The sequence below is a fragment of the Amblyomma americanum genome, chromosome 4 (assembly GCF_052857255.1).
Source record: "Amblyomma americanum isolate KBUSLIRL-KWMA chromosome 4, ASM5285725v1, whole genome shotgun sequence".
NCBI lineage: Eukaryota > Metazoa > Arthropoda > Arachnida > Ixodida > Ixodidae > Amblyomma > Amblyomma americanum.
Window position 1 is genome coordinate 91,425,253 of NC_135500.1, and position 288,358 is coordinate 91,713,610.

At 45.7% G+C, this 288,358-nt stretch overlaps 1 protein-coding gene, 1 non-coding gene and 1 pseudogene across 2 annotated transcripts; 2 read left to right on the forward strand and 1 right to left on the reverse strand.

Moving 5' to 3' along the window:
• Positions 1–146,942: 146,942 nt before the first annotated feature.
• Positions 146,943–147,818, forward strand: LOC144129667 (uncharacterized). Its single transcript, XM_077663773.1, has one exon. It carries the CDS (start codon positions 146,943–146,945, stop codon positions 147,816–147,818), a length of 876 nt encoding a protein of 291 aa, XP_077519899.1.
• Positions 147,819–150,941: 3,123 nt separating this feature from the next.
• LOC144129668 (uncharacterized) lies at positions 150,942–153,385 on the forward strand (annotated as a pseudogene).
• A 59,946-nt stretch (positions 153,386–213,331) lies between these two features.
• On the reverse strand, positions 213,332–213,403 carry TRNAS-ACU (transfer RNA serine (anticodon ACU)). The gene has a single exon. It is a non-coding gene; the product is annotated as a tRNA-Ser (tRNA).
• Positions 213,404–288,358: the final 74,955 nt, after the last annotated feature.

Sequence of the window (288,358 nt, forward strand, 5' to 3'; positions counted from 1 at the left end):
CAGTGTATTTGAAACAAGAAAATACGGAAGCCAAATTTTGATATCTATATCCTTCAAAATTGTGTATAAATTGTGAATTGACACCTTTGTTAGTAAGGGTGAAAATCTTGAATATTTTGAAGTGGCACAAGTAAAAACAACGAATTCTGTGGAAGAAGAAGACGACATGACAATTTTTTATTAGCCCGTCATCGTATGGGTTAAACTCAATTGATAAAAACACTTAAATAAATGCTTCACTTAGTTCGCCTGTGGTTTTGGAGAGGAGCTTAAATTTTATGGAGTTTTCTTTATGCGTGTGGACGTGTGCGTGTGCGAACGTCTTCAGCTTAGTGTCAGCATGCTCAGAAGTGAGATACGTAAACATTACTCAGCAGGAAGTAAGGACACGGATATACCGCTACATTGACTAGATTACCTAGTTTGAAGGTTGTTCTGATCACTGATGAGATTCGCTGGTAATCATCGCTAATCGACTTTTTGAGGAAGACGGCGGAAGGAAAAATATTACGTGTACTATCAGCCAACATAGTAATGCCAGTGCTGTTGAGTACTAATTTTCTGAAGAACATTTACCGTATTCACTTGGTTATTGATGCTCAGTTGTGAAAAGAAAAGAGAAGCCCACAAACCTCAGTCAGGAGCTTTTACACTTTCGTTTTGATTTGAAATACTGTTGTGAATACGCGAATATATGATAAGGATCTGAAAGCACTCCGTCAATTATTTTTTTCTTGTACTTTGCATCATTATCTTTACTACTGCTCTAATTTCTTTCGCAACGCACTGAAGTTTTTTGGGCCGTATGATTGCCGTCACCAGCCTTTCCGTTTCCTTTTATTTTAACTTAATGTGAGCTCCACCACCTTTCATCTATTTCTCTCCTTTAACCCACTCTCAACGTTTACAGCAGCCATGTAACCTCTGCTTGGTTGCAATCCCTGTCTTCGTATCGTTCTGGCACTGCGATGTCGCAATCTTTGTTATCGAATAAGCGACGTCACACTACATTTTTCTTCCAATTTCTGTACCGGCCTTGCCATTACGCTGACGCCTGCAATGTCAACTGTGCTGAGATACTCCCTTGTCAATATATAGAGCAACATTCCGACTAATGGGCTTTGTTTCCGAAGCGCGAGTTATAAAGGACGTTATGGTTCTGGCCCTAGCAGCGGAACTTAGATGACCCGGATGGTGTACAACATTAAAAGACGCCTAAATGTGCTGCCCTCCTCACTTGAAAAGTCATTACGCTGCTTATGCACCAGCACAACGCACGGAAGAGGAAGCTATGGCATAGAATTTTACACGCACGCACTCGCACACACACGCACGCACTCACACGCACACACACTCATACGCACACACACACACACACAGGCGCGCGCGAACATACGCACACAGGCGCGCGCGAACACACACACACATACACAGGCGCGCGCGAACGCACATGTTTGCCTGCTATGCTTTACTTTTCCAGTCGCCGAGGGCAAAAAAAAATGGTGTGCATTTTCTAGACTTCCTCCTTGTTGACTAGCAGCGTTGTTGGCTAAGAGGCGCAGCGTTCGTGCATATTTATGGTGTCGCTCATTTCGAGATTCTTTTGCAGCTAGAATAGCGAGATGCTACCAAGACGTAAAGTGGTCCAGACTTTTGTGCTATAACTACAGCACAAATATTGTTTTGAAATTGAAAACACGTGAAAAGAGATTCAATAATTTGAATGACTTTATAATATCTCCTATATGTCGTCGCCACACGGTCGTTAGAGTGCGTAGTATTTTAAATATCTCGTGTGCAAATGAACCGTTATTTTAGTTCTCATATTACACCACGGAACTGAAGACAAATAGCGCGAAATTAAAGAGTAACCTTTTTTGTACCCATTATCAACAGCGACTGGATAAAAATCTTCTATGTCTTCTAACTACGCCTTGGCAGGAAGTGGTTGAGAAATTCAAGAAAGAGTTTTGTCCATTTCTGTTCACTGTCTGCAATGCCCTGTTCAGCATACCATTGCTAACTTCGTATATTGGTGAGTCCTGACAGCGACTTGTATGTTTAAGTGTCTTGTTTCTGATTCTACTGTAAAGCGTGCGCACAAAGCATATAAGCAAATGTAGCAAATGAAGCCGCCATTATGGCGATGACTATTATGGTGTAGAAGCATCGAGAACTCCCTGTGTTCGAGCGCTCTAGTACTTTAAAGGAGAAAAATTACAAGTTTTTCTCGTCTAAGCCCTCTCGAACCGCGAGCGATGGACCGATATCGGGTAGAGAATAAGTTCGTTGTACAGGAAAAGTGAAGCACGCGAAGAAAAACTGGTGATTTAGGAAAAGCTTTAAGACAAACCCTAAGAAAAAATGAGCATTGAGATGAGAAAAAGGATGGCGTGAGAGGAGGGTAAATACGGAAACGGAAAGCAGGCTACGCGAAAAAGAGATCCTTTCTAGGCAAGCAGCACGCATGTTGAGCGCGTTCCATAATAGGACATTTTCCTCAAATCCCTACTGCGTGATTTTTTTGTTTAGTGCTTATTAACACCTCTGCTTGGGCTAGTTGGTGCTTGCTTGGATTGGTGCAAAAATAGCGTTAAACCATGCAAACGGCGAGAAAGAACGAAGACGAGATACAGGCTCTATTTCTTCGTTCTTTCTTGTGATTTGCAAGGTTTAGCGTGATTTTTTACCACTTTTTTCTTATTATTCTGCTGTTTATTTACTAGCGTGTCATCCACTGCTACCTGCTCATCCTCCTTATACCTGCATAGTAAATTTCCCAGGCCATCGTCTTCCACTAGCGCTAATTCAAGACTGGAACGGGTTCGGGAGGCCCGGTCTTCTTTTTTCCACACTGCAGAAAAAAAAAAAACAGAATTACTTTCCTTGTTGTGTCATACTCTTACTGGACTGTGCTCCACATAGGCGTGGTTTTCTTTCTCATTCTTTTTCAGGTTAAACAACCCTGCAGTTTTTTGTGCTTACTATTCCCTGTTTGAACATACCTCTGTAAGATGCAAAAACAGTTATCTTACTGTTTTTTGTAGCTAGAGAGCACAACAGTGCCAGGCGCAACCACAAGATCATTCATTGAATACACAGGTACAATTACGAGGAAGGAAAAGCCTCTGCGGAATACTGGAAGGAACCAGAGATTTTTGCATAATTGAGGACACGTTTAGTTGCCGCAAAATTGATTTTGCCAATGTCACCGAGCCAGGTGTCCTGGGATAATTTTATGAGCTCCTAAAAAAAACAATAAATGGAAAAATAAAATGATAATATTCTGGTTTTTGAAAGACGCCCTCTAATTATCAACAAAAATAATGCATAAGCATGCCCTACAGAATACCTCATTTCGGAAACCCTACACGCAAAAAGCCTTGTTTTTTCTACTTGCCATGAAAATAACAGGTTCCTAAATTCAAGCATTGTAGCTTTCAGAGCTTTTCGAGTTAAACGTTACCAAGCAGAGAATCAATTTTACTTTCAGATTTTTCGTACGGAACCACACTTCTGTCACTTCGCACGTTTTTGTTTACTTCATCTTCTGAGAAACTTCGGCTACCGCCTCCATTCAGTTTTGCATTTGCCCAATAATGTAGATGTTTCTCAGCCCATTGCGTTCCAAGGACAACAAAATATAATCTATTTCTAAAAAAACGGCACATTTTTACCATGGTTAAACCGCGTAGCCGTGCCAAAGAATGTGTTTATACTGCCTGGCTCATATTTTTGCTCACTTCTGGCGACGATATTACACTCAGGTAATGGTCTGATCGAGATTAACCTAATCTGGACTCTCCGTACCGCCGATTGATGTTGATGAAGACAACGACGAGCTAAGCACAGCGCGAGAGGACGTTGCAGTTCAACATGAGGCGTGATTGACGGCGGCGGCATCATAGGGCTCTAGAGCAGAAGCCCGCGAAGCTGATCTTTTCGCACATCGCGGATTTGAATCCGAGTCGCGGCGATATGCATCTAATTCAATTATTCAAGGTCAAAGCTTCAGTAATGAATCGGCTTTTGCAGTTTCGGTGTCAAAATGAACAGCGCTAAAAGCCGTGGAGGAGAAAAGAACAGAGCGAGCGGTGACACGCTGAAGATGCGATCAGCGTTCGTCCGGCAGCTTCGTTCTATTAAGAGTCTTTCACAGTGTTTTCATTTCGTAAAAACATGAAGTTTTATGAAGTTTGAAGCATACTCCATTGCCTAGTCGTTTCGGCGAAGATTTATTCTTAATAATATATATTTAAACCTAATTGACGATGTTTCAAGTATGCATTTGGCGTATAAGCAAACACAATTCTACGAGCAAAAATATTTCATGGCTATTCTAATTTAGCGTTCTTTTATATCATATTGTAAACGGAACAGTAGAGACGTTGCGGTATACACACAAATTAGAGTGATCTGGATGAGCCGGAAACCATTTCAAAGTTCAATTGTATTAGACGGTTTGGTTTGGCTTATGGTTCATGGGGGTTTAACGTCCCAAAGCGACTCAGGCTATGAGAGACGCCGTAGTGAAGGGCTCCGGAAATTTCGACCGCCTGGGGTTCTTTAACGTGCACTGACATCGCACAGTACACGGGCCTCTAGAATTTCGCCTCCATCGATATTCGACTGCCGCGGCCGTGATCGAACCCGCGTCTTTCGGGCCGGCAGCCGAGCACCATAACCATTCAGCCACCGCAGCGGCCGTCAATAGTGTTAGAGGCAAAAGAAAATTAGAAAACAGAAAGCTACTGCTGTATTTCGATACACCACGTCCCACATCATGCACAGATAACAACAGTTGTAAAACTGTGAAAGGTATGTATAGCATGTAGCTGTTGCTCAGAATTTTGGATACTAATTGCAAAAAAAAGATACCAATTCATCAATGACGATGCGAATCAAGCTTGCATGCAAATTATAAGTTCTAGCGTAGAATTCTTACTGGATATTTCTGTCTTTACACGCGTGTGTCTTTTGCAAATCTGACGCAATGGTGCGACTACGTTGTATGCTAAGTTGCTAAAGGTGACGCTTGGGCAAATTAATGTCCGCCGTATAGGCACGACACGATTTTCATGCTGGAGCGATTACTGGGTTGCTTGCCTGATGAATTCACGGGTTCCATTAGTCAGCTTACTGAGAAGTACTAGCGAAGGAAAAAGTGATGGATATCACGCATGCAACGATTAGACTATTTTATGCCACAATGCCGCAGCGGCTACCGTTCAAGCGGGCGAGAAGGTCATCGCTTTTACCTAGACAAATGACAGCTTCATGATTCATGTGGCTCCGCTTGTCGAAAGCGCCGAAAGACACCTCAACAGTGGACAGTCGTACCACAGCACGTGGAAGCGTTTATCCTATTTGCACCCGGGAGCACCACCTAGGGCCGTCGTGTGCACCATATGTTTTCCTTAGGAATTATTGCGTGTATTTTCCGCCCGAAACTCAGTTTCCACTTATATACGGAGGTCTTCACTGTTTACTCGCAACGAAGGGGAACGCCGATGACTTAAGTTTTACAGTGTCTATGAGTTTTAGTAATGTGTTTATATAACGGAAACATATAGAGTGTGTGTCACCTAAGATTGTCTACAATTTTGAAAATTAGGCCTTTTAATTTAGCAGCGCACTTTTTTTCGGCATAGCATTGCCAGCGCTGTAGTACATCCCCATACAGCTGAGACATGGTAAATAGCAAGCTTGGTAATTAATAATGAATAGATAACTTTCTAACTATTACTCTTGGGCTCCTTAATTATAGAGAGGCGTTTAGCCCACAGCAGGTAATATCCATATCAGGTTTTAGAATTTCCAAAACGCGGCTTCCCTCGGTGTTGTGGCCCTAAAAATCTTGGCTACATCGCGCCAAAATACATGCGCTTTAGAGAAGCTTGCAGGCAAAGCAAGCTTTCCAGTGCACGTGAGTGATCGAAATAGCCAAAATTTCATGGGTTTGAAGTTACAGATTAAAATTTTTTTTTCTGGCCTCAAACAAACATTAATGGCTTTAAAATTTTCAGATTACATGCAACGAAGGTAATGTATATTTTTAGTCATATCTGGTATTTTTCTTCCACAGGGCTTTTTTTATTATTTTAGGTCTGAATCTCAGGAAAAATTCATTGCTCTCAAAATTTAGAATTAATTTTCCTAAAAGTACTCTGCATAACAATTTTTTTTTAATTTTTAGCATATGCTAGAGAAACTGCTCAAAAGCATAAGAAAATTATTTTGGTTGAAATAATAAATACCTTTAAGTAAGAAAATTCTGAAAACTCCATATTTTAAAAATTTTTACTAAACAAAGAATACGCGAAAAATTCTTGCATGCATTCATTACTGAAGTGAGATCAAAGAACAAAGCAAAAAAACTATCTAAAATAAAATCCGTCATGCTACCGTGTTTCACGTATAATTTGAATTTTTTTCTTTCTCCAACTAACTCTTTCTTCACGGAATCTTGAAAATGCGCTCAGATTAGTCATTGTTTTTCTTCGCGAAAAAGAGTACTGAAACTGTATTCTCATAATCACCAACTAGCCGACTTTTCTTCAAAAAGATCGATGGTGTTCGCTTTTGCGGCCTGGACGTTAGGCGTTGGATGACCCACGTTACATGCGTATCACATGCAGCGCCATTGCTGAGTAAAATCCCTCTTCCTCTTTAGATATCTCTTGGCAGTAGCTGCGTAGACCAATTCACACCTCATTAGTAGGTTCCCCGCAGCATCTGCTGGGATGCTAGTATTATTCATATCCTCTACTAGAAAAATGCTGAATCCCTAAACCTTCTACCTAAGTCGTTGTCAGGTCCGTGGCAAAGGAAAATGTTTCCTTCATCATAAATGGAAAGAAGGTCGGATATTACGCGTACTTATGGTTGTAATAAAATTTTGATGGGGCGTAAATAATGTTCGCTACTTTACAGCTATTTACAAATAAAATATTGACTTATTTTTGCCGACTGAAGTGTCAAACTTAAGGTAAGTAATGGCCCCTATAATAGGAAGTGTTTTTTTCAGATGAGAACAGCTGCAATACTGTCTTTCGTAAAAACCGTTAAAAACTTTATTCTCACTCTATTGCGCAAGATATGTCTGCGTTTCATTGTGAGCGCTTTGGTGCCTTAAGTATCTTTATCTAGGAACCTGGCAGCCAACCAATGCAAAACTGTTCATTCACTCGTCTACAGACAAGCCAAATTTTTAATGACAATTCTCGGTCGAGACATCTTCAGCCCGCTTCTGAAGCAAATCATCGTATACCCTTCTCAAAGCGACCAGGTTTAAAACTAGAGTAAACCGTATCCCGACCCGTCTCCTTGTTTAAAAAGCAGTATCCTGCTGAAGTGATGAATGGAGTTTGAAACTTTGTAGGATCTCAAGGCTGACACAAAACGAAAGGGCGGCGAGGCTAAGGAGAGGAAGATTCTGTTTGGCTATATTCAAGAACGGTAAGAGAGGCAAGTTTATATACATCGCGCGTATATAACCTTAGCTGTATATGTGCCAAAAATACAATATAATAAACGAAATAAACTGTAAAAGGGAGAAAAATACAAAGGCACTGCAATACTCTGAAGGAAAGATGATGTCACAAAGTCAAAATTATTAGTTTTTGTTCAACGCTTCTCTTGTCAATGTAACAAAATATCAAATAGGCCGTACGTACTACACGGCCTGCTTCACCAACATGCCTCCGTTTTCATAAGAAAAATTTTGCACATTCGCAACTTGCATAGTTTGCACAGAAACTTCCTATGCTTTCCATAAGCAGGTCTTGTGATAATGTCAAGATAACGGCTGTATAATATCTCCAAGGTGACACCACGTTGATGACCGCAAACCTACATGTCAGCGTTATATTTCCCGTTCGGATTGTGCCACAGAATGTGGTCCATGCAGCAAGTAGACACTCCTTATTTAAGAAAAACTGTCAGCTAGTGACCGGCATAAGTAATGACTGAACAATCACTTAAAAGTTTTTCTTGTAGTGCATCAAAACTGGTGGAGCCCTGAATGTTTAAAAAAAATACTGGCTTATATTAATCAGTACTTCCTTTATGAAAATAATCTATCGAATGCTATATCTCTTGCTATCAATGGTCTTGTTTTGAGTCCCCTGGTGGAGGTCTGATGATACGGGATCGCGATAGAAGAAAAAGAAGTGGTTTATACATTCAGGCTTATGTAGAAAATGTCATGCACAACTCTTTAGGGACCAGTCAAGGTGTATTAATTACGGAATTTATGTAGCTTTTTACAGAACATTTGCGCAGCTGCTTTAACACCTGCATGTAAAGAAATTTCAAGCAAGGCAGATGGTGCATGGTATACAAGATAAAATTGAAGTTATATCTGCCCAATCTGCCTTCTGCACAGATCTTTAAGAGACTACCGGAAAAACTGCTCATAGGAGCTACCCAAGTGCAATGAACGTAAAGCGTTGGTGCCCACTTGAAGCTTATTCCCGAATACTGACCAATAAACGCATCGAAGCAACTAAAACCTCATTTCGAAACCGCTTTCAGAAACTCATGAGTACGAGCCGGCAACGCGAATTGCTCGACGTCTACATCCAAGCCGATTAGATCAGGAACTGTTGGCGCCGCAGAATTGTCGTGGCGGCAGTAACGCACAGCACGTGTAACTCTGCTACAGGCAGTCATTTCATTCGACATTTTTGTAAAACGCCGCCATTTACACCCCTAAACACCAGGAAAATAGCCTCACGGGTATAACTCTAGCTGGAGAATTGTGGTTTCACAGGCCTGATAGGAATTCGCGTATCAATATAGCCTGGGCAGCCTCGCACAGTGTACTCACTAAAAATGCGGCCAGTACATCCTGCACTTTCAGTTTTTACTGTAAATACACTACGCTTGAGAGCTGCGCGTGCTTTTGATATCATGCTGTAAAATAGGTATCAATTGCACGAACGTGGTTGCAGTGACGCACACCTGCTTTGAGGAATACAGTCAGGACAGAGTGATGAAGACACATCAGTTTGTCTTCAGCTTATCCCTCCATCACATCAGCAACACTGCGATTCTTTCATCTGCCTACAGCTTTCTCGCCCAGCGAAAATAAATTGGCTGTGCTTTCAGCTTCTTCTTCGAATTTATCTTATCCTCCTCCTTATTCTTTCTCCGCATTTATTTATTCCTCCTCCTTCTCATTCCTTCCTCCACCTTCTCTCCTCCTCATGTAATTGGCGAGAATTTATACTGCACAGAAAAGGAAAAAAAGCATGCCATTAACCGGAACTCCGCGGCGCAGGCTTCGCAAAACTCAGAAAAGGAGAGGGATACGAGCAAGCGCTGCACTAAGGGCGTAAGCTGATCCCGAAGGAAACGCGGGTCCTTCATTGCACATTCTCGAGCTAAAGCCAATCCTCTAGTCGCTCTTGTCTTTTTTCTCCATCTTACTCGAAGCCGTATTGCACGCCAAAGGTTCCCTTTTTCATGTGAGACAAACAAGAGTGCCTCTCCAATTACCGCCGGTTTGGGATCCTCTTAGGCGTGCCCCAGACTCGTCTTACTAAGGAGTTCTTCGTTCGAGTTGGCCTTCCAAACTTTTAGGTTGCCTCTTTGTAGTTATTTTTTTGCTTCACGTATTTGTCCAAGAATCCTCTTCCTAAACATCGCGGAGGAGCGCTTTTGCTTATTTAATTATCGATGCAGCCTGCCTTGTCCACCGGTTGTTGTGCATTGCGGTTGGAACTGGTCGAGACAAGCACGGCCCACCATTAGGCTTACGAACCAGGGCGCGGCCCTGATATGAGTAAACGTGTAATATTCCACTCTTGAACCTTGCCTTACTTATCTTCTGTCAACAAAGGCAGCACTCTGCATTCTTTCCTCTTGGATTCCGACCCTTTTTTGTTCGGCCGCGCTAGCTGTATGATTCCGCGCGCACCGTTCCTGCACGCGTACTCTAATTTTAGCGTTTTTTTATTGAGGTCTTGTTCGCGGTACATATGGATCGAATTACCACTGGGCAGGAAACTTTTCCTCTCCTTTTTTTACCACCCTTTCTCATTTATGCACCTTGGTGTGTATCGTCATAGTTTGTTCCGCTGGTAACGGAGCGCAATGGCAACCCAGATTAACCTGATAGACAAAGTGCTCTTTCTTGCTGTCTTAACTCTCCGCGCTGTTTTTTTTTTACTTTGCCAGTGAGAAGGACTAACCAACCAGCACATACATCGGTTGCAATTTTGTGCTGGGCAGTGGAGGGCGTGTGGTAATTTTTTTTTTGTGTGTGCTGGTGTTGCAGACAGGGAATGTCATCCCAACACCAATGTGTTGAAAAATTAAATTTTACACTTCCAGGAATGGAATTAATTACTGGTGAGGTAGTACTGTCGGAAGCTGAGTCACAAATCACGGCGGCTGGTATGCAAATTACTAGCTTGCATACCACGTCTGAGCACGATACTATGCCTTAGACATACCGGAGGTATGCAAATAGGGCGGGTTGAGATTGCTTATTACAGCAAAAGCTTTACTAGCCTATGTCAGCGGCGATATTGTCCGCAAATTGGGTCGGCAGAAGTTGTGGGCAACTCAGAAGAGGTAGCGTCAAACGAGTGGTTTTAATCGAAGGAGGATGATGTGAGTATCCTGGCCGAAAACAAAAATGTTTGAAATCTGATAAATAGTTAATTCGTTAGAGCCAAAAATGTCCAAAAAGTGGGTTGGGCAAAGCAAAAGTAAGTTTGAAATGAATACTGAGTTTGAAATGACTTTGAAAGTTTTAATTGAATACTGAGATGAAACGAGGGAACATATGCAGTTAATCAAAATCTAATCAATAATTAATGATTGTAGTAAGTGTCAAGAGTGAATTAATGTGAATTAACGAAAAATAATTGTAATTAAAGGTAATTTATTGTGAATAAAGGTTAATCAACGTGATTTAAATGTGAATTAACAGTACATTAAGATGAATTAAAGGTGAAATAAGATGAATTAGAAGGTAATAGACTGGTAAATAAACTGGAGGGGTGTATAATACGTGGTCGGGAACGAAGCATGCCGGAAAATTTGAAAACTTGAAATGGTTGCTGGGATGGAACGAGTTTATAATCAGAGTTAATCGATAACCAGCCAATCAAGTGAACGAGGAAACAACGATGGCGCCAAATTTGAAAGGCGACCAGTGTCGCGGAGGCGTCAATGCTTTCGCATTCTTCCAATACGGGTTGCCGCAGTGATCTCTAATTTTTTGCTCTTTGTTGACTACCTGAAATGATCAGAATATTTTAGAACACATATATCGATGGCCATCTTTTTGAAATTTTAGCGCCGGCGCTCATATACACAATAAAAATCGGCCGTGAGGAAAGAAAACGCGGACAGCAGACTCACACTAGGCAACACCTTAGCCGCACGGTAAGAAATGGAATGTAGATGGGAGTGAGAAGAGGAAGGGTCCAAATATATTCATTGTGGAGGGCTCCTGATTATTTTAAATCACCTGGCGTCACATCGCTACACGCACACGCGCGTACTGTATATTTTGCCATTATTGAAACGATGCCGCCGCAGCCGGAATTTCATCTGGAGCATTGGAAGGCGTTCGGCTGGCTTGTAGCCAATATTCCTTGCAAGTGTCTTTACACAGTACTAGCAAGTGCAACACGTTACGAAAAACGCCAAGCTTAGCACGACACGGTGTTGCTATATCACTGCCAAGAGCTTCGGGAAAATAGAAAAGACTGAATATACAATGATTACGGAATGCTACTCTGAATCTGAGCAAAAGCAAGTGCTGAACACGCTAAAAGCTCCTTCATGCAGCTTATTCTGTCTTGCACTACACCCTTCTACATTAGGTTTCATTGGAGTACCAGTGTGACAAATTGTCAGGCAAAGGGCGACAAATTGAATACTGCATTAATAAATTGCACACTTGTCCTAAAGGTCCACTAGAAATGCTTGGGAAGTGGGAGTCCTTTTGCAGAAATAATGCCAGCAACTGAATGAAAATTGAGAACCGAGTGTGCTAAACGGGCCTCGCCGAAGATATCCATCCATTCCTCATGAGATGCAAGCGTATGAACGTTCAGTAAGATTTTTTTCTTTAATTCTTTTAACAAGCAGCTCCCAGGCGGCTAGCGCTCCTGAGCAGACCCGGAAAGCTGCACCACTCAGTGCTTCATGTTCTTCCCGTTTCACACACAAAACTTTCCCCACTGTCTGCGGGGCGATAAAAACGTGCGCTCCACAGTCTCTTCCGGTCCCAGGAAACTGTCTGCTCAAGGAAGATTAGGGTCTCCGGCTATTTTTGAGCTGGCGTCTAACGCTGTTTACGTTACTGCCTTCATACCTCGTTAAAAATAAACTGAGGGAGGGATGGCGCTGCCTAGTGCGTGAAGTCCTGCCGGCGAAGACCTGGTCACTGGTGCGAGAAGACCTTCCGCTCAGCGAAGCAACTTAGGAGCAATTTGGACAGTCCCTTAGACAAGAGGAAAAACTGCTTGAGCGGCCTTATATCTGCCAGAAGAGAGGACACCCCAGCGTCGGAAGCGATGAGGCGTTCACTTGGAGACGATTACGGGATTACAAGCCCTCTATGCCTTACATGCGAGTGTTGCTTGAGCGTAGACTCACTGCCTGTTCTTGTTCACTTGTTTACTTCGGGAATCTGTTTAGTTCAGAATGTCCCACTAAGATAACGGTTCATAACGGCGACCAAATAAAAAGAAGCTGTTTTGATTGCAAGGTTGAACGGTTGGGCAGTATCGGAGTCCTGTCCTTTTCAGAAAGCATGCTCAAAGCACGTTTTAGCTGGATGGTAATGCAGTTTTCACACGCTAGCCCTAAACAATCAACACAAGCAAATGTTGTCGCTGTCTAACATAACTGTCGAAGCCGACACGCGCATTTCATAGTGGTACTATGTTTGAGGGGATTCCGGCAATGATACCTGTAAAAATCTATCGGTCACGTTATCCTGCCCTAGCAGGCTTCGTCGCCTTTTTATAATGCTCGGTATTTCATGGAAGGTAAGCATAATAAAATGTCGTATGAAAAACTCATGTGCGGCTCAGTCATTAAAAATAATTATGGCTTTCAGAAAACAAATGGGGCATAATTGATTCCCGATGAACTCCCCCAAATGCTCTTGAGGGTGGGGCGAAGAGTTAAAGTGGGTGTGAAAGAAGTGGCAGGATCTGAGTTGAGTCGCCATAGCGGGATGCTCTGAATTTTTCAGCTATGTCGGGTATTTAAAGTGCGCTATTATCGCCCTTTACACGGGTGTTTCCGTGGTCACCATGGTCAGTATTGTTACCTGCTACCACATAGTCCTCACTCGCAGGACCAATGCTCAGGTCACCAGCCGGAGGAAGATCCTTTGTTTATGTTTTAGGTTAAAACATTTTACATAGGCTCGTGTGAGTGCGCGTTTTTTATAGTAATTTGCGTGTGTGCAGGATACTGTCACGTAGTGTGACGGCAATCCAGGGAGCAGAAAGCTAGGAAAAATGACGTTAAAATAAAACTCTTTATTTGAGCTGACTTGCGCCCACAGTGGACTGAATCACTCGGCGGTGGCGTAGCAGCAAGCGTGATCGGTGGCCGTCGCACAGAATGCCCGCCGCTCACGGCCGTGCTCAATTTAAACTGATAGCTAACTTCGGAGATAAAGCGTGCAAAGTTACAATAGTATAGAACAACGTTGAATCGGCTCCGAATAGATGCGATCAATCGAGATAAATCTGGTCGCGTCTTGCTTGGCAAACAAAGCAATAAAGCGGCGTGCCGTCAGCTTTTACGAATGAACAAACACTGCAAATATTAGCGGCGTTACTCTCCTCTCAAAGAAGAATCGACCCGATGCTTTAAAAGGTAAGGCGATGAGAAACAAAACGAATAGTTCGAAATAAACAACGAGTGCGGAAACAAAGCGTCCTGAAGTTTTTGCGCGCTTAATAGGGCTTTAGATGGGCAACTTGGAGATTTTCTGGTTGTACGCGGCGTCGCTGCAATGTAGTCATTTCGTAAGAGAAAACTTGATAGTCCAGCTCACCTAGCCGACGAAGAACCTTGTACGGTCCTAAATAGAGGCCAAAAGCTTTTCACTGAATCCACGGCGGTGAACGGGCGTCCAAACCCAGACTTGGTCTCCTGGCTTTCATTCCGCGTTTCGTCTTCGTAGGTTGTAATGTCTGGCATAGGTACTCTGCTGATCTTCGATCCTTAATCGGGCAAGTCTTCGGGATTCTTCAGTGCGTTGAAGGTAGGCGCCGACGTCGACGTCGTTTTCTTCGGTAACGTTGGGAAGCATGGAGTCTAGCGTGGTTGAGGTCTCCGTGCCATAGACGAGCCTAAAAGACGTGATCTGGGTAGTCGCCTGCACTGTGGTGTTGTAGGCGAAGACGACGTGAGGCAGGATGACATCCCAGGTCTTGTTTTCGGCATCGACATGCATGGCGAGCATATCGGCGATGGTTTTGTTCAGGCGCTCGGTCAGTCCGTTGGTCCGCGGATGGTATACATTTGTCCTCCGGTGGCTGGTTTGGTTGTTACGCAGGATGCCTTGCGTCATTTCCGCCTTGAATGATGTTTCTCTGTCCATGATAAGTACCCGTGGTACAGCAGTGGAACGGGGAGTCCACCTCTTTGGACTCATCTACTATCTGTCCATGATAAGCAAACCCGTGGTACAGCAGTGGAACGGGGAGTCCACCTCTTTGGACCCATCTACTATCTGTCCATGATAAGCAAGCCTGTTATACGTAGTGGCACAGGCAGGGGCCTTTTGGTTTACATTCTTTTTTTGGCTGCCCCACCATACTTTTTGTCCATGACAAGCACATCGGGCCGCCATGTCGCAAAAGAATGCACTCTACGAAAAATAAGGCGACTTCTGCAGCTCCGTTCGGTGGGGGTTTTGACTCGGTGTAGTGGGTCAGGTAGCCGGTCGCTATGATGATCCACTTATCTCCAGACGTTGACTTCGGGAAAGAGCCAAGCAAGTCTATGCCGATCTGCTGAAGGGGCCTTGAGGAAGGTTCAATGGGGTTAAGAAATCCAGCCAGCCGGGTGGGAGGACTCTTTCGTCGATGACAATCTCGGCATGTTTTCGCATAATGTGCGACATCGGCAGACAGCCAGGGCCAGTAATACTTGTCTTGAATGCGGCGGAGGGTGCGAGAAAACCCAAGATGTCCAGCTGTCGGCTCGTCGTGTGAAGCCCGTAGAACTTCTCCGCGGAGACAAGCAGGTAAAACAAGGAGGTAGGCTCTTTTGTTCGCTGCGAAGTTATTCTACACGACGACATCATTCTGTAGACAAAAGGAAGACAGTCCTCGCTTGAACGATGCCGAAGGGTGAAGAAACCTTGCCTTCCAAGTACTCGATCAGGCGTTTTAGTCGGGGTCGGAGAGTTCTCGCTGTGCAAAAGAGCTCGTGCTGATGGGTCCCAGGAAGGCGTCCTCATCGTCTTCCGGCGGGGTGCATCTGCAGGGATTGGTAACAGGCAATCGGCGTCGGAGTGCTTGTATCCAGAGTAGTAAACGACGGTGACGACAAACTCTTGGAGGCACAGACTCCATCGAGTGAGGCTGCCGGAGGGGTCCTTCAAACTGGCAAGCCAGCACAGTGCGTGAAGCTGACCACCTTGAATGGTCGTCCGTACAGGCACGGGTAGAATTTTGACTTAGCCCAGATGATTGCAATGCACTTCTCAGTTTTCGATTAGTTAGTCTCGGCCTTGGAAAGGTTTTATTTTATGGTTTATGGGGATTTAACATCCCAAAGCGACTCAGGCTATGAGGGACGCCGTAGTGAAGGGCTCCGGAAATTTCGACCACCTGGAGTTCTTTTACGTGCACTGACATCGCACAGCACATGGGCCTCTAGAATTTTGCCTCCATCGAAATTCGACCGCCGCGGCCGGGATCGAACCCGCGTCTTTCGGGCTGGCAGCCGAGTGCCATAACCACTCAGCCACCGCGGCGTCGGCCTTGGAAAGGGAACGGCTGGCATATGTGATGAATTTCTCCAGTCCGTCGGCATTCTGAACGAGGACGGCGCCTAGGCCCACGCTGCTTGCGTCGGTATGAAGTTCACTATCGGCGTTTTCATCAAAATGCGCAAGGATTGTTGGGGACTGTAAACGACGCTTAAGTTCCTTAAATGCATCTGCTTGCGGCGCTTACAGTTTAAATTGCTCATCTGCCTTTGTCAGTTGGTATATAGGCTCGGTGATGCGCGAAAACGTATTGACAAAATGTCTGTAATATGCGCAAAGTCGGAAGAATCTGGGCACAGCTTTCTTATCAGCCGGAGTTGGAAACAGTACAAGAGCACCTGTTTCCTGCGGGTCTGCGAGTTCTCCTGCCTTGCTAGCGATGTGGCTTTGAAACAGCAGCTCTTCGTAGGCAAAGTCGCACTCTTGTGCTGTCAAGGTTAGGCCGGAGGACTTCATTGCCTCTAGTACTGTTAGAAGCTTTTTTAGAGCTTCGAAATTTGGGCCGAAAAAAAGGACGTCATCCAAATAGACTAGACAAATTTGCCACTGCATGCCTACCAGCACCGCATCATTACTTGCTGAAACGTCGCTTGCGCGGAACAGAGAGCAAATGGCATCACCATGAACTCGCAGAGCCCATCAGGAGTAATGAATGCGGTGTTCTCGAGATCTCTTTCATCGACGTCATTTTCCCAGTAGCCGCTCTTGAGGTCCATCGATAAGAAGTACTTGTCGTTGCAGAGCCGGTCCACTATGTCGTCGAAGCGGGGGAGGGGTAAACGTCCATCTTCGTTATGTTGTCTAAGCGGCGGTAATTGGCGCAGAAACAAAGTGCGCGGTCTCTCTTTTTCACTAGAACGAGCGGTGCCGCCAAAGGACTCTTCGATGGATGAGTGACATCGTCGCGAAGCATTTCTTCTACTTGGTCCCAGATGGCTTGTCTTTCTCGCGGGGACACACCACGGTCGCGGTTCTGGCGGACAGGTCGGGCGTGCTGGTCGGTTATAGTGCGATGCTTGGCAATCGGCGTTTGTCGGTCCTTCGAAGATGACGAGAAGCCCACGCTGTAGCTTCGAAACAGATTGCGGATCTGGTCTCGCTAGTTACAAGGCAGGGATGGGTTTATGTCCAATACGTCCCTGAAGTGAAGATGCCAAAAAAGGCTCGCAAACCTTGGATGTACGCACGACTTGTACGGCTCGTGAAAAAGAAACACAGGATGTTCGCTAAATTCATTAGAACTAAGGATACCACACTTTTGGCTCAATATAAAGCATTGCGCAATCGTTTTAACAAATAAATTAGGTCAGCTAGGACTACTTACTACAATAACCTATTTGATAGAGAACTCTCCAGTAATACTAAAGAAAAATGTAAACGTCTTAATCGCCTGTTAAACAGAATTACTCGTCCAAACCACATTACAACCCTGAAAGTTGAAGGTGCAGAACTAAGTGGATCATGCTTGGCCAATGCTTTTAACAAATTTTTTACCTCAGTTGGGACTCGCACTCGCAAGCCTGCCTGTTCGAGATTGTTGGGTGGTTGTACTGCCGATCCCAAACATCGAGGTTCTTCTCGATTATGCAGGCTTCTTGCATGAATTCGTTGACGGGTTTTGATGGCTGCTGGACGAGGCTAACAAAGAGTTGCTCATTTACGCAGCGCACTAAAAACTAAACTTTCTTCTCCTCGGTCATTTCGGGGTCGGCGCCGCGAAATAGGCGCTTCATCTCTTCGACGCAACCGCGGACGGGCTCATCTGGAACCTGGATAGTGGACTCGAGCTGTCGTTCGTCTCTTTCTTTCCTCACGACACCAGTGAATATCTTCTAAAGCTCTTTCTTCAATAGCTCCCATAACGATTCGTGGTTTTCGTGGTAAGGACGATACGTGGTTTTCGTAATGGGCTCGTTCAGAAGCTGGATCCTGGACTCAAAGAGACTTTCGGCTCTCTCATTCCTCTCGACACTGGTGAATACTTTCAGAAGTTTCTTTTTGAATAGCTCTAATGTTGTTCAAGACAATTCGTGGTTTCCGTACCACGTACGTTCTGAGCCCTCCAGAGAGAAAAATACGTGTCCGATTTTTGCCGCATCGCCACGCGCTCAAACGGGTCCAACCATTCTTCGGGGTCTAAGCCTAGGGATCCATGGAAAGTTGACGACACCAGAGTCAGCTGCATTATGATTGGGGTAGACATCTTTGACAATGTTGTGGTGCCTGTAGCAGCGTCTTTTTGTGGTTGGGTGTGGTCCGGGAGGGCCCCGAACTCAGGCTGCTCCCGCTGGAGACGTCGACTGGCTCGGTGAACTGCTCGCTCAGCTTCCTTTGCGAAGCGCAGAGGGCTATCGTCACGACTTGAAAGGGGTGTCCTGGAAATGTTCGGCTACTTCGCACCTCCACCAGCTGCCACGTAGTGGTGACGGCAATCCGGAGAGCAGAAAGATGTCAGAAATGGCGTCTAAATAAAACTTCATTTGTGCAGGCTTGCATCCGCAATGGACTGAGTCACTCTGCGGCGGTGAAGCAGCCAGCGTGCTCGGTGGTTGTCGGACAGAATGCCCGCCGTTCTAGGCCGTGCTCGGTATAAATCTGATAGCGAGCTCGCTATATAAAGCGTGAAAAGTCACTACAACATTCTGGAACAACATAGAATTGGCTCTGCCTGAATGCGATCGATGGAGATAAATCTGGGCGCGTCTTGCATTGCAAACAAAGCGACAAAGCGGTGTGCTAGCAGCTTTGACGAATGAACAAAGACCACAAAGATCCGCGGCAATATCATCTGAATGCATCGCAGTGGCAGCTTTGTTTGTCACAGGTCCGAGTGACACAACGTTGCACCTTGAAGATAGCATCACGGTCAAATAATTCTGGTATAGCAAGATCTACACTACGCTAGTCAGAGCCGCTTTTCGCGTTCTCAGACGAAGCCAGAACTGCGCATGCGCTGTTACCGTGAAACCAGCTCCGTCGTTCCGGAGGTGTTCGCTGCTTCGCCGCGCCGGTCTACATCGTTGCGCCTATGCGTGACGCCAGGCCTCACTACCGTGCAGGCGCCGTTGCCATGGCAACCAGCTGTGCCGTTCCGCCGGTGTTGCAGTTGCGCCAGGTTATGGTGCTTGACGTATAGAGCCCTGAAGGTATGCGCATTGCTAGTGAGGTGCTCCATGGGTGAAGAAGCTGACGGTGAGCGCGTGTACTGCGCGCGGCATCTTCGTCCGCTACGAGAAGCTTCTTCGGACGACTCCGAAATCGCTGCTTGGCGTCAGCTCCTTTTCTCAAAACATTTTTACGCGGGGCTGAGGTCTACACCGAAATGTCGAGGTCTGAGAGCTACTGCGCCCTTTCCTTTCGTCAAAACACATGCTTTTGCGGGGTTGAGGTACACCAAGATGTCGAGATCTCAGAGCTACTGCACCCTTTCTTTCTTTCTTTCTTTCTTTCTTTCTTTCTTTCTTTCTTTCTTTCTTTCGTTCTTTCTTTCTTTCGTTCTTTCTTTCTTCCTTTCTTTCTTCCTCTCTTTCTTTCTTTTATTCTTTCTTTCTTTCTTTCTTCCTTCCTTTCTTTCTTTCTTCAAAAACGATTCCTCTCCCCAAAGAAAAAAATTAGTTTATTAATAAAGTTAAGAAGAATGATGAAAGAGAGGCGTGGCGGGCAAAGCCGCGTCCGCCGAAGCAACGACGCTGGTTTGAGCGACACATATAGAAAGTGCACGATGGCTAATGACATCCTAGTCCAAATAAAGAGGAAGAAATGGGCTTGGCCAAGACATGTGATGTGAAGGCAAGACAGCCGCTGGTCCTTAACGGTAACGGAGTGGGTTTCACGAGAAGGCAAGTTTAGCAGGGGGGGGGGGGGGGGGAAGAAGGTTAGGTGGCGGGATGAGATTAAGAAGTTCGCAGGCGTAGGGTGGGCGCAGCTGGCAAAGGACCGGGTTAATTGGAGAGACATGGGAGAGGCCTTTGCACTGCAGTGGGTGTAGTCAGGCTGATGATGATGATGATGATGATGATGATGATGATGATAGAGCAAGTGCCGATGAAATCCTAGTGATGTGTCGTCACTGGTTGACCTTGATGTGGTCAACCACATTGAAGTTAACGGCTCATGCGTGGTAGCGAGACGTGACGTCACGCCTCACTACTGCGCATGCGCCGTTACCATGGCAACCAGCTGCACAGTTGCAGTTGCGCCTGGCTATGGAGCATGACGTATAAAAGGCCTGACGTTATGCGCATTGCTAGGGTGTGATGGGTGGCTTCCTGGCCCTACGAGGCAGGGATGTATATAGGAGCTCACACCTGTGTGGCGAGGGCTTCTTGTCACCGGGGCTATCCGTTGTCAAACCGTCGCCGTGGCTTTAGATGACGCGCGTTCTTTCTTTGAATCTTTCCTTCCATAGCTCTTCTAATTTTCCTACTGTCTGCACGTCGCCAACGTTTTCAGATAAGGACAGTTGGAAAACTTGCCCCCGGGAATCGGCCCCACTTCCGTTGTTGCTTTCATCTCAAAGAGAAGCGATCGTCATCTCTAGGGTTTTGACAGTACCAAGTTAGTTTTCTTGGTTTTCTCTTCGCCGCCGCTACGGCCATTGGCTGCGCTCGGTTACGTGGACAGTTTGCTGCATAACTCCTCTACGCAGGCTAGCGCCTCGCACCATCTGCGCCTGGCGCGGCTGCTTCAAGCCGCGCTCCTCTATGTATTGCAAAGTTCGCGTGCTCTCTACGCCTGCGGTACGAGAGGCCAGGATGCTCAGGGTTGCGGTTTTGTCTGTATATCTCGGCCGAAACTTAAAGCCTTTCTTTCCGCGGTCCCATGCGAGTAAGATTAGAAAAATGCGACGTGCCGCTTACCCCCTCGTAGTTTGGGTTCCTCGCGTGTGTGACATGTTGCTGTGGGAAGTAGACTGTAAACTTTCCTCTATTGATTAGATCACTAACAGTTGAGTGTTGTAAATAAAACCTGGCAAAAGCTTACAAAGACACATGCTTTTTCTTTCTTTTTTTGTGGCATATGCACTTTTAATTTTTTCTTCAGCCACCTTGTTTTAACGCGTCGAGATGAAAATATGATCGTCATGATGGTTTTCTATTTTCTATAAGTGATCGATACTGGGAGCACGGTAGCTTTACTTCTTGAATGCGTATCTTATACGCATGTGATAAGCTGTTCGCCAACGCGTCTTCAATGTGCCCGGCTAAGGTTATGGTTATAAATGCTACAAAGCTGTCTTGTTTCATTATTGCAAAAGAGACGAAGGCGCAAATTACGTTTGTATTCATTATCAATACGTTTCTGCACGCACGCGAGTCACCGTCTGCTGACGCTCCTCAAGCTGGAAGTAGCAGACGACGCGCCCATCCCAAAGCGACCGCAGCGCCACAGCATGGGCGGCACCCTCTTTGGGTCCGCTCTGTGCCCTGGCGCGCCGCCGCAGTTTTCCAACTGCCCTTATCTAAAAACGTTGAGCAACGTTTTTAGATAACATTCGATAAAGCAAAGAAAACTAACGTCGCACTGTCAAAACCCTAGAGATGGCGCTCGCATCTCTGCGATGAAAGCGGCAACGGAAGATTGGACGATTCCCGGGGGCAAGTTATAGGCAAGTTTTCCAACTGCCCTTATCAAAAAACGTTGACGTGGCAGCAATTGTGGCTCAGCTTGAGCCAGTTGCAGGTCTGTGCACTATCCTTTTCAATATTCCTTCAGTCCAAACAGCAATGACAATGCATTCCTAGGAAAGCTGAAGCGCCCGGGTACTGCGCGCGGCATCTTCGTCGGCGACGAGAAGCTGCTTCGGACGACGCCGAAATCGTTGCTCTGCGTGAAGAGGCCCGTCAGCGTAAGAAATAAAGCTCGAAGGGCTATAGCGTGCGTACGTTGCTCTCGCTACGCATATCCTGGCCTAGCTGAGCTAAGCCACTGCCAATTTTCTTAGACGAGCAACCTTTGAGGGATCTCTATGCTCCTGAAAATCGCAGCGTTAACAGCGTCGTCGTTTTCTTCAAGCGCTTAAGAGATGATGATTTTGATTTTTGAACATGTCTGAAATGCGTTTAGCTGCGTTTTGATTTTATGTCTGTGTGATCGAAATTGTCCCGTATTAGGGAAATCATCTCATTTCCGAAGCACAGAGGAAAAGTAAAATCGAGACTTCCCTATAGTGTGTGCTCGTCTGGGTTGGTTGCATAGTGCAAGTGCTAATAAGTACTTTAAAGTGTTCTTAGACGTGTTGGAATCCACGTGAATCTGTGTGCTTGTTTTTGGGCCACTGTAAAACGTGCTGGAACTGACGCGTGTTTTAGAGAGCTCCTAAGAAGGGGAGGTCGTATCCAACTTTGATCATAATCGCCATAAATCAGCAAAGGTCATGAAGAAAACGAGAGAGTTTTTACATTACTGTTCCCTAATATTGTTAATATTGTTAGTTACTTTGGCTGACAAGAAATAAAACAAGCACCGGAAAAAAAATTTCCTTCAGAAGGAGGCCAGGAGTCAGTGCGATTCTTGATTATTTAAGCATTACCCTCCAGCTTTTCAGGCGCATAATATAGTAAGGGTTCAGATATGTATGAATTTATTATTTTGTTGTCATATTATTATTTGTTGTCTGCCAGCTTTATGACTATGAAAGGAATGCGCGTCTGAAAGAAAATGGCTATCCAGTAAATAACAGAAACTCAGACGGTACGTTGTTTTCGCGCTGACTGCAATATGCTAAGCTTAGAATGTTATCTCCCCAGAATTTAAAATGCTTGTTGTTACGTAACTACCTGATGTTCTTTCTGTCAGCTTAAATCACCCCCATCATTATCTTTTTTTAAATAACAGCGCGGAAAACGGGGACTAGAGGGTAGAAAAATACAGGACACAGGACAGGAACCTCAAGTCCCCGTTTTGCGCGCTGTTATTTTTGAAATATGTATCACCAACTCGCCCGCCTTGCTATCGTGTCCATCATTATCATCAGCAGCAGCCTTACTACTGCCACTGCTGGTCAATGGCACCTCCCATGTCTCTCTTATAAAACCTGTCCTTTGCTTCCAGCCTATAGCCGCATACTTCTTAATCTCATCCAGCCACCTTACTTTCAGTCGCCCGGTGCTACGCTTGTGTCTTCGAATCTAATCTGTTTTCTTTAACGATGATAGGATATCTTGCCTTTGCAATACATGCGCAGCTCAAGCTTAATTCTTTCCCTTCGCTTCAATTAGGGTATGATTAACCAGCGTTTGTTACCATCATGAGATCATCATGCCATTTCCAATTCAGTTGAAACCTTTTGGTTAGGCTCCACATTTCTGCCAGTGAGTACCGGCAAATACAGCTGTTATATACTTTTCGCTTGAGGGACATTGGTAAACTGCCTTTCACGATCTGAGAGAACCTGCCAAGTGCGTTCCTCCGCATTCTTATTCTTGTAGTTATTTCAATCTTGTGATCCAGATCTGCAGTCAGTAATTACCCTGAGTAGAGGAATTCCTTACCATTTCCAGCGCCTCGCAGCCAGTTGTAAACTGCCGTTCGTTTCAAGCCTATTGGACATTACTTAGGCTTTCTGCATACTTATCTTAAGACCCGTGGTTCTGGTGTGCCTTTTAAGTGATTGATGCTGGATTGCAATTCATCCTCTGAGTGACTTAGCAAGGCAACGTCTCTGGCGAATCGCAGTTTACTAAGGTATTCTCCATTAACACTTATTTCCAACTGCTCCCAATCGAGGCCTCCGAATGCCTGCTGTAAACAGGCTGTGAATAGCATTTCATTGTTAGCTTTATGAAGGACTATGGTGACTTTGCTGCCGTTATAGATATCTTTCGGTAATTTTACACAGTGCTCATGTACACCTTTATTTTCACATTCAAAGCCTTAATAAAATATGCCGAATTGCTTGTTACTGATAACTTAAATGTGTATACATATATTTATACCACTTAACAATGTTTATGTATTTGATGTACATGCACGATGAGTCCGCAATGTTATGCAAAGTTATGCATGTTATGATGCACATTCAAGATGAGTTGGCAAAGGTGTCGCCTAGTGGGATGTCGTGCGATAGCAGCGATGTCAGGGCAGTTGTATTTTTAACTAATGTCTCCAAACCGGATTTTGCCTCACGACTGGACTGTCCCTTTCGTTTCCGCAACTGCATCCTTATTTTGCTCAGAGCATGCTGCTTTAGCAATGGCCTCCTAGCAAGAGGAAAATCCAGGCAGCCCACTGACGACAACGTTTCGCTTGCTAAAAGAATATGCAGAAATATGCAAACGCTTGTAACATCACAGCCGTATACTCAAGCAGTGGGACAACACAACTCCAAGCGTAATCTAAAACCAACTCTGGCAGTGAGTGGGATCTGATGGGGAGACCAGACGCAAGAAAGAACAGTACACGTGTCGGAGGCAGCGATGCTAGACAAGTTATGCGTCAGATATGCGATGCGGACGAGCTCAGGTTGGGCAGTTTGTATGCGCTTCCAAGATATATGACAGAAAAAACACGCAGACTGCATAACGGAAATTTTCGCTTAGGTTTTTCTCTATACGGTTTGCTTGCAACGCGATACGTTCGTGGTAGTGCGTTCGGGAACAGATGCAGACTAATGGTCGTGGGCATTTCGGTATTTCACCGTTTCCTCCGTGTCTCCAGCATCACGATCGCTGCTTCCTACATTCGAAGCACTGCACGGCTTGCTTTTGAGAGCTGCGAGGATCCAAACTAAAGAGCGCAGCACCGACGGAGATAGAAGTGTGGCTGGCAGGACTAAAATTCGAGCACTGGCGAGCGCTTTATTGCAGGGAGTCTCTGTGGCTCCCGTCGGTTAGGTAGAAACCACAAACATCTAGCCCTGCATAACGAGCGTAGCCTGCCAAGTGAATATAATTTGAACTTAATTGTTGTGAGGGTCGGCGAAGCCAACGGAGCTCTTGAAAGGTATGGGCGGTCTTTCATCATTTTCCTTGTCTGAAGCGGCAATGACATTAGAGAAAAAACAAAAATAAAATTAATACAAAACTGAAAACGAAAGCGAAAAGCTCTCCGGCACCATCGTGGTTAACGTTTATTTTATTTAACCGTGAATGGTTATGATGTCTGCATGTGATCTGACTTGGGTCTTACCTGTGCCTGGGCATGTCTCAGAAGTTCTTTAATCGTTTGTCTTAAGTAAACGAAAGAAAATTTTATATTACTGGAACTGAATTCGATTCCAAGAAAGCTGCCGCACATGGTTGTGCTAAGGGTGAAAGAAATCCGCTTCGGACAAGGGCATCACTTTTCACGTAAGGCGTACTTGTAGGCTACAAAAAGAAGGATGACGCGACGAATGCGTAAGCGGGTTGGGTCGCGATAATGCAAATCACAATCATTCGCTGCGTAGAGTCCGTTACAGGACGACGGTCTCACCCATAGGTCTCCGACTGGTCAAGTCCTGCATCAACAGGTGCGTTTTCATATGATCCCTGATAAGAAGTTACAGTTCGGCTTGTAAGTGTCCTTGCAATAAAGCCCGTTCCGCATTTGGAGGTTGTAGGGAAAAGGCTAGATACGATGGTCCCGTCCATGTGGTCTCCCGGTTGTGCCTTGTTTGAAACACTCTACAGACGAACACTTTCTCTTTCGGCAATTCTACGAGGCTTCATGCGACACCCCGTCTAACTCTCGCCTAGTGTTGTTTCTTCTGAGGTCCCGCTGTACAGTGCCACTCAATATGGGAGGGCTGGAGACCTCCTAAACCGCTCGTTGTCTCCTCAACCTGTGCCAAGGTGGTTCACTAGCTGACTCTATCCTCGTGATAGCAGCAGCTGGTGTTCGTGCATCAAGCGAAGGCGACAGCGACCAGTTCTGAATCCTTAGACTAAGCGGATTTGTAGTGAGTGAGCGTTTCTCGTACTGAATTTGTTCTCTGTCTATCTGAAACACATTTTCAGACCTGAGACACTTTCGGCTGTGGATTTTTTCTAATATCTTTTCAGTTTGGTGATCTTTTTCAAAGTTTAAATCCGAAAATCTGGATTCAAACCTGTGCAAAATTCACCTGAGTCGAAGATCAATAGATTGTACTTGTGTCATTCCTATACTTGATAACTTCGCTTGAGGAACAAATGCACTAATACCGTAATTCATCATTGTCTCTAACTTATGCGCTCCTCCACAAGCTGATGAAATGCAAGTCGCCTCCTATGCGACGCAGGTGACTGCAGTTCCGCATCGCAATTGAAACATTACAAAAAACAATAATAATAATAATAAAAGGTAAAAATGACAGAAATGAAGGAGACCGCTCAATTCAATGTTGTTGGTTCAGCAACATACTTTCCCACGGGGCCTGAGAATAATCTAGAACGAGTGCTAAGACGCCCTATATATTTTTACTTTCAAATTCCTTTACAAATGTTCTGGCAAGGGAAACATGAAGTCCGTACATGAGCGAATAGAGGAATGCCATGAGTTAATGACAGGGATAAATGACAGTGATCATTAATAAGAGCAACAGCATCACCACGCAGACAAAAGGAAAACCATCGAAATGTATGAAGTTAATGTTACACGAACACTTGCTTGGAGCACTATATATGAAAGGTTTGTGGCACAGTAGTCTACATCAAGGCGCATGTATGAATAAGGTACTGCTGAGTTACAGGTTTAGTCCACGGAAGCGACCAGCGCACGCATTTCGCTAAAGCTTTCTAGGGGTTAGAAAAGAAAGCTGCTATTTAATTCGAAATCTTGAAAGAGAGAGGGAATTTTTTCCTTCATGATGCTGCTGTTGTGAACTGTGTGCGGGGCTTAAATTAGAGACTATATGATCCCGTTGAAGCATCTTCAGAAAAAAAAATGCCGCCAAAGGTGAAGATATAATGAAACTAAACACGTGTTTACATGGGAGCAGAAGCTTCCGAGGTTGGAAGTAGCAACTAGTTGTACTTGCATTCTATAATATGTGGCACCATTTTTCCATGGCTACATTATTGAGATTGAAAGGAAAAGAAAAATGGAGATCGAGTGACTCTCAGTGAAAAAAGCTTTCGATGTTTTGACGACGCACAGCAAGTAAAGATTCAATATAGTTTTGCTGCTTATAGAGCCTTCGGAAAATGCAATTTCCGGTGCAATCTGTTCAGATTATCCATTCTGGCCTTCGCTTGCCGAAAGTAGAAACACAATTTCTAGCGAAAAATTTTCTTTTCAGGTAAAAGCGCGGTGTACGAAAGATAGAAAGTCACACATAGAGACTGATTCAAAGGAAAACATCCGGTTCTTTAATGAAATTCGTAGAGCAGTGTTTACCCTGCTTCTGTGCAGGAAATTCAGCATAAACTTGTTCCTAGTATAGGTGAGAGGTAAACATGATGAGTGTCTCTTTGAGAGCCCACGATAGCTTAATACATACATTAAGATATTAGCGGAAGAAATGCTTGCTTCTTGTGAATCAGCATGCTGCTCGGTTGAAAGATCCCTAATCACCTCTTCTTCTTCTCCTCAAACTTTAGAGTACTATTGCTATTCACTGGCCCTAACACACACTCACGGCTGTATGCTAGGTTATTTTACATCGGACGGGGCGGCGCTCCAATTTTGTTACTTTTTTTCACATTGAGAGGCTTGAGTAGTGCTGCTCATTTACGCTGATATCCAATGATGAAAATTTGATAAGAATCATAAGCCCCGTAATGTACTACATTACGAGGCTTATGGCTTATGGCTTGGCTGTGTGGAAAGCGGCTATTTTGCCCCGACCGCAAATAACCTCTCTATGAAAAGAGCCCCGGGCCGAATGACGAAGATGGGATGGAGAATATACTACTTTTATGGGCATTATTACCTTCGATCTTATTTAACGCAAAAAAACGTGGAATTCTTTCCAATATCAACAGTGGTAAGGCACCACGAGCGCCGCGCTCAAACCGACGTGTTGGCTAGCTAATAGTTCGAAACAATCTGGAGTGCTTATCACTTATAAATACGGCCTTTAGCACTTTCCTTATTCAAATATCCAGCCTATCATTCATGGACTCGTTTTTAGCCTTACAGAATACGAAAGAAATCGCCTGAGGTTTAACCTTATAAGATTAAATAGTGTAACGTGACTTCTATTATCTGAAGGTTGAAAGAAATACTGAACTTAGCTAGACAAAGGATTCCTCTATGGGATGAGGGCTGGCGACACTTGTGTCCGTGTGCGGTGTTTTTTTCTTGACAGTGCCGAGATCACAGGTCTTCATGAAATCTAACCCTCTATTACAAAAGGAGTAAAACTATGATATAAAAATTTCGAACTTATGGATTTCTTCGCTCGTGTCTCCTGGATTTATTCGCTTTTTAAATATTGCTCTAAGAAGGAGCCACCAAAAGAGGCTAATTTTAAAAAGCAACTTAGGACTTTAGACCCCACAACGTTGATTTGCCATTTAAACATCGCAAATGAAACCAGTCAATTAGTTCGCTATACACCGGCCTGTGTTCAGCGCTTTCTGGAAGCACACTGCCATCGATGATTCTGTTTTGTATAACACCTTCGGCATTTCAAAAGCAATGCTGCGTACTACCCTAACCAGCACACTTTTCAAGAGAAGCTATCCGGACTGCATGGAGTCGTTTCTGGAGGAATGTGTAAAAGCCCCTCTGGCAACACGCTTATCTTGTTCTCTTTAAATCTTCGTGCGGTCTCAATTGTTCGAAAGCTTTGTATTTTCCTTCCATTGTAGTGTGCTCATATATGTCCATTTTTTGAAATGACTTTGGAGCCTTGCTGATGTTGCGCCTCAGGTTCGCTTCGCATCTTTCGATACGAAGTCAGATTTGACGTTTTTGCGCATTCGGAAAATTATTTTTTGCCGTAACAAAAGTAAACGGCTATAATTGTTTCTGTTTGCAATATCATTATCCTAGACGGGCAAAAAAGCCTCGCGCCGCGACAATGCAGTCGCTTCGGTAACAACTAATTTTTTTGTGCACTGTAGTTAAGATACCATGATTATAGCATTGAAAATCGTGACAAATGCAGCTAATTTTTAATAATTATCTAAAAACACAAAATGCGAGTCCCGTCAAGAGCTGAGAAAAAACAACTGGATTGAATCCAAAAGCAGTGTGGTACAATGGATCATGCAATGGATCCCAAAGCAGTGCATATCACACAGATGACTGCTATGATTTGCTGAAGCCAACCGTAGTCCGTGCACTGTTCTAGGTAAGGTGATGTAATAATGTAAAAATTACAAACGATCTCTAAGAATAAGCTACAGGTCCCGCTCTTCAAGAGCTAGGTTTTAATACTTTAGCAAGCAGCTGACAATACTGGCGACTGCTCGGATATTTTTCAAAAACACTGCAAACATGTTTTTTTTTTTTGGCCATTGCAAGCACTTTTTATTTACCCTTGCTTCTGCTGAACCACTGCCACCACAATTTTGTCCAACCACATCATCCTTCTTCTTTTGTTACTTTAATTCCCAACAGTTGCGTGTTTAAGACACTCTTTGGGCACGTCAAGGCATTGCCAATTTTGGACGGTCCATGCTCGGCGCGAGGCCATATTAGACTGGGCGACGTGGGGAGGTTTTATAAGCGAGCGCGTGTTACCTTTCTATGACGTTAACGGAGGCGGAGCTTCTATACGTCATCCCCCTTCCGGTCGCTCAGGCCACCTAGGATGTCACGGAAAGTTCCGGGGTCACGGCCGCACAATGCCGACCTGTATCCATGAACACGGCACTCGTCGTGGCTAAGAGATCAGTACTATAGCCTCCCGCTACAAATTTTCTGGTTAGAGCGTGTCCCCTGAAAGTTTATTTTGTAGGAATTTTTCTATTCGTGTCACGCCTCTAGGAAGACCACACGCATCATTGAAATGGCTCACCGCGGCCAGGAATGATAGCGCATTGAAAACTGGGTGCATAGGCTCATCACCGTTTAGGCTTGCGGTCTAGTTGCCATCAACAGAGCAGCAGAAAATTTTGAAAGACGTTCTTGCATCATGGGCGATGCTGGCTCGTCTGCAGAGGCCAGGATTCCCAGGATGTCGAGGTGGGATGCCTTGGTGGCTGCATGAGGGATGGTGGAAGCGGACGCAACAACGCCTAGCATAGTCAACATGAAAACGTGACATAAATAACGGCGGCAATGAAGCTCACCCTTTCGTCGTCGCCCTGCTCGTCTTGATCTAAGTCGTATAAATAAATTTGGTCTCGCTTCCTTCGCACGAACGGCTCCCCAACTTTAACGTCTGGAGATGCACAGCGCGGCAATATGGTGTCTATTCTATGCCTTTTTTTTTTCTCACTGGCCTTGCATGGTAGGGTGGCTGTGGGATGGCAAGTTGATGTCAATTTTAAAAAAGCTGAAATGCATTTGAGTTAATGAAAGTATAATAGCTCTCGCCGCAATTGACTGAGGAGCACAGCCTGTTCTAGTTGTTGCCATGGATCTGCATTGACATCTTTACATGTTTACGTTTACATGAGAAAGAATTTTTTTTTTAATTTGGCGGTTTCATTTTCCTTCGGAATATATTTTTAAAACTTTTCGTCCCTACTCAGAAGCTGGCTGTGTTCTCAAGGAAGTCTTGAAAAGATACTGGTAAACCCGGGATCAGTACCCTCAGGAATCCATGTGTGCACAGGACATGAATTTAAAAGCGTAGCTGTTTATTCTCAATCGTCAGCAATCAAATTATAACCGCAGAATTAACCAAATAATACTTTAAAAAACAATAAAATATTTTTTTGCAGAAAAATTTCGCACATGCACGATCTATCTCCATACTTCACCGCTGCTTGCAGTATGCCAGGCTTGTTCTCGCTAGCGCATGCGCTTTTGCTATATTAATTTTATTGAAGCAGAATTGACATCTGAGCTAGTTGGTTTTCCATTTTCAAAAATTATATAAAGCGCACATAGGACAACAGACAAGGGAGACCAAACAACAGAAGCGCTTACTCGCAACTGGGCGTTTACTCGAGAAACACACAAAAGGAAGAATAATCACAAACAAAACAAAAGCCATCGCGCAGGCGTAACAGGAAAAGTGCTCATGCAGGTGCGTCAAGATAAGAAAACTCTCTTTCATGCAAAACCGCCATAGGGTCGGCAACACACGTGTGCTGATTCTTACGGATGTCATAGGCCTCTGATATCTCTCTGGTTAGCTGATTAGGGTGTCGGAAAAAGATTTTAGTTTCGTGATGCAAAGGCTTGCAGCCGCTGCATTTCTAACAGTGCTTAGCGAGATTAGATGAAGGCGACTTATTCAATGACAAAAAAATGTTCTTGCAAGTGCACATTAAGGCAGCGGCCCGTTTGACCGATATAGGTCCGGCCGCAAGAAAAGGGAATGTGATACACCACTCCTTTTGAACATCTGACATAGCGGTTCCCGTGATTCGCAGTGCACCGCTTTCTCTTATCACATACACCGCTGCTAGAGCGCGCAGCAACCTTCGCACAAACACTACTAACTTTCTGAGGGGCAGAGAAGAGAACATTAACACCATATCTGTTACCCACGTTTTTTAGTTGATGAGAAAACCGATGAACATAAGGTATGACTGCAATATTTTTCTTTTTCTCCTCAGAACCCTTAAGAAGTGACCTATTGAACTCTTTTACTTTTTTCAGCACCTTGCTAGAAGCTAGAAACAACACGTCTTCTGGAAGTCCAGCCAATCTTAGTCTGTTCACTTGCTCGCCGAAACTTTCCTTCATTTCGTGAGAGCACGACTTGAGCAAAGACGATCCTAGGCAGGAGACAGCAATGCCGCACTTCACAATTTTTGAGTGATTTGATTGATAATTTAAGAGTGGTTTATTAGACCTCGGAGAATACCTCCAGCACACATGATCCTGCATGAAATGAAGTTTACGACTAAGCGCTTGTGTAAGCGCCCAGTTACGAGTAAGCGCTTGTGTTGTTTGGTCTCCCTTGTTTGTTGTCCTAAGCGCGCTTTAATTTTATTAATGGCCTAATATGTTAGTGTAGCATTAAACGCCTATTAGGAACTTCTTTAGGTGGATGGACACCAAAGAAGCGGCACTTCTTAAGGTAAGCACTCTGAAATTGATATATGCATAATTAACACCTGCTCGAAAACCTAGGGCTTCAAGAAAAAGATGGTCGTTTACCAACGAAAAGTGAAAGGCAACAAAAAGGTGCGAGGTGTTGAGTGTATAATTTAAACCTAGTAGACGCGTGAAAGCATGTGTTTAGCCTGGTTGGCTTATGGTTTTACTTTTTAGGTCGTTGGCACGTCTGGCGACGTCATTAGAATCAGGTTAAACTCTTATCGAGGTTAAGCTGATATGATCACGAGGCGCGTCGACGTGGTTTAAAAAAACAGCTGCTAAAATATTCAATTTGTTTCTGCATGGGCTCTTGCTATGGTAGGTTCAGCCAAGGCCACCCTCAAGGTCGCCGTCAATGTCACCGTCAAGGTCCCCCTCCCATATTCTAGAGCTGGTGCGACGCTCCTCCAAACGAACCTGAACTAACCCGAGTTTACCGGTATTACTTAATCACAGAAGATTATGGGGTGAGACCGCGTCAAGTGCTGCTTTCGCATTAAAGCTGGTATTTTATTTTCTGTTACCATAACTACGAAAATGATTATAAAGACTGATGACTTATGATATTTCTCAAGGATCGCATGTATGCATCGGGGAGATAGCCTGGTGACCGGTTTATGACATTCTGTGCATCTTGAATATGCCGGCATGCTTCTAGAAAGGGCGTTACAAAGGCTTTGTCGTGGCATTCCCACGATCCGCATCCCAGTCAATGACATGAACATTGTTTTCATCATTCTGAAATAATGCTTTTCTGGTCGTGTTTTGTTTGACGACCTACTATCAGTCTGCTTGTCAGCTATTTTCAAACTCTTGGTTTCAACTAATTAGGCGGCGTTGCTACCAAATGAGCTTATCTAGTAGATAGAGCCTGGTGAATAAAATTTTTGGTTAGGCTGCTTTACACGCATAGACTTCGTTGCAACTTACTTGAAGGGACCATGGCCTCTGAAATGTTCGATGCTGTTTAGATTCGTTCTGAATGACTGATATAATGTCATATTTGAAGAAGATCATAGCCTTCGGTTGCACATCCGTTCATACGACAGCGCGCTGGTTCCGTTGTTCAGGTAGACGTTGTTTTCGATGTCTCATTTGTATATCTAAGCCTTTTACAGCTCTATTGCGCCAGTCACTTGTCTATCACTTTAGCAGAATCCGTCTTCCAAGCTATGCGAAAAGGATGTAGTAAGTGATGCTTTTTGATCCACGCGAATAAAAATCAGAATTGTACCTTAAAAGCGGCATTAAATGGGCGCAACACAACTGCCTTTGTTGACTAACTTATATGAGTTCCGCTGAATGGAAAATGCTCTTGTTGCAGTTGGCTAATGTGACCTAATTTTTGGTCGCAACTACAGCTGTATCCTTTCTTGGTCATACAATATAGATTGCCACAATTATTTTCTTTTTTCGCAATAAAATGGACGTCAAAACATCAGTGATGTTCTACGCTTCCGGACTTACGGTTTGCGAAACCACCCAAAGGGTGTTTGACGTGCAAACACGAGGAGACTCTGTGTGAAAGGAAGAGGAGGGTATGGCTGCAACTTGGGAAGGCGCGAGCAGAGGATGGCTACAACGGCAACCGTCCGGAAGGAGGCTACTCTAGAAGGAGGAGGGTATGGCGACAGCGTGAGAAAGTGCAACCGGTACGTGGTTGCATGGGAACTACGCGGAGGATAGTTAGCCTAGAAGAAGGAGGAGGAGGGTTACTGTACAAGGAGGAGGCTGCGGCGAGAGGAGGAGGGCACAGCGAGAGTGTAGGAAGGCGTGCCAAGGTTATCATCCGGAACGCGGTTACGGTGGAAAGAGGAGGGATCGAACGGCGCGAGCGGAGGAATGTAGCATAGTCCATTTGCGGCAGCTTCTGCGAAACGCGCCGCCCGAGGATAGGGAACATTGGCGACGCTGCGCTTCTAGACCGGCGGACTAGAGAGGAGACCTAGACGAATCACGATTATATATGGAAAACTAAAAATAGCGTCCCGGAACAGTACAGATGTAAGGTCGCACAAATATTTTCTACCACAAAAGATTCTGAAGTATGAGTACCTTAAGAGGTGTGGTTGAATTTCACGTTAACCATTCGTAACTGTCCTATGAAGTTTTTTTTTTCAAACAACAACAAGCAATAATACCTCCAAAATTTCAAGCCAACGAAAGAGTATAGGTGTGGGCGAGGCTAGCTTAACACCTACATGTACTACGTCCTCCTGAATCACATTAAGACAGGCCACATTTTCAAGCACGTGCACTCCCAGACGAACAAGACAGCACCGTCATTGGAAAGGACAAGAAAGTGGAAGTATTCGGGTACTGCATTAAACGATGACACCGTCGATGACAGCTGTGTCAGAGAAACCGCTTTATGCCCGGGTGAAAAGAATATGAAACAAAATGGGCCCTCTCCAACTACATGCTCACGTTATGTGAGCTAACCATGCACCAAAAGGATCATGTTATCACAGGTTGCTCTCCCCTCTGTAAGCGAAAAAGCTTCAGTGGTGTTCACCAGAATGTAAGGGCCACGGAATATAAGCAGGCGCTGCTCAAGGCTTGTTAAACCTTGAAAGTTGGGCGAATAACTCAGTGAAGCGGTGCCATAAATACACATGGTGTTGGACATGCGCAAAGTTTTATCCTCTCTAATGAGGCAATCATTAAGCTGCTGCATGGAAAGTTTTGAGCCCTTATGTTTTGGCGAAGGCACTCATGATTTTGTGTTCAGCGATCAAATGCAGTCTTGCTGGCAAAGCTATCATATACTTGTCATTATATCATTTTTTTTAAATATTTAATCCCTTATACCTATTCTTTTCGGCCGTTAAGTACGGGTCCATGACTTACTATTTCCGATTAATGGAACCCCACCAGTCTCCATGTGCGCATCCACTTGTCTCTACTACCTGGCATCCACGAGGTTTCGAAACTACGCGAAAAAAAATTCGGTTATTGATAGGCGGTGTTTGGAGACTACTTAGGACACGCGACCGCTGCTCAACCTGTAATTTCGCACAATGTTGAGGCAAATGGGCGCAGGTAAATTATCGTTGATGACCGAAGAGCACCGCTTGCTGCTCTATTCACTTTGACAGTGTGTTTTTTCCAATAACTGTTCTTTTCTTCAGACATAACAGCTATATGTTAAATAAGCGAAGTTGTCTGAGAAAAGCCGTTCTCTGGGGTGTTTTGAAACGGTGTCTTCGCACCGCCGTAACGCATGCGCCTGTGACACAGCAACACATTCTGGAACCGTTGTACAGCGGTGAAGTTCACGACAATACAGAAATGGATTGAAACTATGCACCTATATAGGTTACGTGGTGCGGTGTTGTTGTATTAGGGTTTATGACAGAGCTCGAGTGAAAATGGGGTTAAGATTTTTCTTGTAGAAGTGCGATTATGAAAACATACGATGCTGTGCTTGAGACAGAAGACTACCTGAGCATCTCTTTCTTCAATTAAAAAGAAAAGAAAAATGAACTTGTTCTAGTTGGAATTATTTTTTGTGGGGTTTCAGATCAAATTTGTAAAAATACTTCACTGCACTGAACTGAAAGAATCGGAACGATTTTCACAAATATAAACCTGATGTGAACAACGCGAGAGATTCATTATTCCATCGCTTCTTTGACACACTATAATGCAACAAAAACGAAAGCATTTTCTATGTGCTGTGTTGTTTAATGCACAAAAAAAACAAGAAAGGTATTGGTATATTGGGTTTAACGCCCCAAAGCGACTCAGGCTATGAGGGACGCCGTAGTGAAGGGCTCCGGCAATTTCGACCACCTGGGGTTCTTTAACGTGCACTGACATCGCACAGTACACGGGCCTCTAGAATTTCGCCCTCATCGAAATTCGACCGCCGCAGCCGGGATCGAACCCGAGTCCTTCGGGTCAGCAGCCGAGCGCCATAGCCACTGAGCCACCGCGGCGGTAAAACAAGAAAGGTAAAAGCTGGAAGCATACAAGAATTTTTTAGTTGCTACACGAAGTTCATACGCTGGACATAAGTCCAGCGAATAATATGAGTTTAAGAATACGAACCAGCAGGAAAATATGACACGGAAAAAAAAGCGAGCACGTGAAGTCAGGATTGCACCGGTGTTAATTTTTTTCTTCGAGACCTAGGTCACAGCCATGGTGTATATTTTCCCACATTCACCGGCAACACGTTCTTTTTAAGCCTATCATTATAGACGGCGCTTCCGCAGACAACCTCGAAGGCAGCTCCCAATTGCACAGGCGTTTAGTGACAGGGGCATGTCGAGACTTCGAAGAGATGCCCGCTGGATAACCGCTGAGTCTCGCTGAGTTTAAGCTGAACTTTTTAATTCCTGATTTTTGACAGACAGAAAGGAAAACTTTATTTCTGCAAGTGAGTTTTAGACCCTTTTGGGTGCCTGGGCCACTGCGCGGTCCCGCACTGCATCATGTTGGTCATGTCGGGACGTGACGTCGGCAGTCTGAGTCACAGCAGCAAGCTGCGATGTCGGGTCTGCAGATGTGAGCAGGACCTCCCAGTCTTCCCAGCTCGAGATGGCGTGCTGTGCCTGCGGAGAAAAGTCGCAGGGCAGCCGAAAATGATGCGGGAGAGTGTGGCATTAGGGTCATCGCATAGGGAGCATGCAGAGGATGGGCCACAATAGTAGGATAACAGCTGAGAGGATGACAGAGAGCGGGTCTGGAGGAGTCTGAAGAAATCTGTTGGGAGTGCCTGCGTAAGAGAGGGTGGGAGGGGGGTAAGTCCGACGGTCTAAACGGGGTGTTTGCATGAGTTCTGCAAAGATGTGCGCCCACTTCCCCGAGAATCCTGGATCGAGACTGTACTGAGCCCGGAAAATCAAAACTCGGGCCAATTTATCGGCAGCCTCGTTTCCGTGGTTGCCAGAGTGAGCCGGTACCCACTGGAGCTCTACCCTGCGTGGTAAATTCTGGGTAATGGTGCTCAACAATTGTGTCTATTTTGCCCTCGTTCGGGATACATCCTCGCTAAAGGTAAAAAGGAAAGCGTGTCGAATCACTGAATTAGAGTACATCAGACTTCCAAATCAGCTTCTGACTTGCGTATTGACTGCACCTCCGTTATTACCTCTGCAAGGAGACGAACGCCCATAGCAGTCTACACAGAAACGTTTAAACAGGTAGTAAGCTCTCCCCTAGTGCTATAGAACACCTAACTCTCTTTTTAAGTTTAAAATGTGCGAGGTGGTTAGAATGCCCACATGTATACTCTTATTTCTAGCGGTGAAATACCCTCTGATGCAATACTGTAGCGAAAGATGGAAGTGAAGGGAAGGGGGCATCAAAGGACTACTATTCTCCGCCAGTGGTCAAGATACAGGAGTAAGCTTAGTTCCCTGGAGGAAAGACTCCTTTCCTGCACTTTTGCCAGCGGTAAGGATTCTATATGCAGTTTAAGCACTGATGATCCGCGCATAGAAAAATGCTTCAGAGGGGAGGCGACATTGTTCTTAAAGCGGCCAGCATACTCAAAGACGTCTGATAAGAACGAACGAGGGAAAGTTCAGGACACCTTTATTCGTCCTTAGGGTGTAGCTCGGATTTTTCTGACTGAGTAGGCTTGCGTTGACAGAATTTGCTTCGGTTAATAAATCGGCTATAGAACACTACTCCTACCGCATACGCTGCTGTTTGGGTTGAGGGAAAGCGTCCTTTGTTTTCCTCTTTCGTGCCCGGCTTCTCTACGGCTTGGAGAACAAAGGGGCATGCGAGGCTATACATAAGGTACGATAGCATATCACTGTGCTCTATGTAAGCCACACCTCAATTAGCATGATCGTTTTACTACAAACTTCCAGCATAGCCTATATTGCAAGCGCTACCCCTTCTCCTGGCCACCGGTTCAACATGAAAATTGTTTCCTGGTGGCCTTAGTAAATGGCAGCCACAGCAGCTTACACTAGGCTCTAAACAGTATATAAATGTCTCCAGGTAATTCTGTCCAAAAGAAGAATGCTTTAATCTGCTTCTTTGATTATAAGTTACAAGAATAAACAAGCTATGCACACTAAAAATGTAGTTGTAAACGAACATGTTTTTGAGGAATAAATACCTCTATTTTAGCACAGCTTATAATTTCCGCTGCCACAATTACGACATTTATAAGACCACAACAAATTGCGGTCTTGGTAAGGTAGTCTGTAGAATGCCGAATTTATTAAACATCTGTAGCGGAGTTCTGAAATCACGGCTTGACAATAGAGCACAAAATAAATTTAAAAATGGAGTTTACGCTATGAAGGCTTTTCAGATGAACTAGATTAACAGAGCCCGCCTTTGAACTTTCTAACATTCGCTGTCTTCATTTTTGTTCGATTCCATACCTTTTTTTTAAAAGAAACGTTATTGGAATGAAACAAGAAATGTGCGCAAACACTTCTTGGACCAATCGATTGCTTGCTTGATATATACGTGTGCCGATGTTGAGTGGTTTTCTATGTATATTCTTTTTATTGACTATAGAAGCCTTTTGTTCACAATTATAGAAATGCTGCTGCTTCCTGTTCAATTCCTTTGTCTAAGACGACAAGCTCTGCTAAGCTGTTTTTAACCCCTCTAGCATGTACGTCCTAGGTTTTTATACTGCAAGAACCGAAATAAACTAGTTTTATTATTAATAGTCGATTTGGGAACGTTGAATTATTTGTAATTAAACGACACTTTCATAACATTACGCACCGTCATGTAAATATACCTTTGGGAGAGGAATGGCTCGAATTTTCACTCGGGATAATCTTCTGTCTCTTTAGACATTTTCCGCTTTGCCTTCGGGATTTCCTTATTTGTGCGAATGGAAAAAAAGGCTCTCATAAACAGTGTCTATCAGAGCCATTTCTCTCGTTTTCCCAGCTTCTTAAAGCAAAAGAATGGACGGGCCAGCCAGCGCCGTGGAAAAACAGACATAGCACTCAAAACGGGTTCAGAGTGGGGCACGTATATATCCTATTTAACCCGGATTATGACATTAGGATATCAATAAAATATCTCCGGATTCAAGTCAGCCACTAAGAGGAAGAACGGAATCGCGACCTAGCTAGATTAACTGTAAGAATTCGTTGCACGGAGGAAAGAGTAAGCAAGAAAAGTAAGATAGAGCACAAGGCTAGTTCTTAGGACGAGGCCTACAGCAGTATGCCGGACAACTACAATCACGACAGTCTGTCGGTTGCTTCGTCTACGTGACAAGGCAACGGGGCGGATTTGGCAACAGATTCAAAATATGAGCCTGGCAGTGATTCACGCCTTTTTCCTTTTTTTGTGTGTGTGTTATTCCGGGAGCATAAGCCGCAAAATGAGACCGAGAAATCATTAACACATCGAGGAATCAGAAGAGGATTCAGTGCCCGAGGCAGTGGCAAGACGCACGTCCAACATCGAAGGATGGAGCACACGTCGTCTGGTAGTCTATAGAAAAGGATGTCGCGGGAACTCGTTACTCGGAAAGCAGGTCGTTCGTCTGATTGCGCAGACGCATTCCATGTACCGATAGGTCTGAGGAAAAGCAGAGGCGCGCCACTGACTCGTGTGGGATTGAGAAAGGATGAGTGGAATAGCAACAACAACAAAAAATTGTTGATGCACCTCGTACGATATGGTGTAAGAGTGGAAATCGAGTGACCCCTCGGGGACGCAAATCAAGCGTAACCCAGGCGTCAGTCATGCCGACACGATGATCGAAATTGGTGGCGTTGGCATCTCTGCTGGGATTGGTTGCTCTGCGCATAACTGCTCTCTTCTTGCTGCGCTGGCATTCATTGACGGCGGGCGTCGCAAGATTGAATGTAGCCTAGGCGGCATGTCCCGGGAGGCTTGCTCTTTCGTTTCGAGCGCGAAGAAGCGGTTGATTGAGTGCGGCTGGTTATTCGCCTGGCCTACAGGCTTGCTGCTGAGGAAGGAAAACGTGCTAGAGAGCGGCTCATGTGAAAAATACTCAAACATATAGAAAAAAGGGCAATGACCCAGATGATAGAGCAGTATTCCACATGAAAAACAAATATTAATATTTAGCAGAGTACATACCAGCCTACGGTGGCATAGAGAGAGAGAGAGAGAGAGAGTGATGGTTCTTAGTGCTCTCCCTCACCTCAACTTAGCAGAGCGCAGTTCCTGAGGCACACCCACATACCATTTGTGTTCTCCGCATTGCAAGTTACACAGTTTTTCGTTACGGTATACAATAGCATCCGCGACTTCCTTTAGACAGTTTAAAGCCAGTCGTGCAGCTATGGCTGTGAAGATGAAAATAAGTTTGCTCGCCGGCAACGTTGTGGCCGTTCCTCGAAACATGTCATCCGAAAGCTCTTGTGACTTGACATAGGCACGGAATATATTGAGAGGACATCTCGGTCGTGAATAATGCATTATTATAGGTCTGAAATTGTATACTTCGCGAATGCTTGGGGTAAGTGACGACGTAATGTGTTGACCGGCTTCTGGTTCCAAGCATTGTGCTTGGAAACCAGGAAGAAAGCTGGACAGCTTCGAAAAAAATTTTACCATTTTGCATTCCCCACTTCACCCCCCTCTGCTAGCGAAAAAATCTAGCTTCTTGCTGCTACCCAGCTGTATTGCAAAAAGAAGAATTCTCTCATAATTTCTTACATTTCGTACAACTACGCGGACGTGTAGGCAATCCAGACGGATCACGAATGCGGGCTGCAGGTGTGAGCACCGTAATCTGGGAAAGGAAGAGACCATGCACTGGCAGCAAAGCACAGCACAGATCCTCCTCCATTTGGCTTCCTTAATAAGCAGTCCTGACCATCTTTATCCTCCTTAGACTTCGAAGATAGGGCGTTCTTTTCGACCTTCGAAATGGAGTGAGCGTTCCAGCGGAAGCCTTAGCTCAAACAAGTAAGTAGATATTTGTACTGACTGTATTGTTGCGGGAAAATATCCACATGTTTTGTAAAGAAAGAATAACACTGTGAGAGGCAATTTCATCCCAGGGAAATAATTTGCCTATGTTTGTTGCCTCACGAACTGTCTAGAAAGTTTTCTTTCTGTTGGGCTGCAAAAGCCTAAAAAAATTTATGCCCGTTCAAAATTTTAATCCTAAGATCCTCTATGTATTGAGGCCTAAGAACAGTTCCTACCCTGCTACACTTCATCTCTTGCGAAATGATCACTAGCCGTTGCACTCAGCTAAACACGAATCCGGTTATGTACAATTTTTACGCAACGATTTTGGTTCATTTGACTTGGTACGTGCGTGCTACTCCTATTACAAATTGAAATTTAGGCAAATGATAATTTTCGGCGGCAATATTATAAGTTTTTGACTCTGCTGTTACCCTTTCTCCACAAGAACACACTGATCTTCAGGTTATCAAGTTATACCTCAGAATAAGTGCCCATCCCATATGTTTCAATATCTGCTATTGTCACTTTATTTCCTTTCAAACAACTTACAAACAAAACAGAATTGCATATAGAAAGTCAGCAAGAAAATACCAAGGCAAGGTCCTAAATAACAATCACTTCAAGTGCTCTTCAAACAAACGCAATGACGTCTGCCTGACCACATCATCCGTGAGGTTATTCCAATCAGTGATGGTGCTTAGAAAAAAGGAATATTTAAAGCACTTAACTCGCGAATTTAATAATGTTATGGAAAGAGAATGGCGATTTCTAGTTTGGTACCCAGAGGAATAAGTAAGGATATTGGAGGTGGTAATTTTGAAATTATTCTTTACTAATTGAAAACAAAAAACATAAGCGAAATTTGTGATTTGTGTTAGGAATAGAGGGTAAGCCGCTTTTTTTGAGGAGGTCACTGACTGATGCTCGCCCTTAAGTGTTATATATAAACCTTAGTTCTTTCTTTTGGATTCTTTAAAAATTATTTATGTTTACCTTTGTAAAAGGATCCCAAATAATTACTGCATATTCTAAGATTGGTGTACTAATAGTGTTATAGACAAGGAGGCGTGTACCATGGTTTACTAACTTAAGCGAGCGTCGTAAGAAAAAAAGCTTTCTGAGAGCGTTTGCTGAAACATAGCCTACATGCTTGGTCTAAGAGTCTGGAATCTGACGGAAACCCGACTGGTCGGGATGGTACATGACGAAAATAGAAGGCGCCGACCAAAAGATAAGATGGGGTGACGTTGTGGACAAAGCTTCCGTGGAGGATCCGAAACGTCATCCCATCCTTTCTTTTGGTCGGCGCCTTCTACTTTCGTGTTGGTCCAAGAGAGGTTATCAGAAATCCATAGGCCTAGATACTTATATTCTGTAACTTCATGAAGGAAATTATTATTAGCAGCGAACGTTAGCACTGAAATGCAGCATTGATGGCTTTGAAGCAGTCACGTCTGTAAGCAGCCTAGCAAAATATATTTTAAAGCTAATTTTCTCCATGCGAATAGGCCTCCCGGCATTTGGCTGAATACGAACAAACTTTAAAATGCTTCTGATGCTGTTAGTTTCTTACTTCTCTTTTTAATGGTTGTCTATTCCCTACGCTGGAAGGTGGAAGATCAGTGCCCTTGCGAAATACGAAGAGTTATTTGCTCATCACTACGTTTAATCGAAGAGTACGGTGGCAGACTAGTTGGTAGGACATTGTTTACACATAAGTGCGCAACGGACGTGACACAGGAAATAAGGACGTTAGACGAGCTAAGACTAAATGATTTAAGCGCCGGCACCTCCTTTCTTATTCCGCAAAAAAGCACGTGCGCATAAAAGACTCAATACTATCGATGGGACAATCCCGTCCTCAAGCCCAGAAAACCCAGTTCCGTATTGTACAAGTAGACGGAAGCTTCATTAAACCATTTCTGAGGGTCAGATTTCTTTATCTGCAAGCATTCAAGAATTTCACATCGCTTTCGTTCCCTCGCACCACCGATAATCTTTGTTTGGCTGAAAAGCGGAGTGCATTCTTTGTTGTCATCCCTGCAGGACATGAAATGTTTTGATGCTGTCCTCGTGCAGCATCTGATGCGTTGGCATGCTTTAGTAATTGTTTTTTATTGCAGTGGCCCTACTGGCCTAAATACATCTTGCCATAGCTGTTCGGAATCTCAGAGTTGACTTTTGTTCTGCAAGGCGCAAGCTTGCTTCTGTGATTGGCGCCACACCCAAGCTTCCAATGTCTGTCTTTCGTGGTGAATGAGGAGAAACGGGACAGCTTGCAGGGCACAGAAAAAAGAACGCGACCACCTAATTTTCCGGCAGCCCACTTCAGGCACTGCGCGAGCTTTTGAACATAAGGTACCACGTCGAACTTCTGTCTCTCGCATGTGTCCACTCTTAGAGCTTTTGAATTGGGGCGTAAGGACTTCAACTAGGCCTAAGCAACAACCTGAACCAGCGCATACGGTAACCTAGCAGACAGACATGAGTAGCAAAAGTAATCTGCACTTTATGCAAACAGCATTTAACGAGTGAAGACATAAACAAAAAAAGTCTTCCCCCCCCCCCCCCTCCCCTGCTGGCAACCACCGCGGCATGAAAAACAGTGAAAAGGGTGTTGTTTCCACCACAACAGCGAGCCTTTCTCCTACATGATGTCAGGACGGCGCGAAAAGAACAAGGACAAAACAGGCACAAGAACACTACAGAACAGGCGCCAAGAAGCTATGCACCAACTAGCCCAAACCAAAGTACTTCTTGAGCCTTTCTCCTTGTACCTTCTGTCACCGAGCGTACAGAAGCACAACATACGTCTCTCCAATTTGTTAAATAACGAACATAGGAGTAAAGAGAACTGACCGGGCCAACAGCATTGTAAACGTATCTTCGTAATTCTTCCCCTTGTTATGGTGCGACTACCTGTGCGAGAGCCGGTGGCCCAAATCTGACTCACGTAGCCTCAAAATCTGTGACACAATTCTTTTTTTTTTTGAGTATCGAGTATGTATCTAAAATATGTATCTAAAATACTAGATACAATGAAATGGCATTTTGAACCCCTTCTTCGATATTTCCGCTTTTATTAAGCGATACACAAGGTGTATCGTAAGATAGGATACACATTTCTTCGATACTACCCGTGCATTGCTTAGGTTTGCTTCTATAGCAGCGTCTCGGCGCTAGGTGAGCTGTCTAATTCGTTGGAGACGCTTCCGGTAGCGCACTCAAGGGACATAGGTTCGAAGCTTTGCGACGCCTAAATTTTTTCTCAGTGTAATTCATTTTCAAAGTTCTTTAGTAGTGCGGACAAATGCACGGACGGACAATAATTTGCGGATATGGGGAGCGAATATTGTGGCATTAAATGCGATCCTAGAGTAAAACTTCTACACGCGAACTCTATACGCGCATGCGAGAGCGTATAACATGCGCCAATGCGAACAGCCAGTCGGCAAGCTTCCCCGTTGACGGACGTAACAAATGGGGCCAAATCCGTGAAATGACCGCCGCCGACGGCGCATGACAGGCCCGATATCCGGGAATGACAGCCACCTTCTGATGTGTAGGATGGTTCAGGCCGGCGAGGCCTCGCATTCCTCATATGGACGGCTCACGCTCCTGGCGGGGCACCCGGAAGAATGGTGTAACTCTCGGTAAGGCGCAGAGATCGCGGCAAATAGCGCTCAATGCATTGTCGTGCTCAGGGACCCGTATCTGTATGCGGAATTCTGAAAGATGAGGCCACTGAGAGATGAGTACCATGCCATTTATTTCATCAATTTTAAACTATCAAAAGTAAAGTGTACCATATCAAACCATTCGCATTAAGTTTTCTCGTAGCTCCGCAACTTCCCTGGCGCAATATACGATCGTCCAAGCTGCGAATTTGCAAGCGAACAGATGATGACGCCTCAACAGCTCACTCATCATCATCAACCTGGCTACGCCCACTGCAGGGTAAAGGCCTCTCCCATGTCTCTCCAATTAACCCTGTCCTTTGCCATCTGCGCCCACCCCAAGCCCGCTTGCTTTTTCTCGGAATGACCGTTACCCTTTAGGACCGGCGGTTATCTTGCCTTCTTATTACATGCCCTGGCAAAGCCCATTTCTTCCTTTTGATTTTAACTAGGTTGCCATTAACCCGTGTTTCTTGCCTCACTCTGCTCGCTTCCGGTCTCGTAACGTTGCACCTATCGTTCTTCTTTCCATGGCTCACTGCGTTGTCTTTAGCTTGAGCTGAACCCTTTTCGTTAGCCTCCACGTTTCTGCCCCGTAGGGAGTACTTGTAAGATACAGCTGTGGTATACTTTACTCTTGAAGGATATTGGTTAACTGCCCTTCATGATCTGAAAGAACCTGCCATATGCTCAGCATCCCATTCTTATTCTTTTAGTTATTTCTGTCTCATTTTCCGGATCAGCGGTCACTACCTGCCCGAAGCAGACACATTCCTTTACTACTTGTAGCACCTCGGTAGCAATTGTGAACTGCTGTTTCTTTGCTAAACTGTTGAGCAGTACTTTGGTTTTCTGCACATTAATTTTTAGACGTACCGTTCTGCTCTGTTTGTCTAACTCATTGATCATGCTTTGCAATATATCTCCCGAGTGACCCACCAAAGCAATGTGATCAGCGAATCGCAGATTATTTAGGTATTCTTCATTAACTCTATCCCTAAGTGTTCCAAATTCAAGCCTCGAAACAGGCGGTGAAAAGCATGGGGAGTTTGTGGCGAGGGCTGTCTCAAGTAATCCCTTTCATTTGACGGCAAACATCGTCTAGTAAAACGGGAGGTGTTCAGACGGGCTTGTCCTGCGCTGAAACACGATAGGTGTTTTAGCGGCACGGATTGAGTGCGAAATGCAGCATGGGAGCGTGCGTCGTCCACTGTTTGTGTGCAACACAAAGTTATCACGTAATGGAGGCGGGAAATATGTCAAGCGATATGTCCTTATATAGCAGGACACTTATTCGATTAAAATAGGCAAAATTTGAAAAAAAACTACTTACTAGTGAACGTGTGTTAATATACAGAACATTATTAGCATAGGTATAAGCTATTCTGGCGTATTTATTCCTGCGCACACTGATTCCACTGCCGTGTGACTAAATGTACTTTGTACGTAAAACATTATGAAGTGAACAAGGGATCCTCAAAAATCGCGTTTTAACAGGGAGTCATAAGATGAGCAGAAGGTAATGGACAAGGTGAGTTATTATTTTCATGGGTGGGAGGGCCGACGGTCGACATTTGACGCTTGTTGTTTTTTTTTAATAACGGCAAAAAAAAGCTTTGTCGAAGCCCGTCTAATGCGGCTTCCTGGACTAATTTGCCGTGAACTACACACATCGTGTTAATGCCATATCGTAAAAGAGCTCATATTTTCTAGCGCTTAGTGAACACAAGGGACAAGAACACAAATACACAGGACGTACGCTATTCTTCAATTGTCGTTTAATCGAAAAAACATTCAATATAAGACATCTCAAATGCTGAGATTCACACACGCGCAGTAGCAACGCCACGTTTCAAGAACAATTATTCTTTTTTTGATAGATAAACAGATGTGTTCTTGAAACGTGGCGTTGCTACTGCGCGTGTGTGAATCTCAGCATTTGAGATGTCTTATATTGAATGTTTTTTCGATTAAACGACAGTTGAAGACTAGCGTACGTCCTGTGTATTTGTGTTCTTGTCCCTTGTGTTCACTAAGCGCTAGAAAATATGAGTTCAAACAATATCCAACTAGCCCAAGTTTCTGCCTTACGTAAAAGAGGCCGCGTTGCTGAAGAGCTGGCGTCGTCTTAAGCGTCCGTCGTAAGCGTCGGCATCTTGACAGTGAGCGAAAAATGCATGAACAGAAAGTAATTTAATGAAAAAAAGAATGGAGCGGTCAACAGGCGTTAAGGTGACCCTGGCCTGCTGTTCCACACTGAAGAGAGAGGAAAGAAAAAATAAAAAGAAAGTGAGGGTGCGAACAGGGGGGGGATGCTGTCATAATACACGAGAAATCCCCACAGAAGCAACCGAGGTCAGCCACCTATATCACGTGACTTTGTGGCGTAAACGCAACCTGCTCATCGGATTGAGAGCAAAGAACCCACAGTGGCAGGTGACAGTTAAATTATTAATTGGTCGCGAGAGCTTGCTCGGTAATAGCAACCTGGGTCGCAGAAGCCCCACCAGTGGAAGCACCTTGCATTGCAGGGCAGCGGCGGATCGCTTAACCTTTCCACCACTACGCCGGGAGTGGGATGAGGATACAATCCCAATTGCGCATACGTGGTCCTCAACCAATTACATCTATCGCGTCGCGCCCTTAAGGTGGGCCTTAAATGTCCCCCTCTAACTTTTAAGGGTTCTTTACCAATGGGGTACGGAAACACGATGCCTGACCACTGAAACTTGGTGATTATTTACAGCATGCTTTTATATTTTAGTCACTACAGTGTGAGCGATAACCAGTCTTGCTGGAGGCATAATTTGTTTGCTTAATACGTTTACTATTTACATCAAAACCCGCGCTGGCAGCGGTGTGTGCTCCCAGAAGTCCTACCACTTGTATCCTCTGATTTGCGTCTAAAAATGGTGCGGTGATAGTTAGAACATACTAATGAATCGTTAGAGAGAGAGAGAGATAAAGACGAGTGGAAAGGCAGTTAGGAAACACAAAGGTTGCAGTGGGCTGTCGAAAAAGACGTAAAGGTAAAATACATACTCTGGGCTTGAACTTAAGAACGCCGCGGCGAAGGCCGCTCAAGAGGGGCCCTCCAGCCAAAGGCGTCGACAAGCGCTCACGACGTGGCGGGTAATCCCCAAGTGTGAAAATATGAAAATGTAGGTCTCTGGCAGGTGCTTCCGTAAAAATGTGATTCACCGCGACGTCGTGAGAACGGACGTCACCAATGAATCGAGGGCCTCCTTTGATCTGTCTTCGCCGCGGCGTTTTCGCGTTGTATCTGTCTATTGTTCATGAACCCTTCACTGTTAACGCTGAGAAACTTTTGCCTCCTAACATTTTAGATTTCTTTTGCTTCCTTTTTTGTCGTCTCTATTATAATGTGTAATGAATTATATCACACTTCTTTCGCGCCATTGGAATAATCGCGATTTATCACTTCTTTTTTGGACTTGTGCTTTTTCTCCCTTGAATACCTTCTTTTTATTGCAGATCCTTCATCTGTCCTAGTTTCAACTTCTAACCTTATTGTTTCGTAGTACATCGCCCGAGCACTTCTTTCCCTCTCGACGGTTCTAATACCATGCCCTGTATTTGTGCCAAAAGATCTAATAATGTTACAGAAAAATCCGGCCAAATTTTCCGCCTTAAAGCTGCATTTGCGGCAGTGAGTTCTTGACCAATCTACATCCAATAAATCCACTTCACCTTGCGCAACTGCGCTTTCACCGCAAAACTTCTGCAACGAATCGTGTGGATGGCACGCTCACAAGATAAAAAACATAGTCGATCTAGTCACCGAGATGAGGCTCATATACGGTGCGAAGAGCACATAGGTTGAACCCAAGACCTATGGCTGCTTAACTGGTCCCTTTCTTCACCGGCTTATTTTCTTTGAACTAGGCTGGGTGCGTAATTACTTTCGAAGCTAGAGGACTCTTCGCATTCAGACCTTTTTCTTTCGCAGGAGACCTTTTCTAGACTGTGTGCACGTCTTCCTGCGCCTCTGTTCATGCTTTCTGTGCAGCCAACTTCGAGCGCTTCTTACTTATCTGTGCTGTAAGACGCCATCAGCGCTCTTCACTACTTTCCCTCTTTTGCACCGAATTGGCAGATACTCGGAAACCTTATCCACCTTCTCACCTCAATATGCCGGTACGTGAATCTGCTGTTGGCAATATAGACGAACCTTCGTGTCTCTATTCATTCGCCTTCTATTCCCTGCCACGTGAGCAGCGCTACTGGTGACTACTTGGAGCGCTGCACAAAGAGATAAGGATAAGATAAAAACCTGTATCATTTCATTAAAAAACCTGACATTTAGAAAACGTAGCTCGAGATGCTGCGGCGATGTCAAACTCCTTCAGTACTACTCTGGCTGAAGAAAAGCCGCTATCCTTATTTCCTTTTAAGGACGCAGTGCAAGGCATCCGGTCAGCTTGCAGAATATTCTCGTTACATTGTTAGAACATATATTGGATTCGATTTTTTAATCTGCTCTTCATCTTTCTATGCTTCAGGACCTGCGTGAAGCACCTCCGTCGTGCTCCACAACATACAGTGCCGACACTATGCCAATACAGGATTGCATGGCAAATATTTTTTTTTTCCGTCGGGAAATATCTGAATCGTCCGTGTTTTGTGGGAAATGATTCCCAAGAGTCATTTGGAGCACGTCGCAAAAAGAGAAGTCACGTCAGAGAAATACAAGCCCTTGTTTGTTTCATTCCATTCTCATTTAAAACATTAGGCTCCCCGCGATACATATAGCCCCCTCTCTTTTAAGCAGATTTTGCTGTGCCAGTGTTCCGCTCCCTAACTAATAGTGAAAGATATTGAATCAAGCAGCGATCAATTTTTTGAAACTTTGCATCATAGATAATTACAACAAAAAACGATTTTTTGGTACCTACCGCGCAGACAGGAATAAGTTCGGCTTTACATTCGTCTTCAGGTTCTCCGTGGTTTTCGGGCGATGTTCGCCTAAGTTTTACGAGGCTGAGAACTAGGCAAATTTCATCCAGAAGAAAATGACATGTGATAAGAGGGGAAAAAAAAGGTATTTTCGCATAAAAAAAAATGGAGGAGACTCAGTAGCACCACCTTGAAGGTATCGCAGCATAGTGTTGATGGGTTAATGCCCATGTAGGAGGGAACTGGTTATTCTTGACTTTACGTTCATAGACCGCTGAGGGTGGCCCTTTTACCTCTCGTGGCACAGCGGTGTAGCGGTTAAACGACGTGGCACTGCCCTGCGCTGGCAGGTGTTCTATTGATGGGGCTTGCAGGACCTATGTTGCCCTTCCCTCGCAACATGTCGAGACCAGTCATTAATTGCCATCTGCCGCGGCAAGCTGTTTACTAACAATCTGGTGGGCAGCCTGTGATGACGCCACAAGGTCAAGTGATGTAGGTGACTCCCCCCCCCCCCAACCATCAGGTTGCTTCTCCGGCAATTTTCCTCGCACAACACTGATGACGACGCCAATGACGCCGACGATAAGCCGGATTTTCTCTACAGCGAGAGTCTTGAAGCTATCACGTTAAAATAATTAACAATATAATGTCTCAGCCAGTGATAGAGGAGATAGGACGAACTAAAAGTGTGTGCTCCATTGTACGCAGCCTCATTATACCCACGGGCGTACGCCCATCACCTTCATTTGGTGCGAACATTTTTGAAAGCAAGCTTGCAAATCGCATTGGATTAAGCTTGTTGAGTGTTGGTTGATGATATCTAAAAGAATTGCTTTTGGACCACATGTAATAAAGAATGCCACCTGCTGGGGCCTGCTCAAATAAAGGCGCTGCCCTCCTCTCACTGGGCCACGCGGTATACTCTAGCTTTCTCACGTGTGTTGGTTTCTTGGCACTTTTGTTCGTCTGTCAGCGGGCAGACTCTCCTTGCGAACGGCATCACCCTCATGCAGCTTATCCGTTGCGGAATTGTAATATTGAGGTCGCCGCCCGATCGTTTAGATTTCTTCACATAACAAAACAATATAACAGCATATTATGGTGTTCGCGATGACCAGCATATTGGGAGGCATAAGAAAGAACTTGCAATCGAAATACAACGATAGAGTACATTGAAAACCAGGACGTTCGAGAGCGCCAGTTCGGGTGTCCACTGAGATCTCATGTGACCCAGTTACTGCGTCATTACCTTGCCTCAAGAATCAATTTCATTTTGAGTGCAAAAATATCGGGCTAGAAGAGGAGCAGTTAGCGGTAATGCAGTGGCAACGATTGAATGTCGTTCCGCCATGTCAGGCGATATCGCGCACAACTACCGTAACCAAGGAGTCTTCCCAGAATTGCTTGCAAAACGCGTACGTGGCTGCTGTTTTCTTTTGCCTCCTTGCTTCCACATGCGAGCCGCGTGTTGTGGATAGGATAGCATAGGAAAACGTTTAATGTCCAACAGAAAAAGAGTAGCCAGAGGGCTACCCACCTAGACGACGGCCGAAAGGTCTTGAATCTCGGCGGCGGCTTTGACCAGTCTAACGAGTTGTAGCTCAGTCGTCGGGACGGAGCTGAGTGGTAAGATCTTCAATTGGATTTTCGTCTTTATACCTCAACTTTCCCGGGGGGCACGAGGACATTCTAACTGTATGTGGTCCAAGGTGACCCTAAGTTCGCAGTTTGTGCAGCTTTCTGAAAATTGCCCTGGCTACATAAGACACTAGAGGGCCGGGTTTGTAAAGGTTAAAGTTTGTAATCGGCGCCAGCTGATGTCTTGGTATCTGGTCGAGTATCTATCCGCTGGAGGAAGTCTAGCTCGTTGCAAACGATAGTGCGGTGTAATATCTCTGTATCCCACCATGCGATTCCTGTCTGTGAAGACCACCTCGCTCGGCTTCGTCCGGAACGAAAAGCCTGGGGCGAACTCGTGGGCCGTCTCATTACCAGGAAGGGATGCATGTGCTGGTGTCCAGACTAGTGTAATTTTCCGGTATACTACATGACAGGTTAGAATTGTATTCGTTAGAGGGGAGACCCGACCCCTGCGGAAATATAGTATGGCAACTTTGGAGTCACTGAGGGTGTACCTCGCTTTTGTGCCTACACAAGCCAGTGCTATGGCAGCTTCGTCTGCAGATTCTGGGTTACCGAAGAGTATAGAGGCACTAATTTTGAGGAGTTGTTTATTATTCATGATTTTGAGGGTCATCCGGTTCTAACCTTCCGGTTGTTATAATCGGAGATCGCCTGATAATGTGAAAACTGAACACAAAATTTCTTGGAAATCGAGAACAGGAGTTATTAAATGTGTGACACCTCTGCATTAGCAACTCGTACCGAATTCGGCATCCACTTTCCCAATTATTTAAGGGTTCGTGATTGAATGGTGAAATAGAACCGGACAGCTCGCTTTGGCACGCTTCCATCCTGAGCTAGTAAACATGTAAATAACTTCAGCTTTACAGTTCTGCGCAAAGCTTTCACTGCTTTCCCGTGTCCCAACTTCAAAGTAGCCCTTCTATCCGTGACACTGGAAGCTCAACCGGCAGGCGATGCGCACTAAGCGCCCCTCTCCTAACAACGATGGTGTCGCCCTGCATCCAATTCCGTAGCGCACTCTGCACTCATCGCTTAATTTTTTTTCTTCCTTGTGCGCAGCGCATATTAAATACGGCCTAAAGAAAACAGCAAAGGCGCTCTCCTTGGGTACTGAATGTACAGCTTTCACCAGAGAGACAGAGTTGAGTAGCATGAAGATTTGCTGTGAAAAATGAACGGAATGTATGCACGGCGCTCCATTCCGGATGCCTATTACAATCATTCCGGGCTCCCTATACATGAGCCACGGAAACTTTCCTCGTGGCTCTTCCAATACTTATTTCTTGGCTTTTTTGACATCCTCAGCTCTGATTCGTCGAAAGTTCTGACGAACTGTTTGCGTCCTGATGAGTCCCTCAGCCTCGCTCAAGTCCTAGAGTTTCGTGTCGTATAAGTCAGCGGGAATCACAGTCTAACTTTCCCCTCAACTGCGAGGGACGACTAAAACGGCCGAGCACTCGCGGGACACGGCAGTTGACCGTGCGACACGCTTGCGACTAACACCGAACACATCCTTTTCCGGACACAAAGTGACAGGGTGCTTCGGAAGTTAAAACGTGGCGGGAAAGGACGCTGGGATGGAGTAGGACACAACGGGAGGGGAGCGTGTACGACCTCGCGAGTATTTCCGGAGCTGTTCCGCGGGGTCTTAATGGATTCGCGTTGACCGGCTATAACTCTCCGAGTAACGCCCGGCCCAAGTGGACGGTGCGAAGCGGGAAGTCGACGCAAGGGGATGTCCGGGCTTTCGAGGAAGGAAGTGAACTTAGGGTGGCATGGAGGCAAGCACGGGTGGATAATTGATAGGACATCACGCGGCAGGTGGTTAGCCGCCGAGTCACCGTCTTTGGGCAAAGCTTTTTCATCGGCTACGTTTGCATGATAAAGACCTACATTCGAAGCCGACTTGCATTATTCCTTCGTACATCTGGAATCGCAGGTGATTCTTGCCGAGGGAAAGCGCCGGAAACTTTCAGTGAAGATAGCAAAAAAATTTCCCACATATGCACACCGACAACGGTCGTCATTTCAGCGAACCCGTGTTGCCCACTTAAATACTGTGCTAAGTTTCCTGTTTTTAAAATTATTCCATTGAACCATAATGGTAGCACTCCCTACTGTTGTTAGTAATTGCAACCACTGGCCCTCCTCTAACTCTTCTTTAGATGCAGATTTTGTTTCTTTTTTACGTTTTACCATAGAACAGTCCAAAAATATTTGTTATTGTAAACGAAAGCTGGCCAACAAAACACGGCCAGGATAAAGCCAAAATCTTTGGAACCGCGACTCAATGTCAATACTAACAGTAACCGATGCTCGTCTATTCGATGCCCGTTAATTGGGCAGTGAAGTTGAGCGCCGTTCAATAATACCAAGCGGCGTCCATGTCTTCCCAGACACACACAAAGAAACGAAAACACATTGGCGTTCTTTGAACATTCACTGGGAATTATTCAGCAAAATTGATTACAGTGAATCGTCGATGCACGAGGAGCAAAAGTTACCAGAAATACTAAACTTGCAGCAGACAAGTCTAAAATTAAGGAATGTTCAGTTATTCCAGTTACAAAACACTGAAATCAAGTCAGGCTTTCAATTTTCAGTTTAAGAAAGGTTCAGATAAAGGCTCACCTATGATTCGCGCAGTCCCCTTGGACTGCCATGTTGCAGAATTTCTTAATCCGCTTTAGTGTACATATAGAGGTTTACAGCAAACGTAAAAACATATTTATGCCAGAAGTAGTGCAACACGCAGATAACATCGCAGTGTTGCAGCAACTATAGTGCCGAAATTTCAATTCTGTTAGAACACAGTTTCGGCACTCATCCGAAACACATCAAGAAATTAGGACGAAGCTTATCCCGAAACAAGCCCTGAAAATGGGGAATTCAATTTCAATTTTTCAATATTTGATTGGAATACAGTATATCAACGAGGCAGAGGAAAAAAGCTGCATGGCAGCAACTTGAGGAGCTCTCGACTCCCTTCACAGTTGCGATTCCAATAGGCTATTTCGGTTTTAAAATAATAATGGAGAGGTTGGTCACCCAATGAACGCAACGGCCACCGCGTTGTGGCCGTGTGTCTGGCACAACGTTGTCAGTGCACAGTGCATGCCACCCACATCTCTCTCTCGCCACCGCCACGTTTTCGCAGTGGGTGCCGGAGCCACTAATCCATTTTTAGTGTCTAGGGGATGGTCGCAAGTCCGGATTTATTAAAATTACAAGCAAATAAATCATGCGTGTTTTAGGAAACCCGGCTGGTAAATATTAAGAATAAGGTTCTGGTGTACAAGGACGGCTTCCAAGTTATTGTTATTAATTGGCATGTCTGTTTTTTTATATTTTCCAAAATGAAGTTGTCATTGGTTCTGTCACTGAACGAATGTTGGCATTTAGGTGCCACCTTCGAGAAGCGTGCGTCTTAGGCACGCGGAAAACAACGCCACAAGTGCGCGTCACTCCGTAGTGCACATGTGATGTGGCCCTCCCTCTTCTAATTGGAGTAGAGAAACAAGCAGCGGCAAACTAAACAGCACGGGCGAGATACATAAGATGATGTGACCAGGTGAGCGCTGCTAAGAGAGGCGCATTTCATAAAAAGCACGGAATGGCTAAAAATTGTTGATCAACAGCGCCCAAGGTTACCGTTTCCTTTTCAAAACTTTTAAAAGTGATGTGGCTATTACTAGAGGCTAGCTACAAGTATGCAATTCTACTTTGGAGTTTAAACGTAATAATAAAAGCTAAACTACTAGAGGACGAAGCCGCAGCATCAGAAGGAAGATGGAAGAAGAACACACAATGAGGAGGACGTCGGCTGTCGTGGTTTCTTCTTCCACGTTCTTGCTCGCGATGCAGCCTTTTCTATTCAGTATTAACCAACTCGCCTCACAAATTCTGTTTTAATTAATCTGGTAACTAGTCAACGGGATTCATCTGTTCCTGATGCCCGCCAACACTACTATTACTTAACCAAAGAAACCATCTTGCAACTCAAAAAGTCCATTTTAAACATTAGTAAAGGGATAAATTCACGAAACGACGGGAATGGATACAAGAAGAATGCTTAAAACGCTGATATTGAAGGTACTTTACAGAAATTCCGAGGTGGTTTTCAAAGAATGGGCTAATCTTCCCGTCAGAACTTCTGTTTTGGCTGATGTGCTATGCAATATCGCCGTCATCCTTCTCTACAGACTGGAAATGTGCTCCTTTCATTGTTCCCCCGTTGTTGGGTTCATGTTCTCATTCATAAAATTCTCAATATCTGTAATGTTCTAACGAAAAAAGACGCTTCACGTTTTTTGGGAACCTAGTGAAATGCCACTTCCAATCTTCATTCAAGTACCAGAAATGCAAAGCATTGGATATTTGAAATCATTCCTTCACTGTCGCTGTCACGAGTGAGTGCGAGACGCCGCGGCAAGAAGTCAAACCGCCAAAGAAACCACGGCACGCAGCGGACGAAACCGACATAGACACTGGGAGGGAACGGAGCAGACGGTGCAAAGTGCGCGCGTCTGCGCGGAAGCAATAATCGTTTACGTGGAGACGGAGGAAAAGCAGACGGCGTGGGCGCACAGCTCCGGAGACCGCAAGTGCGTGTGAATCCACGGCCGCGAAGATACATGGGCGCAACGCACCCGCGGGGAGAGGAGAACGGTATGCAACGGCATCCCCTCCGTGCGGCCGCCCCGAGTTGAGACAAAGGGACTCGAGCTTTGACGCCGGTGTAGGAAACACGCACCGAGGCTGCCCTCCTGGGCCGACGCAACCCCGGCAACGATCCGGACCGTCGAGACGCTCCTTCGGCTACGCTCCGGAGGCCCCGGCGAGGTCTCCTCCAGCGACATTCCTCACCACCAACCACTTTGAGTACCGATTGGACGGTTTTCATTATTCTACATCGACTCAAAAGACTCTAATTAGAACTATTTGGCGTTATTCTTACCACTACCTGCGCGTGGAAACTCTGACTGATTTGTGCATCCTTATCGATGTGATGTCAACCACCTTTTTATTATTCAGTTTTGCAGTTGATGTGCATTGTTTGATTAAATCTTGTTTTTGGAGACGTACACCTCTCTGCTTCTGACTCACGTTCTCGACAGATAGTGACAGTCGCTCACTGAAACCTGATTTCCACTGGCACTAATGTGAGCACAGCTCTACTCCGTGAAAACGCGCATGCCGCGAGCTTAAACGCGCTCACTCAAGATTAGCACCAATATAGCATGGTATGTGGGATTTAGCGCCCCAAGGCAAATCATAGATTAACACTACAAGTACCTGAAATGTTGAATTACGTCTAAAGAAAAAATGAAGCAACTATTTCAGAAGTAGTTTTTGCAGTCTATGACGCTAATGACAAAAAAAGATCACACGAAGAATGGAAGTTCTTTCGTCTTTACAAACCAATGCGTGCAAGATGCGCCACAAAAAACACAGACAAAAACGTGCGCCCTATTTTGTTCCACGTTCTGTGTCTTTTCGCTGCCTTTTTATCTTTAACAAATATGAAGGTTTTTTTAAGAATAAAACTGATTTGATGGTTCTTTGCGAGCCGCCAGCAAACTGAGGAAGCAATTGAACCCGTACGAAGGAGACAAAAACGTCGATTGGAAAGAAAAAGTAAACTGCTTTGACGCTTCTGGCGAAGGCTCTATTGCCAATATTCGATCAGTTGCAATGTGCATTTGTCGAACAGAGCTCCAGAGTACCAGGAATAAGTTTAGAGAAATGCAGATTAAAATTAGCTTGGCTGGGACCCTAGACAGTTACTCTGAAGAAGGACAAAGGGAGATATTGATTGCTCGAATAAAAGCAATGAAAGGCTTCACAGAGTACTGAGCGTCAAAATAATGGTTTAAAAGACATCTTGCGAAATTAATTTCAATTGTAATAAAAAGAGCAAAAAGTGCGCGCGCATCCAAAAGAGGGTTCGATGTCGCGATCGTTTGCGGGGACAGACTTAAATTGTGCCATCGAAGCAATGGAAGCAAGAATTCACTGCCGTCTAAGCAAGAAGTCTTCAATTTTGCTCAATAATAGCTATATAGACTTTGTCCTCTTTTACAATGCAATTTTTGCTGTGAACAAAAACAAATGGTGTATTTTCTTAACAATGTGAGGAAGGTCATTTAGAGAAAATGAGCGTTTTCTGTAACAAAAACGGGTTGAAAATGCGATAAAAATTCTCTGCTCATATTCACAGCAAGTAATTAAAGGAACAAAGTAATCTGTTAAAGTCTGGGGCAGAATCAAGATAACACACACTATTATCCACGTGGAAAGCGCGGTTGAATTCTGCAGTGCTTGTATAATCGATACAGCAGACAAGAGCAGCACATTAGAGGGTGGCCATCGGACCCACTTTGCGTTAAGCACGTACGGAAGCGCTTTTGTTAGGTCCGGGAGATCTGTGTGCTTTGTAGTGTTTTGGTTACTTAGGTTTCAATATCAGTGCATTGTGGACGATCAAGGAATATCTCCTCAGATTCTTGAGCCTATACTCGCCATTTTCCGCTCAAATGCATCGATGGAAATGCAAATGCATTGGAAACATCTCTGGCTTCTTTTCTAACATAAAAAAAGACTAATAACACCGGTGTCACCCAGGGTTCAATTCTCGGCCCTCTTCTATATTTAATATTCGTTAATGACCTTCCAAGCTGTCGCAATTATTCTGACTGCATTTTATATGCAGATGATACCACCCTTTCATCATCTAATAAGTGTCCGGCTTCCCTAATACTCTTAAGCACGACCTTAATAATGTGTCCTAATGGTGTACTTTAAACACCAGATTAACGACTTCAAATCAAAATTTATTAAATTGAGCTCTAAGGCCGTAATTCGTCGGTATATTTATCCGCTGCAAATTACTACCATTCAATCCATACAACTGATCACTGTGTGTTTCTTGGCCTCGTTCTAGATTGTTGTTTAAAATTTTACCGGAATATACAGGCTTTATCTGTTATTAGAGTATTATTTAAAGCTCGTCATTTCTTTAACTTGCTTACTTTATTCTCTCTACACTATGCAATAATTGATAGCCATCTCAATGATTATATGTCCTATTGGGGGCTGACATACAGTTCTCATTTATCGTTTTTTCGACATGTTCAGAATCAAGCTATACGTATTCTCATTTTGTATAACCGGTACTTTCCTAAAGTGTGTTCTTAATTATCATAATCTTCTGTCAGTCATACTAATATAAGCCATTCCTAGCCGAAATGTTACACGCTTCTCACATCGGAATAATGTTCTGCTCCTGAAAGTTCGCAGCAACATTGGAATTCATTCAGTTCGATTTTATTTCATAAAAGTTTGCAATTCATTTTCCTATGATATTAAAATTGCTCCATATTTGTATCTTTTTAATCGCGATCTTAATACGTTTATTTACAACTGCCAGTATTGGATCACTTTTTAGTGTTTTTTTGTTTACTTGTTGTCTTGTGCTCTCCTACCGGTTGTGTCTATTTTGTTTTTCAATACGTATTTTTTATCAAATATGTTGCAGTATTTCCTATTATTCCTTACTACACTGCGGTCGCAGTTACTGTTGCTTACAATTCTGACTAGTTTATCCATTTTATCGTAAGAGGTGCCATTACAGCACACTCCTCTGGGACATCCTTGTGTACGATTAATCAGTGTATGCATGCTTCTTGTACTTCAAGAAAACTTAAACCTTCAAAACACGTGTATCCATGCCTCTCACTTGGAATGTATTTGTTTTGAGAGGATAAACAGCGAATGCAAGTTGTTCCTTCATTTATCGAGGCTGCCCGACCGATATAGGCTCTCGTTCAGTAAAGAACTTTCTGCATTTCGTTCTTTCCTTTTTTCCAACTTTCATCGTTCGTTCCGTTTTCCTGTTTCTTTCCTGCCTTGCTTACTTTTTGCTTTCCTTTTTTTCCTTTCGCTCAATATTTCAGTCCTTCTTTTTTCTTTCCTTCGTTCTTTTTCTCTTCCTTGCGGTGCTTCTTCCTACCATTCCTTTCTTCTTTCTCTTCGTAATTTTCCTTTTCCTTCTTTACGTCTTTAATTTTCCTTGAAAACCACCTACGAAAGGGCCGAGGGTAAATGTGAGGAACCTGCAAGTGGGTACTTAGCTGCTGATACTCAGTAATATGTGTCCCAGGTGCTGTACCTGGCTCTTTATCTGTTCCATAACAATCTAGTGCCACGCCTCTACAGCTGTTGGTATTGTTATCTTGATTGAAGCTTGTTTCCTGTTTTAGTGGTTTGCATTGTATAAGGTTTATGGATATCCTGTAGCGTTTCTGTATGTGTTTACAAAATTGTCGACGCAGAGGGCTGAGGCCAAAAAGGGTGGATTAGCACTCAGCTCTTACATTTCGCTGATCAACGGCAGGAGGATTTTTTACAGGGCCAGCACTATTTTCATTATCTCAGGACATGGTCACGTGGTGAATACTGACTTTGCAAAGTTTATGTTTCCATGCTTACCCTCACTTCCTTATCGTCATTGATTGGCTTTATCAAACGGTTCTTTTGTGCTCATTCCTTTTGCTCTCGCGCAGAGCCTTAAAATGCGAATTATTGGCGGCCGTACCTAAGGGCCTGTTTGCGGTGCGCGCTGACTGACTGACTGACTGAAGGCTTCGAAGCGTGCTGCGCTAACTTCAGTGCAGGCCTCTTTTGCGTCACGCTGCTCTGGGGGGGGGGGGGGGGGGGGTACAGCCAGAAGGCCCTAAGTTTCCCAGATAGTGTTGTTTCGCCCACCTCCCCTGCGCCCCCCTCTTACACCGTGCCTGCCGCGGGCGATCGTACTGAGCGTATTTCGCAGGAACTAGCAGGCGTGTTAGCAAGCGCAGGAGTTTCTTATTGGGAATTAGTCTCCGATTCACGGTGAGAATTGTGTGTGCATAAGCAGGCACCAAGCAGAGATAAAGAGAACAATAAATAGCAGGTGATATTTGCGGAGTAAAACTGAGTAGCAGAAGAATAAGCTGTGGTGATCATGACTACGGTCTGCCTTTGAGACTAAAGAGTGCAAATAATATTTGAATTGAGCGGAGGTAATGTGGCCAGCAGAAAACGTTCCACTGGCTCTAACAAACGTGGGCACATCTCATTCCACGGCTGTCCCTGCTCTTTGTGTGTGTGCAGGTTAACAACTTCTGATTATAGAACACCACAGGTAAATACGAGCAGGTGCTAAGTTAGTGGAGGGATGTTAAGGGAATCCCTAATGAAAAAATGTTTGATTACAGCGTCATTAAATGTCGCTTTCATTCGAATTACTAATAGCGAACCACAAATAAACCGGTGTTGTTCTACTCCTCAATTGATTTCAGATGCTGCATACGCAAGTGTGTTTTCAAACAAGTCATTGTTTGGCGCTTCAACGGATTTCAATGCCGGTCACAAAGCGAATTCTCAAAGCTTCTCGTCTGAAGCACAGCAACCTGCTGGCTCCTGACCACGCGGTACGCAACATATGCCCCGGGCCTCCCGATGAGCCCTTCGCTAAAGTAATTCACTCAGCATAACTCCATCTTAGTAGTGTTCCAAGTGAAAAATTTATTTTATGTTTCTTTATTTCTATGTTGACGTCGACTCGACAGCAAAAGTCGCATTTTTTATTAGAAATTTTCATTTAAAAACACGTTTTTTTCCCCCGCTCGACTCAGACTTGTGACGCAAATAACAGAAAGGACTTCGTGATCATCGTATGGAAGTGAATGGTGATGAGCGATTCCCTCACAGATCCGCCCACGAAAAAAAAAAATTCTTTATTTTCACCACAATGTGATGGCGAAGCCTGGTTGGATTGATACTGTATTCCATTTTTTGCACTTTTCAAGCTCAGAAGAGCTCAGGAGTTCGTGTTCATTGAATCAAGCCGCTTTTCGTGAGAATGCGGAAGTGTATCGGTAGAGGAGAAGTGGGGTTCCTCCTCAGGTTTCTGCTTTTTTTGCCAGGTGGATGATGCGACAGAGTATGGCAGGACACGTGTCTCCTCCGCCGCTGGCACACTTTTTCGCGAGTATAATGCGCGTACACAAAACCCTGCACAGCGATCGTCTTTTGACTAAAAGAAACCCTTTAATGAGAGCATTTATGTACTTTAGGTTATCAAACTAACCAGGCAGCGGACATTTTCAGACTCAGTTCGACATGTTTACTATGCATACTTAAAAAAAATGGAATGCACAAGCTCACTAACTTGCGAAACCTAAGCGTAAGCCAGGACATACATCTTCAAAATGCTATAAATAGAGACACACATATCGAAGTAAGTAAGAAAAACGTTTCGCTGTGGTCCAGCGGTAGGGCTCGCGGCTCCCGAGCCAAGGGGCAGCCGCTGGAGTCCTTTCTTGATCATTGCGTTGCCTTTTAGCGAATATTCTGGTCTTTCATCAGGGGCAGAACGTAATGATGGTGGAATGGCGTCACGACCCACATGACGAAAAAGGAATTGCGAATTGACGTCAACACTTTCGCACTATGTTATCGTTGGGGGTGTTTGAATGACCCGCGCGAAATTATGTAGTTGAGATTCCGCGATGCTCTCGACGAAACCTTAATTTCTCGTCACGCGGCACAACGGTGCGGGCTTTTCCGCTTAATGGGCCCTCAACTCTAAAAACTTAATTTGTGACGAAACAAATGGCCAATTACAGGAACAATCGGCCTGGCCCCGGTGCGGACGTAGCCACCCTACTGTCACGCATCCATTCCGACTGAGGAAAACAAACCGTGCTATGCCGTCTGGTAACATATACCACTTCACAGTTTCCTTCCCAGGGCAGAAGTAGTACTCATAATCCTTGTCAGGCGTATGAAACTTGTCTTCATACTCCGTCATTAGCCCTCGTCGGCGCCGTTCTGCCAGAATGGTAACGACGCAGCGCCTGTTCATGCAAAAAAGTCGCTTCATATGAGGCCGCGCCGTTTCAACGACCATCGTGTCGTCGTCCCGCATAGCCCACGTCACCGGTAGCCGCTACTTATCGCAGAGATAGAGATGAAAAGTTAAAGAAAACATTTCCCACAGGCACGAGGTGTCAGCTGATATAGTGAACTATTGCTTGATATAGTGAAGTCGAGAGTTGGACGAAAACTTGTCTGGTTGGGAACAATCATAATAAAACTTAAAAGGAGGACGCCGACCAAAAGTTAAAAAAAAACAAAAAACAACAAAATGACGTTTCGGCTCCCGTACGGGAGCCTTGTTCACAATGAGTAGGATTAGGAAGTGCACCAGGATTAAATACGTTTGAAAAGAGGGCGCAGGGAGCGTGCGTATAAAGGAGTTAGATTTCCAGTGTTGCGATTGAGGGTGCGATTAGACGTTTGAATGAATAATGATTCGAGGTGAAGGCGACGGTACAGATTCTTTTCAGTTGCTAGCACGTGTGCCCTACCCCAGTCAATATCGTGGCCAGTTGATACGGAGTGTTCAGCGATAGCATTAGAGTTCACTTTTTTGTTTTTAACATCATTACAATGTTCTTTTAGGCGTCTTTTAAAATCGCCAGTCTCGCCGATGTAGGCGCTGTCACAATCGGAACACGGGACGCTGTAAACAACGCCAGGGTACTTTTCTTTGGGGAGACCGTCTTTGACGTTAACCAGCGCATGCCGTAGTTTCCTTGTGGGGACATGGGCAACGCGAACTTGGAATGTGCGCAGAATGCGCGCCAAGGCTTCGCTTATTCCGGGTGTGTAGGGAACAGCGGCACGTTTCAGAGGGGACAACACGGGAGTTTCACGTGTCGGGCAAGATAACTGTTTTTGAACGGATGCCACAAAAGCAGCTGGGTACTCGTTGCGCGCGAGTTCTTGCCGTACAATACCAAAGTAGACTGCCCGATCTTCAGGAAAACTGCATATGCGTTCTGCGCGTTTGAACAAGGTTGTGGCAACAGATTTCTTTTGATTAGCCGGGTGCACAGATTTGAAGTTAAGGTATCTTCCGGTGTGGGTGGGTTTCCTGTAAACGCTGAATGATAGCTTTCCACTGTTTAGTTTTACCAATACGTCCAGGAAGGGCAACGCGCCAATCATTTCTTCTTCGACGGTTAAATCAATCGCTTCTTCAATGGAATTTAAATGGGACGAAAAGGCCAGCAAATCATCTTTCCGAATGAGGCAGAAGCAGTCATCTACATATCCAAAGAAAATTCTTGGCGGTGATCGGAATGTTTCAAGGGCACGGCGCTCAACAAATTCAATAGTCAGATTCGCGACAGTCACTGAGATAGAGGCGCCCATTGGTGTGCCCTGAAGTTGTCGGTAAAAAGAGCCTTGGAAGACGAAATAAGTGTTGTCCAGGCAGAACTGTAAGAGCCTGCGGAGATCTGGAATGTCAATGGGGGTCCTTTGTGGTAAACAATTGTCAGCTTCAAGGGCAGCAGAACACACTTGCACGGCGAGGTCAACGGGAACGCATGTGAAAAGCGACTTGACGTCAAACGAAACCATGTGCTCGTCATCGTCCGGTGATACGTCGCTTACCTTCTTGATGAAGTCAGTCGAGTTGCGTACGTGTGTTGAGCCGAGACCGACAAGTGGCCTGAGGATCCGGTGAAGGTAGCTCGATAAACTGTGAAGAGGAGAACGACTGTAGGCTACGATGGGCCGCATCGGCATACCAGGTTTGTGCACCTTTGGAAGCCCGTAAACAGCGGGGGTGGAACCATTCGCGCACAACAGTTTGAAGTAAAGTGCTTTGTGGGAAGGAGGAACGAATTTGAACACGTCAGAAAGAAGTCTTTGCTGTGAGTATAACCAGATCAATGTTATTGCGAAGGCTCCGGACAGCTTCACGCTGTTCAGTGGTCAGTGGGGACGTGTGATGCCGCAGGTGGTGCTTGGAGAGGACGCTGACAGCACAAGTCCTTGCTTCATCTCGGCGCGAAGGTTCAACCTCGTCAACCTCGTTTTCCACGGCACACACAATTTTTTTGGCGTCCAGGATAGGTCCAGTGTTGAAATTTAGGCCCATGTTCAAAACGGAAAGCTCGGCGCTGTTGGGTTTATAAGAAGAAAGGAATCCATATTTCTTCTTGCTTCGAGCTATATCGATTGCGTAAATTGTCATCTCGAGCTGGCACCTAAAGGAGGAAATGTTTCTGCCGGGATAACGGATAGCTGTTCGCATCCATATACATTTGGGTCTATTGAAAGGAGAAAATATAGATAAGACCAGCTATTCTACTTCGGTTATAAGGTTGACGACAGAAATAAAATTAAATATATGTCTAAACTAAATATACATACAAGCCACAGTAAAGAATAGATCATTCACGGAGAGATTTTTCAAGGGCAGAAGTAAAATGCGGTTTGAACTCGGTATTGAATTGTTAGGAACAAACAGAGCATAATCATCAGCGTGACCACACCCGCTGCAGGCAAAAAGCCTCTCGCATGTCTCTCCAATTAATCCTGTCCTTTGCTAGCTGCTCCCATCCTATCCCCGCTAACTTCTTAGTCTCATCCGCCCACCTAACCTTCTGCCACCCCTGCTACGCTTGCCTTCCCTTGGAATCTACTCCGTTACCCTTAAGGACCAGCGGTTATCTTGCCTTTTCATCAAATTCCCTGCTCAAGCCCATTTCTTCCTCTTGATTTCGACAATGATGTCATTAACACGCGTTTGTTCCCTCACCCGCTATGCCCGCTTCCGGTCTCTTAACGTTACACCATCGTTTTTCTTTCCATGCCTCGCTGCGTTGTCCTTAACTTAACTGAACCCTTTTTGTTAGCCTCCTAGTTCCCTCCCCGTAGGTGAGCGCCGGTAACATACAGCTGTTGTTCACTTTCCTCTTGAGGGATATTTGTAAACTGCCATTCATGATCTGAGAGAGCCTGCCATATGCGCTCCACCTCATTCTTATCCTTCTAGTCATTTTACTCTCATGACCCGGACGAGCTGTCACTACCTGCCCTAAGGAGACGTATTCCTTTACCACTTCCAGCACCTCGGTAGCAATTGTGAACTGCTGTTCCCTTGCTAGGCTGTTGAACATTACTTTAGTTTTCTGCATGTTATTTTTGTAGCGATAGCTACATTGCGCTAGCACTTCGTGCCTGCAGCGTGGCGGCACCGTGGCCACCGTGGCGCCGTCGCCACGTGGTCACGTGGTTGGCCATGTGGTTGGTCACGTGGTGCGGAGCTGATGCCGGCGGCGCGGTGCGCCAGTGAAACCGAGGTGGGAGGGCAGTGGAGAGGGGGGAGAGGGCAAAGAGAGTGAATCACTTCCTGGGACGCAGATGAAGAAGGAACGCCCAGCGAAACGGAACGGCGAAATACTGACTTTGCAATTCGACTAAGCGAGTTCCTTTCGGCCAGTTGCAGCTATCGCGTCACTCCAGGTTTAACGAGAGCTAAACCACAGCCTATTTTTTTTAGGCCCACCGTTAGACAGAGCATATTCTATCTTCACTGCACTGCGAACTCAGAACCACATGAAGTTTTTCTTATCAAATTAAAAAATGAAATAAAGTGTCCGGCTTAGTACTGTCATCATTAAGCAGTGAGAGGCTAGCTGTTAGAACAAAATTTTCGGGGGCACTTAAGTATCTTGCGGCGAACAATTCAAAGCATTGCAGGTCTATTCCTAATTTTTTTTCCGCTCAATTTCAATTCTATTTGAATTTTATTCTAATTCTATTCCAGTTCTAATCTGTTTTTTAGTTGGTGCAGTTGTATGTACTTTGTTCTGAATAATACCAAAAACAATTTGCCTTTTCCCGCCTTCATGATATGAAACCGTTCCGACCGATTGCGAGTTTTGCAACGCCGGCATACTGTGGGCGACACTGGGTTTTCGTGCCGATGAGTCATATAATGTTATCGCGATAAAAAGTGCTATAAGCAGTAGTATAGCTCCCTCTGTTTGGTGATTTCTTTATATACTGCGTTTGAGATGTGTTTCAGAGGATACAATGTCAGGAACATGACAGTGGTTGAACATGGCCTGTTAAAGCGCTTATATAAAATGCTTCAATCTTCTCTTGAATAGCAATCGATATGGCTTTGTACTGAAATTTGCATTTCTTTATTTTTTCTAAATAAAGTAGACAGGGAGTGAAGGAAGGCGAGAAAAGTCTGCATAGCTGCGATCAATTTTTTATACAAGTACAATCTGGTTTCAGCCCTCGCCTGTCTTACATGCTGTGAATAGGGCCTTCAAGTGAAAGATATCTCCGGGGACGATGAGCATTTTTCATTGTGCAAAACGCTGAAGTACTACTCTGACAAAAAAAAAGAAAACTGAATGGCGGGCTTTGGCAAAAGGGAAAGTTTGATCTTGAAACTGGGCCAACAAGATGGATTTCCAATAAAGCGCGTCAGGATAATGAGCGTGGAAATCTAAGAAAAAAAACTTGTCACTTTGTCGCCATCAGAGGTTACATTTCTTTATTTCCCTTGAAGGCTTAGTGTTTAAGAGCGCTCAACTCTCTGGTCAGCCCATGGACGGATTTTCTGCGACATGAGACCGCTAACGCTGTCGCTTTAATGAAACTGCGTGCTCAACGAAATGAAAATACTCCAATGTAAAGAGAGTAACTCTCGATATCTTGCGTCAGCGCTTCATTTCAGTCGGACGGACGTAAATATCCTAATTAAAAGAATGCAAATCCAGCGAGCCTAGTTAATAGAGAAGTTAATGAGAGGAAATACTTCGATTCAACAGCCAGCGATAAATGACCTCCCCGTGTCCACCTGAAGAATTATGGTAGGCCGGAACTCTTTTGGTTTGGTTCGTATTTATCCCGAGGCTTAAGCAATACATCCAGTATATCAGCGTCACCAGCAGCCATAAAAGCCGCAACAAGGCTTTATCTTTTATCAGCACAGGTGGGCATGCCCCAATGAATTTTATATTTTTTTGTGCCTACAAAACAAAAGAAAGCATGGCGATGAATGGAACTACAATGAATTTCGTGTCTACAAATGGCGAAAGCCTCAGACATATTAGAGCAATGACGCAAGCTACCCAAGGTTTGTCCGGTAATAGTTTTTAAATCTTTCTTTTCTTAGAAGCCAAACTGACCTCCTATTCAACCAGATAATGTCTCTAATGCTCATGTCCGACGACACCTCAAAATTGCGTGCGGCTAGCTGCGACAGCCTAAAATAATGACGTTTCTTGTGGTCTCTGTTATTTTGAGATAATGCCTATATAGGAGTTACTTAGAAGCATAAGGAGTGTTAACCGGACAGCATATCTGGCATAGACCCCCGCGAAGACAGCACGTCTTTCAATTTGTGCTGAGGAAGACGTCATCGATGGGAAAGCAGAATATGGTGTTTTATTTAGTTTTAATTCCAGCTGTTCCTGCAATCCAGCGTTTCTGGCTCGTTCTAGCGTTTCTAAACAGTCAGAGTGACTTAAGCTCCTCAACTTCAATTTCGCCGGCAGCTAAACCTTCTCTGCATTGAAGAAGGACAGCGGATTGCAACAAAAAACTTGAAATACTCAAATGACAAACATTTAGAAATGTAGATTAGGTTGGCTCCAACATGCAGAGGTCATTTTCAGGTTTTGTAATCACTGTTTTGCTGTTACGTTCAGTACAAAATGTTTGCCTGGTTCTTTCTTTTGTGCCATGGTTTGTTGAAAATTAATTCTTCCATGACTGCGCCTACTGTCGCTGCTCGTCTACATCAGTGGCACAGTGACTTCAGATTTACTGCGAAGTGCTTCTATACCTGTACCTCAGTCAATTAATTCTTGCCTCAGTGGTGCCTGTCATGTTCTTCTCTCTTCCTTTTTCCGAATCAAATCAGTCATCTATTTGCGCATGGCCTTTTCTTTGCTCTTATTATGTTATTTGTGGTTTGTCTCCCATACCGATTTATTCCCACGCTTAGCGAACATCGGCAATCTCAATCTATCACGAGGTCGTTTACGCTATAGCAGCAAATTGCGACTATAGTGATATAAACCATGTTTCTGATTAGTGGGAGGATCGCCAAGGTGATGAACGTGGCCTGAGGTTCTATAGGAACTGGTTCTAGCAGTGCGCCGGCAGCAGTCGCCAGTAGTTGATGGCTAGAAGCGCTGCTCTATGAAAGGCTGTCATTTCCTTTTATATACGCCTCCTGGCGGTGATTGTGCGTGCTTTTGCGCTGATTTCGCGCCTTGCCTGGTCACTGACGGTGATTCTCTTTGCGGCAAAACCCTCGTCTTGTATGGTCACTCTGGACGTCGTCAGCCTGGTCCAGAGTCTTGACGTTCCATGAAAGCCAGTTCATTCAGGCTGATACTCCGACTTTCCGAAATAACCCTTTTGCCATTATGTGGGAGCACCTTTCTGTTTCCAAAGACTGCGTAAAAGCGCCAACGATTGATGGCCAGCCTTTTATGCTTCGCAGTTGCACTTCCAGTCCCCGGTCCCAAAGAACGGCATGGTACATTCGAAGCTCCACGGAGATGAGCGCTATGTAGCGCGTAATACGATGACCGATGAAGCAAAAGCCGCCTGACGGCACTATGCTGTCATTTCCCTTCGACCATTAGCCCCTGCACTGGATAATTAGGCAGTTCACACAAAAACGCCTTACATGATGATTATTCGCTGTCAACGTCCACCAGAAAAACGCCTATCTATGGCGCCTAGATCACATATCACGACACGCGATCAACGTTAGTGGCGAAGGGAGCCGGCTTTATTCAAAACGTACCCCAAAAATGCCATTTGAACCCATTCCCTTTTCTTTTGCGACAGCGTTAAGTAATCACTAAAAATGATTTCATGGAATGAGTGGCCATCCAAAAATATTTACCAATATGAGCCCGAAGTGCACCTCATCACCAATAGTAATATTTTGGAGTTTGGAGTAGGCGCTCTTGCGGAACGTGGGGAAGAGCTGCAGCAGCTGTGACGGCAGACTGATAGCGACCCAACTGCAAGAGCAACAAGCAGTTCTATACAACGCAAAATACAAGGAAAAGAGGAAAAGACAAAGTATTGTACAGGACAAACCCCCAAAACAAGACGAGAGCAGAGATGGGAAACACGCAACAAAAGAAAATGCAGCTCTTATAATAGAAATGTGAATGATTAAAGAAACAAAAACTAAAACATAAATTAATAGAAAATACATAAGAAAAGTATGAGGCTAAAGAACAATGGTTTAAAAAAGCATAATGACATTGGATAAATATAGTTGCGCGACTGACCTTGCAACACTTGATCATTTCAGGTGGATGTAATAATTTCCGGCAGGTTATTCTAAAGAACGATGGCACGGGGGATTGTCGATGAATTGAAAGCTCGACAGTACGATAATGTAAGTGGCGTGAAATCACTGAACGCGCATCTGTGGTAAATAATATGGCCGGTACTTTAACTGCAATACTAAAATAAGTGTAAAAACGTAATGTGACGAAGAATATTTATTGCCTCAATATAGGTATCAGCCTTAATATTTGTCATGCCTGAATTGGGACTGAAGTTGCGTGCATTCAAACCATAGACTGTACATAGCAGTAATACTAGCATCATGATTTATCTCTAGTATACGGATGCAAATTCTAGCTATGGCTGGGCAAGTTTTGGGCGCGTCAGTTTATCTACATCATTAGGGCAGTCCTAAAAGTTCCTGCGCAAGTAGTTTAGTGGCCTGGAAGGTATGGGACTTAAGGCGTTGATATGCCCGGTCCGTGAGCTTAATGCCTAAATACTTTTATGATGTTGTCAAATGCACTACTCTTCCATATATGAGACACGAGAAGTTACAACGGGGATGTTTTTCGAGTTACGTGTGATCTGCCTTTTGCTACATCACCTGGAAAGGGGACAGTTTACAGAGCGATGTCGAATTAATTGCAGTGTAAATGATGCAGTCGTACAGAGCGTAGTGACTCCTTTCTATATGCAGATTCCCTGACATAGGGCGCCTGGTCCGATGGCTATGTATTGTTCCTTTGTTCTACGCTGCTACCTTTCTTAGTTGCAGATTTTGTGCCTACGAACCGTCAAACAACCGTCGTCCTATTTTGAGCTACCAAATGAACCGACGCCATTCCTATATCCGCAGTTAACAAATGTTTTTGCAGTTTTTGAGGTAACATGAAAGATTCTTGTATACACGAAAAAAAAACTCGATTTTTCTTGAAATGTTTTTTTTTTATTTTTGTAGACAAGCGAATTTTTTGTTGCAGGTGTGTGTGTGAAAAACTTTATTTCAGGGAGGAAGCTTGAGGTAGCCGGAGCAACCTCTCGCAATCTCTAGGTGGGCTCCTCATTACAGGAGCCCATTGGCGACCGCCGCGACTCGGGCTCGGTGGACCAGGGCCTTCTGGCTTGCTAGGTCCGAGCAGCCGAGCAGGGCTGCCTCCCAGTCCTCCCGGGTGGGGTTGGGTTTGGGGGCGAGGTTCGCGGTTGACTGGCATGCCCACACCATGTGAAAGATGTCCGAAGACTTCTCCGCACAGTGTGGGCATTCTCCTGTACAGGCAGGATCAATGTGTTTTAAAACTGCCGGGCACAGCAGCGTTTTGGTGTAAAGGCGGAGGAGTGTGCGTTCCTCCACCTTTTTGAGGCCCTTACAAGGCTTGTGATAAATTGCATGGCCGAATTGGAAAAAATCAGTAATTTTTCGAAAAGTGAGGGCCGGATAGGGTTCGGGATCCGTATCCAAAGGGTCTGAAGGCGTTGCCCGGAGAGTGAGCGCGCGGGCGGCGGCGTCTGCCGTTTCATTGCCTTCGAGGCCCATATGAGCTGGAGCCCATACAATCGTTCGAGACGCGGGGGCCCCGAGGTAGTTACTGTTTTGAAGGATGCGATGCGCAAAGAGAGGAATGTACCCCTGTTTAATATTTCAGCAGGCCCCTCTCGAGTCGGTGACGATCACTCGCGACTCCTGGTCTGCGGCGGCTAACGCGATCGCAACTTCTTCCGCATGTGTTATGTCTTGAGCTCGGAACGTTAGGCCATTCACCACGATTTTTTGGTGGACGACTGCGGCCGTGTACCACTCCCCATGGTGAGGGCCTGAGGCGTCCACGTAGAAGATGCCATGTTGCAGGAAGGTATGCACAGCTATGCTCAGCACGAGAATGGCGAAGGAAGAGATAAAATAAAAAATAGGCCCTGGACTGCGGGAACATGTTAAAAGGCAACATCTGAATGGGTACGTTTTGGCTTCTCAGCAGCCGCAGCTCCACTATCTGCGGCCAAGAAGAGCACAATGAGCCAGGTCATTGTGACCGGGGGAATCGGAAAAAGAAGGCTCTCACCCACTAAGAGGAGAGGTGCACAACAAAGCGTTCTCCATAGCCTCACGAAGCGACCAGCATGGCACGCGAGGAGTGGGAATGGGCAGCCTGCGCAGGGGAGATCGACAAGTGTGCCACAGCTTCCGAGACGGACCACGACATGCTCATTTGCTACAACACGCACCCTTTTATTGGTTTTCTTTTTCTAGTGATTTTATTTATCTTCGCCTACTAGTGCCCGTAACACAATATTGCGGCTTTATGAAGCAGTTTTGTCCAATGACACAAATGAAAGCGCTGCCCTAAAGAGCGTACGCTTTCTTGGACAAATATTTTCAACATTAGGACAATGTCGATACTGTTATGGAAATATTGAAGGCAACGGTTCGTTGTTCGAATGCTTAGCAAAATGTTTCTTTGATAGAAATATCCCCAAAAACGTTAAAAGCAAAAAAAAATCAAGCCTTATGAGGGGAGATCTGTGGACATATTGATTGTTTTAATGAATTCGTACAATATATGAAAAAATTGCGCTCAAAGTTTCCGCTGAAAAATGTTTTGCCAAATTTTTTGGGGTATGGGTTAGAAGATTATTTGGGGACATCTGATTTTAGGTACAACACCATACTGTTAGGGAAAAGAATATTTGAAGTTAAATACCCAAATATTCATAGCATGGAATCCCCGTTTAGGCAAATTACCCAGCGCTTTGACCTAGCAAGCTGCTAGGGGTTAAAGGTGCTGACAAAGGAGATAATATCGGGTACATTACTAATCCTCACTTCTGACATCAAAATTAGATGGAGGCGAAACGCAAAAGGTGCCCGTGTGCAGTGCGATGTCAGTTCACGTTAACAAACCCCAGGTGGTCGAATTTATTCCGGAGACCTCTATTACGGCACCTCTTCTTTCCTTTATACTTTAATTTCCTCCTTTATTCTTTCGTATAAGGTGCGGGTCCGGTGTTCAGCGAGATATGTGAGACAGTTACACGGTCATTTCCTTTCTTTAAAACCAATTTTCAATATTCGTTTTGTAATGAAAGTTGATGATCCCGTTTCAGGTGATGTATCTGGAGTTATGCTCACTGCTAATTGAGCAGCGCGCGAGCTGAAAAGGAGCGTTCTCTTTTAGCACATGTAGCTTTCCTATGCCATTAATACATGTATCACACGATTTCTTCTATTAACATTTTTTGGAAAATTAATTGTGAGCGCGATGTACACCGGTTTATGAAATTGGTGGGATGTATTTTCGCACAGCATATTTACAGCATATTTACGTCTTCCTTAACGGCTTGAAGTTTCAGTCAGAACTCTGCTGCTCTAGAGTACAACTACTACTCTAGAGGTACAGCTCAGAGTTCCGCCTGGGTTTTCGCGTTTGACCTTGAATCCCAACCAAGGTCCAATTAAGAACACACCCTCAAGACTAACATCAATAACTATGTGTTTTGATGCGCATAGCCATGATGTGCCTGTATGGTATGGTCATAGCTAAGGATCAGAAACAACGTGACCGATGACCAGTGGTGACTTGACCTTTGAAGTATTACCTGCACCTTTGACCTTGATCTTTAGAGGTGAGGTTCCCATCACGTGATGTGACGTTGAATAATTTTACACCATTCTTCACTATAAATAGCGTCGGCTTTGCTATCGCTGTCTCGAGTTTCAGCCTGGTTGAAACCTCTGGAAATTTTTCTACTTTTCCTGCGTGGGCTTGCATATCACCAACACTTCTATGAACCTCATAGGTCGGAGATGACAATACATCTGATACGTGACGGCTTTGAGCTCATTGTTATTATTCATACAACATTCTTTTGCCCATATAAAGCACGCTTCCTAGACCCTATCATACGCGTGGAAAAAGAAACAGATTTTTTTTTGTCCTGAGTCAAAATGAACAAATGGGTGCTTTTAAGACTGTGTTCATTATGGCGATATCACTGTGGGACTATATGGGCAGTTGTGTAGGGAGGAGAAGCGATAACCTTTTAATAACCTTCGTTGCTCATCTGTCACACTTTTTTCTGCCTTTCCTCTTTTTTGTGTTCCTCATCCCGTCTGCAGAATCCTAAATTCGGCATTGGATGGTCCAGTGTACGATATCGTACTTCTGCTTGAGACTTCACAGCTTTCAGTATTGTTCAAATGAAATAAACAAATAAAAATTGATATATATATATATATATATTGTGTGGGTAGTGCAAAAAATTTTTATAGAAATTGTGAAAATGAAGAAAGATATGTGCTATAATTTTGAAACAGAAGCTGTATAAGTTATTTATTCCCGCCAAACGGCGTCGGCAACGATAGAATGCTGTTTTTCCTGGCGCTGCTATTCGTGTTACCGTGTTGTAATGGGCATTCGCACTAGATTTAGGCCACAGTTATTGTTGCCATTTTTTCAGTACATACCCAGCAATTATGGACAAGAGCATATTAGAACGGGAAACTGTTTATGAACACATTTTTTTCATATAATGTAAGATTTCACTATAACACAATATATCCGCAGATCACCTGTGAGCAATCTTAAACTGTTTCTATTCACGTTTTTGCTAGCGTCAAAAGCGTTCCCTATTGTTTTTTTTTTATGGCAGTCTTAGCTTCTCGATGCGGTCTATGGAAACACTGTAAACGAATTTTTGCTACACATAAGAATTATTGACTGTTGCCTTAAATATTTCCATTAAGGTGGCTTACAATTTTGTAATTTTCAAAATTTTTGCCCGAGAAAGCTGGACGTGTGTGATAATGTTGCGCGGGGGTTTATTGAATGTATTGTTGTGTTTGAAAGAAGGAATTTAGCTGATAATCAGAGCACACACGCCAGTAGGGTACGTTTATATAAGCAACACGAAGCAGCAGTAACATTAGTTACAATTAGCCGATGATATCATACCTGACGCATGGTGTTCCACACTTTTCTGTGAATCCATTAACATAAATGGCAAGAAAGTTCTTTCTGTACTTTGTGCATTCTTTCGCGAAAGTACTCCGCTGTGTGTCTTTTTTGCTTAGACTTGGACTGCAAACACAACCACTGGTGGGTGTCAAATTTAAGCTCATGCAACATTACGTTCTCACAAGAACTTGGAATATATTCTGTAAGACAGAAGAACACACACCTCTACATTTTTTTTTTTTGCTGCTACAGAAACACTAGTGTACACAGCGATGCAAAAGGTAAGTACTCTGTCGATCGCGAACACAAAAAGACTTAATGCTCAAGGAAGGAGGCGGCGGCGGCATAGCCACAAAAACCGCATAGGTTCGTGCTTAACTGGGTGGAGTTTTTCTCTCTACAAAGAAATATTTTTTCGGAAAATTACCCAGGGAGTTATTTTCTTTATATAGTCTATAAGCTCCCCAAATAAATCACAACAAAAGTGCTGTAGAAATATATTTATCCTTTTGAGAACAAAACAAAAACAATTTGGTTTCTAATTAGCGAAACCTAATCTGAAAGTTGGCCGCTAAGATTGCCTGGTTTCTAGGAGCGGAAAATCAAAACATTTTCTTTTTCTCCATTACCCGCGAAAAGAAATCACTTTTTAGTAGTATAAGCATCAGAAATGTCCCACATTAATTCTTCATATACACAATCATTTTTACTCTCTGAGCTTCTACGCACATTAAAATGGTGAGGACTTTGTATATTATCGCTATGATAGCTTGGGTATTTTATGGAGCTTTTGTTTTCTGCAAAAGGAGCATATCACTACGATATATTTTCACCGTTGCGGTTAAATCGAAAGGTCGCTTTGTCCTTCGCGCTTTACGAAATGTAAACTCATTTCTAAGAAGGAAAGAAAGCTAAACAACTCACCCAGGTCTTCATTTTGATACCAGAAATACACTGCTTAAGGTACCTAACGTTATAAATCTAGTATCATAATCTGTTATATTATTGTTTGTATATATATATATATATATATATATATATATATATATATATATATATATATATATATATATATATATATATATATATATATATATATATATATATATATATATATATATATATATATATATATATATATATATATATATATATATATATATATATATATATATATATATAGCAATCAAAGTAAAGGAAATGAGGGGCTCATTTCACAAACATATTAAGGAAGCCAACAGTCACCGAAACCACGGTGCATAGGGGAAAGTTTATTATAATTCATTTTAATTTGTGATGCTAAACGATGGGGGAATAATACTTCAATTAATCTGTCGCCTAAAGAAAATTAATTGTAGAGCACCAATAAAAAAACAACAACGCCGCCGGCGGGATCCGAACCCACGATCTCCGAATTTCGCGTCTGGCGCTCTACCAACTGAGCTACGGCGCAAGTTGTTTAATGAGCTGCTCTCGTGGGTATATGTGTCTTGCGTGAAAGCGAACGTTAAGAGTGTACAACAGCGCCACCCTCGTCCATAGTGGCGGGCGTAGAACGTCCTGTATAACCGCGAGTGTGACGTGGAGCGTCCGCTAACGGCGGGGGCGGAAACTGTGCGAGAACCATCTTATGCTACCATTGGCTTTAAGACTACCAGAACCATGACGGACGCTCGTGAAGATATTAGGAAACAAGACAAGGGAAATGAGGGGAAGGTTGACAAACATATGGAGGATGCCAACAGTCACCGAAACCAAGGTGGATAGGGGGATGTCTCTATTTTTTTAATTAGAAACATTCCTTTATATATATATATATATATATATATATATATATATATATATATATATATATATATATATATATATATATATATATATTAATATATATATATTGTAGAGCGGTTTATTGGCACGATGGAAGCGCCGGCTACGAAGACCTTGGCACAGGCAATCTACGAGGCAGAGAGCCGAGAGACCAGACACAAGCGGCAGTGTTCCATCCAGCACGAGCATCCAACCGGCGGCGCGAGCGCTTCGTCGTCATTGGCTTCGGGGCTGGTTCATCTTCTTCATTCCAAGTGCCCCGGCGGAAAGAGGGAGCCATCCTGGCGACTCAAGGAGAGGAGACTACAAGGGGGCTATAATACGGCTCCAAGCGGCTAACGTGTACGACGTCGCGGCCACGGCGGCGATGGTCCGAAGAAGGTGTCACCGGTTCGATAATGTAGTTGACCGGTGCCGTACGCTCCAAGATGCGGTAAGGGCCGATGTGCTTGGCCGAAAATTTGGACGTATTCGGAACTGAGAGCCAGACCAGTGAGCCAGTGGAGAAGTGAACCGCGGACGTGTCTTGATCGGAAGCATGGGTACGGAGACCGTGACGTTCGGCGGTGAAGGAGCGAGCCAACTGGCGGCACTGCTCAGCATGGCGGGTGATGTCAGAGAGGGAAGCATATTCCGAGCTGTCGGGGTTGTAGGGAAGGATTGTATCCAACATACAAGAAGGTTCGCATCCGAATAAAAGAAAGAACGGGGAAAAGCCGGTGGTTGCTTGAGAGGCGGTGTTATATGCATAGGTGACGAACGTAAGAACCTGATCCCAATTGGAGCTGTCGGAGTGAATGTACATGGCGATCATGTCCCCAAGAGTACGGTTGAAGCGTTCGGTGAGGCCGTTGGTTTGAGGGTGGTAAGCAGTAGTGGTGCGGTGGACTGTGTGGCACGCAGCGAGAAGCTCGTGAAGAACTTCAGACAAGAAAACACGGCCGCGGTCACTGAGAAGTTCGCGAGGAGCGCCGTGACGCAGGACAAAGTGATGAAGAAGGAAGAAGGCTACATCACGAGCCGTAGCCGCAGGTAGGGCAGCGGTCTCAGCATACCGAGTGAGGTGGTCCACGGCGACTATGATCCAGCGATTCCCAGCGGTCGTGAAGGGAAGTGGCCCATATAGGTCGATGCCCACACGATCAAAAGGGCGAGCCGGACACGGTATTGGCTGTAACGGGGCAGTCGAAGGGCGAGGTGTCGACTTCCGCTGCTGACAGGCCGTGCAGGAGCGAACGTAGCGACGAACGAATTTGTACATGCCCCGCCAATAGTACCTCTGGCGTAGTCGCTCGTACGTTTTCAGCGAGCCAGCGTGAGCGCTCTGAGGATCGGCATGGTGGTGTTCACAAATCTCAGTGCGGAGATGTCGGGGAATCACGAGAAGCCACTTGCGGCCATCTGGACGATTGTTGCGCCGGTACAGATGACCGTCGCGAAGGGCAAAATGGGAAGCCTGGCGACGAAGTGCTCGAGGGAAGGAGGCCGTAGAGGGTGCACGAAGTACGTCGAGCAACGATGAAATCCATGGATCTTGGCGTTGTTGATGGCGCATGTCCATGGTAGTGAGCACTGCGAGTAGGGATGCAGATATTGGCGAAAAGGGCGCAGGAGAGGGCAGTGGGGAGCGGGACAAGGCGTCGGCGTCGGAGTGCTTGCGGCCCGATCGGTAAACTACGGTGATATCGAATTCCTGAAGAGGGAGGGCCCAGCGGCACAAAGCGTGATGATCGGTGACGACGGTGAACGGGCGGCAATATAAGTATGGGCGGAATTTTGTTAGAGCCCACACTACGGCGATACACTCCTTTTCCGTCACGGTGTAGTTCGACTCAGCCTTGGTGAGGGCACGGCTGGCGGACGCAACGACGTATTCAAGAAATTCGGGCTTGCGCTGGGCAAGGACAGCCCCAAGGCCGATTCCGCTTGCGTCGGTGTGCACTTCAGTAGGGGCACTGGGGTCGTAGTGTCGAAGGATAGGTGGTCAGGTGAGAAAACGACGGAGCGCAGCAAAAGCGTCGTCGCAGGCCGAGTCCCACGTAGACAGGTCGGCGGGACCATTAAGAAGTTTCGTCAGGGGCGCGACGATGGAGGCGAAATTGGGAACAAATCGCCGAAAATAGGAGCAGAGACCCACAAATGGGCGCACTTGTTTTGTAGAAGTCGGTTTAGGGAAGTCAACGACAGCACGGAGTTTGTCAGGATTGGGCAGGACGCCGTCTTTGGAGACGAGGTGGCCGAGTATTGTCAGCTGCCGGGCACCAAAGTGACATTCTTTGAGATAAAGTTGAAAGCCAGCATTGGTGAGGCAGCTCAGTATCTGGCGCAAGCGCTTGAGATGCGTCGGAAAATCGGGCGAAAACACGACAACATCATGTAAATAGCAGAGACAAACAGTCCACTTCAGGCCGCGCAAGATGTTGTCCATCATTCGTTGAAACGTTGTGGGAGCGTTACAGAGGCCGAATGGCATCACGTTGAACTCATAGAGTCCGTCAGGGGTGACGAACGCCGTTTTAGGACGGTCGGACTCAGCCATCGGGACTTGCCAATAGCCGGAACGGAGATCCAGGGAGGAGAAGAACTCGGCGCCTTGCAAGCAGTCAAGGGCGTCGTCAATACGTGGTAGCGGGTAGACGTCTTTGCGCGTAATTTTGTTGAGCCGGCGATAGTCCACGCAAAATCGTATCGAGCCATCCTTCTTTTTAACCAGGACGACTGGGGACGACCAAGGACTGGCGGAAGGTTGAATAATGCCGCGTTGTGGCATGTCATCAACTTGCTCAGTTATGACGCGGCGCTCGGGAGGCGACACACGGTAGGGGCGCTGACGGAGAGGAGCATGGATTCCGGTGTCAATGTGGTGCTCGACAGTGGTCGCACGGCCCAAAGAAGTCGACTGGTGGTCAAGCGATGAGCGAAACTGGTTGAGCAGGGCAAGGAGCTGCGCGCGGTGAGCAGTGTCGAGAGCGCGGTCAATGCAGCGGTCGAAAATGTCCGGTGACAAAGCTGGAGTAGCACCATATGGGGTGATGGCAGCGACTTCGGCACTGGAGGATGTTACATCAGTGTCGAAGGAAGAGATCAAAGCAGCGGTTTCAAAATGGCCGAGGCACTCGCCACGGAGCAGGGAGAGCGCGGAGAATAAGGTGTTAGAGACGAGGATGGCGGCAGCACCGTGGTGAATGTCGATGACGGCGAAGGGAAGACATAGGTGTCGGCGAGAGGCAAGTACAGGGGAAGGCATGAAGAGAACGGTGGCGTCAAAAACTGAGGCGGCGCTAACAGGGACAAGCACGGCACTGTCCGGGGAATGTCAATGTCCACGGCGACAACAAGCTTAGCAGCACATCGAATCGGAGGCTCGTCGAGGAGCGCATCACAGAGTGGAGAGAAGAAGACGTGCGCACGGGCACAGTCAATGACGGCACTGTGCAGGGAGAGAAAATCCCTTCCAAGGATGACGTCATGGGAGCTGGCACGGAGGACTAAAAATTCTACAACATACAAAACATCGGCGATGAAGACGCGTGCTGTGCAAGCGGCAGATAGATGAACGGTATCGGCGCTGGCGGTACGGAGTGAGAGTCCAGAAGATGGGGTTGTAACTTTGCGAAGCGAGCGGCAGAAGTTTTCGTGAATAACAGAAACGGTGGCCCCAGTGTTAACAAACGCAAGTGTCTTGACTCCGTCGACAAAAACGTCAAGAAGGTTCGGCAGGGAAAGGCGAGGACTTAAGCAGGGCGATGAGTGCGCAGTTCGTGACCCCGGAACTGCGGCTGCTAGTTTTCCGAATCGGCGCGGACGTTGCGACGCCTCATGGGCGACAATGAGCGGCGGCGAGGCGAAGGCGAGCGGTGGGAAACGTAGGGCTGGCGACCGTAGTCTGGCAGAGGGTGGACAGGCGCATGCAGAGTACGTCGACAGAGGCGCGCGACGTGGCCCGGAAGACCGCAGGCGTAGCATATCGGTCGATTGTCAGCCGTGCGCCAAGGGTTGTAGGTAGGGGGCGTGAAGCGGGTCCGTGGAGCAGCAGGCGCAGGCACCACTTGAGGAACGTACGCATAAGCCTGCGGTCGCGGTGGTCCCGCGACAGCCTCGGCATACGTGAGAGGCACGGGAGTGGGGGCAGGCGGCACTTCAACTGGAGGACCGTAGCTCAACGGAGCAGCAACAGGCGGTGGCGGGGTCGGGGGAAGGCCGACCTGGGGATCCAAGGGGGCTGGTTGTGGAAGAGGAGGGAGGGCGTCAGCGACCGCCTGCGTGATGGCGTACCGGATCTCAGCGCTGAGGGGGGTCGGTGTCTGATGTTGGCGAGATAGGAGCGAGAGCTGCCGGCCGACCTCGTCCCGCACAGTCTTTGATGGTAGCAAGTAGATCTGGATTGATGGCCAGGCCGGAGATGGAGTCGGCAGGCGGAGGAGGCCGACGAGCGCAAAGACGTTGCTTGCGCAAGTCGTCGAAACTCTGGCAAAGGGTATACACCGGGGTAACGGTGGTGGGACTCTTCGCTAACAACAGCTGAAAAGCATCGTCATCGATACCCTTCATGATGTGTTTGATCTTGTCAGCCTCGGACATAGCCGGATCAACACGCTTGCAGAGGTCTACTGCGTCTTCAATGTAGCTGGTGAAAGTCTCATCCGTGTGCTGAGCTCGGACGCGCAGGCTTTGCTCGGCGCGCAGTTTCCGCACTGCAGGACGGCCGAAAACCTCCCCAAGGGTGCTCTTTAGAACGGCCCAAGTGGGAATGTCGGCCTCGTGGTTGCGGAACCAGAGGTTCGCGACGTCGCTGAGGTAGAAGATGACGTTGGTAAGCTTGAAGCGGTCGCCCCGGTTGTGGCGGCTCACCCGTTCGTATGATTCCAGCCAATCTTCCACGTCCTGGTCGCTATGGCCGCTGAAGACAGCGGGGTCGCGCTGTCGGACGGCACCGGAGCAGATAACTGGCTGCGACGTGGTGGCGGGCTGTTGACTGGCCTTGATAGTGGACATCGGGATGGTGCGGCTGCGAAGGTCCACGGTGATGGTGAAAAGGGGAACACAGCAACCTCCACCAAATGTAGAGCGGTTTATTGGCACGATGGAAGCGCCGGCTACGAAGACCTTGGCACAGGCAATCTACGAGGCAGAGAGCCGAGAGACCAGACACAAGCGGCAGTGTTCCATCCAGCACGAGCATCCAACCGGCGGCGCGAGCGCTTCGGGGCTGGTTCATCTTCTTCATTCCTTTGTAACTTCTGAAGGTGTGATTTTTGTTATTTGATTTGTGGGATTTGTTACATGTGCATTTTTCCAAGCATCTGTTCATAGCCACTTTTTCCTATTAACTTGTACCCTACTTCTTAACTTGTTTATTTCTGTGTTCAGCCGTTTATGTTTTGTGTTGTATATTTAAGTTTTCCTTGATGAATCCCCCCCTATGTAATGCCCGCATTGGGCCTTTAAGGTACTGAAATAAAATAAAATAAATAAATATATATATTGATACGGGAATAAAAGAAGAGGCGGAGAGCGAGCGCGAGCGGCGAGCGCGCGGCTCCAGCACGAGGGAGATAGAACGAGAAAGCTTGGCCGCCGCCGGTCGTGCTTCGCCGGCTCTCCTCCGTACTGCTGCTATATTTCTCTGGGCGGGCCCGTGGCCACCCCGTGGCATCCCACACCGTAACATTTTGGTGGCAGCGGTGGGATCATGCCGCTCACCCGCTCCCAGAGTCAAGCACCCGACGTGCCAGACGACAGGAGTCCACCACCAGCCGATAGCGCCGACGACGCGGCGGCCGGCGCCGCTAGACCTAGGCGCTCGGAGAGGCTCGGCTCTTCGCAGCAGCCGGACGCCGGTGTTGAGCGCCTCCTGGATACAGTCACCCAACGGATGGACGCATGGGAGATGGAAGCTCTCCGGCGCGAACTCCATCGCCTGGTGCCAGCCGAGCCGAGCACAGGTCAGGTGCCTTTGGGCGTCCCCGCCGCCGCTGTTTACGGCTCTGCCGTCGCTGGGCCTGCGGTCGTGGCCGCCAATGGCGTGCTCGGCGCGGGTGCGTCCTCGCCGCAGTGTTCGTTGGACGTTGTGGAATTGCCCACATTTGACGGCACCATCTCGTGGGATGCTTACCGCATCCAGCTGGACGGTATTGCGGCGGCGAGAGGCTGGCACGAGCAAATGAAGGCATGGATGCTCGTTGCAAAACTGAGGGGCCGCGCCACCGAGCTGCTGCAGAACGTGCCGCCCGACCAGCTGGGCTCTTACACTGTTCTGGCGGGCCTCCTCGCCGACCACTATGGTGCCTCAGGTCAACCCCGTGTGCAGTACCAACGCCTGCGAGCCCGCCGTCAAGAGCCCGGGGAGACTTACCAGGACCTCGCCGCCGCCATTGAGCGCCTGGCTCTGCAGTCGCTGCCGGGAGCGCCTCAGAACGCCGTGGCCCTGGTCGGCACCGAGGCGTTTGTCGACGCCATCCGACTCCCCGAGGTGCAGCGCTTGGTCCGCTCTGGCCGTCCTGATTCCGTCCGCGCCACCATGGCGCTCGCCATCGAGGCGGAATTGACTTTGCTGGCCACGCGGGGGTCGCCACCGTCTGCCGAGCGCAGCGTCCGGGTGCAGGCTCCTCGGTCCGCAGCCCCAACTGCGGCCTCTATCCGACGCCTGCGTAACGATGTCCGCATGACCTGCTTCCGCTGCGGCCTGCGGGGACACTACGCGAGGGACTGTGCCGGCCCTCCAACGTCGGGAAACGATTTGGCGGAACTCCGGGGGCACCGTTCCGCCGAATCCACGTCCACGTCCACGTCCACGTCCACGGCCACGTCTGTCCCCACACTCCTTCGTTCTCCGCGTCCCCTCCTTTCGTCGGCTCCGATTACCACTGATGCTCCTTACGTGCTCGTCGACGTCGCCCTGCTTGACCGGCACGTAAAGGCCTTGGTTGACACTGGAGCGGCTGTCAATGTACTGCACAAATCGTTTGTTGCTAACGCGCCCCACCTGCTTCTGCCAGCCGCCAAAACCCGGCTCTTAGCTTTTAACGGCACCCCTGTGGAGCAAGTCGGACGTGTCGTCGTCAACCTGACAGCACTCGGAAATACCATCTCCACCGAGTTTGTTGTCGCAGACAGCCCTATTTGGCCAGTGGTCCTCGGGTGCGGGTGGTGCCAGCAAGCCGGAGTCGTCCTTAATTTTACTAGAACCAAACCACGGGCGAGCCGAACTCTCTGTGGGCCGGGCTGGCTTAGCCGGGTTTCCAGCCTCGGTGTCGCCCTGTGGCAGTCCCTGGTGTCGGCGACCAAGCGTGCCTCAGCATCTCTGCGTGACCTCGCGACGAAGTGGCCGTGTCGAGTCAAGCCGTTCGACGTCACTACCGTGACTGTGGCGTCCGCCGTGACCCTGCCACCGGGTGCGGCAACGTGGGTGTATGCCAAGCTTGACAGTCCGGTCACAGCAGACGTGCTGTTCGAACCCATCCGGTGTTCAGCTCCAGCCCGTCAGATGACCTCCCCTCGAAGCCTTCTGCCTGTGCTCAAAAGAGAGGCCCACGTATTTATACTCAACATCAGCAGCGTACCTCTCGCGCTGACTCCCGGCACGCAATTGGGTACAGCCTCAGTTTTGGACCCCGGGTCACCAGTGGCGTCTCTGCAACCTGAAGCCCCGCCTCGCCACCCTCCAGCGCCGGCGATCCTATCGTGGGAAGAATTTAACTTTGGACCCAGCCTGACCTGCGCGGAACTCGCCTCTCTGAAGACCTTGCTGCTCGAGCATCGCAGTTGCCTTGCTCTCAGCGCCGGTGAACTCGGGTGCACTTCCTGGGCTGAACACCGGATCAACACCGAAAACCGCGGGCCCGTTCATCACCAACCTCGCCGTGTAGCGCCAGCCGAACGGAGAGTAATCCAGCAGCACGTGTGCGACATGCTTGACCAGGGAATCATTGCCCCTTCTTGTAGCCCTTGGTCCTCCCCTGTCGTCCTTGTGCGCAAGAAGGATGGAACATTCCGCTTCTGCGTTGACTATCGGAAGCTAAATGCTATTACTAGTTGCGACGTGTACCCGCTGCCTCGCCTCGACGATGCGCTTGACCGCCTGAAGGGGGCCCGTTATTTTTCCACGCTAGATCTGCTCTCGGGCTACTGGCAGGTGCCTGTTCACCCCGATGATGCGGAAAAGACGGCTTTCGTGACTCCCGACGGCCTTTACCAGTTCAACCGTATGCCCTTCGGTCTCTCGAACGCTCCAGCCACCTTCCAGCGTCTCATGGACCGAGTCTTAGGCCATCTGAAGTGGACTATGGCGTTGGTCTACCTGGATGACGTAATTGTCTACGCGGCTACATTTGAAGAACACCAGAGACGCCTCAAACTCGTCCTCGAAGCCCTTACCTCTGCTGGGCTTCGCTTAAAACCAAAAAAATGTTTCTTCGGTTTCGCGGAGGTGACGTACTTGGGTCACGTTGTGAGCCGGCATGGCATCCGTCCCGACCCTGAAAAGCTAAAAGCGCTTACAGCTTACGAAGCTCCCACCACCGCCAAGGAGCTCAAAAGTTTCCTTGGATTTGCTTCGTATTTCCGTCGTTTCATTCCGGACTTTGCCAAGCGCAGCGCTCCATTGACCGCCCTGCTGAAGAAGAATGCACCGTGGAGTTGGACGCAGGCCCAACAGCTCGCGTTTCTTGACGTCAAGCACACCCTCCTCGAGCCTCCTACATTGGCCCATTACGACGAATCGGCCCCCATCGTCCTCCACACGGATGCCAGCCAAGATGGGCTCGGCGCTGTCCTCCTGCAAGAAGACGAGTCTGGTGACCCCAAAGTCCTAGCTTATGCCAGCCGCCAGCTTTCCGACGTTGAGCGCCGCCGCCACTCTTCAGAACTCGAGTGCCTCGCCGTTGTTTGGGCCGTCGAGAAGTTCCGTCCCTACCTGTACGGCCGTCACTTCACCATAGTCACGGACAATAGCGCTCTCACTTGGCTGCAGTCCGCCAAACATTTGAATGCCAAGATTGCACGCTGGTCCCTGCAACTTCAAGAGTACAATTTCACAATAGTGCATCGGCGCGGCTCTGCCCATCAAGATGCCGATTTCCTTTCTCGCCACCCTTGTTCCGTGACGGCTTTGACGGACCTGAGGACTGCACAAGCGCACGATCCCGCCATTGCTGCCATAATCCACTCCCTTGGCACCGCCGCCGGCGCAGGCCTCCGCCAACTACGTCGGGTCTATCGAATGAAGGACGACCTCTTGTGTCATGTGAAGCGGCTCCGTGGTCGACCACCCGTCTGGTTGCCAGTTGTGCCGGCAACACTGCGGCCGCAAATCTTGCGCGGCTTACACGACGCTCCCACGGCTGGTCACCTTCTTCGCGGCAAGACCTACGCACGAGTGTCGGAGCGGTTTTGGTGGCCTAATATGTCCAGAGATGTCAAGGAACACGTGGCGTCCTGCCAGACATGCCAGTACAGAAAACCGTCCACAGGTGTAACCAAGCCACCCCCGCACGCTTTTTCGCCACCAAGTTTACCTTTCGAGCTGGTTGTACTGGATCATTTGGGCCCGTTTCCGAAGACGCGTGCCGGCAACCGGCATGTTCTGGTTGCGATCGACTACTTCTCCAAGTGGGTCGAAGCACTGCCCGTTCCAGACACGTCGTCCGCTCATGCCGTCGCGTTTGTGGAACAGCATCTCGTTCTTCGGCACGGTGTTCCCCGGCGCCTCATCACGGACCGTGGGAGCTGCTTTATGTCCCATGAATTCGAGCGAGCCCTCCGCTCCTTCGGCATTGCGCATTCCACTACATCTGTCAATCATCCGCAGTGCAATGGCCTCGTGGAGAGTGTTGACCGTACCCTCACGGATATACTCGCATCCTACGTCGCTCTGTCCCACACAAACTGGGATCGTTTTGTTTCTGCTGCAGCTTTTGCAGTCAACACTGCAGCGCAAGAAACAACGCATGTGACGCCGTTCTCAGTCGTCTATGGCAGAACGCCCTCCATCCCTCTCGACGCGCAGTTGGGCCTTCCCCATCCTACTGCGTCACCAGCTGAATCTGCTCAACGCCTTCATTCCGCCCGCCTCGACGCCCAGCGCAACCTCCTCACAGCTCACGCGCGTGTGCAAGCGGCCAACGTGGCAGCACCACCACATCCCCCCTTCCGGCCCGGTGACTTGGTCCTCGTTCGCCGCACCATCCGTGCGACTGGCCGTGCCGCAAAGCTCTTGCCCCGATACCGCGGCCCTTACCGTGTCGTTGCCCGACTCGGCCCCGTGACATACCGCCTCGAAGACTTGCCAGAGCATCGCCCATGCGGTGTGCACCACATTTTCCCAGAACATGTTTCAAACATGAAGCGATATGTCTACGGCGCCTGCGGTGACTCCGACTTAGCTACCGGGTCCTCATCAGTGCCGTCGTCGCCTGCTGGCTCCATGCCTTCCCCACGCAATGCAGTCCCATAAACGGATCGCCGCTCAATATGCATAAAACTCCCTGAAGTTAGCCTAACCGGTGTGGGACCTTCTTCGGCGACTGCAGACACCTTCGCCCAGCTCACACACTTCGAATTCAACGAAGAGTGTGACCGTTTCCTAACTGCGAGCCCACATTGCATCGCCCCAGGAAACCCTGCATCAAAGCACGGCCTGACTTCTCCGCTCCCCCCCCCCCCCCCCCCGGTGGAAAGGTGATACGGGAATAAAAGAAGAGGCGGAGAGCGAGCGCGAGCGGCGAGCGCGCGGCTCTAGCACGAGGGAGATAGAACGAGAAAGCTTGGCCGCCGCCGGTCGTGCTTCGCCGGCTCTCCTCCGTACTGCTGCTATATTTCTCTGGGCGGGCCCGTGGCCACCCCGTGGCATCCCACACCGTAACAATATATATATATATATATATATATATATATATATATATATATATATATATATATATATATATATATATATATATATATATATATATTAAGGAAGCCAGCAGTCACCGAAATCAAGGTGCATAGGGGAATGTTTTTTTTTAATATCTAGTGCCAATCAATTAGTTTTTTTAAAGGAAATTACTTATAAAGCAGCAGAAAAAACAACCATGCCGCCGGTGGGATCCGAACCCACGACCTCCGAATATCGCGTCCGGTGCTCTTACCGACTGAGCTACGGCGACGGCTGTCCAATCTGCTGCTTTCGTGGGTATTTATGTTTTGCGTGTAAGCGAACCTTGAGAGTGTTCACCAGCGCCACCTTCGTCCATAGCGGTGGACGTAGCACGTCCTGTAATACCGCAAGTGTGACGTAGAACGTCATATAACGGCGAGGGCGGAAACTGTGCGAGAGCCCTCTTATGCTACCTATGGCATCAAGACTGCCAGAACCGAGACCCCCGTTAAGCTACTAGCAGACAAGGTAAATGAAGTGAGGGGCTCGTTTGGCGGGGCTCGTTAACGGGGGTCTCGGTTCTGGCAGTCTTGATGCCATAGGTAGCATAAGAGGGCTCTTGCACAGTTTCCGCCCTCGCCGTTAGATGACGTTCTACGTCACACTTGTAGTATTACAGGACGTGCTACCTCCACCGCTATGGAGGAAGGTGGCGCTGGTGAACACTCTCAAGGTTCGCTTACACGCAAAACATAAATACCCACGAAAGCAGCAGATTGGACAGCCGTCGCCGTAGCTCAGTTGGTAAGAGCACCGGACGCGATATTCGGTGGTCGTGGGTTTGGATCCCACCGGCGGCATGGTTGTTTTTTCTGCTGCTTTATAAGTAATTTCCTTTAAAAAAACTAATTGATTGGCACTAGATATTAAAAAAAAAGAAACATTCCCCTATGCACCTTGGTTTCGGTGACTGTTGGCTTCCTTAATATGTTTGTCAAACGAGCCCCTCACTTCATTTACCTTGTCTGCTGATATTCTACATTTGCGGGTCTCCGTGGTGATGACGTCGAGGACTGGCGCGATCAGTACAATCAGGTCAGTGCCTACAATCGCTGGGACTGCCATGAAGTTTCTCCACGTGCCATTCTATTTAACCGCCGTGGCTAAGACTTGGTTCGTCAACCATAAAGATACCATTACGGACTGGACCCACTTTACATCGCAGCTTGAGCAAATTTTTGGCACTGTTGGTGCCAGATGCGCGTGCCTAGCTGCCCGGCGAATCTTACACGTCTTACATTGAAGATGTCCTGAGCCTGTGTCGACGTGTCAACAGTGCCATGCCCGAGTACGATCGGGTCCGTCAGATTCTTAAAGGCATCGGCTCCTTTGCTTTTACAACGCTGGCTGGCCAAAACCCTACCTCAGTCAACGATATCCGCACCACATGTCACCGTCCTGACGACCTCCAATCCCTCCGCTTGCAAGACGCCTGGGACTCCCGCCTTTCAACTGATGTGGACTTGCGCTCTCTCATCCGCTCCATCATCCGCGAGGAGCTGCACGGCTCCACCTTACCGCCGCTGGATTCCCATCAGCACCGGCCTCCTACCTCGCCATTGCGTGATCTAATCAAGGACGAGCTCGCTTCCGTCACTCGTCCCGCGGCGTCCGAACCATCTGTGCCTCTTTGTGCACCCACATATGCCCAGGTTGCTGCGTCTCCTGCTCCTCCCGTCTATGCCTCACATTCGCCGCCCGTACAGCCGACTGTCGGCTCCTTATCCCAGCGGCCCCCAATGTACCCAGCGGTTTGGCGGCCGCCTTCGCCTCGCCCTATCTGCTACTACTGCGGAATTCGTGGACATGTTGCCCGCGTTTGTCGTCGGCGTCAGCGCGACGAGCGTAATCAGTTTGGTACCGTTCGCAACGACTAAACCTACTCATCGCGTGGTTACCGCCCTCCTTTTGTCTCCAATACTCCTCATCACGAATACACATACTCATCGTTCCCTTATCGGCGAACGTTTCACCCCAACGGTCCGCCCCGCTTCTTCTCTCCATCGACCTCTCCCGACCGCTCGCCGATTGTCCGCTTGTCGCGCCGCCGCTCCCCGTCACCGTTCCGGCGCTCTTAATCGCCTCTACGTCCAGCCTATCAGGCACCTGGTCGCAATAGGGGAAGCTAAATTGTGCAGTTTACGGAGGTAAAGCTGCCCCACTCGCAAACCTTTCAATTCCTCCTACGCTGCCGTCGAACTTGTTAGCTGTTAATGTTGAAGGCAGTATTGTAGACGTATTGATTGACACCGGCGCCGCTGTTTCCGGCATGAGTTCTGCTTTGTGTTCCCATCTTCGTAAAGGGCGCACTCCTTACTGCGGTCCTTCTCTCCGTGCTGCTAATGAAGAATCCATGCATCCTTCCGGTCTGTGTACAGCACGCGTCCTTATCAACGGCATCCTGCAACACATCAAGTTCGCTGTACTTCCATCCTGTGCTCACCCTCTCATCCTCTGCTGGAATTTCCTCTTCTCCGCGCAAGCTGTCATTACATGTTGCCCTCCTACTCTGGAAGTTGCTGACTCCGACCCTTCTGACGCTCCTGCAATTCCATCTCATCACTTGATCAACACCGCGGACCATGTGCTTTATCCCGGATCCGAAGATGTCATCTCAGTTGTTTCTGCCTACGTACATGCTGGGGACGTTTTCGCCACTGCCGTGCCCCATCTTCTCTCCAGGGGCATTCTCCTCGTCGCATCCCTTCTTCGCTTCGTCAATGGGACTGCCCTTCTGACTGCGCTCAATACTACGTCGGAGCCCATTCTTCTGCGCGCTGGTACTAAAGTGGCTTCTGTGTCTACCATTCAACCTGTCACCGTTCTTTCCTCGCCACCATCCAGCTTCGCCATTTTGTCCTATTCTTCTTCTCCGGCAGCTATTTCCGCTACTATCAGCGACGATCTCACGCCTGTTCAAAAAGTAGAATTGCTTGCCCTCTTGAACAATCATGCCGCTTCTTTCGATAGCCAGTCGAAAACTTTGGGCCAAACATCGGCGGCTACACATCGCATCCACACTGACGATTCGCGCATCATTCGCCACTGGCCGTATCGTGTGTCTTCTAGTGAACGAAAAATTATTCAAGACAATGTCACCGACATGCTCAAACGCCGCATCATACGACCTTCTTCAAGTCCTTGGTCCTCAACAGTCGTGCTGGTACAAAAGAAGGATGGTTCCGTACGCTTTTGTGTCGACTATCGCGCCCTCAATAAGATCACTCGAAACGATGTTTATCCACTTCCTCGGATTGACGACGCCCTCGACTGTCTCCAAGGTGCTCAATTTTTCTCTAGTCTTGACCTCCGATCCGGCTACTGGCAAATCCCCATGCATGAAGAGGGCAAAGAGAAGACAGCTTTCGCCACGCCAGATGGCTTATATGAATTTAACGTTATGCCGTTCGGCTTGTGCAATGCTCCGGCCACGTTCGAACGCATTATTGACATTGTACTCCGCGGGCTGAAATGGAAAACTTTCCTCTGCTACCTGGACGACATCGTAATTTTCTCCTCGACTTTTTCTGAGCACCTCGCCCGCCTCGATGAAGTTCTATGTGCTCTTTCCGCGGCCGGACTTCAGTTAAACACAAAGAAGTGTTGCTTTGCTTCCACTTCTATCAAAGTTCTACGACAGGTCGTTAGTTGCAGAGGCATAAAACCAGATCCTGATAAAGTTGCTGCAATACTGCATTTTCCCCGCCCCACACAGATTAAAGACCTGCGCAGTTTTCTAGGACTCGCCTCATACTTTCGTCGTTTCATCCGAGGTTTCGCATCCATCGCCGCACCTTTGCATCAGCTTCTTGGAGTCAGCACGCCCTTCGTTTGGTCTGAGGCCTGCGAGGCCGCCTTTACTTCTCTAAAGCAGGCACTGACATCTGATCCGATGCTGGCTCATTTTGATGACAGCGCTACAACGATTTTGCACACTGACGCCAGTGGACACGGCATTGGTGCCGTTCTTCTGCAGCGCCAGCAATCTTCGACTGAGCGCGTGATTGCTTACGCAAGTCGTACCCTGACTGCAGCGGAGCAGAACTACACGATCACTGAACAAGAGTGTCTTGCAGTTGTCTGGGCCGTTCAGAAATTTCGCCCCTATTTGCACGGTCGCCAGTTCACCATTGTAACTGACCATCATGTGCTGTGCTGGTTGTCGTCACAGAAGAACTTGTCTGGGTGCCTCGGCCGCTGGATTCTCCGCCTCCAGGAGTATGATTTCACAGTCACCTACAAATCGGGAAAAAAACACAAAGACGCCGTTGCGCTCTCTCGTTGCCTTCTCGCCTCCGCAGAACCTCCGTGCTCTCCTCCTGTTGCTTCATCGCTCCCAACTACTAATTCTATCGCTACCCACGCCTCGACGGCCGCAGCCATTGATCTTGTGCCCGCTCCCGCTCTCGGCGATCTCGCTTCAGCACAGCGGGCCGACCCTTACTGCCGGACTCTCACTGAACGCCTGAGTGGTGCTATGCGGCCTCCAAATGCCCGCCTCCGACGCCAACTCAACTGTTTCAAGCTGGTTGACGGCACCCTTCTTTGGCACAATCATATCCCCCTGGGTCACGCCTGGGTGCCTGTCATTCCCCATTCTCTTCGCCGTGAGGTTTTGCAGGCGCTTCATGACGACTCCGTGGCCGGCCACTTAGGATTCCAGAAAACATATGACCGTATAAAGTGCCGTTTCTTTTGGCCTGGTCTCTCCACCTCTGTCGCCAAATATATTGCATCTTGCATCCCTTGCCAACGCCGCAAACGCTCCACGTCTCCTCCTGCTGGCCTTCTACAACCTCTTCCCTGTCCTTTCTCACCCTTCGAAGTCGTTGGTATCGACCTGTACGGTCCCTTGCCACTAACCTCATCGGGCAACCGCTGGATCGTCACAGCCGTCGACCACTTAACACGGTACGCTGAAACAGCCCCCGTTCCGTCTGGCTCTGCCTCCGAAATCGCCCATTTCTTCCTCAACGCCATTCTTCTGCGCCATGGAGCCCCACGTGTCCTTATCAGTGACCGCGGCAAGTCATTCCTCTCCAGCATCCTTGCCGAAGTTCTTCATGCTTCCCGGACCACCCCCAGACCAATGGGCTCACCGAACGGTTTCACCGCACCCTGTCAGATATGCTGTCTATGTACATTCACCCCGCCCACACCAACTGGGACGCCATGCTCCCCTTTGTAACCTTTGCCCACAATACTGCCGTGCAACGAACAACCAGTTTCTCCACGTTTTGTCTTGTGTTCGGTCGCCCCCCTACCTTCACTCTCGAAGCATCTTTCTTCTCTGCCCCCACAACCTCTTCCGGCCTTTCCTATGACGAATTTACTTCCCGTCTTGCCTACTGTCGCACCATTGCCCGCCTGAACACTGACGCCTGCCAAGCCTCCCGGAAAACAACCTATGACTTCAAACACCGTAGAGTGCGTTTCTTCCCTGGTGGTGAAGTGTTGCTGTTGACTCCTGTGCGTACCCCCGGATTGTGCGAAAAATTTCTCATCCGCTTTATTGGTCCGTACACTATACTCGAACAAACGTTCCCCGTGAACTATCGCGTTGCTCCTGTCCATCCTGCCCATGACCGGCGTTGTCGCGGTGAAGAGATTGTTCATGTGTTGCACTTAAAGCCCTTCACCCGTCGCCCTACTTCCCTCTAACGTGCGCCCGGGACGGTCGATTTCGCCCATAGGGGGAGAAAGTGTAAGCACAGTGCTTGACCCTCGTCTTCATCTGTGAATATTCATCATCATCTCGCATCTTCGTCTTTTGAGGAGTGGCCGCCATATTTGCTAGCGGGAATAAAGAACTCGCTCGGTCCACAGTCTCACAATATATATATATATATATATATATATATATATATATATATATATATATATATATATATATATATATATATATATATATATATATCAAATCAAATCAAATGAAATGAGGGGCTCGTTTGACAAACATATTAAGGAAGCGAACAGTCACCGAAACCAAGGTGCATAGGGGAATGTTTTCTATTTTTTTAATTTCTAATGCTAATCAATTGGTTTAAAAAAAATTACTTATAAACCAGCAGAAAAAACCATGCCGCCAATGGGATCCGAACCCACGACCTCCGAATATCGCGTCCGGTGCTATTACCAACTGAGCTACGGCGACGGCTGTCCAATCTGCTGCTTTCGTGGGTATTTATGTTCTATTTGGTTCACGCGAACCTTGAGAGTGTTCACCATCGCCACCCTCGTCCATAGCGGCGGACGTAGCACGTCCTGTATTACCGCGAGTGTGACGTAGAACGTCATCTAACGGCGAGGGCGGAAACTGTGCGAGAGCCCTGTTATGCTACCTATGGCATCAAGACTGCCAGAACCGAGACCCTCGTTAAGCTATTAGCAGACAATGCAAATGAAATGACGGGCTTGTTTGACAAACATATTAAGGAAGCCAACAGTCGCCGAAACCAAGGTGCATAGGGGAATGTTTTCGATTTTTTTTTTAATTTCTAATGGTTATCAATTAGTTTAAAGAAAATTACTTATAAACCAGCAGAAAAACAACCATGCCGCCGGTGGGATTCGAACCCACGACCTCCGAATATCGCGTCCGCTGCTCTTACCAACTGAGCTACGGCGACGGCTGTCCAATCTGCTGCTTTCGTGGGTATTTATGTTCTATTTGGTTCAAGCGAACCTTGAGAGTTTTCACCAGCGCCACCCTCGTCCATAGCGGCGGACGTAGCACGTCCTGTATTACCGCTAGTGTGACGTAGAACGTCATTAAACGGCGAGGACGGAAACTGTGCGAGAGCCCTGTTATGCTACCTTTGGCATCAAGACTGCCAGAACCGAGACTCCCGTTAAGCTATTAGCAGACAATAGAAAACATTCCCCTATGCACCTTGGTTTCGGTGACTGTTGGCTTCCTTAATATGTTTGTCAAACGAGCCCCTTATTACATTTGCATGGTCTGCTAATAGCTTAACGGGGGTCTCGGTTCTGGCAGTCTTGATGCCATAGGTAGCATAAGAGGGCTCTCGCACAGTTTCCGCCCTCGCCGTTAGATGACGTTCTACGTCACACTCGCGGTAATACAGGACGTGCTACGTCCACCGCTATGGACGAGGGTTTCACTGGTGAACACTCTCGAGGTTCGCTTGAACCAAAGAGAACATAAATACCCACGAAAGCAGCAGATTGGACAGCCTTCGCCGTAGCTCAGTTGGTAAGAGCACCGGACGCGATATTCGGAGGTCGGGGGTTCGGATCCCACCTGCGGCATGGTTGTTTTCTCTGCTGGTTTATAAGTAATTTTCTTTAAACGAATTGATTAGCATTAGAAATTAAAAAAAAATAGAAAACATTCCCCTATGCACCTTGGTTTCGGTGACTGTTGGCTTCCTTAATATGTTTGTCAAACGAGCCCCTCATTTCATTTGCATTCTCTGCTAATAGCCTAACGGGGGTCTCGGTTCTGGCAGTCTTGATGCCATAGGTAGCATAAGAGGGCTCTCGCACAGTTTCCGCCCTCGCCGTTAGATTATGTTCTAGATCACACTCGAGGTAATACAGGACATGCTACGTCCGCCGCTATGGACGAGGGTGGCGCTGGTGAACAGTCTCAAGGTTCGCTTGAACCAAATAGAACTTAAATACCCACGAAAGCAGCAGATTGGACAGCCATCGCCGTAGGTCAGTTCGTAAGAGCACCGGACGCGATATTCCGAGGTCGTGGGTTCGGATCCCGCCGGCGGCATGGTTGTTTTTTCTGCTGGTTTATAAGTAATTTTATTTAAACCAATTGATTAGGATTAGAAATTTAAAAAAATAGAAAACATTCCCCTATGCACCTTGGTTTCGGTGACTGTTGTCTTCCTTAATATATATATATATATATATATATATATATATATATATATATATATATATATATATATATATATATATATATATAAAGTGTGTGCGTGTGTGTCCATTCCATGCCTGGCTGCAGTTTTACATGAGTATTTGGTTCTAGTGACTTCAACAACGGATTATAAAATATTCAGCAAATCATGGAGTGCATTATTTGCAGGTTTTTATATCAGACTTTGAAAGACAGAAAGAGCAATCTTTGTATTCGTAATAATAATGGTTATGTGTTGAAGTAAAAACTTCCTAAGAGTACACTTCACTGTTACGAAAGCGAGAGCAGGTTAGCAAACAGAAAGCGAAAAGTGCACACTACTGCAACGTGGCACAAAATGTGTGTACAAGATTAGCAGTAGTAATACGAGTAATTGCTCTAATTAGGCAACAACATTTTCAGCCTAGATTTCACACAGAACGGAAAAGAAGGAACTAAATCTTCGTTTGCAATCCGAGCGCACTATATATCTTCATGCATAGGTTGTTGGGCTTTTAAGACACAACAGGATGTTACGCTTTCATGTGTGCTCGCTATCAGAATTGTGACGCATTGAAGCATGTCCACACCTGCACTACAAGATATATAGGCGCTGGGTTCACTGGGGTTCATTCATGAAGTCGACGTCAGTCCGCCTGGAGGCCTGCAATCTTTTGCTGGATGGGGTCGGTATCCGATATCGCTAAAGGGACTGAGGTGTCTGGGGCGGAGCGGATGTCACCCTGCTCGCTCGGAAACTTGTTGCCGTGACTACAAGAATGGGGGAGGAGGTACCCAGTCCACTCTTACCTCGACCTCGTTGGTGTTGAGCTTTTCTGCAAGGAGGCTTTTAATTCGGTTATACAAAATGTCTGTACAGGGCACCTTAGCTAACTGTATAGCGTTAGACTTTCCGTTCGACGAGAACCCCAATGCAAGTGGGACGATAATTTACCATTGGTCGATAGGGACTGCTGTATGTGTTTGCAGCGCACACGAAACACGAAGGGACAGAAAAGGGAACGAAACACAGCGCTGTGTTTCGTTCCCTTTTCTGTCCGTCCGTGTTTCGTGTGCGCTGCAAACACCTACAGCATGAAAAACCAAATAGCCAAGAAAAGACGATTCTGACCGATAGGGACTGTGACGTCACATCCATCATAGAGAATCATTTTTGGTGTGGACGTCAAAGGTCACATGGCGGTTTGTGGGGTCGAATGACACACTTCACAAGGATCACATAGTGCTGTATTGATGATATTTCTCAATTTATCATTGGTGCACAGGGTGGCGAAGTCATATACCATCATTGCGCTGAAGGAAGAAAAACAGTTGCGCTGAGAATTATGATCGTATCAGGAGTCAAACCGCTGCCCATTAGGTCGCCAGTCGGGCGTGCAAACCCCATCTACGGAGGAGCGTTGATTCTACGCGGTTCAAGGGAGGCCTTGTCCCCTTGTAGTAAAAAAAAATGAGAAAGAAAAGGTATAAAAGAATAGTGCTCGTGAAGTAAATACAGGAAGACCCCAGGCCGCTGGTCGTCCATTACCACTAATGCGACGTACACTTAAGGCGGCGCTTAAGTGCTCCAGAATTTTTGGAAACAGCCGCCATACGAACACCGTGCCAATTACTGTAAAACTATTCGAAAGCATAATAAAGAATTTCATTTGTTTAAAATAATTTTGCATATGCACTGTTTTATTCTTTCAGCAAATCGAATACAAGGGTAATCAATTCGCTATTTGAAATTTTCCAATATTCGCACATCTCTAGGTTTACAGATCAGAATACAGAAATAGCATAAACGTCTATGTGCAAACCAAGTAAGTGCGCCTTCTAATTTGCATTCCAGGTTTGTGGCATTGAGATATATTTTTCGGCCCGCTGCAGTGACTGGGTCTCAGCAGCGGTGCAGCTATCGGCACCTATTCCTCATCGCTACCAAGGTCATCCGCAAAACCTTCCACAATATACAGCACAGACTAATAAAAACTCACCTACATGGCATTCTAGTAGAATTTTATAACAGCAATTCGAACACTAAAATCACCCTACGTGGGATACTTGCTCATGCTGGGATCGAGAGACTGGAGTTGGTTCACAAACGGGCCCGCGAAATCAACATACAGGCGCCTTCGATACCCTAGCCAAATCCAACATCAGTGGAAGACTCTGCAATATAAAAACAGCAAATACCTGAGTAGTACAAGAATAACAGAGAAAATTTCACAATTTTACCCAAGCCTCACTTATCATTGAACAGAAACAAGTACACGTCCTTCGAAAAGTTGAAACTTACGCTCTTCTCACCCCACTAATGCTCTACAACCTCGGATGACGTGACACAGCTCACTGTCGCAATTGTCCAGAGATCAAGGAAGACACAGAACACATTCTCTACTCGTGTAACACTGCCATTACTTCTCCTTATTTCCGTTGCTCTCCCCCTCCTTCCTGGAGTACTTGGCTTCACTCCGGCTCGGCAGATCATCAGCGGGTCATGGCTGAACAAGCACTCTTTTCAACTGGGCCTTGTTGCTGACCTAGTTGAATAAAGTTTTTTTCCTCTTTCCTCCTCTTTCTCACAACTAGGCAGGACACATCCCTGACGTTTTCTTAATGCAGAATGAGTGATACGTCTTGATTTTTATCAGCTAAATTGTGCATACAATTGAGGTATATGTAAGTGGGATTTCTAGTGCGTTGGGGAAATTTTTTCTTTAATATGACGTGGTAAGTCTGAAAAAAAAGCCTAATTCTTTCAAATAAATTAATTTCGCGTACTTTACTGTTTCGTGCTAATGTCATTTATTACATCCGTGCAAAAATTATAAATTGAAGTGAAAATAAGATCTTAATTTTTCTCGCCCCCAGAAGTATTCGGGAACGCTGATTTGTGTAAGCTAGTATCAGATTCTAGCAGGGCTGAAAAGCGAACTTCAAATTTTGTCATGGGACTGTTTAATATTCAAGAACTTCTTGCTGCAAAAGAACAATCTTTGCTCGAATTCGTAGCCTGCCGGGTAACGCAGATGAGGGGTATTCAATATTCTTCTTGTACGGTTGCAAGTCATCAGACACTAATCTGAAACTCACCTGCCACTCTCATTGGCGGGTACTTGAATAAATGCCGCAAATATATGTATTCCTAAAATGATACGCCAATCTTGGATGATTTCAGTGTAGTGTTGTTCTAGACTTAAGCTCTGGATTTCATTCAGGCCCTACTATTCGGGCGTCGCTCGATTGTTCAACTACACACAGTGTGAAAGTGTAGGGTGTTCAGAGTGCTTAGCCTAATTTGAATTAAGATCAAAAATTTTCCCAGCCTTCTCGCCCGCTTCGCAGGCAATAAATACGTGCACATCCTTTTGGACAGCACACATTTTGATATTGAATTCCACCAGTTTTAACTTCTTATTATGTTCTTCAGTTTTAGCACTTCTCGAAGAGAATAGATTAACATAAAAAATGACGTATTGATTTGCGGTCGCTGCCTGCCGTGACCAAGGCAGAAGAAAGCTAGACAGCGTAGAAAAGATATTCTTTGAAGTTTACTCTCATATTAGACGTCTCACCAACCTACATCTAACTGAGTCGTAGAGGCTAATAGTGGCGAAACTGTTTATTCAGGGAAGAGAGTTTGCAGGCCGAAAATGGCCCTTTACATAGGTGGAGTCCATAGTCCCGGACTACGAGGTCGCTACCCGCGCCCGTTGGACTAGGTTCTTCGAGACTTAAGCCCCCAGCAGTTGAGTAGGGGTGCCTCCCATGCCTCCCGGGAAGGGGAGGATTCTCCTGTCAGGTCCAAACCATGTGAAAGTTATCGGACACTTCCCCACAATGAGGGCAGCGCACATCAATTTTGGGGTCAAAGTGCTTGCTATTGCAGGACAAAAACAAAGTGTTGGTCTGCAGGCGCCTGGGAGCTCGCTCATTGGCTTTACTAAGTCCCTTAGCAGGGACCGGAAAATGCGGATGCGGTTCGCAATAGAATTCCAGAATTTACCTGAACCGCAGAACTGGTTGCCTAATATCTGAGAGAGAGGACACTGGATAGGGTACCCGGTGGGTATGCACTCGGCCGGCCTCATCCGCAGCATCGTTACCTCTAAGGCTCTGATGGCCCGGAGTCCAAACTATGCGTTGCGTGAAGGGTCCGATATTATTTTATTTTATATACTACAACCTCAAAGGGCCCATTAAATGGCTATTACATGAGGGAGTGGAATTCTGGGCACATAGTTGACTCGATGGATTGTTTGAATAATACTGGGTCGCAGTGAAGTACGATGGCGTTGGGCCAGTCATTCCAGTCCTTTGCAGTGCGGACAAAAAATGATGACAGATGTGCACTAGTCCGGGCAGGTGGTGGATAAACGGCCTTCTGGTGGTTCTTGCGGCTGCAGATGCGGTGGACAGGGCTTATAATAGACTTGACCATGGGGTGATAGTAAAATTTATGAAAAAGGCACAGTCTTGCAATAGTACGGCGGTCTGCTAAGTTTGTAAGATGAACATTATGTTTTAGTTCAGTGACACTTACATGATAGGAATAGGCCGAGTGGATGAATCTTGCTGCGCGGTTTTGTGTTGCTTCCAGTAAGTTAGAAAGGTTACTTTGATAGGGGTCCCAAACCGCGCATGCGTATTCAAGTTTGGTACGAATGAATGTTAAATAAGCTAACAACTTTACTGATGGAGGAGCTAGGCGAAGGGTTCGGCGAAAATAACCGAGAACACGCTTAGCATCGTTAATAATCTGCGTTACGTGATGTGAACAATTGAGATCGCGGGTTAAATGAGCACCCAAGTATTTATACTCCATTACAGCAGTGATTTCGGAATTGGATATTCCGTAGCTTGAAGTAGGTTGGGAGTGACGTCGATGAAAGGATAGATGTTTTCTTCGCGTTTAAAGACATTAGCCCTTTGTTACACCGGGCTATTACGCAATCAATGTCGGATTGTAGGAGTTGGATGTCACTACCTTTGGTTATTGGGCGGTAAATAACGCCGTCGTCTGCAAACATGCGCACGTTAGAACACAAGTTAGCTGGTAAGTCATCAATATCAATAAGGAAGAAAAGGGGCCCCAGGAGGGTGCCTTGTGGCACCCCAGACAGAACAAAAGCATAAGAAGATGTACGCTTATTAGCTAAAGCAAACTGCTGTCGGTTAGTAAGGAAGTTCCGAATCCATTCCAAAACAAAGCAATTAAGATTTAGGCGTGAAATGTTTAGAAAGAACCGCTTATGAGGAACTTTGTCGAAGGCATTTTCAAAATCAAGGACAGACCGTAAACTGAAATGTTAAGGTCGAGGTTGGAGCTTAAATTGTCAGGAAACAATGCTAGTTGAGTGTCGCACGATAAACCATTTAGAAAACCATGTTGAGCAGGCTGAAAAAAAATTAACTGAAACTCGGAATTTCATAATATGCGAGTATATTGCATACTCCATTAACTTTGAAGGAATGCTAGTTATGGATATCGATCGGTAATTATGACGAGAAGACATGGGCCCTTTTTTGGAACTGGTATGACTTTGCCCACTTTCCAGTCAAGTGGTATGACACCTGATGAAAGAGACTGGCGAAAAATATGGGACAGTATGACGCTAGTAGTATTCTTTGTGTTTTTGAGTATTTTTGCGTTAATGCCGTCGATACCTGTAGATGACGTTAGTTTCAGAGTCTATAATTTTTACAATACCATTAGGATGAAAATTAATATAAGGCATGGACGGGAAATCAAAAGAAGGGAAATCAGGATGGTCACCATCTGGTTCGCGAAAGCAAACAGAGCTAAAGGTTAAATTTAAGATTTCTGCAACGTCTTGCTCCGCTATTGGATTATTATCATTGTCGCAAAGTGTTAGATTATCGCTTGAATTAGGATTGATGTACTTCCAGAATTGACAGGGGTTTGTGCGTAGCATATTGGGCAATGTAGATGAAAAAAAATGAATCCCTGGCTTTGAGAACTTCTGAGGTATAAGGTTTTTCAGCTTCATAATATTTATTCCATGTGTTCGGGTTCTTACATCGTGTAGCGGATCGAAAAAGCCTTTTTTTTCTTGTTAAGGCGCTTTAGTGTATTATTAAACCAAGGTGATGTAAGGCGCTCAGTTACTGTAATTGTAGGAATGTATCTTTTAATGAGGCTGTGTATTTTGTTTTTAAAGAGTGCCCAGTTAGACTCAGGGGTGCCTTGTTCAACGTGGATTAGAAACCAACTACAGAAAGCTTCGAGTTCTAGGTAAATGCTAGTGTAATCGCCTTTATTGTAGAGTGTGATTGTTTTGGTTAATTTTTTTTGGCTGGGGCAGGTGCCTGAAAAATGTGGCGTGGATTAAAGAATGATCACTAAGTCCTGGCAAATAAGAAAGTGAAGATAGGGTTTCTGGGAGTGATGTTAGAATTAGATCAAGTATGCTAGGTGATTGAACAGTTTCCCTTGTTGGAGAGGATATCAGCTGGGTTAAAGCGAAGGTGTTACACGTGTTGATGAAATCGCACTCATGGGAATTTGATGACGTCGCACACGGGTTAGTCCAATCTATTGCGGGGAAGTTAAAGTCACCTAGTACGAAAATATGAAAATTACTGCCAGCTTTAGAATATGGTAGGCTAAAGGTGAAACCTCGCCACCCAGGTAGTGTTCACAGGCTCGACGCTAATCTCTGATGATTACCTTCGAAATCGGGCAAGCGCAATAGCTACCTCCTCGGCCTGCGCCGGATCTAAAGCTCAATATGAGAGGCCGTTAACGTGTTTGTCGTTGGTGAACTACGGCGGCAGTATAGAATCCAATGGGCGATGGCTCTGCCACGTCAACGTAGTATATACCGTGGTTGGACCGGTTGTGGTGTTCGAGAGCGCGAGCGTGCGTCTCTCGTCCGCCTTCGTGTATCTGCGTGTAAATATTGCGCTGGAGTGAAAGGACGCAGAGCTTGTGACACCATAGCTCCGGAATCCGACACGTATCCTCTGGAGTGCACTCGTGTTGGATGTGCAGGTGGTCTAGCAGGCGGCGCCCGGATGCCGTCTGCTAGAGTCGCGCATAATGGTTCACGAAGTGGGCGTCCCGTAACTCCTGACAGGAGCTGAACACCCCAACGCCGACAACTTAGCATTGCACGTGGCTACTGGGAGGTTCACTGCTGGCTTTGTAGCCTTTGTTATGATAGTGTCGATTCGTGTCTCGTATTATTTCGTACTACGAAGATTGGGATCGGAGTGAATATCTTGCTGGTCACGAAGGCATGGGCGAGCCGAACCGAGTCCCTGCCCCGCAACCAACCGCGTTCGTTTTAAACGTTAAAAGGGTATTTCACCGAACGGTGCTCATAGAAAGCGCAAATGAACGAGCTTCTTTAAAACGCTCCACACGCGTCTAATTAGGTGCGTGCCAACAATACCTTTGTTTATTGTTTCATATTTCTTGGCCTGTCGTACCCATGTGTTGGCGGCCGCGTTTACATTTTTTTTAGTTTTTTCAGTAATTGGCAACTGCTCGCGCAGACTTGAATAAATATGGCCTCGTAAAAAACAAGCTCTCGAAAACCCGGAAAACAGTTCTTATCTCACATATACTAGATCCACAACATGAACTCTTCCGAGTAAACTTTGCTCACGGAACGCTCTAACCGAAGCGGACACACACCGATGAGTTTTTTGCACTAGAGTATCTACAACTTCGAAGTACAACACCCAAAATGAAACAGTTTCTAGCCAACTGCGAAAATATTCCTGCGCTTCTCTGAACTTTTTGTTTTCTTTCTCTGCCTTCGTGAGAATTGCGGCGTCAGGAATAAAGTACCGCTGCTTCAAAATAGAGACCGACAGGTGGTTGTGACAGCCAAGGGGCGCTTCGGTCAAGGCGAGAGCGGGCACATACATCTTGTCCGTTTTACTTTTTGTTCCATGCTTGTATTGATTTTCTCGTTCATTCCTTGCGTCTTGCGATTTTTTCTACGTCTGTCTGATGACAAACACCCGAAATACTCGTTCTTTCACTCTTTTCCTAGAATTTCTGAGTCAAGTCACGCTTGTGACAAGACGAGAGGGGACGAAACAGCTTTCATTCTGAGAGGACAACAGAACACTGGTCAGTTGAAACGTTGTCCAGAAAGTGAGGAAGTCAGAACTGGGGCGCTTGCGTAAAGCAGTTCTTGCTTTCAAACACAACCTTGTTTACAACACCGCAGTTTTTTTGTTGTAAGAAAAGGTTCCTATATAAAAAATTTCTTTCATTTGTATGTTGCTACTCCCATGCCGATCGTTCACGTGACAAAAGGAAATATGAAAGAACGCCGGAAAAAATCTGGTATATTTTACTTACCTCGTTACTACGAAAACTTTCCTTGTGCTTGAACAAAGTTACCATATGGACTATCCGCGCTAAAACTGAGAACTGATTGTTATAAATTAAAACACCCCAACCGTGGTGCTCACCGGCTAGCAGGATACTCTTTACAAACGCTGATAGAAGTGAACGTGATCTTTAACCAAATGGTTTACTCAGTATGGCAGCAGCTTGTTTAAATCTATGACATCAGTCGCATAAGCTGTGTTCCAAAGATGCAGCCACTTTGTGATCACAATCGTGCAGGCTTACCGCTTTGCTCTATGCCGGTTCCAAATGCCCCGCTTACATTCAATAGAGAGGTAAAGGTCCCGCCTGGTGCAAAGTATCTTATTACATGTAGTGAAATAAGAATGACACCGGCCGACAGGCACTGTAATTCAATTTTTTTAGGGAAATGGCTTCAGTTATCGCCGCTGCCTGTGATTTGAAAATAGAGCGCTTTATATCCCAATATTATTTGCACGGTTGTCATTAAAGAATTGTATGCCTTTGTCGACAAGCATTATAAAGGCAAACCAGCGCTAAAAGCGTGCGTGAAGATAGCAAATAGAGAACTGTTTTTATAGTGTTGCATGATTACCGACCTATTTCGAGGTCCTTCCTGCAAAGCTTTTAGGGAAAATAGAAAGCGTTAGAGGAAATGAACGAACGTCTAATTCAAAACAGAGGAAGGTGTTATGCATAGGTTTTATTTCGATTCCAAAATACGCCAGAACGGTTTGAAGGCGTTTATTCTTTTATCACCTAGAAACAGAACTCAATAACATTGCATTTTGTTGGATATTTCGCCGCAGTAGCGAGATAGATAAACTCACCACCATTTCATCCCACTGAAACTAAAGCAGCCCGCGGAACTGTACCCTCAAGTTATTTATGAAAAGGCACTTATGTAAAGGACACAGATACAGAAAAAAGGGAATAACATGCTCTTGCCTCCATTTTTATTCTCTGGGTTCTATCGTGATTTGCGTAGTTCTATCAACTAACATTAGATTCTACTGAATTCTACACAGTAATATTCAGACGCTTTTTCTAGCATATGCTTTGTTGTTGCCTCTGCAAGCGAACACCATACTCAATCGCGGACTGTGCAACATATGTCATGGTAGTGTCCGCACATCCAGTCTGTGTATCTTAAATCACAAATCGCGAAAAGCCTGGAGTATACCTGATTCTCATTGTAGCGATCTCTGGAGATAGCTTAAGCACTTTGAAGTTTTGGCTGCATTAAAACCGTTGATAAAGAAATGTCATTACCTACTTAATTCGCTTAGAATCCCAGATGATAAGCAAAATATACCTCTACAACAGTATATATTTTTGAGGTTAACATTTCATGCAGCTCCCACTACGTCTCTAGCAAAAACAAGCTCCCAGATTATGCGGCAAGTTATATTTATACACGCGCCTAGGAAGTGAGTGATGATTCGAGAACTAAGGTCTTTAGTAATTGACAGAATGACTTCTAAACGAGCAGTAATTACTGTTTGAGGCACACATCTGAAAGAAAAATGAACAACCTGCTCGCCACTCTGGGACAACATATCTGCAACACAGGGACTGTCGTTGCACCAATCTTAAGCAATAAAGATATCAAGTCCTGAACTCTGCAATAAACCGGCTACCGATTACGGATATTTCTAAGTTGCTAATTTCTCCGTCTGGATGGTGTGTGATAGACACGGAGACGGCCGCTGAAGGAAAAGCTTCTTGAACTCTAGAAAATCTTAACAATTGCTTCTAGTTTGCACAGCTGCCACGGTGTGCCGCCTAGCAGTGGAAACACGCAATCACTGCGGAATTTTTCAATCTTCGATACAACTCACTGAATTCTATATGGCCATCGGTAATAGGCGGTGCGGGCATGGGAAGCACTTTATACTTCAGATTTTTGAGTGAGGAGGAGCAGTCTGCCTTGATAACGACAGCTTGCGCATCCTTTCAGCACTGTCTAGTTTTCGCAAAACTACAGGTTTAAAATGCCTCCTTGGAGTTAAGCGTTGGTTACTAATACCGGCCAAAAGATAACGCTAGATAATAATGTCCATGAAAGCTCAACATGCCTACTATATACGACGACGTAAGAACCACGACCAGTATATTTTTATAAAACAAAGTATAAAACACAGCTAGTGGCCTTGTTTATACAAAAGGAAAGAAGCTCCGTTGATATCCCAAAAATGTTAAGTAGAGCCGAAAATGCATTCAGTCAACTATCTACGAAATGCGGAAGCTAAATTCAAAAACTGTAATGAAAGGAGCCAAGGCAACTGGGAAACAAATATTGATGTGCCATACTCTTGCTAAATCAAAAACAACGCAGAAAGATTTCACTTTGCTGTATACCATGCGCAAGGCATATCTGCAGGTCAAGTCTAGGTACATAGACGGCACTTAATAATGTCGGCTGATGTTCAAGTCATCAGCAAAAGCTAGCAAAAAATCATGCAAAGCATGATGAAGATGATTTTTTTTTTATGGCGCAAGAGCATCTCTGGCAAAAGAGTGCCATGGTAAAATATATTTTCTTCTACTCAACGTGGGGTCAAACACCCATTACCCAATCATTTCACCCTAAACAAGCCGAGCACCAGACGAACGGGAAAGGTTCTACCCATTGTATCACCGGTGGGTACCCTGGGGCACTGGGGACAGAGCACCACGCCTCCCTAATGCTAGGCAAATGCTGAGACGACTAGGGCACCGCTGCGGTCTAGTCATGCCAAGCATAACGACCGCAACTGTGCTGGAGATAAGCATGAAAACCAATAAAACGTCGCCTGGGAACACAGTTCTGCTTTCTTCACAATTCCCTGGAAACAAACGATAGTATAGGTCACGTCCGGAAACGATGATGATCGTACGCCGCACTAGAATTTTCGAAAAAATTTGTCCCTTGGATATGCGGCTGAGCGCAATTTGAAATTTGTTTGTTTACTTATTTATCACTTTAATCACAGAGCCATTTCTGTATGGCATATTACAGCGGAGGGGGAGGAAGGGGAGAAATACATAATCAGTACAACAAAGTTGCAGGAAAAAGTACACAATGCAGGAAATAATACGCCGAATTATTTGAAACCATGAAACAAAAGAACAAATATCACAGCTACGAGGCCAAAAAATTGTTCGCCATTGCAAACATGACTTCCTGAGGCAACTTATGCCACTCATTGATTGTTTTCGGGAAAAATGCTAATATTTGTCAATAATATCATCATTTTATTTGTTTTCTTGTTTATGATTGCGAAAACTTCATACGGTTCACCGTCAACAAAGCTTGATGTCCAGAAAAAAGTGGCGTTTAATACCCACATGACCAGGGAAAGGGACACCAAAGTTCTTCTGAAGGTGTGGGGATTTGAACCCAGGGCAATAATATAGGGAGGCGAGCACGCAACCCATAGATCGCGTTGGTTATTGCGGAACAAAGCTGAACCTAGCATATGCGTTGCCTTAATACTGCATGCTAATGAGTAGGCGTGTCATTGAAAATAAGATAAGGACAAAATATAAATTAAATAAGAACTGAAGAACAACGCTTTCAAATTGAACGCACGTACGTAGCCTTATGATCCCTTCGTATTTTTTTTAAATATGAACGGCACAGATTGCAGGCTCACCTGAATGAGCGATTTTGAAAATACTATGTCCGTCATCAGAATTTTCCTATTTGCAGCCGACTGTATTCGTGATCAAAAAATATTGCCTCTAACAGCCTCTGAGTCATTTTCTCTCTTCGCAGAAGAGATGTTTACTTATCTCATATAGAAGGATCTTGGGCGCCGTTCCGGTCTCGCAATGTGAGCAGTGGGCACCGAAGTGTCATATAAAATACAGGTCCTTGTGGACTGCAGGTACCGAATCACTTGAACAGGGCACTCATCCCATGTCGTGGGGGACTCCCTGTAGGCCAAGTTTGTTCCGACATATAGACGATGATGTAGGCTTGTATGTACACGGGTACACGAATGATGCCAGTTCAAACATCGTAGAGACTAGGATGAGAACCGAGCAAATCTCGTGAAAAGCGGACACAAAGTGGAGCACTCTTGATAATAAAACATCAAAGTAAATCTCAGACAAAAGCGCAATCCTTGCATGGTTTTAGGAAGAATTTTTTCGCACTTCAAGTGACCCCTCGCCTCTTGGATCAAAACGATCGAGTTTTCACGAATAATTGTCGCTTTCCTGTCAAACTTTCCCGCTTCTCTGCAGTGTTGAGTTTTTGGTTCTCTTAATCGCTTTGCATTAAACTGCCCAGATGCTAAAGAATCGAAACAGTAAAGATGATCGGACTCGCAGGGCTAAATATTGAGTAGCGTACAAGAAACGAACGCAATGGCAAGAGCAGTTAAATATAAGAGCGTGCCACTCGATCAGATGCTTTGTGCGGCCCAACTAGGCCGATGCTAGCTCATAGGTTTGAACTAGTGCTCTCTATCACTGGCGACCGCTCTGTGCAGAGCCGAGGGTGGAAGCGCGATTTCGCGCATTCTGTCCGCGACGCACTCTCCTCCCAGGCCCATTAGTCTGAGTTACAGACGGCACCGACTGATGTTCGGATGATAGCCGAAACTGGGGCAAGCAGTAGACCTTCGCGACAGGCGACTTTCTCTTCACCATGACGGCGAGGCATTGATGCTGGTTGGCTTCCCGGGATCTGAGTGCCTCCTAGGAAGCTTCAGCTCACGGAAAGCAGCCATAAACGAAAATATGCGGTAGTCCGTAAAGGCCCTCAGCGGGGAACTGTGACCGCGTTGCAAGAACAAACATTTATGTCCATGGTTGTTCCATTACTGCTTGGGTGCCCAAGCCTCGGGGATCAAGCGCTTCTTTAGAAGCAGGTAACATCTGACACGTCCCACATTTTGCAAGTTCGCCAGCGCGACTGTGAGCTATACAACCTGCAAATTTTCTGGTCTTTATTTTAGTCGCATTACATAAATATACAATACCCTTTTTCTGCCGGTGAACTAGTTAAAAACTTAAAATGTTCACCAGAGGGTTTTTTTTGTCTAAATCATCGGCTATGGGTAAATCATGTGCCGTGCTTTCATCTATTATTTGACCATCCCAGCCAATTCCGGAATACCTGTCTCAGAATAAAAACCGTTTCAGAGAAATATAGCCGGAAAGGGTAAATGCTTGCAAATAGATTGCGTGATCTTATTTACTATATTTCTCTGTCCAGATTTTCACACACTTCAGAACGTTATGCTGGAATACCGCGTTAGCCACGAAAATCCGTGCTAACACTGATATCTCTGTTAACGTCAACATGGTTTCATGACCCGCAAGCTAAAGAGCAGCAGTCGTCGTACAGGACGCGCAATCTGAAGTTTCAAGCTTCGGTGCAGGCTAAAAGAGAATGCATCACTTTTTGGCTCATTATGCTTGGTTTCTAACGCGCGAATTTCTAACAGTCAACAAATTGAACTCGCCTCAGTGGCTGCTGTTACCTGTTGACCTGCCGCCGGATGATGCCGCATGCAAATGCTTACAGACGTTCGTTTACCTTAATGCTGATGATATGAAACCACGAAAAGGACCTATGAATGAAAAAGGGGTTCCTTGAAAAGCATGACAGGTGGAAGCGCTTTTCGCATAGCATACAGCGCCGTTTGACGTTTGCAACTGGTGGTTGACCCTGTACCTGAAATAGAGTATACTTCCTAAAACGACCGTTATGAAGCGCGCCAGAACTAAGGTCAGTAAAACAATCATTTGCGAGTTTTGCTGATGAAGGTCGCTCGGAAACAGACTGAAAAGCGAGTACGATGAGCAGGGCTACGAGCATAGCATACACTAGTTTTCGACGACTCGCATTAACTCTTCGTTCTTGGCCCGTTTCACTCTGCGCGAAGCCTATAGGCGTGTGAAAAATTGATTTTGCTCCCAGGATGCATGAAAAGTGACTAACGCTTCGATAGAAAGGTTTCGCCATTGAATACGTGGTGTCGTTGTTTAATGTCTCCTTTAACCGTAAACAGTCTTCCCTTGATGAAAGTGTGTACTTTGCTCTTGTTTAAAAAACGTTTAACCAGCGTCATAAATTCTGTGATATACACATGATATAAGAGCAATTTAAAAATGCGATTTTAATTTTTCTGTTGGTGGCTGCAACTGCCAGAGAGCAGTTTTACTAGGAGGTCGCTAGGAGGGGGCTTTGTTTCGTACTGAACTCAACATGGGTAATGATGTTCATTATTAATATTAAGGTAACGATAACGTATACAACCAACTAAGTTACGTAAGTACCGACGGGAACCCTTACGAGAGCAACACAGCAGCCAGGACCGCTTCCGGAAATTGAGCACTAAGGTGAATAAGGTATAATGACAAGTGCACGCTCATTGGTCCACAGTTCTCCTAGATTTGCTTAATATTTAATTATCACGAAACTGCACGGGCATGTACCTCATCCTCAGGGAACGGTACTGAAAAGGTGCAAGTTAGATAAGGGAAGAGCGCCTACTGTTGACACACTCCGAACTTATAGGTATACGCTACCACTGCGGTGGCATGCAGTGATATAGGAGCGCCAGCAGTCACCAGCAGCAGATCAGAAGTCGCGGGCTGAAAGAATCTCAGACATGAAAACAACTTCTTCAGATTTGGCTTCTGTGGGTTAGAAAATCGTGATGCCCAGGGGAGCGCAGCGAGGACACCAGGTAATTACGACCACTCCATACGCATGCGGAGTTTATAGCCATACCCCATAAACTCCGCATAATGTTCATCCGAGTATGCTTCAGAGAAGGAAATAGCAAAAAAAAGGCCTTATTACCCATCCTGTTTCCCAGAGCCCTGCTTCTCAACCCGAAAAAATATTTAGTGCTTTCCTTATCTTTTGCTTCTTTCGAATTTGTCGCCATTTCCATCGTTCAAACCCCAACTGAGAAGATCGTAGCTATCACTAATTTGAGAAAAAAATCAGTTTTGCCTGCAGCATTCCACTTCATAGTTCAAGAAAGTTGTCAAAGGCTTGTAAATGTGCCATGAGAATCGCACCCACTTTTGTTTTAAACTAAATGTTCAGCTTGCTTTAGAATTCAGGCAAAAAAAAACGGCCGTCATCAACGCATCCGCTAACACGAAGACGTACGTTTGTTTTGCCGAAGACCTTCAAGCCATAATATTGAAGTCGCAAGAGTGGAAAAACTGCCAGTGTTCTCGCTTTCCGCCCTTCTCGTGTAATTCCTGCACTCACCAGTGCCACTCCACCTCACCTTGGCGATAATACATAGCGCTGCGCAGAAAGAAGCTCGGCATTAACGCGGTACCGTGTGCTGCTTCTTTCGTTGAACACGGGGTGAGAGAACGAGCCAGTCAGCGAGGCGTGAAGGATGGAATCTGGCCCCAAGAAGAACATTGTCGAGGTAATGTCCACTCTCCTTTTCTTCGTTACAGTTGGTCTTCTTTACACTACCTATTTTTTTATTTTCTGCTCTTTACTCTTCCTGCTTCGAAGGCGAGCCAGCCAGCGGCTCCTCGGAAGAGGAAGAGAGTCTATTCCTTGGGTTACCAGCAAGAGGGCCTCAACAATTACATCCTTCATGGGATCCCCTAGCGACGCTGCGGGCGTACCTAACAGTGAATGTATTTCTTTGTTTGAGCCAGACTTCTAAAGCCTGCTGGTCCTTCTTTCGCTTTTATTCTAGCGTATTGGTCGCAAAAGCCACCTCTTGAACATCGCTGAGTAAATTTTCACCAAGTTAGTCAGCGGTGTACTCTACCTTGTCCCAGTGTCCCGAGCACCGTGGCGATACTTCATCGCAACACAGCCCATCGTTGGGCTACTGCTTAAATGCGCGGCCCCGAAAGGCATGAACCTGGAATGTTCTACTTTTAAAACTCTTCCCTTCGCCCTCATTTCTAAATGAAGGAAGCCCACGCTATTGATATCGGCTTCCAATCTTTCAACTCTTTTCTTTGTCGCCCTCTAGTATGCTTCTGTTCATCGCGTTTTGTGCTCTCCCATTTCCTTCGTTTTATTTGCAAGCGTGGATTACTGTTCGCTTTTTCTTCATGATGCATGAAGTAAATAGGCCAGTAACATTTAAAGTGGTGGTATGAATTGATAATTTTTTTTCATGTACAAAACAGCGCAGGGATGAGAGAGAGTGATAAGACCATTAAAGCAAATTTTCTTGCCGTGTGTCTCCTCTGTTATATTTTTTCGTTGGTGAACACTGCTGTTGCACCATCCTAACTTGCGGATGACTTTTCTTACGATCAGACGGAAAGCGTAAAGACATATCGACATGAGCCGTGTTGCGGTTCGTCGGTGGCTGCCCAGTAATGACGTCTGCAGGTATTTTTTCTGCTTTTTTTCTACACATGGTTTTCAGGGCTGCATAAGGCACTGTAAACGGTACATTCGCTCACAGATAAAGGCAGCATGCATGCTCTTTCTAAACCGATATGTTACAGAGAAAAACAGCATTCCTTCGACGTCCTCTAGTCTTGCAATGTTGGCTGACGGTGACGTCTTGTGCTTCGCTGTTTAGCATGTTAAACACAGGCCTCCTTGGTAGTAGTATTATGTACTACAATAATTATGAGCGATTTCTTCTAAGGGCATGCTTTTGTGTTGGCCTGTTCAGCAAACATGAAAACTAAACATTTTGACACATTTGCCGGTATGCTTGGATTTCAAGACATAATAAATTGTACACATCAACAAAAAATTTTAATTTTAAACCAATCGTTTCAGAGATGAATTGGCTCCTTAATTAGGGGTGACTGGGGCAGTAGCGATTGAAACGTTGGGTTTCAAATTAAAGGTTTGTGGTTGTAGATGCGTAGAGTTTATTATATTATGCAAGCATATGCAGACATTTCAGACGTTGAAAATGCAGACCTCTTTGGGAGCGTTGAAGTTTTGTAGTGCTTATATTTATTATGTTCAGAACAAAAGCTTGACTGTCCCGCCAAACGGCTCCACTCGTGTGTTTCGGGTGTAGGACTTAAGCGGAAGTAGTTCGAGAGTGCAAATTGTTCAGTAATAGCCCATATTTTGAATGGGGGGGGGGGGGGAGGCGGGCTTTAATGCATTAAACTGCTAAGGTCATTGGTCGGTGCTCATTCGTATTAAATGTAATGCGTGAATAAATGAAGGGACCTACGCCTGAAACGCTACCGGCATTAAAAATGAAACAGCGCTGAGAAGCTGTGACCAGAATGGGTGCATATGTCTATCAGCGGTTTGCCGATTTCACACTGACACTGTGGCAGGCCCTTAGAAAAACTTTGTGATTTAGCAATTAAAAGCCACTCACTTTACACATTGAACCTATGAGGTATTTCGGACGAAGCTCAGTTGAGTTTGCGATGGTATCGTGATTAATGAATGCCAGTGAGTAATTACACCCGTATTGCTAATCTACTCCGTCTTTAGGGATCGCCACAAGCATTGGACCATTCCTGGTTAAAACTAGCGTAAAGGTTTATGATAAAGAAATGATAGGTTTATTTGTGATTATATACGCGTTATTCTGTGAAGCAGAAGGTTAAGCTAACTATGCATTGCTGCAAAGTTTGTTAAACATGAACAGTAAGTTTATAATGCATTTGGTATAAGTAATAAAAGTCTTGAAGTCATTTTTTTAAATTGTCTTCGCCATGACACACGATAATAAACGTAATGATATTTTAACTGCACGCAACACTACAACGAAATTATTATATGCGTAGTATCGCCGGAAACGAGGAAGAAATATTGAAGGACCAGACGTGCCAACTATGCAAAATGTGGTGCTTCTGAGTTTTCTAAAAATTTTATTAAGATTAGCTCTCACGGATAACTTGCTTTCAGGGCACGTGTGCTTGATAACTATAGTGTCCAGTTTAATGACGCTCGACTGTATTTCCCAATGACAGCTATTAACTCATTTACCCTCGCCAAACATGTGATACACAGTGTGAAACTGCTAATATTTGTAACGTCTGCTCACAGCTCTATATATATTCATCACAAGATTGCAGAAGGGGCCATTTCCAAAATACTTATCAAAACAAAGAAAAAATGTTAGGCGCCACCTGGAGGCCAGCTAAAGAAAAATAAAGCTATGGAAAAGCAAACCCCAAACGCAAAATAGCCTGAAACGTATATCGTCTTATTGCTTCACTGACACGTCAAGGAAAATTTTATAATTTCGCCCTTGAGTCTTTCTTTTACATGGTATCAAAGGATTCTGCAATAATCTAACATCTTTTTACACAACTATAACAAATTAAACACGTTACATATATATAAAAAGTTAACATAGCGCGGGGTCGGTAAAAATTTGCTGTTTATTGCTGCAGAAAGCAGCTTTGTCGCGAAACAGTGGTCTTGCTTCACTAGTTTGCGAAGGATAAAAAGTTACAATAGGAGATTTTAGCGGCCGCTTCATGTAAGTTTATTCCTTCATCGAATGCGCCCCTCTGCCATGAGCGTTAAGATGAAATCAGCGTTAGAAACCATATGTTTATAAGCAATTCTGTATATCTATATAATCAAAACTGATTAAACTAATTAAACCAAACAGCCCGTAAAGCAGGCGTATAAACATTGCGAAGACTGGCATTTTTAATCAGAAATATCACACGGTCGATTAAAAAATAAAAAGGCGAGTACGTTTATCAGGTCACTACGAAGACGACTTTTCCCTGGGGATGTGTAAAAGAAGAACATAATTTTCACGATATACTGAACAAAGAGTTGCGAGGAAAACAGCAATCCGAAGCAGTCGTGCAAGTGACGCAGCGTAGTGCTGCCAGTGTTACCAGTTTCACGCACGAGACTTCCCCTGTCTCTGCGGGGCGATAAAAACTTCGTGTGCTCCCCGTCTTCAACTACTTGCAGAAAACTGTCTGCGTACGAGAGATTACGGGACCAGCTTTTATTTTTTAGCAGCTCTTTGAAGCTGTTTACTCCTCGCTTTCTTGCCTCGTTAAAAAAAAAAAAAAAACTTCGACGGGAAGGCGCTGCAGAGTCTGTGAGGTCCCAGCGGCCAGCTGCTGGTCACTTGTGTGAGAAGACCATCCGCTCAGCTACGCTACTCTGTAACCATTAGGGGGAGGGCGGGGCGGCGTCTGTTTTAGAACAGAGCTAACTGCCTGATTGAGCTTATATACATACCACAAAAAGGGAGGCACCGTAGCTGGAAGCATAGAGGCTTTCAGCCGAAGCCTATTAGCAGATTGCACGCGCTTATGCCTCCAAGGTGACAGTTGCAGCACCACAGCCAATAATGCCCGCGCTTACGCAGTTAATCATTTTCGCAACCGGTGTAACTCAGTATGGCCAACTTCGATCACTCTTTTGAAGATAACAAGAAAATGACGGTGCTTTAGTGCAACAGTACTGCCGTCTCGAAGAAATCCTGTTCTTTTGAAGGCGCCTGGCGAAGCTTAGGCCGGAAGGTAATACTATGTACACAAACTAGACTTCAGTCTCTTACATCATGCCTCTACATGCTTTTCATTAGTTTGCATGGTTCAATGCATATCAATCCCCTATTGAACTATTTATCGAGGAACCTATAACGTTGAAAATAGAACTTAGGACGTAGAATGTGTTCAAAGCCTGATGAGTTCATTTCAGCGGCATGCAACAAGCAATGTATTTGCGCACCATTTGTCATTCTGTGTTGGCGGCAAAAAATTTCCTACTTGAATTTTTGAGAAAGGAACGTGCTCCGATCCTCCACTTCCCTGAGTGCAAAATAAACTTCACCCACTATGTCCTCTTGCCTCACCTCGGTACGATCTTATGTCCAGGCCCCTCAGTGTGGGCTGCTTCTTAAGCGCGATATTTGCAACACCTAGCCCAGCTCTAAACTTTCTTCAGGTATTTTTTTTGCCCCATCAGGCGACACGCTTGTCAACCACCCCCGGAACAGGGTGATACAAGTCGCTCGCAAAGAAAAATGCAGCCCGCACTGTGCCCACTGCCCGCACACAGGGGCCGGTCGAGCACTGCTCATACCCCTGTTTTAGCGGAGCCCTTTTGCACTGCGCCAGCTTCCATCGTCGAAAAAACTTCATCCCCCCTAGTTTCCATGCACTCCTGAAGTTACCTAAACACTTCCCAATCTTCTAGACTACTATATCTATGAGCATGGAGTACGTAATGGTTGTCAAATGGCCATTACAGTCTCAAGGGCCACTGAAATCTCCCTCGCACCTATTGTAATTTACACCCATAAAGGCGATAAAAAATAAAACTTTCTTCAGACTTTTACAGTAGGTTTCTTTTCTCAGAAAATTATTTTTGTTTTGTACCCAAAAAGACAGCTCCGCAGACTGTCAGGTGTATACAAGCAAGCACCGATATCAGTGAGCGCTTAAGTGTCCGTACACTTCGCTTGATTTCACCCTTAGCCCGCTTTAAGACAGCCGAGAAGTTTAACAAAAGCACTGCACCGACATGTGGTGTGGAACAGAAACAAACAGCGATCTGACAGACCTTCGCCAGATAGAAAAAAGGAATACTTCTGAAGTGAAGTCCTGTCATTTCCAGTCGTCGCCCCAGTCAATCTCTGTTAGCCCCTTGTGTTTCAGGGAAATTCCCCAAGGTTTCGAAAATTTTACCGTGGGAGAAAATGCTCATTTCACACTGCTGAAAAGTAAATCTACAAAGCTTTGAAGGAAGATTTGAAGTTGGAAGAAAAATATCGTTCAAGGGCCTGGTGGCCGGACTAACACCTGGAAAAGATGAATGGTTAAGAGATCGCTACAGCAGCCGAAATAATGATTCGAACGACAATGCGAGCGGTGTGGATAAATCGGACACACCACTGACAACGAAAAGGAAAGTAAAAAAAGCTTTGCAAGCAAAGCAAGTGGTGAAAGCGAAAAGGAAGGATCACGTAACTGCTGATTCGTTGAACCACGGGGGGGGGGGGGGGGTACATTGTGCTCGAAAAAATCATCCTGAATGTACAGTACCTCATGGCCTTGTCCGTAGTGGAATTTTTAAGAAGTCTAGCACCAACCTTATGCATAACAAAGGGGATGTCAAGGAATTGAAAACTTAAAGATTGATCAGCCTACTGTCTGATTTTTTTGCAAAGTATTTACTTTGGTAATCACTAGCGAAATCAGAGCAGCAGTGTACCTTAGTCAACCTATGGGTCTGGCTGGCTTTCCTAAAGACTAGTCTAGAATGAACCGTACTAACAATACCAAACAGGTGTTATAGAAATGTGGCGAATATGGCAGACCTATAAATATAGAAAGCATCTGACTGAACCAAAACAGCAGCAGTCACGCAGATAATAAGAGAGTAATTACTCATTGGCGGCCACCCAAGCACAGCCATACCGCTATAAACGAAAGCTAGACAGCTTTCTCAGAAACTTGGTAGTTAAAGAAAAATTCGTCGTTGTCCGGGGTTAGAACCCGGGGCCACCGCTTCATCAGAGCAGTCGCTCTGCCAACTGAGCTAACCAGGACGGCAAGCTAATGGCAGGGCGAGAGCGAATTGATCAAACTCGAAACGAGAACAGTGTTTGTTAGATGTTTAGGTGAAACCCTCAAGGTGGAGCAGGTTTGTAATAAGGGAGTAATTACACATTGGTATCCACTCAAGCGCTGTCATACGGTTACAAAGAAAAGCTAGCTTTGCTTTCCTTGCTTACATTTTCTTTGCAACCGTATGGCTGCGCATGGGTGAATGGCTGTGAGTAATTACTCCCTTATGACAAATGTAATGAACCTTGGAGGTTTCCCTAAGCATCTGACCAGTCACGCAGATACTGCTAAACAAAGCCTAGTAAAGTCAGAATAAAGATTCTAGAAAAGATCTATAACGCCTGCACAGCAACATTAGATATTTAAAATGGCGAGAATTGAACCTAGTAGGTTGTTCATGATGGTTCAACGCGCTAAACTTTTTACAAAATGAGAGACACAAAAACAACAGCAACACAGAGCGCGAACATAAAACTGGTTTTAATGGAGGAAACAGGTTTTTTTAGGTGTTTAGAGTTTGCAGACGTTTTGAGTTAAAGTGATGAAATATTTATAAGGAACGGTGGCAGGCAACGAGGCAAGATCTCTCCAGTACTATTCACCGTGTATTTACAGGAGGAATTCAGAAAAGTGGGTTGGGTAAAGTTGGAGATAAAGGGTAATTGAAGAAAATACCTTGACATTCTCCTGTTTCATGCTGACAATGTTTGGTTCAGAACAGAGGGACCGAATTACAAAGCATCACAAAGGATCTAGACAGGAAATCCAAAACAGTGGGTTAGAAAGAATTATTAAAAATCTAAAGTAATGTTCAACTGCCTCAGAACACAGAAAGCATTGCCTGTGTTAAAGAGATACATTTACCTAGGACAGGCAGCTACCGAAGACCGGAACCACTAGTGTGAAATAAACTGAATAAGTTTAGAATGTAGTTCATTTCGCAGGTGCTCGAAGGGTAGGAATAGTAGTTTACAAATATCCCTAAAGAGTACTGGACATAGCAGCTGTATATTACTGGTATTAACCTAAAGGGAGAAATGTATGCGCTAACGAAAGGGGTCGGAGACAAATTGAGGACAGCCCAGCGATCTATGGAAAGCAAAATGGAAGGTATAACAAGAAGAGGCAGGAAGAGAACGGAATAGGTTACGGAACAAACGCGAGTTAGGGGTTTTCTAATCAAAGTCACGACGAAGAAATGAAAAAGGGTAAGGCATATAAGGCAAATTCAAAAGAGAGATAATTTTAATAATTTTAAGGGCAAAGAGGAGGGTAGGAAAGAGGAATATGTGGCCTGATACTCTGCACTGGGGAAGAGGAAGAGGAGAAGAAAGAGGCGCGTGATGGGTGGCGATGTGGTTGGAAGAATGATGAGAACATGCACACGAGCTTTTGATGGCATTGCAATCGCGCGTCGAGGCCAGTGTCACTCAAAAAATGTGAAAATACCCGCATTGCCTAGATTGCTTTCCAACTCTAGGGCCATGCGCCTACCATTAAGTCGACCGATAGAAGACTGCTGCCTGCAATGTAACGTTGGCCGCTTCTTTGAAGGCGAAGGCAAGATAACGGATTGTCCTTCATGGTAACAGAGTGGATTCCAAGACAGAGAAAGCGCAACAAGGAGCATCCGAGAGTCTGTTGAGCGGATGAAATTAGGCACTTTGCGTGGATAAGGTGGTTGCAGCTGGAGCAGGACCGGATGAGATGGAGAAATATAAGAGAGGGCTTTGTCCGACAGCAGATGCAGTTAAGCTGATAACGACGTCGACGGTGGCGCCTGGGTGGATACTAATCAGTAATTGCTTTCTTATTAGAAATTTATATCATCCGGAGTGATTCTGCTGAAACAGAGTGAAGTAACGTGTTTCCCAATTCGCGTTGTTGATCTCTTCGGCCTGCGCTGCAATCTGCCAGCCTTGCTGGTTGGCTCAGTAGTAGATCAACTTCCCTGAGCAGGTGGAAATCCTGGGTTATAGACGCTGTCCTGTACAACGTTTTGTTCAACTGCTGCGCTTGTGTGAGAGCTGTGTAGGCTTCCTTTATAGCCGTATGTATGTGCTTCGTACAATGCTTATTCAATTCAATTCAATATTTATTTTGCATTCTTTCACAGACAAAAACGCAGGAAGCTGGAATAAATAATTGACATACTATTACGATAGCCGGGAATGCGAAATTTGAGCGCAGCTCGTCACGACTGGCAGGTGGCGTGTTAGGCTCCTAGCCACTCTTGCCACCTTCCACTCGGGCCACCTTCCTTCCATTCAGCTCCGGCCATCTTCCTGGGGGCGTTTCCCTATGGGGCTTGGCCAACCGTTTACGCCTAAAGCGCTGACGCCGGCGGCGACGCCGAACGCATGATCGGGAGCTTAAGATCTGCGCTCTAAATGCTGCTTTCAGACAAGTTCGAATGAGTCTCCGCTCCTTAACATGCCAGTTTTTTAAACAGCTATTCATGAACTGTTTAGTAAAAGAGCGAATCATTCGAAACGCATGTCAATTTTACGTTGCAGGTAGGTAATGTTTGAGGCAAATATAATAACAAACGAACACTCGCGTAACAGCATCATCAGACATCAAAATATGGCATTGTTAATATACAAATTCACCAAAACAGCAGGAATAGGTACGAAAGGAAAATTCGAAGCCACAGCCTGAGTAATCTGCCATGAAACGACGTAGTACAGTTTTATTGTTTCATTTACGAAGATTTCTGACAATGTTCAATGTCTTGAACCTGGTCGTTGAAATGAAGTTTTATATTGGTCTCAGTTGCTGTTTTTAAGTAAATTTTTAAGTATTAGTTTGTTTCATAATCTCGGAAGGCGGTTTTCGAGGCCATCAAGGCCATGCTTGGTTCTGCAGAATGGGAGGAGTCTCCTTTCTTTATTATTTAACGAATACCTCCTAAGGAACTTAATTTATTATTCCTTCCTTATTAGCTGCAGTCTGTGCACTGTTCTGAACTGAGAAGCATTTGAAAAACATTTTCCGGGCAGCTTGCAAGTAAAATCTAATACAAGTTCTATATGGACTTTTGCTTCACTCACTGCTGCACACAAAATGGTTTTACTAAATTTCAACGCCGAAAGTCATCTATTGGAACACATGCTGACTCCTGAAAGTCATTAAATCGTTTTGTGGGATACTTGTATAACTTTGAGTGGTGTCCCGATTTCTTCATATCCAATGTACTACATATTTTATGCGCACTTTAGATTGCGTACACTTAACGAAAAAGGCTGTACTAGAAATGTATTTCGGACACATTTGTTTTCATATTTATTTCGCATTTTTTTCCCTATGAATAAATTCCAATGCGAATGCTTTCTAAGTATGCTATGAGTAATATTTTGAACAGTCTTATGAATAAATAAAAAATACATTCTTTGTACGCTTAGCATATTTACTTTACATTGCAAATATACTAAAAATCTTCATTAAAGACATTAAAATTTTCTAAAATAATATAATAAATACGTTTGAGATATAGTAAATATATACAATAAATATACTAAAATATACATTAAATACATTAGATTACATTAAAAATACACTAAAAATATGCAATTAAAAAATTAAAATATGAACTTCGGCTCGGCTTAAGGAAGGTGTAATAGTCGGATTTAGCGGATAATATTGATAAATTTTGTCAACATCGGAAGTGGTCACTGAACTTGCTATAAGCATCAGGAGACTGACAATCACAGAGAAAACGCGTCGTCATCAAGCAGTGTACCAATGGAAGGTCACGTGACGGGGCCTGAAGAACGGAAATGATGTCGGCACATAAGGGAATGCCGACGGAAAGTGACCTCGGCAAACAGGAACTGCCCCGACAAACGTAATGCTTGGCTTGGCTTATATATACCCCCTAGAGGAGACACATTTTTTTGCCCTGTGAGATGCTTTTTGCGCAAAGACTGTGGGCCCCCAAATTGTCGCACAAGCGTAGGAGTGCTTGCGTTCAAATCTCCGGTCTATCTAGAACCTAATTGTTTGTCTTAACTTGCGTCAGGCATCGGTCAGGAGTTGAACTGTCAACCAACAAATACATGGGCGTCTATGTAGTCGATCGGTCTTGCCAGTCAGTGTCATTTTCGCTTGCATGTTCGGGCCTGGAGGCGCGCATGGCGTCATGCCGGTATAATGCTGCCACGCTGTCCATACGTGATTTAAATACGGGGTGATTGCTTTTCTGCTAGAAGTTGGAATGGAAGAAAAATGGACGACAGAAAAGTGAGAGTTTTTATTGTTCCCAGAAACGTCATTTCGAGCACTATATATAGGTTGTTCCACGACAACTTGAAGTGTACTGCAAATATGCTGACGCGGACTACCAATTTGTTAGAATTAAAGTATACTATGCACGAATTAATTTCGTATTTAAGTATACTATGCACGAATTAATTTCGTATTTACGAAAGTACACTTTAAATGCATTGCCGACATGTCATTTCCCCAAACGCGATTTCGAGCACTGTTCAAGGCAGCTTGAAGTGTGCTGCAGATACGTTTACGCGGACAGCTCATTCGTTAGACATGAAGTATATTTTGGACGAAATAATGTCGCATTTGCAAAAGTACCCCTTCAATACAGAGCCAGCATGCAAATGCCATTGCCGAAACGCGATTTAGAGTACTAGATTGTTCTACGGCAGTTAAAGTGTGCTTCAGATATGAATAAAAGGACTGCCCGTTTGTTAAAATTGGAGAATAATTCAAACGAATAAATTTCATATTTACGAAAGCACAGCTTTAGTACATTGCCAAGATGCTTAAACTGCATACATATTTTTTCACGTGTTTGAAACGTGCTCGAAACATCCTTTAAGTGACGTGTACTTCAGATGAATTAATTTTATTTTTACGAAAGTAAAGATTTAATGTATTGACAAGACGCTAAAACCGCATATATAATTTTTCATAAGCTTCAAACGTGCTCGCAAAAAACTTTTAATAACGTATACTTTTAATTAATTATTTAATATTTACGAAAGTACACTTTAATACATTGACAAGATGCTAAAACTGCATTCATATTTCTTCACGTGTTTGAAACGTGCTCGAAACATGGTTTGATAGACGTATACTTCAGGCGAAATAATTTCATATTTGCAGAAGTACACTCTTAATAAACTGACCAGACGCTAAAACCGCATTCAAAATTTTTCACGTATTTGAAACGTGCACGAAGCATGCTTTAAGTGACGTATTTTTGGCAAATTTGAAGAATATATTTCGAATACTAAGCATAAAATTTCAGGAACCTATTTGCGGCTTAATTATAGTGAATTCATGAATACAAAATATGCCTAAAATACATTGTAACTATCCCAATGTATATTAAAAACGCAATAGTTTTCGCTAAGGGTATGTATTGTTCTTACTTCCACGTCTTTGCGCAAGTACGCACTTTTATGAATGACACACTCGCCTGATCTAAGTCGTGTTCATACAAACTAGTTCATACGAGGCAGGTTAGTGACATATATGAAATCGTACTCTGCACGTATTATTTACAGGTGACCGGAATAAACTCATATTGGACTACGGAGAAATTCACGGTAGGGAGATGTCACACGTAAGAAGTAACTTGAAGGACAGTGAATTTATTTGAAACACTTTTGGGACGCCAACACATTTGTGTTTCTTATAGAATTTAATAACAGACCAACATGACCTCATATGAATTATTCTTCACGCCTTTATTCTGGATCCGTAAAAGACCACAAGTTAAAGAAAATAAACATCCAGTAGAATGCAACCATTATTAACAATTGAACGAGGAATGATAAGCGAAGTTGTAGATGATCGGTTTGATGAAAAAATAGTTCGGACTACATTTTTTTTTCATGCGCTGCTTCTTAGTCGCTCGAATGTCTGCTGAAGGAGTTGATATACTTTAATAAGGCAAGTGGAAATTCGTCTTCCTATTTAGCCACGATTTCTGCAGGCTTATTTAGCAGTTGTAGAGCAGGTTCTTGTGCCTAAATCAAATGGTATTTTTCTTGCGATGAAGCAAGCTTTAAACTGATTGCTTTAAATAATAGTTATTCCAGTCGTCTTGGTTTGCCTTGTTGCTGAACTGCAGCCAGACACGAAGTAAGATGGAGATAGCAGGATTTGCAAACTGCTGGCTGTTTTTCATACCGCCATCTGACAATTCTTCCTTGTGGTTTGGTCTGTAGTGTGCATGCGGTGTGTGGTGAGACAATGCTTTTTATTGGACTTCGACAAAGCAATCATGCGTGGCTGTCGGTGCTACAGAAAGATCTGCCTTCATCTTAGCTTGAGCATTCAGAAGACTAATGTCAAACACTCGCTTCCATTTCCAAAGCTCTTCCTCCGTCTCCCACCCAGGAACCACACTGACCAATAAAGGCCTGAGGCTACTCGCGAACTGTCGACTTGAGTTTCACGTTCTTACTCCAAAGAAACTGCTCCGTCGCGGTGAAGCAAATTGCTTTCCGATTGATTATGGCAGTGCATGGTCTATCTCAAATGAGTAAGTCTTTCTTCTCGAACAGAACCAGGGTATTTCGTTGTTTTTTCTGCGATCAGCTTCAGCGTTGACATTGCACCAATTTTGCGCTCTGTGGATGCAACTGTCTCTGATGTTTCAAGGAAAAAGAAGAGGTTTGTATTAATTTATTGTGGGGAGACGGCCCTATCTGCAAGCGCTATGCGCTAGCAGGGGGCTTCTTTGCTCAGCGAAGCCGTCAAATTGCATGCTCTCCTGTATCACAAGCTCCATTTCGTAGGGTCGCTAAGGAGTAATTCAGTAACACCTGTAGTGAGCCCATCATGAGATGATTCGAATAATATCGCAAGTTTTCTGTATGGCACATTTCTAAACAATACGGTACATGCCGAGTGTATATGGACATCAGGGGCAGATCATATGGTATGGTCGATATGGATTCGGCTCTATATGGCGCCACGGTGTTCACGTAAAAATCATCAAGAAACTATTTGGACAGGATGTGAAAAACATATAACAAATAACGTATAGAAAGCCTAAATTTTTTTTCATATCATATCGACTCTCTTTTCCTACACTTCCATTTCGGCTTATTAGCTAGCTTCCACGTTCATTGTTTTAGTATTCATTGCATCGTAGGTGTGGTTTGAAAACTGGAATATACCTTGCAACCGTCGGCTATGAGGAGCCGATACCAGACATAGTGGCAATGGCTCTTTTCTGCAAATTAACACTCATCATCAGCATCAGCCTGACTGCGCTCACTGTAGAGAAAAGGCCTCTCTTATGTCTCTCCAATTAACCCTGTCCTTTGCCAGCTGCGCCCACCCTATGCCTGCAAACTTTCTAATCTCATCCGCCCACCTAACCTTCTGCCGCCCCCTGCTACGCTCGCCTTTGCTTGGAGTCCAATCCGTTACAACTTAAGGACCATCGGTTACCTTGCCTTCGCATTAAATGCCCTGCCCAATTCTATTTCTTAATATGAAAGGCAACTGGAAAATAAGAAACACGACAGGAAATTTCTCGTCTCTTTATGGTGGTTGTAGTGACAGGAAACATCGCCGCATTCGTAGAATATCGTCATGAAGGAACTCGCTTTTTAAAGAAACCATACGAATAAATTCTAGTTGGCCTGCGTGAACGAACACCGGCATTCTAGAAAAATATGCTACTTAACTGAAAACGGAGAGTTCATAAGCTAAAAAGTACATCGGGTGTCTTTTTTACCGTTCGATGCCAAGTAAACTGGGCATTTTGATGCAGTTTTAGAGGCGCTGATCTTTATGGGTAGGTTAGACTAACATAAAGCTAAAAATGGGGTACATGGACTGGTTTTCGGAGTAGGCAGCAATGGATGTTTGAGTTCAGTGAAGGGAAAATTTTTAAATATAAATTCTTTTAGAAATAATTGCGCCTTTTGCAGCCGCACAAGCATGAATATGTCCGGAATGAGACTGAGAATTCAATTTTTACCAAAAAACATTTTGTGAAGCAGGCCGGTTCTGACCATTCGATGCCTAGTATTCCTTATTTACTTTGCAAGACAACTCGTGGGATCGTGAGCTGCTTTCCTTGCGTTAAAATGTAATTTTGAGCAACCTATAAAAACTACCATCACTCTCAACTATCATAGCTAACAATTACCGCGCGGCAAGATATTGTGGTACAGCATGTGATAAGCATTGCATCATCTATTATGCATCTTCATTTTAAACACAATTATGAATGCACTAATGATTCGCCAACGTAGCTATCACAAACGGAGAAGTGCATGCTGTAACAGCTTCTAACAGCTTATAAAGCGCAAGCTTAGAAAGAATACATTCAGCAAGTGTTACGTAACCTTTCTTCTTACCGTGTTGACGTGTCTTGCACTAGGACCAGGAAGAATACTTATACCTGAGGTAAAATAACTTTATCCGTGAAAATCTGTTCACATGCATTAGCCTCTAAAAGGAAGTAACAAAATCGCTTCCGTATCCTCCTACTGCCAGAAAGGGCAAGCCAGATGTTTCGCCACCCGTGTGAAGCAGCGGGGAAATAATAATAATTGGTTTTTTGGGGAAAGGAAATGGCGTAGTATCTATCTCATATATAGTTGGACACCTGAACTGCGCCGTAAGAGAAGGGATAAAGGAGGGAGTGAAAGAAGAAAGGAAGAAATAGGTGCCGTAGTGGAGGGCTCCGGAATAATTTCGACCACCTGGTGATCTTTAACGTGCACTGACATCGCACAGCACATGGACGCCTTAGCGTTTTGTCTGCATAAAAACGCAGCCGCCGCGGTCTGGCTCGAACCCGGAAACTCCTGATCAGTAGCCGAGCGCACTAACCACTGAGCCACCGCGGCGGGTAAGCAGCGGGTCGATGTTCACAATTTCGTATATCCAAACATTTCACAGCGCATTCCAAAAAAGCAGGAAATTCTGCAGTGATTGTGCTTAACATCGAATAGAAAAATAATTTTTTTCAGCTGTCCTTTCGCAATTGTTACTTATTTTTCAGCGACCTGACTGGTAAATTCTAGCACAAAAATTTCTAGCTCCTATTTCTAAATACATTTTATGATCTGGCTTATGGTGCTTAACGCCTCGAAGGAGCACATGGCATTTGAAAGACGCTGCTATGAAGGGCGTCGAGTTAATTTAGGTGATCGATATCGTTGAATGTCCAATGACCGTGCAGCATACGAGCGAATTTGTACATGCAACGAGGTTTGCACCTCACGTTGTGCGTGCAGAAGTTTAATGAGGGGCCGTGGAAACAACATGACATGTAGGTTGCCTTGGTCATCGCCTACTCAAGAGCAGCGATTGCTAGGTTAAAGAAGCCGGCTGGAATGCGGTAGGGGCACGCCAGACAACTGAGCAAGTATATAAAGGCTTCTGGAGCGACAACGGTAGAGCCGTTGCGTTTCGAAAATACAGCTAGACAGGTTATCATTACATTATCGTCTCTTTCACAAATGCCTTAACGATGCACATTGAAGTTAGTTGCTTACATAGAAAAAAATAAACCGAGAGGTACTAGAAACAGTTACAGTTACAGTAAGCCTTAGCTTTGTAAAACGCGACCGGTGCTGAATGACGTAAGGAGACCACCATTAATTTCTAAATATTTGTCAGGAAGGAATGCCAGCAATGAAAAATTCATTTAAGCGTAAACCTTTTATTTACGAGAAGGGTGCCGTGGGCCGACGCAAACTTCACTTGAATGTTACAGTTTTGTTCTTCACTGAAATAATTTAGGGGCCATGAGTTGAACTCATACGTACGAAATGCGATTGCATTTTTCTTCCATTCGCTAATCTATTCCAGTTCCCATTTTCTTTAAGGCCCGAATATATTCTAGTTTTATTTTATTCAAATACAGATTCTAATCGTATTTCCATTGCCATCATCATCATCATCATCATCACCCTTACTACGCCCACTGCAGTGCAATGACCTCCCCCATGTCTCTGCAATTAACCCTGTCCTTTGCCTGCTGCGGCCACCCTATCCCCAAAAACTTCCTAATCTCGTCCACCCATCGAACTTTCTGCCGCCCCCTGCTGCGCTTGCCTCCTCTTGGAATCCACTCCGTTGCCCTTAAGGACCAGCGGTTATCTTTTCTTCGCAATACATATCCTGCCCAAGCCCATTTCACTCTATTGATAAATAATTTCTATTCGTTATGCTTTTATTAATTCTTGTAAGCGGAGTCTCTCTTAGTCGTATTCAATCTTAGTAATTCTTAGTCGGCCATCCCCCTCCTGTTTTTACAAGCGGAAAGGAGGAGAGGTAGAGGTGCGGGCTGTCAGGCGGAGAGCGAGAAATCCCCTTAAAGGCCACCTGCAACGTATGTCAGGTGGAAGGTTCACACTGACCAACCATGACAGGCGGTGTTAAGTGGAATTTTTCTCTGAAGCGGCCTCCTCCAAACCATCTTCCACCTATTCCCTAGAAGAGAAGAGGGGGAGGGTTAGAGGGAGGTCTGTCGGAATGAGAGAGCAAAATCTCCTTAAACATCACCTGTCGCCCTTGGCAGGTGGAGGGTTAACACTGTTCAACTATGGCAGGTGACGTTTCATGGGATTTTCGTCTCTTGCGGCTACCTCCTAGCCATTTTACACCTCTTCCCTACAAGCGAAGAGGGGGAGGGTACGCCGGACATATGTCAGGTGGAGAGAGAAATACACTTTGACACCACCTGCCATGGTGGCGTTTATCCTCGGTGATTATCCTCGGCTCTGCGGTTCTACAAAATTTGGCTACATATTTGGCTACAATACATGCTCTTTAGAAAATCAAGCAGGCAGAGCAACGTTTCCAGTGCACATAACTAGTAAAAGAAAAATTTGTTGATCCACAGCGCCAGTCGTTATCGCATTTTCAAAATTCTGAAAACTGATATGGCTATTTTTGACGACCGGCTACACATCTCTAAGTGAAATTGGGCGCCTAACTTTAATAGTTGAAAAGTTCTTTAAAAATTAGTTACCCCGCTTACCACTTAAAAAGATTCACCAGTTTTCTGGTGGCCACCAACACCGGTCATACTAGGCGCAAAAGCCATTATTTTACTTCAGAAAACCTGTTTTTGTGAATTACCTCAAGTCCTCCCTGAAACACTTGGCAGAACAATACGCTGGTCGCTTTCGTTCAATCAACAAACGTTTTTGTACTTACGAAAATAGGGCTAAACTGAAAACTCAAAGGCTAATAAAGCGAAAAGAAAACCTGGCAACTACTGTGATACGGCAAACGAATACCTCTCAAGCACCCAATCTTTTTTCTTCAGCCCTTGTGCTCCTCGCCGTCGTCTATTTCACTATCTGCGGCACGCCCCGAGTTGAGTCATGGTGTGCATTCCTCTGGTGCCTGGTATCCCCGGCGCCTCGTTTAATTACCACTTTCTCCATGCACTGAAGCAAACGCGCGCACGAACTGAGAGTGCCTCGCCCAACTCTCAAAGCGGAGAGCTTGAAATTAGTGTTCTCTGCAAACGCGCAGAACCCCGAGACTGGGAAGAACGCGTTGCCGGCGGAGGCGCAGGAGTAATTGTGCGCCCGTTTCGTCGTTCCTCGAAGGCGGCAAGAAGACAGAACTGCATATATTTTGTATAGTTTTCAAGAGACTCTGCGCCCAAACAGGGGTTTAGTTTGTGGACACCCCGAAAGTGCGGAGCCCTTCAGATAAGAAAACAAATCGCCTGAGGCGCTCGGGGTAAATACCTTCCTAAGATGCATGGCGTCTTCAGTAGTAATGCTGTGCAATGTTCCGGCCGCCCGTGTGATTACCTGCGCCCTACAAGAGCCAGGCAGAGAAGCAGAGGACCTGCATGGTCTTGGAAATATCTGCAGTAGTTAAGCATTGCCAAGATTTAGCCATTCCATATTTATTCAGTTGGGGGCCTATGTTTTCTTTTTTGTCCTCTCTATAACTGTTTACGAAAGACTACGAGTACTCTATCATAGAGAGAACTCTAGGATGGGTGGTAAAACGGGGGCTTGAATGAATGCAGCCTAGGCTTCATTCATTCAAGCCCTCCTTTTTACAGGCTGCAATGGCATCCCGGCTCCGAACATGAGCGCACCATCGCCAATATTTTACTACAATTCTCAGTATCTTCTACCAATCACACCCCAGATCTTCAACAATGATTTTACCTGTCTCCCTAGAACGAAAAACCGAAGAAGACGTGATGATAAAGTACATAGTGTAGTGACTCGTCGCCCCGACCCGTCACGACGCTTTTTCAGTTTTTTTTTATGTCCATACGAACTTTAATATCGAAATATTAGCTTTGGCGTGTGAAATCTAACTGTAGCGTTGAGTTTAAGTGGAACTGCCTTTTCATTGTTTTTTCTCCAAGACGGTGATATCGTATGAATCTCTCTTCCTGTTAATTCATCAAGCGGTCATGGCTAAACAGGGTCACTGCGATTAACAGTGACCCACTTAACAAGAAATAAGCAAGCCGCAGCGACCGATATTTGTTTTTAATAGGCAGATGGGGAAGTGACGTATAAGAATCAATAATGAAAGCTTCGTTAAATTACAAACATTTCTTTAGCATGGCCAGTGAAGGCACGAGCATTTGCGCAACGGCGTATGTTCTTAAAAGTATGTTCTATCTAACGCGCGATTCCTGCCATGCTCGACGACAGCTTGCTCGAAGCCTAATCGCAGGTGGTACGTGCGGGCCTTTTGTTTGGTAGATCCTACCGGTAGATGATGCCGAGAAATATTGAGCTGATACCTGTGCCGAAACTAATGAAAGGTTCAACATAAATCTGTAAAAAACAAGTGGGTTCGTGGATACTTAGTGTGAGAGACACGGTTTCATTGTGTTGAAGAGCTTTCCTGTAATCTTTGCTAATACGGTATTGTGTCGATGATCAGCATCAGCTTTGAATGTTCTGAGTCTTCTACGATATACAGGAGTGTAGCTGCTTCTTTGTGTGGGAACACGCTTTGTACATTGCGCGGCATCATTTTTGCTAAGCTTACCATGCTCCTTCTTCGTTCTCAAATGAATAGATGGCTCGGTTAAATACGCATCCTTAGTAGGACGTTTACGGGAGAGACAGTAAGTTTTCTTTTGATTAAGTCGAAGGCTGCTTTTAATTAATGCCATGAGTACAGAGAGATATGATATGGTGGAGGAGGGTGGTGGAGCCGAATGACATGGATGCTAGCGTTTACTTCACTGAACAAACATGGAGGCCCCTGAGCAATGGCGTGCTTTGCATTGAAGCAATGTCTCAAGCCCAGCTTTCCGACACATGGCCGTTTAGTTCGGCAAACTGCCACCACGGGCCGCATGATTCTGAGCTCCTCCTTCCTCTTTTTTTTCCTTTACAGCCTCGTATAGACCCACGCAAACATACGGGAGGGCACACAGCGGTTGGGTTGGGCTGAGGGGTAACCATTCTTTGGGTTAACTTCCACACTGTGGGAGGAGGGGGAACCGGAAGGGCTTTTGTGGGTGAAAGGAAACTATCAATGCGGCGTGAAGCCTTCTGTGCGCCTGAGGAACACATGTTCAATAGTAGGATATTTAGAAAGGCGCCCAGTGAGAAGAGAAAGAGGGGACGGAAAAGGCACGATGGTTGAAGGGCTTGTTGTGGGGCGGGCAGATGAGGACGCTGTGCCGATTGAAAACGCTTACAAGACAGCGGCATTTGAGAATGGTGCGAGAATGCTGTCCGTGTTTGTTTTTGATGAGTTATAAGGTAGACAAGAGATACATCCCGGGAGAAACAGGAAGCAGTGATACACAGTGTGCCATATCTCTCTAGCGCCGCATCTTTTCGCCATCATACCAACTAGCCCAAAGATCCACCTTAGTGAACTCCAGGATTTAGACTCGTGATTAGAAGCCGAATTGAAATTTATAAAAAAAGAAATAAACAATCAAGGACGCCGAAAGCAGGGATATGGGATGCTTGGAGAAGAATGTTTTTGGTCGAGCGCAATGGAAAGCGTCCAAAATGCTTATATCAACAACTATTTGGGGAGTCGCAAGATGCCGTCTTAGTTCCGTAATTGTCACCTGTCTTTCCGGCGGATCAGTGGACCAGCTCCTTTATGGGCGTAATGCTATGTACAGTTTTCAGAAAGGCGTCGAACTCCTCATCACCACGATAATATTTTAGCGCCATATTTCACAAAAAGTAACGCAATAAATTTTTTTTTTCTGGGGACGGTTACAGACTTGAATGCTCTCCATGAGAGTGTGATATCCGTTGTTGACTATCTGAAGGCCTTTCATGATGTATTTTAGATACTGCAAATGCATCTTCTTCAGTTTCTTTGTAGCGAGAGCAGCATTACGCTACCTAGTCGAGAATTTCGCCGTGAGCCTGGAGGCCGTAGTGCGCATGCAGTTTTTCAAATTGGATGATTACGTTTTGTAAATAGGCTGGCTTGCACGAGGTAGTGAAATAATCAAAACCGGCTATCACCGGCAGGCTTCTGAAACCAGAGGCTTGCTTCTCTGGCAAATCTTTGCTTCAGAGGCCTGATCTGAAATAAACTTATTTTGCAAATTGGCGATGATTTACTTATTTGTAGAGCTTAAAAATTGTCTACAAGTTTTCTGTACCAAACAGGCAATCAGCTGATAGGAAATATTGGCCTTCACTTTTTAGTTTATTGTCTCGCTTAGCACACAACTCCTCGTAGCATTTCGTTGTTAGCACAGGTGTATATCTCAAAATTTCCAAGTGAGGAAGTTGCAATGATATAAAAATATTTTTACTACAATTTTTATTGAGATGGTGCCACCTGTCACAGCCAAGGCAATTTTGTTCAATCTGGCAGTGCGGTACCAACGCTGCCATGTAAGTGCGTGCAAGTCGTTATCGCGTACGTAGATCTCGCGGGGTTCATGGCGATCTGTTTCATGAAAATTATATTGTGCTTGAATGAAAATGTTCATTCATCTATGTTTATGTTTGGCAAAATTGGAATCATCATCATATAGATGGGTAGAAGAGACATTTACTGCTAGGCAAGCTTTTTTTCAAAACATTAGATCCCTCGGGTTTTCTTCTAATGCAATCTAAGGCAGTGAGGTAGGGCTCGTGTGACATTCTTGGAGGTGCTACTCGTTTTAGGGCGTAAGGCCGAAATTATAATTCACTGGAGGAACTTTTGATCACTGAGATCTCATCACAGTTCACACAGTGAGGCTCAGAAGCAAATCCCCTGGGCTTCAAGCTTCTCATAAAAAGAGTACACTGCCGACGCTGCTATAGTCGCTGTTGTTATTTTCTGCAAAACATTTTCCCAGTGCATGAATGGCAAACGGTCTAAAAATTACCGCCGATTTCTGCATCTAAATTTCAAAAACTTCATTAAAAATAAAATACATGAAGTTTCATTGTGTGTATACACTTGAAACAGCTGACTACCCGCGTTAGACAGGAAGTGCGGTGCATTAAGTACTTCATACGCGTCATTTGATCACCATGAAAAGAACAAATTTGGTTTAGAAGCAAGGTAAGAGGGAAATGACTGTCTCACTTAGCTGTGCAAAGCTCAACGACACAATGCGGGACAGGATGACCGGCAAAGAAAGAAGAAAGGAAGAGGTGCTGTAGTGGAGGGCTCTAGAATAAGTTCAACCCCCGGGTATCTTTACCTGCACTCACATCGCTGTGTACAGGGGCACGTCTTGTGTTTTAAAATAGGTTTCTGAGGAAAGGATATGGCGCAGTACTTGTCTCACACGTTTGTGATAGAAGCCAACAGCCATAGATACCATAATTAAATAGTTTTTAGGCGCAAAAAAGGACCAGACACATAGGGTAGGAGACAGGACGAAGCGCCAACTTCCAACTGATTTTATTGCATGCGTGAAACGTACTTAAATAGCTTGTCGTCACATGTGCAGATGGGTCACCTAAAGCTCAAGTACGACTTGATAAGGCGCGCTCCAGGAATTTCTTTTCACAGTCGTACAATACTATCGATGTGTCACTAACGCACATCAAAAAGAAAGGCGACCTGTGCGTAAGTGACACATCGATAGTATTGTACGACTGTGAAAAGAAATTCCTGGAGCGCGCCTTATCAAGTCGTACTTGAGCTTTAGGTGACCCATCTGCACATGTGACGACAAGCTATTTAAGTACGTTTCACGCATGCAATAAAATCAGTTGGAAGTTGGCGCTTCGTCCTGTCTCCTACTCTATGTGTCTGGTCCTTTTTTGCGCCTAAAAACTATTTAATTATGAGCCAAAACCAACTAGCCCAGCAGCAAGTGCTCTTAGACACAGATACCAAGAAGCACAAGGGATGTCTCTTTTTTTATTTGTGGTTCTTCAGCAGAACAAAAACAACCCCATGCCACAGGTGAGACCCGAACCCACGACCACCGAATTACGAATCCGGCGCTCTGCCAACTGGGCTACGGCAACGGCTGTCAAATCTGTTTTCGGTGATATTTATGTTTACGTGTGACCTAACCTTGCAAGTGTTCACCAGCGCAATCCTCGTCCATAAGCAGCGGACGTAGTACGTCCTGCATTACCGCTGGTGTCACGCAGAACGTCATCGAACGGCGAAGCCGGAAACCCTCCAAGGAGACCCTCCAGGCACTTTCTGGAAAAATAAACATTGAATTGAATTGAATTGAACTCAGCGACAAACCCTCTCAAGCTTCCTATGGAATCAAGCCGCCAGAACCCAGGTCTTCGTTAAGCAATTAGGCAGACAAGCGACCGGAAATGAGGGTCTCAATACGCGAATGAAAGAAGCCAACAGCTACTGAAACCAAGGAACACAGGGGCTGTCTCTTTTTTTAAGTTTTCGTTTTTTCATTAATAGGAGACTAATAAAATCAGAAAAAAACAACATACCGCCGGTGGGATACGCACCCGCGACCTCTGAAAATCCCATTGAATAAAATGCACAAATTAAAGAAAAAAGTGCCTTAGCTCAGCTAGGCTAGGATATGCTAGCGGGAGCTACGTACGCATGCTTAGCCCATCGAGCTTCATTCTTATGCTGACGAGCCTCTTCACGCCAGGCAACAATTTCGGAGCCCTCTGAAGCAGCTTCTAGTAGCCGACGAAGATACCGCGCACACTATACGCGCTCACCGTCAGCTTCTGCACCCATGGTGCACCTCATTAGCAATGCGCATACCTTCACGGCTTTTAAACTTCAAGCTGCATAGCCAGATGCAACTGAAACACCGGCGGAACGGCGCATGCTCGGTAGTGAGGCGTGACGTCACGCCTCACTACCGCGCATGTGCCGTAAATCTCAATGTGGTTGACCGCATTGAGGTCAACCAGCCACGACATCGCTGGGATTTCATGTGCACTTGCAATATCTTTTGTTCAAACTGGCGTCGTCGCTTCGGCGGACGCGGTGTTGCGCTACGCCTCTCTTTTCCACCATTCTTCCAGTACACGCGCTCACCATCACCTCCTTCACTCATCGAGCACATCATTAGCATTGCGCATACCCTCAAGGATTATGTATGCAAGCTTCATAGCCAGGCGCAAATGCAACACCGGCGGAACGACGGAGCTGATTGCCATGGTAAGAGCGCATGCACAGTAGTGAGGTGTGACTTCACACATCGGCGCAGCAGTGGAGACCGGCGCGGCAAAACGCCGAGCACCTGTTGAACGGCGCAGCTGGTTTCCATAGTAACGGCGCATGCGTAGTTTTGTCTCCGGCTGACCACGCGAAACACGGCTCTGACTACCGTAATATAGCTGTCGCTACAAAATGGACATCCCCTGTGCTCTTTCGTTTCTGTGGCTGTTGGCTTCTTTAACATGTATACCGATAACGAGTCCCTCATTTCTCTTCCATTGTCTGCTTAATTGCTTATCGAGGGCCTCGGTTCTGGCAGCCTTGACGCCAAAGGAAGCATAAAAATTGGTAGTGGCTTAGTTCGGCTATGCAAGGATATACGTAGCGAGAGGTACGTACGTTTCCTTGAGAGAGTTTGTTGTGGTCACTGTATGTTTAGCAATGTGATACATTGGGTATACACATCTTTTATTCATTTTGTTTGACAGAGACGAAGACTGCCTGATGATCTGCAAAGTAGTATGCAGTAGTCTCAATTTGGTCGATGCAGTATTTCGATTTGGTAGAGCCTCTTTAGTATACAAGCTCTAAAGTGGTTCCCCATTGTGTAGCTTGGACGTGAGGGTCCGAAGCTAAATTAAAGTCAAACTTCAATTTCATACACTAAGAGAGTCCTGTTTCCTGTTGAAGTCACCCAAAGTCACGCACAAGTGTGAATACATGCCGTACGCTGGTATACACGGGGCGACCACAAAAATCGTCTGCTTGACAGATATTCCTGGTGCCACGTAGACTCCTTGGATGATAATGCCGCTTTGCAGAAGCCGAATACAGCAGGCTTCAACATTATTCACCGCGATCGAAGGGAGATGTCTGACAACGGTGATACCTAGTTTTATATATACACAGACTCCAGCTTTCATATTTGGTTCAAGCCAAATGCCAGGCCGCAACCTCAGGATCAGAAGAATTGATCTTCTCTTGTCTATAACGCCGTTTAGCAGCGGCTGGACTCTGCTTCTCTACATGCATGTGAAACGTTGCGATACAGACGCCCACTACATATCCGCCTTTTATACGCAATCCTGGATATGCGACGCGGGGTTCGGGTGAGAGAGCGGCTTGTGGCGAGGCGGCGACGAAGAAACGGCGCAGCTGTGGGGTCTCTCTGGTTACCATGGTATCGGCGCATGCGCACAACTGCTCATCCGCGCGACGTCACGCTGGGCTTTGACGGTGGAGAGGGCGCCCTGCGCGGTGACAGCGAAGCGCACGCCGCACTTTGCTCCTCTTCGGTTGCCATGGTAACAGCGCATGCGCACAACTGTCCTCTCTAATGTACCGCGAAATGCTCGACTGGTAGCCCAGTGTAGCTCTCGCTACAAGAGGGTTCTCACAGAGTTTCCGCCCTCGCCGTTCGATTTTTCACGCCACACCAGCGGCAATACAGGACGTTCTGCGTCCGCCGCTTATGGACGAGGGTGGCGCTGGTGAAGACTCTCAAGTTTGCGCCACACCTAAAAATACGTACCCCGAAGGCAGAAAATGCGTGAGCCGTCGCCGTTGCTAAGTTGGTGGCGCACCGGATGCGTAAATCAGAGGTCGTGGGTTCGGATCCCAGCGGAGGCATATTGTTGTTTCTTCTTTTGTGAATCTCGAATTGATGAAAAACTACGAATAAAAAAACATATATCGCCCTGTGCTCTTTGATTTCTGTGGCTGTTGGCTTCGTTCAAATGTATAACGAGCCCCTCATTTTCCTTCTCACGTCGCTATGGGCAACCGAACCGCACCGTAAGGAAATGGAAGGTTGGAATGAAAGAAAAGAGTTGGAAAGAGCTGCCATAGTGGATGGCTTGAGTGCCTTCTTTCTCGCCTCCATTGAAACGCCGCCGCCACGGCCGGGTTTGAACCCGTTAACAGCGCCTCAGTAGCCGAGCGGCCTAACCACCGTGCCACCGTGGCGGGTTTTTGCTTTTCGCCTCCGCCGAACTGTGGGCGTAGCGGCCTGGCATGAGAGGCTAAGGGCGCGTTTGTACTCCGACGTCCTCGGCGTGCGGACGAGCACCGGCGGTGTTCAGTCCCATCCAGAGGTGCGCAAAGGCCATCATTTTTGCTTTTCCTTCCTCACCCTCACTTTTGAATTCTTGACCCTTCCTCACCCTCACCCTCATTTTCAAAAGTTAACCGGCCCTCCCTGACGCTTACACTCATTTGAAAAAATTTGCTGGCCCCCCTTCGCCTGTGTCACATTGTTGTCCCGCCCTCACCCTCACTAACAGTCGTTTTAAAACTCGAGTTGCTTGTTGCAGTCGGCAATTTCTGGCCATATAACTAAGTAATAAGCATATAAGGCAAGCCCGCAAGGCACTATTGGACGAACGGCTAGATGCATGTAGTGTTGCGAGTGTGCTTGTACGTGTGTATGAGTTGTTTTAGCTAAAACGTGAGACAAAACGGAGACAGTTACGAGTTTAAAAGAACGTCTTCTTGGGCGTGTTGGTCACAATTCATCTTTGGTACTAGGCGCGAACACACACACAGGCGCTTTGTCCCGTTCCCTTCCTTGTGTTCTGGAACACACACAGAACACAAGGAAGGGAACGGGACAAAGCGCCTGTGTGTGTGTTCGCGCCTAGTACCAAAGATGTGTTACGAGTTGAGCCTCAAAATATCACTCTGTCTTTACTTCTAGCCCCGCCGCGGTGGCTCGCTGGTTAGAGCGCCCGGCTACTGATCCTTAGATCCGGGGTTCGAGCCCGACCGTGGCGGCAGCGTTTCAATGGAGGCGAAACGCATAGGCACCCGTGTGCTGTGCGATGTGAGTGCTCGTTTGAGATCCCCAGGTGGTCGAAATTATTCTGGAGCCCTCCACTATAGCACCTCATTCTTCCTTTTGTAGCGATAGCTACATTACGGTAGCATTTCGAGCCCTCAGCGTGGCGGCACCACCATGCAGTCACGTGGCTGGTTACGTGCTGCGGAGCAGCTGCCGGCGGCGCGGCGCCGTGGCTAATCGCGTGGTTGGTCACGTGACCAAGTTCCACTCGGCCAGCTGTAGCTGCCGCGTCACTCCAGCTTTAGCCAGAGCTAAACCACCACCAATTTTTTTTATTCTTTCACTCCCTCCTTTATCCCTTCCCTTACGGCGCGATTCAGGTGTACGCCGATATGCGAGACAGATACTGTGCCATTTCGTTTCCCAAAAGCCAATTTTCGTTTCTTTTTAGTTCTAGCACACACTGCATACATGCATGCGCCGAGCACCTATAACATTTCATTGTTATCTATATGCAGTGTTAAATAAGTCAGCGCGTGGTCGTGTGTGTGAACAGAATACTTATATACGCCAAGAATATTTTGAAAACACTGCAGTAGCGTTTACCACGTTAATTACAGAAGTACAGTACATGATAGTACAGAACAGACTCAGTACAAGGAAAGTTTATAGGCCAAATAGTTTGACCGCTGCGGTGGCCTAGTGGTTGAGAGTTTTCCCGGTGCCCTTGTACAGGGCCTTGTACAGTGGAGGCCAAGGCAAAGATGTTTTAAAGAGAGTTAAAAACATGCAGGTGCCATCAGGAACCAAAACCTTCTTTTTTAAGCTGCACACCGGAACCTTACCGGTTAAAAAATTTTTAGAGGGAAAGGAATTATTTTTACCCTGGGGTTCTCACTGTTTAATTTGCAGAAAGCCTGAAACAATAGACCATGTATTTTTACACTGTTGGGAAGGGGTTTATTTTTGGGATGTATTACAGCGAACCTTAAAGAAAGAATTTCCACTAGACCCGTATGGCATCCGTTACTTATGTGTTGAAAATGAGGATGGGGTGCCTTGTGATTTAATAATGCTGACAGGCCTCCACTGTATATGGCGCTCGAGAATGGCAGGCTTTCACTGTGACAGAACCGCAAGACCTGCTCGAATCTACTTTCGAGAAAGTATGGACATGTTTCTGGCCATTCAGAAGGCCGCAGCGGAGCCTCCGGAGTGGCTCTCAAGACTAGAGCCACTCTGTACACTGCGTGAATTTTAAGTTGACGAAGCCAGACTCATGCTGGCTGACTTCGAGTCGGGTGTACAAAGCGTTTGTCTTTTATTGATTGTTTGTTATGTGCAATTTTTTGTGTCAAAGCCAGGCAATAAAGAAAAAAAAAAGGGTGGCCTAGTGGTTGAGCGTCCGCCGCGCATGCGGCAGGTACTGGTTTCGATCCCCTGTGCTGCCGGTTGGCCAACGGTGATACAATGGATGCAAGCATTACCCTGCCTAGTGTTTCTACTTTTAGGCTGAAGTGCTTTGGAAGTGATTCTCTGACTCCACCTTCAATAGAAGTTTTTCTTTTTTTATTCAGAATATTTTTGTTTCTTGAAGCTCGTAGTGACTGCGTTCTTTAGCTGCAAAAGTTGTTGCTATCTTTCTATTACAGCTCTGTGAATGTGGTTACTTGTTTGGGATGACTTGCCTCTTTTCTGCAAATAAATTATTTTACTATGCCACAACCACAGTCAAGGAACAGATTGATGATTGCAGGCCTCTTCGGTTGGCCACAAATCTGCTCACAAAGGCTGTGATCGTTGTTGGTGCACAAGCTGATTTGTCCTTTCTGTTCTTTACCACTACCTAGTGACAGGTAGATACTACTCTTTCACTGTGTTCTGCGGCTCATTTTATTTCTATTTTTCTACAGCTATCACGCAGTTTTTTTATTTTCTCTTCCATACCTGGAATTAAGTTAGGCTAGTGATCTACCTGACTTCTTCCCGCGCCGTGGTGCAGGGCCAGAAACTAACAGTTGTATTTTTTTCAATAGAAACATACAAGACAGTAGCAAATGGTATGGCCTGGAACTTCTTTCTCTATGCCACGTAGCGCATGGACGGACTGGTGTATTGCACTGAAGAGTGACAAGGTTATTGCGTTGCGAAAATGTTATTATTGATTACAGTTTCTTGTTTTCTCCGCAAAACCAGCATTTCTTTTCTGGCTCCCGAAAGGCCCCTCAATTTTGAACCGAAAAGCTTCACTACGCTAGTCAACACCGCGCTTCGCGCGAGCCGCCGTATGCCGGAGCACGTGTGACGCCACGCACGGCGCAGGTGGCCGCCGCCCACTCCGTCACCTGTTTACATCCATTTGTTTCTCTCTCTCTCGCTCCCTAGTCACTACTGCGCATGCGCCACTAGTAGCACCGAGCCACAGGTGTTCCGCCGCTGCGCAGCGCCGCGCCTTTCCTCAAAATCCAACTTTCAATTTTCAGTTTTCTCTTTCCACTTTCTCTTTTCTCTTTGCTCTTTCCAAAGCGCTAAGGCGCCCGTGGGCTGTGCGATGTCAGCGCACGTTAAAGATCCCCAGGTGGCCGAAATTATTCCGGAGCCCTCCAATATGGCACCTCTTCCTTCCTTTCTTCTTTCACTACCCCCTTTATCTCTTCCCTTAAGGCGCGGTTCAGGTGTCCAACGATATATGAGAAAGACACTGCGCCATTTCGTTTCCACCAAAAGCAATCATTACTATTATTATTTCCTCTTTCCCGTCCTCCTTTATCCCTTTCTTTACGACGCGGTTCGGGTGCCCACCGTGATATGTGAGACGGTTGCTTTGCCATTTCCTTTCTTCAAAAACCAAACAAAACAAGTGATCCGACGGCGTTCATAGAGTTCATTGACGTTGACAACTTTGCAAAACCATTCATTTTCACGAAAAGATAGGCGCGCAACCGGCTCCGTGGGTCAGTGGAGACCTCAATATCGCTTTCGCTTTGTATATTCTGGATTAGCTCAGCTAATCCACATTATTTTTTTTTCCTTTTTTGGGCTCCCTTGATTTAAATTTGAACCCCTTTGGAAGCAAGGACGAGTGAAGCAGTTGGCAATAAGGTAAGAAAATAGGACAGGTGGTATGCGAGTGTAAAAGAGCGTACAGAGTAACAATAATCTAATTGATCATCACTTAGATGGGTGTACATTAGAGAGACGATCTTCTTCAATGGACTTACATCACCGCCAACTCTTCCAAATACATTTCAATTTGTCGCTACCGGGGGAGAGCGCCTTTTCGCTGCTCAGATTTCGATGCGGAAGAGGATATTCGCGGTTCTACCGGCTTACTAGCAAATAGCCCGTAACGTAGTAAAGAGTCGAAGGTAGGGCGCACGCATCTATGGGCGAGTTCTACTCAGCCAATTCGGGGACATTCTCCTCGAATGTACGGAACAAACTTGAACTTTCCCGTCTTCTGTTGCACGCTTCTTGCAAAACTAACGAACATTTTCTCATCTTTCTCCGTCTTTTGTACCGCGGTCCTCTTAAAGTAGACCACATGCTGTACATTGCTCGAACACTGCTGAACGCCTCAACACATTTCCAGACCGTAGTACTTTGTGCGATCATTGGCTGGCTATCCCACCGCTTGAACACCAGCTGGCGCTAGTGCATGGATCTACAGCGGTAGTGACCAGGTTTCGACTCCAAAACATAGAGGATCAACAACTACTGATTATTCTAAAGACTTTCCTTCCATTTTTGCGCAAATGACAACCTTCCGTCTCAAATAAATCTAAATTGAATATGCCTTATGCTTCTGCGGCTTTGGTATTTGACAATTTCGCTCTAGGAAGAAAAACTAAACCCCCCAAACTAAGACCAGTTTTCTTGCTACCGTTTCCTAGCGGCCGGCATGTCCGGAGCTTCTAATCCCCAAAGCACATATCTTATATTTGCTGATAAAAACTCAAATATAAGATAAAAGAGTGACAGTAAAGAAAAAGAACGCCCAATTATAGTGACCTAACAGAAGAATTCCTTGCGACAATACCGTACTGGCTCCGTAACGCCGTAAAAAGCTGGGAGCAAGTGCGAATAGAATGTCGATTTATTTCCTTTCCAGATATCTGAAAAAAGCTGCTGCCATAGAAAGAGAAAATATTACATCTACGTCCGGAATATTACTTTTTTTTTTTGAAGAGAGGGAAACTATGAATTATTCTTTTTAAGTGAACGATCAGAAACGTGCAGGCACGATTAAGTGAATGTCACCTTATTTCAGCATAATAATAATAATAATTGGTTTTGGGGGAAAGGAAATGGCGCAGTATCTGTCTCATATATCGTTGGACACCTGAACCGTGCCGTAAGGGAAGGAATAAAGGAGGGAGTGAAAGAAGAAAGGAAGCGAGAGGTGCCGTAGTGGAGGGCTCCGGAATAATTTCGACCACCTGGGGATCTTTAACATGCACTGACATCGCACAGCACACGGGCGCCTTGTCGTTTTTCCTTCATAAAAACGCAACTTTCGAATTCACAATCCGCACAAATGCTTTTGAAAGAGTGCTTCTAGTCAAGGCCCACGTTTGAAGAAAAGGAAGGTTCAAAACTTGAGGTCGTGGCTGATATGAATTAGGCACTCGGTTCGACTGAAAATACTTGAGGCTAAACTTCCCGCGTCAATATTAGCAGTGCGCTCCCCTCAAAATATATCAAGCATCCTGTTTCCGGGGTTATATTATTGTGACGGTACTTGAAAAACAGTTCAGCGTTGTAAATAAAAAATGAAGCATAGATAGAAGGCTAAATTTTAAATTTGATACTCAAGGTCCAGTGACACGCAGGAAATTAGTTTTCAGGGAATTTAGTGGCTCCTTAGGATCGAAAGCTTTGCTTGGTACGCTTTCATAAGATGAAGTTTCCGGCCTTTATCCTTTACTCTTCACATACTGAAAACAAAAAAGAAACTTTTTGAGCACGGCTTTCTCGAAAGTAATGCCGTAAAACCGGGAAGTCTGCAAATTTGAAAGTCATTTACTTAGAAAGTGACTTAGCGGAAAACTTCCGGTTCTTTAATAAGGTTCGGAGCGCGTGCCTATACTGCTTCCGCTGCAGCAAGATTGTGGAAAAATGATTTTGGGTTAATAGCAGGAAACAGGAAGTATTAGTCCTTCAGAGCCCAAGATAATTCTTCATAAGTGGCCAAATGACATGGTGGTAAACACTGGCTCTTCATGAAGCAGCACGAACGTTCAGCAAGGTTAAAAAATCCTTAGTTTTTTTTTCGTGTGGGGCTACCTTCATTGACTGTTACTAAATGCCACTCAGTGCTAGAAGAAACATTAGTTCCTTTCCGTTGTGACCGCCCCCCAACGATTTTTGCTGACACCGAATTCCTTCAGGGCTGCTCGTCACTATTATAAATTAGCCAAAGTTGAATTTTTATCCCCAGTAATAGGAGTTAGTTTAATAGGCTGACCAACAACCATCTTTTCTCCTTAGAGCGTGGCACTAAAACGTTCTCATGAGTGTACTGTCATTGCTCGTGCCGTCCACGTTGTGTTTTGTCCCCTGCTCGACGGTGTTACTGCTGACAGAGTTTGGGGAGCCGTGTGCTTATTCCTGCCCCTACTTTGCCGATGTATAACGCTGAGTGGTGTCCTGTGGGGCTAGAACGTAAGGGCCAATTTGGTGGATGAAAGAAGGAATGCTTATCATTTTAAATAATTATTTGCCTTCAGCATGGAGGTAAAAAATCCCGAAATCTCTGGTTTCTCTGAAATGAAGCACATGTGGAAAATGAGGGCTACGCTCTAAACGGCGACACCTGAGTTCAGGGAATCTCTGGGCAGAGCCTGAACGTACAGCTTAGTTGGAAGGACATGGTTCAACGACAGAAGAATGACACAGACAGCAGGTATTACTCTGGATAACTCTTGGAAGATCGAGAACATTAAGAGGGCTCACCAGCTACGAGGCAACTCTGATTTGAACTTTTTCGGTCAATAGATGGCAGCACTTAACTACCGCAAAAAAGGAGGGAACTTCTATTTCCCCTCCAGGTGTGTAAACTCTACCGCGACACCCCCTTGACCGCTTCACGGAAGTAGTAGTTCTTCCGCAAACAAAGTAGGGCCGAGAACTTTCTTTGTATATCCTGCCAAAGCTGGAAATAAAAATAACCCCTCTCAAGGGGTAGTGGTCCAGAGAATGGACCTTTTTCCAGTAACCCACCACACAGCTGACACAACGAAAAATACATTTTTGAGTTTGGGTCCCCCAAAGCTCCATCGAATCTTTTCTGAGAAAATTCACTTACAATGACAGGTGACAGCTAGGATGGGGTATACAGCCTATGCTGGTTTCCCATAGCCAGAACAGATAAGTGTGAGTCATCTTTTGGCACACCTTGGGAACACCTCCCCTTCGGCACTTCGGACGGCTATTCCGTATTCCGCGTATTCCTCCGTCTCCACACACAATGCAAGCCTAGTGGCCGTGTACGAGTGTGGACGCCGATTCTGCGACGCGGCCTCAGTGAAACGCTTTTTGCGCTCTCATTTTTTGCGCTGCCAGTGTTTATTTCGCATTGTCTTTGCTGTTGTCGCACTTACTTTTCGTTTAACAGACAACTCTGATTTAAACTTTTTCTGTCGATAGATGGTAGCACTTAAGCACCCCCAAAAAAAGGTGGTAAGTTCTATCCCCCCTCCAGGTATGTAAACTACACAGCGACACGAAAGCATTCGTTCTTGCGCGTTCAAAGAGTAGAGCCCAGAACTTTCTGTAGGTACGCGGCGAAATTTCGGGGGACCGAAGCACAAAAAAGTTAACCCCTCTGAAGCCATTCAGCAAAGAAGGATGTGGGGGTCAGACAATGGGCCATTTCGCAGTAACCCACCAATTTAGCGTTTCTGGTTTGAGCCGCCTAAGCTCCCTCGACATTTCTGAGAAAATTATTTTACAGTGGTAGGGTGGGGTTTCTGGTTTCGCTTGAGCAGACAGGTGTGCTCGTTTAAAATGGCGGAAGAGACTTGGCGCATCCCCAGGACATTACTGGAAAAAGGTCCATTGGGTTGAGCACCTATGTAGCCAGCCCCAAATAAAAGGAAAGAAAGGAGCTCCTAGCACAAGGCCTCATGGCTGGTCTTCTTCCCTTTCCCGCGTAGCCTTCCTTATATAGCTACAGATGGATGTTCTCGAGTGCAGTGACAGCGTGTAGCTTACTTTTCCTAGTCTCGTACGAGCGTTCCCAGCGCCGAACACCCATGTTCCGCTTCTCAGCACCAACAAGGCTTGAGTGTTTGGCTTATTCTAACGGTGGTCATCATCTTGTGGCACATATGTGCGCCATACTTTTGATCCCTGTCTTGACAGCAGCAGATTTGTCTCAAAGGGCTTGAATACCAGCAGGCAACAAGTCAGCAGAAAATGCCATCAAAGAATTTCAGGTACGGGAAGCGTAAGCGTGCAGGTGCACTGATTGCGAACATCAGAATGCAGCCAGCTCTCGAAAACCAAGCTCCTACGAGCAAAAGACACTCTTCTCGCTATCGTGGTGACCTTGGCCACCCTGCTGATGGTTATTCGACGCCTGAAGTCAACGAGCACAACCCAAGGCCGGCAGACGTTGAAGCCCTCATCAGAGAACCGGAGGTGCCAGGAAGTGCCCTGTCATCTTCATCATCTTCAGTGATGAGCGCAACAGGGTCATGCGACGAAGATATTGCTATTGGAGATTCCGCGACCACCTCAGTAAAGAACGGCAGTGCAAGTGCTGGAATTCAAGGGCGGCGCATTGTTAGCCTTCAGTACCTGTTGAGCATCTTGCAAAAGACGCGCCCTCCATGCTCCCTTCAACTGCACTTTAGCGGATATGGACTGTGAGTCTGAAAGAAAGCAAGGTCTTCGAAGCACGTTGACTCTCGTATGCAGGATGTGCGGAAGGAAGGATGTCATCCACACGGACCCGCCATCTGACGCACAAGCTTCTATCGGCTGCGGTGTTGTAAACACATCAGCGGTATGTGGAATAATGTCAATTGTCTGTGGCTTCTCAAACCTTAACGAACTGCTTGCGTCTATGAACATCCCAAGAATGTCATCGGACACTTAGACAAAAATAGAGGACAACGTTGGCCACATTATCAAGCCGCCTGGGAGGAAATGAAAAGAGCGGGTGCAGAAGAGGCAAGGCTGGCAAGAGAATGTGGCAACATTGACAATGACGGTACACCCACGATAGCAGGCATCGCAGATGGTGCGTGGTCAAAGAGATCCTACAAGAACAAATATGACGCTTCGTCAGGCGTGGTGAGTGTAAAAATTTATTTAATTGCCAAAGTGGTAAAAATGCTGCATTTTGTACTTGAAATATTTTACACTTGCTCCTTCAGCTAATTGAAGAGATATGGAAAAGGCCCGCGCTTTCATAACAAAGCACTGAAACTAGTTTCAGTGCTAGCGTCAACGAAGAGAGAGAGCATGCAGTGATTAGAAATGTGAATACAAAAATGCTGTCAGCGATGTTATGTGCGTTTGAGTTGGTCCTTGTATACGTGCAAACGCACAGTTTTAATAATTATAATTTTTTTCCTGTTGTTCAGTGATTAATATCTTGTGAAAAACAGTATTTACATCACGCTACGAGCAGGAAGAAAGACTATATAATAAGCGTGAAAGCGGGGCTATGTACCGCTGTGATCGAAAGGCATCAATTTGCCTGGAGGTAGTTAGAAAGCAGCACTTGAGTCACAAGCATGACAATACTTATATGTTCTAGCGATTAGCAGTGCAGCCAGTATGGCAGCTTCGTGACTAATATTGGTCTTACTCTTTCAGGCTGCCATCGTTGGTCACAGAACTGAAAAAGTCCTGTACCTTGGCGTGAAAAACAAGGTATGCGCAATGTGTCGTCGGACTCCACAAGGTGCCACCCCGAAAGAGCATCAGTGAAACAAGAACTGGCAGGGAAGCTCAACAAGCATGGAGCAAGCTATTGTTGTTGAAGGCTTCAAGAAAAGCGTTGAGCTACATGGCATCAAATATACAAAGCTTATAGCTGATGGTGATTCCAGCACTTAACGATCTATCGTCGCAGCAGCACCGTATGGCAACCAGCGGAATGAAAAAATTGAGTGCAGGAACCACCTACTTCGAAACTATGCAGCAAAAATAAGAGAGATCGCTCAGAAGAAGCAGCTGGAAAAAATTCCTCCTAAATTAAAAAAACTATTCTCCAAGCAGCTGTGCGCCTACGGCATGGAGTTGCAACAGCAATAAAAATTAGAAGCAGTGAAGATGCATCGTTTTCTGAAAAAATAGACCGTCTTGCTTCTGACATAAGGAACGGCCCAAATCATGTGTTTGGAGACCACGCCAACTGCGCTGATTACTTCTGTTCCGGAAGCAAAGCGGGAGACGAAAATATATTTCCTGAAATAGTTCAGAAAGGCATCTTTGAAGAAATTTGTGTTGCCATGAGCAGAGTGGTTGCAAACGCGGCGAGCCTAATAATGGACGTCGATAACAATGCTGCCGAGCATTACAATTCCGTTGTGGCAAAATTTGTAGGTGGAAAGAGGATAAACTATTCCTTGAAAGCATCTTACGAGACAAAGTGTTCTGCAGCCTCCTTATCGCTCAACTGCCGAGGAAAATACCAGGAAAAAATCGCGCGCAGGATATCGGGAGGGCAGCTTGGAGGATGCACAGCATCATTTGTGAAGACATTAATTTCTAGGTGAGATTCGAAGCGAAAGCTACCAAAAAAGAAGATATCAATCACTCCACGCTGCCAGCATCGAGAAAAAGGGCGACATATTGGTGCCGATGCTGATTACGGCGTACCAGACATGGAGCCTGATGCTTTTCAATCTGCTTCCGACAACTTCCTGAAATCGCTCTCGCTATCAGCAACCAACATCGAAGACCTGCAGCGAGCAACATCAAAGAAGATTGGATCCACTGTGTGGAAACAAGAAAGGCGAAAAAGATTGACGGCATCATTGTTTGGTACTATTTGTAAAATGAAGCCAACGACGGGATGTGGGCGGACAGTTGGTGACATCCTGTACAAAGAAATAACTTCCGAAGCGATTCGGTATGGAAAGGACCACGAGTGCTTAGCACTCAAGCAAATCGAGTATGACTGCAACGTCGTGGTGAAGGAGTGTGGCCTGTTTGTTGACCAAGAGAGCCCCTTTCTTGGCGCTTCCCCGGACGGACTCATTGGGGAGGACGTTCTTGTTGAAGTCAAGTGTCCGTACTCAGCGAGGGACCTTAATCCGCTGGAAGGAGTTCGCGCCAAAAAAATAGCGTGTTGTGAGGAAAACAAGAACGGGAGATTGCAGCTGAAGACAAACAGTAATTACTGGTATCAAGTGCAAGGACAGTTGAATATTGCTCGCCGTAGAAAGTGCTTGTTTGTTTTGTGGACCAAAAAAGACATCAGCACTGAGGTCATATCCAGGAATCAATCGTTTTGGGAGGACGAGATGTTGCCGCGGCTCAAAAAATGTTATATGCACTGCTTGCTGCCTGAGCTCGTGGACCCAAGGAGGAGCCGTGGCTTTCCAATTCGTGAGCCTGATTACATTCTCGAAGCACAAAACACACGGTCGCTCAAGCGACCATTGAAGGAAACGTCGAAACATGACGATAAGAAACCACCTAGGACACCCATTGTGACTAGAGCGTGTATTTTCCTTCTTTCACTGTGTCCTGCGTGACACACACGAACTGCGTTCACTGTGGGGCTAACCCAAGCCATCGTGCGCTACAGTATAGATGCCGTCGGACGACGACTGTGTTTCATCCACAGATGAGCGGCCTCACGCAGCGCTTGAACAAAACCACTGCAGACAAGCTCGCCATGGTCGCCGACGCTGAACCTGGGATGTCTTCCTTCCGTACGTCATGTTCGTCTACTACACCGCAGTTGAGATGACCAGTCATATATGACACATTTTAGGCTCATTTACGGCGAAGAAGCAACGACAACGCTTGACGCCATGCTGCCAAACGTCACCAGTGAGGACAACCTTGACGTCACTGCCTGCTTGCAGCGTGCGGGAGCTCTACGAGTCGCTCGGCTACGCATTACACACCAAGAGCGAACCTACGCCCGACGCAACTATCTCCGCCGTCGCCACGCACAATACAAGCCAAGTGACCGCGTATGGGTGTAGACGCTTATTCTGCAGCAGCCCAATAAAGAGCTTGTTTCAGTACCACGTTAATCTGCTCGTCTGATTTTTCATGACATTTTCACCGCCTCGTGAAATATTTATTATAAATTGTAGTAGATTTACTTCCTTTTACACCTCATTCACTGCCTATAATTTCACAACTTTATAAGTCAAAGTTGGATAAAACTTAAAGGGCGGGAAGCGAGTTCTTGGTTAGCCCTGTTTACATGAAGCAATAACGTCTGGTTGAGTAGGGGGTCTGGCTGAGCGAGGTCCACCCAACTCGACCAGTGCGTGTTCGACCAGTGCGTGTTTAGATGAACTTGATTTTAGGGAGTCGAGACCGGTTCAACTGCAGCGACACCAAGCGTCGAGCGAGCAAGCAGTGGCAGCCTCCGAAATTGGGGAAGCCATCGCTGTATAGGAGGCGCGACGGCGCACGTGATAAGCAACTGATAACCAAAAGAGCAAATGGCGCACTCGGTGTACAACTGTTGCCAGATTATATTAAAGAGTTCGGCAACGCTGGTCAAACAGGTGTTTCCTCTCGACCCATGACTGTGTGATAGAATGGTGCAGGTGCGGCCCTTTGTCCAATTCCTCAATGACGTGGGCCGTCTTCCTAACCCCCGTCGATCGCTTGTCATGGTAGGGAATGCTATGCAGCTTGTCAAAAGAACGCGCCTTCTCAACGTCACGCACCATAAGCTCGAGCAAAAAAGGAAAGCAGAAATCCTTTCAGAAAACAGCCTAAGCAAGAAAAAAGGGAAGAAAGAGCTCAAGTCCATCCAAGTTATGAGTAAAAACCTGCGCGCACGAACACAGACAACCAAGAGGTTGGTGCTAGAGTGTAGTAGCGACAAAAATATGCTGATGCCAGGTGGGGCCACGTCGCAGTGGTTACATATGGCGCGAATTTCAAATCCCCGCAGAAAATACATAGACAACTTTCAGAGCCTGTAAAACGCAAACACTAGGCTCGATATGGATGAAAATTGCGGCTTAACAACAAAGAGAGTAAAAGGAAGGAAATGTTGCGGACGAAATTTTGATATCTGGCTTAGTTTTTTCACAAGATGACATGAAAGACCGACATATCTAAAAGTGCAATTTTTCTGGATATTTACCTCTGAATTGTGAAAAAAAATTAAACTTAAAAAATAAAATCTGTCCGCAACATTTCTTCTGTTCACTAAGAAAGATAACGCTGCCACAAACCTCATGAAAATCTGTCCATTTTTAGACACGATACAACTTCTGAAAGTTCCCATGTATTTCCTAGGGACACTGTCACTGGTGAACCCTCCAAAGCAAATAATATAACCCATCAGTATACATTGGGCAAAAGAAGATTCTCGTAACGCTGACCTCAGGAAAGCGGAGCGCCTTGGTGACCAAGTCGCAACGACAAACGTTGCATCTAAAAAAATTACATGTGCCCTGGCTCCCACCGGAAGTTTCCTGCTTGCTAATGGCTTAACAAGGCGGAAGCAGGCATATCATATATTGAAAAATCAAACGGCGGCACTACCCGCTTTGGTGATGTGACGATAGAACTCTCGCAATGACTCAGAACGTAACAAATGCCGTAAAAGTTTCGGCGGCTGCCGCTGGCGTGGATGTCTACCACCTGCTGCACACGTGCGCAGAATCAAAGAGCCCAACGCCAGGAACATCACCGAAAAATATGGGCACAAGGGATGGAGAGATTGTCAGGTAGCTGATGCAGAAGAATAAGAGCCGAAGCCTGCTGAAGTTTTTGCATGAGAACAGCCTGCGCGACTACCTCTAGTCTAACGCTAGCCTCAACGTAAAACAAACGTCAAACGCTCAGTTAAAAAAAGGGAACTAGCGCTGCGAGAGACGATTGCAAGATAAAGACGAGGAACAAAGCGACGTGCCGTATTTTTTGCCCCTGCCGCTTTTACGTGCGCAGTTGCCGTTGAAGCTGTGAGCAAGAAGGAAAAAACTTGCTGGCATTTCTGCGCTACGCTTAGGCTACTGTTTTTTGTGGCATACTTCAGTGCTTTGCCGCTGTGTGGTGCCTTGCGTGATAGCCAAGCATTTTTTGCACTTTAGTGCCGCGGTGGCTCAGTGGTTAGGGCGCTCGGCTACTACTGATTCGGACTTCCAGGGTTCGAACACGACCGCGGCGGCTGCGTTTCTATGGAGGCAAAATGCTAAGGCGCCCTTGTGTTGTGCGATGTAAGTGCACGTTAAAGATCCCAAGGTGGTCGAAATTATTCCGGAGCCGTCCACTACGGCACCTCTTTTTTCCTTTCTTCTTTCAATCCCTCCTTTATCTTTTCCCTTGCGGCGCGGTTCAGGTGTCTAACGATATATGAGACAGATACTGCGTCATTTCCTTTTCCCCAAAACCAATTAATATTATTATTATTGAGCGTTGCAGATGAAGCCACCGAGTTGTTATTGGGCGCGAGCTCCACCACTGGAGCGAATGGCGCTAGCGTCGACCTTGCGCAGCAAGTGGGATCGCGTGTCTCCTCTCACTGCTGCAGAAGCGGACTATCGGTCACAGTTAGGCGTTCTAAATGCTACAAGTCGCGCTATCATCTGCATTTTTCGTTGTTAGTGAGTGCCAGCATTTTACACTTCGATCGTGTGTCGTCGTCGGTGCTGCTACAGTTTATTTCAGCTTTCCCCATGGTCGCTTACTGCCCTGTGCCTCAATACCGGACTTACGCGGTGGAACCAGGCGTAAGCTTCCACTTCTATCCGAAAGACAGGAAGCTACGAGAAGTCTGGTTAGTCAAGCTGCGTATGGGCAAAGATGCGAGTGTACATTCTCCTGTGTGCAGCAAACATTTCACCGAAGAAGATTTCGTCTATGGAGTTGGCGCTAAACTGTTCGGTGAGTAGCGGCCGAAGCTGCCGCGAGCATTTACGTCCGCGCATGTCACTCTTGTGGAGGTAACGAAGGTTAATTGCTGACAGGATGGAAAAGGCGCTGGCTTCTACGCGACGCAGTGCCGTCCCATAACCTGCCTGTTCGACCTTCGACCTTTGGATCGTCAGCCGTCTGCTCGGCGTCGCCGAAACAGGGCACAGGGCGGAGGTAAGCTGAATTTGCGTGGTAGCAACGGGCGCGATTACGCAGTTTTATTGCGCGCACAGCACGCCGTGCGTTGCATATTTACATGTTTCGAAACGAGTATTGCACTGTGTCTCAAATAACTGTTTTTGCTTGCTGCGCTTGTTTTGTGCAGTGATGCTTTAGGTAACGTTGGCGTGTAATTGATGAATGGATGTACTCATTGTGTCGCGACACTCATAAAAGTGCACTAATGCTTGCCTGTGGCACGCGACTTCTATAATTAAGCTAATTTTGTATTTTGGCGCTCCTATGCTTGATGATGTTACCTTTTCTTAGAAGTGTTAGATTCAGTGTCTGGTAATGATGCTCATGTCATTGCTTTGCGTTTCGAGTCCCTTGCACGTGCGTGACAAGCACGTACGAGCGTATTTTAAAACGGCTTGGCTAAATGTCCACTGCATCCATTCTTAAAATCATTGTACACCATAAGCTAAAATTTTGTTTCCACAAATGAGCTAAGCAAGCAGGAGCACAGTTTTAACAACCAACGTTAATAAATACAAAGCCTCGTGCTCTTCAGGATGTTGGCAATCGTATGTTTATTGGTGTTACATCATCACCTATGTATCAACTGCGAGCTTCTTTATTTGTTAATCAAGAATGTCAATAGAGAGGAATTAAGGGTGGTATTGCAGTGCATGCAGCAAGTTTGGAGAATTTATACCTACTTGCATAGCAAAGGCTGTGGCCAACTGTTTTAATTATTGGCTTTCATACAGCTAGAGGTTTGCAGTACCATTTTGGGAGAAATGCATATCTGAATCTGACATTTTATTTCCAGAAGACAGGGCGTTGATCGACATTTTTTCTAAAGAGAAGCCGTTACCGTTGCCTGCATGTCAGCCAGAGATTGAAGCTAGTGCATCTTCTTCAGGAGAAATTGAAGACAGTGCACCTGACTCACGGGGCAACGCAGATATCACAGTCCAGGTGGCAATCAAGGTATCATTGTCAGTTGTGTTATTTATATATTTATTGCCTTTGTTGACTGCGAAAATAATTTACATTATCTGCTTCAGATATCCCTGCTGAGCTTCAAGCCGTAAGGAAGGAGATTGCCGTGCAAGCCAACACGCTCGATGCTGCACGAAAACAACCGCTGAGCACGGCAAGCATTGAGGGAGAAAAAGATCTGAACATTTTAACTGGTATTCCCTGCTTCCAGCTGTTCTATAACATACGCGATGTTTATACTGACAGCCGGATTCTAATGCAAGCAAACCGGTTTTGCTTATCAAACTAAGACGCGGTGTTGTTAACGCTCATCAAGCTTCACCACAACATGTCATTTGCATTGCTTGGTGTGCTTTTTGGTGTTCACCGCACCACAGCATCAGAAATATTCAACACCAGTGTAATAATCTTGGCTGAAATAATGAAAAATGCAGTTTTTTGGCCGAGCAAGGAAGCTGTTGTTGATAACTTGACGGTGTACTTCAAGGAGTACTCGAGTGTGAGAGCTGTGCAAGATGGCACGGAGATCCCAATTCAGAGGCCAAAGAATATGGAGTCCCAGCTGTTGACATACAGGTGGTACAAGGGTGTGTACACAGCCAAGGTTTTAGTCTGTGAGACACCGGGAGGTCACATATGTTATGTAAGCAAATCTTATGGTGGCCGGGCATCTGACTCCCATATAACGAAGGAAAGGAAGATACTAGAATTGTTTCTACCTTCAATTGACAGTGTCATGGTGGATAAAGGGTTCTTAATAGACAAACTTTGCCTTGAGCATCAAATCACAATGGTGCGTCCCCCGTTCCTACGCAAGAGAAAGCAACTTACAAAAAATGAAGCTGAAAAAAATCAAAGTATCGCAGCCGCTCGCGTTCATGTGGAGCGTACAATCCAGCGAATGAAAGTGTTTAAGATATTGACGGGGAACTTGGGCACCGAGCTTTTTGCTTACATTGATCACATTATACAAGTCATTGCGGGAATTGTGAATCTCTCGAAGCCCATCTTCAGCAGCGACAAGTTTTTGGTACAATAAAGGGCTACCAAAGTGCATGGACATAATGTTTCAGTACAGTTTCTTCTTAGATTCTTTCCTACGGCTCCTTTATATGTTTCCTTGAACCAAGTGGTAAGCATTTTTGAAATATTCCTTTAAGTAGGTTGTACACTGAATTTGCTTCTTTATGTTCTTATCACCAGTTTTCATCATATGCCTTACTTTTGTTACTTCCGTTACATATGTGCTTGGTGTCTTGCTTCTATTGACCAAAATGTTTTTCTGTAATCGTTTAGTGTTTTCTCTCTGTACACACTTTTTTCTTCCTTGTGTCAGTGCCTCCAAATGTGTTCCCCCTTTGGAATCACAGGGCATTCCTGTATATAAGTGATTACGCAGCAAACAGCATGACATTAAGTACGCAAGTTGCATTTTCATAGTGTCAGTAACAGCAAAGTTCGAAATGCTCTAAAGTAAAAACATTTTTTACTGCCAGCCATGGGAATAGTAAAAATGAAATAATGGTGGACAACAGTGTTCATTGCGAGACAAGGGAAGGCAACACATATGACTTGAAAAAGTAGACAGCCCTCTCCACAACATCATTGAAGAAAGAAGCGTTGAACTCTACAGGGAACAACATGTAGTTTTCCCTGTCTTGAAACACAAAAACATCTGCACTAGACACCCCTGCCAAACCCATCTGGACCTGCACTTGACAGAAATACCTGCTGGTCTTCTTCAGAGACAAGCTTATGCCTTCACTTGTTATTTCTTTTGCCTTGAATTTCTCTAAACTCATCGGGCACTTCACTTCAAGAACTCTTGGAGCGCAGCAGTCGCATGTGACTACCCCATCTGGACTGGCACCAATGCATGGATGCTGGTCTGAAATTAAAAGTGCGCACTGTTCAACTTTCACATTTTCAAGCTGACTTGCAGCTAAATAAGCTATCTTTGCTGTTTCTTCTAGAAGAGTGCCTCTTAACATTGCAGGTGTCTGCACAGTTTCCTTTCGACACAACTTTCAGCAGAGGTCGCACATCATGTGGGCCCATCCTTGTTCTGGGTGTATGCACTCGTGTATAAACAGAATAAGCAATTGATGCTGTTACCATTCCTTTTCTGTATATCCACCAGTCTGGAGAATTTGCTTGGGTTTTTGTTAAATTATTTATAATGTCAATTTTTGTGTTTGTGTATGTTTGTTGGAGGCAGCTGTAAATTTCTTCTGCTGAGAGCACTCCTGCTTCAATGACCTTCTCAGCAGCTTCAACAAGTGCTGGTGGGTTTCTCACGCCAAGGTTTGCTCGTCTTCCTGTGCTTGTTTGACTGTCTTCATGCTGCTCATGCAGCTGAACAGTGGATGAGATTGGCTGTATGGGTAGCAGTGGCGCTGTATCGCTGCATGATGGATCCACAGTTGTATTGCTGAACCTTTACTTGACAATGGGTATGTCAATTGGTCACAGCGACTTACTGAAATGAAAGAAATACAAATTTATTCCTATACTTTTAAACAAAAGAAATTGGTCTGCATTTTTTGTATTTGGTTATATTGCTCTCACTAAAAGGCGTATACTGAAGCATCTGCTTTTTCCTTAAACCATTTATTTTATGGGTAACAAAACAGTAAGCTCGAATAACAGGCACAAACAGTGACAACGCACTATATGAAAATGTTTACACCCAGTAAATAAGCTTGCTAATTGTTGGCATTGGTAAGTTTCAATTGCCATGCTATAACAAGGTGCTAAGTCACGAAGCAGATTGCATCAAACTAAACTATAACAATATATCCACTTACTGCCTTCATTGTGGTGGAGTGCGACACAGTTGTATGGCAATTCTTGAAGCAACCTTTGCAGGAAGTTGCCATCAGGCACCTCTCTCTTTTAGCCTGAAACGTGAAAAGCTCCATCAGCTTATTCTCCTGAGTACACTAATAGCGTTTTCACTACACGTGAGCACTTTTTAATCATCATTATGATGATAAAAACTGAACTTAGTACAGCTCTGAGGCTGTTGGATGGCTGCTCTCAACAAAATTTCTGCTGCTTAACTTGATCAGTACTCCAGAGATTCTCAGAGTACATTGGAAGAAGCTCTTGTGGCGTCAGGCTTACTAAACAGTCACGCTCGAAATGAGAAAGTTTCACTTAAAAGTACAGTTAAATATTTTTGTGAGTATGTCAAGCAACATTTCCAAGATTTATTTTTATTTTGATGCTTTTTCTCCTTGCTTAACACATGAAACCTCTTAGAAACAATTAAAAAGCATCTATTGTATTGTTTTAACCATCTTAAATCAAGTATTCTAGCTATGGTGGACGAACAACTTTGATAACAGCCACGGCTTGTTAGTCTCAATGCACTCTGTGCGAGACCACAAAAAGCATTGACCTCAATGATCATTCACAACACTTATCTGACACTAGTATTATGAACTAAGCAAGCACTTGAAACCACAAAAAGAGTCCCTGTTAAAAAACTATTGTAACTTTGACTAACCTGCAGCATGCATTGTAGAGACATTGGCACATATAAGTGCGCGAGTACAAATACCAGTGATACTCTGTTCATAATCAAATTAAACAGCAGTAACGATAAACGGCTCTCTTTTCTTATGAAGGGTACAGAAACCTGACAGTACTCTGCCTTGGTGTATCTTAGTTTATGAGCAAAATAATGATGACAGACTATGCACCTTATTTTGCCGCTGCAAATTTCGTGTATGGTTACGCCAAAATCAAACTTGCGCCACAAAAACAACATCTAACGTTGCTACAGTTTGAAGTGCAGTCATGACTGCCAATCAATCATATGCTAATAAAATAACATTCAGTAATACTCTATCCTCCTCTTATTTCAAATTTGATGCAACATGTATCATGACTTACCTTTGTGGTACAAGGCAGGTCCACTATCTTCCTTGGTGCATATTTTCCTTTCACACCAGCTTTCTGATCTTTTCCCCATTGCTGAGGCAAATCAGTAGATGACATGAGGTCGAAGGTCTCTGCGTCATTAATGTGCAGCAGAAGAGCGACCATGTGCTTGCACTTGTAACTAACTTTTGTTTCCTAAAACAAAGCACGCATATCAGCATGAATAGGGCGCTCGACTACTGATCCGGAGTTCCCGGGTTCGAAACCGACCGCGGCGGCTGCGTTTTTATGGAGGAAAAACGCTAAGGCGCCCGTGTGCTGTGCGATGTCAGTGCACGTTAAAGATCCCCAGGTGGTCGAAATTATTCCGGAGCGCTCCACTACGGCACCTCCTTCTTCCTCTCTTCTTTCACTCCCTTCCTTATCCCTTCCCTTACGGCGCGGTTCAGGTGTCCAACGATATATGAGACAGATACTGCGCCATTTCCTTTCCCCAAAAACCAATTAATATTATTATTATTATTACAAAACACACCTTACTTTACAAATTTCTCACTTGTTTCAGCAGTAGATGCAGATTACATGTTACAATGTTTCATAATATTCGTTAGTAATATGTGGAATTTAATTGACAGAAAACTGTCTGCAGAGCAAAAGATAAACTACAACAGTTATATTCCATCCATGAAACCAACGTTAGTATTCATACCCTGCTTTGCAAGTGCAAGATGCAGCAGTCACTGTCCTTCCTTTTACTTTTATCTCCAGTTCATGAGGATCTTTGTTGATAGCGGAGGTCTGAAGGATAAGCCCAACAAACGTGACCTCATCGTCTTTGCAAAGCTTCACACTGCACACCACCACGTGCTTCGCCTCATAGACGGCCTCCCCTTCTATCAAAAGCCGGGAGGTCTCAAATTTCTTATCAATGAAGTCATTGATGCTCGACAGCGGAAGTTTCACTGAAATGACATAAAAGATTGTACAGCGTAACAGACAAAAAATAACATGCACGCAGCTTTAAACGAAGTGGTAATTTTAAATGGCCGAGAAAGCCGTAAACACGAGATAGAACATTACAAATTGTGACCTCATGAGGAAAGGGTCAACAAAACTAGTCTGAGCGGAGTAAACACACATTCGCCCAAAGCTCGAATGAGAATATGATCGCGGTCAATAAGCACGAATGCGCGGCGTTAAATACAGCACAGTTACATTTAAATATTTCTCCGCGTCGTCTCCGCCGTCCAACCTGACTGCTCCAAGTTCAGTGGTGCAGTCGAACGGCGCCGCTTCCGCCAGCACTGCTCGAAATCGCTCCGCACCTGTCGCGGAGAAATTTCATTACCGAGATTAGTGACCACTTACCTCTGACTGGTGGTGTTGAACCTTCAGTTCTCTCCATAGCATCACCATCAACGCTGGTCGATGCACGCTCGTTGCCAATTCAACAGCTCGCTCACACGGTAACGCGTGCTTTGCTTTTGTCGAATGAGTGAGCTTGATGCCTCAAATTGAGCTTAAGCAGGTCCAAAACCAAGTTTGTTTATTAAATGAATAAATAAACTGTTAGCGCGCAACTAAACTACACGGGAAAGCGTCACACAGTAGTAGTTCAACGCCGGTTATCCCACTTAGTGCTTCAGGCGCGCGCCGCTGAGAGATGGCGCCACAGTATGTCCTCGAGCCCAATACGCGAATGGTTGTGAGCTACAGTTACCGGTTACTCTTCTTTTTTCGTTCCGGAGGTGATACAGCTGCCCATCTATTCCACCGAGACTATCTTATTCTTTTATGTCTATTACTTTTCCTCTTCGCCATCAATTTCATTCTCAGATAAAACACGTAACATTGAAAACTTATCACCCTACCTTAGTGGCCGTGTATTCATTGCACCCTCTATGTGACATACAGTGCATTCCGGTGAAGGCATGGTTAGCAGGATAAATTATGCCTATATTGTTGGTCAGGTTATTTTCCAGATAAGCCGTCCATCTGCCGAAAGAGAAATAGACAAAAATCTGAAAGTCTGAATAAAAGCTGCTGTGGATTTCGCACATATCTAACCGAGTGGAGCGGTATTTCTAATATAAGAGGCGGCCCCACGTGTAGCCTGTATTGAAATTTCCGGCATCTTTGAAGGGTCTTCAGCTCACCAATGACGCTAAGCCAACCGGTTGTCCATGAATTCACGCTCAAACACCCCGTGGCACCAACATTGTATGAGCATATTTTGCGTGTGGCGGTCTTCGGTTCGTGGGCGCACGTTTCCTGTTGCTGGCCCTGTTCTCATTTATCAGAAATGCAAGCTGGCATGAAAGCATCGCTTCGTTGTTGACGCTTCAACTGCAATTCAAGGAAGTGCACCTTCAGATCTTCAGGCCATTGCCGCTTGAGTTCGCGTTCACTGCGGCGTTCATGATTTTCGATTTTGATGATTTTCAATCCATAACGAAAAGGAAGAAGGCCGGATAGAGAGAAGAAATAATGGAAGATGAGCGAACTATCTGTGCACCTCATTTCTTAGCCGATACCCTTGTGTGGACATCGCCATTGTATGAGGTCAACAACAACAACAACAACAACAACAACAACAACAACAACAACAACAACAACAACAACAACAACAACAACAACATATGCCGCAGTGGAGGGCTCCGAAATAATTTAGACTACCTGGGGATCTTTAACGTGCACTGACATCGCACAGCACACGGGCGCCTTTCGATTTTCGCCCCCAAGAAAACTCGGCGGCCGCGGTCGGCTTCGAGCACTGTTACTTCAGCTCAGCAGCCGAGTGCCATAAAATTTGTTTCAAAGGATTACAATAAGTATATTGAGAACTTCGCTGAAATTATGATTTTTCAGAGCGACATTTATTTCTTCGTAGAGTTGTTTATAGAAAACTTAAACATTTATAGTCGAGAAAAAGCCCAAGAAGTAACTGGTATGTTTGATTGGAGAAGTCTCTTACAAAGCGGAACGCCATTCATGCAAAGATATTTTCAGTACAAAAGCGAGTGGGATTACTTACGAAGGAAGTCACATTTCTTTTACATGTTTATATGGGGAGCGGTAGGTAGGCACAGTAATATAATAATCGCTTATAGAGTGTCTATGAACCGGATACATCGACGTCTTCGCCGTAAACGCTTGTGCTTTTGTTGGCAGCCCGAGCAACTTCGGAAAGACGCTACTCTATTGTGGGTGATACTGGCTCGTGTGCAGTGTGCAGCATCTTCCCAGACATCACTGGGGGATGCGCTGGGGGTGGCTTGGGTGACGGGGGTCCCTACGGTGCGGCTATAGAACAAGGCGGCGGACACGGCCGCGCCCAGCGCAATTAACACGCAGAACGCCACAAAAATGACCGCTGCAACTAGGCCTACCGTTTTGTGCGCGCCTTCAGTCTTGATACCGGTAATCCAGGCACCCTGGGTCTTGCCTCCTGTAATTAAACTGCACACCTTTTCTCATGTCGGGCAGACAAACAACGCACAGGCATGCTGTCAGTTGTTCACTGTCTTCTCTAATCAATGGCCACGGATGAGTTTCATCGACTGTTAGCAAGGTCGTGTCCGTTCTAGCAAAGCTAAAGTTCAGCGACAAAGAAAAAACACGGCACGTAGGCATTGTACAACGCAGTCCCGTGCGTTGAACATCGTTTGAAGTTTCAGTGGTTGCAAACAAGTGTTCATTTCGGAAGAGAAAGCGTAAAAAATTCGCCGCGTTTTCAGCTATCGTAACCTGTGCCATACATACTGAAGAAAACACAACAACCACTGATTCATAAGGGGATGATATTGTACCGTGCCGACCAGCCGAAGAATGAGGCGAAACGAACGATGGCAGTGAGATAATTTTAGTGGCGGCAGGCCTAGCGCGAGCGCTCCGTCCCGCGCCACTGCCAACTTCGTCGTCTTCGTGACACTGCCCGGGGCTGCCAAGCGATCGTCCCGATAGTGAATAGAAGACACCGACGAAGAGACGCGCTCGGTGGTGGTGGGTTCAAAGGACGGTACAAAAGAAATGACATGGGGGAAGTGCTGGCCGCCACGATGAAAGATATGGCCGAATGAATCCTGGTCCACGAAGCTTGCGGGCCGCAGATCGCCAGGAGCCGACGGCCGAAGCCCTTGGACGCACCGTACTGCAGGGGCAGAGGGGCTTTGTCCTCACTTGTGGGCAGCGTCTCGGGTCGGTCGGGTCATGGGGTCGGATCGCAGCAGCGTCATCATGTCTTCGTGTCTTGCGATCAAGGCGTGGGACGGGGATGGGGTGAGCGGCGAGGTCGATTCGGGCTTGGCAGCCTGGGGCATGGCGGGAAGGCGCGGATCAGGAACTGAAGGCAGACTACTACAGCTGACGGAGCAGACACCGAAGCTCCAGAACCAAGATGGGGACGATACTCCGCCCCTCACACTAAATGTTACGTGGCGACCAGCCGAAAAATCAGGCGAGATAAACGATGGCAGTGAGATGATTTTAATGGCTGCTGGCCGAGCGCGAGCGCTCCGTCCTGTGCCACTGCCAACTTCGTCACCTTCGTGACACTATTTTGTACATATTGAATGCATATTTCGCCGAGCTTATACAGTTGGATACATGTTGTTAACGTGCACTGGTCTTTGGAGTTATGTGGCAGTTTGGACACGCACAGGCGCCCGCGAATGTTTGCGAAACATTCAGTACACGGACATTCTTAATTGCCTGGTAGAATAAACATGGAGACGAACTGAATAATGCCGCGACCTCCTTAGTACACCGCTCTATTTTATGTCGCTCCAAATAGCAAGAACAGTAATAAGCCTATATTGTTTTCAGTTCTGTAAACAGTTCCAAGCGCATATGTACGTGCTAATTTTTTCAACCCTTTAGGTATGCAGACACAATCGTTCGCAACAATCAGGGCTACAACAGCTATGAGTCAGCTCTTTCATTCTAGCGGCTTTACTTATGACATAACAATTCTAGCATCCATAAAAAACTGAGAAGAGTGATTAATTAGGAACAAATTAGAAGCAGTCGTTGTGCATAATTATGGCGTTGCAGACTACTTAACATTGTGATGGGATGAGAAACACTGAAACGCTTATTGACAATTCTTCGTTCTGTTGGCGAAGAACTTACCTGGACGCAAGGACCATACTATCGCTCTATACTGGACTTCATGATCAGCTAGCCTTTTTTCATTAATTTGGTCATTATTACATCTTTCATCACACTGTCGTCCACCATTGAAGCCCTGAGGCAATAAATCTCTCTGAAGAAGAAAAGAACTTTCCTAATTTTGTAACGCTCAGCACTCAAAAATTCAAAAATAACCTTTTTTTAAGACGTGCGTGGTTTCAGCAAAAGATTAGCAGTTTAAGTGTGCTTTCTCTGCGAAATTTGTGTGAGGGGCGTCCGCCGGAGTAAGTGGTGGTAGTGCCGCCGTCACCACAAGTGAACCGCTATGCCCGAGACTGAGGTCTGCAATGCTCGCCGCAGAAATCGGAATTCGTGTATCTGCGCCGTGGTGGCTCAGTGGTTAGGGCGCTCGGCTAGTGATCCGGAGTTTCCGGGTTGGAACCCGACCACGGCGGCTGCGTATTTATGGAGGCAAAACGCTAAGGGGCCCGTGTGTTTTGCGATGTCAGTGCCCGTTAAAGATGCCCAGGTGGTCGAAATTATTCCGGAGCCCTCCACTACGGCACCTCGTACTTCCTTTCTTCTTTCACTCCCTCTTTTATCCCTTCCCTTACGGCGCGGTTCAGGTGTCTAACGATATATGAGACAGATACTGCGCCATTTCTTTTCCTCAAAAAGCAATTAAAATTATTATTATTATTACTATTATTAATCGCTGATAATCACGTTTTCAGCCGGGTCTGGGTTGCGGATTACACTTGAGTTGAGCAGTGCATGCTGTGTGTTCACACACTCAGACTAAGGCTGGAAGGGGTGCCAACACAGTCGTTGGTGATAGGTTCTTGCCGAGAAGGCTGGATCTTATCACAAGATATGAAGGAGGGCGCCATCTTATAATCAGGCAGCAAGAGCTGTGCACAGGAAGGACGTGAAATCATGAAGTTTCTGTCCGTTTCTTGTTCCTTGCATTTCCGTTGTCATGTCGCTCTCTCTGTTTACCGACGATGCCCTTCATTTCTAGTTGTGAGTGATTCCACGTGGAGGCACGGAAGTCGCTTGACGCTAGACCAATGTAAATACATCTACATTGCGGACAGGACGGCAGCTGAAATGAAACAAGACTTGACGTGCGCTTGTATTTTCGGTAGCTGGTCAAAAAGAACGCACAGCTGCAACCATGCGATGATGTACTAGTTTATGGTGGCAACATATTTTTATTATCTGCTCTTCATAAAACCACCACTTAAGTAACAAACGCAAAAACTTGATTGATATTTTTGAACCTGTCGTAATAACTCCTAACCGGGGAAGAGAAAAATTCACCTTAATTCAAAGGCACGTCACTTCGCACTTTAAAGGTATAAATATGTGTCGACACAAACAATTTTACTTCTGGTTAGGTGCCGTTCATGTACAACAAATAGATAATTCTGTGGAAAACACGCACAGGAGATCTTTATGCGTATTGCTGGTTTCGTGCTCATGCTGTGCACGACAGACAATTTATTAATTGCACCGCATCATACGACATCGAACGCTCTTTTTTGGATATCGCATTTATTATTTTCGCGTCAGCATCTGCAACATCCTTGAAATATTGTTAATCATGACGGACTCGCCACAGCTACGCCTTCCTTTCATTACTGAAAAAGAAGGATATACGCTGCGCAATGCCAGTGCTACGCAGAGACGATAACAGAAACAATTACAGAGACCACGGGAAAACATTCGTGCACACTATGTAATTAAACACACAGCGCAAACATAGCACTAGCTCTTGCACAGACGCTGTGCCTTAAAACATGTTTGCAAGCTGCGTTTTGACTGTAAGCATCTCTTGTTTGTGCAAGCGAAGTTTCATAAAGCGCAGGGCGTTATTTTACATCCAACTGCGCGCAAATAGAAACGAAGCATCAGGTTCCTACCGAGCCGCTATCTATGCGACATGCATTATTCATGCATATAGCCACCGCGGCGTTCTCTCCGGCAAGTGTAAAAAATAGGCTGGCTTAAGCAGCACAATGGTGCGCGCGCGCGTGTACAGAATTGCTTGTTGTTTCCTTCCTGGGATCGCGTGGCGTACAATGGAGGGTGCTTTGATCCATGTCGGTGTCAATGGTCAGGAAACTTATATTGTGAAAAAGAAATATTGCTTGCACACCGTGGAGTTAAGCATTGTTTGCGATCGAAGTCGCATGATTAATTGTTCCTAACGCAAGCATGAGCTTACTTCATAGATTCCCGGTGCGTCCTCACCTCTGTAAACAACTCGTATTTGTAGTCGTATCTGAGCACGGCCTGCTTGGATATTCGAGAGAGAAAAACATATATAGAAGAAGATTTATATAGGGACCTTTGTCTAGCCGCTACAACTACCGCACAACACATACTCATTCAGCTAGGTGTCGCAATCCCTGCAAACAATACATCACTCAGAAGACTCCCTACCCATATTTATACTTCAATCTATGTCAAAAAATTACCGAGTAACATGCACTCCCCACCCTCACCACGGCTGCAGGAAGGCGCGCGCGACAGGGCTACACAAATCCTACGGGGATGAGCCTGGTGTCGTTCGGGTGGATGCCGCCTGCGACCAGTATGGAGCCACTGTGGTTGTCCACAACCCACACATAACACCCTTAACTTTCGAGCTTCCTTCAGGCGCCACACTTGAGGAAGACAAGGAGACCGCGATAACTCTTGCCTTGCCATACAAGATTCCAGTTACATCATAAGTGATTCAAAAACCGCCGTTATAATTTATGCCAGGTTTATACGTGAAGCGGTTTTTCCGAACGGTTGTCGTTAGTCTGGCTGCGGAGACGATGTGTAAGCAGACAAATCTGAGTAATAGCAACTGTCTGCCACAGAGGACTTTGGGATTCAGGAAAGACGATTGGAACATAACAATAACGTGTTTGCTGCACCTCGAAGTGTGAGGCGCAAGTAGGATATTTAGTTACTCTTCCCGGAAGTAAGTCAATCATAAAGCCTGCCATGCCTATGGAGGGATGAGGAGAAGTAGTTGGCTGTCATGGCAACAGTCGTATCCCCGCTGGAATGTCTCGATGTGCATTCCGCTGCTCTGTAATGTGCACTTTGGCAGACCCGGCGGCTGATACAAGATTCGACGTTACCTCTGGGGCTTCTTCTATGATATCTTCTTCCTGGTTAATGGTGGTTTAACGTCCAAAAGCGACTCAGGCAATGAGAGACGCTGCCGTTAAGGGCTGCGAAACTTTCGACCACCGCACAGTACACGGGCGTCAAGAATTTCGCCCCCATCGTCCATCGAAATTCGACCGCCACGGACGGGATCGATCCCGCGTCTTTCGGATCAGCAGCTGAGCGCCTACATTTTCTTCCACTGTAAGTGTAATAAATCTAGTGATTGATTGCGCCTTACTATTAGACCGCTCTCCAGGTTTACTCCTGAGAAATAAAGTAGGCTAGACAGGGCACACATGAAAATACACAAGAAGGTATAAAAAAGATAGCGGCACAGAAATATGAGATTCCTTATCAACACAAATTCGCGGGACTGTTATGAGTATGTGACGCGAATGACGAACAGTAGCTGTGGTGTGGCTGCAAGGAAAGGAGCCGGGCGGTAGGAAGGAGGGCGTTTGCGTCCATCCTTTTCCGACTGTTGGTTTAGAACCAATATTTTCTCAGAGGGAAGGCGGACGTCCAAGCCACTAGGCCACCAGTACGCTCACACCTGCTCTCCTTCTTCCCTCTCCTAATTTTCCTTTCCTTGTTCTTCCCTGCAAGTGAAAAAAAGTATTTCTCTCTCTTCACTTTCCCGTATGCCAACGGAGGCAGGAGGAGCTCCGAATGCCGACGACAACAACGACGGAGGAAAATTGAGGTACCATATAGTGATAGGTCACGCCATAAAACGAAGACAGAGCTCCCAAAGTTTCAGCCCGCTTAGGGTGTGTGAAGGACAGAAAGCAATGGCGGAGTAGTTTGTTACCTCCCCCCCCCCCCCCCTCTCTAACAGTGTCTGTTCTAGAGTCCGCAGAGAGCGCACCCACCAGATCATCCAACTGCTTTCCGGGCGACCTTGATAACATTTGCGCCCTCGACTTTGCAACACCGGGAGTACAGTTGCTACATACGATAGCGTTGACTATCTATTTACGCATATGAATGTTCGTCACTGATATCGTCGTAAAGAAGAAAATATTGCCCCCTGTCAGCGTTTCTGTCATCACTCTGTTTTCCTTAAACATTCAACCTTCAAGTCTTTATTTTTGTCTTTTTTTTTAAATCCTGCAATTTAGCTTACTCCTCCAATCACTATCTAAGAAGTAGGAATGCTTATCGCCGTCGGCAATGAAAAAACAAATGCGTCCAATGCTCTTTTCGCTCATTGAAAAATACAATGAAAAACATTAGTCGTTCTACATAAAGACCATTGATATGTTATGTTGAGAAAAATAAAATAAGAAAATTGGTGCCTTACCGTATACCATCACATTATTCTGAAAACATTGGTGTCCAGAGCAAGAAAAACGGCACACATTCCAGCGGAATGCGGTGCAGTGGTAGAATGCAGAATTGATTTGTACCTGATTTATCTAGGCAGGAAACTCGGCTTCACGCCACTCGCCAGCACGAAAGCAAGGAGGAGGTTTTGCTTACCCACTTGTTCATATACATCTTGCATCACTGTTATGTCATCCCCCGGCAGAGCCTCAGGACTCAGCCTCAGCTCAAAAAGGACGACAGACGAATAGGAGACCACAAAGACGAGCGCTTACTAACAACTGAAATTTATTGAAAAAGACATGGATAATACGTGCATTTTTAATCCACAGCCAGGAGCGCATGGGCTTCGTGAACATGATACAAAATATGCTACTGACGGGAATCAAGATACATAGTTTTGCAGCCATGAATAAGTACAGAAGGAGTGCTCACTCATGTGTCGCTTTTGTTCAGAATATTATATGCGTATATATTATCCATGTATATTCTTCCATGTATATTCTCCAGTGTATATCATCCACGTCTTGTTCAATAAATATCAGTCAGTAGGAGATCATTCTGTGTGGTCTTCTCTTCATCTTTCATCCGTATTGCGCTGTGCCGCGTGCAGTATTGCAGGAACTAGCTCAACTGTCTTCCGTTTTACTGCCGCCTCAGGACTGCAGACGGGTCGATTCCTGCGTTTCACTTCTTTTTTCTTTGCCTCCAGTTTACTACCAGGACTCTCTTCGGTCACGGCCGGCTCCGAGAGGAAGATGAGGTACGTGAAGCCCGCGCCTGAAGCCGGAATGCTCCGCCAAGGAGATTTCCACAGACAAGAGGTGTACCGAAAGAATCAGTTCTCTCACCTGTTCTTTTTAACATTTTTCTAAGCTCAATTCCATGCATTCAAAATGTGAAAACTTATGTGTACGCCGACGATATTGCATTTTTTGCAACAGCGGGTGACATTCACACTCTTTATCGAACGCTGCAAAATTACCTCAATGTTCTTGACAACTGGTTAGGAAGAATTCATCTGTCCCTTATTGTGAAGAAATGCGCATTGTTAGTATTTCCAGTTTCTGTTCCTGTAAATATCTGCCTGGTCTATAGAAATAACATAATACCTCAAGTTCAGACGGTGAAGTATCTCGGAGTAATACACGACTCTACTCTTTCCTGGCGGCCACACATTGAGCAACTTTCTGCAAAAGGAGTTTGGGCCATTGGCATCCTGCGTAGGCTTTGTATGCTACCTCAGGCATGAGAAGGCATACACTTCTGGTTATTTATAAAATGTACGTCCGCCAAATTTTGGAGTTCGGGTGTGTTTTATTCTCAGGAGCTCCTGCTATAAATTTCGCCCTCTTGTGCTGTTGGAGCGTAAAGCCTTGCGCCTTTCTCTTCGGCTTCCAAAATATTTCGCCAATGCTGTTCTGCACGTTGAGGCGCGAATGCCATCGTTAACAGCTAGGTTTCGCCTTTTAACAGTTCAAACATTTTTAAAATTGTGCGACTCACCTCTTCACGCTTCCAGTATAATATTTCTAAGGCAACCTTCCGCCTTTTTTAGTGCTGCCTGGTCTCGTTTTCATACCCCGCAGATATGTAACCTGCAGTCCCTCCTTGATCCCATAAATATTCATTTCACAGATTTCCGCCAATTGTATAACAACTCATCATCTGTCCACATTGAATTCGATGACATTTTCTCATCGAATGCAAAGCTGCAGCCCTTCCCGCTTCTTCAGGGTCTGTTGCAGGACCACCTAAGGTCCTTTCCCTCCAATGTTCTTATTGCTACCGATGCCTCGCAGGATGGCGAGAAGGCAGGTGTGGGAATTTTTTCGCCTTCACTGGATTGGTCTTTTTCTCTCCGTCTTCCTGACTTCACTCCAATTTTTGTGGCTGAATTATTAGCAGTAATCTTAGCCTTACGAAAATTAGAAACTACCGTTTTCCAGGTTGTGGTTATGACAGACTCTGTGTCCATTTGCTCTTCCTTATCCCCACCCACTGAGTCTCGGGCATTACGCCTCTTTAAGTTCCTGATTCCGCTCCACCTAAATTCGGTAAGGTTCTTTTGGGTACCAGGTCACATGGGTTTTCAATTAAATGAGGTTGCAGATTCCTTAGCAAGAGCCTCTCTCTGCGGCCCAATTGTTGCTGTCCTACCAACGTGTGCATATACAGCTGCGGTGAGGTTTCGCAGCTACACAATATTTCAGGAAATTGCTGCCTCGGCTCTTACATCATCTCCTGAATATCAGCATCTTCAGCATTCTTGGAGTAGCAAAGACTGGCGCTCACGCAGACTAGAGGTCTCTTTCACGCGCTTGCGTTGCCGGGTTCCCCTTCTAAATTTCTACCTTCACAGATCTGGCCTGCCGGCTTCCCCACTGTGCCCTTTTTGTGCCGAACCTGAGACAATAGATCACTTCCCGTTGTTTTGCCGCCGCATCTCTCATTTGAGGAAGCGTCTTTTGCAAATTCTATTTCATCAACTGGGGCTTGCCTGTGTCCTCCGCGGTTGTTCTTTCCACTGGCGCTTCTTTGCTTGGACGAAGCGACAGGAGTGTGCGCTCTGCTGTGCAAAATTTTCTTCAAGAAACGCAGCGCCTCCCATTCTAATTTTTTCTTCCCGCTCTCAGTCAGTACGACATTGAAATATTACAGGCATTGTATACTATTATGCACATTAAGCCATTGTCCCGTCTTCGATCTCCAAGTTAACAGGACCCCTGTCCTTCCATCTTCCAATCTATCAGGCTACCATCCTATTACCACTCCTTTTCCTGTCAAAACTTTCCTGTATCCAGCAATTAACCGCCTGTGTCTTGGCCACTCCCCTGTAGTGGGCATGTGCCAGCAACGTCTGAGGCCTTCCTTCCTTCCTTCCTTCCTTCCTTCCTGCTCCGCCATTGTCTATGTGCTGATGAGGCACCTGGGAGAAGCGGCAGCGGAAGGCGTGCACGTGTTGGCACGGCAGTGCATACCGTTGACTACTGGACTATGCAATTGGGTGCTTAAGCAGGAAACAAGAGGCCCGGAAGCGGGTTTGACGGTAAGGCCAAGAAGCGAAGAAGATACAAGGGCACGCCATGGAGGTGGCACTCAAAACAGAAAAAAATTGGAGGGGGCACCTAAGCTCCGCCTAAAGCGTATGGCGCGATAGAGTTAATAGGGTATAACACTTATGTGGAAAATTGGTCATTCTGAAGTTTACATTAATAGGTCCTTGGGAATCCCCATTAAACTCCTGGCGCAGCGCTCCGTCGTTTAAGCGATGCGCTGCTACACTGCGATGGCATGTGCCGCCATCGATGGGGCTTGTGCTACCTGGATTGATCTTCCAGAGCAACCTCTCACTATCAATCGTTCATTTCACTGCCGCCTGCCACAGTGGTCAGTTTGATCACAATCCGGCGGGCATGTCGTGATGACGACACAAGGTCACGTGACCTAGGTGGCCCACCTAGGTTGCATCTGTAGGGGTTTTTCGCTCCCAACGCCGACAATTCTCTGCAGAACGAAAGCCTTAACGCTACCAACTTAAACTTCTGACCGCTGATCTGGCGAGAGAAGGCAATCGTGCTTGGAACCCCATCAACTGAGGACGAAACAGAATCTGCAAAACCGTTCCTGCCAAATCGTCGGCATCTGTGGCAGTCACTGTTGTGACCCTTCCAGGAAGAAGAGGAGACGACATTCAACACGGGCACCCACCTGGCAATGTGGCCCGGTTAGTGACCTTCACCACATTGGCATAACCGGCGCCCTCGCGGCCACGAGCTAACACCGGTTTTATTTATTTTTTATTTATTTATTTTATTTAGTACATACTGTCGGCCTCACTTTGAGATCGTAACAGGTTTGGGTTTACATACATATGAAAAAGTGCGAAATAAAAAGAAAAGAAGAAAGAAACAGCAGAGAAGAAACTTTTTCACTTTACACAAAGGTACACTTAAACGCACATGGTGACACTGTTCTTAATAATATTCAAGATGGTTTGTTAGCTTCGATACAAATGCTTCAAGGGACATCTGATTCACAATTTCTGGAGGTAACGTATTCCACTCATGAATTACCTGTGGGAAAAATGATTGAATGTATCACTACGGTATCTGTATTCGGATAGGTGTTCTTCATCTTTTGTTCTTGTGACACGTGTGTTAGGCTCAAGCAGATATCTAGTCTTTTCTAGTTTTGTATGATCGTTCAAAAGGAGGAACAGAAACTTAAGTCGCAGCAGTCTGGCTCGTGTGTGGATTGTAGAGAGGCCGGCTTTTTGCAGAATTAGTGTGGGGGATTCATGACGACTGTATTTGTTGAAAATAAATCAGAGAGCTTTTCTCTGGACACTGTCTAATCTATCAATATATTGTTTAGTGTAGGGCAACCAAGTAATAATACTGTATTCTAGCACAGAACGAACAAGTGAAATGTATGCCATAAGTTTTGTTTCCGGTGAAGCAAGTCGAAAGGAACGTCTTATCATGTAAAAAGCAGAATGCGCCTTTGTGGTAATGTGTGTCACATGCTCGCTCCATCGTAGGTCCGAGGCAATAATAACGCCAAGATACTTGAACTGCTCTACCTTTGTGAGTATCTTCTGTTCGATTTCATAATTGTAATTTAATGGCTGTTTCTTTCTAGTGACTATCATGGAGACAGTTTTTTCCAGGCTGAGCGCCATCTGCCAGATTTCACACCATATCGATACAGAGTGCAGTGAGTTGTTTACGGCAATTTGGTCGGCAGGGCTATTGATTTCCTTGTAGATGACGCAGTCATCCGCGAACATGCGTACTGTTGCATCGATATTCTTGCTCAAATCATTAATAAAAAAATGGAAAAGAAGTGGTGCAAGCACTGACCCCTGTGGCACGCCAGAGAATACTTCCGCCAAGTCCGACTCGCTGTTATCAAAGAAGACAAACTGGTGACGACCATTTAATAAGGCTTTTAACCAATTAGTTATTGTAAAATTACCAAGGAAGGAAGCTCCGCTTAGAGAGCCAGCTACCTCAATCTCCTCCTGTCTTGGCGGTAAATAAACTACCGTTAATTTGACCTAACTTGTCCAGTCTTTGTATCTCCAAACCTTAGCCTGGACCCTTGTCGAATTACCCGCCGCGGTGGCTCAGTGGCTAGCACGCTCGGCTACTGATCCAGATATCCCGTGTTCAAACCCGACCACGGCGGCAGCGTTTCGATGGAGGCGAAACGCAACGGCGCCAGTGTACTGTGCGACGTCAGAGCACGTTAAAGATCCCCAGGTGGTCGAAATTATTCCGGAGCCCTCCACTATGGCACCTCATTCTTCCTTTCTTCTCTTAGTCCCACGTTTAGCCCATTCATTACGGCGTGGTTCAGGTGTCCGCCGGTATGTGAGACAGATACTGCGCCATTTCCATTCACCAAAAACCAATTTTTAATATTTTTCTTGTATAAAGTTGTTTTGAATGACTTGGAGGCGGTGGTTCCGCAAGCACTGGCTTCTCTATGGCTGTCTTATCAACCAGTGGTTTTGATGGCCGTAATTCCAAGCGCATCAATTGTGAGAGCCGCTAAATGTCGGCTGTTAAAAAGTTGATTCGCTCGTGACTCCGAATTCCGAAGTGTGATGGTCTAAAGAGATCCGAACCACTGCTCATGAACTACCACTACTCATGAATTGTCTTCAATTATTGCAGGAATTAACTCCCCTCTTTTTTATTCAGTGGTCATCGTTTCCGTGATAACTGTCATCATTGTTCTGAAGTTCAGATGCCCTTTCACATACGCAGCGCGTACCATTATTAGCATTGCCATTCGTGACTTGACGCTGGAACTCTTGGCTTTTGGCTAAGAGGCGGAGCATTTTCTTTTTAATTGCGAACGGCGCGGTAGGCAGTAAAAGCGTATGGGACAACATTATGTGGCTTTTCTCCCTATAAGCAGCCACATGAGTACTCCTGCAACAAGACGGAAATCATTTATAGGAAGCCATGTCCAACTCAACAATATAAATTCAGAATATAACGAAAAATTAAATGCAAAATGTTACGCTTTATTTCGAACAAATCACGGGAATTTCCTGCGAGTTAGCTCCACATCTTCCCGTATCACGGCTGTACTTATCCTTTCCGCTTGGTTGCACAAAGGACGGGCTTCGCAGTTCCGGAATTTAACGGTAGGGTTCCCAGTATGCCCCTGTCATTAGCGTTGTGTTTGCTGCTCGGCACATTTCTCTTCCCCAGCCTATGCTAGAACACCATACTTTAATGTTATCCTCAAAGCAGATACTAACTGAATTCTTTTCATTTTATTTGTATTGGTTTATTTATTTACAAAACTTATTGATGTAACAGTTTTTAATGACTTAAGGTACGTTTTCTCTAATTACAGCAGGTTGCAATATCCCCGCCACTTTCTATGAAAGACTTAATTCAGATGAATTTTTGTCTTGTGTCTTCAGGCCACAAACTATACAGTACCCTACTTTCCTTTCGGAATAGATGGTAAATGAGCCATTTAAAATATACCCCGGTCTGTGAGAGACAAGACGACTCTCGCGAGTTTTCTGGAGCCTACTGAAAGCCCAAGCAGCTATTCCGACCCCGTTAAAACTATCTACAACGTTAAAAGTGGTGCAGACGCTCAAGCACTCCCTCTACTGAGGGAGTTCACTTAAAAGCAACTTTTCATTCCCTCTCTTTCTCTCTCTCTCTCTCTCTCTCTCTCTCTCAAGGGATTCATCAGTTTGCACAAAAGCGAAGCGCGTGACTTGTGCCCTCACACAGACACACACACACACACACTAGTCGCGAAAGCGAATGGCTGCCGGGCGTAACAAATGGGGCCAAGTCCGAGGAATGGCTGCCTTCGTCGGAGCAAGGCATGGTCAATTCCCGGCTGGGACAGCCACTTGCGAGGCTGCAACAGCGGTCCGCTCGAGGCTGCAACAGCGGTCCGCTTCTTTCAGTGAAGAATCGGTATGTTCAGGGCGGCCTCGCACTACCGAGATGAGCGGGCCAAGGTCCTAGCGAGGAGCCCAGAAAATCGGAAACGCGAAGTAAGGATTGCAGATCGCGGCAAATAGCGCTTATTTCAGTGTCGTTCTTGGTGGATACGGGCCTTGGGGGCTTCTGAAAGAAGAGATGAATTAGCGGAATAACTATCATGTCGCCCACATCTTGGCACGTGGACACGTAAGGCTCCATATCCACTAATATAACCACATGTTTTCCGTTTAAATGCAGTCCTCAAAGCTAATTTCGAACACTTATTGTTTGTTCGAGTTATTATTTCTTCGGGAGAAACTGAAGAATTCGCTAGAACTTTCGGCTGGGATATTTTTACTTTCGCTTAATGTCAAGGCTTACAACAAACAGCAAATGCTTAAACACCCACGTTCAGCTAATACCATAGGTGGTTCAGAGAGACTACGTGAACGTCAAATATATGCATGGTACGAGCCTGCTGCCAAAGTTTCTTAACCAGCGCTGAGCAATAATTTATCTCAAAAGCAAATACAAAGATATGAATCCATTACTTGCTCATTGATAACAGTTTTAAAAGCGATGATTACAACGAAAGATTTGAATTGTACTCCTAGAAAGGTATTTGGCTGTCGCTTGTCTTCGTGTTTGTTTCATTTTTACATTGACACCATCATGATGCACCACACAATATTTGGAGCCTATTTATTTAGTGACCTAGCATAACTCATTTTCTTAAAACATAACCACACGGCTATGTTCTTTACCACCGCCATTTTAACTTCTTCGTCAGCTAAACTTTATTGTACGCAATGTACTACCTACTTGTCCCTAAGATGGAGGGAAGAAGGAAGAATACTCTTCTTGAGAAACTCATTATGCAGCGAACAACCACCCGTGTGCTGTGCGATGTCAGTGCACGTTAAAGATCCCCAGGTGGTCGAAATTATTCCAGAGCCCTCCACTACGGCGCCCCTTTCTTCCTCTCTTCTTTTACTCCCTCCTTTATCCATTTCCTTACTGCGCGGTTCAGGTGTCCAACGATATATGAGACACACTGCGCCATCTCCTTTCCGCTCAAAATTATTATGATTATTATAATATAAATTCAGAACAAGCGTGTTTTTCAACAGAAAGTTGTTTATGAGCGAATGTTTTTTCATTTCATACATATCTTAAGATATTTAGAAAATTATTACATCCGAAAGGCTCCCCTCGGGAGGGTTGCACTTTTTGCTCTTAACATTCTTGCTAACTTTCCAAACGTTCCAGATTTGTCTTCAATGGGACTTACAACTGCTCAATGCGAGTGACGGACAAGCTTTAAAACAAGGATTTTGCTGCGCATCGAAAGAATGGATTATGATCGTCCAAATTTCTACAGCAGTACTTTACAATATAACACATTTTCCTCATTAAAAAGTTATTTCCAAGAATCTTTTTCTTTGTCATACCAAAGCGGCACATATAAATAGACTAATGATTTGCCACTAAACAAAAAAAACTTTTGGTATTCTTAAACGCTGCTTTAGTTTACACGATTCCGGCGAATAAAGAATTCATGTTATGAGCCATAGTTATTGAATTTTCGGCCTAGAAAGTCAGGACATGAGTCAGAAAATAGTTAATAGAATATATCAATTAGGTGCTGTGCACCGCTCAACTCTACTTCCCGCGTACATTTGTAGCGTAACTTTAGTTTAGGAACATCCTCTGTCGAATGCACAAATCACAGAATAATAAACTCTAGTAGGCTACATCTAGGGACCGGCGGGGCGACAAAAAGTTCCAGAAACATTGTCTGTTGGAGCTTCTGAATGTCTGGTATATTATTTTCGACGATGCCCAAAAATCTAAGCATAAGTTCGAGAGGTTGAAAATATGCCTCGAGCCGATGGCCATAGCCAGAACTCACAGAATGCAGTTAGTAAAGGCGCTTTAATTTGAGCTACCTATTCAGTGACGGCGTCTGAAATCCGTGCTAGCGACCGTGGCTGCTCAAGGGTCAGCGGGTCTTCCCCACTGGCGTGGCAAAAAGATCGTGTAAATAATTTTGAAATGGAAAGCTCTTTGTCGACCCGCGCAGTTTTTCCTGCGTGCATTCATTTGCGAGTTTGTGCTGAGCTATGGTCTTTTTGAAGCTGCTATTTTTTCTTGTGGCACTCCAACCAATTCCGACTGCCACCAATTTATTATCCTTCATACCTTTGCAAATCATTGTTCACTTTTGATAGATCCCTGATAGTTCTGCCCTTTAAACACGTCTTCCCTGATACATTTATCAGAGCTATAGATTTTTGGAAACAATATTACTGCATCGTTCCAAGGAGTCGCCTCTGTGTTTTCAACAGTTCAATAGTTCCAGCTTCCCGAAATCCGCTTGTCTATTTTCTAGTTGGTCATTCCTCTCAATAAGCACTAGAAAACGCTCTCATTTGCGTTCCTTAGACGGTGCGCAGTCATAAACGGTAAATAATGAACTCCAGCCGTGCCTTTTATTTCCCAGTTTCCAAGCAACAGGGACACACTAAAATTTATTTTCTTCTTACGCTAACTGTTCATGTCCAGATTAAGTTCTCACTAGCTTTTTCACCAGTTAAAAGCGGCAGCAGCAGGCCCTTGTCAGCTTATATATAACTGTTTACTCTATACAAGGTGCTCAATTTTTCTGGTTCCACGATTTCTTGCGCTTCACTTTCGAATAGCACTTGCGCTTCACTTTCGAATAGCACTTGCGTACAAAGAGTGCCCAAACCAGTTCTGGCCACTTAGTATAGATGAAGCCTCTTTTCTGAGCAGACACAGCAACTTTACCTAATGAAATTCACGTTTAAATTTTTATATACAAAACAGCAGCCGTATTGGCGCCATCACACCATGGTAATTTTGACGAAAAGTGAAATCTTGTTCTTCAGATCTATTTCAAGCTTGAAGCATCGTCACCTGCTGCCGGAAACACGTTTCTTCTCACAACTGACCGTTATTCGCTGTTAGACATGGGTTCTATCCCGGCCGCGGCGGCTGCATTTTGATGGAGGATAAATGCTAGAGGCCCGTGCACTGTTCTATGTCAGTGAACGTTAAAGAACCCCAGGTGGTGTAAATTATCCGGAGCTCTCCCCTGCAGCAACCCTCATAGCCTGAGTCACTTTGGAATGTTACACCAGATTAATAAAACCAAACTTTACTCGCTGTTGAAACAGCTGGCCTCGAAATTGAGAAATATAGCGCTCTCTCTTTTTCCCTATTGTTGTAAACCGCCTTGTGTCGTACGGGTCCCCCTGTGTACTCGTCGCTCAAAGCTTTTTTCAACCAAGTGTAATTAGTGTGCCCACCTGCATATCACGGCGGTTTCCTAGCACATGAAATATTTTTACGGTATGTTTTTAGCACATTGTGATCTTTGTAAGAGTTACTACAAAGAGAAAGTAATAGAAAACAGAGACATCGGTCTCGCACACTTGTTCTTAAGTATCCCTCTTTATTTTGCTGTTGCTATTCTCTGTAATGCTTTAAATAGGGATAGTTGGTCATTCAGAATGCACCACGAGACACGGGCAGATACGAGCGCAAGGTCTGCGCTTCTTAACGTCTGCGTCCCGTGGTTTATTCTTTCTGTTTTTTTGTTCCGACGTTACGGCACCCATATATAATTGTTTACTGTTTTTACGGCTGAAAAAAAGTTATTCTACGTCAAGGTGACAGGCTGGCATAATCACAATCTAAAGTTCGTGACTATTCAGCTCAAATATAGCTTTAGTGTCAATATTAATCCCATGATAACAAAATATTCATTATTGCTTCAGTCCTGCCGTACACCTTCCGTAAAACAAAATTTCTATATGCTTTTCTGCGCAAGCCCAACCATGCTTTTTCCTTACGCTAAAATAAAAAATCTGTTGCTCTTCCTGACGCTTGCGACACAAATCTTCCTTTCCATCACCTTGCTTCTAAGACAGATGCTCGTTACTCAGTTATCTGTTCTAATACTACTGATCCTCGCAGAACTTTAGGTAACCATAGAGAAGTACGCAATCAGACGAGCGCCCTTCAGCAAAGTACTCTCTCCGTCACTGCTAGTTCTAGGGCCCAGATATATACCAAGCCTAGGCCGTCGCGGTGGCTTAGTGGTTATAGCACTCGGCTGCTGACCCGAAAGACGCGGGTTTGATCTCAGCCGCGGTGGTCGAATTTCGATGGAGGTGATATTCCAGAGGACGGTGTCAGTGCACGTTAATGAACCCCAAGTGGTCGAAATTTCCGGAGCCCTTCGCCACGGCGTGCCTGATAGCTTAAGTCGCTTTACGGCGCTAAATCCCCATAAACCATAAATCATTTGCCCAGCCTATTATTCCTTTCGGTTACTATTTGCAGGAATAAAATGTCCTCCTGCCTAAAATTGCTTAATAATAAGGCATAGAATACATTTAAGGAAAAATCGCCAGTGAAAGCAATTATGTACAATCGAAAATTAACGAAACCGTGAACAGCTCGAACTGGTTCGCCGGTCAAAAAAGGAGGGTTGAAAAAAAATTTAAAATCATTTTACTGTTACTTATAATACTTCGAATTATTTCTTGAATTACTCTTGCATAGAAATATAAGGCATTTTAATTTCTATCCTTTTGTGAGAAGCAATCAGAGAACAATATTACCTAGCCAAGTACAGGAGAAAAAATTTTTCCGCGCTTGGTTTGAATAACTTAGTACGTCCGCATGGAAGCTTGCGTCTTTCTCACGATTTCGCCCGTACTATGGTTGCATGAAGGCACTTTAGAGAAGACGCTATTAGGCATTACACTAAATACAACGGGCTCGGAAGCCAGAAAATTTAACAGCTTTAAAGATTGGTGACCTTTCAGTAAATGTTTTCTTATAAAATGTACTCCTATAAATGATATGCAGGATTTCCAAAGGTGAATTAGTACAGAATCCGTAAAACTTGTTTTTCGTAAGTGCGCGTGTCTTTTCTAGTTATACTGGGTGTTTATAATTTGAAAATAAGTTTTTTGAATTAAAACAAAATGCCTCAGCATTGCAATAAATGTACATAAAGGAACCTTGACTAGGAAGTCTACTCATGAATCCGCCAACATTTATTTTCAACCTTTTCTTATGTGGTTTTTATTCGCCTAGCGTTTGATAAAGCAGAGATACCTGCATCCGGATAAGTTCCTAGGGACTTACTATATACTTAAGATACGTATACGGGATTGTCCTCCTTTTCCCCATTATATTCGGGCAAACAGAGTTGCTGAGTCCCCGCTGGACACGGCGGTTGACCGTGCGACAACTTTACGACGAACCCTCCTCATAAATTGCTTTCCGATCTAAAAGCAGCTGGACGATTCCGAAGTTAAAACGTATCGGGAAGGGGCGTTGCTAAAGCGGAGAAGCCACTACGGGAGCGCAGCCTCCGTTAAACGACGAGTTTCCCGGAGTAGTGCCTGTGCGGCTTAATGGATTCGCGTTGGGTGACCATAACTCTTCGAGTACAGCTCGACCCAAGTCGGGGTGGTTGCACGTCAAGCGGAAACAAAAGGAAGTAGGAGCTTTTGGGGCAGGAAGTGAACTTCGTAGGGGAATTAGAGTAAATCACGCGTATGTAACTGATTGAGGCATCACGCCGGAAGGAATCAGGCCTCAGGTTGATGGCGTGCATTGACAAGAGCCGGGATGGCGAACCCAAGAGACACCACCGCTTCGCGTGTCTATAACCGTAAAGATTAATTACACGGAAAGCGGGCCAGCTCCTTGCTGGTACTGCTAATCGTAGCTCCCTATAAAAGTGTGTTTTGCAGCCCCTAATTGATACTACTTCACTTTCTTACGACACGGATGATGTCAGAACGCTGTTCTTGAATGTTCTAAGCCTAGCGCCATGTGGTGGCAGCCAAGAGAACTTGAAGCGCTTGTCCTGAGTCACTGATAATTGTTTCCAAGGAAGAACACGTTAAACTTGCAGGGATGGAAATATTAGTGGTTGGTACGCTTACGCTCTAAGAAGAGTCATCATCTCCGCTATCTGTTCGTGAAAAAAAAATTAACATATAACGTTCCTAAAAGTGTCCGTTGAACAAAAATCTTTAATTTCATGTTTATTCTCGGCTTACTCCTTTTCTGCGACGAGAGTCATTGCAGCAGTCACATTACTAATGGTCCTCTAACTGAAGCCTGTTGTAGTACTTGTAGCTTTATAAATAAGAACCCATTGCAACTCAAGAGCAAAGCCAAACCTAAAGAGCAAGAAGATGAAGTTGTTGCTGCCTCCAAACCGATGGCACATACCCACGGTGGAGGTATGGCGAGGGTTTTGTGCAGATGCAAACAGCATGAAACTCTTCCAGCTTTTTCTCAAGAGGCTCAAAAATATAATTAGAGGAATCTGTGAAAAAAAATCAAGAATTTTTAGAGATCTTGAGGAAATGGGATTAAATATTGAGGAAACCAAGTAGTGAGGGTTGAATAACGAAATTTTAAGGCAGTAATTAAAAATTAATAATTTTGAGAAAAGGGTAACGGCCATGAGGCAGCAGAGGAAGAACCAGAAGTAGAAATAATCGAAAGAACAAAAAGGCGACAAGGAGGATGAAAAGAAAGGAGACAAAAATAATAAGAAACAAGCGAAGCCAAGAGGGAAGAAAAAATAGGAAGAGAAAATGTGGAACAAGAGGAAATAAGACAAGAAGAAAGGGGGGAGCATAAAGAAGGAACATCATGGCTGCCGCTGAATATTTTAACCAAGGTGTAGTCTAGTTTAGTCAGTATTTTTTTTCTTTATTCTGGCGTTTCTTGATTCTTTTTGTGCAAAACAACATCAGCTCCTGTTTTGGTTCCCAAAACTGTAATTGCAACATTGTTGTATGCATATGGGCTAGCTAAAAGCAAATCCTGAGAGCTAACATTATATTACGCTTTACGTGGCTGCCAAAAAAAAGACAAAGTAGTCGCTGCACGCAAGATCATGTTTCTATTAAAGCGACAGCTTGATTAGGCTGTGGCGGCGGGGATCGTGTCCGCAAAATTTGCCGGCAGAAGTTGTGGGCAACTCAGTAGATGTAGCACCAAACGAGTAGTTGTAATCGAAAGAGGTTGTTGTGGAGATGCTGGGCGAAAAAAAAATTGAAACGGAATGGATAGTTAATTAATTACAGCCAAAAACGTCCAAAAAGAGTGCTGGGCCAGAGCAAAAGTGCCGCGAAATTTTAATACGCCGGGAGTAGTCGAAGCTACAGCGTAGCGCCAAATTTTAAAAAGATCGGAAATGCGGACAGAGCCAAAGTGTGGCGACAAGTTTGAAAAATCGAAATGGGCAATCACGTGACCATTGATAAGTGAGCGGTACGTAACCAGGAGATAGGAAAAAAGAATGATAATTTGGAGGCAACTAGGCAATTAATGAGAAGCAAAAGGTAATGGACAGGTATATAGTGAGTGGGCGGGAACGAAGCGCGGCGGAAAATTTGAAAACTCTAAATGGTTGCCGGGATGAAAGGAGGGTACAATCAGAGTTTATCGATAACCAATCAATCATGTGCACGAGAAAAGAACCATGGCGCCAAAAAAGGCGACCAGTGTCGAGGACGCATCGACGCTTTCTCATTCTTTCACTGCGGGTAGCCGCAGTGATCTTTAATTTTTTGTCTTTTTTTATGTCGACCGTGTTCAGAAGTGTGCGCTGCTGTCGATATTAGGAGACAAAAAAAAAATATGCTTTTTTTCGTAGCAGACAATATGAAAAATGGAGGGTTCAAATGTTGAGGAATTTTCACCCGTGAGGGGTACGAGTGAATGAGCCGCCAGGAGCAGTGTTAGATTTGAGTTTTTCAGTCGTTCCTTTTAAGAAACTGGGATACAAAAACCGCACTTGAAAAGCGGCAAGGTTTTGAAATACTACAGTTGAAGGCGGAGCCAAAGGCTGCAGACGACGCTAATGGACGCACCTTTGAATATTTTTTATTCAACATATCATTGTTTTCTTCACTTCAAAGTAGTTCTGATTAAAGGATATAGCAATATTTCACCAGTAACATTACACTTGTCTCCCGAAAAGCAGGCAAGCGGAACGTCACCGATTGACAGTTCTGTTGAGGTTACCTGCCACTAAGAGAAAAAAAAAAAACAAGAATTGTTTACCGAGTCCGCACATTCCGATATAGCGAAAAGAGGTATTCGTCCCTTTTAGGGAATCGACGATCAGAAAATTCAGCTTGCATCATAGACTTGGAAGCAAGCATTGTATCCTTGGTGCGCTTTCTCCTTCAAATTAGCATGAAAACTTCGCCTTTGCAAGTGCCGTCATAGAATGTGTGGCAGCGAAACAATATATATTCCGTTGAAGCAGTGTGCACATCCCATATATGCCACGGATAGTTTTACATAGGGGGTCGGAGTGTTTGATTGATTGATTTATAGGAGTTTAACGTCCCAAAGCGACTCAGGCTATGAGAGACGCGGCAGTGAATGGCTTCAGAAATTTCGACCGCCTGGGGTTCTTTAACGTGCACTGGAATCGCACAGTACACGGGCCTCTAGGATTTCGCCTCCATCTAAAGGAGCGATTCAGGAAAACAGCGCAAAAAGTCATGAAGAAAAATTTACACAGACACCTAATGCGATTGCATGAAAAGCTGTTGATGCCTTTGTTGGAAATGACCTCACTTCCCTATAGCCAATCGGCGAGTTTTTTGACCGAAGACGAGTTGCGACCCATTTGGGCTACAAATGCGATCTCATTAGCAAAGAAAATGGTTCATTTTTATCGGCCCACATTATTACTGGCTACAATTCGGCACTCTGTCGTTTGCAAAGACATTCTTTGCATTATCGTAAACGAAAGTGGGTGGCTGGCTGTGAAAATTTTCTGCATAAGAAAACAAACAACAGATGCTATTAGTAATGTGTCCTTATCTGAGCACCCAACCGACTAAGGGCTCCTAGACTCTCCCCTAGAATTGTTATCTTCAGAGTGAGACTTAAGAAGGACTTGTTTTCAGTATATGCTTTTGTTTGCGTGTGGCTAACAGTATACGTGTGCTTGTTTTTCGGCCGAGGTAAATGAATGTTATGTACCGCTTGTGGTGGCGCCTGCCACTGTGACTTCTTATTTTCTTTGTGTTACCTGGTTGCTTGTTGATATGATATGCTTCCTTATGTGATATGGTTGTTGATATGCTCTGCCTTTATGATGGTACACTTGTCAGTGTCAACAGCGTAGTGCCCCACTATAACCGTTGAAGCAATCTGGACCATATACAAAGGCGTTTGACTTAGGCCTGCATGGTTGATGCTACCACTAACTACGAGAGGTTGCTATTATGTGCCTCCTAGAGGAGCAGCAACCGCGAATGGAAATTAAATTTTTAGCATTCCGATGTAATTTGCGTACACTGATCTAAAACACACACCAGGAATTTCAAGTAAATTATGGTGCTGAACAGGCAAGCAGACTGCGCTCTGGCTATTCGATTATGGCGGTAGTTACAGAGGTGTGGAGGTAGCCGGGTGGTGTTTTCATGAACTGAGTTAGCCGCATTACAGGAACATGCTCTTCAAGGGATAGATGTAGATTGTAAGATTTCATTGTTCTTACACAAAAAAACGCTATTAGAACTCATCTAATAGAATTTCTGAATGACGCAGAGGCAGTACATACGCTGCAAGCATTTATTAATTTCGAAAAAGCACATGTGCACTGCCAAGCCGCATTAATTATGCCAGCGTGACTGGCGTCTTCTGCTTTATCGCCGTCCTTAACGGAGGGTAATTTGGTTGGAAGGATGTAGAACTGCGAAAAACTGGATGCGTCTGCCGCATTCAGCGTCCGTTTCAGCAGAGAACCGGTCGAGCAGGGACGGAGTGTGCTGAAAACTGGCGTCAAGAGTGCGAAACGAATTGTTTCGCTGACGACCTCGTATAACTAAGCTTCGTCTCTCTATAGTGGAGACTTTCGCACGGCTTCTTGGATTTGCCAGTTTCTTCATTCGTCTATGACTCCTGTTTTGTTTGTGGGCGAAAGCAGAAAGGTCTCAATACATTTTGACTGCTGATGCAAAAGCCTTTCTCTAGCTGACAGTAGTCTTCACTTTATCCCTAAATACCAGCGCAAAAAAAGACAACGCATATGATGTAGGTTCGACCGTAAAGAGGGTCAGAGACAAGGAAACGAAATAGGATAAAAAGGAATATTAGAGTACATTTAACAAGGGATAGCCAACAAATACTTCATATATTCGCAAGGGAGATAATACACAATCCGTACAGAACTAATAGCGCAACTCGAGAAGTGTTTGATTTCCACGAAATTGATAGTTAAAGTTAGGAAAACTTGGCGGCAAAGCACGCCAAGTTCTCTTGAGGTAGCACTTGAGACTGCGACGTAATGTCCACCACACACGGATCCGGATGGCATGATGACGTCAATTACGGTGCCGAAACGTTTTCAACGCCGAAACGCTCGCTTTATAAGAAAACCAACGGTGCCGAATCCAAAGCCTGTGAAGCTTTGTGCGGTGGATTACGACGACATAGGCCAGAGTGTGGCCGAATGCTACGAAATTTAGAAATCTTAGCATCCGGAATGTCAGTTTAAGCTTTTCCAACGTTGAGAGGAGAAGCTTGAGATTTAACCATTGATTTCGTGGGCACTTGTAAGCTAGCAAAAAACAACATGGCACGCTTCACCTGCTACGTAAAGTGATTTGAATCTTTAAATATAGCTTAATTCTCAAGAAGTGGTCCCTGTGTTTCAAACTGTATATTACATGATTAAAATAAGAAAATTAGATCATTGCAGAATAACCTTTGTATTTAGGAAAAACGATAATCGGAGACAGTAATATTGTGTAACCGAGAAATTTAAAATAAGTTGTTTTCTACTCATACCCTTTTCAGTTTGCTTCGTGTAACAATATTTGGTGGGACATTGCAAATCATTAGCGAAAGGACGCAGCACCTTCCTTTTTACTAAAATAACATTAAAAAATTTTGCTCGTGCTTTAGTTAAGGCATACAAGTTTTTCGCCATTTTTTGTGAATGCTCAACATATAACTTTTTGACCTATACCTCTTCCTTACTATCTTCGTGTGTTGCGCAGTCGCTGTCCAACTCTTACGCAGTTTTTAGCTCAATTTGTGGTAAGCCAGCTTTTCCACAAACTGCCCTGGTGTTTAAAGCAACCAGACTTATAAAATGAGAGCGCCGTCCCTCCATTGAATCATTGTGTCGTTAACGTAAAGTGCCTACGGTGAGGATACAAACGTTGACACCATTTTTTTCAATGAAGCCCGCATTTTGTACTACCAGAAAGCACTTTTGTTCTCAACACAGAAGCTGCTAACACGCTGTAACTCTATACTGCAGAGAACACAGACGCCATTAACATCTGCCCTACCGCTCTCTCGGCACGAAAGAAAGTGAGAACTAGAGACAGCTTCAGAACATTTCGTACATGTCGCCTGTAATGAAAGACGGGATATGTTTCACCTTACGCCCATATTACTGCGCCACTTTATAAGCATCCACGGTCAACCTATACGGCTGCCTGTGGGCCTGCACCCAACAGCGTGCAGTGGTTACCATTCCTTCGCCATCCTGCTTTTTCTGGGAGGACTCTTTGTTGACCGCTAACCCCGCCGAGCAATCGACCTGGCCAAGCGATACGTGAAGGGACCTCTCGGGATGACTACAGGAGTTTCAACCATTGTACTTTTATAAACGTCGCCACCTCGTCCTCATCGCGTTGTACTGATTTGAATAGCATCGTGCTTCCTAGTGTGGTGCAAAACAAGATCGTAAAGAACCAAAACAAATACACTGCAGGTGCCATTATCATGTTTTTTTTTTGACAGTAGCTAGCTAGGGCTGCTTTCCTTTATTCCATATACCGCTTCACTGGGTGAAGTCGCGTTTTTGCTTCAACTGATCGTGCAGTTCACGGATTGAGATTTTGCATAGGATTTATGCCCTACATGGTATTCCGCACACGTCAAATGCACCGGTGTCTTGATGCCTAGGCTAACGTTTATTCCAAAACAACTACATGTTGAAACTACGGCGTGCTTTTAAACGTTCAGAATTTAGAGTCATTTTAGCCGTCAAATAAATGATCTGCTCCACCAGTTATGTTTAGTGGTTTAAAACAGAACTGGGGTGAAGCTTTCTATTCTTAAATGCAGTGTTTTTGGTAGCAAAACATATTTTCTAATGCTGAAATTTTCATAATATGGTTAGCCTGCGTCACGTTTCAAGGTATCACTTGCGTCCACAAGTACGTATACAGCGCACCGTTGCCGAGTAGTCTAACGCAGCATAGGCCAAATACAGACGTTCTCACAGCTAACCTGCGCTCCCACCTGTACTTCTCATACAGAAAATATAAAGCCTTTTGTTTCTTCGACACCACTCGGTAGCAAAAGGAGTGAAATAGACCGCGTTCCCGGATTCCTGCTAACGCAGTAGGATTGCTAAAATTTCCAGGCTGTCAAAGGGCGCTCAGACTAGTGCAAGACACGAGTTTTGTTCCCATATTATTTCATTATTTGATAAACAATAACAAATCAAAGAGGCAGCCACTGTCCGTACTTGGAGAATACAATTAGTCATTTAAAAGTGCACGGCAATGCTGCTAGATTTATTTCTCGAGCAAAATATGAAAGAAAATGCCCTTGTGCGCTTCCGCGGATTTTGCGAAGGGTGGTCAGGATGTGGGTCGATTCATGGATCATTTGTAGATTATTCAAAAATGGCTGGATCAGGAACAAGTCATGAACGTAAAGAAAGTGTGTGTAGATTGCTTTGTTTTAAATAAACAAGAGAGAGCGAAAGACAGAAATGAGCTCTATCTCGATTTTCGGATTTGCACGCGGATGCTGATTATCGTGCGAGGAACATGGGATGTACTATTGTGGGATTTTTTTCGGTTCAAATCAGGGAATACAGGTGTACTCAGAGAGGACGGCATAGAATGCTCTCTGGCTATAGTCGTCTAAGATGTCACAAAATATTTGGAGAGGGGTCCGGGGGAAGTTAATATATTTTCAATTTGCATTATATTGTTTGCCTCTTCCAAGGGCTGCTGTGCTCAAACCTTTTTGAAGACCGAAAACGTCTGAAAAATTCCCGTCATGGTGATGGAAATGACGTTTATGAGGGCTTTCGGTTAACGACGTGTTTCCTTTTCAGAATATCAAGCCGCGAATGCATTCTTTTGTCGGAAAGAAAGGCGACGCAATAAAACCGAATGGACGAAGTGGATATTCGGCTATCTTTTAAACGATTAGGAAAGTTGGTAACAAGGTCCAGGTCTGCGAACGCCACACCTACGAGTTTTACGCCTTACATTCCGGACAGAATACTCCCAAGGGAGGAAGGAAACAATGGCCGTTTCGAGAGGACGTTGTTCAGTCAGGGCCCATGCGAGCTCTGCTTTGAAAGAACGAAGCTTGGGTGGTGCAGCCGCTATAAACTGGCAGTGCTGTCGGCTTCAGAGATCGATTTACGAGAGGATGCTGGTATGCCTGTCATCGAATCGGTGACACGTTCGTTGTCGTTGCGTCTTTCACGAGGTGAGAGCGGTCTCGACTAGCAGTTCGGAACCGTGGTCGGCTTCTTTCGAGCTTCTCAATGGTGCCGTTGCATCAAAAAATGGCCTTGGCTCCTATTCGTCAGAGCGATGAAACGTCGATGAATTAGTTGAAGCGATGAAAGACGGGAAGAATACGAGTAGAGCCTGAATGGACACTCAGGCAAAGCAACCTGGTTTGTAGGATTCGAAAACATCGAAAAGGAAACTGGGTTAATTTGTCACGCTGTGGTTGTCTTTAAAGTTGCAAAGACAATAAATTGCAAAATAAAAGGATACGAGTTGTTTCATGGGCATAAGGGGATGACTTTCAACGAGTTTCATTCGGAAGCTTTGAGTGGAATGTAATGTAGTATAATTTTTAATGTGGTCAGATGAGACGCCTGGTATATCCATCCCCATCGAGTGGCATCAAGGTGCACATGTGAAAGTTTGCAGTAAATTACGATGTTGCGATGGCTCTGCGTGAGTGGACAGCTGCTGAGAAAGCAAAATAGGTTGCGCAAAATCGACAAGACGTAGAGCAGTAAGAAGGAAATGGCCTGTTGGATGCAGCCAGGGAAAGCACTAGCGCTACCCTAAAGCAGAGCAGGCGTAACAGCACCATGGAGGGTAAAGCTTGCAGACGATGAGATAATAATATTGAACACGGGAGTTCAAACTTCTTGGCAGAACACCACGATAATTATACAGAGTAAGCAAACAGTGAGCGATCGTGGTCTTCCGGATAAGAGAAAGAAACTAACACACCGTGTACTCACCATTCTGTAAGAAGCTCAACACACCCTTCTACGTACATTTCAATTAGATAAAAAAATATGAATTGACCATAAACGTGAAGGTGGACTTTAAAGTAAATCCTGTCAGTGTGCGCTCAAACCTAAAAATTGTTTTGTTACCAGTGGAAGCATAAATTATTGCTCTTTGAAAGAAAAGGCTCAAATTGAACTCGACAACTGCTATGCTGAGTTCATTTCCAACTTCTTACACTGCTGTGTTAAGCTGCGATGATGACTCCGGCTTGTACTTTCAGAACATCATTGGAAAATATAGTTTGGAGAAAATAAATATTGTTCGTAACAAAATTGGCAAGCGATTTGCAGTACCAATTTGCTCCGCCTATTTAAAGACGATAAATTAAGGAACGAAAATGTCGATAAAATTGCGGTGCAGAAAGAGGATAACCGATGTAAATAGTGGTTGGCAGTTGCATGATTCTATAAACAATACCGCTGACAAGGGGAACACATTTCCACGTGGCCCTTAGATGTGGTTTGTGTTAAAGGCTCTTTCGAGCCCTCTCGTTCTGCCTGTTTCATTTGAGTGCTTAAGCACTCTTTTTTTCATGTAGTTGTAAATATAAGCACCTCTTGGACAAAAGGGAAGTCCATGTGGTGCTTATATGTGCGATCGTAAACAGTCTGCATGAGGAGGAGGGTGCAAGGAGTGCGTATGCGACACCCCTGAGCGCCAGAGGAGACAGCGACACACTGGCGCAAGTGTTTTTCCCACATTTATTCCAGCACTGCGTGACGCTGAAGAAGGCTGGTATTGACACAGCCTAAAGGACGTCGCCTCGTACTTGAACTTCAGGTGATTGGCTTTCCGGGTGGCAGCGAAATAGTTCTTTTCTCCTTGCTCATACCGGAAACACTTCCTCCCGGCTGTACACGTGAGGAATACATCGTCTAACAGTTTTTTTCGCAACAGTCGCATTCTACAGGTCGCAACAAGTCGATATGAAATGTCTCGGCATAGTGTTCATTTGCCATACTTAAACATAACGGCTAATTTGGAGGTCGTGGTTTCAGATCCCATCGGTGGTATTTGGTGGTTTCTCTCTTCTTTCTAATCGAATGTCTTTAAAAAAATTTTATGATGGCCTAGCTGTGTCAGGCCAGGATATACGTAGCGTAAGCGCAGCGACATTTGGTTCGGAAGACTTAATATATGAAAGGCGCGCATTCACTACATGCGCATTTATTGCACGGTTACACCTTGCACGGTTAAACCTTGCACGGTTAAACGTTGCGCGTCGTGGCGGAGTGGTAGCGTCTCCGCGTCAAATGCCAAAGGCCCTGCTTCAATTCCCTGCCTGTGCACAAGGTTTTTTTTTATATATATACAGTGAGTGTGCGGGGGGTTGATCATGTGGTTGGCCATGTGTTCGGTCACGTGGTGTGGAGCAGCTGCTGGCGGCGGGGCGCCATGGCTGGTAAAGTGGTTCGTCACGCGGTTGGTCACGTTACCAGTCACGTGGTTGGTCACGTGGTGCAGTTTCCAGAGGATGCGCAGACCGGCGAGGCGCGCGCGCGGCGGCGGCAGCTCCGGCGCGCCAGCTATGCACCATGTGACGTCACTGCTCCTCGCGCATGCGCAGCACAGCTCTCAAGGAGCCACGCGAAACTGCTCAACCTCGGCTAGTGTAGCTCGCGCTACGAAACATTATTACCCTATTAACCTCCCACTGAAGAAAACCACAAATTAACAGAAATAAATCTCCTTATGCAACTTGACTTCGGTGACTGCAGCTTCCGTCGTGTATGTCATAACAAGCCTCTCGTTGCCTTCCCTTTTCTGCTCAAAAGCTAACGAAGGCCTCGATTTTGGTGGTCTTCATACCATAGGAAGCATAAGAGGGCTATTGCACAGTAAAACTTGTTGCTGCGCGAGTTGGTGACACATACTTGAAAAAATATGTAGCGCAAAAGAGACGAGCACGTCTTTGTCGTGTCCCCCTCCGTGCTCGTCTCTTTTGCGCTACATCTTTTTTCAACTATTGCACAGCTTCCGCACTCACTGTTCGTTGACGTTCCACTTCACACTCGCGGTAATACAGGACGTACTACGTCCGCCGCTATGGACGATGGTGGCGCTGATGAAAACACTTAAGGTAAGGTTACACACAGTACATAAATACCTCCGAAATCAGAGGATTGGACAGCCGTCGCTGCAGCTCAGTGGGTAGAGCACCGGATGCGTGATTCGGAAGTCGGTAGTTCGGACCCCATCAGTGGCACGTATAGTTATTTGTCCTGCTTTCTAATCAATTAGCCTTAAAAATTTTTACCCTAATAATAAAAAATTATTACCCTGCATTCTTTCTTTCATGAACACTACAATGTAACAAAAACATCCACTGTGTAACTTGGCTTCGGTGACTGTTGGCTTGCGTCATGTAAACATAACAAAGGCCGCCACCACTTATTGTTGGCTCATGCCAACCTCTCAGCGTGCTATTTGTTCAAGAGTGCCGGCCTGTAGTTTTTCACTTTTAATACTAGCATTCCACCAGCAATGTTTTCATGAAAAGAAATAGTGAAACGCACATTTGAAGTGAGGGCGCTTCATTAAATCACACAGCCAAGTTCAATGGTCACCATACCAAGCAATGCCTGACACCTATTGTGAGCTTGGAAGGTATTTCATTGCCTTTTACGTCCTGCTAAAGTCGACTGCAGTGCTACCATGAGCAGGAAATTGTTTAATTCCCCATTCCATTTTTTACGAGGTTACGTAGCACGGTAAAATAAGAGACAAAAGCCGGACTTCAGATTGATGTCAATCATTCATGCATCACATAAAATACCCACTGACCTCCAAAAGGTTAAACGGGGAGACAACTATAGCTTAGAAAAGATGACTCTACGCAGGCGAGGCAACGGTTATGTCCGACTCACAAGCAGCGGTAGGCAATTCCCTCAGAGGCTGCGTTGGCGCTCCGTGTTGGGAAATTTTGGAAAGGTCTAATCCTTCCAGCATCCAGATCTTCTGGACGCCAGGGCACCTCTCAACGACGGGCAATGAAGCGGCCAACACAGCTGTTCGAGCTCTCCTCCTCCGAGCATCTGGCACGCAGCCTCTCTGACACAGTTGACAACCCCTCACCCTTACTAAGCTACGCAGAAATTACGGAGTACTATAAGATCACAAGAAGGAAATATCCTCTTCCTCACAAAAACCTAAGTAAATATGAAGAGCACATAATCAGGCGACTACAAACTAAGACTCTGCCCAATCCTTACCTAATGAGTAAACGGTACCCAGACACCTACGATTCGTCCTGCCCCTTCTGTGGAGCAGTTGGCACACTCTTTCACGCGGTTTAGGAATGTCAAGAAAACCCAGACTTGGACAGCAATCCTGATCCGACTTATGAGCGCTGGGAGGCAACCCTTCATAGCCACAGCACCCTCGACCAGAAATCGCTGGTTGAGAGGGGCCGGATTATGATGACGACAGATGGGTTCTCGTACTGAACCCACCCAGTTTTTATGCTCCGAATAAATGTTTTTCCTCCTCCTCCTCCTCTAAGCAGGCCTAAAGGAGCCGCCCGAAAGACATATAGGATGCTTATAATTTTCATCCTGCATATGCGAAAAACTGTTAGCAACTACATTTTAATAGAGACACCTGTGTGGCGCAGCAGTGTTGCAGCTACTAGAAGACAATACACGGGTTGTAATTTCCGATAATTTATTACCCGGGGCGCTCTGCCGGATGCCCCATTTTGCGTTACTACGCGTCTCCCCGCACTCCGGCTGCACCCTCAGATGAGAGAGCTAATAGCATCATAATATAAAATTCATCGCTTAACAGGCCTCAAGTTGCATCGCGTTGTTTAGTGACACACTAGGTTTATGAGCACTTGGGCGTCACCTCATGTGCTTCGCGGGCAACCGACAAAGTACGACTAGCATGGTCACAATCTCTGTGCCTTCTTTTACTTTGTTTATCGTTGCATCGAGCGGGGTACCTGCGCAAGAAAATATGGAAGTAATATTTTAGTGCATTTTTATGACGCACTTTATGCAAATTCATTGGCATTTTATATTGTGCAGAATGCATGCTAAATAAGCTTAAAATAATCTTTAATTCATTGCCATTTCCCTTTGTACCACGAGGTAACGATACCCTTGCGCAAAAGTACTTCACGCAAAAGTTCACGCGGGAGCAGATTCCTCTTGCCACGGTACTTCGCAGGCGGCGCGTGTAATTTTAATGCAGTGGTTGTTGTGCAGGTTAGTATTAGGCTGTCATGAGTCAATAAAGGAGACGCAGCGCCTGTTGCGGCGCTCGAGTAACTGCGAAAAGTTGTTCGCTTCTCTGCACCTAGTTACAGCTTCTTTCGATTTAGGAATAACCACACTGGGACGAAATAAATAAATTGAAGAAAATTCGTTCACAATCCACGACTCTGGATCGTGAAACGATCCAGAGTCGTGAAACGGGCATGCATGTATTAATTTTAGCATTCCAATACCAGAAATCAGTATGATGTTCAGACTGTGATCATCCTGCTTACTATTTTTCACAGCTTCTTTGTGCTTCATTAACGTGTGTTGCTGGGCTAGCTGGCGCCTGTATCGTCGTCCTGTCTTTTCTCGTGCGGTTTTTAGCACGTTATTTCTTGAAGTGTAACATGTCTATTCTTCTGGGAAGAAATGTACGTAACGCGTTACAAGTAATTGATGGCTTGAAATCAGTTTCATTTTTTCACGTGATAGCGTTAAGGGGCTAGTGTGGCAGAAAGTCCGGCGTCGCCCTCGGCGCCAGCGTCCGGATCGTTCGCGTCGTTGACGGTGAGCGAAAAATATATAGACAATCCCTAGAGGAGCAACCTCAGAAGTGGGTGGGCCACCTAGGTCCTGTCACCATGCATCATCATCACAACCTGCCCAACGGATTGTGAGAAAAATGCCCACAGTGGCACGTGGCAATTAAATGAACAATCGGTCGCTCGTAAAGGGCAACCTGGGTCGCACAAGACCCTTGGTGGCGGAACGTGGCATCCCAGGGCAGTGGCGCATCGCTTAACCCCTGCACCACTGCGCTATGAGATATGTGAGGACACCACGAGCTCTATGAATGTACAGTAGAGAAGAATCAACTGTACATATATATGAGAATTAACCCATTACGGTAAAGCGTCATACCTTTAAGGCCGAGCTTAAGTGTACCATATAATTTTTCTGATAATTTATCTAATTAAACAATTACTTTTTCAAAACGGTAACGTTCCGGGTAATTCAATCACTTTCTTTCTGTAACTGATAAAAGGTTAGGAGTAACTTTTATCTAAAAACAAGTGGTCGCCAACGACACAACTTTGAGAGCCCAAACCTCACGGCAAACACAGGTGCCAACGGGAACGCTTCCTTCTGGTCCGAAAGAGAAGGACCTTCTGGGCAGAACCACGGCCGCGATCGTGCCTGGGCCGCAACGTGGCCACCACCAAATTCTACGGTGGTTCCTGACCCACGAAATTTCACGTGACTGCTCATTAGGGAACCCCTCACCGTGTCATATGACGCCGCTATCTCCCACTACTTCTAACTTTGAACCTTCCACGCAGAGCGCGAAACAACAACGAAAGCGCGGTGCTTCACAGAGGATTCGACACTCACATCGAAGCATAGCGCTAGCACGGGCTGGCGCGTAAGCTGTGCTTGCGCGATAATATCATCCCTCCCCGCAGCAAACACATTGAGTGTTCAGTGTATCTGCTGATGTTTTCAGGAGAAAAGTGGGAAAATCAGTAACGAAAACAGAGAAAACCAATGCATCTTAAAAGTTAACCTGTCACCAAATGTCAAACAATTAAGCCGCAGTAGTTTATTGTTACTTTTCATGGGGTTTAACGTCCCAAAGCGACCCAGGCTTATATGAACGCCGTAGTGAAGGGCTCCGAAAATTTCGACCACTTAGGGTTCTTCAACGAGCACAGACATCGCACAGTACAGTCTGTGCCATCCTTGCGTAGAGCGCTCGGGTGGTGCACTTGCCTGCAAACATATCCAGATCTTGTCGCAGCTTCAAAGGTCGAGTGGCAACACGCGAGGAAGTAGTGCTCGATGTACCCGCAAACAAAGTAGACACGATCACTTTTGTGGTTGCTCTCTAATTTGAGATTTTGTTACCCGGTGGGCACAGCTAGAGCCCTCTACACGAGGGTGAAACAGAGTGTACACGGGCCTCTAGCATATCGCCTCCATCGAAATGAGACCGCCGAACCCAGGATCAAACCCGTTTCTTTTGGGTCAGCAGCCGAGTGCCACAACAAGTGAGCCACCGCGGCGGCACCAAGTACTTCGTTGTATTCTGAATAAATCTGTGTGATACAAAAAAAAGTTGAACAAAATAATTGTGGCTCTAATCTACGCTGTGAATGTTGTCAGACAGGGAAGCTATGTTGTTTGGATCCAATTTTTAGTCTGGCGTTTCTTGCTCACGACGACGGCACGGAAACGCAACCGTAATTTTTAGCGCGAAACACGCGGGGAGAAGGAACGTGCTTCGCATAGTTTGCAGGTGCCGTTATAATACATTTTGCGGTTTGCACTTCACATGAGAGCTTCCCATGACTTCAAACCCTTTCGAAGCAGCTACAAACCTAATGTTTACCGAATGTGTAGTTGTAATTCTCGGCACCACGCGTGAGAAATATTGGTTCCCTTACGGCAAGGTTTGGGTGTCCACCGAGATATGTGAGACAGACGTAATTTCCTTTCCTTAAATTATCCGACGGTCAACGCGTCCCGCCGAACTGACAATGGCGTTCCGTGGATGACCCACCGTGGTGGCTCACTCTTTACGGCGCTCGGCTACTGATCCTGAGTTCCCGGGTTCGAACCCGACCGCGGCGGCTGCGTTTCGATGGAGGTGAAACGCTATGGCGCCCTTGTGCTGTGCGATGTCAGTCTACGTTAAAGATCCCCAGGTGGTCGAAATTATTCCGGAGCCGTCCACTACAGTACCTCTTTCTTCCTTTCTTCTTTCACTTCCTCCCGTATCCCTTCTTTCGGCGCGGTTCTAGTGTCAGCCGATATGTGAGACAGATACTGCGTCATTTCATTTCCCCCAAAAAACAATTTATAAACAGTTACATATCAAATAGAGTGATTGTAATTGTAATCGGTTACTTATTGTCTGTAACCTGTACAAGACAGCCTCTGACCAAGATCGAGGAATTAGGTCTCATAAATTACAATAGATTTAAATTACGTGATGAGGAAAACCCTTACTGAAGAGCCCTTTTTGTTTTTTGCTATTGGCGGTACTTATGACTGCATACTAGATGGCTACATAACTTCTTTAACGCACTTTAGCTGTAACGCTGACCTTAGTTGTAACATTATGCAAAACAAACGCGTGTTGGACAGCAGTACCTTTGAGCAATTTCGTGCGCCTTTCTTTAGATAATTTTTTTTTCAAATTGTGCCCGCACCGTCACAAAATAAATGACGAGCAGTTTATCATGTTCGTCCCCTACCAGGCGAGATTTTATGCAAGAAAGAACAAAACAAAAACTGAGAACGAAATTATCAACTAACAGTAACAAATAATAAAAATAAACGCTATGAAAAACATAAAAGTAAAAAATAAAAATAAAATAAATATGGAGAGAGAAAAAGTGAAAAGGGAAGGAATTCTTTTTCCGCTCTTAAGAACACAAATGAAAATTGAAAATTTGTTTTTGGGGAAAGGAAATGGCACAGTATCTCTCTCACCCATCGGCGTACACCTGAACCGCGCCGTAAGGGAAGGGATAAAGGAGGCAATTAAAGAAGAAAGGAAGCAAGAGGTGCCGTAGTGGAGGGCTCCGGCATATTTTCGACCACCTGGGGACCTTTAACCAGCACTGACATCGCACAGAACACGGGCGCCTTAGCATTTCGCCTCCATCGAAACGCTGCTGCCGCGGTCGGGTTCGAGCCGCGGGAACTCCTGATCAGTAGCTGAGAGCATGCTAACCACTGTGCCATCGCGGCGGGTGCAAATGCAATCCTGTAAATTTTTTAGACGCAAAGCAACGCCGGTTTTATGTTTCATTATTACCTCGCCCGGCCGAGAGCTCTGGCTGAGCGCGACCTTGCTTTGCAGCGAACACAACCAGCGTTCCGCTTGAACGCATCAAAGTACGCCGGCGTTAAAAATGAAAATGAAATCTGGTTTTCATGGAAACACAATGGCACAGTATTTGTCTCACGTACAGGCGGACACATGAAACGCGCTGTAAGCGAAGGGATAAATGCGGTAGTGAAAGAAGAAAGGACGAGAGAGTTGCCGCAGTAGAGGGATCTGGAATAATTTCGACCACCTGGGGATTTTTACCGCGCACTGACATCGCAAAGCTCACGGGCGCCTTAGAGTTTTGCCTACATCTAAACGCAGCCGCCGCGGTCGGGTTCGAACTCGGGAACTTCGAATCAGTAGCCGAACGCGCTAACCACTGAGCCACCGCGACGGGTGCGGCGTTATATGAAAGTAAATTTGGTTTTTGGGGAAAGGAAGTGGCGCAGTATCTGTCTCAAATATCGGCGGGCACCTGAGCCATGCCGTAAGGGAAGGGATAAAGAAGGGACTGAAAGAAGAAAGAAAGGAAGAAAGAGGGGCCGTAGGGGAGGGCTCAGGCGTTACATAATAATGATAATTGGTTTTTAGGGAAAGGAAATGTCGCAATATCTGCCTCATATATCGTTAGACACCTGAACCGCGCCGTAAAGGAAGGGATAACGGAGAGAGTGAAAGACGAAAGGAAGAAAGAGGTGCCGTAGTGGAGGGCCTGGAATAATTTCGACCATCTGGGGATCTTTAATGTTCACTGACATCGCACAGCACACTGGCGCCTTAGCGTTATGCCTCCATAAAAACGCAACCGCCGCTGTCGGGTTCGATCCCGGGAACTCCGGATCAGTAGCTGAGCGCGCTAACCACTGAGCCACCGCGGCGGGTGGCGTTATATGTCGAACCCACTTCCCCACGTGGCCAGCTACTCCCTCCATGACGTGACAAACACATCTACATAGTGAAGGGAGAAAGCGTATGCTGGCACCGCATGCGCAAGGCGTTATAATATTAATAATTGGTTTTTGGGGAAAGGAAATGGCGCAGCATCTGTCTCATATATCGTTGGACACCTGAACCGCGCCGTAAGGGAAGGGATAAGAGAGGGAGTGAAAGAGGAAAGGAAGAAGGTGCCGTAGTCGAGGGCTCCGGAATAATTTCGACCTTATGGGGATCTTTAACGTGCACTGACATCGCACAGTACACGGGCGACTTAGCGTTTTTCCTCCATAAAAACGCAGCTGCCGCGGTCAGGTTCGAACCCGGGAATTCCGGATCAGTAGTCGAGCGCCCTAGCCACTGAGCCACCGCGGCGGGTAAATGCAAGAACGCACTTTCATGCCCTGCGCATGCGGTGCCAGCATACGCTTTCTCGTTCCACTAGGTTGAGGTGTGACGTCACGGAGGGAGTACTGCACACGCGGGATGCCTCTTCTGCTCTCGGCAACGCGGCGACGGCGATGGAGCGCACATCAGTCGGAGCTCTCCACTGCGGCACGCGCATCTGCTGCTCGGCGGTGCGCGCGGCGTACGTGACTACCCACTCCACTCTTCCTCTCCACAGCAGGTGACATGTTGGCGACGCAGCGAAAGCTGATATCCCAAGCAAGAGCAACTACGGTGGACATTGGGGTCCTGAAATAAGGACAGCACCCAAAATCTGTATTTTCGCCTCTCTATCCTACCTTTTTGGAATATATGTTTTATATATACTACTACTACTACTACTACTACTACGCATGGCTTACATGGTTAAAAACACGTGTCGCTTTTTAGAGGTTAAATTGTGTAGAGAGGTAATGCGGGCAGTGTGCTGAGCGATGCCAGTGCAGGGTAAAGATCCCCAGGTTTTCGAAATTATTTGGGAGCCCTCCACTACGGCACCTCTTTTTCCCTTTATTCTCTCTTACCCTTCTTTATCTCTCCCTTACGGCGCGGGTGAGGTGTCTGTCGAAATATGTAAGTTGCTGTGCTGTTTCTTCAAAACCAATGTGGTAGCGAGAGCTACACTTGCTTCGCAGTCGAGAATTTCGTCGTGAGCCTGGGAGGCCGATAGTGTTCATTTTCGCTCTCAGCGCAACACGAACGGGGCACAATACGAAGGACTAGCACAAACAGGCGCTGACTATCAACTGGTTTTTTATTGAAGAACGAAAAGCATATAAATACGAACAGTGAACTACTTATCAATCAACAAAAGTTATCTGGAAGGCACGTGGGAGGTTAGATAGCTCAATTCCCTCTCGGATAACGTTATGGAAGGGCTGCTGATACATTTTGCGCCGTTGTGGTAAATATAAAAAGCTTCCATAACTTCGCGTGTTAATTTATTGTTATGTCGGAACAAGATGCGCGTAACAAGATCCGACATAACAATAAATTAACACGCGAAGTTATGGAAGCTTTTTATATTTACCACAACGGCGCAAAATGTATCAGCAGCCCTTCCATAACGTTATCCGAGAGGGAATTGAGCTATCTAACCTCCCACGTGCCTTCCAGATAACTTTTGTTGATTGATAAGTAGTTCACTGTTCGTATTTATATGCTTTTCGTTCTTCAATAAAAAACCAGTTGATAGTCAGCGCCTGTTTGTGCTAGTCCTTCGTCTTGTGCCCCGTTCGTGTTGCGCTGAGAGCGAAAATGAACACTTACCAACTCGCCCAAATTTCCGCCTTGCAGGCCGATAGTGCGAATGCACGAAACCAGAGAGAAGCAGCAGGTGCGCGGCGCACGATGTCATATTTCGCCGCCAACGCCGCCGCCGCGCGAGGAGCCGCGCCGACCCGACTACACCCGCTCGCGCCGCGCGTAAATGTGCATGCGCGGCAACTGAAGAAGGGCAGCTTGTGCGCGGCGCAAGACGTCAGAGCTCGGCCATGGCCGCGTGTGAGATTGTGTGGATAAACTGCGTATGTGAGGCTCTGTGTATAAAAGTTAAGGTTTTAAGACGCGGTGTGGTTATTTCAATAGGGAACAAGACTATCTCAGTCGGTACATGAAAGAGAAGTTTGATCTGAATTTTTTTGGCTTATTTTTGGTTTACAACGCATATGTAAACTACGGACTAGTAGGCAAAAGGCGTTATATAACAACTGACTAAGGTCTGCCCTAATATACTAAAACAAACAACAAATTAAAACAAACATTCAAAGCGTTTAGCAGCAATCGACATCGAACAGAAAACGGAAGGTAAATTGGCAGTACTATAGAGAATTTCTTAGCAAAAAAAAAACAAAGGTGTTTACTTATGCAGGACCGTTACGAGAGTAGCATATCATGCACGGCTCATTTATAACTTCGGTCACTTCGTTTTTCTATTGCCACAGAAGGTAGCGGGGGGTAAGCTTTTAGAACCTACGGTATCACAAATGACAAGATTTGGTGGCCATAATTTGTACGGGAATGTAGCTAGGGATACTTGCATTGACACTACGCAGTGGGGAACTACCACTGACCTTGTGTATCTGCGAGAAACCAACCAGTCTAAATACTGTGTAGGCAGCATGGAGACAACTGCTTGTTACTTTACCGATCATCGGGCAGTGTTTATCTCTGTCAATACAATTGAATAAACAATGTGTTTCAGCGAATGCTTCTTCAACGCATAACATTACAGTCACAACAAGCTCAACAACATGCGTAACCATTCGGGAACTGCCGCTCTTCCAACGTATATCCTGGCATAGCTGAGCTTAGCCAATGCCAGTTTTACGCTGAAACTCGCCGTAGGGTGGAGCGGTGATAGAAAGAAATAACTTTAATTTGCACCCGTCAGAAATGACGCGGGGAGATGGTTCTAGCCTAAACCCCTATTAATTCCCCTAACCGTCGGCCGGAATCTCTTGGGACTCGGCGGCGGTCAGGGCGAGACCGATAACTTTGTGTTGTTCTGCTTCATGGTAGAGCAATAAGGTCTCCCAAGATTACACATTTCTATTGGGGTCGTTATAAGAACGGCAGGTCCAGACCATGTGCACTAGATCTGCCATGCTGTTGCACTGCGTACATCTAGAATTTAAGACTCCTGGATGCCGTTTACTGTACAGTGGAGGGTTTGGAAACACCCCGGTTTGCAACTTCCTCCACATGATTTCCTCTTTTCTACTGAGCTGTTTATCTGCTGCTGGATAGGTCTCACAACCGAGCTTCTAATGAGAAATTATTTCATGAAATGTTGTACGTTTGTCACCCGAAGGGAGGTGTTCCTTGCGTGGAGGTGGTGCGTCAGTGGCGAGAGAGAGAGAGAGAACAGCTTTATTTGCCACTTGAGGGTTGGGAGTTAGGGCATGTGGGCTGAGTGTGGCCTCCAGGTGGGGGCGACGTCTTGAGCCCACGAGACGAGTGCGAGTTGTGTCTTCATGTCTGCTATTGCAAGAAGTTGGGTCCAACTCTCCAAGGAGGGAACTGGCAGTGAAATTTGTGGGGGCGGGTTACCCTCGGATCCCCATAGGATGTGTGCCTGAGTAGCAAACACTCCGTGGTCGCAATTAGGACAGACAGGGCCATATTCTCCGTCAGTGATGAGATAGTCGAGAATGACTGAGAATCGAATTGGTCTGCAGTCTGCGAAGCATGGTGGCTTCGCTCTGTCGAGTGGGGGTGGGGAGGCGGGTACACGCGTCTTGTCTCCTTGTAGAAGTTGGTAATTTCCGCATAGGATAGGGGGGGCCTCGGCGAAAGCATCCGGGTTGGAGGGGTCGGCTTCCCGGTTGGCTAGGTCTCGGGCTACACAGTCGACCCCCTCGTTGCCAGAGTTCCCCGCGTGCGCAGGTACCCAAGCTAAGCTTACAGTGCATCGAGAGTGCAGCTGCGGATGATGTGTGCAGCAGGCAGACAAATTCAGTTCGTCGAGAAATTTTGAATTGCTCGCTGAGTCACTGAGAATCGTGCGTGTGCGAGGATCTGCGATGGCCAGCGCGATCGCGAACTCTTCGGCAGCGGTGAGGGAGTGTGTGCGCACTGTGGCAGCGTTGACAAGGGTGGTGGTTGGCGTGGCTACGCAGGCCACGTATGTGTTGGAGTCGCATTTCGACGCGTCCACGTACATGGCGTGTTTGTCGGGCCTCGCGCGATCGCATGTGCTTCCTTCTTCCCCCACAGGCCCCGATGAGCCGGGGACCAGATCAGAGGAATTAGCTCTAATGGTACTTGCCCTTCTCCCAGAATTTTGGCGGCTGCAGCAGAGATTCTGCCCATTACCTTATTCTTAATGGCTGCCTTAGAGTCACTATCCCCCTTGTACCGTTTTGTATTATTTCTAGAGCAATGGCAACTTCTTCCGCCTCAGTTGCACTTGTGTTTTTAACGGTGCAGCACGAGATCGGGTCTCCTCTCTCACTAACCACTACCGGTGTGTGTGTGCTTCCTTGCGATTGTATTTGGCACCGTCCGTGTAGAGCACATCGGATCTACCTCAGTGGTGGCGTTTGGAGTCTATCCATGGTTGCTTTAGGTACTTTATATGTGCGCTTGGAACACTGCGGAGGGAAGACGACGAAGTTGTTCTGCATCAGAACGCTGCCTTCACGTCTCTGAGTTTTTTTGGTAATTTTTGCTATAATCAGGGACGCGCCACTCTCTTTTTGCCATGGCGATGGAAGTGGAGGCGGCTGGGCCTCTATTGGAACCCGGTGGGTCGGCAGCAGCCGCCCTGAGGAAGCGGCTGCACCGCCAGAGTGACTCGAGCAACCAGGGCACTGTTGTGTACTAGGTGCCACGTGAAGACTCCTCGTCCTCGGCCGACGACGGTTTCATACCGGCTGTTGGCAAGAAGGCCAATCGCAGACTGCGTAGACAAGCCGAATCGTCCTCATCGAGCACGTCAACGGTGTCCTCATCAAGAACGCCAACGATCATCACGGCTTGAAGTTCCTCGGTACATACAGCCTTGTTTGTGCCATTGAACTCAACGGACAACTTGAACCTCCTGAACAGGCAAGCCATCTCTATTTATATGGTGAGGCTCGTACCGGGAGGCATTAAACATGTCAGAATCAACCCGTTCAAAAACGTGATTGCCATTGATGTCGTAGAGTGAAGTGCACAAGAGAGTTTAACCGCAATCACCAATCTCGGCCACATCAGTGTACGCCCACTGGATAATACTCCAGGACAGCGGCACTACAGCTGGCGTGATCTACAGCGATGACATCGCTCGCCATCTGTGACGCAGATTTACCCATGTTGATCAAGCCGGCAAGCAACGGCATTTCCATCATACAAGTTCAGCGGTAAGGAATCTACAGCGGTTAGGAAGGTCTACAGGCATCAAGCTCACCTTCAAAGGTGACTGCATTCCGTCGTACGTGAAGGTTGGACACTTTCGTCTTCCAGTTCGACCTTTTGTGTCTAAGCCACTTCAATGCAGGAAGCGCATGAGGATCGGCCACGGGAGCGGCGTCTGCATCAACTCCATCGTGTGTCCGCGATGCTCCGAGTCACACAGCGGTGACGTTTGCCGCGCGACTACCTTGAAGTGCGCCAACTGCCACGGCTCTCATGACTCTTCCTCGAAAGACTGCCCCCGTCTAAAGACAGAGCGGGCGGTACGACGTCGTTCGCTCCGCCGAAGGTCGTCAAACAAAGCAGTTACATTTAGAAAGAATGCCCCAAACGCAACTGCAGCTTGTCCGCCTTCACCAAAAACCGTACCAAATCAAGGGAGCCTGGCGCTTGGTGAGTCTGGACCTACTGCCTCAGATGCAACTTGAACTGAACTGATCTTTATTTACCAGAAAGGCTGGTGTGTCACCCGGGCTAAAAGTTCTAACAGCTTGACGAGGCCCAGGCAACCCTTACAAGGCAGCATAGAAGAGACCACAAAATAATAACAACACTAATAAAAAGGATGAAAAATGGTTAACATGAAATAACTTGGCCGCCACTGCCAAAGCCTTCTACGCCTACTGTGTCAGGGATGTGGGCGCACTCAGGTCAGTGTGCAGCGCCTACGACTGATCCAGCCAACAGGCACAATCAAGGCCATAGCCCAGATATGCAAGTGATTGCAATGCTAACGTCACTAATGAATGCCATGCATGCTCTGCTTTCCAGCCTACGCACGCTAGAAGCAAATAGCACACTTCAAGTGCTGGATGCGCTACATTCAGTTCTTGCCGCTCTACAGTAGAAGGCATCATGGCTCCCTCGTACCTGTGTTTTCAAAAGAAAGTCAAGGAACCTTTCATTTTCCAATGGAATGCTCGTGGACTGCAGTGCCGGATTTCTGATTTAAGGCACTACGTCTACGAGAATCACTTCCCCATTCTTGTGATTTGTGAACCGAAGACCCCGGGAATTTTGCGAATATCCGGTTATGAGGCATTTGCATCACTCACGCGCAACAGTTCCAGCAATGTCATCGTCTACATTCGAAGTGAACTTACATATGCGCAACATTCAGTTCCTCGAAACGAACACAATCAGTACGTTTGCCTGATAGTGAAGAGTCGAGACCTGACTTTTATACTACTGGTGGTGTACTTAGCGCCATCCATTCGTTTCGACGGCAGAAGGTTGAGTGGTTTGATGGCAGCTACACCTACTCCGTGGGTCATTATGTGTGACTTCAAAGCTCACCACACCATGTGGGAAGGCGTTAGGATGGACGTTAAGGGAAGCAGCTTCTGTCCTTCGCCTCTGACCATGACCTCCAGTGCCTTAATGACGGAAGCCCGACCTATATTCGAGGGGTGACTTATAGCAGCTGCTTGGACTTGACTTTCGTTTCATATTGCCTTACCAACAGCGTCCGGCGTTTTTCGGATGTAGAAACCCATGGCAGCGACCATATCCCAACCTATCTTATTATTACCGGCCATTCCACATTTTACCCAGCCACGTGTAGGCAGCGTGTCGACTGGACACTTTTTAAAGTACTTATGGAGGCTGCTTGCACAGAGGGCTTCTCTACCGGTCTTGAACAAAAAATTAAAGAGGCCATGGAACACTCCAATTGCCCCTTTAACCCTGTCGCTAACTACACCGATTTTGACTTCGAATTGCAGCGACTGCGATCACAACGGCGCAGGGCGGAGCGCAGATACCGACGCACAAAGTCGCGCCTACACCTAAGAGATGCTAGGCGCATACAGGAGATTCAGCGCAGAATTCACGCACTGCAAACACAACGCTGGAGGACAATATTCCAAACACTTGATCCACGGAAGCCTTTGTCACGCGTTTGGAGGGTAATTCGGAGTTTTCGCACGTCCCCTCAACAGCGCTACCCGTTCAACTCTGTCGCGCTCCACCAAAGGCGCACTGTGGTTGAGGTAGCCGAAGATTTCTGCTCAAGAATAACAGGCTTTCCGAATCCAGGCGCAACGCTGCACTGCAACAATGTTCCACCTTCACGGGATTCTCGTACGGATGTAGTATTCTCCATGGAAAAACTTGATGCTGCGCTGGCTTGTTGTAGAAGGTCATCATCACCAGGGCCCGATGGTATGACGTACTCCGCACTTGCCAACGTTGGCCAAGAAGCTCGACGGGCTCTTTTGGAAACTTATAACAAGTCATGGAATTCTGGCATAGTTCCTCATGATTGGAAGACCAGTCGTCTGGTTCCACTTCTTAAACCATGGAAATCACCGCTCGATTTTTCATCATACCGTCAGGTTGCACTCGCCAGCTGCGTCGGCAAAGTCATGGAAAGAATGCTGCTCACACGCGTGGAAAGGCACTTGGAGCGATATCAGATTTATCCAACTTTCATGTCTGGGTTCCGACGGGGTTGCTCTTTTATCGACTACGTGGTTGACCTTGTAACGTCGGCGCAACACAGCAAAAGTTTGAAAAGATTGACCGTGGCATTCTTATTGGATATCAAGGGCGAGTACGGAAACGTAACGCATCAGGCCATTCTGGACGCAATGGAAGCTGCTGAGATCGGAGGGCGCACGTTCAGCTGGATACGCAGCTATTTATTAGAGATGTCGTTTTTAGTCCTGAGTATGGACGGACCAACGTCTTTACACCGACATTCGCGCGGAGTCCCTCAGAGTGGTGTGCTGAGCCCCGTTCTCTTCAACCTTGCCCTGATCGGCCTGGCCGACGTATTGCCACAATCTGCTCAGATCCCTGTATATGCAGATGATATCTGTATTTGGGCATCAGGGGTGACCCGTGCTCAAGATCGTGCAATATTTCAAAAGGCGGCATCGATATTGACATCTTATCTTCGCTGGCAGGGCCTGAACATTTCGACCGAAAAGTGTTCACTTGTAGCATTCGCACGCAAAATAATGCCACGTTACACCATTCGCATAAATGGCGAAGCCATTCCCTATGAGAGAAGCCAGAGATTCCTTGGCGTTGTCATCGACAGGAAGCTCTCGTTGAGGCCGCTTATCTACGACATGAGAAAGACACTAATTGCGATTGTCCACGTCCTCTCTTTGCTCGGCGGAAAGTCCTGGGGCGCATCAGTGTGCTCGACGCTACAACTGTACCGTTCCCTATTTCTGGGCTACATGCGGTACAGTCTTCCGATATTCAGTTCCATTAGAAAGACAAATATCAAGACTCTTCAAAGAGTGCAAGCGCAAGCTCTCCGTATCTGCCTTCGACTGCCTAAATGTGCATCAATGGTAGCAACTGTTCTTGTTGCCCGGGAACATCCTGTTACTACATACATTGCTGTTGACACCATTAGAACACATATTCGGCACCTCACACGGTTTTCCTGTCATCAACTCGCAACACTCCCAATAATTAGGCCGCGTACTGCATTCACCAAAGTCATTGAAGCTCATCGCGCATATCTTTCATCGGAGTTCACCCCTGCGTCAACACCGTGCTCACCCTTATGGAGTCTTCATGAACCTCGGGTTCACCTCTATATTCCTGGCATTATGAAGAAAGCTGGTGTATCACTGCCCGCTCTCAAAGAACTGACATTGAATCACCTGCATTCTTTCCACAGTCACCGCATACGTTTTTACACAGATGGATCAGTTCACTCGACCACTTCTGCGGGGTCAGTGCACCTCATTTTAAATGTAATAAAATAATGCCCATTCACAAACTCCATAAAAACAAACTGGCCCTGGAAATTTAGCGTCTTCACCAAACAGATATAACATTTCAAACTAAATATCATGCCCAACCTGGTCCTTATTATCTACGACAAAACTTAATACCAAGGCCCCGTTCGCGTACAACATACGGTGATCAAAAACTAAGTTATTTGATTCCGGATTTCCTCAATGCGCATCCTGAATTAGCTGAGATACTGTTTACTGCCACCAAGGTGCAACGACTGAGAAGAACACTTAGAGACATTTTCTTAAATGAAAACTAAATACCATGCTGTGCTGATAATTTCGTTCGCCATCACTCCGGATCTTTACCTTCACTGTGATGACTGTTTTTCATAACACCACGCTACTGATCCAACTTATTGTTTCTTATGTACCTGTATTTTTGTGTTTTTCATGCCCTTTAATATCATGCAGTATTGATGTTTCTTTTGCTTTGTAATTATTGTGCTTATGTTATGTTGTTTCCGCCGCAGCCAAGGGGGGCGCGGCCCCGTCAGGCATGTTCTATTGCCTTTTGTCGCGTCCCCCAAGGCATTTCTGTAACGGAATGTCTTCAATAAAGAAAAAAAGAAAGATACCGGCCAGATCCATCTTCATGAAAGTGAAGACGACCTATCCATTATCTTCAACTGGTGCAGAACTCGCAGCCTCACGGGCTGCGGTAGAGTTCATCAGTCAAGAACCGCCACATGACTGGACGGTTTTCACGGACTCTAAAGTAGCCCTTCAAGCCCTGCAAGCTGCGCTACGCCGTTGGTCCCAGGAACAACTTGTAGCTGAGATCCGTGTACCATGGCACCGTATCCAATGGTCATGACATCATTTTTCAGTGGCTGCCAGGACACTGTGGTATTAACGGCAATCACCAGGCCGATGCGGCTGCGCGTACTGCTCACAACGACGGACTTCCAGTGAGGACCCCAAAATCAAGACCTGACGCTGCATGTGGGCTTCGCCCTTTGGCGCTGGAGCTCACACTTTCAGCGTGGAACACGGGAGAGTTTTGCAACCTCCGCCTCAAGGCACTGCACCCTGGACTGCGCCTTCGTCTTCCACGTAACTTAGCACGTCGCGACGCAACATTTTTATGCCGTTTATGGATCGGTGTTGCTTTTACGAACCACTATGCTTTCCGGATGGGGATGGCCGGCAGTCCTGCGTGTGAAAGCTGCGATTGTGAGGAATCCATCGCTCATCTTCTCTGTGAATGCCATGCATTTGCGAGTGCACGACATACACTGTGTTGTGCCCAGGACCGCCTCTATTCTCGCCCATTAACAGAGCCAAAGATCCTCGGTACGTGGCCATGACAGTCGACTGCCCTCAAGGCATACAAGGCACTCTTTGCCTACTTGAGAGTGACTGGATTTAGTGACAAATTGTGACAGCGTTGTGCGTGTGTGTGTTATGCCCTTTTCCCTTCTCTCTTCATCCTTTTAGTCCCCTAATCCCTCTTCTACAGAGCAGGGTAACCAACTGGAACCCCTTTCTGGTTAACATCCCTGCCTTTCCCTCCTCCTCTTTATCTATCTCTTGGAACACTGCGTGAGTTCGAAGCCCAGGAGCTTAATGATTTTCCTGTCTTTGATGCTGCGACACCGTGGCGTCTTCTATGAGCTCGATCACATTGTCGAAGTGTTCGGAGGAAGGCCTTGTGCGGTTTTGATCCATTTTCTGGTTAATATTTTAATTGTGTCCTTTTCTGCTTTGCCCAGTTTTAGATAGGGGGCAACGTATAGTGAAGAGAGTTTGCAGGGCAAAAATTGTCCGGTACCGCGCTGAACGAGACCACTACTCGAGCCCTTTGGACTGGAGTTTTTTGATGCTCCAGTGCTAAGCAATTGAGCTGGGCTGCCTCCCATGCCTGTCGGAAAGGGAAGGGTTTAGGGGAAGGGAACAATTTTTCTGACATGCCCACACCATGCAGAAGTTATCGGACACTTCCCCACAATACAAGCAGCGCCCACCAATTTTGGGTTCAAAATGTTTCCCTTTGGCAGGACACAACAAAATGTTGGAGTGCCGGCGCCTGTGAGTATGCTCATCGGATTTACTTAGGCCCTTAGCAAGGAGCGGGAAAAGCCGAAGCTGTGCACTTTCTTGAAAGATCAGATTCTTTTGTGACAAAGTCCTTATGAAGGAGGCCTTAGGAGTGGAACTGTGGCCATATTTTATTTCAAACGGTCTCTCAAATCACATCGCTGGAAAATGGCACTGTTCTAGACCATTTTCTATATTTGGTTGAAATATGAACCACACACATACTGGAAGATTTATCAAAGTAGTTTTTCTGGCACCCAAAATGAACTGTGTCGGCTGCTTTATTTGGTATATATATATATATATATATATATATATATATATATATATATATATATATATATATATATATATATATATATATATATATATATATATGTCGTTATTTATTGAACGCTAATGTGCATGTATGGCAGAAAAGTGAAAGAGCACCCGCAGACCACATGGGGATTTTAACATGCCCTGACATCGCACAGCACACGGGCTCATTTATGTGTTCCGTCTGATGGAGGCGAAACACAAAGGCGCCCGTGTGCTGTGCGATGTCAGGGCACAATTAAAGATCCCCAGGTGGTCGAAATAATTACGGAGACCTCCTCTACGGCACCTCTTTTTCTCTTTCTTCTTTCACTCCCGCCTTCCTCCCTTCTCTTACGGCGCTGTTCGGATGTCCGCCGATATAAATGAGACAAATCCTGCCCCATTTTCTTTTCTCAAATCCAATTTTCAATTTTTTGCCTGCCGACCAGCAAGTAAACTTTTTCCAAATGGGTAAAAATTGCATGTCTTGTCCGACTAGGGCTTTGTAATAACAACCCTTTTATTTAAATCATTTTCGGTGCTTGAAAAGAAGCAGACTGCCATGTGTATATTGTCTTGTTTTGGCTACCTTTATTAAATATAGAATTTGAGATGAAATTGTTTCCTGCCTCATTGTTCTGCGGCGAACAAGAATTAGAAACATCGATAAACAGTAGTCGCTGTTACTATTTCAGTTTTAAAATGGTGTGATTTGGCATAAGGCCAGCTCTTCATGTCCGAGCTTTTGTAATGCACTTTGCAACAGCAACTTACTGCACCAAACAGGAAAGGCGCAAAAATTCGAACATTTAAAGTAAAACAACGTATTTTCTGGACGTGTCACTGTGGGAGAAAAATGACAAACAGGACAGAGACGCCGCATGATTCTCTTATCAAGCCAGTCGCAACTTTTTTCATAGCAATAACCACGCAGCTGTGAAATGGCAGCTTGTCGTTATTACTTTTTTTGCTGTAGTAGAAGCGTACCAATAAAAACATTAGGCGAAATCGCAAGCATAACGCACACAACGCTGTAGTTCGCGTTAATGCCAGAATTTTTTTCATTTTGTGCAAGCTCCCCCGTAACTACTGAAAATCACGTCTTGTTCTTCAAAGAATGCTTCAAAATTTCAAATTTATTTTTTGCCTTGATGTTAGTCTTGCTACACAGTGCTGTTTTGTGCACTTAAACAAAAAAAGCTAATTTGCATACACGGCATGTCTTCACGGCTAGAATGCTTTAACCTGAATCCATGCACGCAGTATACCTATGCCGAAACTTTGAGAACAAAAAGACAACGTGCACTCTCTTAAGGCGCCCTCACATTGGCAAGTCATGGTGGTAGCAGGACATAATTAGGACATAATTAGCAGACATAATTAATGCCTCGATGCCCGTTAATGAGCGCGTTCACGCCCAAGAACTCTCCTCCCGGACCACGGACTATCAGGCACCCAACACCGCGCAAGAGGTCACATCGGTCCTTTCTACATATCAAATAACCACATTCTAAAAACTCAGCCGCACGACATCCCCACCATCCGACAGTACTGTCGCCCTTATCCAGCCCCATATGGCGACAGCTACAGGCGGGCTGCTTTATTTCCTCCTACCGTCTCTCGTGCTTTCACCCCAGCTTCCCTGCTCATTGTCCCACCTGTGGCGTGCCCAGATCCACACTCTTTCACTACCTTTGAGAATGTCCCTCCATACAGGCGGTACCCCTGATCCTCCATACCACCCATTCTTCCTGGGAGGCTGTTTTTCGCACCGCTCAACCCACCGGCCAGAAATGCCTGTTGGATCGGACTTTATGTGAATCAGAATCCCGTGGACTGCTGGACCAGCTGAGGACCACCCTGGAAGTTGCTGGTGGTAGTGGTTGTTTATTGAAATAATAGTAAAAAGGAAGGAAGAGATTTTGCTAGCCCCGGCATCTGCCATCGATACTGAAGCACATGAGCTGGGGCAGCGGAAATAAAGGATAGCTGGCAGAATGGAGAAATAAAATGAAAGGACCCACACCCCTACGGGTCCTGCGCGCCCTGGCCTGCTGCCTCGGAGGTACAGGGAGAGATCGTCGGCATTGCGGGAAAGCTGAGCACACACCTCTGTGCTGTGCAGCAGCTGGCCAGAGCCGTCATACACGAGGAGCTGCAGGACCATCTCTTCGTGTACACCGACGGCTCAGTGGCCCGCGACCGCTGCTCCCTTGCTGCGGCGGCTACCATCCCCGCCCTGCGACTGCACAGCCAGCAACACGCAACCTTCCTGGGCTCCTCCACCACGGCGGAGTTGATGGGAATCCGGCTCGGGCTGGACCTGCTGCTCACCCTCGGCCCTCCGCTGCCCAGGAGTGCTCTGCTGTGCGACTCCCGCGCCGCCCTCAGCCGCCTGCAATCTAATGGCCGCGGTACCCCACTAGTGCGGGAAATTCGCTCTTGCATCGGGCGCCTCGCGCAGAGAGGATGGGCCGTGCGTGCACAGTGGGTGCCCGGTCACTGCGGCATCGCCGGCAGCGAAGAAGTTCACGACCTCGCGACCGCTGCACACCAACTACCTGCCAGCGATCTGCCCCTTGCACTGGAGGACGTGCGTGCGGCCATCCACGACCATCTCCGAAAGCAGCATCCCAATCCAGGCATCGCAGGAGGTGAGCGCATCGACAGTATCACCGGCTGTCGCGGACTTACACGGTCAGAACGTGCTATGATCCTCCGCGCACGCATTAGCTGCGTGCGGCTTCGGAGAACGACGGGTGCGTCACGGAATCGTGACGAGTGATGTGTGTGACATATGCGGTGCAGTGGAAACACTAGAACACCTCCTCCTTCACTGTGCCGCGTTCGCCGATGCTCGTCGCGATATGCTCGCGACCTATAGGGCGCAGGGCATACTACCAGATTCCATCAAGACGGTATTGTGGCCGCAGGGCAGTGCGCGCACTCGTGAGCGAACATTGGTGAGCCTCTGTGCATTCCTCGAACACACGGGCTTGACGTCCCGTCTATTCTCCGTCAGGTAGTTACACGCAGTCACCGAACGCTCCGCGAGTTCTACCTTGAACGGTTAATAACTGGACGGCCCACTCCAGTTGTAGCCAACACAGTGTTGTGCGCATGTGTGATTTAATTCCTCTAAAATGAACTAATCACGCGCACAACCTGGACACATTTCTTATTGTGTAAATAGTTTGTACGTATTACTTCTCCCCCTAACCTCTCTTCCGGTCCCCTCACCCTGGAAGTTGCTTTTCTTCATCTAATAAAAGTTGTCTTCATGCATCCATGCAACCCATTGCTATCCTCTATCCTCAGCCCCACGCGAGAGGACTTGGAGATGACCCTGCCCGGGTGCTCCATCCTCGAGGCCGAAAGAGCCTTAACGAAGCCCGCCCGGCCTGCGGCAATCGCCAGTTGAGTGCCTGACTAGGCGTCCGCCTAGTGGTTGTAAGGACGTGACCCTTCTAGCCACGACCCCCAGCACCTCTTTATATATATGATTGCTTAATAAATATTTTCACCACCACTTTTTGAAGCGCGATTAAGGTAAAAACTGACCCTGGGAGCCGGCTACGCGATTTTCCTTTCTTCAATGTCAACAGAAACTATAATGTCGTCGATGTTAACGCTAGACCGCAATGAGAACCAGCGGTCCATAAAATTGGAAATTTTTAAAGTAAAGTTTTTAAGTATTTTTTTAAGTACAGGATATGACGCAGTAGCAGTCTCACATATCTCGGTGGGCACCCGATCGGCACCATAAGGAAGAGTAAAAGAGGGAGTGAAAGAAGAAAGGAAGAAAGAGGTGCCTTAGTGGAGGGCCCCGGAATAATTTGACCACCTGGAGAGGAGGAGAAAAACCTTTTATCTGCACTGACATCGCACACCACATGGGCGCAGTTTGCGTTTCGCCTCCATCGATACGTGGCCGCCACTTTCGTGTTCGAACTCGGGGAGGGACTCCGGCTTGGCAGACGAGTGCCTTAACCATTGAGCCATCGCGGAGCGTGTTACTGCTCCAGTGCTGCGTTTCTGCCACAACGTTAATGCCACAGCAAGCAGCGCACTTCCCTCACTACCGTACGCAGCTCGATGCGCGATGGAGGTGTCCACTTACCCAGCGAGCCAGTAATGCGGTGCTCAGTGGTTAGAGCGCTCGGCTACTGATCCAGAATACCCGGGTTCGAACCCGACCGCGGTGCCCGCCTTTCGATGGGGGCGAAACACAAAGGCGCCCTTGTGTTGTGGTGGTGGTGGAAACTTTATTGCACACAGGGGACTTTAGGACGCGAAGGTCCTTGCGCCCCCCCCCCCCCCCCGACCCCACTGCACTCAAACGTTCATGTCCTGGAGGCTCATAACGCTGGCAGCCCGGCCTGTGGCGGTGGCTTGCTTGGTCGGGTCCTCGGAGCGCTGTAGGGTCTCCCAAGCCTCCCAAGTGGTAAGGTGCTCCAGGCCCCGGGGGGAGGATCCGCCGGGCAGAGGAAAAGGATAGGATCGAGAGTGGCTTTGGGGTGGCGGCAGAGGGTACAGGAGGGGTATGTGTGGACTTGGTGATAGCGCGAGCGTATATAAGGGGAGGGTATGGTGTGTGTTTGAAGCCGCCTCCAAAGTGTCTGTTGATAATTGTCGAGGGAGGGATGGGGTGGGGGGTACAGCCGACGCTCGGCTTCGCAGGCCTGCATCAGTTCACTGAAGGAATGCATGCGCTCCCGTGAGAACCCCATATCGGAGGCCGCCGGTGCCCGGTTGAGAGAACCTCGGGCTAAAGCGTTGACAGCCTCGTTTTCGGGATTCCCGGAGTGGGCAGGCACCCATATGCGATGTCAGTGCACGTTAAAGATTCCCCAGGTGGTCGAAATTATTCCGGCGCCCTCCACTACGTCACCTCTTTCTTCCTTTCTTCTCTTAGTACCTCCTTTATTCTTTTCCTTACGGCGGGGTTCAGGTGTAGATCAATATGAGAGATGTACTGCGCCATTTCCTTTTGCCCCTCAAAACAAAAAAAAACAATTATCCAGCTAAGCATCTTCCGTTTCCTGAGAATAACACCTCAAATTTCCTCTTTATTCTTTCACTCCCATCTTCCCCTCTTTCCCCACGGTGCGGTTGAGCTGCTCTCTGGAAACTTGACTTGGTTGGGGTTTCCGAGTAAGTTTTTTGAGAGGACCTGCGGCCGCGTTTCGTTGGAGGGGAAACGCAAAGGCGCCCATGTGCTGTGCGATGTCAGTATATGTTCAAGGTCCCCAGGTATCTAAATTATTCTGGAATCCTCTACTATAGCACCTCTTTCTTCCTTTCTGCTTTCACTAACTTCTTTATCTCTAGCATGACGGCGCTGTTCGGGTGTCCACCGACATATGTCAGAGAATTACTGCGCCATCCTCCGCCGGACACCTGCGCCTTGAGGACGCCCTTCCTCCTCTTCCTCGCCATTTAACTGCACTAATAATAATTGTTTTTTTGGGGAAAGGAAATGGCGCAGTATATGTCTCACATATCTTTGGACACCTGAACCGCGCCGTAAGGGAAGGGATAAAGGAGGGAGTGAAAGAAGAAAGGAAGAATAGGTGCCGTAGTGGAGGGCTCCGGCATAATTTCGACCACCTGGGGATCTTACGTGCACTGACATCGCACAGCACACGGGCGCCTTAGCGTTTTTCCTCCATAAAAACGCAGCCGCCGCGGTCGGGTTCGAACCCGGGAACTCCGGATCAGTAGTCGAGCGCTCTAACCACTGAGCCACCGCGGCGGGGCTTAACTGCACTGCAAAAATATTTTCATCGTAATTCCGGAGCCGACCAATACGGCTCCTCCTCCTTCTTTTTTCTCTCACTCTCTTTCTATATCCATTCGCTCGCGGCACGCTGGAAGTGTCCACCAAGATGAGAGACAGATAATGCGACATTCACTTTCCTCAAAAACTAGGCTGCGGATTTGCCCAGCTAATCCAGGATATACAAAGCGAAAGCTGTCGTCCTTCGTTGCGTTCGTGGGCGTTGGCCTTGACAACGTTCGAAACTCCGATGATCTTGAGTGGCGCATAGCTGGCTCGATCCCTGCGTCAATGGACGACTCAATTGCGCTTTGAGGTACGTGGCGGTTTAGAGAGAGAGATGTGTGCAGCATGCGTTTGTGTTGACAACGTTGTGGCAGACATACGGCACTGCAACAATATGCCGCAGCGCTCATTGGGCGACCAACCTCACGCGATCGACCGTTAATATAACTGCAAGTGGCCAGGATGGCAGGGTGGGCGCGCTGCCTATCCGGTGTGTGGAACACACACAATGTGTTATGCCCCCATCGAAAGTTCAGCCAATGTGGCTCAGTGTAACGTTAGGGCGCTCGGCTACTTATCCGGTGTATCCGGTTACGAACCCTACCATGGCGGCCGCGTTTCGATGTAGGCGAAACGCAAAGGAGGCCGTGTAATGTGCGATATCAATGCACGTTATTGATTGCCAGGTGGCCGTAACTATTCCGGAATCCTCCACTAGGTACCGCTTTCTTTCTTCTCTCAGTCCCTCCTTCATTCCTTCGCTTACGGCGCGGTTCAGGTGACCGCCGAGATATATGAGACAGATAGTGCGCCATTTCCTTTCCCCAAAAACTAATTTTTATTTTCCCCCATAGAAACGCGGCCGACGCGGCCGGGTTTGAACCTGGGAACGTCCATTTTTATTTTCGAGACGTTTCATTCCTACTATTTCGGAGGCACACCTGTCGCCCCTCTATTTTTATCTCCTAGCAGCCTAGTCCTTGCCAGTGTAGTAGTATGCTCCAGATTTCGCTCATTTAAACAAAGTGTGTCATGGCTGTCGGTTGAACCCGGCGCGGGGACTCAGTGGTTAGGGCACTCGACTACTGATCCGGAGCTCCCGGGTTGAGCCCGACCGCGGCGGATGCCTTTCGATGGAGGCGAAACGCTAAGGCGCTCGTGTGCTCTGCGTGGTCAGTGCACGTTAAAGATCCCCGTGTGGTTGAAATTATTCTGGAGCCCTCCACTACGGCACCTCTTTCTTCTTTCACTCTCTTTTTATCCGTTCCCTTAAAGCGTGCTTCAGGTGTCCACCGATATATGAGACAGGTATTGCGCCATTTCCATTCCCCAAAGACCAATTTATTTATTTATATTGTTAGCTGAAAATTACTGTTGGATTAATAATTCATATGAATTACATTTTTGTCACAAATAAAAGTCGACACTTTCATAAAATTGCTTGAGCTACAAGATATTTTGCTTACTATATTTCAGTTCACCCACTGCATCCTTGCGCGCTCAAACAAATGATATGCAATAGTGATAATAGCGAACACCCGTATCCATTTTCGGTCCATTGGCAGTAGTCTCGCTGAACGTCTTGTTTGGTTTTTATTTACATCGAATGAAAAAGCCAACAACCTATTTCTAACCTCAAACGGTACATGTTTGCTTAATGTCTCGCAAACCAATTACTTGGGTGCAGTTTTTGTATCGGACATGCATTGGAAGCAGCAAATTAAAAATGTTTGCTCTAAACTAGCTTATGGCTGTCGTATTTTATTAAGGGCGAGGGAATGTTTTCGTGCACCGATTTTACGCATATTGTACTTCGCGTTTGTCCATAGTCATTTATGTTACTGCCTAGATACATTGGGTGGTACCTATAAAACGTAAAACCTATAAAGCGTGCTGTTCGTACCATAACGTTTGCTAAGACAATTGACCCTAGCCGACCACTCTTTGAAGAACTGCGAATATTACCGGTATCAGTTGCATACAAACTAAAGATAGCTCAAATAATAAAGACAGTAATAAGAACTAATGATACAATTCCTCTTTAACTGTTTACATCGCCGCTGAGACAAACAAGAGCCGCCACTTATAATAGGTTTAACCTACCGCCTTGTCATAACACTTACGGTCAAAGGTTATTAGAGTAAAATGGTGCCCACATATGGAATGAGATTCCCGATGACATCAAACTCAAACATAATTTTTCGGCCTTATTGAAAAACATTTTTCTTGTCTGCCCAGAACTGTGGACTGAATGCGTTTGTGCTTAGTTTTGTACATTCATAAACCTATTTTTTATTGTTTTTCAAAATATGTATGTGCTTAACATATGTGCAATGCCGGTATTCTAGCATCTCACGTCTTTTTGTGCATGTATTTTGAATGTCTGCCATTCTTAGGTGAATATTATGTATTTGGACCTTTCACTAGCCGAGCTGGCTATTGGTCCAATTAAGCTTTGATGTATTGGTTTTATAAAATAAAATGATGATGATGATGAAAAAAAAAACAAAGCTTTTGTAAGGAGAAAGCAGTAGACTAATATACTAGTGTCGGTGTCAAAGTCTAGTCACTGAAGAGCCGAATAGTGCAACCAACTGAGGAGTTGAGAGCACGTTGGCTTCTGTGGCTCCGCTATTCTCCCACAACACTCACACGGTTATGTTCCTGCGGTCCACTGCTTTAGCAGCCTGGTCGGTAGAGATGGGCTGTATGACCACGTCCTCGTTGCCTGTCAGGGTCTTCCGATCCACCAAGGTCTTGAGGTACTCTAGACTCGGCGGGAGAGGGTCCACCGGGCCCAGGGAGATCATATGGAGGGAAAAGCCGAAGGGTTCTGGGAATAGAATGTAGCAGGAAGGAGTGGGGATAAAGGGACGATAGTAAGGGCGAGGTTACAGTGCATGTCTAGTCTACAGCAGTGTGGCGAGAGACAGAGAGACAACTTTACTTGTCACAGATGTCGGGAATTAGGACATATGGGTTCTGTGTGGCCACCTTTGGGGGTGACGTCCTGCGCTTACAAAGAAGTGCAAAAGGTTGAGTTGTTTTGTCTGCCTGGGTAAGGAGTTTATCCCAGTTTTCCGCAGTGGGAGCTGGCAGGAGGGCCCGTAGGAGTGGGTTATTTTCGCTTCTCCAAAGGATGTTCGCCTTAGTGTTGCGTTCCGCGTGGTTGCAAATTGGGCATATGAGGTCATATTTCCTGCTGGTGGTGGTGCTGGTGAAAAACTTGATAAAGTAGAGAAAGCCTTAATTGTCACATCCTAATGATGGCATTGCTCTTGGATGCATGTCGTGGCCGAAAAGTGGTGCTTCTCAGCGACTTCCAAAGCCTAGTCCACTAGCTGCCGTTGGGCAGCCGGGTCAGAACTGGACACCGCAGCCTCCCATCGCTCGAGCTTTTTGAGTTGCCAATCGGCTGGTGGAACGAGCTCAGAGCAAGAATAAATAATGTGTGCAAAATCCGCTTTCGGAGAGCCGCCGAGGGTGCATACTGGCGTGAACAGTCCCGGGTGAACCAGGGCTAAGTGGGCAGGGGAGAGGAAGGTGCGGGATTGTAGCTGTCGCCACGTCACCTGCTGCAATTTAGTGAGACTTGTGCGGAGGGGGATACGTTAGCCGTTGCTCACGGTAGTGTAGTGATCTCGTGATACGCGACCATTCGATCTCGAGCGTCTTTCCAGGCGTCGGCTGCTCCTGCTTGGCTGACGAAACCTCGAGCTAAAGAATGAGCCGCCTCGCTACCTGGGTGGCCGGCGTGGGCCGGGACCCAGAGAAGCTGGATAGGTCGGGTAGGGGCGGGAGACCGACTTAGAAGCCGGAAAGCGGGTTCGGAGATGCGGCCTTTCGGAAATTTTCGGACCGCGGTCTTTGAGTCGCTTAAAATGTTGGTCGCCGATGTAGTAGCGATGGCTAAGGCTACGGCTGCCTCCTCTGCTTCCGCAGGAGTGCAGGCAATGACAGTGCCTGCCGTAATATGGGTGTACGAATAGGACACTACCGCCAGGGCAAAGGAGGAAGAGGAGGTGTAAGAGGCTATGTCAACGTAGACGCTCTACGGCTGTGCGCCATAGTGTTTGTGTAGGGCTGCAGCCCGAGCAGCACGACGAGCCGCGTGATGCTCGGGATGCATGTTCTTGGGGAGGGGGTGAATGGTGATGAGGTCCCGTGTGCGGTGTGGGAGAGAGAAGGTGTGGGTATAATAGCCAGGGGGGTGTAGGCCAATGGCATCAAGAATGTGACGGCCGGCTAGGGTGTAGGAGAGCCGATCAAGTTGGGCAGATCGATGGGCCTCGGTGAGCTCGGCGAGGCTGTTGTGTACACCCATCTTAAGAAGGCGTTCATTCGACGTGTGCTGGGGGAGGTTGAGGGCCATCTTGTACGCCTGACGGATGAGGCAATTGACTTTGTTCTCCTCTACTCGGGAGAGGAAGAGATAGGGCAGGGAGTATACTACCCGGCTAAGGACGAAAGCCTGGATCAGGCAGCGGAGGTCGTGTTCCCGCATGCCTCGGTGTTTATTAGCGATTCGTCTGATGAGGCGAACGGTTTGTGGAACGGTAGCAGTGCGCTTGGTGATTGTGGCAGTGTTCTTGCCATTGTTCTGGAGACCCATCCCCATGATGCGAACTTTGCCTACCTCTGGTATGCGGCTGGCATCAATGGTGACATCGATGCCAAGTGGGGGAGTTTTGTCCAGTCTTCCCCGATGGGGGCGAATGACCAGAAGTTCCGATTTTGTAGGAGAGCACGCAAGGCCGACCTGATGGGCATAGGAGGTCAACACATCTGCCCCCGCTTGTAGTGTCTCTTCAATGGTGCCGACATTACCTGTGGAGGTCCACAGGGTGATGTCTTCATATAAAGAGTGCGAGAGGGCGGGAATGGCTTAAAGAGCCTTTGCCATGGGGATGAGGGTGATATTAAATAGAAGCGGGGAGAGTACCGATCCCTGAGGGGTACCTCGGCTACCGAGGGTGAAATCAGGGAAGGAGAGTGAGCCAAAAGTGATTTCAGCTGTGCGGTGGTGGAAGAAGGCTGAGATGTACTGATGGGTACGAGTGCCGACGTGTAGGGACGACAGGGCGTCCAAGATGGCCGAATGATGTACATTGTCGAATAACTGTTTTAGATCCAAGGCCAGGACCGCGCGCGTGCGCCTCGTGTTTCGGGGGTGGAGGACGTCTTCTGAGAGCTGAAGCATGATATCTTGGGTGGAGAGGTGGGGACAGAAACCAACCATCGTTGGGGGGAAGAGGAGGTGGTCGTCCATGTGTTTCTGGAGGCGACCAAGGATGACGTGCTCAAAGAGCTTGCCGATGCAAGACGTAAGGGAAATGGGACGGAGATTCCTTTCTCAAGAGGCTTTCCTGACTTGGGGATGAGAGTTATGCGGGCATGAGTCCACTGCGAAGGGAGGGTTCCCGTTCGCCAGCAGTGATTGAACAAGTCTGCAACAGCCTCCACGGACTGGCCGTCGAGATTGCGGAGCGCCTTGTTGGTGACTCTGTCAGCGCAGGGGACGCTCGTGGTCCGAAGTTTGTGCATGGCCGCCCGAACCTCCGCCGGAGAGATGTCCGCGTCGAGTTCCGGGTTGGGGTCTCCCGTGTACGGGGGGAGGGGGTGGGAGGGGTGGTGGTGAGATATTGATCTTTGATTGCTTCGAGGAGTGCATCGTCTGAGAGGGGGAGCTGGTGCAAGATGCGTGTGACGTGCTTGCGATGGGTGGCCTTCGTGTGACCGGGTCCAGGAGATATCTGAGGAGGGACCAGGTGCTTTGAGGCCTAAATTGCCACTCATGCGATCGCAGACCTGTCCCCATTATTGGCGAGCCAGGTCGCGTGCATGTGTTTCAATCTCGCGTATGAGATGAGCGATACGGCGTTTGAGGGGCCGATTGTGCTTTTGATTGAGCCAGCGCCTTTGCAGGCTGGCATGTGCTTCCCACATGCGGAGGAGCCGGCTGTCGGCAGCCGGCGTGTCCTCAGCTTCGGGAATGGTGGAGGTAGCGCGGGCAACATCGTGGTTGAGACTGGCGGTCCATTTAGAGATGTCCGTGATGGTGTTCGGGGTTAGGCGCCGAAGTTGGCGGAATTTGTCCCAATCCCCCACCTGTGTCCCTCGTCGTTTAGGCGAGGTAATGGAAGAGATATTGACCTCTGTGGAAATGATATAGTGGTCGCTGCCAAAGGAGTGTGTCGTGTTGGTGCATCGGCTGTCGCGAATGTGTTTGCTAATTGTGAGGTCTGGGTTGGTGTTGTGCTGAACACTGGAACCAATACGGGTAGGGATCGTGGTGTCATTCAAAAGGGAGAGGCCTTCATCCTGAATGAATGACCACAGGGAGGCGCCTTTGCGACAGATCTTGCGGTACCCCCAACTGATCTGATTGGCGTTAAAGTCGCCCACTACCAACACGGAGTTCTCCAAACTGATCGAGAGCGTCTTGCGGAAAGCCGCAAGATGAGGAGCAGGAGGACCTTTTGTGGGGCTATAGTGATTGAGGATAAAAAGACTAAGTGACGCGTGTGAAAAGGAGAAGCTCCAGCAGGAGACCGTCTATGTCGTCTACCTCTAATGGGTGCTCTATCGCAGTGAGATTGCGATGTACGAGCGTGGCGACACTGGTCTGTGGCTGGGTAGAAGGTTCGTATGTGGTGTAGTTTCGGAGCTTGACTGACGTCAGAGTTTCCTGAAGAGCAATGACCGCGGGGGCGTCACGGCTAGAGAGGGTTTGTAAGTAAAGCTGCAGGTTATCTCGCTTTGAGCGAAAACCCCTGCAGTTCCACTGCCACACCTTAATGCGTTGGGGTGCCGCAGCCATGTTGGGCAATGACGGAGAGAGCGGAAGATGCAGGGAGTGGCGAATGACCTCTAGGTAGAGGGTCGTGAATCTTAGTTTGGAATTGCGCGACATTGGCCTCCAGATTGCTCTGGCGGGTTTCGAGCGCTGCCACGCGGTCAGAAATGTTCTTCATCCACGTTTGAGTTTCGGAGCGGAACGTGTTTAGCGTCGCCATTATGCGTTTCTGAAAATCTTGAATGAAAGACGTCACCTGGTGTACAAGGTTGTCAGTGACTGGTTGGGAGGGAGAATTGGCGTCATCGGCGGACTTTCGTTTAGCGGGGAGCCCACGTGCCGGTGAAGTAGCGCGCGAGGAGGGGGCGGAGAGGGAAGAGACGGAGGAGGAACGGGGCCCGTTTGGATGTGTCGGGGTTTGCACCATGGGGGGCAATGTCGGTGGGGAGTGTTCACGCCTTAAAAGGGTTTGCAGTTGCTCTTTTAGAGCAGCAATTTCGCGACTATGGGGGGACACTTGTACTTTTACTCCGCGTTTTCCTTCTCGAGCGAGGAAGACTGCGGCGCCCAGCTCACCTGTTTCGAAGAGTCCTGGACCCTTTGGCCTGGAAGCGGTGGGACGGACACGGAACGGCTGCGACTGCGACCAGTTCTTGGGCGGGAGGTGGAGCGTTGGCGGCTTCGCGACGCCCTGGGACTCTTGGGTGGCGAAGACGGTGGTGGACTCGCCGGAGGCGTTGTCTGTAGAGTGGAGACTGGCGTGGTGTTGCCGGAGCGTTCGAAGCGTATTTTGCACTTGCGCGTCCCTGTGAAGTGCGTTCCATTACACAGGATACATTTGGGAGTGCAATCCGGCGTTTCTTTGATGGGATGAGACGCACCGCAGCGGGGACAAAGGTCGGTGCGCTCTTTCAGACACACATCAGTACGATGGCCCGGCTTGCGGCAGGTGAAGCATGCTTGAACTTTCGCCTTGAAGGGATGACGCGTGTAGAGGGTGCCGTAGAAGACGAGCTGTCTTGTAACTTCCGTGGTGTCAATAAAGGTGACCAAGATGGACTTGGTGCGGCCTAGTTGGCGGGCGTCGGCGATCATGAAGTGGCGGCTGGGGTTCAGCGCCACGAAGTCGGAGAAAATATCTTCTTGAGTCTGGTTATATACCGCGTTTTAGAGTACCCCTTTGACGGCGTTGTCGGGAACCGCGACGTATGTCTTCATCGGATACTGTTGGTCGTGGAGCCTGAGTTCTTGAAGTTGGACATATCGTTTCATTCGTGCTTCCGAAGGCGTACTCGCGGTGAACGAGTTATTGTAAGGGTTGATTCGGAGCTTGTCCTGGCTCCGCGCTTGCGCGTAGTCGATCTCTGCGCCAGTGCAGAGAAGCTGGAGAAGAGCTCCGCCGTTCACGGGCCGCAGGTCGAGACCGCCGCCCGGGGGATCACAATCTTGAGGTTTGAAGCTGGTAGACGAGAAAGTGGAGCGTGTTTCTTGATTTTCGGTGGAGTAGACTTGCCTTGCGGCGGTTGAGCGGACTTGCCTGGACCTGCCCGGGAACTGAACGCTGCTGACGCATCATTGGACGAAGACGGCTTCGTGGTGGGGTAGAGCTTGTTGTGAGCCCGGAAGGTGCGGGACCACCATGGATCATTTTCGCATTCTTCTGGGGAAATCGATTCGCCATCGACGCGGTACTCCATCTGTGACGATGTAGACCCGGAGAAGAACAGGGCGATGAGCACCCGGCGGCGTTAGGCCTAACCGGTGACGGCGTTACACTCCTGGCGCGACAGGAAAATCTTCCAAAATCGGTTCTAATGGGCGAAAAGGGCCGAAAAATGGTGTGTAGAGTTGTACAACACCTTCACTGACTGTGTCCGATGAAAAGCAGGTCACTTCAGGTCAATATTCCGCCGCCACGAGCAAACGTTGACGGAGCCCATGTGCTGCACGTTGACCAACCTTCCTGCTGGGGATTAGTGATAGCCTGGAGCGGCTGGGAACTGAGTGCGGCTGCAATCTGCGGAACAGGGTTGCTTGCGCTCTGTCGAGGTTAGTGTCGGTAGGTGGGAAACGGTGTCTCGTCTCTCTATGAAAACTGGCGATTTCAAGAAAAGTCGAGAGGTGGGGGAGGCTCCGGCGAGGGCGTCAGCAGGAGCCGGCCACTCGGATTGTTAATGCTCGGCCAAGTCGGGTGCTCATATTAGGTAAATATTGTGGTTAGAAGTGGAGTCAATCAAGATGCGTGCAGCGGGACAGCAAATAATTTTCCCAGGGAGAATTGGGGCGGCGGATAGAGCTTGCGCGAGGTTCTATAGGACAGCTTCAGCTCGCTAATGAGTGCATGCGCTCTTCGTGAATCCCCGATCTGAGGCCACCTGAGACGGGTTTAAAGAACCTCGGGCTAAAGGGTAGGCAACTCATTTCCATGATTCCGGAGTACGCAGGCGCCCATATCATCTCTACTTGCGGAGCACAGGCGCATCGGGCAAGCTCAGCATATTAAAAAGCAGGGTCGTGGAGTCGGCCACGCTCAAAAATTACAATCGCAGTTTCAGACTACGTTAAAATGCACCGGGCTGCTGTGCAGGTGATGGCAGTTGCAATGACGGCTTCTTCTACAGACTCTGGGGAGGTGTCTTAGTGGAGAGGTAGTGTGGGGAGGGCGGTTAAAGAGGAGGTCACAACGGTTGTTGGCCCTTCATCACCTGTACAGGGCGCGTCCATCTACGCGGACTCCTTTTCGGCACCGCTCTCTCGCCAGAGTGCTTCCACACGAGCTCTGCGGCGCTGCTCATGGTGAGACGGGTGTATATTTTTTTGGGAGCGACTTGATTATCAGCTCCCGGTGAAGGTTACGAGTGTTAGGGAGGAGCGTTCTGTCGTTAGCCTGCATTCTGTTACCGAGGGAGTTTGGGATATTCCAGCGTAAGGAGGTGTGTGTGCGTCCAATGTATTGGGTATACGGAGGGCTTCCACGAGCTTACCGACCTTGTTTTTTTGGTCCAGGGCCAGTAATCTGTCTATGGGTGTGTGGAGAGGAAGGTGAAGTGTGACCTTGCATGCTCTGGGGATCAAAGCATCCAAGACAATTATGTAGTTTGGAGAGGTTAGTTATTACTGTACAGCTCACGGCTGAGCGGGAAGGCATTTATGGGGTGACAGAGGTCGCGCTCCTTCATGCCTCTATGGTGGCCCGCAACTGTGCGGATGAAGTGCGATACTGCGCCTACAACCTGCTTGGATGTTTTGACAGTGACGCTGTTTTTGACGTCGCTTTAGATGTCTAGGTTTAATACGCGGAGGGTGTCAATCTCCGTCACTAGATCCCCATTCAGTTCAAGAGCAATAGGTAAGGGGCTGTTCTTGGGGTACATGAGAAGCAGTTCCGACTTCTCCGGAAAGGAATTCAGTCCGTTGCTCTTTGCGTAGTTTTGCGTGGAGGTGACTGCTTCTTGTATGGCGTTCTCTATGCCGCCATCACAGCCGTTGATGGTCCACAGCGTGATGTCGCCGGCATAGTGTGTGTTCTTGAGGTGGGGAATTGTTGCCAGGTTTCGAGCGAGGGGGATTAGGATGTTGTTAAAGAGGAAGGGAGACAGTACAGACCCTTTAGTGGTGGCAATACTCAGAAGCTTGTAGGAGGGGGAAAAGAGCCGGCCGAAGGGTAGCTTAGCCCGGCGGTCAGTGAGGAATGCTTGAATGTAGGTGCATGTAAGCGCACCCACATTCCATGTGTAAAGGGCAGTCATAATCGCCTGATGTCCAATGCAATCAAAAGACCAATTCAGAGAGATCTTTAGAGAGATCCAAAGCTATGACCGCCTTTTTTGACACGAAAATTTGATTCGAACATGTCGCTTGTGAGTTGCAGCACGGTGTCCTGTGAGGATAGTAGGGGGCCCAATCCCACCATGCTGGGCCAGTATAAACTGTTGTCCTCCATGTGTATTGTGGGTCTCGCTAACTCAACATGCTCGAAGAGCTTCCCGAGGCATCAGCTTAGCGAAATCGGGCGGTTGTTGAAGTGTAAGTGGTTTGTTGGGCTCGAGGATGAATATTTCCTTCGCATGGCGCTAGGGCAGAAGGAGGATTCTCTTCCTCCAGAAGTTGGTAAAGTATTGCCGAATCTGAGTGATTGATCGGTGGTCCAGATTACGGAGCACGGTGTTTGTGATCTTGTCTGCATCACATGGCGAGTTGGTCCCGAGAGTCAGGAGGGCCGCTCTGAATACCGTCTCCGTGGTGTGTCAAGGGTAGGATTGCGTGATCTTGCGCTGGAAGTGGATGTGTGGAGTTGCACGGAAAGGAGCATGATTCTTGGAGTGTGTCTAGACGTATGTCGGGACCATAAATGTGATCGTGGACGAGGCGTGTCAGATGGTGTTGTGTTGGTGATTTGGTATTTGGAGGTCAATGAAGTCTCGGGGAACTTGCCATGCGCCTTTGATGAACAGGTATCCGGCCATGTCATCAAATATATGTCCCCATTTCAATCGGAAGAGCTCCTCAGAGTGTTGGATTGTGTCTGCTGTTTGGCAAGACGCTTTTTAAGTGCTATTTTATGCTTATTGGCTTTGCAGCGTTCAAGGAGGCTATGATTTATACTCCCAAAATGGCTACGTGTTCAGGGTAGGCGTTTCGTTGCTAGTTTCAATGCGTTGCTTGTTATGTTTGACGTCATCCTTGAGTGGCTGCACTCTGACATTGACGTTTTTTTATGGGAGTGTCTGGGTGAGCGATGAAGGCAGCGCGAAGTACATCCCAGTTAACCAGTTCGTGTGTTGTATAGGCGTGACGGGGTGGTTAGTACGGGACAGTGATATCTATAATGTAATGATCACTGCCCAATGTATATTGAATTCTGTTCGAGGTAACACCGGGGAGGTAGCGGGTCAGCGTCAGGTCCGGACTGGGGTCCATGTTGTTACTGTTGCCAATACGCATAGGCATCTGAAACGTGTTGTGAACAGTGAGCTGGAGGTTCTGCAGGAGCTAGGACAGCCGGTGACCTCGATGTATCGTTGTTGTGTATCTCCAGTCAATATGCTGACTGTGGAAGTCCTCACCGATTAGTAGAGGATGTTTCCTTGCTAGGTAGTGTAGCTCTCGCAGAAGTGATTCTAACGAGGCCTTCTGATGGGAAACGGGGTGGTATGTATTTTCATAAAAATTGAAGGAAGTGTATGTGCGCGATGTATAAGTTCAGTGATCACGCAGGGCGTCTCAGACGTGATGTGATGAGTTTTGTAGGTGAGGCCGCGGTGGATGAGTGTGGACGCCCTGGGTGTGCTGTTGGTGTCTGAGTGTGTAGATGAGTAGCTGAGGAGGATTGCCCGGTGTGCAGTCTCCTGGAGAAGAAGTGTGTGGGGAGCGGTTTTGAGGGTGTGAAGAAGTTGCTGAGGCGCGCGCTTGGCTCGGAAACCGCGGCAGTTTCAAGTTAAAATGGGGAGAGAATTAGTGTTCTTTCCCTCAATATTGAATTGGGGGGGGGGGGTTGAGGAGGGGAGTAAGACGGCCGTCAGTAGGTATGTGTTTTTTGTAAAAGGGGGTTTCTGCTTGCCGTGGTAGGGAGGTGGGAGTGGAGGTGGTCTGAAGTTGGGTGAACCGATGGGTAAGGTTACGTTGCGTGAGCTACAGGATCTTGGTAAGCATAGCGTACTTGCGCTGCTCAAATTTTTCGTGAGGGTGGTGGCAAGGTTATTGAATCTAGCCTGCCGGCGGGCGTCTAGCTCTATTAGTTTGTTGTCAAAGTTGGCGTGGAGTGCAGCGAATTTAGCGTATATTCTGGGCGTATGGGTGGCGGTGTGGCATCTGAGGTGCGCTGAATCTATGCTGGGGGGAGGGGGGTCGAAATGTCTGTGGATGTGGAGGTCGAGTTAATAAGATGGGGTGCGGGTTCAGTAGGCAGAGAAGGGTGGGGGGCTCAGAAGGGAGGAGAGACGGCTTACCTCGTCGCGCAAGGCCCGGAGTTCCTGGTCTCTCTGATCTTGGGAGGACTGGGTGTAGGGTGATGACGGGTGGCATTGCAAGAAGCGCTGTCTGCCCTAGCAAGGCGCGAGGAGTTTTTGCGGTTCTGTCGGTTTCTGGAAGTTGTCCGGGAAGCCGTCGAGCTGCGTCCGTTGGCCGTGCTTCGTTGATCACAGTGGGACAGCCGCGATGTAGACGGAGGAGCGAGAATGTTTCTCTGGGACGCTAGTTTACGGTCCCGTGCCTTGCAGTTCTCAGTTCCGCTCATATGTCGGCCGCCACAGAGAATGCAGCTAGGGGTGCATGAGGGCACATCTTCTTTTGGATGGGACTTCCTGCAGCGGGGTCCGCAGATATGTGAGACAGGTACTGCGCCATTACTTGGCCCCAAAAAGCAATTTTCTTATTTTATGAGTTCACAGAAGAAACAGCGGTAGATCAAGAGATGAAGTTATTAAAATATGCTGAGGAAATCAAAAAACTCATAAAAAAACATAAAAAGTGACAATAAAAGAACACTTACTAATTGCAGACAAACACTTACTCTAACCTACACACTAAACAAATTTTCACCCTTAAGGGTGCAAATCAGCTGTCCCCAGACGAACACCCTTTTTGGGTGCTAAAAAGCGTGCAGAGATCAGCACCCTTCAGGAAGGGTGCGCAGCATGAAAGTTTAGAGGGCGTGCATCAGTCCAAGGCTTTTGCTTCATGAGTGGATCAATGTGGAGCACCCTTCCTACATGTATTCGTAGAGGTGTTATGAAAAATAGTACCCTTTGATGAGGGTGCATCCATTACATCCTCTAAAGTATCATTAAGTGCACCCTTTCTTAAGGGTGCTGATCTCTGCACCCTTTTTTAACACAGAACAATTGGAAAAAGGTGTTCGTCTGGGGACAGCTGATTTACACCCTAAAGGGTGAGAAATTGTTTAGTGTGTAGACGAACTTGGGACCAGGCAAGCCAAAAGATGAAAAACGCAGAAATTAGTGAAGCCAACTCTGTGAAATTCAAAATGGAATCCATGGCCTAAAAAAAACTGGTGCTGCAAAGACACAACTCAAACTCAAACACACAGCATCAACACAGAGCACAGGAAAAAAATTACTCATAAGTTTCAAGGGACCGACAGCAAGTCATCGACGACCTTTGGTCCAGGTACATGCAAGATGCACGTACACTTTCACGCTCGACACAGTACACGGGAGAGCACAATGAAGCTAGGCGAACAGGCAACGACGCCTATGGTCTAGGCAGCGGCCAGATAATTTCTCAGGAATATAGCCCCAGGCAAAGATGATACTACCAATGCGATAACTAGAAACCAAAACAACCAGCGCATACAGAGACTAACGGACCTCATCAACGCAAAGACCCAGGCACAGTCCTCGAAGAATAAAGACACGCGGAGATCAATATGATCCCTAAACCAGGCAAACACCTAGCCTGCATACTCTCCGACCCACCTCGACAAATGTTTGCCTAAGGACGCTATGCTTTATAAACAAGTCTGTCTTTTTATGGAAGATAGCGACCTGTTTATGGACACGATGTTGGACTTCAGAACCAAGCTATCGACACAAGGTATGTTACTGCTGCTCAGAGATTGCCATAAGCAGAATATCGGCAAAGAACGAAAGTACACTTTCCATAGATCTGAAGGGAGCCTTTGAGAAAAACATTAATCGGTGAAGTCTCCACCAGAAATTATGGAAGACCGAGTACGTGAAGGCGTTCCTAATGGACAGAAAAGCCACAATCAGGATTAACAGCGCTCGATGAGAAACGCGAAAGCTTCTAGCAAGGGCTCGCAGCAAAGGTCAGTTGTCTCTCCATTACTCTTTAATATCGCGCTGAGAAAGAAAACAATAGGACTCGGGAAAATGCAAGGCATTGAACACGCTGGCTACGAATACAGTGTAAAGGTATGGACCCAGCAGTGTTCTAGCGGAAAAAAAGAGCTGCTCAAGAAATTGAAAAATTCTCCTGCTCTGGCGGGATGCAGCGCCCATCGGAGAAGTCGGAATACACACATCTACACTCCTACAGTTACAAACAAGCGGCAATTGACGTAGTTATGGATGGGCACCTGATGCGACAGACAGACGAAATGAAGTTACTAGGCCTGTGGTTACAAAGAGAAGGAAACCCCGATCAGACGACCTAGACACCAATGTAAGGAAACAAGTCTGCAAATCGATAAACACTATAACGAACAAGAGAAGGGGGATCAAGGAACAACACGCTGTAATATAGTGACAGCACTCACCATTCCGCGGCTCACCTATGGTCTGCTTTATGAGAGATCGACCAAAGCGGAAACGAACCTAATAAACGTGCTACTTAAAAAGGGGCACAAACGGGTGCTGGATTATCCCCATGCGCCTCAAACAGGAAGTTCGATGAACTGGGAGCCCACTGGAGCTTCGAAGAAAATGGCGAAGCAACGCTCGACTACCAGATCAGAGGCCCAACAGACCAGTACGGGCCGCACGTTTCTCACAAAACTCGGACATCCTAACTTCGAAGACCTTAGCAATCAAACCACTTACAATGCACCAGTAATCAGACACACATTCTGGTTAGACCTCTCTCCAGGAATATGGACCCAGCCAATCACCAGGGCCAAACGAATTCCAGAGCTAAAACCCTGAACTAACTCCTCAGAAGAAAACAGCTTCAAATGGACTCTCTTCGGGGACGGCCGCCGAGCACATTTGTTGCTATTGCCGCAGAGTTGTTCAGTTCTTCGTGAGCGCAGGTAAGCCTTCAGGTCACTATTCGTTTCAGCATCATATCTGTCTCCTCATTCAATGTTCATGGCATTTTCACCACCATGTCACAATCTTTTAATGCAATGAAAATAAAATAGCCTCTATGTATTCAGTCCGCACGGAACGCCTTTGTGTCTTTGCTCTGTCTGAAATACAGCTAAAAGTCCATTTTATTCAATAGAAATCTCCATCTGAGCTATTATAATCAGTCTATTTCAACTTCTTTCTCGCCGCGGTGCCTCATTGATTGTGGCACTCGGCTGCTGACTCAAATGACGCGAGTTCGATCCTGGCCGCGGCGGTCGAAATTCGATGGAGGAGAAATTCTAGAGGCCCGTGTACTGTGCGATGTCAGTGCATGTTAAAGAACACCTTGTGGTCGAACTTTCTGGAGCTCTTCAACGGCGTCCCTCATAGCCTGTGTGGCTTTAGGGCATTAAACCCCCGTAAACCTATATTTCAACTTCAAATATTCGTACGCCCTACGGGCTGAGGTAGACTGGAAGCCAACACTGTGCTATGCTATAGAAACGAAGGCTATGCGGAGTAGCGTGCTGATGATATTCATACGAGAAATGAATCCTGCCGATGGGCACTTCGAGCGGCGCCGACCGCAAACAGTGCTTCCACTCCACAATGTTTTTGCGGGGAGTCTGCGGTTCAGTGTTCCGAAGCATTCTGCCTCTCCATGCGGAGAGACAGAGTGCTTTCTGGTTTGGCCCTAGCTTTCTGGACAGTTGGGAGTTGTATTTATCGCTGCTGCCATTAACGAGATTGATATTTCTTTCCATGCCTCTGTATGAGCGCATGGGAGAGTACTGCTCAGCGTTTGTTTGTTTGGTGCAGCGATGAAAACACCAGGGAGCCATGCAATCGCCTGTCCGGCTCAAAACTGCCAGCTTTTCCGTTCAGGCTCACATCAGAGGTGCAGCACTCTCTGATTCTTAACCAGAGCCAATGTGTATGTATATGTTGAGCGTTGGCAGCTAATGTCTTTGCTGAGGCATGCATTACAAAATTGGGGCGAGTATTAGCGGCATCCACAAGCAGTGCGCCTTCATCTCTATAAGGTCCATGCCAGTGCCCTATAAAGGAAAAATGAGGATGGGTTTCACTACGACCAATAGTTTTAAAACACCTGATGAACATGGGGTTAAAGGGAATCCTCAGTCCACTGGTCGATGTTTAACGAAGAGGTCTTGTCTTTCCTTCTTGCAACACACTTGCAGGGCAAGAAATTTCATTCAATACACGATGCGAAGAGAAATAGCTCATACTTTTATAAGTTCCATCCTTGTTATATGAAGGAACGCTCTCAAATGTTAAGCTTGCTGTTGTCACAGGGCTTACTAAAAGCTTTTATTCACACGCACTTTTATGAGCTTTTTTTCTCAGACTGCCAAATAATAATAGAATTTTTTTGGAAGGAGAAAACATCATTGTACTATGTCATTTTGGGGCATCATCAGAAATGTTCTCTCCTTGGTTGTATCCTCAGGAGTACTCTGTCGAGCTCGTCCGCTATTAAACAATGGTCGGCCGCCCTCAGTGCAGGGCTCCGCTGGCCACTGCCGCCCGTAGAGCTTGCTGCACCTGGCCTTGTTGCTCTTCAAGCGGTCGCTGGACAGCAGATTCTCGCACTGATCCGCACTCAGGTTTTGTATTTTGGGTACCATGCCAATGATTTGACAGGCCCATGTGACAAGATAGAGTGGGTTTTTCGTCGCACCAGGGACATTTGTCCGCGTATATTGTTGGATGCATTTTGTTTAGTGTGTGTAAGTTTGGGTAGGAACCAGTCTGTAATTGTCTCCAAGTCACAGTTTCTTCTCTGTTGGAAGACGTGTACGGCGGAGGATATCGGATTCTTCTGCATCTGTAGTTTTGTATTATGGCCGAGTATTCCTTGGGTGCTGGCACGAGTTCGGCGGTCTGGTCGGATGCTCGGAAAGTACTGTATCCTCGAGCTATCCTGTCGGCTTCTTGGTTCCCGGCCACCCCCATGTGTACCGGTACCCACACATATTTGCATGTCGTCTTGTCGTTTTCTTCATTGTTTTTAATGCTGTCGCTCGCTGCGATGAGTACGCGGAGCGCGTGACGACCTATCCTGCCTATTCAGGTAATTTCGGCAGGCTGTTTGAGAGTCCGTGAGTATTGTTAGTGGCTGCCCGGTTCTATAGCCCTACACCACCGCTAGATCAACGGCTACTTCTTCGACCTCTGCTACAGGTGCAGTCTCGCATACATGCGCTGGTCATTTCGCGTAGAGACAATCGACCACCGTGGCCACTGCAATTTTGGGTTCTCCTCCTCTGGAAGACACGTCTGCATACACAGTCGTGTCGTGAGGAGCGTTTATTTTATGGATAAATTCGGCCCTCGCTTCTCTTCTCCCTCGTGGGGTCCATGTTCGTTGGTATTGGCGCTACCTTGAGGGATTTGCGTAGATCCTAGGGGATTGTTTCCGTCCACATCATTTCTCGCATCCTCTCGCGGTATGCGAATCTCTTTAAGAGCGCTCTTCCAGTCGCGATCTGCAGCAGCCTGAGTTTTTGCGACTCAAGCTGCATCTCCGGTAGCTCCAGGAATCCTCAGATATTGAGCATATGTAGTGCCTGATCTCTTAGTGTGCTTATTTTGTTCAAACAAAGCTGATAGGTGCAACATATTGCATTATTCTTTGCCGCGACTGCACACTAATGTCAAACTAAAACATCAATATCCACGCGACGGAATGTCAGTAAATATTTCACTCTATATTGCACACTATAGTTGTGTAGTGCGCGCGGATCTTTAAGGTTCTTCTTAGCCGTCCATTTACTGCGCACGGACAACAAGAGAACACTTTTTACCCATATACTCAAAGCTTAAAACCATGCCAACTCTTGTGCGGAGCCTAAAGGGCTAGAATTCATTAGAGAACACGTAATTAACATCCTTCAGATCGGTGATCTCGCTATCTACGACAGGAGTATGAATGTTTTTGGAAAGTGCATCTCAATTCCAACCTCTTTTGACCTTCTGGTTTGTTGCAAATAGCTCTACCCAGGATTTTGTGTTGCTCAACTAGTAATATCGAGTGGTACTATTGCCTTGGTGTATGTACTCTGTATTAAGAGTAATTACTCTAACGACCAGTCTGTCTTTCAGGGTTTAAAATTTATCAAATTTATCAACAGCTAAGCCGCTCTTGATCAGGTAACGTACATTAAGCTGTCGCCTCAGCGGTAACCATGACAGCATTGTATGTGCCCGCCCTGCTTAGACGTATATGCTATATATGTACTTTTATATATGTGTGAGTACATTTATATGCTATAGTGAGTACATATACATATGTGCTCACTAAACGTGATGACATCCTAATAACTATACGCCAGAGCTTCGAACAACCCAACTGGGCTAATCTCACTGGGACAGTTTTTAGCCTTAAGCGTCGTCAGGTTCAGTTTTCACTGATGACATGCCGGGATGCAGTATTTACATCATGGTTACGCATCAGTAGTGTGAACCCAGTGTATGCCTCCCCTTGCGTTGTATGCATTCACTCTTTTAATGCGAAAGCATTGCTTGTCCCATTGCGAGAACAGCCTTCGGCGTATGTGTGTGTACTCACCGAAGGTACAGAAAATCCCTGCGATGGTAAGAAAATAGGGCGATGTCATCAAGCGTGCGAATCATGCACACAGCTAGAAGCGTAGCACCGCCATTCAGACACTCTTATACATGCCATTCGTCCTTATATTGGCGCCACTGTTCGGGTATATATTGCTTTACCGACATCCCATACCGAAATTTCGACTAAACCGTTAGTCCTTCAGCGTTCCGGGTGGTACGGTTTCTCTGTGCAGATAGCTTACATGTTCTAGTCAAGTTTGAAGGTAGCTTGCGAAAGGCATTCGAACCGATGACATATGCACTTTTAGGTTTATGCCATACCGACTCTTCTATTTCGTGTGCCGTCTTGCGTTCACGACATGCCAACTGGGCAGACCGCATAGCTTGGCATATAGAGGGTCCGAACGTTTGCGGTCTTGTGCGTAACCAATACGTACACTCATAAATTAGCAGAAAGAACGTTAATGCATGTAAAGACATTACGCGTAAACACTGCACCCTTGGACAGCAATGCTTTCGCATTCCTATAAGTGAGCTGCAGTCTGAAGTGTCTCAGCCAATTCTTTCTGCACTGGAGCTATTACTGGCACACTGCACGCGTTAGCTGCGTCTGTATGCCGCAGTAGCTAGTCACGGGACCACTCCTTACACGTCACACGCGCTGTGACGTCGTAACGAGCACAATTCCCTCGTAGTCGTCTTCGCGGAGATACCACGCAGGAGCAATGGGTGCTATAGGAGTAAAGGGCGGAGCGAAAATACCCAGCGCCGGTACCTCGAGCGATTTCTGATAGCGATGCTACGCGGTCCAGATAAGAGCGCCGCCCTCCGCTCAGCACGTACCAGTACGTCAACTGGTCCACGCAGTACCTACTAGATGTGGAGCTCATGTATAGGCACAGAGACGGCGCCGACAGGATCCCGCTGTATGAAACCCCGAAGCCAAGTCGCTACGGCGCAGCGTCGCGTCGACGCGGCCAAAACCCTACCACGCCAGCCGCGAAAGCCGAGGTGAAAATGATTGTGTGTCCGACAAAGACGCTTCAACCACGCTTCCTTGCAACCCCTTTAGTCTTGCATTGAGCTCTAGCGCTGTTAATAGATTTAGGGGAGTGCTGCAAGGAGGAGTATATTTCTAATGAGGGAGTAACTACACATTTGAATTCATCAAAGCCCAACCGTAAGGCTACAAACAAAAGCTATACAGCTTCCACGGAAACTTCGTAGAAACACAAAAATGAGCACAGTTTAGAAGTCCAAAAAAATTGCAAGAAATCAGCGGCACTGAGAATATAGAACTGATCTGAGAGACGGTTCAAGATAGTTAGTATGATTCAAACTTGTTTCTCGATTGAGATAGATGTTATAACTTTTTTTTGATGAATTTGGATTTTCTCTGTACTACTATCCCTCTAATAACCACTAATTTATTATGTCTGCAGAAGAGGTCTTCTAACAGGTGGTTGAACTGAAGATATATAACCCGGAGGTTCCATTTATTAAGAAAATAAAAACAGCATCATAGACATAGAGGTCAGCTGGGCAGTGCACCGTCATTTTTATGATAATATGGTTAAAGAGTGAGGCTACTGCCTTTGGTAGGGGAGGGGGGGGGGGGGGCTTTTTTGAGGCATGTAGCGTCGAATTCACTTCTTACTGATGTACAGTGCGCACAGTCAAAAGAGAACAATCATTGAATTGCCCAATTACTTCACTTTTTTCGTCCGCTACGCTGCCTGTATTTTCATCGTTCGAGACAACTTCGTTTTATCGGGGTGGTTTTCGTAGTATACTTAGTACGACGTGTTGCAGCGGCTTAATTCATCTTTACTTCCTATTGCACAAATGAAGTAATCTGCACGCCCCTAACGATATGGAATTTAAGCTCCCTACCTTCCCTCTTTCTAAAAAGGTCTAGAGCAGAAGCATGAAGTCTGAATTATTCAAAAGAAAAACAATCCAACCCCCTTTTTCCACCTAAAATCTGGTCTCAAACTCGGGCAGTTACCTTTCAGACTTTCTTCTTTTCAATTCGTCCTGCTGTGTTCATCCGCTATGCCGACCAATTTTTGTGCAGTGTCTGTTGTATATTGAGTATTGCACAGGTTGCTTCACATATAAAGGGAGCACGCAAGTACATGGTCGCGCTGTTCGGCGCAACAGTGCGCCTGTGGCGGCCCCATTTGCAGGGAATGTGGCAGAGAGCGCGAAGCCCCACTTCAAGTTATCTCTGAGTGCATGCCCTGTTTTCCTGTGGTGCAAGGTCGTGTCGCACACACCACCGCTTCGAATAGCGTGGCCACACAACAACGTGTTCCTTCTACGTGGAGAGTGATGCGTGCTTAAAATTGTGCCAATAACGTGCTCACTATTCACTACAGTAATGAAGTGAATGATATTTTCGTGTCATAGTTCCCCGAGCTATCTCTTTTGCAGAAATAGGCGGTCTGTGAGCTTCTATAAAAGTCTGTCGAAAGCATGAGAGCATTGTGGCATGCGGTGCTGGGAAATGAAGCGCCTGTGATTGTTCGCTTTTCCGAAACAATGTTCAGGAGTCGGCAGGAAAAATTTGGCCTAGAGTTATTGCAATATTAAGTTGCTTTCCAAAAAGTGGTAGTCGCATTTTTGACGTCTGTTTTGGAGGCTAGCAGCGAATATTTCTCATTTAAATCCCCATCATGCACTCCCGAGTCAATAGAACACAATTCTGAGGCATCTCGCTGAGAAAGAACGTTTGGGGCTAGTTTCAGGCTTTGACTCTGCGTGTCCCGCCTTTGTCTTCTATTGCCTGCATATATTCATAATCACAGTATGCCACAGCTACGCTGCTAGTTGTCTGAATAGAGCTGCATTTGAGTTCATTTTATTTATTCACCCCAGTGACGTTTAGTTGGCAGTTTCATTCCCCTAATAAAGCACTCCTTTTAATAGAGGCCACAAAAATCTAAGCGAGAAATTCCCTTTGCTGAAAGATGAAGAGATTCCTGCATGTTTAGAATAACATAGCGAAAAACAAAAAGAAAGACTTGGGACGACAGATACAGAGCATTCACAGGTGGTGGTCAGCGTTCTTTGCCCGCCTTCCTTCGTCCTATCTTTCCATTGCGCTAAATATTTCTAAGAAAATCTCTCTGGTCTTCTTGCTATGCGATTATAAAGTACTAAGTGTCAATTCTTTCGATGCTAAAGAGTGATAAAATGGAGCGAAGAGATGAAGGAAGAACGCAGGAAATGAAAGGCGTGACCCGTCACCTTTGCTTAGTGCTTATGGCATTCGGCTACTCTGCCCAGGGACATTGGCATCAATCGAGGCCGCACCCACCGCATTTCAGTAGAGGTAAACTGCAGGATGTCTGTGCGCTGTGCGGTGTTAGAACATGTTAAAAAATCCCAGGTGGTCTAAATCCGGACTCTTCCACTACGACAAATCACTGTACAAGTCCTGGTTTGGGGCGGTAATTTCCACGTGTCGCACCGCATACAAACATCAAAAGAGCGAATCGGATCAGAAAAAGACTGAAAACACTGGGCCGTCAAAAGATTTGTCCTAAAAAAACAATTGTATGCAATTATACACTGTGGGGCTTGAATACCGAAGAGAAACGAAAAGAAAAAGAGAAGCGAAAAATCGATTCATAATATGTAGCGTAGAAAGACGACAAAATGCTTCAGCTGTAACTTCTCGCAGAGCTTATGTTTTTAAATTAGGTACAGCATTAATGTCATCTATTAGTGAAAACGGTCCTGTGGGGCGCTCTTTCATCTCGCGTAGCTGAAAAAAATCATGGCAGAGAATTGTTGACATATTAAAGAAATAGAAAAATAGATTTTTTTGTTCTATAAAGATAAACGAACGACTTTGTCCGTATTGCCTTTTTTCTTGCGTATAACACTATTGTGCGGCCAATCTTAGAATATGCCGTAATGATCTGGGACCCATATACCAAGATTAACATTAACAAATTAGAAAGGATTTAAAAAGAAAGCAGTAAGATTTATTTATAATTCCTATGGTCGCACTTCTATCACTAATCTTATTAAAAAGAATGGCTTACCATCCGTTACTGATAGAAACCGTATCTGTCGTTTGAAATTATTTTCCAGTTAATTTATGGGCAATACAACATTGACATCTCGAAAATTGTTAGTTACTTTAGTGGTTATGCAACACGCCTGAGACATTCTCTTTCCGTAAAACCTTTATCCACAAGACCGAACTGCTACAAATATTCCTATTTTCCTAGAACTATTACCGAATGGAACAACCTTGCTGGTCATATAGTCGAAGAGAGTAATTTGTCCCATTTTGAGGCGCTGCTGCAACAAGTGACTAAATTTTGAATGTTCGGTTGATGAGTAATTTGTTGAGATTTACTTAATTATATGCTTGGCTCTATGACTGCAGTATATATATTCTGAGGTTGTGAAACGATACAGTACAGTGTGATGTACTAATTTCGTTGCTGTGACGCCTTGTCTGCTGTATTTCTTTTTTTTTGTCCTTTGGTGTTACACAAATTATGTACCCACCTGCGATGGTCTTGTTGTTCAAGACCGCAGTATTTATAAATAAATAAAAAAATAAACAAAATAAATATCAGTAAGCTCCTTGTAATTTATCTAATATTTCAATTAGCTAACTCTGCAATGCCCACCTAATCACCTTTGATATAAACTGTAAGGGTGAGAACAAATGTTTATCCGGCTCGCAAAACAACAGGAATCTGTACATACGTGAGAAATGGTCTTCTTACAGATATTTTCAAAACAAACTCATAACTTTAAGTCCCACAGACTGAGGGCGGCTACAGATGTACATATTCATGCATAAACAAAGGCTAACAGTAGAACAGCATATACTTTCTCCGGTCGTAATGCTTACTGGCAGATCATGGTGCAGTCATTAAATTTTACTGTTAATTTGTTACTGTGATTTACTCAATCATCGGTCTATTCAATAAACCTACAAGATTTTTTATTCCGGAGTGAAGGGAACTTTACCGAAGAAATGTAGCAACTTAACTAACTTCATACAACGTTACGAACGCCTTATCATGAGAGGGCTAATCCAAAGAAAATTTGACGAAGGTGATAGCAAGGAGAGCTTTTGCACTACTTTTACTCTAAAGAAAATGCGATTCGTAAGAAAGCTGGACAGAAGAAACATTCTTACTGACTTTTTCGAATGTTGTGCTCTGCTCTTGTAACCTAAATAAAGGCACAAAACTGTGCTAAGGCCGTAAATTTATACGTATATTAAACAAAACTTTTTCTCTCCAGTGCTGTACTTTTTCTTATACATGCGCGTGAAAATACCATCCTTAAACACTACAGCTCTTTAATGCTGGCCAAAGAAAAGGTCTGCTAGGCGTGGGAACTGCGTCCGTATCACAAGCATGGACACAGAGGTTTTTGTTTGCCTGCCGACATCAGTGCACGTGGTCGGCAATTCAACCAATTAAAACTTTTCCTTAGTGGGAATACAGTATACTTAAGTGCAAGGCCTAATTATTTTACGAAATCAAGCTTATGCACAGAAACATCGTCTTGCCGCACGGCAAAGCACAGGAAGGAACGTTGACGACGAGGCAGATGCCATTATTTGCAATTCTAATGCAAGCGACACAAAGAACTCATCATTATAACCACTAGCTTTGTGTGTCTCTTTTGAGAGAAGGAGGACGGAGCTGTGCTGATGTGTCTCGCATGGGCTCCCGCCTCGAAGCCACTTTTCGGCAGAAAGAGTCAGCCTTCGGGCTCGAATATTTTGGACGACATCCGGGCCATTGTCCAGTGCCTGCTGCAGCCGGATTTTGCCAATCTACGGACACCTAGGCATATTGCCGGCTGACTGCCGGCCTAGCCATCGAGCTCGACCTAGCTCGTCACCTCTCCGCCGAAAACTGAGCGCCCAGGGACCCGCACAGATGGAGTACGCCGTGGAAGGCGAGAAAATATCACCGTCGGAGCTCGAGGCCGGAAAATGGGAAACCATTCTTCGTTACCGCGACCGACAACGAGGCCTGAAGAATAAAGGGCCCGCATCAACCGACGACGAGCCTGTGCAGGGGCACGGCCAAGGCAAGTCTAATTCCAATTTTTCATCGCGAAAGAACGGGAAGAAGCTACTTGCACTCAGCAAGAAAGCCCTTCTCCCGCGCTTACCGACCGACGACTACAAAATCGTCTGCCGACCACAAGGCTGGAATCTGAGGGACTTTGCGCCCGGACTACTACTCTTCTGCGCCTGTGAGGTGGCCAGGCTGCCGTATGATACGGTGAAGAATGAAGACATTATCAGAGTCAATACGGCCAACAACACCTTTACGCTATGCACGCCCGATCGTCAACGGGCGACTGCATACGCCAATATTGAAAAACTGAACCTCCAAGGTCAAACCTACAACGTAACGTCGTACGTGGCGGCGCCCGAAGACTCGGTAAAAGGGGTCATTTACAACGCCTACGCGGGAGACTCGCCCGAAGCGGTTCGCCAAGGCTTCGGAAACCGAAACGAAGGAATAGAAGTTGTGGATGCCGAAATCCAGAACAATACAAATCACCTTTTTTGGAAAGGAGCTACTCAGCCAAGTAATCTATCAGTGCGGCGTCTTTCGGGTCCACCCCTTCAGGGAGCAACATGAGGTATGCTACAACTGCAGGAGAGTAGGACACCGGGCCGATGTCTGCTACAAACCTACAACGAACCTTTGCCGCCGCTGCGGAGAAAATCACTCGCCTCCACCTGAGGGAGAACAGCCAACCTGCCAACCCGTATGCATCGTCTGCAACGGGGGCCACAACACAGGCAGCCGGAACTGCAAATTCCGGCTGATCAACAAGAACAAACAAGGAACGCCCCATGGCAACCAGACACCCAAGCAAGGGGACAACGACTCATCACTACACGGACACCAGTCTAGGCTCAGGAAGAAGGAACACGGTGCTACCGGAAAAGGAGGAAGCCACAGCCGGAACAACTCCAGCTCCTTCCCGCCCCTGGGGAACCCTGCAGGGAACGACAAGAGAAGCTCAAGCCGCGGACGCAGCGATAGCCGCTCCAATAAGAAGGTGAGCTGGCCAGCAGAGGCCTCCCAATCTATTGACGCTCGAGAGAAGGAGTTTCACATCCAACTACAATCCCGAGACAGAGAAATTGCCAGCCTTAAAAAAGAGTTGGCTGACATTAAACGCCTGTTACAAGCGCATCAGGTAAAGAATGCCACTGCGACAAGAATGCCACCCACCGCGTCCCAGGATTCGACCAATAATGCGATGGAAACAGACGCTATTTGCCACACTCCCTCCAACGCGTCCCAGTCTTCAGCCCATAACGCGACGGACACAGACGCCAGAATAGCAACTAAAAGACCGCATCCTACAAAACAAGGCGAGGAATCCAAAAGAAAGGCCGAGGCTTCGGAAGCCGACACCCCGCAGCCGTCGAAAGCGCCTACCAAACTCAGGGCAGACATCAATACTCTGTCAGAGAGAACTAGCGCTATATCAACAGAACAAGCAACCTTCCAAGGCCTCGTTACTACCAAATTTGCAGAGATAGATATTCGCTTTGCAACACTAGAAGGACAGGTATCCCAAATAGCCACCTGCATGCAGCAAATAATGGATAGGCTTACAACTATCGAGGCCCGCCTACCCCCCACCTTGGATCTGTCCACGACGCCACAACCATCTATAACCCAACATGGCACCACGCCAAAAATTTGAAATTTGGCAATGGAACTGCAGAGGCTTCCGCCGCAAGCGGGCCCACTTGCAGCTCCACATCCAACAAGCACCGTCTGTTCCAACCCCAGACGTGATTGCATTGCAAGAAGCTAGCGGCAGGGCTACACTGCCAGGCTATAAAGCATATCTGCCACCTCATTATGATACTAGTAACACAGCCGGCTCCTTCACAGCCACTCTGGTGCATAGAAATATCACCGCAATTCAACATTTTATAAATGATTCGCAAGAAGATTACACCCTACTTGAAATAGTACCAAGGCAAAAAGGAGGCTCAAATCTCTTCATCCTTAATGTATACAACCCTCCCAGAAACAAAGGCAATGGACTCCCACACTTGTTGATAAACACAGTAAAGCTGGCTGCTAGGGCTCAACTATTAATTGTGGGAGACTTCAACGCTCAACACCCAGCATGGGGATATACCAAAGCAACTCCGAAAGGGAACCTGCTCTTGCAAATCATACAGTCACTAGGGCTCACAACGCTAAACAACCCGAGCGACCACACACGCATGGGTAACAGTGTATGTGTAGACACATCTCCAGACTTATTCCTCTCTAAAAACGTCAAGGACGCAAAGTGGGTCAACACCGGGCAAAACCTTGGTAGTGATCACTTCATCCTTAGCATCACCTTCCCCACGACAAAACTTAAAAACAAAGCAAAAGAAATACGAACCACGGATTGGGACAAGTTCAGGCAACTTCGCGACAAAACAGCTCCAAAGGAGATCTCTAACCTTAGCGACTGGGTTATCTCCCTGAATGAGGATGTCAGCTCCACTAGCGTTGTGGTGCCAGTTGAGAAGGAGGAGCAGATTTCAGACTCAAAACTGTTACACCTGTGGCAGGCACAAAAAGGCCTCCAAAAACGCTGGAAGCAGCAAAAACACAACAAGCGACTGCGCAAAAAGATCGCTGAAATCGAGAGGCGAATCGAGGAACATACACTTACTCTCCAAACACAAGAATGGAACCAAATATGTGAAAGCGTCAATGGACAGCTCGGAAATAAGAAGACATGGCATCTTCTAAGACACCTGCTCGATCCAGAACAAACACGTCCCGTGCAACAAAGTCAACTGTACAGACTCATACATAAATATGAGGGTACAACTGAAGACCTAATCAAAGAGCTAGCAGAACGTTATCTAAACACGGATGATAGTACCACACAACCAGACTACCGGGGGACTCCTAATTCAAATTTAGACGCAGACATCACAGACGCAGAGGTCTGGTACGCAATTGGAAAACTGCGGACAACATCTGCGGCAGGACCAGACAAAGTAACAAATAAGACTCTCAGTAACTTAGACGGAACGTCGATCGCGGCGGTTACAGACCTTATGAACAAATACTGGCATGCAGGCAACATATTACCAGAATGGAAACACGCGAAAATCACTTTTATTCCTAAAGCGGGTAAGAAACTCAGCACTGAGAATCTACGCCCAATTTCATTAACATCATGCCTAGGCAAACTCATGGAGCATGTCATCCTCAATAGGCTCCAAAACTATGCGGAGGACATGAACCTCCTACCTGAAACAATGTTAGGATTCAGGGCCCAACTATCTACCCAGGACATTCTCTTGCAGCTTAACAAGGACATAATTGCAGCTGACGAGGGAACAGGAACGAAAGCAATATTGGGTTTAGACCTTGTTAAAGCTTTCGACAACGTCACCCACAAAGCCATCTTGACAAACTTGTCAGAAATCAACCCCGGAGAAAGGACGTACAACTACATCCGATCCTTCCTCACTAACAGAACAGCAGTGATAACGGTCGGAACAATAGAGTCTGCCCCAATCAAACTAGGAAGTAAAAGAACGCCACAGGGCTCCGTCCTGTCCCCTTCCCTTTTTAACCTCTCCCTCATCAAAATTCCCCCCAAACTGGCACAAATACCAGACCTACATCACACGTTCTATGCAGATGACATCACACTTTGGGTAACCAAAGGATGCGAAGGCTACATAGAAGACACACTCCAAGCAGCAGTGGACATCATCGAGGCATGCGCATGGGATTCCGGCCTCACTTGTTCTGAGCAAAAATCTGAACTCTTCGTGATCCGTCGTAAACAAAGAGGTAGGCGTACCACGACATCCCCCCCGCAAATAAACGTCTATGTTAATGGACGATCTGTCAAAGAGGTACAGACCATGAGAATACTGGGGTTGTATTTACAAACCAATGGAAAAAATACTGACACACTCACTAAGCTAAAACGCACGGTAGAAGCGACGGCGCGATTACTCCGCCGCATAGCTAACCGCAGACATGGGGTGAGGGAAAGAGATTTATGCCGCCTAGTGCAGGCCTTTGCGCTGAGCAGGATACTCTATGCCACCCCTTATCTGAAATTTTCGAAAGCAGAAAAGGACAAATTGGATAGCATGATACGGCAGGCCTATAAGGCTGCGTTAGGACTCCCACTAAATGCCTCAACCGAAAGGCTTATGAGGTTAGGAATACATAACACCTACAATGAACTGAAAGAAGCCCATTTATTGTCTCAAACAGCGCGATTAGCCAATTCCAGAACTGGCAGGAGTATTCTTACCAGGCTCGGAATTAACTTTCAACCTACGAATAACGATGCTAAAGTAGACTTACCCCGCGCCTATAGGACGGCCCTACTAATCAAACCACTCCCCAAAAACATGCACCCCTTACACCATGAGGGTAGAAGACATGCACGAGTTAAAGCCTTACATAAGAAATACCGACAGTGCGCTGCAACACTTTATGTAGATGCGGCAGAATACAAAAATACCAATGCCTTTGCAGTTGTGGTTGTGAACGAGAATGGTGACCACATCGTCTCGGCGACAATCAAAACGAAATCCTCTGAAACGGCAGAAGAGGCGGCTATAGCCCTCGCCCTAGCACATACACAAGGGAGCATCATCCTCAGCGATTCCAAAATGGGTATCAATAATTTCGCTAAAGGGCGAATTACAAACACCTCCCTTAGAATCCTTAACGCAACCAAATTCTCACCAAATTATTCCGAATTGATATGGGTCCCAGCCCATTCGGGGAATCCGGGGAACGAGGCAGCCCACAATAAAGCCCGAGGTTTCGTCGACCGGGCAGTGGATGAGTCTGGCTCCCTGAATTTCACGAAGGACTCAATGATCACATATCATGATCTCACCAATCATTTTAAACTAGAGAGGAGAATTTTCCCCCCTCCAGACAAAAGACTTACTAAAGAACAAGAGGTTACGTGGCGTCGTCTACAGACGAGATCGATACGCACCCCATCACTCCTCGCGCACATTTATCCAGATCTTTACAACCCTAACTGCAAACACTGTGGGCAACGTGCTACCTACGATCACATCCTGTGGGACTGCAAAATAGAGCCACCTCCGGGTGATCTAGTTACAGCTCCTTCTGTCGATCGGTGGGAGACCGTGCTGGCTAGCTCTGACCCCAGAACGCAAGTTTTGGCGGTGGAGTGGGCTGACAAAGTCGTCGAGGGCTATGTACTCTCGACCACTTAACGCGACCTCTTGCCAAGCTATTCCCGGCGAATAAAATGTTTTACAATCAATTGTGTGCCTCCTCACAGTTTCGAAGCCGAATAAGTCAAAAGGCGCATTCGGTAGTGAGGAGCCGCATTTATGCAAGGCCCCTACATTTGTAAGCAAGCGGCCAACCGAAGCCTATACAGACCAGGTCCTCGTGGAACAATGCAGCCTCTAGGCATGTCCGGTCGCAGCTCATATTTAGTTTTCGGCATTCTAAGCCACAGCGGTTTCTCGTTTCCTGCGCGCTAACAATTGGATAGATCATATGCGGCTTCGCTGCCCGCATTAGTCCTTGGAGACTCGACTAGGACTAAGTATGAAGTACGCAGCTTTACTTTGAGGAGCGAGGAATAAAGGCGCCCTTGAAAGGTTAGGAAACGCCCGAGAATCACTCGTATGTCGCGAGTGCGCCACGCTTTCTTACAGAAATAACTTTCCGAGTGGGTGGAAGTGAACGGTATTGTGACTGGCCTTGCTATACAGTTAGCGCCAAATACTGTTAATGAAGTCGCTTTCGAGGCGAAGGCAGAGACGGAAAGAAAGACGCATTCTACCCAACTTCTAGAATATTAACGTAACAATGAGCTTATACTCTGTGGAGTACAATACATACGCCGGAAATTGAAGTGCCTATTCAATAGCAAAGTCCAAACGCAACCTGCGCTGCCAACGGAGTGCAGTTGTTTCATTGGGGAAGAAAAAACTACTTTCGACGGCCGCTTTGGCATCGACCAAAATGAGACCGCATTCTAAACTCTGAAAGAGGCGCTACCTTTTTGTGAGCCTGGCACGCATTAGTCACGCAGAAGCGTGGTACATGTGACTCACGCTCCGCGCGGATGCTCTTCCGTTATGTATGCAAAAGCAGCTGGTGTCGTAGAACAAAAAGTCTTGCTCCGCTACCTACGTAACGACTGGAATAGATTCCTCTAGAGCTGGTTCTCTATTCTAGTGGTATTTTATTTCAGAAATGCGCTGTTGGCTTCCGCATGTTTTCCAGTACGCGAAAAGTTCTTCAGATTTGGTGCTTGCCGATTAGTTTTTCGTGGGCTCAAGCAATGTAAGGACCGCGAGCACATTCTCTACTTGTGCTTTTGTATCACTCCATTGGAACCAGCTGTGCCAGCAGTGCTTTGCTACTATGCATGATTTCTTCAGTCGTGGTGGTCTGAAATGTTGTAACAAATATGCCTACATGAGCTGTCAGCACATCGGTAGTTTCTTATATAATCATACTCGGTGAAATGCAGTCCCTGCGCGCTGCACTATACAAGCTTTGTATTGGTATTCACCATGGAGCCTAATCTGGCTAGGACCTGTCGAATACTTGTTTTGTTCTCAATTCCATCTCACTGGGAGAATTTTGTCGTTCACTTCGCACGGTCAAAGCATTTGCAAGGGGCTTGCCAAAGACGTTTTCTTCGATCGACAACATAAGAATCTCAAAAAATTCGGGCTGCGGTACAGCACCTACACAAATTCTGGTTCCGGCGATGGTTGTAATGCATTGCTGCCATCAGGGGACGCACTCAGAATAACATGAATGCATTGCGCTACCAGGTAACTTTCCGAGCATATTACATATTTTTTTCTTGCATCATATGGCATCCCATTAGTTTTTGTTATGCAAGGAACATATGGGCTCAAAGTAGACGTTTTGATGGTTACTACATATTTTCGGCAAACGAATGGAAGCAGCATGAATCTCTACGAAATCGACGAGCTCTCCCAGCGGAAACAGTAACTGTGAAATGTTGTTTTCCAGCAGAGATTTAAATTAAACAAAAAAAATTGTAAGCAAGAAAAAAAGCAATTCTAGCTTGTTAGAACCAGCAGGCACGTAACTAGAAATTGCCGTTTAAGAAAGAATCGGAAGGTGGACCACCAACTGAGTTAAAGACGCTCTTAATAATCCTAGTTTCACGGCTGTACAGCCAAATTGTTCATTGAAACCTTCTTGAAAGGTTCTTTCTGTGCTTCTTGCGTTGTGTGTGACAATTTGCGATTTACCTACGATTAGTGTTACTTCGTTGAGTTCGTAAATCGTTTTACAGCATGTGACGAGTCTCAACACGATGTGTTTTTCTTGCTACCATGATACCAGAAAGAGAAAAAACTTATCTGAATTGTAACCTAAATCTCCTTTCTTGTATCCACCGGGACCACATTATTTGCCCTCTGTTCGTATGCATCCCAGAATGCCATGCACCACCCAGAGTTATATTGATGGAGGTGCAGTGGTAGTGGTGTAAATTCGCACAATGTTCCCGCAAAACCAAATGTTTTCAACCCTTCTCTCACACAGTCTTGCACAAGGTGTCGCCCCAGCAAACTTCTCCTTCGGTAAATTAGAGCGGAACGGTGACCTTCTGTTTGTACTTACGGCGACAGCCGTGACCTTCGAGTATACAGAGCAGACCCACTTCTGTTCGCGCGACAACCACCGGGTTTAAAATGGGCACAGGCGGGAAGACGAAGACCAAATAGATGGCGAGGATGAAAGGCGCAGTATTTCCCTAAGTTTTTGTGGACACCTCAACCACCTGGTGACAACAGGGATGACGGAGCGATGGCAGTGCCCGTTAAAGATCCCCTCATGGTCGACATTATTTCGGAGGCCTCCGCTCCGGCACCTGTTCTTCTCTTTCTTCTTTGAATCCACACCTTCCTCTCTTCCTTTGCAGCGTGGTTGGGGTGCCTACCAAAAAGTGATACTTACTGCGCCATTTCCTTGCCTGAAGAAGAGCGCTATTCCGGCTAAAGCAGCGAGTGAAAGAAGATACGAAGAGGCGCTGCTTGTGAAGGGCTGCGGAGTCATTTCGACAAGCTGGCGTCCTTTAACAGGCGCCGTTACTTCACAGAGCAGGGCCGCAATATCAATTTTGTTTCCAGTGAAGCGCGACCAGGGCGTTCGGAATTGAAGCCGCGTCTTCCTCCTCGGCAGCTGAAGAAGGATTGAAGTATGTGTGGGAAAATGTCTTCACAAATTTGCATTCGCATTAATACGTTTGACATGCGCCGCATTTCAGTGTGTTGCGTCATTATGTCATCCGTTGCAACCCACAAACGTGTTTGCGCCTATCAATCTACTTTAATAACTGCTGTCAACTTGGGCGCTGTAGATTCATGAATAAGTTTCATAGAGCAGCTTCGTCATTTACGAGCGGAGAGTGCGATCGGAAGTGCCCTTTGCACCCCACGAACCACTTTGCACCCCTTTCAACCTTCTTCTCCTCTTTCTTCTCTTCTTTACGTTCCTTTCATCTTCCCTCATCCTATAGCAGGGGCCGCAAAGGTAATTGAGCTTTACTCTGAACCATTTAACAAGACGCCCGTTGCACCCCACGAACCTTATTTCCCCGGTTGTGACCTCATTCTTCTATGAATCTTCCTTCTACTTCTGCCACTTCTTTTGGAGCGCTTTCACTCTTTTCACACCTTCGTCATTGGACTGTTTCTCCTCAGCCTCTAACAAGACTAACGCGAACGCCGTAGAAGCCAGTGACCGGAGACTTAAATTCTGCGCTGTAAAAGAAGACAAATGGCGTAGATAGCACGCTGAATCATCATCAGGATAACTACGTCGACTGCAAGGCCCACGCCTCTCCCATATCAATCCAGCCAACTCTGGACAGTGCCAGATGTGACCAGCTTATACCTTCAAACTGCGTTATCTCACCCGACCACCTGACTTCTGCCGCCCCTGCTACGCTTTGCGTCCCTTGGAATCCACCCCATTGCCCTTAAGGACCAGTGGTTATCTTGCCTTCGCCTTACATGTCCTGCCGATGTTAATTTCTGCTTGATTTGAGCATATACATGATTAATTCGCTTTTGTTCCTTTACGCTCTGGGCTTTCGTCTCGTTTCTCAACCTGACATTAGTCATTCAGCCTTTTTTTTAGCCTTGACATTTTTTCCTCATACGTGGGTACCGTTAAGATGCGTCGCCTACATGCGTAGGTGTACTCCGTTACCACTTCAAACGCTTCGTTGTCTACCTTAAGCTGTTGCTCCCTTCCACGGCTGTTGAAATTGACTTTCATTCTTTTCTGTTCTGAACTACCATTTTGCTTCCCATGTCTAAGTCCTTGATAATGTTATGCAGTTCCTCGCGCGAGTTACTTACAAGGCGACCTCATCAGTGCATGCTAGATTAGTAAGATATTCCACGATACCTTTTATCTCCAATGGAAGCCAGCTCGGTTGTCTGAATACCTTATAGGCATGTGGTGAATAGTAGTGGAGAAGTTACATGTGCCTGCTTGCTCGCACTCATTCTTGATTGGTATCTCATCACATTTTTTGAAAGCACTGTGGCAGCTGTGCGACTGCAACAGATATCTTATTGAGCAGTTGCGCATCCTTGCTGTGCACCTTGGTTACCCAGTGCGTTTTTGACCACTGAGGTTTGAACTGAATGAAATGCTTTCTAGTAATCTACGAAGGCTATATATGGGTGTTGAATATATTCTATTTATTTCTCTATCAAATTATTGATGGTGTGAATATGGTCCATTGCCGGGTAGCGGTTTTGAATGGGGGCCTGGTCATTTGGTTGACTGAAATTTAGAGATTTTTTAGTTGATTAAGAGATTACTCTAGTAAATAGTTTGTCAACAACTTACAGTAAGCTGACTGGTCTCTTTTTTCCAGTTCATGACATTCCGTTTCTTATGAATTAATATAGTCTAAGCGTCGAGAGGCACTGCGTGTACAGGGTGGCAATCCATTCATCTTCATAATCATCATAATCTGCCTGACCATGCCCAATATCTCCATTGCCGTTCAACAAATCTGCAGTCAATTGATCATCGCCAGCCAATTTTTTCCTTTTGCCTTGAATCGTACTAAAAATCACGAATCTCTTCTAATAGTACAATTAAACTTGCTGCTTAGTTAATTTATTACTCTTTTTTGGGTAATAATATGACTGCTCAGAAAAGTTTACTGATGATGCTGTGATGCTGAAGTCATTGTATTAATTTGAAGAGTGTTTAAACTGATTAATATTATTTGCTGGCTGGGCTGTTCCCTTTCCCGAGCCTGTATGAATGCATTTTTCTTCCGTACGTACACTATTTTTTTATTATGGCTGAGCTATGTTCTCACTCTCTACGATGTTTATCAAGATTGCAGTTTACAATAAACATAATAGACACAAATAAATAAAATATTTTGAGGATTGCTTTACCTTCAGCAGTAATGGAGGGCCTTAATCAATTTTTAACATTGGTGGTTCTTTCCTTTCCGTAGACATCGCTGAACACATTGCCATGTTTCGCATTTCGCCTGTACTAAACAAGGCTGCCGCATTTAGTTGCCGTTGTTCTGGGTATGGCTGCCTTTAGTCGGGACAAACCTTAAGGCATCGCGAATGGTTTCTCACCAAACGCTTCAGTCGGTTTCCAATAGCCGACCGCACTACATTTCATTGTGAGTTACGTGTCGTTTAATTTTCACTAAATGACCATCGGCGTGGTGTGATTTTTTATTCTTTGATCAATGATCTGATGGCTTTCTTTTTTCACTTTCCTCCTCAGCAGAATGGTATACAGCGAAACTTATTTTTTTTAACAGGTGCCGTATTTTAAATCCGGAGAACGTATTCTTCTTTTATTGTTGCGCACATTAAGCCATTTGCCGGTGCCTTTTTTTCTAACAGCGCTGCTTGCCGCGTTCTTCAGCTGAGGCCACTCATGTATATCGAATTAGTAAGAACAATGTGGGCACGTGCACGAGTGATCGAGGCTAAGGACGCCAGCCCTAACACTAATGACGAGACATACATTTTAAGAAACATTTCAAGCTTTTCTATAGCAAATAAATTTTTATTCAAACGCATAGCACTGATCTGCGAGTTTTAGACCTCCCGCTTTATGTGAATAAAAAAAAAAGCCGTATAGACCATCATTTAATTCCCGGCGTAATATTTACGTGGTCAGCTGCCGCCACCGACCTTCCCAGCGTTGAAGGAGCCGGAGTAGAAGACGGCGTTGGCGCTGCAAGCGCAGGACTGATACTCGCAGCCACTGATGGGGGTTAGAGTTTTTCGCCATAGACGTGGCTGGTTGCAGCGCTTTGCTTTACCAGGTTGGCCAAGCTGACAGAGTATACAGAATGGCCAGTTGGTAAGATCCGTCTTGTCCTCACTTTTCTTTGTGCTGTCGAAACGCTGCAGTTTTCGTGGAAGATAATGGCCAAGCTAACTGTGAAAACAAATAGTTTTTAATTTTTTCACACTGCGTTTTTGCGGCTTGGTACTGAGAGTACCTCTGCTTTGATAATCAAATGGCAGAAAATGTTGCCTCTCTTCTATTTCTCGACTGTCTTTCTAGCCGCACTTGTGGGTGGCTGGATTTGTATGCAGTATGGAGCTGTTGTCGTTACCACACGGTATGGTTAGCTTGATTATGATTTAGAAGTCGACGGTTGTGGCAGAAACGGTGCGCTTTTTCAACTTGCCTTTCTTTTCCGTTTTCTTTCTCTCTTAAACAAGCAAACAAAATTCAAAATTGTTTTTCTTCTTTCTTGCTTGTTATTCTCATGCAGTTCCTGATTCCCCCCCCCCCTCGCTTAGCTATCGCGTACCATCGTTATTTTTTCCCGCGTGTTTGCTAACACCTTCGGAGTCCTGACTGGTATTGACGTAGCTTTGTCTGCTAGTTCGACTTGCTCAGTGAAAAACGTGACCAACCTCATAACCACTTAAGTTAGTGCAATGATGTTCATGATCTGACTGCGGCATCTAGTTCGCGAGGGTTCGTAGGATAGGACGCGTGTGCTGTGAAGGCTGCGCATGGAATAATATTTGGCCAGGGATTTGCCTAGGATTAGCGATGACAATACCTTGCCCACAAAGCGGAACCAAACGGAGCACAACAATGTATTAGGCTGCAGAGCTCGTTTATGTACGAGAGAAGCTAAGCGGCACAGTGAGTGGGAGAGAAGTAGCAGGCAATAATGTTGAGAGATTAGAAGAATGTGAACAGTGAGATTAGGAATACGCTGGGGCGGATCTGACAGTGCGAAAGTTCTGTCTGCCTTGTCTGGAAAGAAAGCGGGCACTACTTATTCTCCGATCATTCTTTTTGCCTTTCGGGGGCATAAACAGTCGAATAATGATCATGAAATGACTCAAGTGAAAAGTAACCGGTGGTAAGTTAATTCCTGAGACCGAAAGAAATGCTTTCAATGAGAGGCTTATAAACGCCGAGAACAGCACGCAGGTGTCAAAAGATTTTTCGTTCAGGATCCACACGTAGAAATGTCATTTATTATTAATCAAAAAATATGCGATGTTCTTCATGAAACTTTTGAAGGTGCGAGTTAGCCTGAACTGCCGCAATTCTCCACAAAAATTTTGTCCTTAGAAAAAATTCATTGTGGCTGTAGTATGCTGACTTTGATGCTTGAGAGAAGAGGTGAATATATTCCTGAAAAAGAAATTGAATATAAATGTAAAATCTCCTTTTGGCACTCAATTATTACTGCTGACTTCACCAAAGAAAGCAGTCCAATAATCACATTTTTGAAGTGAGTGGCTTTATGCATAGCCTCAGGGCTGCATGCGCCGAAAAAACGGTCTTGACGTCACCACAGACTAGTTCTCAAAACAGCCACTGGTGGCTGTATCTGTAATGACGCATGTACCATGCCTGGCGATACCATTCGTCGTGCTTGTCTAGATTAAGATACGCGCCTTGTTTGCCACACCCAATTCGGCTATAAAAGCACTGTATTGTCTGCAATAAACCGCTTTTGTTCGCTGGCCATCAAAGAAAATTTTATCGAACATTACTAATATTGAGCATCTAGAACCTAAGAAATCTGTGTTTTAGAGCACATTGCCTCTTTGCCGTTAGAATGCAAGAATGTGTAGATAAAGGGCAATTTCAATTTACCATCTATGTCCCGTTTAGAGTCCAGTACAAGAGACAGCACTTTGCGAAGGCCAATTACACATCCTGAATGATCCAGAGCTTCATGGTCAGTAGTCGCCGAAGTGTAGCCTGGAGTTGCAATATGAGGGCGTTTACAAGTTTTTCATAATCTAGCTAACCAAGTGGCAGATCTAATGAAGCTCGTCTTGATGTGTATACGCCGATTATTCAGAAAACTGCAATGAAGACGCCCACTAAATTTTGAAATTTCTGCATGAGACATGACCAAGTTCCAATCATTTCCAAAATATGAAGCCACGCTTTGAGAAAACTTTTTACTCTAGCCCAATATTTCTGTGCAGCCTGAGTACTTATTTGCACAGTTTACTGATTGTTAGAGTTTACCTATACAGAGAACACAGTGAGGATTACGGTGTAAGCAATTTTAACTGCACATGTAAGACTAAGATATAAGGGGAATACATGCTGAAAACGTGAGATGAAAGGCATTATGGAAAGGAAATGCTTGTGACCGTCAGTTTATTTTGAATCCAATAATTAAGCGTTACCGTGAATCGGAGAAAACGTAATCGCTGGGCAGCAACTGTAAGTAGGACATATTTTGTATACCGAGAAACTAAACGTATTAGTGAAAAGCTGTCTAGTGAAACATTGCGACGGATAATACTATCTGATGCAGTTTCTGGTACTTCTGCTAAATAATTGTGGTCGGAACAACACAAAGCAAACACATGACGGAATGATTTTTACATATCAACGGCGATAAAAATAGATGCATTACGAAATCATTTTCCAAGAGGAAAGAATCCTCAGAAAACTGAAACTAACGCTATATTCAAATGTTAAGAACAAACGGAGCATGATATTTTTTTTATTCAACTGCGAAAAAGGCAATACATGTTTTTTTTTATGAAGTCAAGAAAAGCATAAAACAGCGTTCTGCATTGAGTAATGATCTTGAGACAGCAAAAAGATGCCTGGAAGAATTAATATAACCAATACAATAATACAGTCATCTGTGCTTAATATTGTTCTCTTGAAGGCGAAGAAATTATATAAATCAATGTAGACATATGCTGAGAGCCCTGTACAGAGAAAGCTGAGAAATAGTACTCCAGTACCATTTTCACACAACAGTAGAGCGTTGAATACTTTTAACAAAGGCAATATAATCACTAATAAGAAAAGGCGCAGTATCTGTATCGTCCAGGGTGGACACCCTTAGCTCACCGGGAGTGCAGCGGTGAAGGAGAGGGATGAAAATAGGGCAACAGAAAGAGTCGCCGTAAAGGCACAATTTATTCCATCCTCGTGTCATTTTTAAGGTACCCTAATATCGCACAACATATTTGATTGATTTCAAAGCAGCATTTCAGCTCCATCGAAATGAGACCACCGTCGCCATGGTATGACCCCGCGACCTCCGGCAGTGTTGATGAGCAGACAGTTTTGTGAATTATTTCGATGCGTGTTTTCTTAGGTTTCTTGCGAATCGACATGACCTATTCAGAGGGTGGCACCAAAGGAATCTTTTTTCAGCAGGGCAATCGATATGTGCTGTAAACCTTTTTCGCTAACTTTTTTTTTCGCAGAGATTGGCGGCCTGAAGGGATTCGACGTACTATCAGCATAGATGCGCAGTTTTCACTGTCGTTGTGCTCTTTTCGTCGTACTAGAGGTGACGAAGCTTGAGCCCTCCCTTGCGTTATATGTTCGAAACAAAAGACACGCGTGAATGATTCCTCCGCTAATCATGAACATTTTTCATTGTGCAGAACGCGGAAGTCTCTTTGCTACCGAAGGAAACAAAAACAGATCAGCTTTGCGGACTCGCCAAAGTGCAAACTTGAATGAGGGCTAAGAGCATAGATTTCCAATGCATGGCCTGAGGAAAATGGGCCAGCGATAGCAGGGTGAAAACTTGCTACTTTGTCGCACTGCGCGATTTTTCTTTCACTCGTCTTGTTGTGTCTGCGTTTAAGCTTCTCGGTTTTAGTGAAGGAATATTGATCTGAAAAAGAAATGAAATACCTTCTATATTTAGCGACAGAGCAATTTATTCACAACTACGCGTCGTATCGAGTATTATATGATTCAATGAATCGATGAAATCGAGAGGGAGACGGTAATAAGAATGAGAACGTCTGCTCTTTTTATTGTATGCTGTTAGTGCCATTGTCAGAACTTTCCTACCATTAACGATACGGTCGAGTGTTCGTCGAACAAAAATAGCTAGTCAGCACTTGACTAAATGGTACACTATAGACTCCGTGCACTGGTACCGGAGCGCCATCACTGCGCAACACATAGCGACACCTTCCGGCGGAGTCGAACACATTGTGGACGCCTCCGTACAGCGTCCATTGCTTCGCCGCCGGAGGGGAAAGGAATCATTACTCTTGAATATTCTTTCCTTTACATATGTGCACATGCTCGCTAACTCTCGCGCTTTTGCTGCAATATTGTGAAGGAGACTGTCACGGATCTCTCCGGAGAACACTCGGACCGAAAGAATGAACTAGGCGACAGGGGTACCCACACAAACGCACATTTAATACACCCTACGTGACACACACACTAGAACACAAAACTAACAAAACTAACAAACACAAAACACAAAGACAACAAATACACACGACCCGGGCACACTGCTACCAGCGTCTACTACTAGCGTTCTACTATTAGCGGTCGGCGTTTCTGCTCACGGTTGGTTCGGTGTGGCTGCGGCGTTGTATGGATCCAGCAGGCGGCGTCGAAGTGGCGTTCGACGTACGTGCTTGGGCTAGCGTCGCTGGGGGCGTCGCTGGCTGCATCGTACAAGCTCCCTGTCCAAGCGCCCGTGGAGGTGACGCCGGTGTTGTTGGCGTTGGGGGCACCACCCGGATGGGTGGCAACAGTGCTGGAGACTCCCCTGGCCGTAGCAGGTGTTAGCGTCCTCCCTTTCCTCCCCGGAACGAGCTCAGGCACGGCAGGAAGTCCACGATGCGATGCCGTAGAACGGGAGCTCGCCGGAACGGTAGCCGGCGTCGCTCTCCTCCAGCCTATGTGTCCCTGACCCGCCGGAGCCTCCGCTTCTATGCTGTTCCCCTCGTGCCTCGCTCTCCCTCGCCCTTTTATAGCCTTGGTGTTAGTCCACGTAAGCCTTATCGTCGTCTTCTTCTATTCTCCACCAATCATCTCTCTCCACCTCACCGAATGCTTCTTCCTCTTCTTTATTCTTCGGTTAATCCACGTCATCTTATTCACACCTATTTCATTTAAAATTTAATTTAGACTCCTTAATATATGTGACAGAGACGGGATCAGTAAATCTACTTTTATAATAACAATTGGTTTTTTGGGGAAAGGAAATGGCGCAGTATCTGTCTCATATATCGCTGGACACCTGAACCGCGCCGTAAGGAAAGGGATAAAGGAGGGAGTGAAAGAAGAAAGGAAGAGTGGGTGCCGTAGTGGAGGGCTCGGGAATAATTTCGACCACCTAGGGATCTTTAACGTGCACTGACATCGCACAGCACACGGGCGCCTTAGCGCTTTTCCTCCATAAAAACGCAGCCGCCGCGGTCGGGTTCGAACCCGGGAACTCCGGAGCAGTAGTCGAGCGCCCTAACCACTGAGCCACCGCGGCGGGTCTAAATTTACTTTGACGCAGCTTTTTATCCGCCTTCCTCACCACCTCTTATAGGCTCGCTGTACTTGCTGTGGAAAATATGCTCAAACTCAAGCTCAAACGATGGCTTGTTGCACAGTGGGACAACATGCTACTTTACCCGCACCTAAAACATACGAAATGTACCTCGGACCAGTGCAAATGAGCCTCGATGGTAGCTAGGTTCGTCCTCATGCTTTTCTCGTCCCAAATGTGCGCTGATCGTCTTTCAGTGTAAACGATTTCACTGTCTTGTGATTACGTTTTGCGCAGTGGCTTCCATTCCAATTTTTAGTGTCCAGCGAGTTCTTTATTTTTCCTTACAAAGTCGTGTAAGTGGAGCGGCACCTATGTGCGCAAGTCCATGGCTTCAAAACCGGTGCAGTTGGTTCGAGAGCGCGTGCGTACTACACCCCTGTTTAGAATATCACCTTGCTCTCGTAGCTGACAGTGCATTGAAAATAGATGTGGCGTTTTTACAGATGACCACTATTTGTTGAGAGCCTGTCTTTTTTTCACTTCCTTCCTCTTTACACAATCCCAGCTCTTCGTGAGCAAAGAAGGCTAGCTTTCGAATTTCTTTTGCGCTGTATCATTGCTTTTCGGCAGCAATTATTAATTCATCGTTGTAACCTTAAGACTTCTAAAGGGTTGATGCTAGTGAGCAAATGTTTTTTCTTTATTAATTCCTTCGATATTAGGGGCACCACTGTAGCACAGTTGCGAAAGCAGAGTGAATGACATGAGAAGATTGCGGGCGGCATATTGCCTTTTTCCTTTCAATCAAACTGTACTTTTAAATATTTTTCTGTCCACTGCAATAATTATTGATTCCCGATGCCTTTCATGCCCCTGAATACTATTGGATTCTTTCATACATGCCTTAATGCGTCCCTCGTTTACAAACAGACTGACCTGCTATTTTTTTTTAGTGTTACCAGCCATGTTAGAGCAAAACGCACCAGTATGCACAACAGAACAAGAAAATTTTTGAAGTGGTATTTGTGTTGCGCTAATAACTTCTATAACCAAGACAAAGATTTGAGGTATGTGGTGGGCAGTGGCAGAATTGTACAATAAATGATTTAAAGCAAGCCATGGCTGCAAAATGCATTTATTTACAATTATACAGTGCTATTTTTTAGACGTGCAGCGAACACTCTGCTCTCTCATCTGAAAAATATAGGAAGCACTTTCTTTTGAATATTTGTTTTTTGATAAAACAGCCAACGTTATTGGAATTGTTTGGTAGCCACGAGCGAAGTAACCGCGCATAGCTAAGTTTGGTGATTCCCTGCGCAGAATAAGTCCGAGTTAATGTTAATTGGGCATAATAAATATTAGGATGGATAGAAAAGGCACTCTACATGCTGTGTAGCTGCCGCAGAGAATTTTCATATCTTTGTATGGTTGTACGTACGCTCAGACAAAGAAAATATATTTATTACCTTGACTAATGCTTGAAAGCCTTCTTCCAGAAGTCATGGCATTAGTGCGCCCGCCAGAGCAGAAACGGGCTCGTTTATCGGGCATGCATCAAATTTTTCAGTACCATATACGAGGCGAACCACGAGTAACCACGCGTCCGGAGCGTCAACTTCACGCCCTTTTTGATGGCAGTGGCCCGTCGTGTCCGCCGCGAAGCAGCAGCGCAAGGAGCCTACAAAGACTGCTGAGCGTCTGCTCTCTTCAACGGGTGTGGAACTAGTTGCCCTACGGGCTGTAGTTCAGTTCATGAGTCAGCAATCTCCACATGACTGGACAGTTTTCACCGACTCTACAGAACGCTTCCAAGGCCTGCAAGCTGCACTACGCTGCGGGTCGCACGAACAACTCCTTGCAGAAATCCGCAAGCTGTAGCACGACGCCACATTGAAGGGCATGACATAATTTTCCTGTGGCTGCCAGGACACTGCAGTATTAATGGAAATCACAGGCAGACGAGGCTGCCCGTTCTGCCCACAACGGCGGAATCCCTGTCAACATCTCTGCAACAAGAGCTGAGGCAGCATGTGGGCTTCGTTCTTTGAGGCTGGAGCTCACACTTTCAGCGTGGAGACACGGGAGAGTTCTGAAACCGTAAGTTCAGGGTATTCGACCCTGGACGGCGCCTCCGTCTTCCATGTGACATAGCGTGTAGTGAAGCAACATTGCTGTGCCGTATATGGCTCGGCATTGCCTTCGCAAATCAATATGCTTTCTTGATCGGGATGGCCGACAGCCCTTCTTGGGCAAAACAGCGGCTGCGAAGAGACAATAGATCATTACCTGTGTGAGCGGCGTTGTGCTCTGGACCGCGTTAATTTATCCTCGCCCATTCAGAGCGGGCAAGATCCTCGGTCCGTGGCCACAACAGTCGACTGCCACCAAGGCGTACAAGGCACTGTTTTGTTTTTTTTACGAAAGTCTGCCTTGATTGACAGATTGTGACTGTGTTTCCCGTTTCTTCGCTCTTCCTTCTTTAATTCCCTCATTTCCTTCCGCAGTGCAGCGTAGCCAACCGGAAGCCTTACTGGTTAACGTCCCTGCCTTTCCAGCCTGTTTTTATTTATCTACAACTCAAGCCAGAGTGCTTGCCGCAGCCATAACGAAATTGGAAAGCAAAAACTTGGAGAGTGTCTTTTAAGTCGACAATAGACTAGCTGAAGCGGACTCTTGGCCCGAATATTGAAAATTTGGGATAATTTTTGTGCTTCTGAATCTGCATGGCTTATGTTTAATTTTAAGCAAAATTTGTTCGAAACAGCAAGAAAGTATGTTAGTATGATTCATAAGCTCAATCAAGCATCCTTGGGTGAATAATGCAAGAGCCGGGTTTTTTAGTAAAGCCTTCAGTGAACAAGGCTTCCGTAAGGAAGCCGCAACGTCGTTTATTGACACAAGCCTTTGGTCGGCGATTCATGTATTTTTGTTTTCCTATGCAAGACTGTTGCGTGAACTTTCCCTCATTGCTGCCAATTTTGCGAACTTTTTCTTTGAGACGCCCGACTTTGCGTGTATATTCGCTGTTGGTAAAGTGGCGAACTTATTAGAGTATTCTTTTATGCGACATTAAACGCAGAATATCAAAGTAATTTTAGATGATTTGTATGCATTTTCATGCGTTTTTTTGTGTGTGTTCAGGTGAAAAATCATGGTTAAAAACTTGCACCTAGCGCTCCTCTTGTGAATAGATAGCGCAGCCTCTTTCTTCTCTTGCAAACAACTAGTCGTTCCTGCCAGCTGGCAAGTTTACAGCTTGGTTCCAGTATCCTAGACTTCCAACCCTTTCAACGTCAAAAAAGAATTGAGAAGGACAATAAAAATGCCACTGCGCTGGTTAAATTCACCAAAGCATGCCTCAGTCTTTTCTTCAGCATAGCCATCTTGTTTCGCGAGCTATTTGCTCTTAAAGAACAGCCCCCTTCACTGAAAACGCCTCTGCGTAAGTTTCCAAATCTAAATTGCACAAGTGAACTCTTTTTTTTTCTAAGCTTCCACAGAGTGCTATGCCCTCGTCACCTATGAGCACGAAGAGAATTAACACAGCAGCGAACGACCTTATTTCGAGATCTTTGCTTATCGACGACAGTTCACCTTTGTGATATCCCCTTGTGCATTTACTTCTTGTAAACGCCAGCTGCAGGTACACCGTGTCGTAAAAAGTTTATTAAATACTCAGTGAAGATTAGATACAACGAATTTAATGCGAGGGCTCCGAATTTCACTTTCTTTTGACATTCCTTTAACACGCTTTACCTGCAAACGAAAAAGAGGCAATATCAACAGGCTCCTCTAAACAACGGAGGCAGCCAGTTTTGTTTTTTTTTTGTTTTCACTGAAAGTGGAAAGAGAATTCCTCGTTCCCTAGGATTCGGCCAGGGTTAAAGTCACGGGTGCTATATTTTGCGCATATTTTTTATACTGACACCTGCGTGTGTATCGGCCTCAAAAAAGCGTGGCTCGTGTCACAGTTATCACGTTACCTAACTATGCCCATTGGGGTGAGCGGACTGCGCTTCAATCAGCGCCATGAGCCCCGCCTGGCTCCCATACGATGAACTGGCCACAAAACTGACATCTAAGCTACAACCTCGTCAACTGGCGTGCTAATTGGTTTTCCATGGTGGCGCTGAAGCGCCTCGTTTGTCTTTGTTCTGTGTTCTTTCGTACGCGTCTTCATGAGCTGGTAAAACGCCATCTAGGGTACGCACATTTACAGCCATACTGTACAATAGTTTCGGAGCCCTCCACTACGGCACCTATTCCTTCCTTTCTTCTTTCATTCCCTCCTTTATCCCTTCCCTTACGGCGCGGTTCAGGTGTCCTTCGATGTATGAGACAGATACTGCGCCATTTCCTTTCCCCAAAAAACCAATTATTATTATTATTACAATAGTAAAACTGGCAGCGTCGAAAATTACCAAAGGAACTGCGAAGTGAGAGCTTTTCGAAAACAAACTATAAATGCGTTGTTCAATAACAATGGGACAAGGGCCTTGATTTCCTACACATGCGTTACGGCGCGAAGCGACAAGAGGATCAGAAAGGCAATGACAACGAACGGCAGCCCTCTCATGCGTCTTTCCAGTCCTTCGTGCCGTCCTGTACTTTGCGCTCTTACGCAAGTAATGCCGAACCAACACACGAAAAAGCATTTTTCCTATCTACATTTAGCCCGGGAAGGAAAATATAGAGCAGGATAGTTAATGTCAAATAGTGGTGAGGCACCACCTGTTTTGAATAACCAAAAATGGCGTCACAGAAGATTTTCACGACCGAGGACGCCTTTTAGTTTGTGAAATGTTCGAAATATACGCTCCTGAGAAGCCACTTTTAGTCAAATCTGAATCTAAGTTTCCGTTTACGCTTCTTTTTCGCTAGATTTATTCTGCCAAAGCCCTCCTTTGTCGACAGAAAAATAGGGCCTGACATATCTGCTGCAAACACTCTATAATACGATTGAAATAATAATTGGTTTTTCCGAGAAAGGAAATGGCGCAATATCTGTCTCATATATCAGCGGACACCTGAACCGCGCCGTAAGGGAAGGAATAAAGGATGGAGTGAAAGAAGAAAGGAAGAAAGAGGTGACTTAGTCGAGGGCTCCTGAATAATTTCGACCACCTAGGGATCTTTAACGTGCGCTGACATCCCACAGCACACGGGCACCTGAGCGTTTGGCTCCATAAAAACGCAGCCGCCGTGGTCCGGTTCGGACCCGGGAGCTCCGGATCAGTATGATGATGATGATGGATTTTTATGGCGCAAGGGCGTCTATGGCCAAAGAGCGCCATGGCACAAGGTATTTTTCGATTAATCAAGGTGGGGTCAAAGACCCATTTTCCAAGCATTTCAGCCCTTACTAGCCGAGCACCAGGCCAGGGGAAAGCTTGTACCCAACTGAATCACCGGTGGGTACCCGGCGGCACTGGGGATCGAACCCCGCACCTCCCGCATGCGAGGCGGATGCTCAACTACTCGGCCACCGCTGCGGTCCGGATCAGTAGCCGAGCGCTTTAACCACTCAGCCACAACAGCGGGTCGATAGAAAACAGTGATTTTGTTTTCTGGTGAAAAGTTTTAGGGGAATCCCCCAAGGTAGAATAGATTTGTAATAAGGAAGTAAATACTCATTGGCAGCACGGTTCCCACTTCAAGTTTTTGATCAATTCGCTCTCGCCCTACCATAAGCTTGCCGTCCCGGTTAGCTCACTTGGTAGAGCGACTGCTCCGGTGAAGCGGTGGTCCTAATTTCGAACCCCGGATGAGGACAAATTTTTTTAGCTGCAGTTTCTGAGAAAGCTGTATAGGTTTCCTTTGTAGCCGTATGGCTGCGGTTGTGTGGATGTCAACGAGTAATTACTCCCTGATTACGATTCTGCTTTCTGTCTTGCCAACCGGAGACTTCGATCAGACAAGTTGGTTTATCTTTCGGGTGGAATTCTCAGGAGCCTCCTCGGCACAGCGAAGATTAATAACCGAGGGTGCTAGCAGCTCGAATGAAATGTATCTGCCTCTCGCATGAGAAGGAAGCGCACAATCGCCTACAGAGGTTGTCAGTAAAGAAAAAAAAATATCGATCGGAATATTACAAACTGGCAAACTATAAGACTTCGTGTCATTAAGGGTTGGCTGCACGCCCAAGTCACCGAAGAAAGGAATTTGTAGCAGACAAGAGAGAACAATATAGACGCGCGAAATGATGCAATCCAAGAAAAGCGGACCGCTAGAAAACTCAATCGCCATGCCGCTACGTTGGTGCGGAATCGGGCCATTATATAAGACGAATAGACCGGATAACTTTTCAGTAGCCGCGCTTCCTGGGGTGGCACAGCGCGGATACTTCTGTCATTCATTTTTCTTCTGAGCCTTTTTAGCCTTGAGAACGGTGCATTCGAAGCGACTATTTAGTTTCTCATTTTGGCGGAAACAAAACGGAAAGGTGAAATAATAAAATGCTAAGCAACGAATAGATTTCTGATCGCGCTCTACTTCTCAAATTGCTCTGTTCACCATAGCTGGCAGCCAATGGTTTCATTACCTTAACAGCAAGAAATAGGTGAAAACTGAGTTTAACAGGAAAGGAGAAGAGAGCTGTAAATAGTTCGCTAAAAGCAACTGCCCACAGAAAAATTACATTGTGATTTTCTTTTTTTTTGTGTCGGATATATTTCCGGCTCCGCATAAAAATTACTGCTTAATCGTGCAACGACGCGGTGAACACTAGCTATTGCAGGAAAACTGAATTATTTTCGAAAAAGTTCGACTTCTTTATGAAAATTAAACAATGTATCCCCGTTTGCAATCAGTTGTTTTCTCTGTCCGAATATGAGCTTGGTTCTCAGGAAAGCACCTGCAATTAATGCAGAAATTTTAGTGGCATGGACAAGGCAACACACAGTGTTGTGAAAAGACCTCAGTGGCGACATAAGAGAGCAAAAAATGCCAGATTCCTGACACCTCCCGCATGATTTTAATCTGGAGGAGATCTACCTACATAACTGCGATTCTGGAGCCCCTGGGCATTTAAACGCGATAGCGTTAAAGTCCGCTTTGTCGTGCGAATTCGTTGTCGGCATAGTCGACGTCAGCGTTGTGAGCGAAAAATCACAAGCATGACTGTGGCAGGTGTTCCCCAGAGAACCACCTAGGAGGCAGTTGGGCCACCTAGGTCGCGTGACCTTGCAGCGTCATCACAACCTGGCCAGCGGGTAGTGAGGAAACTACCCACCGTGGCAGGTGGTAGTTAAATTAATGACCGTTTGGTCGGGAAGGGCAACCCCGGCAAAAGAAAGCCCTCGCTTGGAGCGCCTGTCATCGCAGGGCAGTGGCGCATCGCTTACCCGCTGCACCACTGCGCCAGGAGGGGAATGAGGGCTCCCAGGGATTTGTGAATGTAAAGTAGGGAATCACCTTCTGAGTATATGGCGACTGACCGAATACGCTATCTCCTCATGCATTTTAGGCGGTCCTTAAGTTTCCCTTTCAGTTTTTGTTTCTCTAGAAAACCACTTATTCGTCTTTTTCCGGGATTCCGTACATCCTGTGATCATTTAGCTTCAATAAGAAGCAGTTATTTAGGCGCTCCCGGCATGATATTGCAAAATGTTTAATAAAGCAAGCATATCTTTCTTCCGTCCACCCAATACTGAGCGACAAAACGAACTTGTGTGTAGCAGCACAGTTTCTATGGGCCTCTGATGTATGGCTGATGTACGTCTTCAGCCTTAGACTTCAGTTTAATAGGCAAAGTTTGCATAGAGTGCACAACGTCGTTCACCCTACCTGGAGCAGTGCTTAATTTTTAAATGGAGACAACTGCCTATGCCTCCCCGTTCGTCTCTAGTTCTTCAACGAAAACCTGAGCCCTGTTTTGCGTGGTACGCGATGGAGATCAAATAATCATTCACTTACAGCACCGAGCACATAAGTTTAAGAAGACGAGCGTAATAATAATGATAGTCAGTAGTCGCTCTAAAACGTCTGGAGGTTCGTTTTCAACGAAATAATCAACCAATAGCTTTGCGCCGCCTGCGCTTGTTTTCTTAGTACCTAAAAATCTGTTTCAGCAGACAGCTAGCAGATAGTACCAAAATATCGATGTCTTCATGTCACTGCTGTAATTAGCGAGGGAAGCGACCAAAAACACAAAAGGTGTCATGTGCATAGGTAAAAGAATCGATCTTGTAGGCCGCATTTTCCATTTTCTCTCTCATGAACACGCATCTAAAGTCTCATGGACACGCATCTAAAGTGCTTAAAGCATACAGAAGTTCACCTGTATACCACATTCTCATCTTAAAGAAAGTGTTTGACCCGCCGCGGTGGCTGAGTGGTTAGCGCGCTCGGCTACTGATCCGGAGTTCCTGGGTTCGAACCCGACCGCGGCGGCTGCGTTTTTATGGAGGAAAAACGCTAAGGCGGCCGTGTGCTGTGCGATGTCAGTGCACGTTAAAGATCCCCAGGTGGTCGAAATTATTCCGGAGCCCTCCACTACGGCACCTCATTCTTCCTTTCTTCTTTCCCTCCCTCCTTATCGCTTCCCTTAGGGCGCGGTTCAGGTGTCCTACGATATATGAGACAGATGCTGCGCCATTTACTTTCCCCCCAAACCAATTATTATTATTATTATTATTAAGAAAGTGTTTAGAAATTATTATGAAGGAAAAAAGTTAAAGACAAGAACGAACTTCATCTCACAGAAAGTGGCAAGTAGAAACAAAGCATAAAAATTAAACACTCGAAAGCTTGCACTTTAGTAAAAGAAAAAAAAGGACATTAAGTGCCGGGTTGATTGAATGCAAATGCAGAAAACCGGTGAGATTCACGCGGGCGCGCAGGAAGAATTGTGCGAAAAAAGCTCAGAATGTACAGCTCAACGGAAACGTGAAGGACATGGCATTCCAATATATGATCTTCCTTACATAACACACATTCAGAACATTGTATTCCGCTTATACAGCCGAAATTCAGGAAAGAAAAATGGCCCGCGAGCCTGGGAAAAGGAGTATGGGTAAACTCAATTTTTTTATGAGAAGAAAGAATGCTGCACAGGGCAGTCAGTAGCCATACAAGACGGTACCCTGTCTTCAGGTTGCGGGAATTGTGGGTGCAAACTGCATCATAGGTCTTTGTTTTTGCTGTTTAGTTGCTCCTTGAACGCGTTTATGACCCGTCGTGCTTCGCTCCACAAGCGATACCACAATGAATTGTCCCAGTTGCATTCATTGCAGTGTTGCCGTCATTCTATGTTTATGCGGGGGAAGCTCAAGATAAAACTCTGCCCTAGTTGCGAGTGATTCTTTAGGCGCGTTTTGATTTCGTAATGCAATTTTATATGCATGACTCGTTTCTACTGAGACAAATACTGAATTAGCATTTGCCTCTCTGCATCATTTAGTGGTATGGTAAGGCGTTTTTGTTGCCGGAAGAGAGAGAACTGTTGCAAGAGGCTCAATCAGCAAAATATTTTGTTGCAGCAACCGGAACACTGCGGTGCACTCACGACTTTCTTGAGATTCTGCTTTACGGAAAGCAGCGAAATGACTGAAAAAACAGTAGCAGTTGTGCATTGATATACTAATTAGGACGCCCAAATGACGTCCTGAGAGATTTATTTTCCGCGGACTTATAGTAAATTTCGCTCTCTGTACAGCATTGCATTTTAGTTCTAATTTTGTATTGTGCGTCTTTGGTACGAGAAACGCAGAAAAGTAAAGAACCATTAAAAATATATGCAGAATATTGTTTGCACGATGCTTGTTACACAGTGACCTGTGGCCTGTGCGGTCGAAACGTTACTAGCAGAAGCAATGCATTGGAAATTGTAGTTCTGCGAGAGTTTAATGTGAATAGCCAAAACAAGGTTTCCATTTTCGGGGACCTGTCTGCTTTGGAATACAACTTTACTTCTTCACATCTTGTACCTGCACGTATTCGCTGTGGGTTTGCCATGTTGAGCCTTCAGAACAATAGCCAGATGAGACTGGATGTTCCGTCACTTGTTGCTGGCGTCCTATCATTGAGCATTAATTAGAGGGCGTCGAGCTGCACAAGACCATGTCACATTATAGTCATAAATACTCATCAAAATTTATTTCCCGTTGAAAGTTTAGAAAAATGTAAGAGGCTACTAACGAAATCATTTCAGCTAAGTCGATACCAAGAAGCAAGTTCATGAACGCCAACCGATTAGTATCGTGCCAGTATTTAAATATAAACAATACTTCCCACCTGGTGACGGAGGTTCGAGGCTGCGTGACGCAATAAATATTGATTATTCTTAGGATCCTTCATTTTCGGGAAAAAATTGCGTTTATTAGATTCTGGTACCTCCAGCATATTTCTTAAATATCGGGTTAAACGCGATTTTTCCCGAAAATGACCCTTCTGGACGATGTTGCTTTTCTAGTTCGCAAAGCTGCGAACACCGAAAGAAAGTATGTGCTGGTCTAGTTTTATTTCAGGCGGGTATCATCGTTCCAGGAGGTATTGTCGCGGATTAATGTCCGGATAAGTTTGCAAATGGTGATTTAGAAGCGAGAGGCCAAAACATAGCTATCAACCTGAAGAGTTATCTCAGTCACTGTATAATGCGCTACCCATAATAACAACACCCTCATCCAAGGTCCTTGTGCGTTTAGAATTGTTACTGTCATGTTGAATGTTTTCGCGCTGTAGAAATAAAATCACTCCGGTCCTGCTCAGGCACGGCAGTGCTCCGTATCATAATTGGTAACTTACGGGATGGTATATCTTTGACAGATTTTTTTAAAAACCTTATATAGCAATTTTTTAGCGCAATTCGCGGTTTTCTTATTGTTTATGAAATTATAAGCAAAAATGGAGCATTTTATGCTTAGCGGGAAAAAAAAGTCTTTAGAAAATATACGTTTGCTGCGAAGAGGCCCTACAAAACTGATATTCAGAAATGTTTCCTGAATTAGCCGATTCTCACCGAAATTTGTTTCGAAAAATATATCAAATTTTTTAAGCCCAAAATTCCAGAAAAAAATAAATCCAGTAAAAGAAGGGTGCTAAATATACTGCACCCTGCGGATAACGATGGGGCTTCGTAGGCCCCAATGTTATGGTACGATATGTCTCCAAAACACGTTCCTTCTTACGACATATTGCTCCACCTAGCTGTATCCTGAATTTCTAACATCATGTACATCGGGCACATGAGGCATTCGTCTGATTTGAAACGCAGCGCGAACTTTTTAGCATGAAATGCATTATGCAGGCGTTGGTGGTGGTGGTGGTAAAAACATTTATTAATTATAGAGAGAGGTGTTGGGGTCCGTGACCTGAAGGGTCACGCCCTTACAACCACTAGGTGGGGATGCCTAGTCAGGCACCCCATTGGCGGTTGCCGCAGCCCGGGCACGCTGCGTTAAGGTCCTTTGGGCCTGGAGGGTGCAGCAGCCGGACAGGGTCGCCTCCCAGTTGAGATGGCAGTACTTGTGTAGATGTAGTAGCAGTCTCTGCATTGCTGCTGATATCAACACACGCTTCATTCAGGCTGTCGTTTTTAAGGTACTTAACATGGGAGGTTTCCGTGCATTGAACCAACTAGTGCTTTTGATTGTTTTAAAGTCGCTTATGTAGTTCCTTTCAGTTACAGCATATCTTTAATCAGTTAATTATAAATTCCCTAACTTGATCATTTGTTCTTCAAAAAGAAATTATCCTTTAGTAAGATATAGATTCCTTAAGTAACAACAAGCTTGAATTATTGCCTTAAGGTACGATTAACACAACTTTTTTGACAAGCCTTAATTAACAAAGCCTATAATGTGCAAAAAAATCTCCTGAGCGCGTGACTCAGGTATTGCCGTAATTTATTAAGGGAGAAACTTGTTAAACTTATTAAGGCTGTAACAGTCCCACACTTGACGAACTAAGTCCTGCTATCTTAAACACAGAGCCCCCATCGGCCTAGGCGTTACATGTGACCGCGAATAAGTCACTGAATAGTTACGAGTTCGGGGACAGTGATCTGCTATCGTTTTCGTAATTCTTTTTAATCAATGTACTTTAGGAAGGTAAATTCCACCACTCAGAACAAAGTATCCGTAAATCAAATCTTTTATCAGCGGACTGCTCATTTTGTCTGTTTCCTATCTCCGTGTGTCATGATTGTCATAAAATTATTCAGGACACACTTTGGCGCGCCACGAGTTGGTTAAAAGTTGTAGTTTAAAAGGTAGCTGAAAGGAAACAGGAAGGCGAAAAGCAGCACAGAGAGAGCAATGCTCTCCTTATTAACCGAGCTGTGTCAGGCGCTTCAACCGAAATGTTTTCCTTGAACAAAATGCTGCCTCTGCATTGCACGTAGCCTTAATTACATAGTCATTTTCGTACTATTGTGTAGTTTACCAGCGAGCATGTGGAAAATTAAAGTGCGGAATGCTGAACGTGCTGGAGAAACTTAACAACCAAGGGAAAGGACTTTCTGCCACAAACTGCAAGCAGACGAGCCCAGGACCGCGCACTAATTGCACCAAAAAAGTGTTTCCCATTTGGAATACCATCCACGTAATGGGTGAGAGCACTTGGCCGGTCAAAGTCTGAAAACCGCCAGTGAAAGACTTGTGCACGCTCCCACACTTCACTTCCTTGTGGACTTGTGCTTGAGTTTGGCTAGCAGTTTGGAGTGCTGCTCTGTCCCCGTAATGACTTCGCGAACACAGGCTTTCCGTCCACACAGTAATCACTGTGGGTAGAAAACTTTTTTGAAGATGGAGTTCCCGATTCTGATTTTTAGAAAGTTTCGACTGTTCTGATCTAAGTTAGACAGTTTCACAGTGCGCGCAATCAAACGGAAGGGTACGTCAACGCGCAGATTAATTGCTTTGTTTTATTACTATGACGTTAACGGTATATGTCGCCCCTAAGAAGCTTTCCGTCTTGATTTGAAACTGATATAAGAATGATAACATAGCTGGTGCACATTTCCTGCCTCTACACAAGCCATAATACTTGAATGTTCACCATCGATTTCTTCGCAACGGCCCATTGGAGGTCTGTCCATTCCAAATGAAGCCAAGCGCTCTGAGATTACGGCAGTTGGCGTGAGAAATGATGTTAGCGGGGCCTCTTTTACGGTTGCAGATAGTATCTCGGGTAGAGTGCTCGAGCAGCGCGCAGAGGAAGAAAAAAACAAACTAAAACATCCAGTAACCAATAGTCCATGAATAAAGCGCTGGAACCCCCTTGAGCTTTACGTCTCAGTGCCTCTTGCAGTCAGTAAGCGTTGGTTCTATAAAAGAGTAGCGACGACGGGGTAGTCGCTTTGTAGTAGCGACGACGGGGTAGTCGCTTTGTTCGCAGGGGGCCACACAAGTTCAGTAAGGCAGCGTGACGCAGTGTGTACATGCCTGTGCTCTGGTTTAAATGAACTTGAGTTTGTCATAGTTTATCAGTGAAAGCGTACGCAGATAATGCCTGAGGCATCCTGGGACTGCATTATAGACAGTAAAGTGGCACAAGCGACAAGTCTGCGACTGGATATCAAGGAAAAAGAGGAAAACCTGTGCTACAAAGGCTGGTTTGTGGTGGCCTCCTTTTTTCTGTTTGCTTTGAGGAAGTGCCACTTCCTTTAGTGCCAAGCCTAACTCTGCTTGCTGCTTTAGGGTAGAGAAGTGTGTTGGCCGAAGAATGAAAATTTGCGGGCTCACCCGCCATTGCCACCAATTTCCTTCCTTGCTGACCGTACCCCTATACCCATGGGCATTAATCATGCACTGCCTTCGCCAAACGGGGTCCTTTTGGCCCCATGTAAAACTTTAGGGAGGAGGACCCTTGTGTTTTCGCTGACGTGAGGGTCTTGCCATGCTGTGGTTTTTACTGCTTACGAAGTTACTCCCTCAGCATTTACACACTGCTCACGACCGACTTATTCTAGGCGTAGCCAACAGTACACAGCTCCTTATAAACAGGTGCGGCGATACGGAAGTGTGTTCCAAGTACTTTTCGTGCATCCTCAAGTCGCAGAGCCCTTTCAATCTCCACCGATTGTCGTAAAGGGATTGCGCCATAAACGGGCCATCCACAATCTATGCATTGCACCTAAAGATTAGAAATCATAAAGCATGCAGCTGCCATCCGGGTAGGAAAAAAAAACTTAAAGAGGGCGCAGGTTTAACAGTACACAAAAGCACGCAAGGTAAGTACCATACCAAAAAGTTAAGAAGATGTTGCCACACCTCGGAGAGCAACTAAACAATAATGAAGACAAAGTACAGCAGCAGTGGGGCCGGAAAACTGTTATATTTGTGAATCTGCCTGTGAGATGGGTGGAGGTCGATCCTTAGTTGACATGAGCGAATTCAACCAGAAAAAAATGCCGCCGAGCTAAATCGGAGCAGCACGATATTGAAGGAGAAAGGTCTCGCATTCTGGGGATTAAAGCTGCAAGTAGTAGAGATGCACGAAGCCTGGCCTGGCAGTATTCATGGTTCTGCAATAAAGCGAACCACGAGCTGGCCTCTAGCAAGGCCAGTTATGCTCCCTTCCTGAGGCTGCAAAAATGCACATTTCTGGATTCACCTGCAGCAATTTAGAAAATCCATGTATGTTTCCGAGTTATTTTAAATAACTTCTTTTATTGATCCTTAAGGCTTGTTAATATAACTAACTGCGACAGTGCAGACATTTGCGAAATAGTACTGGTTGCGCGTGGTTATGTTTTATTTTCGCGTTGCACAACGTATTTGAAGCAGGGAAAACCGGTAGGAAATATAGGCCGCCATTATTCCTTGAAGCTGCGGGTTAAAAAAATGCAGGCAAGAATGCATTGTAATGTTCTGATCTTTCCGCGCACATTTATTAACAGCAAAAGAAACAAACAAGCAAATGACTAGCGTGCACTCTTTATGTTATACACGTCGTTTACGACTCGGGATAATGTATAAGTCCACACCCTAACTTCAGGAACTGGGAAAACATACTTTTAAGGTTGAAATGCAGGATCGGTCGAGCAACGAAATATCTGAGGAGCCAACATGCTGTTGATGTGACCGGCACAGCGGATCCCGCATCGCTGATGCCACGGTGACGTGTTTCTCACACTGAACTCTTAACCAAAAATAGCGCTGCATTTTGGCTCGGCGCAACTAAGCTCAAAAACACGATGTGTACGAGAGCGCGAGACAATTCAAGAATTGTAATCACCTTATTTTCGTTATGTTAATATTCGGCAGTCAGCATATACAATCACCGCTTCAGGAAGAAGGAGGCACTATGAGGCTCAGTGCGAGCCTTTCCTCAGAATACTTTTGGCGGATTTCTTGAGAATAGAGGGCACCTGAATGCGCTCTGAAGTACCAGTGGTATCAACTGTTGTGGAAAGCTCGAAGGCAACCGTACGGAAATGATTGCCTCACTGGTATCGATTGATGGACGTCACACAGGGCAATGGCACACAGTCTAGGAAAAGAGCAGAGGGATAAGAAGAAATGATCACAACACAGCGCTGAACTAACAATTGGCAATTATTTCTTTAAATACAGCCAGAACTACGATTGACGAGGCCAAGAAAGACACGGGACGAGCGCTGACTCTCAACTAAGTTTTTAGTAGCAACGCCTAGGGCTTAAAAGGAAAAACATAAATTTAAGATAACAATAGCTAAGACATACAGGTTCAAGAAACTAAATTGTTTTTCCGCACTTTTTCCGGCACTTACACAGCTTTAGCTCTCTTGGTTGATTTCAGAGTACTCAGTTATTTCTCGACACAGCTGATCTTTGTTTTTTTTTAATAACTCGGCAATTTTTCAAGTGCGGGATGCTGTTGTGCTTGCGGCAATAGATATACTTAGGTTTCGAGAAGCTGCATTTTCAACATCTTTGCAGTGCTTCCCGAGCCTATCACTTAGTCACTGCCATTTCCCTTTGTCGCGCTCCATTGTGGCTTTGGAAGGCCTCCCCCTTTGAATGCAGCCTCTGTTATTTAAGGCAGCGCAGTATTTATGTATTAATGTTGGCAGTGCTCTGAAGGAACGTGGCTGAGCGAGTTTCCCGTGTTGTTGTAAAGTGTATAAAATTACTGTAAGCCGCTCACATTGGCAGGCACTACGTACACACGCATAGAAAAAAAAAAGCTTCAAAACGGTTGTATCTGCACAACGAAACAGAATGATTTTTTTTTAGGCTATTAAGCTATATGCGCATAACGGGAGGCGCAGCAGAAGAGTAGATCATACTACAGCAAAACTTCCGTTTCCCTTATTTTTCTCTCTCATGGCTATTTTTAGTGCTGTTCCTGTTGAGTTTTATGACCTAACGAGTGACGGGCACTAGCGACGTCCTTAAGATGCTAACTGGTTTATTCAAGTTTGCCGAAAAAACAGAAATCTTCATCATGACTGCCAAGGTTTCTGGTAAACGTCGTATGAAGGGGACTGCGAAATAAGTTATCTACGTCACCGCAGTAGGTTCTCCAGTAGACGATGGAGGAATCGAGTATTGTTTCATTTGGACATCAAAAATTTATGTAGGCTGTCTACAATTACTGATATATTGCAGCGCAAAACAAAGGTACCACAGGCATCAACTCACTTCTTCGTGGTCAGAAATTGAGGAACGAGAAGCAGCGACGATCGGGCTGAAAATGCTGGCAAAATTGGCTGTGTTGTACTCTTCTCTCACTTCAAGCGAAATTGCACAGACTCTGCCCTATTAGCGGCGCCAGCATATTGCCACAGAATCCGAAATTAAATAAATCCCAATACAAATCTTGGCACGAGTCAGCCGAGGAGTCAGCGGCATTCCTTTGTCTCAAGAAACAAAAGGATACCGAAGGGGCGCCTGACCGCGCTTTGTCCGAGAATGCGGACGTGAGAGTGTCCGTTTACGGGAATGAGGGAGACAAGGCTGGCATACCCAGTAAATACAAAGGCCGGTACTATTAAGAGCGGTTTTAACTGGCCCGTGCCGCGTTGTACCCAATGGCGCCTGTGTCCCAAGGTCTGGTTTGGACCTCTATAACTGGAAGCGCATTCTTACAGTGCGAGGATCCAGGCGCACATCTGGTCGCACATGGTTGTTCTTTTGCGCACGAGCCGCCCTTTACCTTGGTAATTGTACGGCTGAAGCCGATTAATCATCATCAGCCTGACTCCGCCCACTGCAGGGCAAAGGCTTCTCGCATGCCTCTTCACTAGCCTGTCCTTTGCAAGCTGCGGCTCCTGCATCCCCGCTAACTTCTGATCCGCACACCTAACTTTCTGCCACCCCCTGCTACGCTTGCCTTCTCTTGGAGTCCTCTCCGTTACCCTTAAGGGCAAGCGGCTATCTCGCCTTTGCATTAGATTCCCTCTAAAACACGTTTCTTCCTTTTGATTCCGACCAGGATGTCTTTAACCCACGTTTGTTACCTCACCCACTCCGCCCGCTTCCGGTCTCTTAATGTTACACAAATTATTTTTCTTTCCATAGCTCGCAGCGTTGTCCTGAACTTACCTGAACCCTTTTCGTTAGTCTCCACGTTTCTGCCCAATAGATGAATACCGGTGAGGTACACCTGTTGTACACTTTTCTCCTAATGATTATTCGTAAACTGCCATTCATGATCTGAGAGAACCTGCCACATGTGCTCCACCTTATTATTATCCTTCTAGTTATTTTCCTCTCATGAGCCGGATCAGCTGTCACTGCCTGCCCTAAGTATTCCTTTGCCACTTCCATCACCTCGTTGCCAATTGTGAACTGTTGTTCCCTTGCTAGGCTGTTGAACATTACTTTGGTTTTCTGCTTGTTATTTTTTAGACCCACCGTACTGCTCTGTCAATCTAACTCATTGATCATTCTTTGCAGTTCATCTCTTAAATGACTTAGGGAGGCAAACTCATCGCAGATTACTTAGGTATTCTCCATTCACTCTTATCCCCAACTGTTGCCAATTCAGGCCTCGGAATACATCCGGTAAACAGGCGCTGAATAGAACTGGCGAGATCTTGTCACCCTGCCTGACATCCTTCCTTATAGGTATTTTATTGCGGATTTTACGGAGGATTATGATAGCTGTGCCGTCGTTTTAGATATGTTCAAGAGTTTCCACATAAGACGCTTGCACACCTGTTCTCACGATGCCTGCGTGACTGCTGAGGTTTTCACTTAGTCATACGTTTTCTCGTAAAGAATGAAGGCTATATGTGGGGTTGAGTAAATCCTGCGCATTTCTCTATCACCTTACTGATATTGTGGATATGGTCTTTTGTGGAGTATTCTGAGTATTCTCTACGAAAGCCAGCCTGGTCAATTGGTTGATTGAAGTCTAAGGGTGTCGTGTCTCTATTAGCCATTACCTCAGAAAATACCTTGTAGACAACGGACAGTGAGCTGATCAGTCGATGGTATGCTGGTTAGCCCGCACTTAATGCAGTGGAGTCTGCACATCGGCATGCACCCGAGAAAGCGATCAGTTTCACCGCGTTCAGATGACGTTTTCCTCGGCAATATTTAAATATAAAAAAGAAAATCTCCTAATTCAGCAAAAGAACAAGAAGCCATACACTAAGTAGGACTCGAAGCAGCAAAGACTATTTTTCTACATTAATCTCGGAGAGTAGTTCAATCCCAGACAAGCTTGATCATCGTTACGGCCACTGCTTCTTAGCCATATGAACCGATTGATAGTTCCAAAGAGAAAAACATTTTTGTAGAAAGTGTCAAGGAAGAAATAGGACGGAATCTAAAGGTTCGGAAGTCTAGCTAATACCGGGCTATATAAGATAACTTACGCAGGATGAAGAAAAGCCACTTGTCGAAAGCATGACATCAACTTTCTCCTCGAACGTATGTCGGAGGATTAATTTGCAGATGCGGAGAATCTGCGATGATCAGCAAGGGCATGATTTCATCGGGAGAGATACTGAGAAAACAGTGGAAGCATTAAGTGCGTCCAGCTGCACAAGCAAACTATGGTCGGAACTCATAAAATTTGTTTTGCATTTTGAAAAAGCGGCGAGATAAATCTGCTGCACTATCATCTACTGGTACCGTAAACACCTGTAACACTACCTGCTTTCGGCAACTCTAAAAGATGTGAGCCTATGTTGTACATGCTCTACCTTAGTGACTGCAAAACGCAGGTAAAAAGGCACTGAAGAGAAGCAGAATGAATTTCAAATAGTGCGAACTCTTCAGGGCGCAAAAACATTCTATTCTAATTATGGCACCAGCTCCTGAGAGGTCAGGAAATTGTACTCAAATATTTCTACATTAGCAACAGCGGTGGCCTCCCTTGGAACAAGTTATTGATCGCAGTGTTTTAGACCAGCGATGGTTACCCCTACTTTCACACAATACCGCCGATAGCGTAAGCGATCGACGCTTCTTGCATCCTTCTCGCTCTTTTCAGACGATGTAAATAGAAATTGTATAGGGACGCGGAGAGCATACCTCAGTGTATTCAACACTTGATTATCCTTGAGCATACCTCGACCTTCAATTCAAGATTAGGCGGCCATTTACGCGGGCATGAAAAGATGCGTGTCAGTGTGGCAGCACTAGTCCGGAGGTTCAGAGCCTAGCAAAATCTTCTCCTGCAGATTGTTTACCCCAGAAGAGCGAGCGCTCCTTCCCGCGGCACTGTCCGCTCATCGTTGTCTTCTAGGCAACAGAAATTCCGTGTTTTCGCACAGATTCGAATGTTGAAACGTTCTCTGTCTTTTTGTGCTTTTATTTGTCGCTGCTGGGGCTTGACCAACCCAATCGTTTTAACTCGCCCAAGGATTTTTAGGGAAAGAGTTTATTTTTACACATTTTGTTATTTTCAACGCCCCATGAGAAAAATTTGGGTCACCGGTAAGCCTTTTTAAGATGTAACCGCAGCACTGCACCGCCATAAATAATTGAAGTGCAACTTCAATAACCTTAAGAGGGAGGCCAACTTTGCTGCAACCACAGGTATGGCCGGGGTTGGCATTATTATAATAGCTACTTCTCTTGTGCACAATAAAGAACTCAGCAACACAAAGCAAATTTGGAACAAAATGGCGGTTCGGTTGTTCCTCTAGCACAATCCAGTGAAAAGGATATTGACGGTGTTTGCTCAGTTTCATCGCCAGCATGCTACTTTCACATTCGGTCTCAAATGCGGTGCCAATATTTAAATGTCCGTTCGTGCTTCACCCAGTACCAATTTTTGTCTCCTTCCTGTCTTTCTGATTCTCGATTCCAATGAAAAGACCCACTTAGTAAGTTTTTCACTTGCTTTTCGTCCTTGATTATATCACCTCTACATCAACATACATGGACTCTACTTTGTATGCGATGCGAATAGCAAGTTGCATTCATTCTCGAACTTATTCACTCCTGCGCAGAGCTGTGTCATAGCTCACATAAAGCATCGCCCAGGCTGTTGGCTCGCAGATTTGAAGAACGAGACCCGACATTCGATGAATGGGGCTCGAGCAGTGTGTCGGCTGGCGCCAGCAGTGGGGTCGGCTGCGAACCAGTAGTGTAGGATATACTCTCAATCCGCTTGATTTACGTCCCTAGACTGTCAGTGCATGCGCATTGGATATGTAGTCTCATTCACGTAGGGTCGTCGGCGGTGTGCCACTTGTTAGGAAATGATCGACTTCTATTCGCTGCTCTGTACGTCGTTACGAAGGTGCGGCTGCATCAAAATAGAGCCATCGTTGTACGAAGGTTATGTATTCTCAATGGAAACCAGCTCTTTGAAGCGGCTCATGCTACCCCAGGAACATTCTGTCTATTATCCAGGACAGTCTTTAGGCAGCTTTCATTGCCGGAATATAAACTAGAGTGCCGTAAAAAGTTTGCTAGTGACGACCAGTACTTTGTCCTCATCACACAGTCTCGTGGTTCGAGAGTATCAAGCTGAAAGCGTGAACTATATGCCATCCGGCATATAGTTCAACTCGATCTAGACGTGCAGTAAGGTGACGAATGAAGTAAAATCGCTATGAATATTCTGTGATACCACTACTCTCTTTCTGTGAGCATGGGCGGGTGCAGATTGCGTAGCTGATATCCAAAGGCCGAGTACGATGGTTTATGCCCGCCTATGGCTATCAAAACAACGCCCCGATACAGCCTTGGGAATTGCTAAAATGTCTGAACACAGGCCAAAAGACGGGAATAAAGTACGGAGAGGTGATATAGGTGGAGCAATCGCCGACATAGCATTGTAAGGCTGATCTCGCGTGTATATAAACGTCACAACTACCCACCATACCAAAAAACACATGTGAGCGCTGACTAAAATAAGAGATTTTATGGTTCACCACGATAAAGTAAACGTGAGAAAGGAAACGGACAACAACTGAGACCTAACCAGGAACCGAAAAGGAAATCATGGAGACCCGTTGCTCAGAATTGAAGGTAGGCAACTGTAACACGCGTGACAAAAAAACAAAGGCTTGTTGACGCACGGGGCCCTCTTCCGCGAACATCTCAGTGTTTTGCTATCTTCCAACATGTAGGTAGCCTCAACATAAGATACACAATATGGCAAGTTTCAGAATAAACAAAGTATGTTGTTGCCTTTATCTTTTTTGCTTGCCACACTCATTTTTAATTTGTTTTTCACCCATTAATTACCTTTTCGCACACTGCGTGAGATGTTGCTTGTGCTTTTTGTTTTGCACATGAAGAATTTTAGTGTGGCTTTCTCTGGTGCAGCAAATCTAGGATGGGCATTTTGCTACAAAATTTTTTGTATGTCCCTCAAATCCAATGCTTCAAAAGTCGGCGTTGGGAGCATAGTGCCTTTAATTACACGGGCTATACTGCAGCATAATACATGCCAGCACGCCAGGCAATGACGTGCTCGTATCTACAGAGCGCTTCCTTGTTAGCATTACACCGATATTCGCTATAAAATAGCTGGCGCTGACTTCAGATCCGTTCTGTGCAAAGTACGTTTTTGCTAGTCCTTCAAAGCAAAGTGCTTTCGTGCACACTTCAGTTTTCTTTCTTTAATCGTAAACAATCTGGAAATCTTAAGAGTAGTCATGGGTCTATAACCACTGCCAAGCTCCACCTTAAAGCGAAGTAAATTACAGCTCTTTCAGCAATTTCTAATATGCAATGAGACAATCGGCTTTTACTTGTTACATGTGAGAACATAGAATATGCTTTCAGATTTAGCAGCCGGTTTGACGCTTCAAGCCTTGCAATAAACCTTTACTGCGTTATTTACAAGCATTGCCTGCTTCAGCAGGGACCAAATAAATTACTGATAGGAGATAAAAAAGTCATCCGGTCAAGTTTCAACCCCGCGCTATGAAGGCAGCAAAATCTGAAAGCGAAGGGCGGCACCTAGGAGGTACGCAAGTGCGTCGTGCTCAACTTCATCATGACAGTTCAAGAAGGTTAGCGTCTGGGTTTACCTTTTTGCCATGTTGTCTAGAGCTTGAAAAGAACGTAATAACTTTGAAATTAACATTTAGAGACAACGAATGCATTGCTACACGAAATAAAATAATCTTCTTTGACACAAAACAAGAAAGTTCTTGTCAAGATGCAGAACAAATGGATAAATAAATTGCAAGCACGAGAGCAGCGCATATGTTATATTCAATATAATTACACACCAGACCCTTTAATAAGAATTTCATCTGTTTCACGGCATTCTGCGCTTCTCTGAAATGTGGCTGCATCTTGTTGCGGTGAATTATTAGGAGTGCGAGCCCCAGCGCTCACTTCCCATTTTGGCACCGAGCGCACAATCCAGGTTGCCCTTTCTATAGCCGGTGACTGTATTATGAAAAGGCTAGACATTCAAAATGCCGGCATGCGCACTTGCGCCAATATTTGATTATAAAGCTGTAGAGCGGATATATTACTGTCTGCAGGAAATACCAAGCAGATATATTCAGGCAGACTTATTCATCGAGCATTTTTTAAATTTTTCTCTGCCGGTGGATGAATGCAGAAAAAGTCCCCTGGTAAACGCTCGCCAGTTTTAGCGGGAACAGCACAATTACCCTATTTGACAACGGTTGATTCTTCACGAACACATAGTTAGATACACTTGCATTAATGATTATATGAAGCAAATCTTAACTGGAGCTTCTAAAAGCCTGTTCGTCATATTATTTAAGAAGCGAGCACCAACCTGGCTGGTGTGCTCAGGCTTAATTACGAGTTTTGTTCGGTCTGAAAAATTGTTTGCCCTCTAACTGCACCGCTTTTATGTGTGTGTGCTCTGCGTCTATGATGCGTAGTTTCGCAGTTGCCTATTTTTTTTTACCGTGTCTCAAAGAAACCAAAATCGTTGTGTCCACGTGTAGTCCGCGCGAGCCAATCGGACATTTCCGGTTTTCAGGCACGCGGTGATTACTCTGAATGAAACACAAAATTTTTCAGTCTTTTCACAACAAAACAACTCTAAGCGTATTTCTTCTTCGCACCTCTGCTGTCCTCAAATGCTCTCCCACGAAGGGCGTTTTCCTCGTCCCCAGACCACGTCCTCCACTGCGCATTTTTGATGCGCAGGACGTAGACCAGTTACACAGAACTTTTCGATCCTATTTTTAGGGCAACTTTCTTAAACTATTGTTGGCTTCAAAACAAATTATTTGATTCTTTCTGGCTCTGCTGTCGTTTCTCCGGAAGCAAAGTATGCATTCATAGGGGAGAAAATTGCATTTAGAAACCTTCACGCCACTTGCTTCATACTCGTGACTTCCGTACTGAAAGATACCTTTTGCCATTGTTTTGAAGTGAACAGCTTTGTATCGTAGCCTCTGAGATCCGCAATGAAAAATCAGAGTCGACGCACTCATTTTACTTGCAACCTAAGCAGGTTACGGTAACATGAGCAGTTCGTTTTTATTTTTTTGCCTTTCTAGCCGATAAAAGCTTTATTTTTGGTGCGAATGGTTTTATTTCGCTTAGAACATGGCAGCCAATCGATACGCGACATATTCTGATTGCCGTCACTCTCCCTTTAACAAATTGCTACTGTTGAGCGCGATGTCGCTTCAGCCATTACCAAATGGCGGCAGGAATTCTATACATGAAATGTAATCGATTTCTGATACGTTACTTTGTAACTCTTGTTTTGTATACCAGAACTTCTGTCCAAGCCCCTTTTAAATGTCGCTTGGGCCCCTCTCGTAGGCCTTGAAATGAAATATGTAAATTTTCCTTCTGCGCATGAGCTGGTGTGCCTGCCGGTATATCACTCATTCACTTTAGAATGAAAGATGTTAAAGGGAGACTTAGGATAAACGACAATTGGTCTGACACGATAGGGAATTTCATTCATTTCACAAAGAAACCATGCACAGCATAACTAAAAGAAATACCGCTGTTACCTTTACCTGCTTATTACGCAATGACCATGCTGACACCCCTTTTTTGGACGTGGAACATAGAGGCTACACTACAACACTATTTATTTACTGGAGAACGATGACAATCAGTTCTGTTGGCAAGGATATCATGAGTTGTCTATAGAATTGCGGTATGAATATTACATCCAATTTTCTTGGAAATACTCCCGTTTTTCTTCGCCGAGCACATGTCAACAAAGCAATAATTGGTCCGGGAACCAATTTTTCTTTGCTGATATAGATGAACTTAGTGTCCCTTTATGTAAAATACCAGTACTGCTCGATACTCTACAAAAGCCGTCTATCACCTGTTTTTGCTTCGGAGCGCAGGCCACTGAGTCAAGATTTTAACTTGATAGAAAGCCAAACTCATAAAGCAGTTTATGCTTAATGAAAGTAAAAAATCGTTTTCTCTTTTAACCGTTTATCGACACAACGTTAACTGACATCTACCGAAAATAAGTTCAATATAAGTGTAGTCAATCATTATTACCCTGGTAAATAATTTAGCCGGGAGCTAACGCTAAAGTAACGAACACTAGTATTTAGTGTGTCAGCAAGGATTGCGCATTTACGGTTATTCGCGGTATATTGGAATTCATGAATTTATTACTTTCTCCAACCGTTGCTATCTATTAGATTATTACTTTGCGTATTTTTTAGGCGAATTGTCTTATACTCCTATTTTTTGCATATGAGCCGTACAGTGCGTTGTGGTTAGCAGCCAGTGACCCGGGATAATGAAAAAGAACTGAACGAAGAATTGAAGTTTGTGGAGATGCACGGGTAATGAGACGCGAGCCTGTTTCGGAACTCTCACGCACTCCTCAATATTTTGGAAGCGCTGCCAGCGACAACCGCAAAGACTACATGGCTCTTGAAAAATTTTTATTTCAGTTTTGGTTTTTTGTATTTGTCCACAAATTTTCTAAGTAAAGAGACTTGGAAACGGCTCAAAAGTCTGACGAAATAAAACACAACATCACAATTGGCAGTCTTTTCTCCTAGAAGCAAGTCGCACCAATACCAATTTTCAGCAAATAACAGAAGGGACCGTCTCTTTGATGAACAGCAAACTAGGCCCCTTGGAGTGAGAGAAACTTCAGTGCACTGAACAAACATTTGATGAATAGAACTGGTGCCGTTTAAAAGCACTTCCTCATGTCGGGAAATCGTCACTGCAGTTGTGCATCCTCCCTACCCATCTTGAACTTTGTCCCTACGCAAAGTTGTTCCATCAGCAATGTACTCTCTTCTGTGTCTGCTGCAATTAAATTCAATCAAAGCAAGCAGTAAATAAAGAGCCGCTGCATCTTGATAATTGGTTATTTCTGTTTCCATATTAGATAAGGCTACTCAATGTGATCTAATAAAAGGCTGCGCGCCATGCCAAGTTTAGAAATTACTGGATTTCCACACGAGTCTTACGAATACACGAAGAAACTGTGCAGAAATTTTGAAGCAGTGTAAATATCCGGATATGTAAAGAAGCTGTGATGGCACGGTGCTCCACATTCACTATTAATAAACTGGAACACAGCAGAGTGAGGCTTTACATTTTACTACGACACTGACACCGGCACATTAGGTTATGTTTCGTCAGGCTATAGTGGCGTAGCCAGAAGTATTTTTCAGTGGGTGTTATAGGCTGCAGCTAAAAAGAATAAAAAGAAAGAGAGCTTGCGCCCAAACAAGATCTGAGTCGTTGTTGTGATTTAATAAAGCTAGACGGTTAGGTCCTTCGTTCACTGTAATATCTACATTAAAAAAAAAAAAACGAGCGCACACAGGACTTCCAAGACTTGACTCGTAAAGAACTTTTATTTTCTCACAAAAAAAAAACACTCGTACTAAAACCGCGGCTATTTAGACTATTTTCGCATAACATAAAACACGAAAGCTTCTGCTCTTCAACAAAGTCAGAAGTGCGAATGAATGGCATTTGTCAAAGCTTCTACCCTATGCATTTGAACCTCTGTACGACCTCAAAGGCGCTTTTAAAAAAGCACTTTTTTATTTTTTAGATAGGCTGACGTGAAAAGGTACGCTTAATTGGGTGAACTGTGCCTACAAACCTGAGCGCCATAGGTCGTATGATGACGAAGAGTGACTCTTTTTCCTAATAACTCCCGCTTGTACAGCCGCGGTAGCGTACATCATTCTCTTCGAGAATAAACAACAGAGAATGCCATGTACTACAACATTCCTGAGTAATTACTGAAACCCGAAAATAAAATCCACTGTTTGAAACTCAACGCAGAATAGACGAGGACAAATAGCGCTACTAAAATATGGTAGCGGAAATACATGAAAACTTTGTGAGTTCTTCAAGCTGAACATTACGCAAAATCTTTGGTTCACCTCCGCATCCTAATGCGCCAAAAGTGGGAAAAGACTCTCCGCTACCGTTCAGGCTACACATTCAGCCGAAGCCACCGGCGGTCGACGGAAAGATGCTAAAGGACAGTTTCTGAACTGACAACAATATCCCGGTGAATGTTAAGAAATGCAGCAGCCGCTCTTGCGACGTTGTAGCTCCGAGATAAGACTTGAGCGTTCGGAGCATTGCAAACAAACGTTACGCTCCGGCCGTGCTCAAGGGCCAAGTAGCCATCATCTGCGCCAAACGGTGGATGCTTGGCTACAAAGCGTTCGAGCGTACCAAGGCCACCTGTACTGCGGAGATGGGCTGAACATCGCTGTTTTTCAGTTTTGTTTCCAGACAAGAACATCACCAGAGAGCTCAATAAAAGAAATTACCCATTGTAGAGCATCGTAATTTTTTACTAAGTGTAGATGTTGCTCCGTTCTGACGATGTCTTGGTGTAGCAGTGCAGAAAGAAGCTCAATGGTACCCTTCCTTTTTTAGAATCACTTCGAAAGCTGCGCGTAGAAGTGGTCCAGGGAAGGAAGGAATAGAAAAAACCTAAAGTATTTCTCCATGGCACTCTGAAAATTTTGGGGGTTGTTCTGACACAGCAAGAAACCCCCTCTCACTAAGCCCATGTCACGCATGATACACATTGTGGTTAGGTGAGGCAATAATGCATATTGTTTTGAAAACATCGACACCATCACATTAGTTTAAGTTTTAGATAAGCTAGCGTTCCATAAAATTTGATGACAGATGAGGCTACATTAAAATTAGTTTTCTTGGTTAGGTTTCAAATAGAGGCAATGGTTAGGTTTCAATAGTCTTGGTTAGGTTTCCAATAGAGGCAATAATAATTTATGAAAATAGGCCCAATCTCTCAACCATCCATTGAATATTTAAAAGATTTCAGACAGAAAAAAAAGGCAAACACATAAGGTGTGTGTTGGGGTGGGGGCACTGTTCCATTCTTAATTAAACTGCGCGAAAGAAACAGGGACAAAGACAATAAAACGCGTACACACACAGAGCGCACACTTCCAACTTTTATTCGACAACTTTTATTCGAATAAAAGTTGGAAGTCTGCACTCTGTGTGTGTACGTGTTTTCTTGTCTTTGTCCCTGTTTCTTTCGCACAGTTTAATCATGAACGAGATGCACCAACTAGCCCGCCAGAAAACACTTCTTGAGTACTATTCCAAGTGAAGGAAATGTGGGTAATTCTGATTAGGTGACATACAAGATGCAAGACATCGATCTGCTTTTGTCTAGTGCGGTGAAGTTTCTGACACGCTTTACTGTCAGGACGCAATTGTCTAAGATCACAAAATCCCTCAGATCAAAATTTTACACCTTATGTCCGGTGTGTTTGTGTCGGAAATTGAATTCCTCGCACCAAAATGGAACACACCACCACTGCAGCTCTTCGGGAGTCTTAAGGTGCTTGATAAGTGTTTTTCTACTCCCAGGGCTCTAGCATGCCTACTCAGCGGTATAAAATTAAAACGAAACCCTTCACTTGCGTCAATAAAATCTCTAGAAGAAAGGAACAGTTATATCAAAACTTTATACTTTTGCGTCAGCTGAACGTGCAGTCAAAAAATTCCATTCTTTCATTCCACAACCCTGAAATTCTCTCTGCCAATTCAATTTCACCCGCTTGATATGCACTGGGAATGTGTAGAGAGGTCTGATAAAGAATGGTCTGGAGACGAGGAATGTGTCATCTGAGAGAGCCATAATTACTTTCCAAGCAGATATCTATACCGCACACTGAAAGCGACGCTTAATTTTGTTCTACAGAATACACACCGCATATAATAACTTTTTCAGTTCTAAATTGGAATGCTCTTTTCGTGGCCCGCATATATGACTCAAATTCAGAGTTCAAGCTGTGAGATAGCCAGTGACGAATAAGTTTCATGTTGCAAAAGTTGATGTATCACGAGCATGCCGCAAAAATATACGGGATGTATGTGCTACTTTGTAGATTTCACCATGCTTTAAATGCTTCCTTATCTCTTTCGTTCAGTAAAATGTTGACCTGATTTGAATAACCAATGACATGTTTTTCTGTGAAGTATATTTTTCGGTTGCTTTCTTGTTATCGTTTTTTGTGTACGCTTCATTCCGTCATTGTCTTTTATAATAATTTTTATGTATGTATGTTGCCTGCTGCCCCGCAATGTCGGGGCTGAGGGGCATGTCAAGCCACAATTTCTGGCTTTTTTCCCTCGACCCTCACGATGTATACATGGGAAATAAATTGAATTGAATTTATTGCTCAAAATGCAACTAAACACCATTATATCTCTCTAGGACACGCTGGGAGATCAGCATTGGATAAAAAGAAGCTTGAAAAAGAAGCTGCTAACTTGTAGAAGTACGTTATCCGATTATAATTTATATTTTGCTATTCTGTATTTTTCTTTTAATTTGCTCTTCGCTGTTGGAGAAATATCTTCAATATTTTGCTGCTTATAAAAGCAATACCTCTAAACGCACTTACTAAAAGAGGTCCGCCTGCAGCGTAAAGTGTACAGGGTGTTTCAACTAAAGTGTACAGGGTGTTTCAACTTAGACTTTACACAATTTTTTTAAAAATAGCCTTTTGAGTTAGATAAGCGGCTTTTTAGCATATCTTTGTCATGAGTGCAGTACTTTAGAATACAGATAGGATGTGCTAGCTACCAGATCGGTTAACTTATATTGAATAGTTTACTTCTTAACTATATTTTTAGGCTCCTTAATTATTGAGAGGCGTCTAGCTCACCGTGAGTAATATCCATACCCGTTTTTAGAATCTCGAAAATGCGGTTACCTTCGGCCCTGTGGCCCAGCAAATTTTGTTTACTTCGACGAGTTAGTTGCACTGGAAAGGTCGCTTTGCATTCATGCTTCTCGAAAGCGCATGCATTTTGGCGCGATACAGCCAAAATTTGTTGGTTCACAGGGCTGAGGGTAACCGCGTTTTCGCAATTGCAAAAACTGATATCGATATTAATTACGGTCGGCTACGGACCTTTCAATAATTAGAGAGTGTTACAGTAATTGTTTAAAAGCTAACTATTCAATATTAGGTAACCATCCTGTTATTTAGCAATTATTATTTCAATTTCGATGTATTACACCGCTGACAATGCTATGTCAAAAATGTGCTGTTCTTACTCAAGAACAGTATTTTTCAAAATGTGTAAATGCTTAGATGGAACACCCTGTATTCCTTAAGTAACATTCTCCCAATTCGCTTCTTATCAATTCATATGAACACAAATAAGTTTAAAAAAACAGTAGTACGGATCATATGATACTAGTGGGCTTTTTATTGTTGAAGTCTTGCTTTCGTGCTTTCTAAATTTCATTCAGAGAAGTCAGCATTGCAGCTAAAGGGCTAAAATATGGTGACGCTGTGACTATTAGGGGGGGGGGGGGGGGGTTGTAGTTTGCTTAAAATGACCGCGCTGCTGCGCCGTGTTTTTTGAGGATCAAGGTTTTTTAAACAAGCGCTCCCTGTAGGTCCGCAGGTTGATTGCTGCATTGCTTGGTGAAGAATAAGACAAGCTGTCGGGTTAGTTGGTATTGCATCACATTGGTCAACAGCGCTTAGACACAAGGGCGGAATGTTTTCGCGTCGTCGCGTTTTGTGTTCCGTCTGTGTGTCTAAGCGTGGTTGACTAATATGCTGCTTGGCGAGCAGAAGAAGCAGTGGCGCGAGCTTCCTATACACGCTCACAACAATCGAAACTATATTAGCAGGCCCTGCTCTGACCTTTCTGGGAGACAGCATAAAGGGACTTTTGTATAAACCTCGGCGCTGCATACACGCACTTGGTGCTAGTTTTGCCATATCATGTTCGGAAACCTCTGTTATATTATGGAACAAGCGGAAGAAACAATAGAAATGCGCAGAACTTTTGTGGGTACTCTATTTTGTTCTGTGAGAAGTAAATTGTTATCTGAGGTGTGTCAGAAAATTCATATATTTGTAAAGCTTATTACAGTAACATTTTTACGATTTGTAACGCTATGCAAATACTCTGTCATAGGGTGTTTGTTGGATGGCGGTTGCCTGTTCGATCCAATACTTTTCTTACTGGTCGGTTCTGAATCAATTTGAGACTGCAGGAAAAGCCCCGTGACTGGTAATGAACACTGAGAGGAGTTCTGTTATGTTTTTTGGCATCAAAATTACTGATGCCTTCCTCTCACGTACTCCCTGCTTGTGAGCTCATTTGAAATTTGAAATTTGAAATTTATTGAAATTCAGACAAAATACAATTTGTCTGGGTGTAGAGGGCTAAAGGTGACACAGAGGTCACCTGACTAGGCCCAAAACACCCTGAATTCATACAGCATAGTGTGGACATGAAAGGCATCACAACAAAATTGTGCAAGAATATCGTAAGATATCACGTTCAGCAAAAAAACAAAAAAATACAACAACATTCTACAGGAATACCATATGGTTTAACAACACACCCTAGTTACAAGGCAAAGCACTAAAAGAAAGAATAACCACAAATGTGTTTCTTAGACAAAACAAAGAAAGATAATCGGAATGGAGGGGATCGCCTGGAACACAGCAGTAATATATTGGTACTGCAGTTCCTGCAAACATGGTCGGGATTATACGCAAGTCAAGAAAAAATCTCTTGCCTGCTTTCGGAAAGCAAGCAGAGAAGTACAGTTTTCCATGATGCCCAGCAATTCAGGATGGAGGTTCAGCAGGTTAGGAATAAGGCAACTGAATAATTGATTTCCATAGTTAGTCCTACATTTAGATTTTATGAAAACAGTTTTCCTAAATTCGTATTGCGGGTCATGCTTTCGTATACTTTGATATGAATAGTTGTGGATCACTTTTAAAATCTAAAAAGGCAGTCTCAGACAAACGCATCTTGTACAATGATTCAATATCCAAGATTCTATTTTGCATGAAATATAACGTTGTTGAGTCGCGGACCGGTAAGTTTTCAACGAAACGGACACCTTTTTTTGTAATAAATATAGGCTTTCCATGTTTGACCTACCTGTAGTGCCCCATACGAGCAAACAGTAATGAAGCCGCGAGTGAACGGTATTGAAGTAGAGCTCACGTCGTAAATAACGAGGCAATAGCAGACGGAACCTGTTAAGCACACCAAAGCATTGTGCAATATTGCGTTTAATAAAGCGAACATGGCAAGACCAGCGAAGGTTTGAACCGGACGCCTAAAAATTTTATATCTGAAACTCGTTCTAGCGGTCGCGATTTAAATGTCACTTCATTATAAGAAACTGGTCTGTTAACAAAACTAAAAGCAATCTACTTTGTTTGGTCAACATTTAACGAAAGTTCATTTGCAACAAGCCAGTCAGATAGATTTCTCAGCCATAAATTTACACGAGGAATTAAGGAACCAAACTTTTCTCCAGAAAAAAATACACCAGTATCGTCAACATAAAGGATAACTGAAGGAGTTTGTGGGATAGATACAATGTCGTTGATATACAGGAGAAACACAGTAGGTCCTAGGATTGAGCCCTGAGGGACATCAAATTTGATAAACTCTGGATCGGACGTGGCATTAATAACTGAAACATACTGAGAACGACCTGACAGGTAGTTTTCTAACAATTTAAGTGAGATTCCTTTTATTCTATAAAACGGCAACATGCTAAGAAGTACATTATGCTTAATTGAATCAAAGGCTTTGCTGAAGTCTAGGAAGACGCCTAATGTGTACAAATGATTTTCTATGTTTTTAGTCAGTTCGTCTTTAATACTAAGCAACGCAGATTCAGTTGATTTGCTTTTTTGAAATCCGTATTGGCTAGAAGAAATCAACTGATGTTTATTGAGGTAATCTGTTATCCTAGTATTAATCGCTTTCTCTACTATTTTGGAAAACAAAGGAAGAATTGATATAGGTCTATAGTTACTAAATAAATTTGCAGCACCGCCTTTAAACAATACCGCCACACGTGCCACCTTCATTTTTTTCGAGGACAATGCCTGTTGTCAAGAATTGATTTGTTAGATGACAAAGGAGATAACAAACATTCCTGTATAGACACAGAAAAGAGAAATTTTCTCTACCCTTGCTTTTTTTTGCAGAGAGGCGAATTGCTTTGTTCGCTGCGATGCAGATAGGCTGCGAAGAAGAATAGCGACAAATAAAGGAGGGTGGAGATAAGGAGCAGCTTTGGAGGCGGTCGGCGGCAACGTGAAAGAGGCTACATCTGAATGGGTACGTCTTG

Bases quoted from the DNA above. Each gene is read 5' to 3' on its own strand.
- LOC144129667 (XM_077663773.1), top strand. From the start codon at position 146,943: ATGGAGCCTGATGCTTTTCAATCTGCTTCCGACAACTTCCTGAAATCG.